The sequence below is a fragment of the Cupressus sempervirens genome, chromosome 1 (assembly GCF_028749045.1).
Source record: "Cupressus sempervirens isolate cs-2001-9-10 chromosome 1, ASM2874904v1, whole genome shotgun sequence".
In the NCBI taxonomy this organism is placed as follows: domain Eukaryota; kingdom Viridiplantae; phylum Streptophyta; class Pinopsida; order Cupressales; family Cupressaceae; genus Cupressus; species Cupressus sempervirens.
This window is the reverse complement of record NC_143118.1, coordinates 37,844,025-38,132,382: the sequence shown is the minus strand read 5'-3', so window position 1 is coordinate 38,132,382 and position 288,358 is coordinate 37,844,025. Positions and strand designations below refer to the sequence as shown.

The 288,358-nt window shown below is 36.3% G+C and overlaps 3 protein-coding genes across 4 annotated transcripts; all 3 read right to left on the bottom strand.

Annotated features, from left to right (window-relative positions):
• Positions 1-64,959: 64,959 nt before the first annotated feature.
• Positions 64,960-220,991, bottom strand: LOC149576058 (uncharacterized). Of its 2 annotated transcripts, XM_089816191.1 has the most exons (6): positions 220,460-220,991; positions 200,815-201,041; positions 193,073-193,183; positions 127,284-127,439; positions 68,120-68,361; positions 64,960-65,462 (listed from the first exon to the last, which is right to left on the bottom strand). In XM_089816191.1, the coding sequence occupies exons 1-6, from the start codon at positions 220,738-220,740 to the stop codon at positions 65,139-65,141; spliced, it is 1,341 nt and encodes a 446-aa protein (XP_089672317.1). In that variant the 5' UTR covers positions 220,741-220,991; the 3' UTR covers positions 64,960-65,138. The 2 variants fall into 2 exon arrangements, with proteins under 2 accessions (XP_089672317.1, XP_089672319.1); XM_089816193.1 differs by lacking the exon at positions 193,073-193,183 and having other exon boundaries at positions 220,460-220,941.
• LOC149576060 (uncharacterized) lies at positions 141,903-142,942 on the bottom strand. The gene is made up of 2 exons (XM_089816198.1): positions 142,777-142,942; positions 141,903-142,680 (listed from the first exon to the last, which is right to left on the bottom strand). Exons 1-2 carry the CDS (start codon positions 142,925-142,927, stop codon positions 142,349-142,351), a joined length of 483 nt encoding a protein of 160 aa, XP_089672324.1. The 5' UTR covers positions 142,928-142,942; the 3' UTR covers positions 141,903-142,348.
• On the bottom strand, positions 144,339-145,551 carry LOC149576059 (uncharacterized). Its single transcript, XM_089816197.1, has 2 exons — positions 145,398-145,551; positions 144,339-145,142 (listed from the first exon to the last, which is right to left on the bottom strand). The coding sequence occupies exon 2, from the start codon at positions 145,117-145,119 to the stop codon at positions 144,343-144,345; it is 777 nt and encodes a 258-aa protein (XP_089672323.1). The 5' UTR covers positions 145,120-145,142; positions 145,398-145,551; the 3' UTR covers positions 144,339-144,342.
• Positions 220,992-288,358: the final 67,367 nt, after the last annotated feature.

Below are 288,358 nucleotides of genomic sequence, written 5' to 3'. Positions count from 1 at the left end.
CTAGAAAAACACAGTTCTAGCAGCAAGGTTCAAACAGTTCAAACTTCAACTCAATCCATCCAATCTCTATGAAATCATGAGGAAAGGTTTCCCAATATGTCTCCAACACATTCCTAACTATGAAAATATAACTCCACCAAAATCAAAGCTTGATGCTTCTTAATACTTAATCAAAATCCATCCAAACATACAGGATTGCAGGAAAGCCTAGGATGCTCCTGTATCAGTATTTTTGTACAGCAATTTCATTTTTCATTGTTGCAATATAATTTCTCTTAGACCATTGATATTCTCCAAGCCCTACCTTTCCTTATTTGGTTTCTCTTCAATAGGTTATTTTTATGCAGGTGATCTTGGTGAACTGTGAAGTTGGCTTTTGCAACTTCTACATGGTATTAGAGCCTCCCTACTACTTTCTGGTTTGAAGGATTTTTGAAGTCGCTATTCAGAGACACAAACCCTAGTTTATTTTTTATTTTTTCTTCAATCGAGAGGAAGAGATTTTTCAAAGTACTTTGGACCTAAACTAACATTTTCATTATGCTCAGAAGGTCTGTTATAATCAGAATCTATATAAAAATTTTGATTTTTAGCTACTATAGCATCAAGTAAAAATTTTCTTCCTCCTAGAAGGTTGTACAAATGCATTTATTGCAAAAAAACTATTAAAAAAATTTAAAGAATAGTTGCAATGGCCACTCTACTACTGTGGCACTACCACCACATAGCTAGCGCATGGCCCAAGTGCCACCTCCACGGGCAGTGCCACCACGAAGCAACCTAAACTTAGTCGATCGGCCCGCCACCCTCTCCAAAAACTCTACAAAGGTTCTTGTATATCTTTACTGCCTTGGAATTGAAGCATGCTTTCTTGAAAGGTTCTTTAGAGGATGATGTTATTGCTAGTAGGGTTCTAATTCTACCAATGTGGGCCTTCAATGCACCTTGTCTAGCTACATCCTTCTTTGACATATATTCTTTCTCTAAATCTATCAAATTAGTGGGCACATGATACCTAGTGAGAGGTCCCAAATGAAAAACTTCCCTAATTTCTTCTGGACTGATGGTGATTAGAATTTCACCATCTACTCTTCTCACTACCCTAGTGGCTTCATCATAACTCTTCGCCATGGCCTCAAGGAGGTCATAATCCATGAACACAATAGGAACAACTAGCTTTCCGAGGTCAAAATTCCATATATTGGCATGTGGGGCAAACAATTTCCTTTTTGCAAACCATTTCTTAAACAAATTTAAACCAGTTTGCAAGGTTTGAGCATCCTAGACCCAATTACCCTTATCATACAATCCATCAGCTATCCTCAACCTAGGGTTTATGAGCTCAACTTTTTAACTTGCACTGTCTCTACAGTAGACTTAGGTAGCAACTCAAGCAAGTTATCAAGTACATTTCTATTCAAATAATTTACTTGACCTAAAAATCCCTTCTTCGGAGGCATCTTTGATTATGCTTTATAGAACTGAAACACCTACAGAGATTATAGTAGGATTACTTACTTGAATTCTATCCTCATTTTCCTCTGTATTTTTGCAAAAAAATTTGCGAACAAACTACTTCACAATCTTGCCAAACTCTAGCATAATTTTCTTTAGTAATTGCTTCTACTCAGGGAAAGCTCAAAATCTTTGTTCATGTAAAGTAAAATTGACAAAATTTCCTGTATTATACTCTATTTTTCCTCACATGCAAAGTTTTCATGTCTAATTAATACACAGAGTGGCACCACCTTCTGCGTTTAAATCTGCATCGTCGATCTTTAAAAATCCTATGATCATGGGATATGGAGAAAGACAACTTGGCATTGCACTTGACAAGTTGGCCAGTCAATCCAATGAAAACTTCCCATGTACACGGCTCCCTCCTTGATGGCACTTTTTTTTGGACCCACTGGTGACTGAGGACACATGTCAACAGGTTGCTACTTCACTATACATAAAGAACGAGTTCCTTGCCATAGCGAAGCAACAACAACCATGGATTTGATCTTGATCTTGTGGATGATATATTACTGCACTTCTTAGAAGAATAGTGGTGAGCCCTCATTCACTATCTCGCTATACATATCATCCAAGAAACTCTTCATGGTGAGCTAGCGATGGCCATTGATCTAAGATCAAATCAAAGGTAAAGAAACTAAATGAGGAACCTTGAAAGGTGGTGAGTACCATACTCGCTATGCTGCATAGGTTAAACAGCTTGCAACTTTCCATAGCAAGGTAGCAAGGACTGTTGATTCTAGTTTGATCTGATGATCGAGATCCCTTAGGTGATTTTTGAATGCGGCATGGGTTTGGGGTACTGGTGACGTAGGAAAATCTACACTGTTGGCAACAAACCTAACCTTTCTTAAAATCCTAGTCACCTATCCACATTACTTGAGGTCCCACCAGCTATTCATTTCATGGCACCTCGCTACTTTGCTAATGACGAGATGTCAACTTTTTTCAATAGCGAGGTAGCGAGCTCTGATGACTTCAATAAAACTCAGTATCATGAAATATGATAACCCATCAAATCACCATCACTCCTACTAACTAGTTCTGATAATAGCAGTTATTACTTGTCATGCCACCTAAACAGACCATGGTTACCGAGAAATTTGGAGGCCACCGTGTATTTCATTTCAGGGTGCCTCGCTACTTTGCTAATGGCAAGATGATTAGATTTTTTGATAACAAGGTAGTGAGGCAGCAGAAAGACCCTCATTCCGGTGCTGACTTCTGACTACTTCTGTTGGGTCCCTTTTCTTGTTCAGACTATATTTTCAAGGTGTACATGACTAAAAAGTTGGCCAAAAAAAAAATCTCCGACCATCATAACTTCATTTTATGGTCCCGTTTTATAAACTTTTTGGCACTCGCTACCTCGCTATACATAAAGAGTGCTCATGTTTTTATAGCAAGGTAACGATAACGGTAGATCTATTCAAATCAAATGGTGAGGAATTTGAGAGGAAAGGTAACTTGGGGGCATGAAAAAACAAAAAGAAAACAGAATATTCACCCAAGTTCATTTTTCAAATATTTCACGCCTGAAAATTTTTAAATGGAATGAGACATAGGGTTTTCAAAAAAAAATTCAAAGGCTAACAAAAGGATGACTTAGCTATAAACCCTATTCACCATTAACGGATACAATCTAAATTTTTATACTCAGACAAAGGAATTTTGTTATGTGAAAATTCAGACCAACAGTGGCTCTATCTGAGGACATTGAATCCTCTGGATTCAAGTGAGGGCTTAGAATTTCTGGGAGAAGTAGACCACACACCTAAGCTTTAAATTGACAACTTAGAGAGAGCAAGAACACATAACAAAAGAATATATAGGGACTGTACAGAAGACACAAAGATTATACAGAATGTACAAGGAAACCTAGACTACAGTTCATGGAGAAAATAACTATTTTTCAAAAAAAATACCTCTTCAAGAACTATCCATGAACTGGCAGTTCAAGAATATTGCCTGATAGATCTCTGATAATATAAGAATCTTCTCCCCATGTGTTTTCGATCAAATAGGGACCTAGCCATATGGGATCAAACATACCATTTTTTCCTTTATCTTTTATCCCGGCATTGCACATAAGGACCAAATCTCCACTTTCAAATTTCTTGCTCACTGTCCTCTTATCATAGAGTGCTTTAACTTGTAGTTGCAACTTTTGGTTTCTGATTGATGCTTCTTTTCTGGTCTCAGTTAGCCCAACTAGTTCATCCAATCTTTCTTGCATATCATCAATGATATCCTCATCATACATTTGAATGTAGTTATACAAACCTACCAGGTTATTTTGAGGCATTCTTTCTTAAATTCCATACACTGTATCAAATGGAGCTACACCAATGGCTTTCTTCATAATTACCCTGTCAACCCACATTGCTAACTGTAACTTGGAATCCCATGCTTTCTTGTTATCATCCAAGGTTCTCTTAATAACTTTTAATAGGCTCTTATTTGTAGATTCAGCTTGTCCATTTCCTTGTGGATGATAAGGAGAAGAGGATGATCTTGTTATTCCATATTTATCACAAAATTTGATGAATTCCTCAGAACTGAAGCACATTGCATTGTCTGTTACAATTTTTTGAGGACAACCAAATCTGAAAATAATATTATTCATTTGGAAATTGTTGACAAATTTACTTGTTGCATTTCTTGTCGGGATAGCCTCTACTCACTTTGTAAAGTAGTCAGTAGCCACTAGAATCCAAGAATAATCAGTGCTAGACTTGGGGGAAATCTCTCCTATGAAATCCATACCCCATTGTTGAAAGGGTGCTTGGACCTCCACTAGTTTCAATGAAGTATTACCAGAGAACTTTGGTTTTCCAACAAACCTCTGACAAGGGTCACATTTCCTAATCATAATTTGGGCATCCTTGAAAAGGGAGGGACACCAAAATCTAGCCCTCATCACTTTATGTGTAGTGCTCTTGGCCATATAGTGTCCTCCACACACTCCAGCATGCATTTCATTTAAGACTTCTTTTGCCTTTTCTTGATCAATACACTTTAGAAACACTCCCTCAAATTTTCTCCACCATAAATTGCTTTGGATGATTATGTATCTGATGGCTTGTAATTTAGTACTCCTCTTTTCATTTTCAAGAAAACGGGGAGGAGCTTCCATGTGTTGCAATTAATATATAACATTAGTGTACCAATCATAATGATCCATGTCACATAAGTCATATATGAGGTCATCAACTACCACATTTATTTGATTGGCATCCAAATTAGATTCAGCAATGAGTTTAGCCAAACCTTGACCTCTTACCAACTTAGTTTTCTGTATTTCAATATTAAATTCTTGGATCTTGTTAATCCATCTACATCTTCTTCCTGATACTTCCTGTTGAAAAAATATGTCCTTCATAGCTGCACTGGGTACAAAGGCAATGATAATAGCACCTACTAGGTAGCATCTAAAAGCCTTTATAGCCTTTACTAAAGCATATGTCTATTTTTCATTTATCTCATATTTTAATTCAGCAAGTTGCAATGACTTATTGAAAAAAGCAATGGGTTATTCATATCCTTCTTCATTTTTCTACAACAAGACTGTGGCTACAGTGTGAAAGGATGCAAAAGAAAAAATATGCATAGGCTTTATGTAATATGGAGTTCTCAGTACTAGAGCATTTTTTATTGTAGTTTTAATATCCTAGAATGCTTGTGAAGGCTCACCATTCCAATCTATAGTAGCTCCCTTCTTGAGCATCTTTGAGATAGGTCTACTAATTTCAGCAAAATTGGTAACAAACCTTCTAATAAAATTAACTTGGCCAAAGAAAGATTGAATTTCTTTTACATTCTTTGGGTTGGGGACTTTATCAATAGCTGCTACTCTCTCAGGATCTATTTTCACCCCATCTTTAGACACTATATGTCGTAGTAATCTGCCTTCTGTCACCCCAAATGTACATTTCTTTGGGTTCAAGGATACTCCATATTTCAAAACTTTGATCAAAAAATTCTCCAAATTCTTACAATGATCCTCAACCTTCTTAGAATAAGTTGTAAGATCATCCTGGTATACAATCATAAATTTGTTGATATAATCATGAAATGCGACATCCATAGCTCTTTGGAAAGTAGCTCCTGCATTAATCAATCCAAATGGCATCCTTACATATACATAGGTTCCCCATGGGGTTGTGAAGGCTATCTTAAATTGTTCATTTTTCTTTACCAAAACTTGATTTTACCCAGAAAAACCATCCATCATGGACATTAGCTCAAAACTAGTTAGTTGCTGCAACATGGCTTCCATATTTGGAAATTTATAATTATCCTTCAAGGATGCAATGTTCAAATTCCTGAAATCCACACATAATCTTATGTCTCCATTTTCCTTTCTGATAGGTATCAAATTTGAAAACTAGGTGGAATGTCTAACTAGTTTGATTATCCCCCATCCCTTAATTTTATCAATTCTTCTTGCATTTTGGGAGCTAGGGTAGGGTTTACTAGTCTTTGTTTCTATCTAAAAGGTTTTACATTATCCTTTAGTGGTATGACATGTTGGAAAAAATCTTCCCTACAAGCCTTAAGGTCATCATATGACCATGCAAAAACATGTCTATACTTCCCAAGCAAGTCAATTAAGGGTTTTCTAATTTCAGTAGGTAGATTTTGGTCAATATAAACCTTTTTGGGAGGTTCATCAGTACCAAGGTTTATCTCTTCTAATTCCTGAGGCTTAGGGTCCTTAACTCCTGGTTTTACTCTATCCTGATTATCAAAAATACTTTCCAAAACCACTAACCGCTTAGGCACCTTATTGGTTTTTAATTGCATATTCTCCTGGCCAAAAAATGGTTTCCTTACCATCTATAGTTTCAATTAAATCACTTCAATCCATTTCTTAACCCTAGTATCTGTCTTCATTTAACAAAAATTTTATAATATCTTTGTCATCTTCAAAGACTTGCCAATTTTTAATGTTATCAGGTATTGAAGGTCTATTTTGTACCTCAATTTGAGAGATTCCTGCAAATGATATCTCCTTAAGTTTGATTGCTACATTTGCTAATAAATTTTCAATTTTATTTTGAGTCCTATCTCTCCATGAGATACCAAATGCATCAAAAGATTTTATCTGATCCCAAACTACATTTCTATATTGTTTCAATCTCTTGTTCTTAGATGAATAGGTTTCTTTTATCTAGGAGTTAACTAGTTTAGAATCCCCTTTGACATGCAATTTCTTAATTCCATGATGTGTAGCAACTTTCAATCCTAGCAACAAGGCCTCATATTCTACTATGTCATTTGTGCAAGAAAATTTCAAAGTGAATGAGTATCTGAAAGTATTTGTCTCAAGAGAAACAAAAATTGCCCCTGCCCTTGCACCCTCTTTGGAACTAGCCCCATCAAAAAACATTGTCCATAATATTGGTGAGTTCATACAACATTCAACTTTATGTTCAATTATAGCAAAAAAATTCTCAACTTCTTGAATAATCAATTCAGCTCTGAATGCATTCCCATTAGTATCTAAGAAGCAAGTGGCATCTTTGTCAATTTCTTCCCCTAAAATGTGACTAACCCTTGGCTCTCTATTTACCTTGAAAACTTTATCTTCGATGTGAAAAGTAGCATAGGTTAAGTCACATTGCAAACTGCCCCCCATAGCAGTACTCCATTTTCGAGAAAGCAACATTCCATAGTGTGGAGGTATATCCACTACAAGGACTGACATGGTTAACTCTACTTCAGGATATGTAGCTAATTTGAATGGTAAAGCATTTATGGTACCTATGACTGGGACTTCCCTAGCATCAATCCCTCTGCATCTGCCCTACTTAGTGTCCCCTTTCAACCCTAAGGCTTCCATTACTTTGAAAGGCATTATGGTGTTAGAAGCTCCTGAGTCTATTATGCAGTTTTTTAGGGTCTTCCCTTTTATGATTGGACTGAGGAAAAATGGGTTAATATCTTCTATAAATTCCATTGAGGAATCATCTAAAAACATTTGGGGAATCTAGGATATGATACCACTATCCCCTACTACTAATGGGGTTTGTGAGATAATAGTTTGTTCTACAATAGTATTGTTGTTTCCTATCCCTCCCAACCATGATAAAGCCTTGCTTTTATACTCTTCAATTCTAAGAAGTTTAGAAAAAGGTACTTTTATAGTTATTTGGGACAACATGGATATCATATCAACAGGTTCAAGAATAGTGGGTTTTACAAGAGTACTTGGAGTTGAAGTCTTTTGAACAGTAGGCCCCACTGTTTGCTTGATAGTATTAGGTCCTATTTTTTTGGTTGCACAATTGCTTTTTTTGTTTCATTTTTTTGAAACTAAACCTTCTTTTTTGGTTCCCAGTTCTTAACCTTGTTGTCTTTGATCTTAGGCACATCTATATTGACTTTCTTATTTTCATCATTCATTTTATGGGTGATATCTTTGATGAATACACTGGATGACTTTCTTGCATCACTATTTACTATTCTATTTCTCAAATTATAGTTACTATGGACTTGGGAAATCATTTCTATTGTGATTCTATCAATCTCCTCTTTGGAGGGCATTCTTAAGCTTGTGTGATCTACATCAAAAGATGTAACACATACCTTATTTTCATCATAACCTTCATCATCTAAAAGCACTTGCTGATGATGTAAATGATAAGCAAGTCTCTAACTGGTAATATCATTTTTCAAGTTCTTCAGAGTCAGAATCTATAAAATCATCACACATGCTTATCATATTGCAACTTATATCATCATGGCTTTTCTCTTCATTTTTTGCTTCATGGTGCACACCTTGATCCGAGGAAAATGATTGAGCAATAGCACAATAATTAGAAGAATGAGGTGATTGACATACAATGCACCATGGTACATCATCATTCATATTTACAATGTTCCTTTGTAGGGGATTTGGGGTACCCTTATCCTTCACACTTTGTGTCTAGTTGGGGACTGGCTTACCATCTTTTCACTGGGTGGTGTAAGGGTAATTTTGCATTCTAGGTTGCCTATTGAAACTGTTGTTATTCATAGGGGTTTTCTCAACAACATTTGGCTTATTCAAACTAGTGGGATTCATCTTCTTCAGTAATTCCAACACCTGGGCTATAGTAGGTTCTTTTGGCTTCTTTCCTATAGGAGTTTTATCACCCTCCCTTTTGTTATTATTTTGGGGATTGAAAAGCTTTGGGTCATCTCTCCTACCCATTTTTCCAGATGCTTTCCTATTGTTTTCTATATTTACTACAAATTTATAGGCATCCCTTAAGGTTTTGGGATCCTTATCCCTCAATTGATAAGCCATTTTGCTATCAAAAGCATTAAAATATGTTGTGAGACAAACATCCTCATTCAACCTCATCACTTGAAACAGTCTATGTATACCTTTCTGGAATCTTACATTGAAGTCAAATGTGGACTCATTTGGGTTTTTCTTGATGTTATTGAATTCATTCAACATGAACCCAACATTGGTATTATCTCCATACTTATCTTTAAATAATTTCTCCAAGTCACTCCATGAGGTGATACTCTCATCAGGTAGCCTTCTGAACCAATCCCTCGCATCCTCAGTTAGTGAATGCACAAACAATTTCATTACCATATCTTCATGTTCAACTTCATAATCATTTAACATATCAATGAAAATTCTCAAATGTTCTTCACCAGTAATAGCATTATTCCTAGAAAACTTAACCACTTTGTCTCTTAAATCAAACGATATGGGATGTGGAGCAATAGGGATACCAACAAATGATATTTGTCTATACTTTTCTAGTTATACAGGTTTCTTCTGGAAACCAAGAACATTTGAGGTACTCACTATGTTAGATTAGTTTAGAGGAACTAAATTTTGAGTTTGCTAATGTTGGACAAAGGGGACTTGGGTGCTAATGGTGGATGATGAGGTAGGGGTAGATTGGGATATTCCTTGAGTTGAGATTATTGGACCACTAGCTAGTGCAGGAGTTACAGATGGGATAAATAGATTAGGCCATGAAGCCAATGTAGAATTAGATTTTATGAATTGGATTTTTCTCCTAGTTTCTGTGGCTTGAGCTTCATTCTCAACCTTCTCAAGTTCTTTTGCAAGATCTTCCTTCTCCTTTCTAGCTTTTTCTAGGTCTAGATCTAATTTTGACATGGGAGGGTTTACATATTTACTTGGTAGAGCTTGAGGTTCATTTATTTGGATTCCTATGGCTTTTCCTTTCTCTTTATCTATAGCTTTTATAGTGGGTTCTACAGGGTCTACTTGAACAAGTTTATAGGTTTGGACTTGGGTAATAATAGGCTCTTGTCTTTGGCTTAAGAGCTTTTATTGTTCTTGAACCTTAGATCTCAAAGTATCTACATCTCCAAAAACATCATTATGGAGAGTCATAGTTTTTTCTTCTAACTTTTTATTCTGATCCTTTAAGGCAGCCATCCTTCTCAGTAGAGCATCCCTTTCTATTATGGCATCCAAGGTGGCTTGCTCCTTCTCTTTTTCAAGACGAATGTGTTTAGCTTCTTCCTTAGCAACCCATTTCTTTAGAACTCCTATCTCAGATTGCACTTCTTTAGGGTCTATAGAAGTAGCCTCTAAATCAATAGGATCATCTAGATCCATAAGACTGGGCTCTATGTACGGGGGTGCTCTGGGATTAAAAGGATCATCAAATGAAGTCCTAAATCCTAGCCTGCAGTTCATATCTACTATGAGATCGTGCCTTGGTGAAGAATTTTGTGCTGGTGTCATATCTTTATCTTGATATGTTCTTTCATCTGGTACTGGGGTACTATAAATGCCTCCTAAGAGTCTTATGGTTTCAGATTCAGAACTGAGTGAAGAAGACTCTCTCCCTAATAGTGGTTGATACTAGGAATTGACGGATACACTACCTCTAGGTTTCCAGGTGGGATTTGGATTTGTCCTTTTCTTATTTTGGTTCTTCCTACCACCTTGGGGTAAATTAGTATAAATTGGTACATCAAGATTGACTCTCATGTAAGCTCTTGTGTTCTTTCTCTTGTCAACCATATTCACCTTTTGTTAAAACAAGCACTAGCTTCAAAACCTTGACTGAGTCGCCACCCTATTTTTGCAAAAATACACAATGAAAATTATTCTTGACTCCAAGGAAAAACACACAAATAGAAATAGAAATATATGACACGGATAGACCAATCACTGAGATCATAAGGCTACAACTCTTTGCTCTTTAGATAAGACACTTGGATAGGCTAGATACGTTAGTGTGTCGCTGTGGTACTTGGGCTATTCTCTCTTTAAATTCTCAAGGTTTGTCACTAAAATATCCACTTATGACCACAGGAAAAAATTAGATAATCTGACACACATACACAGAAAGACCAAAGAAATTGCAGTACTTTTCACAGATGTGATGGAAAACTCCTCAGCGGAGTCATCATTTTGTTGTTATTTTGAAAAAATACTAAGCAACAAAATGCTCAATACCAAAATGACATCACTCACATAATCTAAGGACTAGCCAATTCCTATTAACAATTATATGTGCAAACCATTTGGACCCGACTTCAACAAAATCAAGGGTGGTTTTCTGCTCTTTAGGCTCTGCAAAACCAGGGTGGGTATACCCAGGGATGATTCAAGAATGGGAAACACTGTATGAGGATTATTTTAGTTTCATTTTTATTCTCATCTCAAATCCTCAAATACATGCATAATTCATGACAATTTGATAAACACATCCCATATAATAGATCTGGCCAAAATTCTTCTATAGGTCTACACGTGTTCTCAGCAATAGTGGCTAACTTAAGCTAAAACATTACATGCAAACAAGTACTAGCCAACTTTGAAGATCTTCAGGAAATAAAAGTAAAATTGATTATAATTTTGCATTTGAAAACCATTTATGACACATTTCTCTTCCAGCTAAATCAATTTGACTAGTGTCTAATCCATTAGGGTTCAAAGTCTACAAAAAATTCTTAGATCTAATTTGTTGCCTTACAACAAATATTATCAGAAATTCTTATCAGAATTCATCATTCAAAAATCTTTTCTACTACTGCAGCAACCTTATCAAATTCATCAAAGCTTTTACTTAATCCATTGAACTAATAGGAGTGATGAACAGATATACAACCTAACTAGATTGCATTCAATTGCACAAGCCTTTACTCATACAATATCAAGATAACCAAGTAATCAAAATGAGACAAAATTTAGAAAGAACTGATATGGGGACAGCTCATAATTTGTATTCATTTTCTTTGAAAATTGTATACATTTGCAGTAAACTCAGAATGACCTTAAGAAGAGACATAGAGATCATTCTATATTAATGTATCCTCAAGAACTAACAGAGAAAATACTTCATAAACTTGCTCAAAATATTGGACCGAAAAAACTAAGTAAGTATATCACCTAGAAACAATAGAAATCGGACCCTTTCTCTAGCCCTAGAATCTCACTTATATAGTGTGAGATGCAACAAGCTTCAGGCTAAGAGAAAATGACAAGTGTCCTTTACAAGAAAGATTTACATATAGCTATCACAAAAAAAAGTGAGTAATAGAAAGGCTTATACATCAAACATTCCTTTTGTGGGCCCCTTTCTATTACATCCTCTATTCTTGTTGATTTGGCTACTATTCTAATCTCTCTTTGTATGCAACTGCTAAGCTAGCCAATGATGAAGATTTTTCTGATGATTGCACATTAATCTCCACCTGTGGGTTTTCATCGCCTTTATCTTGTATGGTGGGAGTAATTTCTACTTTTTTCTCTTCTTCAGTTGTATCAACATCCTGTGGGCCTGGGCCTACAACTAAAAGTGACTAATTATTCTTATCTTCTTCTTCCAGTTGGGCCTATGTAGTAAAGGTGTCAATGATTTGGATCTCCTCACCCTACACCTGATCACTGTCAATTTCATCTTTATCAAACTATTCACCAGGAGCTATTTCTGCCATCCACTTGTCAAAAAATGTATCATCTGGCCAATTGAATTGCAAAATATCTCTCTATTCTTTTAACACATACTCAGCCTCATTATCAATAGCAAAAAATTCTTGTTTTAAAGAATCAAATAATATTTGGGCCTTCACCATTTCTTCCGTTGTGGTAGACCACCATGCATGCCCTATTTCATTTACAATTCTATTCATCCTTAAACAAAAAATATCATCAAGTTCCTTCGCCCATTCATCTTTTCTTTTCAAATTATTTCTTTTATTTAGGGCACATGGAAACAAACTAAATTTTTGGCTCTTGTACTTTTTCAAGTAGCCTACTATTATTCTCTATAAATGAATCCTTTTATTGTCAAAATCAACAAGATCAAAAACAATGTCAAAGATTTTTTCAATTTGATCATAAGAATTCTTTATGACAAAGAAACACAAAAATGTCATGTATTTCTCCCTTCTCACCCATTTATTCACGATAGGCTTTAGAGCCTCATTATTGGCTTTCAAATCCTCCCAGATACTAATCACCCTAGCCAACTGATCATGAATTAGTGACCATTCAACTTTGTCCCCCAAATATGTGAGAGCTTTTCTTTATTTATCTTCATATTTTGACTCTAACTCTACATGTAAGGCCCATAGTTTACCCCTTTCTTCTTCAAAGTCCTTAGCAGTGTATACTATGGCCTTTGGGGTGTATTTGGTATTTCTATGAGGGGGGTGGATTTGAAGGGTTCAACTAGGGGATGAGGGTATGTTATTCTAGGCCTGGTGGATTCTCCCAATAGCTTGTTCTCAAGCTCAATTCTCTTCTTTACCTCTTTATTGTAGGCATCCACAACTACCTCATACTTGCTCTGCAGGTCATTCATTTCCTTTTCTTCCCTCTCTGCAGTAGCCAAGGCAAATTGAGAGTAATCTACATTCATGTGAGCTGCCTGTACATGTGAGGTATAAGCAACTCTCCTCACAATGATACTCCATGTTAGTCTTGAATCATCAAGCTCTGGTGGAGCAGCCTTGGACCCTCTTCTCAATGACCACATGACAAGAGAAGCTTGGTCATTACTAAATGCAATTCCCAAGAACTCCTTTTTATTTGGATCTTGTAGTCCCAAATTATTTGACACAAAATTAAAAATCAAGGCATCAGCAATGTCCCAATTGGGCAATAATAAAATATTTGCAGCCTTTACCATCTATCTCCCTTCTTCAGGGGTTATATTCTAGAACTCTTGAATCATTTGTTCCTTTATTTGACTTTGAATGGAGGCTTCATCCATTTTTGGATGCTCTGCTTTCATATTTTTAAATCTTTCCTCAAAAATGTGCATGTTTTCCCTCCAAGAAAATTGATGGAAAGCCCTAGACCTTACAAAACTGTCATCAGAAAAAATTGTTGACTGGCTTGTTCTAAAATAGGGCCTAATTCCCTTCCCCTGAAATCTGCTACAGTTAACTCAAAACTTGGCATAGGAGGCTCCTGGTGTTTCCCTTAATCAATCTCTACTTGGGTAATAAAAATTCCCCCTTGTGATCCAATTTGTTCAATTTGCTCATCAGTGAGCTGCTCCTCCTCAATTCTCATGGGGGTTTGGGAAGGTGAATAACTCTCATCATGTGGTTCCTCTTCCCTTATTATCTTTCTCCTCTTGGGAGAAGGTTTAGGAGGCCTTTCTTCAAAAATAGCACTAGTAGATTCAACTATCTATTTTCCTTTATCCACAATGGGCCTTTGATCCTAAATGACAGTATATCCTGACCTCCTTTGCACAACTAATGGGTCTGCCCCTATAGTGGGAGTGAAACCCAATCTTCTCATTATTTTCCTGGCTTTATATGGAAAAGAATCAATGAAATTTTGCTTCTTCTAATTGATTACCTCCATTATTTTGGGGAATGTACTCATAAGCTTATTTATTCTATCTGCAGTAGTTACAACATTGCCAAGAGGGCTGTAATCTTTGTCAAAACAATTAATAACATTCAAAACTTTTGAATAGACTCTCCATTTTTCTTTCTTTGTTTCTTGCTCCTGCAAAGAGTACTCATTCCTTATTATCTTAAAATACCTACTTTATTTTTAAATTATAACATATTATCCATAATCAAAATAATAATAAAATTATATGATCGTAATCTTGACTCTGAGACCTACAACGCTATATTGCTAGTTTAAAAAAAAAAATCAATTTAGTAAGTCAAATTGGCCTTCAAAGTGAGAAGTTTGCATAAGTTTTTATTTTTTCTTGTGTGGCTACCACCTAGGATGCCACATAGGTAGTTCTGGCTGAAACAGTTTCAGTCGTAATTGTTCCAGCCGGAAGGGTTACAACCAAAACACCCAAGCTTATAAAATTATTGTCAATCAATTCTTGGCTATTTTTAATGATATTTTGAGTCATTTGAAACATGGGAGTTATGGTTAGAAATGTTTTTCTTGAAAGTTTTTTGGCCTTAACCTTACATGCCACATCAACAGGAAAACCTGCCACGTATGTACGGCTAGAATGTGTTCATCTGTAATCGTTACCATTGGAACTATTTAATCCATAACCCATCCAAATATCAAAAATGGTGACATAGGTTTATGCTTGTTCTCTACTCTACTATGGATGCCTTGGGTGATAGACATGAGATGCCTTCATTTGAGACATTTTTTGATTGGTTGACACAAGAACAGGCAAAGATCCAACAGGTGGATGCCTTTGGCTCTTCTAGCCAAGCATTGGTTGCTCAATCTTCTAAAGGGAAGATCAAAGAAGAAAGCCAAATTGAAGATAGATACACCGAAAACTGATCCTAAACCTCCAGTTAACCCTCCAAAGGGTACAGATTCTTTGAAGTCTACTAAGTCTACCTCCAAGACCAAGAAGAAATCAAGTGAGACCTACATTTTTTGTGGCAAGGATGGACATCTCATTTATAGGTGTTGGAAGTGTTTGGAGGTTTTAGAGGAATCCATGCAGGAGCATCATGTTTCTACTCCTAATTCTACATCCCCCCTGTAGGGAAAGGTCATGCTCTTTCTTCTCGAGCTACGACTTTAGGGCCTACCTGGATTCTTATTTCTAGCACCTCTCACTACATGATAAACACTCTGAAGTTGGTCACTTCATTTGCTCCTTGTGCTACCTCATAGATTGGTATTAGGAACTCATCACAACTTTTTGTTCTAGGTTTTCGTTCTATTGCACTAGTCGGGGGCTCTCTTTTGGATGTTCTTTGTATCCCTAACATTTCGATGAACCTATTGTCCATCTATTAGATTTGCCACTTTGGTTCTAATAAGATAGTTGAGTTATCACCACATGATGTGGTTATCTAGGACTTACATGATTTTTAGATGATTGTGGCTACTGGGAGTGTTGACTCTACATCTTGCTTCTACAAATTGGATGGATTTAAGTCTTTTGATGACATAGGTTAATGTCTTGTTGCACATGTAGATTTAGTAAGTAGACTTTTGGCATGAGCATTTGGGTCATGTCAGTTATATATATCTTCAGCAGATGAGCACATAGGCACTTGTTCATGGGCTTCCCCAAATTTCCTGTATAGATGGTGTTTGTCAGGGTTGTGCACATGGAAAGCAATATAGGGATTCTTTTCCACATGGATGAGCCATTTGTACTTTGGTACCTTTGGAGTTGATTCATAGTGACCTCATGTCATTTCCTACTCCTTTTTTCGGTGCCAAATATGTGCTTAAATTCATTGATGACTTTTCTAGACGCACATAGGTGTACTTTTGGAAGTACATGTCTGATGTCTTTGATTCATTTTGAGTCTTCGAGACATAATTTGTAGAGAAGTAGTTTGGTCTTTCTATTTGGCAGCTACACATGGATAATGGGGGGGAGTACGTGAACCAAGGTTTTAGAGATTTTTTTTTGAACATGGTCTTCAACATTATTTTTTAGTGCCCTACACCCCTCACTAGAATGGTGTGGCCAAGAGAAAGAACAAAACACTTAAGGAGATGGCTAATTGTATGATTTAGTCCAGGTTGATGGATTCATGTTTTTGGGTAGAGGTAGTCAATTGTACCAATTATTTTTAGAATTGGATGCCCCACAAGGTAGTTTGACATATGACTCCTAAGGAGGCTTGGTCTCATATCAAGCCTGATGTATCGTCATTCCAAGTTTTTGGGAGCACAACATGGGCATTTGTACCTAATGCTCAAAGGAAAGAAATGGAATAAAAGAGTCGACTACTCATTTTTGTTGGCTATTGTGAGGATGTTAAGGCTTATAGGTTGTTTGATCCTAATTCTAGAGAGGTCCTATTTCGATGGGATGTCTAGTTTGATGAGAGCCTTCCTATAGTTCATACCCAACCTCCAGCACCTACTTCACTTCCCACTACTCCTTCCGCTCTTCCAGTCTATTTCATAGATGATGAGGATGATGATCTTGGTGATCCCCATTTACTTCCACCACATGATTCTCCACAAATTCCTAAATGGGCTCGGGCTACAGTTGATGTTGTAGGATCTCTTGTTGGTGATCTTTCCACTTCTCGTCACACCTGTTCTCATACTGTGGGTTCTAGTCTTCTTAGTCATGCTATTTTTGATGATCCTCAAACATTTGTAGTAGTGACAGGACATTCAAAGTGGGACAATGCTATGGAGGAGTGTTCTTCTTTGATGAAGAACCATACTTGGGATATTTGTACTCTTCCTAAGGGAAGAAAGCTAGTGCAATTCAAATGGATCTATCATACTAAGTATGCTATTGATGGTTCAATTGATAAGCACAAGGCTTGTCTTGTTGTGCAGGGTTTTTCACAAGTTGAGGGTATTGACTACACCGAGACATTTCCCCCTTTCACCAAGATGAATTCTATCCACCTTGTCTTATCTCTTGTAGCTTCACAGGGATGGCCTATTTTTTAGTTGGATGTGAAGAGTGCCTTCCTACACGATGATCTCACTGAAGAGATTTACACGGGGTAGCCTCCAAGATTTTTGCAAGATTCCTCCTTGGTTTTTAGGCTTCAATGCTTATTGTATGGTCTGAAACAGGCCCCTCAGGGTTGGTATGAGAAGATGGACTCATTTCTGCTTTCTACAAGCTTCACCCATTGCCATTTCAATCCTAAAATGTACATTCAACATCTTGGAGATAAGATTTTGATTCTTGTCCTATATTTTGATGATCTTATCCTAGCTCATCCTCCATGCTTCAGGATGATCAGTGTGCATTGATGGACCAGTTTGAGATGACTGGTCTTGGTTTGCTCCACTATTTTCTTGGTCTCCAGATTGTTTAGTCATCTAGTGGGATTTTTGTTTATCAGCAAAATTATGCTCTTGACATGCTTCGATGCTTTGACATGCTTGATTGCAAGCCTGCTTCAACACCTTTTCAGTCAGGTGTCACCTTGTCTACCTCCTGTTCTTTTCCTTTAGTGGATGCTACTTTGTATCGATAGTAATCTCTCCTTTACAATTGGCCTTCTCTCAATTTTCCCATGACCCTCATGAGAGTCATTAGCAAGCTGCCTGACGTATTTTGAGATACATTAAAGGCACACTCATGTATGGCATTCATTACACATTAGGGACTCCTCACATTGTTGGCTACACTGACTCAAATTGGGTTGTTGATGTCAATGATTGGAAGTCTACTTCTAGCTTTGTGTTTTATCTTGGCTCTGGTCCTATCACATGGTTGTGCAAGAAGCAACATGCTCATGCACTTTCATCTACAGACACTGAGTATAGGGAAATAGTACTTGCTAGTCAGGAGATTTTATGGCTTCAATAGCTGATGACTGAGTTTGGTTTTTCTCTAGATCATCCCACTATTTTGTGGTGCAATAATTAGAGTACCATTCACATTTCTCCCAACCTGGTGGAGCATCAATGCACAAAACACATTGAGCTGCATATGCACTTCATCTGTCAGCTAATTTAGGATGGTGTTATCTCATTGGAGTACATTCCTATTGATGTGCAAGTTCCTAACATCTTCATTAAACCTTTTGCATTGCCACACTATCTTCAGTTGTAGTCTATGCTTGGAGTTATAGAAGTTGTCCTTGGGGGGTCTTGTTGAGGCCTTCCTTCCATCATGTTTTTTCAGCATGTTTGTACTTACCTCTTTTTGGAGGAGGTTTTTTCCCATAAGGTTTTAAGTCTTTCCCCGTTTTCAGAGGTTGCATTTCTTTGCATTTGTACATGGGTACCTTTCTTGGCCTTTTTATGGGGACCCATTCTGCATTTCATCTTAGCTTTTGTAAGTTTAAGTGCATTCCCTTGAGTTGCACTTAAGGGGGGGTGTTAGAGTAAATAATTATTATTTATGCTTTACTTAAGTTTACTTAGATAAATGCATTTAGTTATTAGTTGTATCTAGGAGTTGTTGACAACATGGGAGTTTGTTCCTATCTAGTCATACTTATCTTCTCACCTACATGGAGGATAGTTCACCATTTGTAGATGTATGCTTAGTTGTCACACTTATCTCCTAGCACTTTCTAGATTGTTCTAGAAGCTTCCTAGAGGCCTTTATAAATAGGCTCTCCCATTGTATTTTTGTACAGCAATTTCATTTTTCATTGTTGCAATATAATTTCTCTCACATTGTTGAGATGCTCTAAGCCCTACCTTTCCTTCTTCAGTTTCTCTTCAGTAGGTTATTTGCATGTAGGTGATCTTAGCGAACTATAGAGTTGGCTTTCACAACTTCTACAAAAAAAAGTCTTTCCATCTAAGGCATTATAAGGAGACCTATTAAGTACATGATTGGCATTTCTTATAGCTTCAACTTCAAGTGATGGATCAAGAGACTTGGCTTCAATCATAGAACTTGCCATTGACTTAAGAGTTCTAATCCTCATTGCTATAAAATTTATCTATTGTGGACTAAATGCTACTAGATTCTGAAGATCAATACCCTCAAGTTCATATAAGTCTCTAAATCTTGAGTTCACATATCTACTTTCATTTTCCATATGAAGAACCTTGATGGCTTTCCTTGACTTCTTTTCAACATGACTCTTAAAGGCTAGAGACTTATCAAACACTTCATTCTTGTGATTAAGAAAGTAGACCCATGTATAGCATGGAAATTCATCAATGAATTTGAGGATGTAGCAATCCTTGCTAACTGATATTACTGCAAAAGGACCTACTAGAACTATGTGAACCAACTCAAGAGTGATTGATGCTCTTGAAGACTTCCCTTTATCAATCTTCTCTTCTAGATGCATATCCATTGAAAAAGTTGAACATTCACCCTTAGAAAAGTTGATTGTAGGTAGACCTTTGACAAGATGTCCACAATGCTCATGCCATAATTTGATTTGTGAATGAGATTTAGTCAACAAGGCATGTGAAGGAGACTTAGGCACAAAGTGGGAGAAGGAATAAAGCCTTTTTTTATGATTGTCTTTACCCACTGCAACTAATGAATCATCTTTAATGTTGTGCACCATTACTGAATCAGGAAGGAACTCAACTTTATTATCATCTCCATATTGAGTGATTTGGTAAATTGAAAGGAGATTAGAGCTAAGTTTGGGAACATAGAGAACTTCTTTGAACTCTCCATTTTCCATGTCCACTTGTCCTTTCCCTTCAACTTCCATTTTTCTATTATCCCCTACAAATATGTGAGGTACCTTAGACTGCTTCAATAAAGAAAAGTCTCCTTTTGAAGAACCCATATGATATGAGGCACTTGAGTCAAGAATCCATTCCCCTAAATAACTTGAACAAGCCATAAGTTCTTGCCCTTTTCCCTTTGAAGTGGGTGGATTTGAATCCTTGGAAGCATTCGGCACATTGATTTTGTTCTTCCTAAGTAAGTTTTCCAACTCATTTATTCTCTTAGTCTTGCAATGATGCTCATCATTATTTAGTTTCTTGCAATATGCACAAAACAATTTGTCCTTCTTATCATTGTTTCCCTTCTTGTTGGAAGAAGAATTGTCTTTCTATGAGGAGGAAGATTGTTGTGTCTCTGATTGTGATTTTTGCTTCCACTGCTTCTTCTTGCTGTTGGTAGAACTTTTGCCTTATTGAGTTGATTGATTCTCATTAATAGCCACCAATACTTTGGTATTTGATGACCTGAGAATTCCCATATCTATCGACTTGGATTATTCCAACATCAACATTTCTACAAATGCATCAAATGTAGGCTTAGTGAAGGCACTTCCCATGGTCAACTTGTGAGTGTTGTAACTCAAAACAAAAGATTCATACTCTGAAGGTAGCCTCTTCAAGATGTGATGAATCAATCTATCATCCTTCATGGGATTATGACAATCTTTAAGTAGAGCTCTCAATTCATTGGCTTTTCTGATATAGCCTTGAATTTTGTCAAAATTTTTAGGATCCAAGAGAAATAGATCATCCTCAATTTGGTATCCCTTTTCCTCATACACCTTACTATACAACCTTTCAAGTTTGTCCCAAGCAAACTTGGCTTCCTTAAAGCTAGAAATGTGGAAGAAGAGATCTCTATGAACACAATTCCTAATGATTCCTAAAGCCTGATTGTCTTTAATTTTCCAATCAAGTAGTGTTGTAGCATCAATGGGTTTGGTAATTGTACCATCAACATATACATTTAAACCTTTTTCCATTAATCTACTCCATACAATATCTTTCCATGTAGTATAATTGTGTGAAGTTAGAAGTGGAGCTTTAGGTGAAACCATGATGCAAAAAATTAAAATATCACAAGAGAGAAAGAGAGACATAAGAACACAAGATACACCCCCCAATTCACTCAACTAAAGAACTCCCCAAAAATGATGTTTTCGGCACTTTATATGTAGTGCATTTACAATAGGCCATTTGTAAAAATGGACAAAGTGGACTTCTAATTTTTTTATTTACAACTACCTTTTGAGGTTCAAATCTACCACTAAGCACTATAGCTCAGATGTACAATAATTTTGAAGAGTAATCAAAGCAATACAATGCAGAAAAAGACCTAATTCTAAAAGTGATATTTTTGTCCACACAAGCCTATAATCTGATTATAGATTTGAGAAGTAGACAAAAATTAAGCACTTTCAAAAAAATTAAAACCTAAAAATGTGTCCAAATGAGCTTGTATGGAGCGTTTGAAGTTTCAAAATGTAGGATTGGATAGGTACAGTTTATAAAAAATGCAATTTTTGACAAATCCGTGCACCAAAACCAAAAAAGAATAGCACCACTAAAAATTTTAGGAAATTCTATCCAAAATCAAAAAAATTGCACCTGGTTTGGAGTCCAGATGACTGAGATATGGCCTTCCAAAATTGGACTGTCAAATCAAAACTAAATCTGGAGAGGGGTTTTGGCAGTAAACAGTGAGGTTAAATTTGATAGTAAAATGGCCGTCACAATAGTGTATACTGTGCTACAAATTATGGTCAAATGATCATCAAATTTAACATAGTAAAATGCTTACGTCAATGGAAAAAGGTCAGTTGGTGATGTGGTAGTGATATCAATGGTGACATTAGCAATATGACTAATTTGTGTGGCAAAGTATAGATGTACAAATCCTACTGACATGGCATGTCCTACATGTCAGCTATTGATAGGTTTGTTTATGTTGTGTCAGGCGTCAAGTGTGGTGGGTCAATTATGACATGTCAAAGGCTAACATGGTTGTGAGGATGTGGCAGGTACAATAGGGTCCTAAGGTGGTCGATGAGTCAATGGACATGTGAGTTGGAACTTTTTGAGTGGGTTCATGAGCGTGGACATGAGAGCATGTGGACTGGAAGTTGGGTCTAATAAGTGGCAGCGTAAAGTGTGAAGATGTTCCAGAAGTGTCATCGACAGGGAAGATAGTTTGGCGACGGAGAAAGCAACCATCGTTGACCAAGTTTTTGCAGGTGATCGGAGTTTGGTACTGGTGAGTGTTGTTCAGCACTGATAAACTATTTGGAGCTGGAGACTTGTTCATGGCTAGCAAGGAGGATTAATGAGTGGGAAGTAGTCTTAATGTTGGTGGTGGGAGTTAGAATAATCCCACATTCACAACACAAAAGACTCATGTTATCAAACCTGTAGGGTTTAAACAAGTTGAGCCACAGGTTGTATTCTATTGTGCCCACTGTGATGGGTGTAGTAACCACTCGGTTATGGTGAGTGTAGTCTGCCCAAGGTTAGGCTCAACTAGTAATGTGAAGGACTTCATTGCCAAAATTCTACCGAATGTTCTGCAGGGGCTGGGATTTCACCACCCAATTCTTGCAAAAAAAAAATCTCTGCAGGCCTAGTAGGCTAAAAAATTTCAAAAAAATGCTCTAAAAATGGTAGAAAATAGCAGAGAAAATAAACTAACAATCTGAAAAATAAATTTTTAGATCTAATAAATGATCATACTAAATTTGCAAATCAGGCCTTCAGGTGCCAGTTTGCAAAAAAAATTTGGCCTCAAATTCAACTATAGCCTAGGGTAGGTGAATTTATAGTTAAATTTCATTGAATTGACATTTTGGAGACAATGGCAAGGTCCACTTTGGCTCTAGATTCTCCCAATGACTACGATACTTTAGATATGAGTTGAGGTCCTCTAAGAGGTGAAGCAAGAAAATGGTCTCCAATGGCTATGTGAAGGGAAATTATCTTAGCTCTAATACCATGTAAGAATTTGCCTTAGAAAAAAATCACCCAAGATCAAGGAACTCAAGCACAAGCATAGAAATGGACAAATAAAGTATGATTAGAATAACAATATGATAGTTAATTGATGTAATTGCATGTGCATACACACTAGGAGTGCCTGAATATAAAGGCCTTTGGAATACTTCTAGAATTTCTAGGAGTTAGCAATATAATAAGCCTCACAACTAAGCACATGTCCACCAATTGTGGATTATCTTCCATTAAGCACAGGAGTTAGTGCAATGATGAGAGGATAAGCCTACAAAAGTGTGTCACATAAAATTATGTTGTAGACACCATGTGCTTAATTAAGAGTGCGAATAACTTTTTTGTCAACATGACAACTCGGTTAACTATGCAAACACCAGTGTTGCAGACACTATGTGCTGAATTAGAGTTGCTTACTTCTGTGTTGTCAACATGACAACTCATAAGAGTACACAAACTCCTAGGTGTCAAACTAAAAAATAATAAAATAATGTATTAACCTAAGTAAACTTATGTAAAGTGTAAATAGCGAATACTTATTTACACCAATAGCACTTTAGTGGGGGTGTTGGTGTAATTAAGTATTTACTAATTACACTTTACTTAATTTTACTTAGGTTAATGCATTAGCATATTAGTTGTCATATAGACGCCTAGGAGTTTTCATATTCACATGAGTTGTCATGTTGACAACATAGTAGTTTGTACTCCAATTGAGCACATGTTGTCTACTAGATCTCTTTACGAGATGCACCTTTTCATTCTTATCCTCTCATTGTTGCACATACATTTATGCACAATGGAGGATAATCCACTCTTGGTGGACATGTAATTAGTTGGTATGCTTATCTCTTTGTTAACTCTTAGTCATATCAGTTGCCTTTATATACAAGGCACTTCTATAATGTATTCATCCAATTATCTGATATCCATTTTCATTTGATCATCTTGTCTCTCTTGTGCTATCTCTTGAGCTTCTAGATATTGGCATTTCATTCTTGCCTTAGGCAAATTCTTACATGGTATCAGAGCTATACCAAATTCTTACAAAAGGTGTTATTTAGTGATAACATTCACAATAAAGGAAGAATCAAATAAAGTACCATGAGAAGGAAAATGAGCTACTCTAGTAGTACTGTAAAGAGCACCATTAGTGCCTTAAACATACCAGACTAGCTAAAGCTAATAATAGGTGGTTTTTTTTTAGGATCGAGTGGAGAAGAAATCAAAAGTTGAGACTCTAACTCAGCATGACTAACCACATGATTTTCTTCCTTTATCTTCTCATCATAAGAAATATGGAAAGCAGAAGAACAAGATTCATTAATGGCATTTGTTAAGTGTGAAGGAAAAGGATTAGTGTAAATCTACAAATTTTGATTAGGAGACACAATAGGCTTATTCATATGAGTAACTTGAGAATTAATAGAAATGGTCTTAGAAACAATAAGGTCTTGAATAAAATCTACAAACCATAACACTTTTGGGTATCATGACTTGGTTGACAGTGATATTAACAGAAAGCATTAGAATCAAAAGACTTAGGCAGGAGTATACTAGGATCAATAGGACAAATAGGAGGAAGATTAAGGACACAAGCATGAATCAACTTAGTCATCACCTTAGATAAAGGCTCAAATAAGTCAATATATTGAGAATTAGGACATGATAAAGATGAAAAAGTAGTCACACCTCGAGATGTACTAACCTCTTGATCACCATTTGTATGTGGAGATTTTATTTTGATGAAGTTGTGAGATTTAGAAAACTTTTTTGAATGTTTAGTGGCATCACTCTTATCACTAGAAACAAGAGCCATTAGAATAGAGCTCTTGAGTTGACTCACTTATAACTGGTAATGGTGAAGCATTGCACATTAGTGTGAAAAGGAGGTATACTTAACAAAGAGAATTTGATCCCTAATGTCCTTTTGTAAATTAGAAATAAAAATATGTTGAATATCATGATCAAGCACAGGATAAGAAATTTGAGCATACAAATGTTTAAATCTACCATTAGAATTAGTAACTTTCTCTTTAACATTATGCTTACAATGCATTAAATCAGTTAAAGAAACTTGTCGACCAATATTATCTTGAAATTGTTGAAAGAAAGCATTAGCAAGAGTTTGAAAAGAATCAATAGAATAAGGAGGTAGACAGAAATACCATTTCAAGGTTCTATCCCAAAAGGTGCATGGAAATAATTTATCCATAAGCCTATAGTCATGAGAGAAATCATTACATATAGTTTGGAAGGTTTTAACATTAATCACATGATCTCCCTCACCATTATAAGTCTCAAGATGAGGTACCTCAACATGTTGTGGAATAAGAGAACAAAGGATATATGAGGAAAAGGGATTTTCCATATCACATGTAGGAATATTGTACTTAGATTGGGTTAAATGAGCAAGTTGTTGTTGTAAAGAAGAGATGGTTTGAACCTAGGTACTAACAATAGGATAAGAAGACACGCTAGTAGCCATAGGTACACTAGATGGATTAGGAAAGGTATAAGAAGTAGAACGAATATGTAAGGTGTTAGAAATGAAGATAGTAATTGAGAGGGGAGGGGTAAATCAGTTACCACAGAAAAATAATTCCTTGTCCTTAGATGTCAAATCAAAATTTTCACTAATTATGAAATATTGTCCAGATTAGTTATAACTAAGATCATACTATCACTTGGTTAACAAAGTAGTCTTATGAATATTAATCTATTTTAAACTTTAGCAACTTAGTCGTAGAAATATAAAGCATAAAGAAAATAACATGAACACAGATGACACCAAGATTTAATATGGAAACCCAATTTGAGAAAACCATCATGCAACTAGTTCAATATTTTTCACTCTTCTAAAGTGAGCCATGTTAGGAGCCAACCCTGTTAAAGGTCACAAAACATACTATTAGGTATAACCCTGTTAGAGGTCTTCAAACACTTCAATCTTGAAATGTCACCTTGTTAGAGTATTTATAATATTACTGTTGATTCAACCCTGTTAAGAGATATCTTTACTAGCTACAATGGTTAGAAGGTAACAACAATTTGACCTGATTTATGAAGCAACTATCTTTGCATATTTAGATCTATGTTCTTGCTTGACCTTTGGATCCTTACTGATCATAATATTCTTTTCATCTTATCTTCCACACTTTTTTTCTCTACCTTTTCCTTCGCTCACATATCCAACTTATTCCATATTTCTTACATATCTTATCCTCACTATTTGACCTTGCCTGGATTTGTCTCAACTACTTCTAAATGAATTCTCCCTCTATGTTGTTGATTCCATCATCTAAATACTTTCTTTTTGAGATATGAAAATCTCTCTCTTCCTCTTTGATATCAACTCTCCCTTGTTGACACTAAACTCTCCCTCTTTGACATCAAATTCCAAAGGATAAAAAGTTTGAAGTTATTATATCCCTTTTATATTGATTCATATGAAATATGCTCTACATTGCACATTTGAAGTATTCCAAACTACATCATCTCGATAGATCTTCAATGGAACTTGGTTGATGCATCACTATCTTTTTCTTTAGTGAGCATTAGATAGAGGAATAACCCCTAGTTTACCTATTAGATATATAAATACATCCTTAGGTAAAGCCTTAGTAAATATATCTGATATCTGCTCCTTAGTGTTCACATATTCCAATCTCACCTCTTTGTCTTGAACCAAATCCCTTAGGAAATGATACTTGATTGCAATGTGTTCTGTCTTGTGTGCATCATAGGATTTTTGAATATATTGATTGCACTTGTGTTACCATAGTAGATAACCATTGGTTCCTTGATTTCCTCCTTCATTCCTAACAATAATTGCTTAATCCATATTAAGTTAGAACAATTGATTTTTTTAGAAAAGCACTATGCTTTTGTTGTTGATTGAGAGATATAATAATGGTTCTTATTTGTCCAAGATACTAATCTCTCTTTAAGAAGAAATACTCATCCACTAGTGCTCTTTCTATTATCAATGCTTATTTCCCAATCTGCATTAGTAAAGGTTCTTAACTCAATATTTCCTCCTTTCTTATACCACAAACCATATTCTTTAGTTTCTTGTAGGTGCCTCAAATTTCTTTAAACGTCCATCATGTGATTTTCTTTAGGATTTGCAAAAAACCTTGCAACTATGCCAACTTCCAATGCAATATCAAGTCTAGTGTGTATCACATACTGAAGTTTCCCAATAATTGATCTGTAAGTAGTTTGATTTACCTCTTTTGAGTCATCATTCTTTGAAAATTTATGTCCATTAAACATATGTTTTCCAACTAGTTTGGAGTTCCATTCAAAATCCTTTTAATGTTTCCTTGATATACTTTGACTAAGTGATGAATATGCGATCCTTCATTTGACGAACTTGTATGAAAATAAATAATTTTATCTCTCCAAACATAGATATTTCAAATTCTTTCCTCATTTCTTCAGCAAATTATTTGCATAACATCTCATGTCCTCCAAATATGATATTATCCACAAATATTTATGCAAGAAATATCATCTTGTGGTCCTTCCTTTATATATAAATTACTATTACAATTTTTCTTTTCAAAACCAATTCTTATGAGATATCCATGTAGCCTTTCATACCATGCTCTAGGAGCTTTCTTTAGTCCGTATAGAGCTTTGCGAAGTTTACACACCATGTCTATTTTTTCTGGATCAATGAAACCTTCAGGTTGTTCAATGTAGACTTCTTCTTCTAGGATTCCATTTAAGAAAGTTGATTTTACATTCATCTTATATACTTTTAATCCCTTTTGTACAACATATACTAGAAGAATTCTAAATCCTTCAAGTCTTACAATGGGAGAAAATGTATCTCCATAGTTAATTCCTTCTTCACGAGCATAACCTTTGCATACTAGCCTTTCCTTCTTCCTTATTACTTCTTCTTTCTCATTTAACTTATTTTTGAATATCCATTTTTTACCAATCAAGTTCTTATTCTTAGGTCTACGTACAAGAGACTGAGTTTTATTCATTTCTATTTTGTCAATTTCTTCATTCATTGCCTCTATCCAACCTTCATTTCCTAAAGATCCTTTTACAAATCTAGGTTCAAATTCATTAACCGAACATGTAACTTTTAATTTGCTTCTTGTCATTATGTCATCTGTCTCTCCTCCATTATTTGATCGGGTCCATGGTGTCTTCTGAAATATTTTGCAAGTCTTGGATCTTTCTTTCTTGATTCTAAACTAGGTTTACTTAGTTCTCCATGATTTGTCTTTTTCTCAGGTTCCTCTAGTTGATCTGGTTGTAACTTGGTGCCTATGTTTGTGACTCAGGTGCCCCTATTTTTGTCTTGGGTACCTATGTTTGTGACTCAGGTGCCTCTGTCTGTGACTTGGGTTGTAGTGCCAATAATTTGCTAGGTTCGCTTTGTTGTTGATTTGATTCAAATGATTGAGGTAAAATATGAGGTTCCTCTTCGTAGTAAACCAAATTTATGTAGTCTTCAAGCTCCTGGCTTCTATGTTCTTGACTTATTTTTGTAAACCCATCAATCTTCACGTGTGCACTATTTATGACTTTGTGAGTAGCAAAGTTCAAACATTTGTATGCCTTACTTTTATTGGAGTAACCTAGGAATATACCTTCATCACTTTTTGCATCAAATTTTCTTTTCCTTACATCTTTCAAGTTATAATATTTGCTTCCAAACAATCTGAGATAACAAACATTAGGCTTGTACCCATATCATAATTCATAAGGTCTTTCATTTATACCTTTCTTTAGTTGAACTCAATAAAGTGTATGAACTGTTGTTCTAATTGCTTCTCTCTGGTATTTTGGTTCAACATTCTTCTCATTAATTAATGTTCTTTCACATTACATGATGGATCTATTCCTTCTTTCTTTTATACCATTTTTCTCTAGAGTTCTAGATGTTGATACCTACATTTTTATTCCTCTTTCATTGTAGAATTCATTGAATTCATGAGAGATGAATTCTCCTCTTCCATATGATCATAGGCATTTCAAACTCTTCCTTGTTTCTTTCTCAACGCTAGCCAAATACCATTTGAAAGGCATCAGATTTATCTTTTAAGAACATTACAGTCATCATCCTAGAATAATCATCAACAAATAAAATGAAATATATGTCTCCGTAGTAGCTTTCGATACCTATTGGTCCACCAAGATCTATGAACTAGTTTCAAAACTTCTTTAGAATTGTAAGACTTACTTTTGAAATGTCTTTTACTCATCTTTCTAATTTGACATTATTTGCACTTCCCATCTCAGGTTTTTTTAGCTATGGTATGCTTCTTACTCTTTTGTTCCTTCTTATGGTAACTAGGTTATCAAAGTTAACATGACACATCATTTTATGCCATAGCCAACTTTCCTTTATTTGAGCAAATAAACATTTACTTTCAATGAGATCTAGGCAAAACAAGCTACCTTTTGTCTAATTACCAGTCTCAACCAGGTTTCCTTTTCCATCCAAAAGTTTAGCTTTTCAATTCATGAATTCTATCTTGTATTCTATATTGTTGAGTTGTGCTACACTGAGTAGATTATGTTTTAATCCTTCAACACAATGGACATTTTCACATTTGATTCTTTTAGTTAATGCTATGATTTCTTTTCCTTTTACATAACATGATTCATTGTTTCCAAATCTAACACTTACACCATCATAGTGATCTAAATGTTCAAGATTAATTTTCTCCTCAGACATGTGATGAGAACAACCATTATCTATGATCCATGTATCATTTTTACTAACACGAGAAATAAGTGTCATCTTTTCATTTTCCTTATTATCATATTCATCCTTAAAAGCAATATAAACTACTTCTTCTTCATTATCATCACTATCAGAATCTTTAGCAATGTAACAAGATTTGTTACCTTTGTCTCTGTAGTCCTTGTAGTTCTTAAAGTATTTCTTGCCTTTGAATCTGCTATTTCTTTTCTCATATTTATCTTTTTTGTTTGGACATCTTGCAGCAATATGACAAACCTCTTCACATGAGAAAAAAAATTAATGGAATTTTGCCGTTGAATTTTCCTCTTCCTTTTGATACTCTTTTTGCTAGCAGGGTTTCAATGACTTCAAGGTCTTCATCTGATTCATCTTCTTCCTCATTGTCAACCAATTTTTCTTTTGAGTTTCCTCCTTTTCTACAAAGAGTTAGTTTGGATTTGAATGTAGATTCAAAGTTAATATGATTAGGAGCATAGTTACCAAAGTTCTCTAGCTTAAAAGAAATCACTCTTCCCACAAGTGTATTCAAGGTTATCATTTTTTGGATTGCATCTCATCTCTTGATTTTTTGAAACTCTAATTACATAAATAGGAAGAGGATTTATTAGTACCTATTTTACCACTATCTTATAAGTTATGTTTCCTCATGCAACTCTAATTGCACTCACACTTTCTTTGATTCTTTCACTATATTGGATAGTGTTCTCACCTTATTTCATTTCCATTCAATCAAAATCTCCTCTTAAACTTTATGCCTTGGCTCTTTGCACATTTTTATCACCTCCATAGACTTTATGTAGCTTTTCCCACATTTCAAATATAGTAGGAAAATCTTTAACCTCGTCAAATTTAGAATAGTTGAGAGAGCAAGTTATATCAATCATCATTATATTGTGATCATTTTCTTCTTTCATATGTTCCATAGTCATAGCTTTAGATGGTGGCACATATTTCTTCCCCAAGTATAATAGACCAACATCTCCAATGCTTGATAGGTGTAGCTTCATCAATTCTTTCCATCCTGAAAAGTTGTCTATGTTAAGCTTGGGAATTTCCGTTCTGTATGATATTTTGATCTTAGCTTACGTCGTTGAAACCTTTCTTGCAAGCACCAAATGCTCTGATACCAATTGTTCAAAAGGAAGATAGTAATTGAAAGGGGAGGGGTGAATCAGTTAGCACAAAAAAATAATTCCATGTCCCTAGATGTCAAATCAAACTTTTCACTGATAATGCAATATTGTCCATCTCAGTTATAACTAAGATCTTACTATCACTCAATTAACAAAGAAGTCTTATGAATATTAACATGTTTTAACCTTTAGAAACTTACTTGTAGAAACATAAAGAATAAATAAAATAACGTAAACATAGATCACACCAAGATTTAACCTGGAAACCCAGTTTGTGAAAACAACCTTACAACTAGTTACAATATTTTTCACTCTTATGAAGTGAGCCCTATTAGTAGCCACCGTTCTTAAAGGTTACAAAACATACTATTAGCTATGACCCTATTAGAGGATTTAGATCACCTTGTTAAGAGTGGCTTGGTTAGAGGTCTTCAAACACTTCAATCTTGAAATATCACCTTGTTAGAGAATTTATAATAAGATAGTTAGGTCAACTCTGTTAAGAGATTTCTTTACTGCTAAATTGGTTAGAAGGTAACAACAATTTGACCTAATTTATGAGGCAACTATCTTTTTAGGTTAAGATATATGTTCTTGCTTGACCTCTGGATCCTTACTGATCAAAATATTCTTTGCAACTTATCTTCCACACTTTCCTACTCTACCTTTTCCTTTACTCACAAAGCCATCTTATTCCATATTTCATATCTTATCCTCATTGTTTGACCTTTCATATATATCATAAATTTTGATAAGTCATCTTGAATACCCTTTTAGATAATCATTAAACATCCAAATACTTGATCTTAAAAAATTGATTATTAGACAATTTTATTTTATCATCACTCGGTTAATACTAGGATTGAACGCTCGATTAACACTGGAAGTCCTTTGATGACCGAGCACTCGGTTAACGGTGCAAGTAGGATATCCTTCATTAACCAAGTGCAGTTAACACTGAATGTTCTTTAATACCCTATTGCTCGGTCAATACTAAATATGCTTGGTTAACATTGGAAATCCTTCATTTCTCGATTAATAATGACATTTGTGTAACATCAATGACAACATACAATTTGAATAATTGTTTCCAACATAAGGATTTTGGTGGAGGACAAGAAGGAATAGGTAAAGGGCTTGAATAAGTAAATGAAACTACATTATATGAAAGTAATAAAGGAATGGAAGTAGGAGGAACACTCATGGAAAGTGATAGACTATGAAAAATAACACTTAAAGGAGGAAAAAACTTGTGTAGAATTAGTCATGAGAGGCGAAGCATATGTATGTATGCTAGAAGGAGTGGTAGAGATCGAGATAGAAGGTTCAATGGTGGTGGAAGGAGGACCTGGGTATCCTAACACTTCAGAACATTTCATCAAAGATATATCATGAGTATTAATATGGTGAGATATACCACACAAGATAGAAATATTATTATCATCATTATTAACAAGCTTCTTAAGAGTTTTAACAAGAACAATGCTATCAAGATTTTGATTTTCTTGAGCAAGCCAAGTTTCCAATTTATCAAATTCAATAGAAAGCTTATCAACTTGCGATGGAGGAACTCTTAAAGCATCATCCTCATTATGAGATGAGTGAGAAGAGTTCTACTCCATGATTGGATCAAGATCATGAGAAAAATGTGAGAATCATCTAATGAACCCATGTATCTATAGCTTCTCCTAACAAGAATGCTACAGGTTGGGCTTTGTGTAATCAAGAGAGGAGATCACAAAATGAAAACCTATTAAGATCAAGCCAAAGTAAGGAACACCCAATATAAGAGGAAAATATATGCAAAATAATCCAACACCAAAAAGACAAGGGATTCACATCAGCAAGAATATCATCTTCCAAGAAAGAAGATAAAAAGTCAAGATTACCAAAAAAAAGGTAAACACCCAATAAAATGAAAATTGAGTGATCTAATACCAAAAAAGAAAGAGTTAACAAGGTCAAGCTCAACAAAATTTTCAATGGTAAAATGAAAGCACTTTTATAGGATCTAAGCCTCCACTTTACGAGGCACCAAACCATTCAAAAATGTGTGTATGAGGGAAAGAGGGGAATTTCCAATTATGATTCCACTTATGAATCAAATTAGATTAGCTAGGAACCAAAGGAATAAAGATTTTAATACTAAATCTAGGTTGTAAGGAGGAATGTGATACCAAGAAATACAATGTCGTAGGCCCTTAATAGGATAATGTGAATGTGAAGTTGAACTAATTTCTTAGGAAATCTAAATCAAGATGCTATGTGAACCCTTAATAGGATAATGTGAATGTGAAATTGAACTAATTTCTTAGGAAATGTAAATTAAGATGCTATGTGAATAAAATTAGCCCAATTAAGATGTAAATCTAGGGGAAAGATATGAAATGAAATGAAATATAAAACACTCACCTTGAAATGCATAGAGGAAGATGTGTTTTCACTTGATAACTTTTGGATTTGAATTTTTTCTAAACTTTCATACGTGGATCTTGGAATAAAATAACAAAAGGAACAAAACCCATAAATCCCCCCAAAATTTTAAATTGAAGGACTAGGTTGACATGGAAGGATGTCCTACAACTAGGTTGACATAGTCCATGACTCTGAAAGTGATGGTTGCAGAAAGCTTGTGAATTGTAGGGTCTAGATTTGTAATTTTTTTCGCTCCCAACCTACAAATCATCACAAAAAAGAAAATGTTTGAGGATTGGGGTTTGATGAGGGCTTTTCTTGGTCAAGCCCTAGGTTAAGGAATTAACTGCAAATGAGAAATGTAGATGTAAAGGACTATAAAGAAAATGATAAATGTTAGGATTCATCTTGCTCGTGTGTATGATGTGTATGTAATGTAGATCTTGAATTAGGAATGTAGGATATTTCCACACTTTGCAACATATCTATCATAACACTGTCATGGTGCCACGGATATGGATATGCATCAATGAAGAGGATGAATGTTTCAATGTGGATCTCCTCCCTTGATGGCCAAAAATACACTAGATCTTGAAGAGGAAATGCTCACAAATGATTCTCCAATGCTATATAAAATCTCCTTGCTTGAATGCTTGAAAAAGGCTTGAATGCTTGAACTCCTTGAATGCCAAAGACATGAATATTCACTAAAGAGATGAACTTGGAAATGAGATGCTTGATATATGAATTAGATATGAAATGAAGCCTCCAAGTCTCCTTATATATTAGTTTTTAGGTGGGAAAACAATACAGGTCATCTCAATAATGGTCATTGAATAATTAAATCCTTGAGGACTTTTGGGCCCCAAGATCAAAAACTATCAGGGATTAGGTTGACTTGGGTTGACTAGTCCAAACTAGGTCAACCCAAGTCAACTTGGTCTAGGAGGACAAATTGTCTTGGGTGCCACAAAGAGTTGAGGTAGATACCGGAGAGAAAAGGTGGAAAGATGGAAGAGAAAAAAGGAAAAGGAGGAAAAGAAGAGTGAGCATAAGCATATCCATGGTTCAAAGAGGGAATCTTGAAGAGGAGAAGGCTCAATGGTCGTATAAGGAAAGTGTGTCCATTTTAAGATGGTATGGATTGTATCCAACTAAATGGTCATAAAATAGTGAGTGAAATAGGGGAATGTCATAGATGTTCCTTTTTAATTATTTCTTCTTCTTTTCCACTAAGCTATGAATGAGAGGCAACCACATCTTAGTTGTTGCAATAATTGTAGTCCTAAATGCACTATTATAATTTTTATGTTTTATCATATATACTATATTGAATTCCTTTCTAACACTAGTCTTAGAGAAACTAAACCAATATCTATTGTAGTATAAATTTTGGTCCTGAGTATAGCCTAGGGTATTAGATATGAAAGTACTATGATTGTCATTTGTATATAGGATTATTTATTTAGAGAAAGTGATATTTATCAAAATCTATACTACACAAAATCATGTGTTGAGCTATTCACATATGCACGCAGTTAGTTAAAGGTAAACCATAAATAGAATGAAATCTCATGTATATATCTATATCATGTTCAATTCATTTATATCACAGAGATATGGGAGAACTCACAATAATATGGAAAAAGAAAGAGTAATTTTTTATTATTTAAGCACAGTCCTTTATATATGTATATATTAAGGCACTTTAATGAATCCTCTTAATAAATGTTTCCTTTGAAAATTTAGGCTTCCATTTTCTATTTCGTTGTAATGCTCATGATAGAGGAGAGGGAAAATAAGGTATTCTTTTTTATTTTTCAAGTAAACGAGTCATCTTATCTCCTATCCACTATATATTTTTCTCCTATTTTTTGCATATAGCTTTAGATATTAACACTTCTTACTAGGGGAAGCGGTCCAGTTGTCGCCCATGTTTGTATTATCGCCACGTCTACCATTACCTTTCTCTCTTCAATTTCCACTCAACCTCCAAAACATTATCCCACATGTACTAATAGTTGATCATTTTTTAGTATTCTTGGTTGTTAATTGTTCCATTTGTACAAAAAGTATTGTTTTTTGGCTAAGCGGCTACTAGGGGGTCTTAGTAGTGGGTTTCAGGTGAACATTTTTAAATGAATTTTTGGACCACCTCACACTCTAGAAGTTCTACAGAGAGATTTTTTAATGTGGTAGAATTGAAAGATTTTCTTTAAGCTCTTCATTCACCTATGTATGCTCATAGAAAAAATTGGCAAATTTCAACATACAGATTGAGAATTGTAGGTGTGTGAAGTTAGCCTCGATGATTACATAATTGTTTCCCCTAGTTATAAATATAAATTCAACTTGTAAATTTACAATAACTGATTTCAAACCAAAGAGATGATCATAATCCAACCTAGACCCTCTCATAAAACAAGAAGATTCAATGAGAACCTAAAAATAAAATCAAACCTTCTTTTATACATAAGTAAAAAATTTATAAAAAATTATTCAATATACTATCATTTTCAAATGTAACATATAAATTTAATTTGATGTAAAAAAATGGAAAACAAAAAATGAAGGATTTGATCTTCATTTCAAAATAATAGCTTTAAGAAAACATAATACAGTATCTCCCAAGCTACCATTTTCAAAACAAACATGTGATATGCGTTAAAGGAGAAGCAATGAAAAATTGCTCTTGTATTTGCACCATAAAATTTGTATTCACACACTATAAGATAATATTTAATACCGTCTTAATAAGTCTTTTAAAATGGTTTATAGAGGTACAGAAAATAGAAAAATATAACATAAGGTCTTTCTCTCCTCCCTTACTTAATGTCATCATGAACTCTTAGGGGCTCTAGCCATACCCCTAAGAAAGAAAACTATTATAGACCTATGTCAAACTTACAGAGTCTCCTCATATACCAATAATTTACCCAAGATGATATAAAATCTAAATTCTAACATGACCACCAAAGGATTCACATTTATCTAAATGTATCATTATCTCAACATCCAATACTAGATTGATTCTTATCTATTTAGAATTGACCCTTGAAAAACCATCTCTCTTACAACACATAAAAAGAAATGTATACAAGGGTTAGGGAAGATTTATCTCTCCAAGTCCATACATCATTTTCCTCAATATCCACATGTAAGGGTTCCTTCCATTTTCTCAAACCCACCTCCTTTCTCCAAATCCTAGAAAAGTTCTCCAAAAAATAAAGTGAGTGGCTCCCCTCCTGTTCTTTCACAACCCCAATATAAGGACATTCAAATTGCAAGGATTGGATAGGATTCTACTCCATAAAAAAAGGTATTTTCCTCATTTAAGAAAGTAGTATGGCCCAGGACACTCCACCCATCCTTCAACCTTCATATAATTGGAAGTTTTCCACTCTCATTATGAAGGGCTTTTGAGGGGCCATATCATGACCAAATGACAATATTTTATATTCAAAAAGTACCCTCCCATTGGTGTTCACTATAGCGGCCTGTTTTTGCACAAAGCTTCATGAAATTGACCTTTCAACACTTTTTAAAATCCCAAAGATGGCCAAGTCACAAACTTAATCCCATTTATAATCTTCCAACTTCAACTCTTAATTTAAAACCCTTGAAACATATGATACACTATTAAATCCTTCAATCAAACTTAACAAGGTTAGCTTCCACACACCCTATTTACCTTATAATTCAAAATGGTTAAGATTTTAGTTTATCAAAGTTGTATTTTTCTTGACATAGAAGTGTGTCTTTCCTCTTATAGCTACACTTACGTTCATGGAGCATTAACACAATTAGAATTAGATCACTATACTAAATCATATTAGTTGTTAGTTGAAATCCTATATTTTTATATAAACAATAATAATCCACACACTTTTAATTCTTACACAATATTTTAAAAATGCAATACATCATCTTTACATCAGATAGGGAGAAGAAACCAAAATGCCAAAAGTGAAATACAAGATTTCTTAGACCCCCTATTAGTAACCATTTGTAAAGTGAATTTTCATCAAAGTATCAAAGGGATATACATTCTCCTAAAGACTCCCAAGAAAAGAGAGAAATTTGTCATTTTCAAACCTCAATTTGCAAGCATCCCTCTATCTAATCCTTTATAAAAGATACACATTCAATATAAGATTTTACGAGATACATGAGACATGGGGTCTTACATTTTTCTTGTGGGAGAAAATATTTCCCCATACTCAATGTCCTTTTGTGAAAATTCTTAAGTTACTAATTGATCCTAGTACCCATCAAGAGTTTCATCAGCCTTATACTTGACTTTATACACCCATTTGAAGTTAGTGAGTTCATTTCTTGATAGAAGATCTTACAACACTTAAGTGTTATTTTTCAAGAGACATTGATGCTCAATTGTCATAGTCAATTCTTACTCAAGTACCCTTAGCCATTAAATATGCTTGAGGCTCACGAATAGGGGGAATGTTAGCCATAAGAGAAAAGTTGACTATGTGATGCTACTTGTTCTCTTTCCTAGCTAGTCTACCCTCAAATTTTTCATCATCATAGAGATCACTAATGGTATTTTCCCACCACTTAAGCCAATAAGTAGAAGGAAAAACATCCACAAGGGGAACAACAACACCAAGGATCCTTGGATGTAGATCCTCATTGTCCTAAGGAAAGGTGGGTGGCACAATGTCATGGATCCCTCCCATTAGGTGAGAAAATGGAAGTCAACACTCAAATCCTTAGCCTTGGGGCTCAAAACATGAGAAGGTTGAAAAGATCATTTTCTTCATCAAACACCACATCTCAATTGAATATGAGATGATCAGTGTCAATATCAATTATTCCATAAACCTTGTGTATCACTGCAACATATTAGCATTAATGTTTTACTCTTGGAATCCGATTTGGTTTGTTTGGCATCTAGGATACAAACATAAGCGATAAAGCCAAAAACTTTTAGATGACCGATTTTGGGTTCATGTCTAGACCAAGATTCCTCTAGGACCATCTTCTAAATGACCATATGGGACATTGAATCAAAAGCTAAAGTGAAATATAGATTTCCTTTTCCCAAACTTCTTTGGAACACTTTTATGCTCCAACATAGATAATGTCATCTCTGAGGTGTGTAAGGTGTGGAAAGTTGTCGTTAATGTCATTTCATGCACAGTTGGAGAGAAATCAGATGAACAAAATTCCTCACCATTGTCAGATTGAAGAGTGACAATCTGGAAACCTAACTCTTTTTCCACAAAGGTCTTAAACTTTAGAAACATGTTGAACACCTCTAAATTATGCTAGAGAAAATAAACACAGTTTTTTTCTTTTGAAATCACCAACAAAATACAAAAAATACCCCATCTAGTAGATGATGGAGTGTTCATGGGTCCATTGGAGATCCACATGAACAAACTACAAGACCTTGGATTCCCTCCAAACATCACCATATTTAAAAAATTGATGTTGCTTTGTAGCCTAACAAGCTCCACAAAACCTATGATTTTATGTTTGAATCTCAAAGTAATCCAACTACTAGGTTGTCTCAACCAACAGACACACACACAAAGAGTATTCAAGTTCTCTTACCACTGATGCCAAAGATTTCTTCCATCTATCCTGCTACAAATTATTGTCCCAGAGATCAAGAGATTTCAAATCAACACTAGTAGCAGTAATGGTGAGCATCTCAATTAAATGCTTGTAAGATTGAAGCAAGCTTTCTAGTATGATCACTACCATATCTTCTTACACCATTTTGTAGTCAATAGACTCTAGTTGTCCACATATATAATTGACTTTTGTAAGATGTGCCTAGAGAGACATCTTTTCATCCATCATAGAAGAAAATAACTTAATCTCCAAAAAGAAAGCTCAGCTCTTGATAGTAGATTCATGAAAATCCTTCACGAGTTTCCAAATCTATTTATCCTTTTTTTCCAAAAGATGCAGAAGGAATCTTATCATTTATAACATAAAATTTGATAAGCTAAAATGCATCCAAATTTAGCTTATCAAATTATTTTTGGTCTAATCCAACTAATATAGGATGTGTTTGTATACCCAAAAATCTTCTTGAGGAGTCGATATTCAAATATTGTCATCATGTGTTGCTTCTAAACATTGTAGTTGTGTCCATTGGACCTTTATTTCCCCTTGAACATTATGTCGGTCAGAGAGGCCATCGCCAATATTGAGGTCAAACTAGTCAACTAAGTGAAGCACAAAAATTAAGCAAAAATTATTGTTGAACTAGTGTAGATTGTAAACAAAAACTAACATGCAACATCAACTATATAAAATGAGAAAATTAAAAACCCTAGGGAATTGTTTTTTTATTAGAAAACAGTACATCTAAATATTTTAAAAATATTAATTAGAAAAGATTCCTAGCTATAGAAAACTAAAACTAAACCTAAAGCAATGGCAAGTTTGGATAGTTTGCAACCGACATTTTTTTAAAATCCAATTTCAAAATAGGTAGATCAACCAAAGTGTATGAGACAAAGTCTCCTACATTAGGCTCCCCTTCTCATCATTCCTCGGATCAGCTCAAGGTAAACAAGAAGTTGAGAGATTTTGTAAGGGGTGTTACCAATATTCTTTCCTATTATCTTTCAAGAAGGAATACACATACCCATAGAGCGAGTAATAGGAAAGATGAAATCTCTAACTATACTTATATCTAATAGTTGGAAACGGTGATACCAATACCATACACCAACTCAAAGGCTAGTTGAAAGTGTACTATTTTGGCTTTAAGTCTCATTTTAATCTATTGTATAAGAATAACCTCTAACATTGGGGTTCAAAGACTTCTAAAAGTAGGGAGCTCTAACTATTTTTGTGAATTGAGATGACAATACAAGCTACAGTCAAAACTTCTAGACTATGTATCACCATAATCGCTCCTAGTCAAAGCTTTGGCTTCAATTGCTTCTTAACTTGTTATGTTTTATTATTAAACATACAATAAAAACATGAATCAAAGATAACAGACACAAATTATAGTTAAAGTTTCTGATTTGCATTATCACAATTTCTCTCAATCAAAGTTTCATCTCCAATTGCTTCTTTGTATTCACTTTTCTTCAAAAGAATACTCCACAATCAAATTTATGATTGCACAATTTTAGCAGAGTTTTCTTGCCTACAAATAAAAGATAATTTTTACAATGAGGGGGGAACTTCTTATATAGGAAAAGAAGTGAGAAAAAGAAGGACAAAAAAGTGGAAGCAACTCAACTACTTTGACCTAGTAAAACTAGGTGAGAAGAATTATCAAATTACATGTTATGAGAACATGCAGTCGAATTACATGCAATTGCATCACATGCAATTCATCTTCTGCAACTACAAAAATGAAATGTTAAAAACTAAAAAGAAACAAATTAGAGAAAGTTAAATCAACACTTGAGATTATCAAGGAAAGCCTTATATTTGGCAATACAATCATGAATCGTTGCAAGTTTTGGATTCTCCATTGTCTTTGAAATGGCTTCAATTCTAATAACATTTGCATGTGCTAATTTTACAACTTTTTAATTCTCTTTAAGAGAATCCCACAAGTGTCTTACTACAAACTTTTTTGTAGCAAACATGTTCATCATATGTGATCTGAATTCTTCAGAATCAAAATCAGCATTGACTCTATCAATGTATCCTGAGGTCATTTCTTCTTCAATTAATAAGTTATCATGTTCAGTAAGGACCTTGCATTCTATCTGCTCAAGATCGTTTATGGTCTCTATTTCCACCACTTGATAGCTTTTTAAGGTTCCATGTAACTTTGTCAAAAGTTTTCCTAGTACTTTCTCATTATGACCGATGAGTCCCTAATATTTGTAGAACATATTAGAGGGTGGAATGACATTGCATAAAATCAAGACATTTAGATCAACATATATCATTTTATCACAGGTACCCAAAAATTCTTTCACTATATTTCTTTCTTGGTTGAAGAAAGTGATCATGCCATGGAGTATCTCCTCAACACCTTTGATACATTCAAGGACTTTGAGTACATCTTTGATCGACTAAACTCCTTCTAAGATAACTTCTTTGAACCAAGCCTTGGTTTCCTTGGCTCTTTGGTTCACCTAGGTTGTCTGAGATGTGATCATTGCGGGTTGCAAGGATTGTTGATGAATGGCCTTGTGAAGACCAACAACCTCTTACAATAGTTGATTCTTCTTTTCTTAGAGCTCGTGATTGTTTTTTGACAAATTTGAAAGCACATCTTGGGTATCTTGTAAATACCCCAACTATGACTATTTACCAAGTTCAATTTTGGTGAACTTGTAATCTGAGTGCTTAAGCTCCTTAGTTGGTTTTTCTACCAAAGGCTCTGCAATCTTGACATATTTGATCTTTTCAAAATCAAAAATGATTCTTGAAACAACCTTGACCTTTGAGGGTTTAGATTTATTCTTCTTAATAGGGAGATTAACCGAGGGTAGTATGACCTTCCTTCTTTTCATGGTGATTTTTCCCAAGCATGCAAGCAAACTAAAACCTTTATCTGTTGAAGCTGAAACAATGGGTACAATAGACATTGATTCTGATTGTATTTTTTTTTCGTCGTGCATGCTTTAGTTTTCATAGCCATAACCATGGGTGTCCTTTGAGATGAGTTTTTCATGAACATATTGAACACTATAGCTGCGACATCAAGTTGGAGAAACTTGACCTTTTGTGAGAGTTGGAAAATCATTAAATACATTTCCCAAATTCTCACTTTGCTCTGTTGTGAGTATAGGAGTTGTTGAAGAGATAGGGAGTGCCAACGTGTTCACTTTTGAGATGCCGACGTGTTCACTTTGCTCTTTTCTCAGAGCTCGTGATTGTTTTTTGACAAATTTGAAAGCAAATCTTGGGTATCTTGTAAACACCCCAACTATGACTATTTACCAAGTTCAATTTTGGTGAACTTGTAATCTGAGTGCTTAAGCTCCTTAGTTGGTTTTTCTACCAAAGGCTCTGCAATCTTGACATATTTGATCTTTTCAAAATCAAAAATGATTCTTGAAACAACCTTGACCTTTGAGGGTTTAGATTTATTCTTCTTAATAGGGAGATTAACCGAGGGTAGTATGACCTTCCTTCTTTTCATGGTGATTTTTCCCAAGCATGCAAGCAAACTAAAACCTTTATCTGTTGAAGCTGGAACAATGGGTACAATAGACATTGATTCTGATTGTATTTTTTTTTCGTCGTGCATGCTTTAGGTTTCATAGCTAGAACCATGGGTGTCCTTTGAGATGAGTTTTTCATGAACATATTGAACACTATAGCTGCGACATCAAGTTGGAGAAACTTGACCTTTTGTGAGAGTTGGAAAATCATTAAATACATTTCCCAAATTCTCACTTTGCTCTGTTGTGAGTATAGGAGTTGTTGAAGAGATGGGGAGTGCCAACGTGTTCACTTTTGAGATGCCGACGTGTTCACTTTGCTCTTTTCTCAAAGCTCGTGATTGTTTTTTGACAAATTTGAAAGCACATCTTGGGTATCTTGTAAACACCCCAACTATGACTATTTACCAAGTTCAATTTTGGTGAACTTGTAATCTGAGTGCTTAAGCTCCTTAGTTGGTTTTTCTACCAAAGGCTCTGCAATCTTGACATATTTGATCTTTTCAAAATCAAAAATGATTCTTGAAACAACCTTGACCTTTGAGGGTTTAGATTTATTCTTCTTAATAGGGAGATTAACCGAGGGTAGTATGACCTTCCTTCTTTTCATGGTGATTTTTTCCAAGCATGCAAGCAAACTAAAACCTTTATCTGTTGAAGCTGGAACAATGGGTACAATAGACATTGATTCTGATTGTATTTTTTTTTCGCCGTGCATGCTTTAGTTTTCATAGCCAGAACCATGGGTGTCCTTTGAGATGAGTTTTTCATGAACATATTGAACACTATAGCTGCGACATCAAGTTGGAGAAACTTGACCTTTTGTGAGAGTTGGAAAATCATTAAATACATTTCCCAAATTCTCACTTTGCTCTGTTGTGAGTATAGGAGTTGTTGAAGAGATGGGGAGTGCCGACGTGTTCACTTTTGAGATGCCGACGTGTTCACTTTGCTCTTTTCTCAAAGCTCGTGATTGTTTTTTGACAAATTTGAAAGCACATCTTGGGTATCTTGTAAACACCCCAACTATGACTATTTACCAAGTTCAATTTTGGTGAACTTGTAATCTGAGTGCTTAAGCTCCTTAGTTGGTTTTTCTACCAAAGGCTCTGCAATCTTGACATATTTGATCTTTTCAAAATCAAAAATGATTCTTGAAACAACCTTGACCTTTGAGGGTTTAGATTTATTCTTCTTAATAGGGAGATTAATCGAGGGTAGTATGACCTTCCTTCTTTTCATGGTGATTTTTCCCAAGCATGCAAGCAAACTAAAACCTTTATCTGTTGAAGCTGGAACAATGGGTACAATAGACATTGATTCTGATTGTATTTTTTTTTCACCGTGCATGCTTTAGTTTTCATAGCCAGAACCATGGGTGTCCTTTGAGATGATTTTTTCATGAACATATTGAACACTATAGCTGCGACATCAAGTTGGAGAAACTTGACCTTTTGTGAGAGTTGGAAAATCATTAAATACATTTCCCAAGTTCTCACTTTGCTTTGTTGTGAGTATAGGAGTTGTTGAAGAGATGGGGAGTGCCGACGTGTTCACTTTTGAGATGGAAATGGTAGATGTGAATATAGTGGAGAATGAATCCACATCATTTTCTATGGCATCTAAGAATGGTTACTCTAGAGTAGATGGATTTTGGTCATTTGTTGGCCATGGGGGACATATAATCATTATGTCCCCCTCCTCCTCTCCATCTTCTTCATTAGATTCTTACTCCAATTCTTGATCTTGCATGGGTGCTTGAGAAGAATCTAAAGGTGGTTTTGATCCTTTTCTACCTTTGAGCTTAAACTTGAGGGTTTTATCTAGCCATGAAGAGGATCAACCATCATTCTTTGTAATCTCTAGCAGAAGTTTCCTTCCAACAGGTCTGAAGTAATTGTAATCAACCCTAAGTTTTAGATGTACTCTCTTGAGGCCTTTGATTTTCAGCCACTTATTAGTATTTAGCAAGATAGATTAGAATCTATTAAATATAGTATTTGCTTCCTTCTGTTGCCACTAAATGGGGAAAGGGCCAAGCTTATCAAACTACGCTTGTGATTCTCTAGATCTAGGATCATGCCATCATCTTCAATCTCAAAGCCTTCTTGGATCTCACCCATGTTGAGGTCAATAATTTTCTGCAATGTAAGCCTATAGTAGTCCATTTTCAAGATGTCTATCTCCATGTAGAAGTCAATCAACACATCCTTCATGCGATGAACATGGGTGAAAGTCCTTTTGATCTTCAAATGCATCCCTCGGTAGTCAAAGTCAAACCTATCCTTGAACTTCTTTAGAGTAATGAACTAAAAATTTTTTTCCATAGTGTTTGCTTTATACACTAAATTGGGAGTATATTGACCAATTATGAGTGGTTTAACAATGGTTATAATGTCAAATTTTGGCCTGTGTTGATTGTGTTGGTACGATTGTACCTCCATGAGTTGTTTGGCCAACACTATTGAAATGATCCTATCAGTTGGATATCTTGGTAAGGTATACAGTTCTCCTTGATAATACCCAACTCTCAAATAGGTTAAAGTTGGAAATTGCAAGAAGTTGAATTGATTACCTTTGCTAGGCTTCATCTAATACTTTTTTTACTACTAACTCTTTGTCAAAAAGATACCTAAAATGTGCAAAGAATGCATCTTGGACTCTTCTATAATGATACTCGCTCTACATTAATCATAGTAACGTGACTCACTACCACCCCTATTGACTCAAAATGACCCGTGACCCTAACCCACCAAGTCATAAAATATCGTATATTTCTATAAGGTTTTTCTATTAATATAACTTAGTTTGTTGAGTCACGACTGAGTCCAATTTGGGTCACGAGTTGAATTTCCCTTGCTGAGTTAGAGTCAGATCTGAGTCTCATTCCTTTGGTATCAATGTAATTTAGTCATAGTACTTTCAGATGGGAACTAGAGACTGATATTCTTTGGTGGAAAGTATTGAGAAAGTTCCCGTGGCTACAGCAATGTAGACCAACTATGAGTTCATGTAGAATGGTGTTGATCTTCTCACATGAATCAATTGTTCACATAGTGTTGTGCTTATAAGTTCTCCCCAATATATGGGTTCCTTTTTACAAAGATCTGAAGGATAAACTTATGCATCCAAGGTTTGAAGTTATCAAATTCTTTGAGACCACAAACTCTACTGAGGAGAGTTATCAAATCATTAACTTCTAGGTAGAAGTCAAATTTTTGTATTGTGTTGGGCTAGCTAAAGAAATTGGATCTCTTTTTCTCCAACCAGTTTTCATTTGTGTGCCTCATATAATCCAATTTGCTCTTATCCATAGTCATAGAGACATTTCTTTAGACAAATCCACGCATTTTGAATTATGAGGAAGTTTGAAGATTTTCTCAATAACACTCGGGTCCAGGCTGATTATGACCTTTCCATTTGCATCCTTAATTATTTTTGACATAGGGTTGAAACATTAAGCACATCCCAAGATGAATTTAGGTTCCAAAGAAGACATGGGAAAAGTGGATACCTGGTGAATATTACTCCTTTTGTTGCATTTTGTTTCCCTATTAGCAAGAGCTTCAAATCTCTACAAGAAGTCAACCATATCTACATGATCAATTACTTGATCTAGAGGAGAGGAAATGAGTGATGCAGTTGTGTGAGCCAACTCCTTATCATACTGGTATGTCATCTTTCCTTTGAATTTTGATGATACAAACATGTATTATGTTGCAACATGGAAATTTCAAAGACTAAATACATCATCTGAAGGGATTGGATCCTTGAAGGCGCTAGAGCTTGATTGGTAATGATAGATCTTATAAAGAAAAAGGAGTTCAAAGTATTGATTATATGCTCATGGAACACATGTGATGGTTGGAAATGAACCAAAAATCATATGTATGTGGACAAAAATGGCCAAAATATGACTTAGAAGAATGGATTGCATGTCGGAAAAGATGGGCTTTCATTTGTATGGCCAAGAAATAACTTTGGTATTTAGAAGTGTGATCTTTTACCAAAATTGGGTTCTCTAGAGGTAATTACATGTTTTTAAAATGAATCATCTTTACTTGAGGTAAACACGTGATCAAGTTTGGAGGATGTAATTGCATGTTGTGGAAAATGGATGAAGTATAGATTGGCATGGAAGGTGAAAGCATGTATATGAACTTGCATTCTTGGATGAGAATCCTTAACTTTCTTTCAAAAAAACATCGAAACAAGCAACAAACAAACAAGAAAAACTAAGTACAAAACAATATTGACTCTTGTTATTGACTCAAACATGATAAACTTCAATATATCCCTTTACATGCAATTTTCATTTTTGGAGTTTGGAGGAGTTTGAACATTTGCAAATGAGAAGATTTCACATTTATTTAAAGACAAAATGCAAAAGGCATGGGCTGCATTTGAATAAATGGACAAAAAAGAGCCAAAGAATGCAATAATGTAGCAAAACAAGTAAGAAATACAAGCAAAGTTGAAACCTTCTACTTACTTTGAGTTCAATGACCCAAAAATGGAGGAAAAGGAAGTTAAGATTAACAAGCCTTCTCCAAAATTGGGTTCTTCAAGTGCAAATGCATGCAACAACTAAGTGACTTTGACAAATTCAAAGTTGCAAGTCATGGTCTCCAATGTCAAATGCATGGATGTGTTTGATGTTAGAAACAATAGTCCACCAAGATAACTAGGGGGGTGAGAATTAGTTATCTAATAATTAAAACAATTATCAACCTTAAACAATCTTTTTTCATTCAACCAAAGTAAACATCAACCACACAAAGATGCACATACATAATTACACTAGATATGTTAACTAGGGAAACCCTTGATCAGAGGGAAAACTCCAGTGGGAATGATACCCACAAGATGATGTACTAATATAAATATTCTTTATTAGAGGATGGACCCTGTTAGGAGTCTATTACAACATTTAGTACATATGAGTCCCTGTTAGGAGACTTTGAATCCTTGTTAGAAGATTCCAACCCTGTTAGGAGTTGTGCCAACACTATTAGAAGTTGTAGAAGACAGAAGGACCCACTATCCAAGTAGTTTTTGGAGCAAGATCACTAAAATCACTATCCAACTGATCTCTCAACTATTCCTTGGAGAATAATTGTATGTGCTAAACTTTAACTTCTTTCCTCTATCCTGTCAATCGAACCAATCACTATTGGACCTTGTAGACCAGGTCACAAACCTCAAATCCAAGTATCAAACTTCAAATCATACAATAAAACTTCGGCAATGAAGTTTCCTTCACTTCCTCTCTACTCTACTTATCTTCACACTCTGCTCTTTTTGCTACTTACAATCATTCGCATTACTCCATACAAGATAAAGGAAAATGCCCTTCCTTTATACTGAATCCATAAAACAATTCTCCAAGTCGGTTGTTACACCTTCTCAATTAATTATTATAGGACCACATTAAGAACAGGTTACACTTAGCAATAACTTTAATCTTTCGCCTCGCAACTTGAATAACTTTCCATACACATAACATTATGATGAGTGAGCTTATCCATGTCATCACCAACCTGTCTTCTTCACATCTTTAACTTTAGCTTCTCAAAATAACAAATCTGCTAAGAGATATAACAAATTTACTAGAACATGCCTCTATAAATTCTATCTCATAACAGTCTTCACCGAAACTTCCATAACTTCTTCCAGACTAGATATCGTATGCTTTTGAGGTTAGCTGCATATACTAGACACATAGTATAATTTCCCTTTAACCTCGTTGTTGAATGAACTCAACGATCTCTTTATATCAACTTCATCTTTACCATTGTTCTTCTGTCATATACCATAGAAAACTGCTATGTTGACATCAATGACAAACATAGTCATGAATGTAACATATCATCAAGATAATGCTCTAATTAGATTTCTAAAGTACTCCCCCATAGGAATATCAGCAGCATTCATGCTTCCAACAAACTTCCCCTTTGGCATTGATGACAACATAGATAAAAAAACATCTAGTTCCAAGAATACCAATTGCAAAAGACAGTTAACCTTTCTTTTCAAATCCTCTTCATCAATCATTCTTTGCCATTGACATATCTCAATGTGCTTTACATATAACTATTTTCCCATGTTGTACTTATTTCCAACTAATTTTTCGAACATGATGTACTTGTTTTCCATGCTTTTTGAACTATTTTTCCATGTTGTACTTGTTTTTCATGTTGTACTTCTCCCCCATTGACATCAATGTCAAACGTTTCAGCAACCATCAAACTCTACAACAACTATTTCTAACTAGCTCAAGTGTCCAAACACACTATTTTAAAACAACATCTAACAAGAGTCTTAGATGACTTCATTCATCACAGATACTCCCCCATATAGAAAGCATTAGCATTTAGTCCAGATAGACAATAGTGCTCTATTACACTGAATTGATGCACTCTTGTATCACCTACTCTGATGTAGGAAGGGGCATAAGCCCTAGCATACCTTTCAAATACTCAAAAGTATCTTTGGGAAGAGGCTTAGTGAGAATATATACAATCTTCTCTTTGGTGTTTACATAATCCAATCTAATTTCCTTTTCTGCAACTTTCTCTCTCAACATGTGATACTTAATAGAAATGTGCTTGGTGTTAGAATGCAACACTAGATTCTTGGACATATTTATTATGCTTGTGTTGTCACAATGTATGACAACAGGTTCATTGAATTCTATCCTTATATCCTTCAACATATGCTTCATCCAAACAACTTGATGATCCAAGTGGATCCAGAAGGCCAAAAATTCAACAGTCTCATAATCTCTCAAATGCAGTATCACTGCAAAGAGCTCGGACAATGGAACCCGACGCAACTTGAATGGGCCAAAAAGGAGCACATATGCAGAAGTTATGCTTGGTCAAAGTTCTGGTCAATAAGCAAACCAGAGGGCCAGATAAGGAGCGAAATCAGACCATCTCAAAAGTGGTCAACAATGGATTTCAAAATGAAGAGCATAATGAAAGCTTTCCAATGGTGTTTGTTTCGTCAAAAATAGAGATTGAATGTCAAAGTTATGATGGTTTGAAGTTCAGGTTAAAGTGTGGATTCTAATGATGTCAGCATGACATCATAAAATCTTAAACAAAGGGAAAAAATTCAAATTCAAATTAAAATGATTATTTAATTCGAATTAAAGGAATTAGTTGATGAGAGTTGAACTTTCAACCATTGCCCTCCTAAAAGTAAGGCCAACCAATGGGCTATTTATAGTATATTTGATGTTAGAGGAAGAATTGTTATATAGCCACAACAAACAGCTCGCCCATTATTTGAAATAAGGGTTTCTGTTATTTTTTTATAACTTTTAACCTCAAAAATTAGTAAAGGCTAAAAGGGTTAAACAAAAATGTAATTTCTTATGAGGGAGTTAAGGAGGTTATTTTGTTATTTCAAATTTTGGCTATGTAATTATGGTGATGGTTATATGGTTTTAAGCCATTTTTGGATAAAATCATGTATAAAAAGGGGTGTAGCCCTTTTATAAAGGCATTCTTCAATTAGAACTTGGAAGGAAAATCTGCTCTTGGTAGAAGTTTTGTAATTCTTGAGAGTGTTTGTAGGTGAGAGATTATTGTAAGCACTAAGTTATTATCTTCAAGTGTGAAAGAGAGAGACTGTTAAGGCTGAAGCTTGGATGTTGTAAAAAGGCATGTTTTTCCTAGCAACATTAATAAAGCGGTCCCCGAATTGAGAAGCAAACCCGGAGACGTAGTCCTAACTGGATGAACTCTGTTATCAAATCGTTTACGTCTTTTCTATCTCTTTCTTATTTCTCTCATTTTTTTTTATGTTCTTTATTTTATGTTATTAAACACATTGTTAATTTTAAGTGTTTAAAGCATAAATCTTCTTGTAATTTCAACGGTTTAAGATACATAACCACGCATTTACTGCAAGGATCGAGAAAGTATATCTAATTGTTAGGATTAAGTCATATTCTTATAGATCCTAAATTAGATCACTTGATTACAATTGTTTGTTGCTATAACATATTATGCTTCTGATGTACTTTGTGAGATACAGTCATGCTTTTTGCTTAGCCAAGAAACCAATCTTCCTCCAAGAAAGAAGGATCCAACATTGGTTCTCTTTCTGTCATCCATACTGTCTACCAAATCAACATCAGTATAAGTATATAGAGTGAAATCATTAGATCTATCATACCATAATCTAAATTTTGGTGTTCCTTTCAGGTATCTAAATATACTTTTGACTGCTACATAATGTGCTTCTCTAGGATCATCTTGGAATCTTACAACAATTCCAACTACATTTTCTATATCTGGCCTTGTGTGAGTCAGATATTACAATCCTTTGATCATAGATCTGTATTTCTTCTGCACAATAGTAGGTTTTTCATCCTTTGTAGATAACTTGTGTCCAGTTACCATAGGTGTTCCAACGAGTTTACATTTTTTCAAACCAAACTTTTTCAGTAAATCTTTCAAATACTTAGTCTGAGAAATAAAGATTCCTTCTTTATCCTACACAATCTGTAATCCTAGAAAATATTTCATTTCTCCTATCATGCTCATTTCAAATTCCTTCTTCATTTCTTCTACAAACTTGTCACTTTCATCATAATTTCCTCAAATATGATATCATCAACAAATATTACCAAAATCATTAATCCATAATTAGTTTCTTTCCAATAAAGATTACTATCTGTCATACCTTTTTTATATCCAAACTTTGTTAAATGTTTGTCTAACCTTGCACACCAAGTTTTGGGTGCTTGCTTCAAGCCATACAATGCTTTCTTTAATCTGCATACTATGTCCTTGTCATTTGTTAAAGGACAACCTTTAGGTTGTTCTATGTATACCTCTTATTCAAGTTCTCCATTCAGAAATGTTGACTTGACATCCATTTGATATACTTTGAATTTCTTATATGTTGCATATGCTAAGAATAACCTCATTGCTTCTATTCTTGCAACAGAAGCATAGGTTTCATCATAGTCTATTCCTTCTTGCTGTGAGTAACCTTTACATACCAATCTTTCCTTGTTCCTTACAAATTTGCCTTGTTCATTCATCTTGTTCCTGAAAACTCATTTAGTTCCTGTCACATTCTTATCTGTTGGTTTGGGAACCAATTCCCATGTCTTATTCTTTACTATCTAATCCAATTCCTCTTTCATAACTTGCTTCCAATAGTCATCTTTACATGCTTCATATGCATTCTTTAGTTCAAAATGATATATCAAACATAGTTCTTCATTGATTATGCTTCCTATCATTACACCTTTATCTTTGCTTCTGATTATTTGCTTGGGTGGATGATTATTTGTCATATTCTTATCCAAAGTAGGAGTTGTTATCTCAACTCTTAACTCTGTTGAAGGTTCTGAGCTTTGTTCCTTCCTTAGCTCTCCTTCATTCCGCAAATCATTGTTGGCCTCAAGGAATACCTCATCATTACTTGATTTAATAACAACATTCTCATCATCTGAATTGTAATCAACTACTCTTTCTTGTGTCCTAAATTTCTCATCAACTCTTACATTTGCACTGTCCATAATAGTCTTAGTTCTTAGATTATAACATCTATAAGCCTTTCTTTTCAATGAATAACCAAGAAACATACCTTCATCAATTTTAGCATCAAATTTACCAATGTCATTATCTCTTTTGATATAACACTTACTACCAAAAAATTTGAAATACTTAACTGTAGGTGAGTGACCAAACCACAATTGATAAGGGGTCTTGCTTGTGTCTTTCCTGACTTGCACTTTGTTCATAGTGTAGACTGTTGTATTCATAGTTTCTCTCCAAAACATCTTGGATACATCATTCTTAGCTAACATAGCTCTTGTTGCTTCTATTATTGCCCTATTTTTTCTCTCTATTATACCATTCTGTTTAGGGGTTCTCAGAGTTGATAACTGTCTTTTGATTCCATTAGCTTCACAAAATATGTTAAACTCATTTGAAGTAAACTCTCCTCCTCTATATGATCTTAAACATTTAATCGTCATGCCTGATTCATTCTCAACTCTATTTTTGAATATCTTGAACTTATCAAATGCCCCAATTTTTTCTTTAAGAAATGCAACCCACATCATTCTAGAAAAGTCATCAACTAAAATTATGAAATACATTTCACCATAGAATCCTTTAGTCTTTGTAGGACTGTTGAGATTTGTATGTACAATCTCCAATTTTGTTGTAGTAGTAAACTTCTTGCAGGAAAAAGAAGTTCTTTTATGCTTTGCCAAAACACACTCCTTGCAAATTGTGTTAGTAGGCTTTATAATCTTAGGAAAATCTCTAACTTAAAACATACTACTGGTCTTCATAATATTGTCAAAGTTTATATGAAAAAATCTCTTATGCCATAACCAACTGTCATCTACCTTTGCAACCAAACATGTCATTTCAGTAGGATTCAACTGAAAGCCATTACCTCTAGATCTAGTTCCTATTCCAATTACCTTTCCATCTTTGTCTCTGATCATGCATGTCCTTTTTGTAAATTGCAACTAATAAGCTTTATCCACTAGTTGTCCAACACTCAAAAGATTGTGCTTCAAACCATCAACAAAATATAAATCCTCAGTGTTAGTTTTACCATCAAGAGTTATAGATCCAATACCTTTAACATGACATGTTACATTGTTTCCAACTCTAACAATGCCTCTATCATGAATTTTGAAGTCAACAAACTTGTTCATATCACCAGTCATATGATGTGAACAACCACTATCAATTATCCAATCAAATTTATTTTAACATGTGATACCAAAGCTATTTTCTCTGGACTTTGTTCTTTAATTGCTACAAATCCTATTTCATCATCAGTAGCACTTACTGCTTGTTCATCAAAATCATCTTCTTCATTTGCATATGGACACTCTCTATCTCTTGTACATTTGCAATTCCCTTTATACTTTTTCTCTCTTTTAGGACACTTAGATGCATAATGACCAGATTCATTCCAAGTCCAACATTTAAAGATTTTCTTACCATCCTTTTCTCTTCTTACTAGAAGGGTTGCTCCTCTGTCAATCCTTTTGTCCTCATCAAATCTGTTGTTGCTAGCAAAGTCTCCTCTAGCACTTGTGCTCCTTGATATACTAGATCAAATATTCAAGGCACTTAAAGTTGTTTCTGCTCTGGTCAATTCTTTGGATTGTCTATGTTCATTCTCAACAAGTTCAAGTCTTCTAAGCAATGTCTCCTATGTGAAATCTTTGGTACAAGATATCAATAATTGTATCATTTGAACTGCTGACTTAAACGATGGTGTTAAACTCTTCAATATCTTCCATATAACCTCGTCATCTTCTTTGGTTCCTCCTTAAGATCTAATACCTGCGGTAATTTCCAATATTCTACCTACATATGTTCTTATAGATTCATCTTTCATTATTTTGGCATCTTGAAACACACAAATCCAACCTACTAGCCTCAATTTCTTAGAATGTTCATCTCCTTCAGAACTATTTTCCAAAGCTTTCCAAATCAAATGAGAAGTATTAAGTGATTTTACCTAGTTGTATTCAATTTCAGGAAGTGCGGACAATAGTGCTTCTCTAGCTCTCCTGTCACACATGAAAAGATCTCTCTCTTCCTCAGTACAAGTTTCCAAGTCACTTTCAACAATGATTGCCTTTGATATTTTGTCAAAATCCAATATTTTGGACCTATACACAACAAATGTGTCTTCATCTTTTCCTTCTAGTTTTCATAATTTGTTCCATTGAAATTCGGACTATCTTTCCTGAACATGTTTGCCATGGATCTCTCAAAGTTGTTAAACTTTATCTTCAAGGACCTGATGCTCTGATACCAATTGTTAGAAACAATAGTCCACCAAGATAACTGTAGGGGGAGGGGGGGATACTAATATAAATATTCCTTGTTAGAGGATGGACCCTGTTAGGAGTCTATTACAACAATTAGTACATATGAGTCCCTATTATGAGACTTTGAATCCTTGTTAGAAGATTCCAACCCTGTTAGGAGTTGTAGAAGACAGTAAGGACCCACTATCCAAATAACTTCTGGAGCAAGATCACCGAACTCACTGTCCAATTGATCTCTAAACTATTCCTTGCAGAATAATTGTGTGTGTTGAACTTTAACTTCCTTCCTTTGTCCTATCAACCAGACCAATCACTATCAGACCTTATAGACCAGGCCATGAACCTCGAATCCAAGTACCAAACTTCAGATCACACAATAAAACCTTGGCAATGAAGTTTCCTTCACTTCCTCTCTTCTTTTCTTATCTTCGCATTCTGCTCTTTTTGTTTCTTACAATCATTCGCATTACTCCATACAAGATAAAGGAAAGTGTCCTTCCTTTATACCGAATCCATAAAACAATTTCCTGAGTCAGTTGTTACACCTTCTCAATTAATTATTATAGGACCACATTAAGAACATGTTACACTTAGTGATAACATTAATCTTTCGCTTTGCAACTTGAATAACTTTCCACACACGTAACATTATGACGAGAAAGCTTATCCATGTCATCATCAACATGTCTTCTTCACATCTTTAACTTCGTCTTATCATAATAACAACTCTACTAAGAGATACAATAAGTTTACCTAAACATACCTCTATAAATTCTATCTCAGAACAATCTTCACCAAAACTTGCATAACTTCTTCTAGACTTAATATCTTATGCTTCCGAGGTTAATTGCATATACTAGACACTTAGTATAATCTCCCTTTAACCTCCCTACTAAAAGTACTCAATTATTTGTCCATATCAACTTGATCTTTACTGTTGTTCTTTTGTCGAATACCACAAAAAATTGCTATGTTGACATTAATGACAAACATAGTGATGAATGTAACATATCATCATGATAATGATCTAATCATGTTTCTACAGTACTCCCCCATAAGAATATCATCAGTATTCATGCTTCCAACATTTGCATGTAGATGCCAAAATGTGGTCTCACAACTCTTTTAGATGCAAAACGTTGTTGGGAAATGCATGTTCTTGGATGCTTTTTTGAGAAAAGTGTACCCTTGAAATGCAAATACATGAGTTATTTGCTTGAAATGGTAAAAAATCTAGACTTCAAATGCATTTACATACATCTTAATGCAAAAACGTGCCCTCCAAATGCAAACGCATGGGAAAAAATGATTGTCTTGGGGCATTTTTGGAGAAAAACATGTCATTTTGCTACCTTTACATGAGACATTTGGGCATGTAATGGTAAAAAACGTGGACTTCAATGGTGTTTGCATCCATCTTAATGTAAAATCGCACTCTATTGGTGTCATTGCATTTTTAATTTCTTCCTCAAACTTCAATGTTCTCGGTTTGAGAGAAAAATTGGACCCTTAACATGCAAACAAATGTTTAAAATGAGCATGTATTTGAGTTAAAAGTGCAAATTGCACTCTAGGAGAGCCATTACATGTAACAATCAACATGTAGTTGGGACTTTTCATGCAATTAGGCTCTAAGAAAGGCAACACATGTTAAAAGTATGTTAGCAATAGCATGTTTGGAGTCATTTGGTGCAAATCACACTCCAGGAGTGCATTTGCATGTGAGGCCTAGATTGGAAATGTGTCTTTACATGCAAATTAGATGCTTGGAAGCCTTTTGCATATTTAAAATGACTTGCTTTATCAAGTGCCTTAGTCAATCATTCCATTCAAGTGCAAAATCACACTCTACGAATGCATATGCATATATTATTTTTCGTTTCAAGTGCAAAGCACACTCTCCAAGTGCATTTGCATGTGTTGAAAATAGACTTTGACTTTATATGCATTTGAGTTTGCGATACAAAATCGCACTATATGGATGCAATTGCATGAAACACATCTAAAACAAGACATGTTATTGAGTTGAACAACTTAAAATTCCTATTTAGCAAATGTCTAATTGATTATTGAGTAAAAATCACTTTAAATGGGTTAAAATAGAATATTTATACTATATAGTTTATATATTGCGTAAATATTTATTTAGAAGCAAAATTTTACTAAAATATTTTAAATAAAACATTAAATTAGACTATCTAGTGCACTATACTCACTAAAGTGAAAAATTTAAAAGCAACTGAACATGAAAATATAACATAAATTGTAGTATAGTCACTTAAATCACTTAATTGATGAATCAAAAGTAATAAAGTAACTTATAAACATAACATAAAGTCATTTTAAGTTATATTTTTCAAAAAGTGAAACTCAATATTAGAATATAACATCCATATTTTAAATTTGTGATTGTGCTTGGAGAGTCCACTTTTTGGGTACTTAAATGGTCATATCTTTACAATTATGTCTGATTAAGCCCTAATATATACCAAATTTAAGGTTAAACCAAAAGCAAGAGATTAAATGAACAAAAAGTTTAAAGCAAACTAAACAAACACTCAAATTTGTAAATTAGTACTTTGAACGCTTTAAAAATCAAGCATAGGCTTAATAAAATGAAAAATGAAAATGACTTGATGAAAGCCTTCTGTAAAAAGGTTCACTATAGAAATTAGGAATGAATGGTTGATCAATGTAGGCCAATTAAATAGTGAATTATCTCTAAGATATATGAAACTTAGTTGAAAAGTTTCAGACGGTTAGCTCCATTTTGTTATCACAAAATGGAAAATAGCATACTACAATTGCACTTGTAGAAAACCATAGCTTGCAAGATTGTATGTAGATCATTATGCAAAAAAAATTGCACCAAAACATATGCGAGAAATTTAAAAGAATTGTTCGCAAGCATAGAGTTAACAAGAAAAACGTTGTAACGACCCTAAAAAATCTCAAGAAGTCGCAAGTTGGTGGGATGAAACATGATGCAACTTACAAGTCTTAGGTTGTGCGAACAATAAAAAAAATGTAAATCACTTGTAAACAACATAAAATCCCACCACAATATCCTCCATGAAAAAGTTTACCACGAAACAATCTTGATCTGCAAATAAGTCTCGCAGAATCTCATGCAATTTGGAACAAATCGTAGATTACAGGAAAACCCTTGTGAGCTTGCTGACACAAAATAATGCTTCAAATAAAATGTATGCAAGAACCCTCATCCTAGCTCTGGTACCATGCGGAAAAAAAATGATGTAGTAGTCAATGATTACAAAAATTAGTACACCATTACGAAAGTTTCACAACTCAAGAAAAAATCTACTACAAATTTAAGATTGAGAATAACATAATAAATAAAACTCATAAAGAAACATTAATAGAATAGTATACAAAGCTAGCTAAAAGTAGCAAAGATACTAAAATATTCTAATAAGTATCATGCAATGTTGATGAGAAATAAAGAAAATTATATATATATATATATATATATATATATATATATATATAGAGAGAGAGAGAGAGAGAGAGTATGCAAGCAATGCAATTAGAAATGATTATAAGCAAATATAATGGATCTATAATACGTTTATGAGGAGATTGTGATCACTAAGAGATATTTTCCATGATAAGTCAAATTGTGATATTGCTATCAGGATTCAACTATGTAATTTTGTTATTCAAACTCATTGACCCATATTTCATGTGTATTGCTTCACACAAACCGGTCTCTCATGAGAATGAATGGAATACCTGAGACTCATAACATCTAGGTGATGCTCACAAAAGGGAAGCATCAAGACTTCCCAGGAGGTCAAGCATTTGAGTACTACTCTAGCTCAAGTGCGCTCAACTATGGAGTTTCCTCCATGGTTAAACCCACTATGCTTGCAACCCCATTTACAAAACCTTCACCAAGTGTTATGCCTAATGAACCATTCATTACTTAAAGCCCCTTAATCTTATCAATAGATAAGTAGGAGAAACGTGCCACCACAAGTCAAATTGTGATGTTTATCACACACTGACTTGTGGCAAATATCTCCTACTTATCAATTTATCACATCACCAAATTTGACTCATGAAAAATGTCTCATGCTTATCAATAGATACACTTAAGGGGTTTTCTCATGCTTTTCAATAGATACACTTAAGGGGTTTTCATAAGGCACAACACTCATTGAATGTTTTGCACATAGGGTTGCAAGCAAAGTGGATTTGACTATGGAAAGAACTTTGTAGTTAAGTGCGCTAATGCTAAAATATTATTGGCATACCTCCCAAGAAGTCTCGATGCTTCACCTCTGTGAGCATCACCTAGATGCAATAAGTGCTAAGTGACCATTCATTCTCATCAAAGATGGCTTTGTGTGCACTACTCATGAAACATGGGTTAATGAGTTTGACTCAAAAACTAAATAGTTGAATGTCAATAGTGATACCGCAATTTGATTACTTGTGGAAAATCTCCTACTTATCTATTGATAAGCTTAAGGGACTTTCTAATAAATGGTTCATAAGGAACAACATTTGTTGAAAGGTTTTGCAAATTACAAACAGAGTGGGTTTAACCGTGGATGAAACTTCGTAGTTAAGCATGCATGAGCTAGAGTTATCCTAGGATGGATGACCTTCCGAGAAGTCTCAGTGCTTCACCTCTATGAGCATCCCCTAGATGCAATGAATGTTAAGTGTTCCATTCATTCTCATGAGAGATGGGTTCAAGTGAACTACTCATGAAGCATGGGTCAATGAGTTTGACTCAAAAAACTACACAATTGATTCCTAATAATATCACAGATTGCGATCAGTTGCAGCAGACTTTTGCCAGCATTAAAGTAGATTGGAACAAAGAATTATAGCTAAATTGATAGTTTAGGTAGCTTGGACAGTTGTTCGTCCATATGTGATTAATTAGCAAATAATTGTTTTATTAACTAATGGATTAGAGTTAGGACAGATTTTTGTTAATTAATTGACTCCTAGAAGCAACTAGTAACCTATTGGTTAAGTTGTTTTAATCAAGAAACAACTAGAAACTACTTGGTTATGTTGTCTTTCATCAAGAAACAACTAGAGACTTCTTGGTTAGGTAGTATAAAAGGGGGTCAAGGGAGGCATTTGGACAAGAAGTAGTAGTAGAAGCATTTGCAATATTCGCAAATGAGTTTGCAGTGATAGCAAAAAGTCTTGCAGTGTTAAGAAGGGTGTAGTGGTAGCATTGGGGATAGCAGTGGGGAATATCAATAGGAGAAATTAGGAAGTTGTCTAAATTGTACCAGTGAGAGGCAAGGAATTTTGTATCTCTTGATTTGCTGAAGTTAATATATTTTCCATCTATAGAATTGGTTTTCCCTTAGGGGTTTTTTCAGAGACAATTTCTCCAAAAATATTGTATTCTTTATGTTGTGAATTTTTTTTCGTATTTTATTGGTGAAATTGCAATTGTGTTATTTTTCAATATTAATCGTGAATTACTATTTTTCAATCATTTAATAATCATTTACGATAGGAGATTAATAATCAGTGGTTGCAATAAGAATTTTCACATGGTATTAGAGCATTGTTGAGGGTAGAAAAGTTTTTCCCTAGGAAAGAAATTAAGGGTTTATATAACCTAGATTGATCTCTTTAGATTTATTATTGCTTTAATCCCTTGATATGGCTTTAGATGGTTTGAGAGATCAAGACAGATTGGATGGTGCCTCAAATTTTGGTGTCTGGAAGGCCAAAATTTCTTTATTGTTGGAAGAGAATGGTATCAAAGATTATTGTTACCAGCACTATAGTTGTACCAATGGATGTGAGACAACTTGCATCATATAAGTAGGACGATGCCAAGGCGAGGAGGCTTATCCTTGATGGTGTCAAGGATCATATTGTTCCACATATCCCAGAGCTAGATACAACAAAGAAGATGTGGGATGTCATTTTGAATCTGTACTAGACTGCTACCACCAATAGGAAGATGATTCTCAGACAGAAGTTGAAAAATACCCTGAGGAATTAGGGAGAAGACGTTACAAGTTACCTCACTAGGCTTAGACTTGTTAAGGACGAGTTAACAGTTGTTAGAGATAGTGTCAGTGATGATGAGCTAGTGAGAATAGCCCTAAATGAGTTTTCTAAACAATGGGGTGTCTTTGTTCAAGTTGTCAGTGGACGAGATACCTTACTGAGTTGGGATCGACCATGGACTGATTTCACTCAGGAGGAGTTTAGACTAAGTCTTGTCAGTGGGGCCAACAAGACTCAAAAAAGTGAGGTGGAACAGGGAAATGTTGCCCTAGTGGGGAAAGGGAAAGCAAAGAAGGGGTCTAGCATGAGTATGCTCACTATGTCAGTAATTGCTTAAAAAGGAAGAAGACAAAGAAGCAGGTGGCAACTTTAGCAAGTGAAGAACTCTCCAAAAGAATCTAAGATGAGTTTGCATTTATAGCTTGTATGGTGAGTTCAACCTCACAGACTATCTGGTATATAGATAGTGGGGCGTCATTTCATATGACAAGAGTTGGAGAGTACTTCTCCAATTATAAGGAGGAGAGCACCAATATCCAAATTTCTATGGAAAACTTGTAAAAACTCAACTCAGTTGGGAAAGGGACTATTCAATTTCAAAGGGAGAATGGAAAGATAATTCCAGTTCATGATGTGTTGCATGTGTCAGGATTAGGTATGAATTTGACTTCTGTATCTATTCTTCAAGATAGGGGTATAATGTACTCTCTACAGGGACATGTGTTGATTAAGCACAAGGATTGGAAATCACCCATAACTATTGGAGTTAGGAGTGGTCACCTTTATAGGTTGCAGTTTGATACTCCTAAGGCACTCATTAGCAATAGTAATCCTAGAGATCTTGGAGAGCTATGATAGAGGAGGATGGGTCATATTCATCATGGAGCACTTAGACTGCTTCATGAGACAATGACAAGTGTTCCAGAGGTAAGCACAGAGCATGATGATGTATGTAAGGGATGTGTGTTGGGAAAGTTTGTGAAAGCATCTTTTCCAAGCAATGAGACTAGATCTAAAGGTGTTCTTGCTCTAGTACATTCAGATGTATGTGGACCAATGTCGACAAAGTCTCTCAAAGGATTTGAGTACCATGTTACTTTTATTGATGATTTCTCTAGGAAGACCTGGATATACTTCTTGAAGACCAAGGATGAGGTTTTCAATTGGTTCCAAGAGTTCTAGGCTCTTGTGGAGAACTTAACGAGAAGGATGATAAAGGTTCTCCAGTCAGATAATACAAAGGAAATAACTTCCAGGAGTTCTATACCACAAAAGGAATCAAGAGAAATTGGATTGTTCCTTACAATCCACAGTAGAATGGAGTTGTTGAGAGGAAGACTTTTTCTATATTGGAGGCAGCAAGAGCTATGCTACATGACCAAGATATGCCCCGCTACTTATGGCAGAGGCATGTAGTACAATAGTCTACATTAAGAACACGGTTCCACACAAGGCACTGGGGAAGATGACACCAGAGGAAGCTTTTATAGGAAAGAAGCTAGATGTTGGTCACTTTAGAATATTTGGGAGTTTGGCATATTATCATATTCCAGGTGATACACATACCAAGTTAGATCAGACTATAGAGAGAGGGTACTTTGTTGGGTACAATGAAAACTCAAAGGCATATATGATTTTTATCCCCAAGACTAGAAGAACTATTGTCAGACGTGATGTAAAGTTCATAGAGGACAAGGCATTTAGAAGGTCTAGAGATTTGCCAACAGATGATCAAAGTTAGTAGCCAGTAAGAGCTCCAAGGCCTAGTCAAGGGCAGCAAAGCACAAGTACAGTTACTAGTACAAGTGTAGGCTCAGGTGGTGAAGTTTCATAGAGCATGGAGCAACAGGTGCAACAAGAAATGCATCTAGAAGACTTAGAGGTTGATATTTCATCCTCTACAATTGCCAATAGGAACCGCGAGGTTCAAGAGACACTAAGGGATACCCAGGAGTTTGTGGGTGCTCCCAGGAAGAGTACTAGAGAGCGGAGACAACCAACCAAGTTCAATGAATATGTGGCATTAGTTAGTCGATAGATAGTGAATCTTCTAGCTATCAAAAGGTTGCACGACAACAAGTATTGCAAGATGTTATGGTTGAGGAGTATAACTCAATTATGCAGAATGATGAGTGGGAAGTAGTTCCTAGACTAGCAAATGGAGCAGTAGTTGAATCATGTTGGATCTATAAGATAAAGCACGTTGCAAATGGTAGCATCGAGAAATACAAGGCAAGGTTTGTGGCTAAGGGGTTCTCTCAAGAGGGAATAGACTACGAGGAGACATTTACTCCAGTGGCTAGGTATACTTCTATATGAGTTGTAATCTCATTTGCAGCACAGATGGGATGGCAGATCCATCAAATGGATGTCAAGACAACATTCCTTAATGGTAAATTGAAGGAGGAGGTATACATAGAGCAACTAGAAGGCTTTGTAGCACACAACAAAGAGAGCCATGTGTGCAGATTGAAGAGAGCATGTACAAACTCAAGCAGGCTCCTAGAGCGTGGTATGAGTGCATTAATACATACTTGCAGAGAATAGGTTTTGTGAAGAGTGAAGTGGATGCTAACCTCTACTACTTGGTGGTTGGGGGTGAGGTTCTCATTGTTGTTCATTATGTGGACGAATTGTTTTTTACAGGTGCACTAGGGCTTATAGAAGACTGCAAGAGGGACCTTGCAAAAGAGTTTGAGATGAAAGATTTGGGACTCATGCACTACTTTTTAGGCATGGAGGTGTGGCAAATAGATGGAGAGATTTTTCTTGGTCAAGAGAAATATTGCATTGAAATCTTGAAGAGATTTGGGATGGAGGATTGCAAAACCATGTCTACACCCATGATCACGAAATGGAGGAAGGTAGAGACATCTAAGGAGAAGGATGTACATCCCTCTTTATATAGGTAGTTGATTGGTTCACTTACGTACTTGGTCAACAACAGCCCAGATATCGCATTTGCAATGAACTCACTTGGTCAATTCATGGTTGAACTAAAGACAGTGCATTGGACAGGGGCCAAGCATGTATTGCATTACTTGCATAGTACAATTGTGTATGGGATCAAATATGTTCGAGGTGAAGGTATTAGATTGATAGGCTATACTAACGCAGATTGGACAAGAAGTACAATGGACAAAAGGAGCACTTCAGGGTGTTGTTTCAGTTTGGGATCAGGAGTTGTATCTTGGTTCAACAGGAGGCAAAAGTCTGTGGCTCTGAGTTTAGCAGAAGAAAAATACATAGCAACTAGCATGGCAACATGTGAAGCTATATGGCTTCAAAAGTTGTTAGTAGCCTTGTTTGGTCAGAAAGTTGAGACTACTATGATACACTGTGACAATCAGAGTTTCATCAAGTTGTTTGAGAATTCAATATTTCATGATAAGTCTAAACATATAGACATTAGATATCACTACATCAGAGATTGTGTACAACGAGGGGTTGTTCAGCTACAGTACATACCTACAAAGCAGCAGGTAGAAAACAATTTGACTAAAGCATTGGGGAAGGCAAAATTCTTCCTCTTTAGAGATATGTTGGGTGTCATGCAGAATACCTTCCTCACTAAAAGGGGGTGTTAGTTTAGGTAGCTTGGACAATTGTTCATCCATATGTGATTAATTAGCGAATAACGGTTTTACTAACTAATGGGTTAGAGTTAAGACAAATATTTGGTAATTAATTGACTCCTAGAAGCTACTAGTAACCTATTGGTTAGGTTGTTTTAATCAAGAAGCAACTAGAAACTTCTTGGTTAGGTTGTTTTAATCAAAAAGCAACTAGAAACTTCTTGGTTAGGTTTTCTTTCATCAAGAAGCAACTAGAAACTTCTTGATTAGGTAGTATAAAAGGGGGTCAAGGGAGGCATTTGGAGAACAAGAAATAGTAGAAGCATTTGCAGTGTTAGCAAATGAGTTTGCAATGATGCAAACAATCTTGCAATGTTAGCAAGGGTGTAGTGATAGCATTGGGTATAGCAGTGGAGAATATCAACAGGAGAAATTAGGAGGTTGTCTGAATTTTGCCAGTGAGAGACAAAGAATTTTGCATCTCTTGATTTGTTAAAATTAATATATTTTCCATCTACAGAATTGGTTTTCCCTTAGGGGTTCTTTGTGTTGTGAATTTATTTCCATATTTTATTGGTGAAATTGCAATTGTGTTATTTTTCAATATTTAGCCATGAATTAATTTTTTTCGGCAGTATAATAATCGTTTACGATAGGAGATTAATAATCAGTGGCTGCAATAGGAATTTTCACATGAATTTAAAGGAGAATTTGAACGAGGGGTCCGTGCCTTTAGTTGGCAAGTGCTCACAAATTGAATGAGGTGTTGATGGCTCTAGTAAGTTGGAGCCTATACAAATTGTATGAGATTATTAATTTATTATACAAGCAAGTAATTTTCTGTGGTTTTCTCCCATACGAGGTCCCATATAAAATACCATATATTATGTTTTTCTCATCTGCGTGATTATTGATGTTGAAAAACTGATGTTATTGTTGATCAAGTTTTAATTATGGTATTATGTGTGTAAGAAATTAAAAGATTAGCATTGTACTGATCAAATTCCTCAGTAACACCTGCAGATAAAAAATTATTGAATGTTAATGCCAATCAAATAAAGCTAGGTGTCTATATAGAAATGACGGTGATAAATCCAGATACTAGTCATGCATTTCTAGCATTTACACAAGCATTGGTATTTCAAAGTGGAAAAGTTCTAGTATATGCTATTCTCAGTAGTAATGAAGACAATTGAGAATTAGTGCACATTGAACATACATATTGCCATGTTTCACATATATTTTAAAACAGCAACCCCAAAGCCAATTGAAAGAAATGTAGCAATGGATATTCCAAATATGCCCGCAAGAATTCCAGGGACAATTAATGTTTTCCAACCTTTTGTTGTAGCCATTCCACAAGCTGTTGTCGGCCCTCCAACATTTGCATTTGAGGCCAGCAACAATAGCTTTGGATCAAACCCTAGAATTTTTCCAATCCCCAAAATGACAGCCAGATGAACAGCCACCTGTACTAGAGCAAAAAAGAAAATTGCCGGTGCAGTCTTCACAACGTTGGCAATGCTTCCACTTGCCCCTATAACCGCAAAAAATACCTACAGAAATACAATATAGTTTAAAAGGAATTAATCAACTTGATGAAAATCTAAATTTGTAACTGCAATGCTACAATATGCTCAAAAAACGTAAAGAAATGCAATATAGTTTAACAGAATTAATCAATTTGATATAAGTTTGTACTAGCAAGACTACAATAATTTGTCAAGGTATGTCGTAATCAGGACGTAAGAACTCGAAATCAGAATGAAAAATATCCATATAAGAGCTCCTAGATTGGACAGAATTCCTCTGAAAAGAGAGCCAGTGGTATGACGTGGTGTGTAATTTGCTCAAGCTATGCCTGATTCCATTCTTCGCAAAAGACATTTAATTCCTACATTATAGAAAGCCACTGAAATACAACAAAAATTTGGCAGAAATTGAACCTGCGATTGCGTTTTTCGGTCTCTATACGTTTTCCTGGACTTTTGTGGCCCAATTTAACCTTCCACCTTTGCTTCTTGTCTTGTCAACTTTGTCTTCAATTTATTTATATTGAGTACCAGTGTGTAGGTTCTGATCACAGAGGTGATTAATACATGTTTTACAGAATCTTATTGATATACTTTGAACCACTGTTATCAATTAGACTTAAAATCATTCTCCATGGCTCTGAAAATATTGTCCATATCCAATACTCCATTGGCCTTCATAATTAACTTGCAATCAGAGACATTAACTAAAAAATGTAGTTGACAGTAGTCCATGACTCCACACTTTTTATCTTCTTTGGTAGGTTTGCATCTAAAGTTTACACTTGATCACATATCCAAAGTTGACAACATCTCTGCCTAATTCAAAATGACTCCTGAAAACCCAACAAACTATGAAACTCATTTACTTCCATATTTTGAATTTTCTTTTGGGTCACAGCATGAGGTTTATTAAAAAATTGTGATATTGATGGATTATTGTTGACATTGAAGTTTCCCATTTAGGCAACTCAATAATTTAATACATCACGGGACATACTGACTACTCAAATTACCAATCCTCTATAATTTCCAGAGATCCATAGGCTCCTATAAGTTCTAGTGCTTGCTTGCATGTTATTTTGATATGCTATTTTTTGCATCATTTCTGGTAATCTAGAAAATGTGCACAAATGAAAATTAAATTTAAAAAAGGATTAAAACATACATTTCATTTAGAAAGGTAAGAATGAACTGGTATCTTGACATGTCTAGTCATATTGCTAGACACCTATATTAGGAAAAATCAAAAAACACAAGGAGTTAACCATGTTTCACAAAATAAGGCTATCAAATTTGTTTTGATAAAACTTGGGAAGGAACCCAACTAACATCATTAAGCTACAATCATATCACAACTACTTAAACCAACAGTAGCCTTGTACCACCTCTTCTTTGAAGAGTTCTAACCAAAAAGGGATGAAACTTCAAATTACGAATGCATAAACAAAATGCACAAAAATGACACATTCAAAAAAAAAAGCAGCAGTAGCCTTGTACAACCTCTTCTTTGAAGAGTTTCAACCAAAAAGGGATGAAACTTCAAATTACGTATGCATAAACAAAATGCACAAAAATGACACATTCAAAAAAAAAATCATTTCTTCAAAACACTCATATGGAAACTGCTACAAACTGTTCATCAAGCTGCACAAAATTTATCACTATATATAATTATTCTATATTGCATCTAACTTTATACTATTCAGAAAAAATTTAATCTCCAAAAAGCTCATTATCTCTTACAAGAGATGGGTTGGAGGTAAATTCTAAATCATTAAAGTATATCTAAGCTATAAAAAACTGAATTAGCTAAATAAGACTTTCCCAATTTTCCTAAACATGAAATGCAAAATAGAATATCTTGAACCATAACACATTCACACTGCCTGTGTGGAAGTTCCTATCTGAGCTAAGGACTCTGTATTCTTCTTCCTTTCCTATCACCAATCCTGCATAGCTGATATTCAACTGTGTGCATTATTTCTGTCTAGCATTACCTCCTCCATTGATGATGTATTGTCCTCTACGTAAATCCTTCCAGGAAATGAAGAAATATTTTTACTTGTTTTCTCTTTGTTTATTTTTCCTTTGTTAAAGTATTATCAATTTGGTTTCTGATGAATGGGAGTAGTTGTGGTCTTTGTGCTTGCATGCCTACCCATATAACTCCTTATGATCTTTTGTGTCTATTCCTTCTGACTCCACAATGTTCACTTGAAAAAGAGAGCAGTGCTAAAAGCCATTTATTAACCAGGAGCTTTTATAGACAAGAAGGGCCAAGAAGATTATGCTTTCTTTCTATTCAAAAATGTATTAGAATCTACAATCATTCTCAACACAAAACCTTTAGCTCTAAGGCATTTCTCCACAAGGAAGAAATCCCTTATTTGCAAAAAGTTGGGAAAAAGACCAATGAGATTATTCTGTGAGTACTTGTGTACCAAAAAACTCACACTTAACAATTATGTATTAAAACAACAATATTTAACTTCACAAATTAAAAGATCTTCAATTATTAGGAAAAGTCGGTTCTTATAAACCAGTCCTATTACCAAGCATGAATCACAGGTTTGGCCAGAAATTTTACATCAATCTTTATTTTTATATTCGGTTTCATATGTCAAGCATGTATATTGTACAAGATAAACATTGAAAAAATACAATGAAATAAAGATTACCTGCATTATTATTAAAGCAAGTGCTTCTCCAGCAGGTGCAAGAGAACCAATATATGATGGAAATGCTGTTGCCAAAACTACCACCAATGCTGTTATGCAAGTAATGCCCCCACCTTGAAAGCCAACAAGTTTGGCCAAATACATTCCTGCATTGCAAATGAGACACGACAATGCCAGAGCAGTTGCACTTTCCAAAACTGGCAGTCCCTTGCTATCTCCTGCTTTCAATTCCATCTGATTGTCTGTCACATTAAATGAGAACAAATTAATCAAAAAGAAACTGTACAGACCACTTTATGACCTCCAAATCATACAATTTCGTTGTAAATGGAGCAAATTTGAATTACATCCAAGAATGTTTTCAAACGCTCATCCCAAGCATTATACATAATTCCATGTTTTCATATCTAAAACATTCAGGGCAAGGGAATAAACTTGTCTAATTTTATCACCTTCAGTCTTCTATTTACTTAAGCATTTGGCAAGCATTAAAGTACGTTAAGGCATGGTTGCTAGTAATCATGACAAGTATAATTTGTAATTGAGATATTTTATATTTAACAATGTCGATATGACGATATACATGCATGTGTGTGTTTGTGTGAGTGAGATAAAACCTAAGCCTGAAATCCAAAATATTGATTAATGAATGACGAAAGGCAAGCAAAGTAATAATACACGTACATGTTGATATGCATTTCAAATTGTCGAACTTATGTATATAATATGGCCTCCCATCCAGAATATCTCAGCCTCAAATGCTTACTAAAAAAGGTGTTGCAACTTTCTGTTAACTTTTAAGCATTGTGATTATTTCCACTTTCCACAGCATGTTTTTTTATTGGTTAGGATAGCAGTCTTGAAATTTTTTGCATCGCTGAAATTTTAGGTCTTCCTTTTAAGAAAAAGGTTTATGGTGGTAGGATAGCATGATTAGAAATGCATACAACGTTCAAACTAATAAGACCAAGAATAAGACTAACAACATTTGTTAAGAAAACATATTGAACCCAGCTTGCAACTGATAGTCTCTTAGTTTAGCTCAGGTCACCCAATGATAGTTTCAATCACTCCCAAATCTATGTTACAGGGTACTTCTGGTTTATGTGCAGGTCCCAGTCTGGTCCTTCCCAAATACAAGTCCGAATGTGAATTTGTGTGGATGAAAACATGCTCCAGCCCACACCCTGTGGGTTCAGCCTGCCAAACCCAAGAGGAATCAGCAGTGAATTTGTGCTGCCATGGCAGCACCGGGAAGAATCAACTATATTTTTGCATTTTTTATATTTTCTTAAACTTTGTTTTGGTTTATTTTGTCAACTCAATCAACCCTCTAACCCTAGAGGCTAGAATAGATCACTAAAAATGCTAAAAAGGTGAAATGTATCTTATTTGTGCATTTGAGAATGAAAAAACTAAAATACTGCCTCAGTTGCTGAGCTTTCCTGTTTGCTTGTCATTGCTCAAGTAGTATCGAAGGGTAATGGTTACATGCTCTAAGCTGGTTTGTGAACTATTCCTACATGGTTGCAAGTGTTGAGAACTCCTCAAAGACATTGAAGAGGAAGATTTCAAAAAAAAAGGTAGGGTTTTGTTGTTTATTAAATTTTTCTTTCCATTCATTTTTTTTTCGTTTTTCTCATTTTGGTTTGTGACCTTGTATGTTGTTTATAGATTCATAGAATGCCAAGTGCTTCTAGCGCTGGAAACTCCAGTTTCAAAACAGACCCAAACTCTTCATTATGGAAATATATGGAAATGGTGCAAACCAGGTGGTCACCTTTGGATTTGTAGCCATTGCAAAAAGGAATATAAAAGTTGTCATAGTCAAGTGAAGGCACATTTGTGTTTTATCTCTTACAAAGGTATCAAGTTCTGTCCATGCAAGCCAAGAGTTCCTAGGGAGCCTCAAAGTAAAACCCTTCTTGCAAACTCTTGCACTAAAATATATTGAAGAGCGAAAACAAATAGATGAAACAATTGGGAATGCAATTGTTCATCCTTTGGAAAGCTCTAAAAGTTAAAAAGGATTGAGCAAAGAGACACTTCAAAATGGATTTTAATTTATTATTATTTTAATTTAAAAATAGGTTGTTGAGACCCATTTTGCCTCCAACACAATTGTTTTGAGACACCTTGTGAAGGTTAAAGTGGCATTGTCTAAAATTGTAGTATGTGCTCATTGTTACATATGGAGGCAACCTACTAGCACAAATGCAGCTTCCATTAAGAAAATGATACTAGATGACTAATGGCGGGATCGTGTCGAGTACCTATTGACATTTACTATGCCTATAATGAGAATATTCCAATTCCTTGACATGGATAGGCCTTGACTGGGTGAGGTATATGATGACATTGACTCCATGATTGAGGATATGAAAAATTATAAATGAGAAAGAGCAAGATCCTAATAAACATTCTTCAAGGAATTAATAAAAATCATGGTGAAGAGATGGAAGAAAATGAGTACTCCTTTCCATCTCCTTGACTTCGCATTGATCCCCAGGTACTATAGTCGAGCAATCCTTGAAGAGATTAGCAGTAGAGTTGCCCCATAGAGATCTTGAAGTTATGAATACAAAGTAGCCCTTCATAGACTCTTTCCCGATCACATATGACCTTTAGTGAGGTCTGAGTTCATAAGTTTCACAAGCATAGATGATTGTGGTTGACTCTTGCAAACAAGCAAGATTCTAATGCTCATAAATGGTGGTACTTCCATGGAGAAATTTACCAACACCAACAATCCTTTCCCATCAATTTTTTTATCACAAGTTCCTAACTCTTAAGATTCTAATTTCTAAATTATTGGTGATTAATATGAAATGGGCACCCCTGAATGTCCCAAAAAACTAAACCAAATTGCTGAAAGGAATTATGTCAAACAGTTTGCATTCAACCTCTTATTTCTCCGTTTAATGTTTTAAACCCCTTATAACTCCGCAAATCAAAAGTTTATTTGTTTGTTGTGTTTTGTGCATGGAATTGGTGTCATACAACATAAACAAGAAAGAAACTACAATAATATGCAAAGTGGAAATGAACTGCTACCAATAAAATGTTGTTTTCAGAATTCATAAAACCAAATACATGGCAGATTTATCAACTCACTAATTACTTCAGCATTATTGACATAATACTCCAGCCCATGCTTTCGAACTTGCTGCTACAGTGCCGCGTGAATAGTGTTGCGTGAATAGTGCCGCATGAACGGTGCTACTACAGTACTTTGTCCTTTAATCAGTCCACTAACTTCGTAATATTATTCCCTCAAAGCGGCATAAGCGTCGGAAAAGTAGTGAAGAAGATATGAGCAAAATACCAAATCTGCCTGTAGCTGGAAATGCAACTAAACTGCTTGATAATGAAGCCGATAACAAAGAATTCCAAAGGCCAAACCCCAAGTGAATGATGTCTAGAATGTTACAAGAGAGGATAAACGTCCTCAAATGCCAAGAACGGAGCTGCAACTCACACACCAATTTCTTCTCATATTCAACCTGTCTAATGAAGCCACAAATGCTTCCTTTTATTCTATTTCCAAGGGTCCGCTCGACTCATATGGGCAATGTGGGATAAAAGATGTGTAATATATAAAACATATATTAAAATACCCCTTATGTCTCCCTTGGGTACACATCCCCATAAAATAAATATTAAAGTAACACTTTAATATTTTACAATTAAATTAGAGGTTACTTTAATAAAATTTCAGGCATTAAAATGTATTAGCAATCGGACTCCGAATAATGCGAGTGATAGCTCATCGAAAAGCTGTCACCGAGGAGTATCAAATCCAATCACCAAAATTGACCTGCATTTTGTCCTGTTGACTTACTAAAAATAGTAAGTATGCCTGAAACTGAGTAAATCAACTTCGTTTTGGCCCAAACTGGAAATGACTAGGCCAAAACACTCTAGGATCCCATTAAACCCTTCGTTAGCCCTCGGGACCATGTAAAACAAGGCTAACACACACACACTTGGTCAACTGCTAAAATGGGAACATTACATAATATTGAATTTATATTTAAAAATTTGAGTCAAAAATCTTAATTCTAATCTCAAAATTGAAAATTTTGATAAGTTGCTAGTTCGTCATCATTTGTAAGGAGTTGGAGCACATACTCATTTATCCACTCAATAAAATACAATAGACCACTCCAAAAGGTCAAAGGCTTCGTCTATGTGTATTGAAATTATAGGCTCCTAAAATACAAAGAAAACACCTACAAAAAAGAGGAAGCAAAGGGATGTTGAACCAAAGCATATGGAGTTAAATGATTCAATTGTCCATGTTTGTGCACTTAGAGTTGATGATGATCATGAGCTACCTATTGATCATAAGGCTGATCCTGAGAGTGAGACTGCTAGTACCGATGGCAGTTGCACTATTTATGCTTATAATCTTCCATGACTGGAGGATGAAATGTTTGATGACTTTTGACGATATTTGATCAACGATGGCTAACTGATAAAGTTGATATTTTTGTTTTTGAATGGAAACATTGATATGGTGTAGTTTGGCACTTTTTTATGTTATTTTACTATTAGCATAGTGGTGTATTATGACATTGTTCGCTTCTGCATATACATATATGTTTCTTATGTTTTATATGATTTTGTGCAAATGAACCCAAACCCAACATAAAAATGTTTTGATCGAACCCGCAAACCCAAATCCAAATCCGAACTAGGACTAGCAACTTAGTCTCAAGCAGTGTTACGAGACTCAGACTTGCCTTTGACTTAGAAAGTCAAAATTGGACTTGGACTCGGCCTCGGGGACCGGAATCGGCAAGGACTCAAAAATTTGAAAAACCCATGAAATTCAAAGATTTTTAAGGATTTTAAGATTTTTTTTAATGCATCTTTTAGTCAATTAACATGAAACATCAAATACACAATAATTGAGATAAATAGAAGCTACTTAATACACATACACAATTTTGCATAGATCACGTCAGTATAAAAGCGAATTTCTGAAGGAAAAAATCTAAATAACACAATATAATATTATAAAGTAATAAACATAGTGTAACTGTAGTGTTAAATGTCTACAATATTTATGTTAAGTTAGATGCAATTCAAATAGAAAGAATACATTTTGGAATTTTAACTACAGCAATTAACACCAATACATAGAAATTTTCAAACTTTATTTACTTGCAAATAATAGAAAATACTAGCATAGCAGGTCTTGCACAATTCTGGGTCTGTTGTACAGCAATAACTAGATGCAATAATTCAGATCCGATAAATGAGACAATACTTGTCACTATTCACTTAATTTAGACTTGTTTCTTTTGAAACCCTATTATCTTCTTATCATTCTTATAAACAAATTAAAATAGATATGCAAGATTAACTTCCAAAGTTATACTTGGATCTACATTAAGTTTCTAGTGAGAATCTTGAAAATTCCAAGTTGTGTTTTTTAAGCATGAAATTTATTTTAATTTTTTATTAGATGCGAAAATTTTGGCTTCTTGTCTATGTCAAAGTTCGGTTTACCAGCAAATGCCCCCTGTTGAACAGATCACTTAAACCATTTAGCTCTCCAACATGGTCACGACCTAACTAGAAAAGAACCTTGGAGCATAATTTCTTTCTTTTCAAGAGAAGTGATCTGTCATTTTCTTACAGTTGAGATTGCTAAAACCACCATCAACGGAACTAGTTGTTCCTCTAACTTGATCCTGGTTCGAGCTAGATATCTGATTTACCATAACATAGCTGATTTTGCCCCAAAATTCACCAAATTGAATGTGGAGATATCTGTTTGGGTCTTCAACAAGATGAGGTCTTCACTTGACCGAATTCATTCTAAAATTCCTACAAAAGAAAACTAGCAAATACCAACTAAAACACAACCGAAACTGAATTGAATCTAAAAGAAAACCTGAAACATTTTTGGTTGATAGTGACGCTATTACAAAGTAACTGTTTGCTACATAGGGTAAAAAGCTTAACACATGTATAACACGATTCAATTCAGAACAGGTACTTTATTCATGTATGCACTTGCAGATTACAATCCGATTACAATGACTACAATGATCTATCGATGATTACCACCATCAGACGTGTACATATACCTTTCCGAAGGGGTGACTCAAGCATCACGCGCCCGTTCAAATACTACTCTACCCGTTGGCTACACTATACATTTTACCGACAACATCATTCCCCCCAAAAGAAAAGTTGTCTCCGGACGACAATACAACAAAATTCATAACAAAATTTTACTAACAAAATGCATCAATGCATAAGTACTAGACAGAGGGATGCGTCCCTAGCGTAGTGGTCGTCCGCGTTCGCAACTCGTTCACCTCTGCCCTTAGCTTGTAGACCTGTTCTTTCTTGATCTTCAGCTCTGCTTCTACTTCCAACTAGAACTCTAGGGCTAACTGCATCATCTCTCCGACCTCTCCCAATTCCTTCTCCTTCTCCACTGCCTTCTTTTCTTTTTTTGTCGTCAACTGTTCATTTGCTGCTGCTAACTGTTCTTTTGCTGCTAACAGGGCTATCCTCTCGGATTGCCAGGCTGCCCTCTCTGATTCCCAAGCTGCCCTCTCCGAAGCAAACCTGGCAGCTGACTCCTCCCGAGCTCTCTCAGCTGCTAGCTGGTCCGCCTGACTCTTCTAAAGGGTGTAGTATATCTCCTTGTGTAACCTCGCAATCTCCTAAATCAGTATCTCAATCTGACCCTCCATCTCAGGTTCCCTCATCATGGACCAATCCTGTCGCATCTTTGTGGTCTCCACATCGAGCCATCCCCTCTCCTCAAAACAAACCGTAAAGGCAGCTGGACATCGCGTCCGTATGAAGGATATGACTCTCTCCAACTCCTTCCCTACTGACTCCAATGCCTGCGTCTTTGCCGAAGCCAAAACCTCATGAGCCCGAGATGCTAGAGCTGCGACATCATCAAGAAAAATTGCCTCCGTCATCATTGTCTCCTGCGCTAGTGGGTGTTCCTACTGTATACCCATAGCCTTCTCCACTGCATCCGCCATATGCTCAACAGCGCTATGTAGTACTCCTTCACTCTGTGCCTGCGTGTCCTGAAATGGAGTCTCCGAAATTGCTTCCCGCGTGGGTGTCAGCAAGTATGTCACTCGAGGTGTCAGAGTTCGATGGAACTTCGTACTCAGAAAAGCACTCACCCTCTGGGTTCTATCCTCTCTCTCACTGTCTTGCTCAGGTGATGTCAACAGTGCCGTGTCTACTATGACCACTGCATCAGATCCTACTATATCCAGTCGGACACCTGATGCCCCCAACTCCTCTCCTGCAGGTACCTCCAACACACCTGTCTCTGTGTCTATCTCCATCTCCATGTTCGGTACCAAAGTCTCTCCTGTATCTGGTAGTCTCACGAGCCGGCTCCATTGGTGCCTTCGGAGCTACTATCTCCGTCGGTGTTGGATGTGACTCCGCTACAGCTCGTGTCTCTATGGTGGGTTGCGTCGTAGCTGGAACTGGCATCAGCATTCAGAATATTCACAGGGAAATATTTGTTTGTTATTAACAGTGATCAAGAGATCAATTTATACAAGAGATTGAATGATGTTTCCTTAAGAAACAATCGTAAAGAATAGAAACATTCTATTCTAGAAACAAAAAACTAAATATTAGAAACATTCTAATATTTGCAAGAGATCACAATAGATAACCATTAGATACTATACAAAGATAATAGAAACTATCTATTATCATAATACCATCCCTTAATGGTTAATCTATCCAGGGCACGAAACTGTCAAAAAGTGTAAAAGGCATGTTCTATCTGCTCAAGGTGCTCTGCATTGTTCGTTGTGGGCTGTGGACTAGATTGCTTAGATAGGGCAGCTAAGCGCTTCTGACATTCAACCTTCATGTGCCCAAACTTGTGGCAATATTACATTGAATGTTTTTGTTAAATTTTTCAAGAGGATCTACTACAAATGTATTTAGCACTGGCGTGATAATTGGTATGTGTTTCCCAAAGGTAGCTTTCCTCAATTAAATAAGAGTAAGACATGAATAGACAAGGGAAAAGTCTATTTGTTAATTAATAATTAATATTATAATAACTAAAACCATTGTTATTTATTATTATATTAATTTATAATTAATATATAACCAAAGTTATATATATTATTGTTATATTAATTTATTTCATATTATAATAAACACATATATAACTATATCTCATAGGTTTATCCAACTGAAGCTATCACATTATCACTCCCTCTTAGCTAGGGAGGATAAACATAAGATCATATATCACCACAATATAAAAATATCTTTGATCAGAAGATATTCAATATTTTGATATCACGAGTCTTGGTCTTCCAGAATATCGACATTAGATATCCACCAAGTACTAAAGAAAGTTTGATATCACATCTGATATCAAGAGTATTGGCCTCCCAAAATATCAATGATATTCACCAAATACTCAATAAGGTTTGATATCACATTGATATCAATAGTATTGGCCTCCTAGAATATCAATGATATTCACCAAATACTCAATAAGGTTTGATATCAAGAGTATTGGCCTCCCAGAATATCAATGATATTCACCAAATACTCAATAAGGTTTGATATCACATTTGATATCAAAAGTATTAGCCTCCCAGAATATCAACAATATTCACCAAGTACTCTTTGAGTAATGGCCTCCCATAATGTTGAGATGCAAGACATTCACCATATACTCAATCGTTTGATCTCATAATACAAGTTATTATAAGATCGTCACCTTACAACAACTTCTCCAAATACAAGTGATGGTCATTTGGAAGTCGTCACTTCCTCATGATATACACATGGGGTAGGCCCATTAAAATCACATGGTCACGATATATAAATCTAGGTCCTCTTGACTATGGCAATTTATTGATCACTAGAGAATCCATCTCATCATGGTTTACTCCCTCTTAATCAATAACACCGAGATCACTGAAGATTAATAACATCCTCAATATTCTCCCTCTCTTTCAAGGTTGCCTCTAATAACATGTCAGGCTCCCTTTGAATCTCAATCTTCCTTTTCTTGCAATAACATTCTCGGAGGAAAAAAAAACAAGGAACATAAATCTTATAATATAAATAAGAATAATTTGTATAATATAAGGTCATTCTAATTCAATATAGATAAATATCTAATTAAAAAATATACTTTAATCTATACTCACTTCTATCTATAAGAGGTTATATTACTATCTTGATATACATCAACTAGTTCTTTTACATTTCATAATGTAAAATTATTAAATTAAAAGATGTTACACATAGATATATTTCATATATTCATGCTATTTCCATTTACATACAAAACAATAATATATTATACTTACCTTTAGAATCGCTACCCAGTACTTCTATTACCTTAGTACTTTACTGAATGTATGCCCTTATGTTGCACAGTCACAAATCCCACATCATCCAATAATGATCTTTGATCCTTATCACCATTGACATTCTTGCAGATCATATTGCTTACATACCAATGTGATATCTAGTATAATCTCATCATTGCATTCTTGCAGGTGGTCGCAAAGATTACCACATTTTGATTGCATACATATCAAGGGGACAACTCTACAATAAGAAGGTGATGATATTATTGCTATCTATGGCACATAAAATGCATCGATGTTCTATTTATATCAGTGTCTACACTCTTGAGGTGGCATTATGTTACTACAATTTCAGATCAACTTTATGAGATTGTGGTACTATTCACTAAAGATCAGCATATGCTGGCATTCAACATCTTTAAAATAACCCCAACCCATACATGCCCGAGTATTCAATGATACATGTGTTGATCAAGTCAGTTTGGAACTGTTGTGATATTAAATACGTGGCTTCGGTGATCTTCATACCCAACAATTAAGTGGTGCATCTCTACATCATTGTGAACAGGCGGTCATAAAACTAGTGAATGTATGAAGGATCACAAGAAAATCTTTGTAATGTATCATACCAATGTTGCCTAATGATATATTGTTATATAGTTCGGGTGACCATACAACACCATCAAGTAACTACCATTCAAGATCAACATACAGATTTCCAACAGTTTAGATTCTCATGAGAATGATATATAGTGAATAGTTTGTTTGAAGCCATCCCCCCTTGTTTCAACTCATGGACTGCACCATCATTTGTATTTAGAAACATATTCAGATACAAATTCCATCTGAGGCATAACCATATCTTCAGATCAGATACATAATTCATATCCTTTTGTGATTGTGTAATGGCAAGTTCACATAATTAGAACCACTGTACTGCCTCCAAAACTGCAGTGATGGAGGCTCATCTTGTCTACCAATTTAGAACCAGAATTACCAGTACTCTGCAATAAATACAACAGTGAAGTGATACATTTCTCTACATGCCAAGTCTAACACATCCTAAAAGGTTCTTGATCGATAAACATCTTATTCTCATCCACAAACCACTAGCTTGACATTGATGATATCAAACTTAGATTATCCAAAACAAGTGAAATCTTCACAACTTAAATTATATATAATTTATTCGAGGATTGAAACGTGCTCGGATACCATGTTAAATTTTTCAAGAGGATCTACTGCAAATGTATTTAGCACTACCGTGATAATTGGTATGTGTTTCCCAAAGGCAGCTTTCCTCAATTAAATAAGAGTAAGACATGAATAGACAAGGAACATGTCTATTTGTTAATTAATAATTAATATTATAATAACTAAAACCATTGTTATTTATTATTATATTAATTTATAATTAATATATAACCATAGTTATATATATTATTGTTATATTAATTTATCTCATATAATAATAAACACATATATAACTATATCTCATAGGTTTATCCAACTGAAGCTATCACACATTAACAGTTTTTCTTTCGGAAGCCTTCTAAATCTGGAGCAGAGGATGTCTGTTGAAAAGACTATTGCTCCAAAACTTTGCAAATGAGCATAATGCTCCAAAACAAAAAAGCCATGATTTTTGAGGTGAAAAATCAATCAAAACCCAACATGATTTTTGTGGTCAAAAATCAATCAAAACCCAACATGATTTTTGAGGTGAAGAAACAATCAAAACCCAATATGATTTTTGAGGTGAAAAAAAATCAAAACCCAACATAATTTTTGAGGTGAAAAATCAATCAAAACCCAACATGCTTTTTGTTGTGAAAAATCAATCAAAACCCAACATGCTTTTTGTTGTGAAAAATCAATCAAAACCCAACATTACAAAGCTTCATTTTTATTTTTATTTGTTATAGCAAAAACGGTAAAATCCAACAGATAATTTTTGAGGAAAAAATTACAAACCCGCAAAGGAATCCCACACAATTTTGCGAATTGCAGAATCAAAAATTTTTAAGGGAAAACTTTGAAAGAAAAAAATTAGAGAGAAAAAATATGAAAACCCATCAAAATAAAAATGAGGAAAAAAATAATGAAAACCCACTAGAATTTTTAAAGGAGGCAAAACACGAAACTTTGCATGGTAAAGCAGCACATGCAAGTACAAGCAACAAACATACAAGTCCATGCAACCCTCAAAACATAAAGACCCAAAAAAATTGAAAGGTGACCCAGAAGAGAGCTCGAAAAACCCAAAAAAAAAAATGTTGTCAGTTTCTGGATTCGCTAGCTAAAAAATTGAGGCACAAAAATCGAAGCACCCAGGAAAATATGATAACCCAATTGAGCTCTCGAAAAACCAAGAATTTGCAATCAAAAAAATTTCGAACCTGAAATTTAGGGTTTTGAACAAAAATGGCCCTACTACAAAAAAACCACAACAAATGCCAAAAATGTGCAGAAAAAATAGACACATCTAGGCAGAAATGGGTTGCAGAACCAGAAGTTGGCGGATTCAGATCTCTTAGAACAAAAACCCTAGTCAGATTATAGAGAGAGTTAGAAGAAAATATGCATGTAAATAATTTTTAAAATAAAAGGCAGATAATTTCAACCAAGAAATTATAATTATTCTCGAAAAAAATTAGAGTATTGGCTTTGATACCATATTACGAAGTAATTGGAAAATATTTGTTTGTTACTAACAGTGATCAAGAGATCAATTTATACAAGAGACTGAACAATGTTTCCTTAAGAAACAATTGTAAAGAATAGAAGCATTTCATTCTTGAAATAGAAAACTAAATATTAGAAACATTCTAATATTTACAGAAGATTACAATAGATAACCATTAGATACTAAATAGAGATAATAGAAACTATCTATTATCGTAATAGACACAAGGTCACCTATGGACTTGAAAGATCCTGCATCAATTTTTCATACAAATGAACAATAACAAAATCTAGTACTAGCTATCAATATCAAACCTCCATATTATCACAATTATAATATTTCAACTACTAACCATGTTAAGAAATGGCATGTGATGCCGAAATATTATCTTTGATGTCAAAAGTCTGCTGTAGAAAATTAAGCCTTTTGTAGCAAGGTCTTTTGTAGAAAATTAAAGGATAAATAATATTTTATTTATTTACGCTGGCCAACCTCCTTCAATTTTTGTAACTTTTAAATTGTTAATTTCATGGGGCCCACCTCTCGTAATTTTGGCGCCGAAATCTAAAAGGCTGTTACAAATAAAATGAAATTTATCCCATGTCTTAAGTTTTAAACAATAAAAAAATTATTAATTAATTTATCTGCTTGGGCCAACCTAATAAGGAGATGCAGCCCTTCATTGAAACACAGACAGCAAGGATTATTAATTTATTTGTGTGCAAGAAGAATCCCTAGCGATCAAGGAAAAGAACAAGAGCATAATAAAACAAATAAATCTTATATTTCATGCAATGATATAGTGAAGAGATTTATTGCAATATGTAAATAAACATAATAATCAAGAGACAATGAACTTATCTCATTATTCAAGAACAATCAAGACAAGCTTTCAACTCTGGTAGAGAATGACATCATTTTCGTAATCAAAGTCCCTAAGACCTCCCATGAAACTCAGGAACGCATGTATTGTATAGTCAGTTGCTACAATATTTATCTTCCTTCATTAATTTATCTAGATACGTGTAAGCTTTCCAACCAAATTGATAATTTGTAAAAGTGTCCTTTCGTAATTTTCACATGGTTCTAGTAATCAATGATATCGCATATCGTTATCTCTAATGATTCTATGATTTGATTTAATTGCCACACTCAGTATTGAGTGATGTTGTGTTTGTAAGAGTTATAATGAAGGGTGGCTCTCGTAAGGAATAGTTCACGATCTCTCATCAATAATAACCATCTTGTGCTTCTCAATATTAAAGATGGTATTCTGATAGCACTATGGATTCGATGCATATACTCCGACACAAAATATGAATGTTGATATGCTGTGCTTTCCCAAGCTTGTGATTGCAGTTGTTAAACTCCAATGTATAATATTGCCCACAACTAGGAATATATTGCAAATGTAGGACTAAGAGTGCAATCAAACCACCTTCATGAAAGGTCTATCTCCCAACTCAGTTGTCAATGCAGCTTTACTGACGACTTTCTCGTGATCTTCATCTAGCAACAAGCTGCAAGGGAAACATGCGGGCATTGGAAGATATGATGCCTCCACTCTGGTCTGGAAGATAGAAGATCCCTCACATGGTAATCTGCAGAACACAGTCGACCCCTGCAGGTAACATTCATTTTCCGCACAACTCTCACCATAACAGAGGCTCCATATGCAGAGGCTGCCAGATACAGATCTTCCAACACTATTTCATAGACCTAGAACTCTTCATTACCACTATGTGCCTATCTCATCAAGTTCTGACATCTTTATTTGTGTTCAACGAACACTGGCGTAACTCCAAGCCGCAACATACACGACAACCTCGACAGATCAAACAGAAGACTCATGTTCCAAAGGAGAGTTGTCAGCTCACATATCAGATTGTTGAGATCGCACATTTTACATATCTTATGCAAATGATAAAAATCTAGAGATTACAACAATCAAGTCACCTTCAGTGACATCCTTGACATACAATAGCAAAAACCAGTGGTCAGTGATCCATTTCATATCATTGGCAACCATTCTCATAACAGTGATTTTATAAACATTGGGTACCTAGGCAAACTGCATAGACGTATGTGGTTGTCATTATTGACAACACATTCGTTCTCAGTCTTTTGAACTTAGACAACAATCTCCTAGATAATTGGCAACTGAACAATGACAGCTCCGTATATACAGTTTAATTGAACTTAGTAGCAACACCACAGTAACTTCAGATCGAACACATTATTTAGCACAGAGATTGTATGGTGCAATTTTATTTCAGAACTTTATCTGTGCATCACAACACAGATATTATATAATAATAACTTTAATATATTATATTATCAAGGTATGATAATACAATAATAATGTCTATGTTAAATTTCTCTGTGTCTAGAATCTAGATTCATTTATTCTCTAGGCATCTCAAGTAGCATAAACATCACCGAAAATAAACATCACTCGATATAAGAATATGTTACACAAATTCAAATGTAAACACCTCCAAGTCTCTGTAGAATATTCGAACTTATGTCATGATTTTCAGAATGAATTCCATGCATATGAAAGGATCATGCAAAATATTTCCCTTCAATATTAGGTCTTGATTTATTTTCATTTGTTATTTTTGGCAAAAAAAAATATTCATGACAACTGATGAAAATTTATAGGCCCAATAAAATATGTATTTTACCCATACTTTTCAAAGTCTGCAATTAATCTATTCAATTTACATCAGAATGGGACCCTCTATAGAAAGAGGAGTCCACGATATTGAAGTTTTTGCGGCAATCTAAAAAATATGGTGTTCACGACAGAGGTGACTTCATTTCCTTCAAATATCACAACCATCCATATGATCATGTTGCTTGATAATCTTCTTCCATAAATTCGTTGATAACTCAAGCTTTCCATAAGGTCGCACTCTCAAAAATAAATCTCCATAAAAAAAAATATGTATATCTTATGTAGTCATGAACAGTCACAGCCCTTTGAAAAATTTGCCCCACCAAATTGTTTGAAGGATATATAGGTCAACTTTATTGTGGTGAGTAACGAATATACCTGCATTTATCTTATCTCTGCTTTCTTCGTCACAAGAAGCATTCTTTTGCTTCTTCTCAGTGCAAATCCCTTTGCTCCACGCTTATCCAGAATCCCTAAGAGTTTCTAGCGTACCCTTTTCCCCCGTTCTCCCCTGCCCCCTGCCCTCCATCCTTGACTCTCACTCTTCGACTTCCCACACCATTTTGTTGTATGACATCCCAGGTCAGCCTTCCCTTCACTCCATTCCACCTCCTTACTGTCATCTATTCACTTCCTCCAGTATCCTTGAGGCCATTAGATCTATGAAATGTAGTAGAGTTGCGGATGAGGATGGTTTCCAAGCAGAACTTTTCAAACTTGGTGCTTCTTTTCTTAGTTCATATCTTCCTACACTCTTTAATAGAGTGGTTTGCACTGGGTTTCCTGAGACCTGGTTGCGACACGTGATTTATCCTATTCATAAGTCTAGACCGGCTTCAGACCCCAGAAACTACAGGACTATCATGATTGGACATACATTTGCAAACTTTATGCCACAGCTCTGAATACCATGTTATCTAGAGAGCTGGATAGGAAAGATTGTAGGGCTAAAGGACAGGCTGGTTTTTGTGCTGACTATCAGACTATGAATCATATCTTCATGATGAGGGTTATTATTGAGGAGGCTAGGCATCACTCTGAGAAAGTCTACTGTTGTTTTGTTGATTTCCGTAAGGCTTTTGATTATGTTACTAGCATGGCCTTATTTCAAAGACTTAGGGAGATTGGGATCTCAGATATGTTATTGACTGCTATTATGAGACTGTATGAGAAGGTGACTAGTTGACTCAGGATTCTGGAGGGTTTCATAGATCCAATTCAGAGTACTATTGGGGTGAAGCAAGGCTGTCCTCTTTCTCCTACTTTGTTTGGTTTGTATATTGATGAGCTTGAGGATTTTCTTGTGAACTCCTCGCAATCTGGTGATGAGAATCATTTACATCAGGTTTTGATCTCCATTCTCCTTTTTGCTGATGATGTGGTTCTCCTAGCCTCCTCTCCTGATAGCTTACAGAGACATCTTAATGGTTCGGCTTCCTTTTGTGATCAGTGTCAACTCGTGGCCAATCTAGCTAAGACTCGGATTATGATCTTTAACTACTTAAAGACCTCTCATCTTCATTTCTTTTTCCAGGGACAGGAAATTCAAACCACTTCTTCATATATGTATCTTGTAGTTAAGTTTTCGAGACCCCGCTTCAGTTTGAGACCGGCTATTCAATCCAAAATCAGTAAGGGAATGGGGTCTCTAGCCATGATTGAGCGATAGTGCTTCAGACATCATTTTCAAAACATTTCGTCCAAGTTGTCCCTCTTAGACTCCTTGGTTAGACCGACCATTCTTTATGGTTCAATAGTTTGGGGACCTTCTCTTCTTGCTTCGGATTGGGCATCTATTGAACATGTTCAGATGTTTTTATGGTGCATCATTAGATGTCATAAATTCACCCCTCACAATATTGTCCTAGCTGAGTTTGGTGCTCATCCTTTCAAACTTGCGACCATTTTTTACTTGATCTGGTTTCTTCATCAGCTTCGTGGTTTCATGGGTTTTGATGTTGACCATCATAGATACTCTCATCTGGCATATTGTTCTTCGGTTCAGATTACAGGATCCGATACTAGCACTAAATCTTGTTGTTGGTATGCTCTAGCCAACTCTTTGTTGGGTTCAATCGGGATTGATATTGATCGTCTTCCTCTATAACAATTCTCATTGGATGCTCCTACTCATCTCCTCCCCTCTCGGTAGGTGTTGAAGGAGTATATTAGACAAGGTATTTACAAGCAGTATATTATCACTACTTGGTGTAATCCTCCTAGTGGATTACGCCCTAAGATGGCATTTTATGTAAAGCATTTTCTTGAGATTCAAAATGGTATTATTGTGCGTCTTGGGTATCTCTCTCGGCATTGGTGTCATGCTCTTCGATTCTCCTTGGGCTCCTTCAAAGTTGGTTCTTATCATCTTCGGGTCCAGACTAATCACCATTTGGACAGAGAGGATCGTGTTTGTAGATTGTGTACATTGGTTGAGGCTGAGATAGAGACTCATTTCTTATTTCGTTGCCCTATCTACTATGAGATTAGGGGGAGATACTATTGTCTTTTCAGAGATTGTTTCTCTCTCTCTAAGTTCTTCAACTATGAGGATCAGCGGTGTCTTGCACTTTATCTTCGAGAGGCCACCCAGCTCCGTGAGCATACCCTTCAGTCAGCCACATCGCAGAACCACAACTCAGATTAGCTCATCACCACCTTTCTCTTCCCCTTATCTCAGTCACGGGGCGTGAAAAGGCCTTCCAGCATTACTCCTTCCAGATCGGTTAAACACTGCACCGGTCTTTCTAGACAGCGACACTCCTCCAGCGGATCTCGGCAACGATCCCTCACGTTGTATCGTCCATAGTTATATCCTTCTGTGACTGATTACTTTGTACCCAGGAAGGATTCTTAGTCCTTACCTAGTGTTTGGTCCTATTTCTTGTTTTGTTGCTTCTTTTCTATAATCATTTGGTGATGCTACTGCTGCCAGCTCTTCTATTTGTATGCTCAGTCCCATAAACCTGTTTGATTTTTTGTTGGACATTAATATTATCTTATCTTATCTTATCTAAAGTGCAAATATAAATAATTATCTTATTCACACCATCAAAATAAAAAATCTCACAGGCCTGAGAGATGAGCCTACTCTGATACCATGTTAGAGTTAAAGGATTGCTGCACATGAAATAATATTGCTTATGATTTCTATATATTTCAAATACAGCAATCTCTCTCCCTTTATATTAAGAATAAGCTTATAAAGAGACATGCCCCTTCAAGGGACATGTCTATTCATTAATTATATAATATATATATAACACATTATTATATATATATACATATACATACATACATATATATATATATATACACATATACATACATACATATATATACACATATACATACATACATATATATATATACACATTATTATATATATATATATATATACATACATACATACATACATACATATATATATACATATACATACATACATATACATACATACATACATACATACATATATATATAATATAATTAATGAATAGACATGTCCCTTGAAGGGGCATGTCTCTTCATAAGCTTATTCTCAATATAAAAGGAGAGAGATTGCTGTATTTGAAATATATAGAAATCATAAGCAATATTATTTCATGTGCAGCAATCCTTTAACTCTAACATGGTATCAGAGTAGGCTCATCTCTCAGGCCTATGAAATTTTTTATTTTGATTGTGTAAATAAGATAATTATTTATATTTGCACTTTAGATAAGATAAGATAATATTAATGTCCAACAAAAAATCAAAGAGGTTTATGGGAGTGAGCATACAAATATATACATATATATATATATAATAAACACATTATATCTCATATATGATCATTCATAGGTTTATCCGGCTAAAGCTATAAAACATTAACAAAGAGCAAAATAAAGAAGAGATTCCAGCAGATATAATATCAAATACATGAACAGATTTATGACTCTTTTGATCTCATTTTCTGAAGACATTGGAGTGAACTTTTGCATATTTTGTGAAAGAGTATTGTAAAGACTTGAATAATGGTATGAGTAAATTTGTGAAGACAATTCGAAGAGGAAGTTTGCATACATCTATCATATTGACATAATGTACTTCAAAGGTCAGAGACTTATTCTTGTTATGAAAATGTATATTCATTAAAAATAAATTAAAATATGGAGACAAAGTCTCCTTATATAGAGAATAACTGAAAAAGATAGGGGAACTTTCTAAAATGCTGACAACATGAAACTTTCAAAATTATTTAGAAACTAACTGAAAAACTAAAACTTGCCTAAAAGACTAAATCTCTAAATATTTGGAATATTTAAATGACCATTAATATTAAAAGATAGGGAGGTAAGTGTCACTCACTCAAAGAGAATGAAGTCTCTTTCTGAGATGATGCTCAGTTGCGAGGATTGGTGTCTCTAGTGGGTTGGTGTTTGTAAACTATAAAGAGGACTCTCTTGCTGAGTTGGTACCCAATTGCCGGGATTGGTGTTTCTAGTGGTATGATGTTAGTGAATCATAAAGAGGGGATTGGAATCACTTGTGGGTGGTTGTCTATGAAGCTTCTAAGAAGAATTATATATATAATATTTTGTTGTGGTTTTCTCATACAAGGGTTTCCACATAAATTCTTGTGCGCATCTTGTGTTCATTTCTAGATCTTAGTTGTGATTTTTGCTCTGTAACTGCTAAAGTTTAAATAAGTGAAAATTGTTGTATATTGATTCATCCCACCCCCCCAATACAAGTGAGTGTTTTCCTCATGTAATGTACCTAGGCGTATAATATTAAGTTTCTATGAAGTTATTGATTAGACAACTTGTGGCACGCATATGGGAGACCCTTTTGTGGGTCCCTAGTAACAATCAACGAGTAATGACATGATGGAACCAAACAGTACTATTGTTTGCATCACATAGGTGTAAAATAAGTAATTACTTGTATTTAATCAGCCTTATGTACATTAAGTGATTAAGTGTGTACCTTAACAATGGGATTACAAATGAGAGGTTATGCATGGAGATATTTTTCATTGTAAATAATCATGGACAATATTGTGCTCTATTTGAGATCTTATAGCAAATATTTTTGGAGAAATTTCATCTCCAACAACTAGAAAGAGGTTTATTGTTGCCCTACAACATGCATAGCCTTTTATAAATTGATTATTAGGGCACATAGCTACCAACCACATCTTGTTAGAAATACTAACGGAGCGGGAGGAGTGGGGGGGTGTATTAGTATTCCAAAACTTTTTATCATATATTAACCATAAACTTCCATAAATGATTAAACTAAAAAGCAATAATAGGCATACCAAGAAACTCATAACACCATATTTTGTTAACTAGGCAAATCCTGCCAAAGGAAAACCCCGGTGGCGATGGTACCCACAAAATGATCCACTAATCATAAGTACCTTGTGAAAGGTGTTGAACCTGTTAGGAGTTTATTACATACATATAGTGTATATGTAATTGTTAGAGGCCTCAACCCTGTTAGGAGTTGTATTACAAAAGGTGAGTTCACTGCTCCTACAACAATATACAAGTAGTATAGTAAAATACCAAAACTTGACTGTGTCGATATCTTCAATATCCGATCAATACCTTGTTGTTCCTTGCATCTAATCATGCACATAACCTTCCACTCTGCTCTGACTATCAAATTTGCATCTAACCAATAAAATAAAAGTGCACATACAATTATCATAACATTACATTACACATGGCATCTTCGCTAAACCAAAATCTTTTCTTTTATAGTGTTTTATTTAACCTATCGACCTTGCACTTGTTCACATGTTACCAAAGTTAATACTACATTCTGCTAGCTGAGGGTTAATATCTAGGATGTCATCCCTACCTTGTCAAGTTCTTGATTTGACAAGTCAAATCAATTCCTTGACCGATTTGACCATACTCTGCCTTATGCTCTATTTCTGGGATGTAAAACTCTTATAAGCATTCCTCTGCAAAATTAATGCCAAACATCAAAATAAGTTCAGTTGCCTTAAACACAAAATATATGATTTCCATACTTTCATCCCTCCAATTTGTAGCCTTGTACCTTCTCCCCGTGAAGCTCGCTGAAACAAATTGTCTTCATGTACAATGTTTTATTGCTCGATACTCTGACAATTTTCTTCATCATTCAGTTTCAAAACTTGACACTTACTTTCAGCAACCTTACCATAGCATATGTTGCCATTAATGACAACATCTATCCACTTACCTCAGCCAACTTGCTAACACATCTTCTATGTTCATGCATGTTTTCTATCATCACATATTTGAATTTTTAGATTTGTTGCTTCATCTTGGTAGGAAAGAGGTGCAGTCAAACATAAATATTTATGAATCTTGAGTGTACTAGTCAGAATGTGGCATTCAAACAAAATAGACCACAAACATAATGTTAAACCTTAGTTGCCAATTCGTGAAATGAATCCGATTTGGGCACGTGAATCAGATCCGTGGATTCAGGATTTTGTTTTCCCAATTATGATTCGTGGAGGTTTCGTGCATATACATACATACATACATACATATATATATATATATATATATATATATATATATATATATATATATATATATATATATATATATATATATTATACACTAAAAAATAAGAGAAATATACATAATTCTAAAATTAAATCATTTCAGAGTATGAATTTATGATTCTAGTATGCATCTATGAATCTAATATACTTGATAATTGATCTATTTTCACAATTATAAAAAAAAATCAACACATTCACATTGAATTACTGAAAGTGAAAGTTTGTAGCATTCAAAATATAGATCATTAAACTTAAAGTTTGTAACACAATTCACTCATAAAAGCGTCAAGAGTCAAGATTAAAGTTTTTGATTTAATTATCAAATGGATTTTCAAGAAAATTTGCATCAGAGAGGTACTGATGAGCTACAAGTGCCATATCTGTATCACCTGAGGAACCCAAACCAGCTCCACTAGCAGTAGAGGGGAATGTGAACTCATAATCTTTCTCCTCATAATCCACATCAAGCAAAGTGGATCTAGCAAGATCCCAAATGATCATATCTAAATCAAGAGTATTGGGTGCTACATCCCAAAGCTTTTTAGGCCCCTTCTTGTACTTAGGATCCTTCCATGACAACAAGCACAAATTGTTGTGAATAAACACAAGGTCTTCTACTTTTTTTGCAGCCAATAATTGTGTTTGACTAAGTGGATAAACGAGTACTGCTCAACTGCAAAAGAGCTGCAACCTAAAGAGAAATTTAAAAATATCAATACAACAATCAAGTTAAATTCAAGAAATTGAGAGTGTTAACTTTGAGCTTAAGAAATCAACTTTAGGTGATAAATTATACGAACTTACTTGGGATAGAATCTTTGTGGCACGAGGTTGTTGGTATGTGAAGTCTTGCCCATTAAGGTACCACCATTTAATGGCATCCATCCTACTTTGGTCTGCTATAGCAATAGGGTGGAAATCAGCACCTGAGATGAAGGCAGCAAATTCATCCCTCACAATTGCCCCAATTTCTAGATCTTGGAATATTTTAGCTAGTGCCCTCTTACACCCATTTGCAACCTCTGCATCTCTAAATGGTGGCACTCTACCTGGAAGGCAAAGTATATCTGTACTATAGTACCTAGCAATAACGTAATACAATTGAACATTATCAAATATCAATGGCACAAACATTGAATAACATAAGCACAAGCATTTGATAAGCACTATAGTACCTCGGGGATAGAGCATACGTGAGGAGGTGCAAAGGTGTAGTCATCTTGTTCCATCGATGATGAACAATTACTTCCACTTTTTTGTAAAAGATGTCTTGAGGATAATTCTCCCTCCTCTGTATAACCTAGGATATGAGGTATGAATAATAATTATAATCAGTGATTATGTCAATTTAAACTTTAGAATCTAGATATCTCTCAAATAAACAGTTGTAAAAGAATATAGAAATTACCATTTTAATCTTTTTCAACATAGTGTCCATGGAATCATAAATATCCCCAAGGCATGGCTCATCACTATCTGCAAAATGAAGCATTGCCATGATTGGATCAGTCAATTCCAACACATAAGTCACAAGACCCCACCAATCCTTGTCTAGTATCATTCTTCTCACATTTAAGGCCCTTGTTGTATTGGAATTCTTCCAAATTCCCCATTGAGGGCTAAGCCGCTAATCACCATCTGTTTCAATGCTTCCTTTCTCTTCACAAGTCACCTTAAGACGGTTGTTTGAGATACAAAGCGGGTTTCAACAACCTAAGAACATGTTAAACTCAAATTAGTAATACATTTAAAAATTAAAACATGTTAATATAAACAACAACAAAAAATATTATGGAATCCAATAATATATAATTGAATATTAAATTTACAAATTTACCTTCAATAATTCCAAGTTTGAGAAACTCCTAAAAATTGTTTGTTACATGTGGTGATTTGTCACAAACATCTGAATCTCTTTAGCCTCCTCATATATCTTCTTCACCCAATCTATTTCGGTATCAATTGATTTCATCACCAAATTGAGAGAGGATGATGCATTGTGTCCAAAAGATATGATCATATCTAGACTCTACAATTATCCCTACAGCCCTGCAAACTTTCGCATTGTCCGTGACCACTTGGACAACATTATCAGGACCCACTGACTCTATGGGAAAACATGAAATAAATTCAAAAACTCTCACTTGCCCTTCACAATCAATTGCCTTCAAGAACATTTTGCCCTTAGGGCATACAGCAATAACATTGATCAATGGCCAGTTTCTACAATCTTTCCACCCATCCGAAATAATAGTCTCTTATTGGTTGAAGTTCAGCCTCTATAGTTTTCCTCTTATCGTGTAATACAGCAGTCTACAACTTCTCATTACCAGGTGGTTTGTAACCACAGGGTGCTTCATTTATTGTTAGCACCATCTATTGGCAATTTGGCTAGGTTAGAATATGTGATGTTGTCATTTATGGGAACATATCAGCTATATGAAGTGAGCAAAGTATGTACATAAAGTTTTGGAATGTATACTTAGAAAATTGTCTAAGTGTTACATGGTGTATATATCAAAACAAATAGAGTTTTGATCAGCACGGTTTATAGAGGCTAAATTGGCACGTGCGCACTCGAGGACGAAAACTACAAAGTATGAGGATTCTACAGTCAAGTTCACAAGACAATATGGTCAACACAAACAAAGCTATGGTGAATTTACCAGTTATAGCAGTGTACAGGTAAAACAGAGCATGATAAGGAAATGGATATTTTGGGTTAAGGAATTATTTTGTTTATGAAATAATTACTTAACTAATTAGGAATGACATCCTAGATGTTAACCCTAAGTCAGCAAAAGTTAATATTGAATTTTGTAAAGTGTATAAAGACATAAAGGTCGACTGGGTAGTAATTAGTAATTAGCAAGGTATAAAGGAAAGATTGCTATATGCGAAGTTATGAGAATGTATGTATGTATCATGTGATATGCGAATGATCTATGATCATAGGAATGAGAACTAAGATAAAGTTTTGTGATGAGCAGCAAAGGCAAAACCAGTTATTGAAGATATTAGTAGCAGTGTAAAAAAAGGTTTTTGTATCTATCTATTTGTATTAATGGAACTAAATTGTATATTGCATGTTTGGGCAGTGGGCTCATCTTGCATACATTTTGTATTTGTATATTACAAATCCTAACAAAGTTGAGGATTCTAACATGGCCTAAGTCCTCTAACAAGGACCGGGACATTATACAGATGTAATAGACTCTTAACAGGGTCAATATCTTTCACAAGATACTTTTGATTAATGGATCATTTTGTGGGTACCATCCCCACCGGGGTTTTCCTTTGGCCAAGGTTTCCCTAGTTAACAAAATATGGTGTTATGAGTTCTCTTAAGGCCTATTTGGTTGTAGGCATTGGAATGGAGAATAGGAATGCATATTGGGAATAGGAATGGTTATTTCAATTACAACTATTTTTTGGAATGGGTATAAGCTCATTTTAGAGGCAAAATGGGAATATGTATTCCTATTCCCTATTCCAATTGAAGAACCAAACAGAAAATAGAAAATGTATTCCAAATTTTCCATTCCTATTCCAACAACCAAACATGTCCTTATTGCATGATTATGTTTACTTTTCAGCATAGTTAGTTTGCCTTCATATGCAAGTTATAATATTGTTAATAATATCCAGTTTTAGGCTAAAGTTTGTAAAATACGGATTCATCCCCCCCCCCCCCCCCCCCCCCTCTCTCAGTATTTTTTATTTTTAACAATTGGTATCAGAGCTCAATTACTCAGAGGAGGTTTAACAGCTTGAGTAAGATCCCTATGGATATGGAACAGTTACAGAAGAATCTAGAAGCTCTTGAGCAGATTGGCATTATTATTGAAGAAAGAGATGCTTTGAAAAAAAGATATGAAGATGCCAAGGACTACATTGAAAGTTGAAAGACCAGATTGATCATCTCAAATCTAAGAAAGAGCCTAAAGATCAAATCAAGGACAGTGATGAAGTTTCTAAATGGAAGAAAGAAAATGAAATTTTGAAGCATGAATTGAAGATTACTGATCTGAAATTGAGCCTGAAGAAAGATGATAGAAAAGTTGAATTAGATCTCAGATCTAAAAATGAAAGTTTGAGATATAACCTCACAAAAGTTACATTTGAACTTGAATCTACTAAGCTACAATATGTAGAACTTGAGAAGTACAATACTATTGTGAAAGTAGAGTTAACCCAGTCTAAGCAACAACTTGAGAAGTTACATTCCAATAGTGAGAAGATTGATGAACAAATTTCTTTTCAAAGACTTTCTTATGATAAGACTAGGATATTTCATTGGAGAAAATTTTGTCAACTAAGAAATCTAAAGCTAGAAAAGAACCTAATCCTGAAATTCATCAGCCTATGCAACAAAAAGATCTGAACAAGATTGAGTTAAATCAATTTGTTGATGCACCTAAGGAGATTGAACAAGTTAGTCAACCTAAACAAGTTGATGAACCTAAGGAATCTAAGCAAACTAAATAACCTAAAGAAGTAAGATATGAATTCAAAGATTGATGTTATGCGTGTAATGAAGTTGGTCATATGAAAAGAAACTGCACAGATAAGTCATTCAAACCTATACTGATTTTTATTGTTATAATTGTCATGGTTTTGGTCATAGAGAAGTAAATTGTAAGAAACCTAATTTTGATAATAGTAATAGCAATAGTAGAATGTTTAGAGGTACTAAGCTTGCAGGAATAAGACCTGAAGAAGGAAACAATGGAGCAAGGAATAACATTGTATGTTACAAGTGTAACAACCTTTGACATATTGCCAAAAATTGCAGAGCACTAGTAAACCAACCCAGACCCAGATTTGGAAACAGTGCTCCAGTATGCTAGTCGTGTAACAACTTTGGTCATATAGCGAGATTCTGTAGAATGGACATGAGGAACAACATAAGGAATCCAAACTTCAGAAGAATTATGAACAGGAATGACAGTTGGAATGATAACAACAATGACAATCAGAAAGACAATATAAGAGAATATGTAGAAGAATTTAAAGAAGTATTTGTCAAAGCCAAAGATCCATCTAGTTCACATGTGGTATTGGAAGAATGGTAAAGTGAAGCACCTGAAGGTAGATTGAAATCAGTTGTAGTGATTGATTCATCCTACTTGAAATAAGCACCTTTATAAAGGAATCAGCATCAAAAAGGTAGAAAAAGCATCAGACGAAGAGTTAAGGTATGCGCAGTTAGTACGAGGAAGAACATGATACATTGAAGCTATAATTAAGTGTGCAAAAGATTTGGAATATGTATGTGAATGTGCGAGGGAAAGCAAGTCTCCTAGTAATCAAAAATAGCTTTTGCTGATTGCATACTTGCTCAATTAATGCAGAATTGAATTGGATGTGATTTAAGGGTCAAAATCGAGTTATTGAGCACCATTCCATCGTGCAAGAGTTAAAGAAGAGTTTTGGAGCGAATTTAAGGAAAATTTGAAGTGTTCTAAGAAGTGAATTGAAGGAAGCCCTAGTTCTGCGAAATCATGCTATTTATCACTTGCACAATCGTAATTTGACATTTTATTTTGAAGAAATGGTGAATCCTACAGTCTAAGAAGCACCCATATATTTCTATGCAGGATGATCCCCTAGGAGCATATTCACAAGTACCACATAACGTTTTACACATCGAAGATGTTAGCGCATACATTCATTGTAAATTTGAAAACATTGGTGATAGTGATATCCACAAAGATTTAGATTTAGTCTGCAACAATGACCTATCACTAAAGCAAGGGTTTGAGCACTTGAATGAGTTAAACATTATCAGGCGCATGTTTTACACCAAGTTTGATAACCATGAATGGACCAAAATTATACTGAGCAAAATTCTCGAAGACATGTTTTGGGTAGGTGATATACCTGTTATAATTGACAGTGAATTAATTCATAAGCTTATTGGATTAAGTAATGAGGGCAGCAACCCCACAAATGAGAAAAATATGAAGAAGTCAGTTGAGACAAACCTGAAAACAAAGTCAGATACGAGAAACATGAAATTGGATATGATAGCTAAGACTGAAGTGAGATTGATATGTAAGATCATTGGTTACAAGATGAACTATAGCTCTAGGTTAAACTCAGTACCTGCTAGATTTATCCATGCAGCTTACCTGATAACAGTAAAGAAGGAGAAGGTGAATATGTGTGAAATCCTAAGACAACAGCTATTGGACAACATTGACAAAATTAAGAAAACCAAGAATGCAGTATTCAGATTTGAATCCTTAATAACACATGTTTTTTAAGTAATCGAAAGATTTCCTGGAATGCCAAAACACAAATTGGATAGTAACAGTTGTACAACAAGCATAATGTAAAATCCCAGATTTATATAATCCAATTCTATATATAATTTCCAGAATTTATCCAGACCCATTTATAAAATTTGGACACAAATTTGATTCAATTGAAAACCAATATGTGAACACAGTATACGTTTGAGATTATTTTACATATCCTGATAGTTAATCAAAATAAATGTGCACCTGAGATATGTTTGTATTACTCTTTTAATTCTAAGATACATCTGGAATGCTTCTTAATTCTGGCTTGTAATTACAACTGTATAATTTCTTCCAGGCCTGCCATTGATGTTTAGAATGACTATGGAATGAAACCAAGGAGATTTGGAAGTTGTTCCAAGCTTGTACGATGCTCCCTTGTCTTCATACGAATGGTTCTAATCCTAGAACTTGTTCTAGGGATACTGTCCTCTTTTCCTTCGTACGGCTTCTACCTTACTTCCTTTTATCTACACAATGGTTTCTGATGTGTCAGAAACTTTTTCTATAATTACTAACAGTCTTGTGTCTTTCCTACCGAAAACTGGAGACAGTTTTGCTTGTATTTTGCCATCATATAGAGACAAATATCAACTTCTTGTCTTTTCCCGATACATGTCCACACAAGATGCTGCTAGCATTTATGACTTCACCCAAGGTTATGAACCACTTCTGATAATTGTGTTCTACACCAAGTGTCGGTACCAATTGCTCTGATACTATGGAATCACTTCCACTAGGTCAGGAATTGCCTGTCGAAAGGAATATATATTTCTCTCCACTACTTACAAGTGTTCTTCAGTCACCCTTCAATAATCAATGCAATCTCATACTCTCCCTCTTCCATACATCCGGGGCCAATATATAATAAAGGAATTTGGGAACATTCCCATGTGGTAACATTCTCGTGTGTCAAACTTCCAAACCTACTTTTGAAATTAAGAATACATAATGTTAATTAACATTTCTTTATTTATGCTTCTCTAATATAATTAATTATTTTATATAAAAATAATTAATTAATATGCTTGCTTCCTTTAAAAGGATAGTAGTCATTCCTTTGGAGGGACATTACACATGATCACTTATCACTCCAAGAAGCAATCAAAGGACAGAATAACAGAGGACATTTCTAGAATGATGAAGAGTTTCCAAGCTACAATGTAGCAAAGTTATAGAATCCCTCCATATGTAGAGAAGTATAAAGATAACATTTGTTTCATGATTGAAACTGATGTGGCATGCATGGAAGTAGTAGAACCAAGGGTCAAATTCATTGATCCTATGGGGTATGAGATGATAGAAGAGTTAATAGAGGGATATGCGAAAATAATCTTGAGTAAGAAAGAGATATGGAATGTCCTAGATGGGGCACATATGAAGAAAAAGTAAAGGAAGTTCACAGTGAACTTCACAGCGAAGGCATTAAGAAGACAGTAGATAAGAAGATAGAGACCATATTGAAAGAAATAGGGATGAGCAGAGAAGATTATAGGGAAGCTATGGGAGTTGCTCTAGAAATGAGAGCAAGTGGACAATCTGAAATCTTAACGTCAAAACCTTTAGCAATAGAGATAGGATCAGCAAAAGGAGTCAAAGTAGTTGGACCCTCAGCAAGTGCACCTTATGCGGCAATTTCACAAGTTCAACCACAAGTTGTGCCACCAATTCAGAGGCAAAAGGAGGAAGAAGATGTGAACATTTTCAGAGAACAAACAGTTACCCCGCCTAGCACCAGAAGGTTTGTGAGGTTAATTGAAGCAAAACAGGAGCAAATGGAATCTCCTGCACACAAGAGAACTAAGCAAATGGCAAGTGGGCCTGGGAAGAAGAGAAAAACTATCCATGACACACAAAGAAGAAAGGTTTAAATAATTAAGTCTAAATCTGAAGAATCAGATGAGGAAGAAATAGAAGCAAAACATACAGAGCAAGTGAAGGTAGAAATGAAGGCACCTACAAGAAGGCAGCCCTAGAAGCCTAAAGCAGAGACACTCAACAGCGCAATCATCAATAATGGTAACTTTGTACAATTGAACAAGTTTTATGATTTGTATGATAGTATGGACAGATTATAGTTAGAAAATGCAATAGTAAGGCACATGATTTTATCAAATAAGAGATTTGAAGACATACAAAAGAAAATTCCTAAGGATCTGTATGATAGATTAATAAATAGAAAGAGAAGGGTAATTAATGAGGACAAGAAAATAAGAGAAAATCAAATAAGGAAATTGTGTGAGGTTAGGAATGATGAACACCTTGAGAACATCATGAAGGGTATTGAGCCCTTATTGAGGCATAAAAGAAGAGCAATTTTAATAATGGGAGGTAACTATGAAGAGCTTAATGAGGAAACCAAAAAGGCGATTGTGAAATACATAACCTATGTACCTGGCCAAGAAGAAGAAAACAAGGACTTAGGGGGAGAAATCCCTATAGTTACTGCACAAATAGAGAAAAAAGATAAAGTGACACCATCAATTAAGGCACCAATGAACAACATAATTGTCAGAGGTACCATCTGCAGCACCAATGGCAGAAGTTGGTAAAGATATAATGATGTCAGAGGCTACTCCGAAGGTAACTACTGATGCTGATACCATGCAAATGGACAGTACAAGAATTCTCTTGGATACAACAGAGGATCCATTCAAGGATTATGGACCATCCATTGTTGGCAATTTGGTGAGCTAAACCAACTCTAAGAATGAGGAAGAACAAGAAGAGGAGAAAAAGAAGCAAAGAACATAAAGAAGAAGGAAGAAAATAAGAATAAGCTGAAGAAGAAAAGAAAAGAAACAAGGAAGAGAGGAAAGAACAGGCGAAGAGGAAAGTTGAATAGAAGAAGAGAAAAGAAGAAGAAAAGGAAGAAAAGGAGAAAGAAGGAGAGGAGGAAACAGAGGAGCAAAAAAAAGAAAAGAGGACTATAAGGAATTGCATGGTAGGAATGCAAGAGTCAGCATTCTTGCCACAGCTGAAGCATACTGAAACTGAATTTGACAGAATTGAATTTCAGCATGAAGCAAACATTCTACTGCAGACCCCTGAGAAGACCAAATCGCCATTGGAATCAGCAATGGAAAACTTGTGTAGAGATGATGATGATTAGTTAGGTCTGATATCATCATTAAGTAAATTGTTTGAAAGAAAGAAGAAGGTGAAAAGTCTAGAAAAGACTTTAGAGAAAGTTTCAGAAAAACTACAAGATGTCGTACCAGTCAAGGTGACAAATACTGGTACACAGCTAAGAGCTAAGGAGTTGGTATAAGCCTTTGATAATGAATTTACTCATTTAACAGAAGTGGCAGTAGCACAAGCACAGATCAAGCATGATCCACAACTAAGATGCTTGATAGAAGAGAGGAAATTGTAAGGACAGTGCACCCTGTCATACAATCATGTTAAGGATATGAATGGTGAGCTAAATGGAAAGGTGAGTGAGTTGCAGAATCTGGTGAACAAGCTCCAACAACTAGATACAAAGATTAAAGAACTAGAAGCAACCATTACACAAGTTCATGATGATATAAGGATCATTCAGCTGAAGGAGAGAATTATAAAGAGGTTCTCACTATTAAGAGAACACCTTACCTTGAAGATCAGTAATCTGCAGAAACAGTTAGATGAATGTCTTACAGCCAAAGCATCATGTGAGAAATTTGTGTATTCTGATCTTAATGCAGTTGAAGCAGCATCCTATGGTATATGCGCTCTTATCAGTGTATCAGAGGCAGTAAATGACACATGGTAGAAAGAGTCTAAGAGTCTGAAGTCAAACTTTGCAGACTGTATTTCCAGGATGTCAAACTCAACATGAAGAAAAAGGTAATACAATTTTGAATTGTACATAAATTTTGACACCTTTGCCATTGATGTCAAAGGGAGCAAGATAAGGAAAATTGTATGTGTATATATGTAAGGGGGAGTATTGTAGAAAATAATTAGGTGATATAAGGAAAGATGGTAAATCTGTATATGATCTATAGTTTTAGAATATTTGAAATTTTGTAAAGGCAAAATTTATAAGTTTTGTTCCGAAATTGGCCAATTTTCCCATATGTTGCCATCAATGCCAAAGGGGGAGATTGTTGGCAATTTGGCTAGGTTAGAATGTATGCTGTCATTTATGGAAACATATCAGCTATATGAAGTGAACAGAGTATGCAAATAAAGTTTTGGAATGTATGCTTAGAAAATAATCTAAATGTCACATGGTTTATCTGTCAGAACAAATAGAGTTTTGATCAGCACGGTTTACAAAGGCTAAATTGGCACATGCACACTTGAGGATAGATAGTACAGAGTGAGGATTCTACAGTCAAGTCTGCAGGACAGTACGGTGAGTACAGATAGAGTTATAGCAAATTTACTAGTTATAACAGTGTACAGGCAGAACAGAGCATCATAAGGAAATGGGTATTTTGCGTTAAGGAATTATTTTGCTCACAAAATAAGTACTTAACTAATTAGGGACGACATCCTAGATGTTAACCCTAAGTCATTAAAAGTCAATATTGAATTTTGTAAAGTGTATAAAGACACGAAGGCCAATGGGCAATAATTTGTAATTACCAAGGAATAAAGGAAAGATTGCTATATGTGAAGTTATAAGGATGTATGTATGTATTATGTGATATGTGAATTCTGATGTATGATCAAAGGAATGCAAATTGAGATAAAATTTTGTGATGAGCAGCAAAGGCAAAACCAGATATTGAAGATATCAGCAGCAATGTAAAAGAGGTTTTTGTATTCAGCTCTTTGTATTAAAGGCACTACATTGTATATTGCATGTTTGGGCAGTGTGCTCATTTTGCATACATTTTGTATTTGTATATTACAACTCCTAATAGGGTTGAGGCTTCTAACAAGGCCTAAGTCCTCTACCAAGGACCGAGACACTATACGGATGTAATAGACTCCTAACAGAGCCAATATCTTTCACAAGAGACTTTTGATTAGTAGATTATTTTGTGGGTACCATCCCCATCGGGGTTTTCCCTTGGCTAGGGTTTCCCTAGTTAACAAAATATGGTGTTATGACTTTTCTTATTGCATGGTTATGTTTATTGTTCAGCATAGTTATTTTTCTTTCATATGCAAGTTATAAGACGGTTAATCATATCCAATTTTGGGCTAAAGTTTGTAAAATATTGATTCACACCCCTGCTCACTATTTCCTATTTCTAACACCATCTCCCTAAAATAAGGTGATCTCGCAAAATTAAATGAAACACCATTTGCAATTAAACGACGTCCAATTTTAAGATCAGTAAATGTCTCTCAATTCATTCTGCAATGCCCTATCTAGTGGGCCTCTCTTTCGGGGGAGTGGAGATGGGTATACAACTTCATCATTTATAGTTGGCATAGGCAAAAAAGGATGTGTTCTTGTGCTTGTTTGATTGGATGGTGGTGTTGGTATATTTCTTTTGGAAGCACTATGTCTTCCTTTTGGAACTTCTCTATCAGCATCTTCTTGCTCTTTAGCTGGGGCTACTATTTGTGCCTCTGGTAATCCCTTCTTATCTGCCCTACTACCCTCACACGTTTTAATTCCTTCACCCGAAGGGCCCAAAAAATGTAGTTTCACTCGAGAATAGGAGCTTCTATATTGTACATTGCAATAATTACATTTCCATATGTATGACCCACCCCCAGGACATGTTAGAAATAAATAATACTGAGAGGGAGAGTGAATCAGTATTCTACAAAGTTTTGCCCAAAACAGAATATTGTTAATTATTTTACAACTAGCATATGAAAGTAAACCAACAATGTTGAACAGTACATATAACCATGCACAAAGAGAACTCATAACACCATTATTTGTTAACTAGGGAAACCCTGGCCAAGGGAAAATCCTGGTGGGGATGATACCCACAAGATGATCCACTAAACAAAAGAATCTTGTTAAGGATATCGACCCTGTTAGGAGTCTATGAAATACATATAGTGTCTCGAGTCCTTGTTAGAGGACTGGGCCCTGTTAAAAGCCTCAACCCTGTTAGGAGTTGCTTCAGCTCTGTTAGGAGTTGGCAGATCAAATACAATGTACGTAAGAAACGCCCACTACCCTAACATGCAATTATACAATTAAGTTCTTCACAAGAATAAGTATACATACAATACTATCTTACTGTTGTATCTCGCACTTGCTCTGATCATATATCAGATTTTGCATCGCATAAGGCTCGCATATCATATAAGCTTTCTTCACAATAATTCACATTATAACTACACTTCCCATTTTCTACGCAAGGTAAAATCTTTACTTATATCTAGCAAATTAATAAAACTTTGCTCAGTTGGCCTTAGGTCCTTTCCTCTTCTTTCCTCTTCTTTTCTTCTCTCTGTTTCTTCCTTTTCTCTTCTTCTAACCTTTTCTTTTCTTCATTCCTTTTTCTTTCTTCTTCTTCATCCTCTTCATCAAAGCTAGTATATGCAGTAATATTGCCAACAATGGTAGTTCCATATGTTGCAAAGGGGCTCTCTTTAGTATCCGTTGTTATGTGTGTACTATCCACTTGCATGGATTCAGTACCCATAACTATGTGACGAGGTGAGTGTGCTTGTTGTGTCTCCTCAACATCTTCTTCGCCCTCAAATGGTCTATTAGCTTCCACGTGGACTCGACTATCTAATTGTGGCTGTGCACTCTCCTTTATGACTTGAGGCACAGAAGTCATGTATTTTACTATGGTTTCCTCAGTTTCTTTCTTGACCCCTTCATAATTGCCTCCCATCAGAAGAATAGCTCTTCTTTTGCTCCTTAGCAAAGGGTTCAATGCCCTTCAAAATTCTAATCAAATCTTCCTTTGTGTTCACTTCACACAATTTGTTAATCATGTTCTCTCTCAGCTTGGTGTCTTCTACCACTCTATTTAGTAGCCTATTGTAAAGATCTTCTAGGATCTTACTTTGTATGCTATCAAATCTTTTATTTCTTAAGATCATATTCCTTACAATAGCATTCTCTAGTTGTCTTCTATCCATATTGTTATACAAGCTATAATATTTATTCAATTGTACAAAATTATCATCATTAATAATCTGCATGTTCAGATTGTCTACCTTAGGTTTCCATACTTTCTTTCCTGTTGAAGTCCTTCCTTCTGTTGCTTGCTCAACTGGTCTCTCCTCAAATTCATCATCAAATTCCTCAGAATTTCTGATTTGTAATGTCTTTCTTCTTTTCCCGGGTCCACTGGCAGTCTACTTGACACTTTTCTTGGAGGATGGTGTAGAATCTTGCTTGACTTTCACCAATCTCTCAGAGTTTCTCTGCGCAACAGATGTGTCAACCTCTAATTGTTTCTTAGGTTGATCATGATGTATTCTAACTAGTTGCAATTGCGCAACTGCTACATAGGATGCAGTGGGTATCTGCACACTAGGTCCTACAACTGTTATATCTTCAGATGGTGCTGCAATAGCATTTGGTGTTGCTACTATCACCTCTATTTGTCCACTGGCTTTCATCTCCAACGCAATACCTTTGATCTCATTAAACTCTTCTCTAGTCATACCTGATTCCTTGAGAATGGAATATATCTTCTTCTCCACATTCTTCTTGATTTCCTTGCTGTGAAGTTCAGAATGTACTTCCCTTACCTTTTCTTCATATGTACCCCATCTAGGGGATTCAGTATCCTTCTCTAATTGGAGTATGATCTACGCATACCCTTTTATGAGATCTTCACTCATTTCATATCCCATAGATTTGATGAATTTCAGCCTAGGTTCTACTGCTTCCATACAGGTAGTATCAATTTCCACCATGAAACATATCTCGTCTTTATACTTTTCCACCATGGAAGGAGGGATTCTATATCTTTGTTTCATTCCAGTCTAAAATTTCTTCATCATTCTATCAATGTCACTATCTCTAACATTCTCCAATCTGGCCCTATAACATTGTTACCAACTTCATAGAACATTTGTCACTTTCCCAACTAGTCATACTAGGGAACTGCTTGGTTGCGTAGAAGAATAGATGAGTTAACCAAGACTCAAACCTAAAGACTGCATTCTTGGTCTTCTTCAGCTTTGCAATATTGTCCAATAGTTGTGTTTTGACTATCTCACATAAGTTCACTTTCCTTCTCTGTATTGCCATAACATATGTTGTATGCATAAATCCTATTGGCACTAAGTTTACCCTAGACTTTTGGTTAAACTTGTATCCTAAGATTTTACTCAATACCTTGACTCCTTTGTCCTGAATCATGTCCACCTTCATGTTTCTTCCATTAAACCTAGTATACAAGTTTGCCTCAACTATCTTTCTTGCATTCCTATCATTCACTGGATTGCATCCCTCATTGCTCACACCTATGACCTTGTGAATTAGGTCGTGGTCAATTGCAACTGGTACATCACCTATCCAAAACATCTCATCATGAACTCTACTCAGGATAATCCTAGTCCATTCATGACTATCAAACTTTTTGTTGAACATATACTTAATCAAATTCAGCTCATCTAGGTGTGCATACTCAGATTTAAGGGTTAGGTCATTATTACACATAACTCCTAAATCCTTATGTTTGTCCTCCTCTCCAATGCTCTCAATTTACAATGAATGTAGCTTCGAACATCTTCTACGTGAAACACATTCAACGGGATTTGGGAAAACTCTCCTAGTGGATCATCCATAAGAGAAATAAATGGGTGTTTCTTGAACTTATACCTCGGTCTCTCACTTACATCATACACTGTTTGACTTGCCATAATTCTTAAGTATATACACTGAAAATTCTAATTCGAGCTTCGTAAAATACCTTAAATGTCGTGTTTTAGGGCTTCTATAGCTACGAACTTCAAATGCTTCTTCTCGCACTTCAATTCGATGTCAAATCACTCTTAAATCACTCTAAACTCTTCGCACAATCAAATGGTAGTCACAATTTTGCTCGCACTCAAATCATTTCAAATCTTGCTCCGCATTAAATGTGCATCTGCTTCTGCTTCAACAAGTTGTCACTGCTTATGAGTAAATTTGTTTTATTTCTTACAACTTCCTGCAATCTTATCTAAGCTTGCACACTTGATCATAGCTTCCTCTCTATGTCCTCTACCTTTTATTAACTGTGCAACTTCTAATTCTCTTTCCAACGTCAGTTCTAACGCTTTGCCTCTACTACAAATGCTTAATTCAAATAGGATGAGTCATAAACAATTTCTAACTTCAATTTCTCATCAAGTGCATCAAAATATTGTTCCTACAAAACTGTATAAGAACTTTCTGGATACTTAGCTTTTATGAATACTTCTTTAAATTCATCAACATGTTCTTTTGCTGCTTCTTTCTGATTGTTATCATTGTTGCTATCATTCCTTTTGTAATTCCTGTTATTGTTCTTTCTATAATTGGGATTCCTGTTGAAGTTCCTTCTATTCATTCTACAGAATCTTGCTATGTGTCCAAAGTTATTACATAACTGACATACAAGTCCATTTCTTCTCTGATTAGTTTCATTCTGATTTTCAAGTGCTCTGCAATTTCTTGCAATATGTCTAGGATTGTTACACTTGTAACATACACGTTTCCTTTCGCCATTAGATCATGCTTTTTGATCTTCTTTTTTCATTACCTGCAAGGTTAGTATTCCTAAACATTCTACTATTTGCATTATTACTATCATACTTAGGTTTCTTACAATCTACTAATTTATGTCCATAACCATGAAAATTATAACAATAGAAATTAGTAATAGGTTTGAAAGACTTACCTGTGCAATCTCTTTTCATATGACCAACTTCATTGCATATGAAACATCTACCTCTAAATTCATGTCTAACTTTCTTGGGTGGTTCATCTTGCTTAGGTTTATCAACTTTCTCTGTTTCCTTAAGTTCATCATGTTTCATAGATAAATCAACTAGCTCAATCTCTTTAGATACTTTAGTAGTAGTACTTGATTCAATATTACTCAGATCATATTCTTTAGGGGACTCAACAACTAGATCTGGTTCTTTTCTAATTTCAACTTTCTTTGCTAACTTTTCTCCAATAAGATATCCAAGACCTGTATTGTCATATGAAGGTCTCTGGTGAAATATTTGTTCATCAGTTTTCTCACTACTAGAGTAAAGTTTTTCTAACTGTTGCTTAGCTTGTGTCAATTCTCATTTTCAATGTTATTGTACTTTTTTAATTCTACATACACAATCTTAATAGAATCTAATTCAGATGTTACTGGACTCAACTGGTATCTAAGGTCTACATTCTCAGATTTCATATCAAGTTCATTGTTACTATTATCTTTCTTAAGACTCAACTCAAGTTCAACAATTTTCAACTCATGTGTCAAAATCTCATTTTCTTTGTTGAGAACTCCCACTTCATCATTGTTACTAATTTGCACATTTGATTCCTTACCAGATTTCAGATCATCAATCTTGTCTTTCAGTTTACCAATGTAGATTTTCGCATCCTCATACCTATCTTTGAAGTTGTCTCTTTCTTCTATAAGAAGATCAATTTGTTCAAGAGCTTCTTCAAGGTTTCTCTTCAACTGTTTCATATCTATAGGGATCTTACTCCAGTTGTTAAGCCTCTTTTGAGTAACTAGGCTATGATACCAATTGTTAAAAATAGATAATACTGAGACGGGGGGTGAATCGGTATTCTAAAAACTTTTGCCCACAACTGAATATTGTTAATTACTTTAAAACTAGCATATGAAAGTAAACCAACAATGTTGAACAATAAATATAACCATGCACAAAGTGAACTCATAACACCATTATTTGTTAACTAGGGAAACCCTGGCCAAGGGAAAACTTCTGTGAGGATGATACCCACAAGATTATCCACTAAACAAAAGAATCATGTTAAGCATATTGACCGTGTTAGGAGTCTATGAAATACATATAGTGTCTCGAGTCCTTGTTAGAGGACTAGGCCCTGTTAAAAGCCTCAACTCTATTAAGAGTTGGCAGATCAAATACAATGTATGCAAAAAGAGCCCACTACCCTAACATGCAATTATACAATTAAGTTCTTCACAAGAATAGGTATACATACAATATTGTCTTACTATTGTATCTAGCACTAGCTCTAATCATATATCAGATTTTGCATCACATAAGGCTCACATATCATATAAGATTTCTTCACAATAGTTCGCATCACATCTACACTTCCCATTTTTTGTGTGAGATAAAGTCTTTACTTATATGTCACAAATTAATAAATCTTTGCTCAATCAGCCTTAAATGCTTTCACACACTTGATTGAATATAAAATTGACTTAGGGTAAACATCTAGGATGTCGGCCCGTCATGACTTTGTAATTATTGTGTCACCAAAATAATTCCTTAAGTCGCACAGTCCAATTCTCTAATATGCTCTGTTATGTTATGTTATGTTAAATACCAGAACTGGTAAATCAACTGTAACTTGTGTCGTACCGTCTGTACAGGTCTGTGCACCGACATGTCATCACTAGGTTGTCATCTGTCGATCCTCAACTGCGTATGTCCTAACTCAATCTTTGACGTCCTTACACATTGTATATGTCTCTATACTACTGCAATCTGTCTAACATTTAGACAGTTTTCTATCTGTAATTGCATAAATGAACTACTAAATACATGTTGCCATAAATGACAATACATTAGACATCTATCTAGCCATATTGCCAAACATCTATCTAGCCATATTGCCAATTGGTCATTATATGATTCTTGTTGTGTGTCTCCATAAAGGAGACCCCTTATCAATTTTGAAGTTTGGTGATCCAACCCCACCCACTGAGCCTTGATTTCTCATTGTTCTATTCTTGCAATCTAAAAAAAATGAAAGAAACCCATGCTTCAACACTTACACAAAAACTATAAAATTTGGAAAACTAGAAATAAATCAATAGTCTAAGAAAGAACTAAAGAAAATGGTTGAAATGTGTACCTTAAACACTTCTTGCAAAGTATTTGCCGCTCCACAACGGATCTCCTTCGAAACCAAGCACTTTACTTCAAGCTAGCAACTATTAGAGCAAAATAGAGAAAATGTGAGAGCAAATGAGCGTGCATAATAAATTAAAGGGCCATTTTAGGGTTTACACAAAAAAAATTAAAAAATTAAGTGGGGCCCACTTTTTTTTTTTAACCTGTGTTGCTTCCTTGGCCGCAGATTTGCGCGGATCTGCCTTGGATCCTCGCGTTGTAGTGTGGATCCTCAAGGATCCTAACCAAATCCTCACAGATCCACATGCGGATCTGGATCCAAATCGGATGCAAATCTGGCTACTAAGTGTTAAACACGTGTATGTGCACAACAAAGTTTATGGCAAGAAATACAAATTGCTGGAAAAGAAAATGGTGTCTGTAGACTTGACTTCAAGCTAGCAAAAATATTTGAAGGAAAGAAGTGTGCAAATAAAAATAGGAACTCTTATTAATATAATGGGAGCTGGACCTTCCAACTATCTACTTATCAAACAAAAATAGGAACTCTTATGAAATCTCTATGCACAAAAACAAACAAAATTAACTAATAGTGCTAAGAGAAAAAATGGATCTGCACATGTAATGTCCCTTCTTTGGGGACATTAGAATTATTAAGAAGGAACGAATTCTCAATATTAAATTTGACTATGTTACCTGGAGATTTATTATTAAAAGGTCAAATTAATATCCCATGTGGTCACAAGGGGATGAGGAGGAATAAGAGGACTTATTAGGGAGAAGTTGAAGAGTCGCTACTGTGAAGATAAAAAGAGATGAGACTCATTCTTTTGGTATGCTTGATAATATTATTCAGTTCAGTTTTCTCTCTTGTGAGAGTCTCAAAAAGCTTCATGCTTTCAGCTAGTTGGAGGATGTAACCCCTCGTGCTAGCAAGCAGTGGGCGCAAACCCATTGTCCTGGGAAACATCATTTCAAGTGTTTCAATCGCACTTACAAGTTCTCATCCTAGCATTCCAATCTGACTGTTATATCTGTATGTAAGATTGGATTATGTTTTGCTGGTTATTGTATTGCTGATGTATAATACAATAGCGTACTTTAGGGAGTTATGAGAGTTGCTGGTTAAATCTTTTGATTTGTAATTGAAGATAGATGTTTGCCATCTTGAATGTTATTTTGGAAATAACGAATTGTTATCTTGTGGGAAAAACCGTTGGTTTTATTGTTGTCTCATATTGCATGTTTCTTGTAATTGAACCCAAGTATATTATTTCTAAAAGAGACTGGATAAGTGTCGTTGGTTATTTCTACTGTTTTTCGGTTGTGCTGGAAACTATCTGCCAAGTTTAATTTCTGATTATATTGCTCAAAGAGAAACCAATAAATATCATGTATTAGGATATTACAGTGGTATCAGAGCCGTGTATCCTGCCAACCTGCAAAGTTACTTATTGGCAAAATTGGAGTATTTTAGTTTTGAAATAATTCTTCTATCTTGCTTAACACAAGGATTATTTTATTGGAAAACATTTGGTCATACGGTCTAAAGGAAATCTGGAAATCCTCAGTCATTAAGCCCTAGTTCTTGCAGTGATTTGACAAGGTGATTACTAGATGTCAGAAAAAACTGAACAGTAGCTCACGGGTTAGAACAGGTATTGCTTGCCATTGACCCAAGTATGGCTAGAGCTGACCCTGTTGTTGTAAAAAATGTTCCCTATAATAAAGCAACAAAGAAGATCAAAGCTGAGGTTAAGAAACTTGAAGTCCCACAATGACCACATAATTGGGAAGTATGAAACTTAAATCCTTTTTTATTTGATTTGTTTTCAGAACCCCATTCCTTTTGGGTCCTTCCTAACATTCACAGACTTCTGATGATTTTTGGTTTCAAGTATCTCCTTAGAAGAGACAGGTTGGGTAAAAGATCAACTTGAGGATCCAAGACAGAAGCATGTGCCAAAAGATGTTTTAGATAGAGCATGGGAGATGAAATGGCGCAAGCAAAAGTATGAGGAACTAGTTTCAACAGGAGACTGAAGTGCGCAAGAAAAGAGATGAGAGACAAAGGGAAGATGGACCTTCAAACGGGAAAATAAAAATGTTATGCCTCCCATGAAGAAGTGCTAGATGCGGAGAGTGCATATTATGTGACTCCTAAAGTCTTGCGACGAGGCTATGGACCAGAGATAGACAAACGGGTTGCTGGCTGGTGTCCCTCCATTTTGGGCAAAGTCAGAACAAGGCATTTTGATGCTATATTGCGAGAACTCCAAACATTTTTGGGTAATGCTTCTTCCGTGAACTATTTCCAACAAGGAAGAATTCTAGAAGTTGCATATTTTCAACATACGTTCTCGCCCTCAGAAAACCCATCCTGACCTACAGAAGCTCAAAAAGTTGTTGCCGCTGACGAGTGGTAACCCCAAGAGTTAGCGGGCGTTATTTAAGGAAGTCGCATCATTTCTATTCAGAACAACAGATTCCCGTAATGTTTGCACACAAGGGATGTTGAATGCCTGAATCGAAACATATGTTTTTGAAGAAGACGTGAAATGCGTCATGATCACGAGCGAACTGGTGAAGGAGTATCGACAACAGTTTTAAAATCGACAATGGGAAAAATTAAAAATTAAAAAATTCACTCACGTCATTCTGCAAAGATTCGGACACAGCTCTTGTAATGACCATAGTTATTGGGAATGACAGATGGCACTCGGAATATTACAGCTGGATGACTCGACACGAAAGACCCTTGCGTATACTCTCTAATTTTGCAGAAAGTGACAAAACTCCTTCCTCTTCGTGCATCTAACCAAGCCGTTCATATGAAGTTTTGTTGGTATACGGTGATGTGGCACTAACTGTTATTTATTAACTTATTATGTAATTTGAAGATTTACGCTTACAGAATATGTATTTGGAGGTACTCATGAAGAGTTGAGGGTCTTGAATGTGAAGCTAAGGAGGCTTTTTACTAAGCGTTTCAGTTTTGTTAACCATGTCATTAAAAGTGAAGATTGTAGAGAAACAAAGGTTCCAAATACTGAAGTAGATGGCACACCTGTTTGGTTCATTTTTTTAAATCTCTTCTTTGGTCAAAGTGAGAAAGTAAAAAGCATCCGTGGGAGAATTGTTGTGATTGTTTGGCTCTTTGTGATACTGATAGCCACTTCAAGCTACACTACAAGTCTCACATTACTTTGAACTATTGACCAATTAAAGCCAGATTTTCAAGGTATTTCTAAAGTGCTGGCAAGTGATGTTCCTATTGGCTTTCAAGTTGGTAGCATTGGGGTAGTTGTAGATGAGCTTCCTTATGCACAGTTTTTTGTCTTCAGAATGTGAATTTAGGATTTATTACGAGAACTTCACATCAAGTGGCAAGGGATTGGCATTTCAAAAGGGATCAAGGTTAATAGTTGATGTTTCTTCCGCTATCTTGGAGATTGGAAGAAAATGGAAAACTTCAACGAATTAATAACAAGTGGATTCAAATAGCAAAGTATATACCTGGAAGGGCTGACAATGCAATGATGTATCATTGGAACAGCTCAGCAAAAAGGAAGGTCCCTACATATTTGGCATCTAGTTAGCTTACGAAGCTTCCCGAACTACCTATTTTCGATTTATCATTGATTTCTTATTCAGGAGTTAGAAGAGGCATCTACTCCAATTTCTGCAGCAAGAACAAGAACAAATGTTGAGGCTACAAACACAACACAAACAAATTGATTATAATCTGCAACCCCAGGGACAACAGGATTTTTAGGGTAACTTAGGTGATAATTCAAAATTATATCAAAAGAAGCGACAGGAGTTTGAAAGATCACATCACCTTGTGTTTCCAAAATCTTCATCAGCATTGAATATTGAAAACACTTATGATCCATTGCAAGATCTACCATCTATCACTTCAAGATCACAGCGAAATGACACTTTACATAATCATCAAACAGTTGTAACTGCACGGGAAGTAGTGACTTCTACAAATGAGCTGACTTCTAGTTATATTTCATATGCTAGAGATAGGGGCTCTTCTGCTACTGTTGGTAGCAAGCATACTGATACTATTAAACTACATGAACAGTTAGCCTTGCAATCTGAAGCCGACATGAGAGCAGAAATCCTTGACATTTTTGGAGAAAATGCAGAACTTCCTCTCAGACTTCAAAATGAGTTATCATTCAATGATTACTTGGATTTTAATTTAGAGCACCAAAATAAGACTGACATGACAAAAAGGAAGTATTTTGAATTAGCTCAGGATCTCTTTGCAAATGACTAGTGCAAAGTTATGTATGATAAATGTCTAGCAAATCAAGGTCATCAAATTGAGGTTTTTGAAATAGAAGAGCAAACAACTACTAGTGATTTGCAGCCTTCTCACGACCACGTAAAAGATATTACACGAGGCACAAGTTTTTATGTTGGTGAAATGGAGGTGAGTGTTGACAAATAGGCGAATGAGGATAGTTGCACTCAAGATTATTGCTGGTTGGAAACTTTGCATGATGAATCTTTTAATTCTGATACCCATGACATTAAATTAGAAGAACATATCGAGAAGACCCTACAAAGCGATGAACTGCTTCAAAATAACAATCTTGAAATGCTCACCTTAAGGAGTCAGTTGAAGGTTAATGAAAATTGTATTGTGACTTCTCTGATACATTACAACAATACCAATAAATTGATGGAAGATCTATACAGAAAGGTTCAAAGGGGAGTGGAAGGAGATTGGCTTGTTGCTGATTTGTAGGTGATCATAACAGCTCTTGAGACTATGAAATCATATCATATAATGAACCCAACGCCCAAGTGAGGAACTAGGAGGCTCTGATGATGTACGGTCTGCACCCAGGAGTCTGAGATGGTTGTACAGTAGGAAATGGAGGTCCGTACAGTAGGAAATGACAGGTCATACGGTGTGCAGGAGGGTGGGGTGAGATGTCCATACAGACTTGTGAGCAGAGTGTGTACGGTGGTCTTTTCAAAGGCCTTACAGAAGATGTTACAGTTGTACGGTGATAGTATGGGTTCATACGGTGAGCAGAGATAGTTGTACGGTGAGCAGTACTAGCCGTACGGGAGGGGATGAGATGGTAAATGTTGTACGAAATGTGAGCAACTGTACAGTATTTTTGAGACCTATAATGTTAGTAAGAAAGTCGTACGGAGAGATCTGCAAGCTATAGGGGATTGCAATTGGTCGTACGGTTAGGAAGTGAGGCACAAATAATGAGTTTTGTACGGATAGGTTAGGTAGCAGTGTGATTTGCAGGTGGAGGAGGGGAAGAGAGACGTACACCATAAACATCAACTAATATTATTATTTAATGGCAAACAATAATGTAAACACCATACAATGTCGATACCAGTTTGGAAGAACATTCACAGATTGATAAGTATTTGCAAATAATGAGAGCACTCCAATTTGCCAGATACAGACTGAGTTGAACACCGACGGAATAGGGTGAGGGTTGAATCCCACCGAAACCGCATGAGCCAAATAGGGAAGCTCTTTCACTTCTGAAATAGCGAACAATTCCGAACTCCAATAGGAATCCACAATACAGAGAAATGTAATCCAAAGCATGCCTATAGACTACCTACAAGCCGTGCTTAAATACCCATTGGGAAAAGCTTTCCGAGGGTGTACAAAGTTAGCCGACAATGACAAACTACGAAAACAAAATTAAAAATGGGTCCGAGATAAAATAATTCAATTGGCCCATTACAAAGATTAAATTATTATTTATTTTATAGCGGGGACATTATAGTCCTCTCGTCCCACGTTGCATTGTCCAACGGTAGGTGTCGCCTGCGTACCAAGTATTCCTTCATAGTGCGGTCCAGTAGGACCTTTTCACGCACTTTGAGAATCTCAGCAAGTTCCAGAATGAGCTTTCCTTCCTTGTTGAGTGGCGGAAGGTCGGTAGTGACGGTGGCGTGTTGCCCTATGGCCTTCTTCAAATAGGAAACATGGAAGACATTGTGAATGTGGCTACCCTCCGAAAGTTCCGCTTCGTACGCTACCTCACCAATGCGACGGATCATGCGATAGGGACCATAAAAGCGTTGCTTCAGTTTCTCCTTTCCTGTACCCTTTAATGAAGACTGTCGGTATGGCTGAAGCTGGAGATAGACCAAATCCCCCACTTCAAAACTCCTCTCTATCCGATGTCTGTCGATGTACACCTATCGATTTTGTGCCTACTGCAAGTTCTCTTTCAAGCTCCTCAATATGTCTTGTCCCTCCTGAAGCCAATCCTACGCCCTTGGAGCGCGATTGTCACCCAAAACTGTGTCAATGAAGGAGAGCGGTCTATGCCCGTACAAAGCTTTGAATGGCGCCATCTCGATAGACATCTGATACGTGGTATTGTAGCAGTACTCCCCAAGATGGATCCATTTTACCCATGCGCGTTGTTGTGCCGAGACGTAGTTTCGAAGGTAGCCTTCGAGCCATTTGTTCACAATCTCAATTTGGTCGTCTGTCTGCGAGTGGTAACTCATGCTCGGTGATAATTCTGTCCCTGCCATCCGAAACAATTCTGTCCAGAAAATACTAACGAATCGTCCATCCCGATCACTGACGATGTTTATGGGTAACCCGTGCAGGTGAAAGACTTTTCTGATAAACAAATCGGCGACTTGTGCAGCCTAAAGGTCTAAGAGGATGGCGAAGAAGTGAGCATACTTTGTCAATATGTCAACCACCACGAACATACAGTCCTTTCCGTCACCTTGGGAAGACCTGTTATGAAGTCCATTGATATACTTTTTCACTTATGTTCGGGAATTGGCAAAGGCTGTAACAACCCGGCAAGAAGAGTGTGTTCGGACTTATTCTATTGGCAAACCATACATTCTCTTACATGCTGCAACACATCCCCTTTCAATCCCTTCCATGAAAATCTCTCCCGAATGCTTCTGTAAGTTTTAAGGAAGCCGGGGTGTCCAGCCAGGGTTGAGTTGTGTACTTCCTTCAGAATCTTCTGCTTCAATTTGGATTTTGGCACCAGTTATATCCTGTCTTTATAGTAGATGATATCATCCACCACTCTGTACCGATCATCGTGGATGTGGTCATCCATTATCTCACAGGAAAATGTATTCTTGGAATATTCTACTAACAGTTGTGCCTTCCAGACAGCTGAGATCGAGTATAGCAAGCAAATAGTGGGTTTTCTGGACAAGGCACCTGCAACAACATTGTTCTTCCCTTTTACATATTCAATGTCGAAATCAAAAAATTGAACTTTACTTACCCACTTTTGTTGTCGTTCGTTCAAATCCCATTGCTCCAAGAAATATCTCAGACTGTTGTGATCCGTATGAAAACAAACTTGGCACCTACCAGATACTGTCGGAACTTGGTTAGTGCATGTACGATGGCCAACATTTCTTTATCGTAAATGGAATACAGGCATTCTGTTGGTGTAAGCTTCCTGTTCTCATAAGCGATGGGGTGTCTATCCTACATCAGAACTACTCCAATACCCTCCCTAGACGCATCGCATTCCAAAATGAATAGTCAGGTGAAGTCAGGCAGTGCAAGAACTGGGCAAGTGCTCATGGCTTCTTTTAGCTTATTAAAGGTGAGTTGTGCCTCTTCGTTCCACTGGAAAGCCCGCTTCTTCGTTAGATTCGTTAAAGGTGCGCTGAGCTGAGAAAATCCTTTGACAAATCTCCTGTAGTAACTGCACAATCCGAAGAATCCTCACAGATCCATGAGTGATTTTGGGGGAGGCCAATCAAGGATAGCCTGAATCTTCTCTTGATGCACTTGAACCCCGTATTTACTGATGACATGCCCCAAGTACAATATCTCTGTCATACCAAACTCACATTTGGACTACTTGGCGAACAGGGATTGTTCCTCCATGATACTCAGAACTTCATCTAGATGCTTCAAGTGCTCCTCCCACATCCTGCTATAAATAAGATCAACAAAGAATACCAATAGATACTTACACAACTATTTGTTGAAGATGTGGTTCATGCATGATTGAAATGTAGCAGGTGTGTTTGTCAATCCGAACGGCATGACCAGGAACTCATTGTGTCCGTAGTGGCAACAGAAAGCCGTTTTCTCCACATCTTCCCTCATTCTAATCTGATGGTATTTGGAACAGAGATCTATTTTTGAAAAATAGACCACGCCATGTAGTTCATCCAACAGCTCATCTATCTGTACGATGGGATACCTGTTCTTTATTGTTCTTTTGTTCAGCGCGCAATAGTCCACACACATGTGCATTGTTTCGTCCTTCTTTTTGACCAACACCATGGATGACGCAAACGGGCTAGAACTAGGACGAATCCATCCTTTCTCAAGCAATTCCCGAATTGTCCGTTCGATCTCATCCTTGAATTTCTTGGGGTGATGGTACGGTATGGTTATGACTGGTTTTGCCCCTGATTCCAACTTGATTGTGTGTTCAAACCCCCGGTGAGGTGGTATGCTAGGAGGAATATCCATGAAAACGTTTTCATGCCTGCTTAAGACATCCTGGAGTTCATCATCCTGTGGAGGTGTTTGGTGCCCCTTTATAGGTTCCGCCAAGATAAAACAATGTGCAGTCCACTGTTAGCCGACTGGATGGTTCCGGCGGTATTTTGCATTCTGTAGCCGACGGTCCGGCGGTGTTTCTGTAGCCAACGGTCCGGCGGTGTTTCGGTATTCCATAGCCGACGGTCCGGCGGTGTTTAGGTATTCCGTAGCCGACGGTCCGGCGGTAAATAGTTTGTAACGGATAGAATAATTGTGGCTGACAGACTCCTTCGGGAAGGTTCGGGAGTAGTATTTATATCCCGTTTGGGATCATTGTAAATCATCATTCACTTACTATTGCGAATATTATGCTACTATTCTGCTGTTATTTTCTGTATGCGTTCATTTACTTTACCTGTACGGTAAACATTTGGCGCCGTTGCCTCATGAATCTAGAAGGTGGGAGGAATGAAGATTAATGCCAAATCAGCTTAACAAGGATCGAAATAAGGCGAAGGGAAAAGATGGAATCCGTATTGCGCAAGAGAATTTAATTTTAGCACAGCAAGCCAAACGCCGACGAAGATTTCAGAGGATCGCCGACGGAAACCGAAGTGCGGAAGAATTGTTGGAGGAGACTCGTCAGCGGGTGGAATTGGTGGAAGAAGCACGGGAGGAGTTCTTGAATTTGTGTTCGCCGAAGGAAGAAAATTCAGACGGGAGAGCATCAACTCGCACGGCTCGCAGTGTCGACGGAGCAGCACGAGCGTGGAGTAACCTCTTCGTCCAGGATAGACTTCCGCGGGAAACAATTTCGGAGGATCCTTCGTCTTCACCAAGGTTTGCAGCTGTCGACACCTCCGGTGTGGGAGACCAGTCTGTCGCTGTGGGAGTTCAGACTGACGGTTTGGGAGTGCCGACTGCCGGTGTGGGAGTGCCGATTGCTGCTGTGGGAGTGCCGACTGCCGGTGTGGGAGTGCCGACCTCCAGAATTATGGCGGGACCCAAAGAAAAATTACCAAAATTTGAAGATGGTACAGCCGACCCCCTCCGACATTGTAAGACATGTGAGACGATTTGGCGGGCAAATGGAATCACAGATGCCGACGAATGGGCTAGGCAATTTCCGGCAACCCTACGGGGTGTCGCGATTGATTGGTTTTCGGATATGGATCCACAGAAGCTGGATACATGGGATAACATTAAAAAGGAGTTTTTGGTGGAATTTAAACTCTTGCGGGATGATAATGAAATTGTAGCGGAAATTTTCAATACCAAGCAAGGGAAGCACGAAACTGTCCGCGTCTATGCCAGGAGATTAAAAGACTTAGTAAACAAAATGGAAAGCAAGCCAGCGGACGGATTGCAGAAAAGGTGGTTTGTGGACGGCCTACGCTCGAAGTTGCGGAGGAAAATGAAAATTGTGCCACCGTCATCATATGTGGACGCGTATAACAGAGCACTGGACCTTGAAAGTGAGCAGAAGACAAAGAAGAAGAAAACTAGCTCCTCTGATTCTGATGATGACGAGCCTGTCGGAGATGATAGTAGCGACGACGAAGGCAGCAGCAAGAAGGTTCGTGCCCTACAAAAGGATATGGTTCGCATGATGAAGGAATTTAAAAACATGCAGAAGGAGCCAAAAGGCAGTGAACTGTGGTGCACGGAATGTAAGACCGACGGTCATACTAAAGGATCGTGCCCGAAGAACCAATTCTGCGACATCTGTCAGATCATGGGCCATTCGACAAAGGACTGTCCTTTTAACATGAAGACAAGAGGATCTCCGCAGGTGCTTCTTACGCAGCAGGCTTCCCCGTCGGGCAATAACAGAAATGCAAACATTGATGGTGCCACATCCGGAGGGTATAGGAATAATAGCAGAGGGCAAAATAACAACAATGCAAATAATAACAATAATAATGGAGGCCGAAATCAAACCCAATATGATGCAAACGGACGGCCGATCGTTCAATGTCGAGTGTGTAATTTGTGGGGTCATTTTGCGCGAGATTGTACAGTGGCAAACACACCGAAATTATTATGCAGATGGTGCGGACCCGGTGATCACGAAGATTCCAAGTGTCCAAAGGCTGGAGTAAATTTGATCACTGTCGGCACAGATGTAGAGGAGGTTCTGGCAATTACACGGAGGCAAGCGGAGGAAAAGAGAAAAGTGGGGGAAGTGCAGGCGGACATTGCAAAGGCATCGTTGGTGGAAACATCTTAGTTGAAGGACATCACCGGCACCTTGGCAAAGAACTTCGCAGAACAAAGCATTGTACGGAAGATCTTACAAACGGAGATACCGGTCAAGATAAGTGACCTCCTTCTCACAATGCCCCAGTTACGGACGGCTATTTTGAATCATACACCGTTTTCAAAAGCACCGGAGGACACAGGAAGGAATAGTAGGGAAGTAATGACAACAGACCCAATGCTGCTGGCACTCACCTCCGGACGGCATCCGGCGGTCGTTGAGATGGGGATTTTGGGAAATGTTTTGACAGAGACAATTGTTGACGGAGGGTCCGGCGTGAATGTCTTACCGGAGGATACTTGGAAGAAGTTGGGAAAACCGACGTTGTGGCCACCTGCATTTCAGTTGCTCACGGCAGACCAACATGGAATCAAACCGTTGGGAATTCTGAAAGCGCAACCGGTAACAATTGGTACGCAACCATTTTTATTGGATTTTGTAGTCATTCCATTAAAAAGAAAAGGCTATGATGCTATTCTGGGACGGGATTGGTTGGTGCAAGCAAAAGTAAAACATGATTGGAAACGCAATACCCTATCAATGGAGCGCGGAGGCAAAAGATTCATAATTGACCTGCACACGCAAATGGTTGGCGAGGAGGCAGCATTGTCAGATTCTGACAGTGAAGGCGAGAGTGATGATGAAGGAAAGAGGAGAATCGAACCGGATGAAGGAGTATTGAGACTTGACGGAGGATCGAATGACGACAACCTGGATTCGGTGAATGGCCTTTACCATTGGCAGATAGAAGACTACGAACTCTTTCCGAGTAGCAATATGTTAACGGTCGACGAAGATGAGAAAAAGGAGAAAAACGAATGTCTGGAGGAATGCAGGGAAGCGGAAGAAGGAAAAGCTGCCATGGCTGAAGCTGAGGGGAAGAACATACAGTCTGAACACAGAAAAACGAAAGATCCCACTGTCCGGTACATGGTGAAGGGACCGCGCGGAAAGAAAAGGTTACACCGCAGCATAAAATTAGTGGAAGGGCACCGACAGCAAAGAAATAATCTAGTTGCGCGACGACCGCAGGCACCGTGGGCGACGGGGGTGACACAGAACAAACGTAAGCCGTACGACGGTCAGAATGAAATCAAAGTTGAAAAGTTTAAGGGCAGATGGGATGGACCATATCAGATTTGGAAGGTCGACGACAATGAAGCAATCAAACTGGCGACCTTGGATGAACAGGAGATGGCTCAGTCAGTTAACGAATCCAAGTTAAAACCATATCGTGCAAGGAAGTTCTCGCCGTCATTGCATCCTCCCTCGTCGTCAGTACAATACTCTTTGGCGGCGGCGTCCAAAGGTGCCCCAGGTACCCCTGTTATTTGAAAAAACAATTCAAAAAAAATAAAAATAAAATAAAAAAATAAAAAAATAAAAAAATAAAAAAAAGTCAAAAAAAAAAAAAAAAATTCAAAAACATTCAAAAAAAATAAAAATAAAAAAAATAAAAATAAAAAAATAAAAAAATAAAATAAAAAATAAAAAAATTTTGCCCGCGGGCAGAGTCTGTCCGCGGGTGAAAACAGCCCCGCGGGCAGTCTGTCTGCGGGTAAGAAGAAGCCTCGCGGGCAGAGTCTGTCCGCGGGTAAGAAGAAGCCCGCGGGCAGAGTCTGTCCACAGGTGGAAAAAAATCCTCGCGGGCAAAGTCTGTCCGCGGGTAAGAAAAAGTCCCGTGGACAGAAAACAAACAAATCCTGCGCACTTGAACCTCCGAATCAGTAGCCGCGGAGTTTAAACTTTTTTTTTTTCTTTTCCTTTCGTTGTTGATAATTTTTATGCAGTCCGCGGGTGATTGTCCTGTCCGCGGAAGCAGTCTGCGGGGTTGAAAAAAAACTCTCCGCGGGTGATTGTCCTGTCCGCGGGGTTGTAAAACAAAGGCTCGCTGCGTGTTTTGTAACCTTCCTCCAGTATATCTGCCATGGATGGAACAGAATTCGCTGCCAGCTAACTTCGCAGGGAAGACATTTGATTAGCGCAGGGGAAAGACTCCGACTGGCCTTCTAGTGTTTGATTATTTTCATTGCTGAAAGACTTATTGAGCTTCTCATTGCCGGAATGTTTCAGCCAAAGATTGTTGGAGTGAGGAGAGATTGTTGAGTTTGTGTAGAAGATGGGTCTGAGGGGTTTTTCTATAAAAATAATTACTTACTAAAAAAAAAAAAAAAAAACGTCGACAAAATCAAGTTGTTCAGAATGAGTGACAGATGATGCCAAAGGGAAGAGGACGCATCCATGGTTGCCAGAAAGAGTGCAGAATCGGCAGATAATGACAGAAATGGTGTGTTCCATGCATTTCTGTGTGGGTTGCGAAGTGTTAATTTAGTCTTGGCGGCGAGGGGCGCTACCCCTCAACCCCGCCCTGTACTGCTGCCCCAGGACCCCGCGAGGGCGCTGCCCCTCGACCCCGCCGGGGGCGTTGCCCCCTAGACCCCCAGTCGTGGCGGATATCAATCGTGGGATTCTGATCAATTGAGAAGAGTTGAAGTTGCTGCAAGCATGGACTTTCTGTGTACCAGAGGCAGTGGGAGCAGGTGTTGGCTGTGAGGCTGTCTTGGTGGAGGCGTAGAGAGCTCGGGAGGAGCTGATCATCCGGTTGGAGGCAGTGCAGCGACACTTGGCTTAGGGTACCGAGGAATTGAAAACAGAGAAAGCAGCACAGGTGGCTATCAAAGTCAGCTTGAGGAGACAGTATTGTGTTAGCAGAGGCTACAGATGTAACGGGATGAATGTGGAAGTGATGTGATAGAAGCAGATTTCTCTTGTTGTAGTCACTTTGTTAATGTATTTTGTTTGTTAATTTGTCTCAGACATTTTGTCAGTCGTCAGGAGACGACTTTTCTTTTTGGGGGGGATGGTGTTAGCCGACTGGATGGTTCCGGCGGTATTTTGCATTCTGTAGCCGACGGTCCGGCGGTGTTTCTGTAGCCAACGGTCCGGCGGTGTTTCGGTATTCCGTAGCCGACGGTCCGGCGGTGTTTCGGTATTCCGTAGCCGACGGTCCGGCGGTAAATAGTTTGTAACGGATAGAATAATTGTGGCCGACAGACTCCTTCGGGAAGGTTCGGGAGTAGTATTTATATCCCGTTTGGGATCATTGTAAATCACCATTCACTTACTATTGCGAATATTATGCTACTATTCTGCTGTTATTTTCTGTATGCGTTCATTTAATTTACCTGTACGGTAAACATCCACGCAACATCATCGTGCCGCAAGATTGCCTCTATCCGATGCATGGAAACTTCCTTCGGACGTTCATTTGCCATCCCTCGGAGGACAACCTTCTTTCCATCAACCACAAAAGTGAAGTCCATTTGCTTGAAACTCTGAGTGTACTCATCAAGGGTCTCCATCCATTGTATGCCAAGAATGACTTCCATGTCAGCGAGGTCCACTATGAAAAAGTCCTCCATCACCCTGTGATTTGCCATTGTGATGCTCAACTGAAGAACAATGTGCGTGCAGGGTAGGAAAGTCCCTCTAGCAACCTTGACCTGAAAGCCTGCGTGTGCTTCCGTAGGAAGACTTCTTCACTTTACCAAGGATGAGTTTATGAAATTCAAAGTAGCTCCACTATCCAACATCACCGTAACCCTTTGTCGTTGAAGGGAACCCCGCACACGGAAAATTGTGCACCTTGGACTGCCAGCCAATGCAATGGATCCTCCACGCTGTACCAAGGCGGCAATCCTCTCCGTACGATTTAAACTGGCCATGTTGGTGTCATTGTTAGGTTGGCTATCTTCAACCTGCATTTCTTCTTGTTCGTGTTTGTCCTCATCATCGGACATTACCTCAATGTAATGGATCTTTCCCTTCCCGAGGCATCGGTGGCCAAGCGCCCAAGGCCCCTTGCAATTGAAACAAATTCCTTCCTTCTAAGTTCCTGTCAGGTAGCTTCATCCAATGACGGCTTCTTGGGCGGAGGTTTGTCCCTCGAAAACATCGGTGGTTTCGGATGTGAGTGAGTTCGAGAGGATGAGGTTGATGTCGACAACAATGCCATACTACATGCCTTACTAATTGCTTCCAACAGGGTAGACGGATTGAATCCCTTCACCCAACCCTTCAATGGTTTTGCTAGTCCATCCATAAAGAGCATGAGCCGCCTTCTTTCGGAGATGTCCGTGACCAACACAGAAAGTCTCTGAAATTCCGCAATGAACTGATTTACCGATCCAGTTTGCCTCAATTCAAATTGAGCTCAAGGTCTTTCCCATCAAATCATTCTATTAATCTCTCTGTGAATTCCGCATGTCTTTATTTGATCATGCCCTAATGTGATAGTGTCGTGGTGGCACCATTCGTGCGCAACTCCCTCCAAATGCAACACGGAAAATTTGATTGCTTCTTCTTCTGGCATAGGATTCAGTTGGAAATATGTATCGGCTTTCATCACCCACGCTTGTGCCGAAATGGAACCCGATCCGTCGAATGGAGACAAGTTCACCTTACTCAATTTTCTCCTGAGATCATCGTCAAAGTATCCTCCCCTATTTCCACCTCCCAAGTATCTCATTCTCAGATCCGCGTAATCTTTGTAGGAAATGTCTTCTTCAAGGTTTGATTCCTCCAGTCCTCTCTTATCTCTTCGAAAGTTGGTAGTCTCTCTCTGTGATGTGCTTCTGTCCATGGTGGGAAGGTCGGCATGGAAGGTCAAGAGTGTGTTGGCTGAGGGTGCAGTTTACCCGATATTGAGTCTGCGCTGTGTCCATTTTGTTCTCCAGATATTTTGTTCTCCGCCAACTTCTTGAGGATTTCCTCCATGAGTTGCTACGTATCTGCGATCTGTGCCTGATTCCGGGCAAGTTCCCTCACAAGTGCCACAAGTTCGGCGCCCGTCGGTTCCCGTTCATCAACCATTTGATCAATGAAATGTGTCCTCTTCTGGCTATAAACTCTCATTCACTATCTACAGGCTGGCAAGATCGAAGAGCTCTGATACCACCGGAATGAAACCAATGCCCAAGTGAGGAACTAGGAGGCTCTGATTATGTACACTCTGCACCCAAGAGTCTGAGATGGCCGTACAGTAGGAAATGGAGGTTCGTATGGTAGCAAATGACTGGTCGTACGGTGTGCAGGAGGGTGGGGTGAGATGTCCATACAGACTTGTGAGAGGAGTGTGTACAGTGGTCTTTTCAAAGGCCGTATGGAAGATGTTACAGCTATACGGTGACAGTATGGGTCTGTACGATGAGCAGTATCAGCCATATGAGAGAGGATGAGATGGTAAATGTTGTACGGAATGTGAGCAGCCGTACGATATTTTTGAGACCCGTACTGTTAGCAGGAAAGCCGTATGGAGATATTTGCAAGCTGTAGGGGATTGCAATTGGCCATACGGTAAGGAGGTAAGGCACAAATAAATAAGTTTTGTATGGATAGGTTAGGTAGCAGTGTAATTTGCAGGTGGAGGGGAAGAGAGACATACACCATAAACATCAACTAATATTATTATTTAATGGCAAACAATAATGTAAACACCATACAATGCTGGTACCAGTTTGGAAGAACATTCACAGATTGATAAATATTTGCAAATAATGAGAGCACTCCAATTTGCCAAATACAAACTGAGTTGAACACCGACGGAATAGGGTGAGGGTTGAATCCAACCGAAACCACACGAGCCAAATAGGGAAGATCTTTCAATTCCGAAATGGCGAACAATTCCAAACTCCAACAGGAATCTGCAATACAAAGAAATATAATCCAGAGCATGCCTACGAACTACCTACAAGCCGTGCTTAAATACCCATCGGGAAAAGCTTTCCGAGGGTGTACAAAGTTAGCCGACGGCGACACGAACTACAAAAACAAAAATAAAAATGGGTTCGAGATAAAATAATTCAATTGGCCCGTTACAAAGATTAAATTATTATTTATTTTATAACGGGGACATTACAGATTATTTGCATTTGCTTTCCGATAGGGATAACATTCTTAAGGTTGCTGAAATTCATGTTGGTCAACTAGATAAGGAAAGGAATGAGATTATGGAGCTCAAAAGGGAGCTCAAGGATACTCATGAAGCATTAGATGACGCACGATTTTCTCTTCAGGAGGTAGAAAATCAGATTAGGATCATGAATCACTCTCAAGAGCAGGAGAATAAAATGAGGCAGGAGTTCCTCCAGGACGTCACTGACGAATTTGAGAGCATTCAACAGATGTATGACTTGGACAGGTGCCCCAAACAGTTAAGTAGCAAAACTTCATAACACTTTCAGCTTGTTGACAACCCTTTCTTTGAAGTTGGTGCTGATTGGACATCCGACAATCCTTTGTTTATGTTAAATGAGGAATCATCTCTTGTTCGCCATGAAGAGGAAGAGTTTGATTTCAGAGTTTGGGATCCTGGCTCAGATTCTAGTAGTGAATCCGGTTCTGAGCATGGGAATGATGAATCAACTTCTGTTGCTTATTTTTGGGTCAGCCCCAACACATTTTCCAATTTCACCCCATTCAGAAGTTGGGTGAATTTTCTTCATCAGCCCTCGAATAGTTGTTCGAGTATTTATGTGAGATTTGTGGGTAGATTCTCAGCATTCTTCATATTCACAGCTCCTATGCATTGGGGAATTCTCCAAGCTTACGCCAACAATATGAATTCTAATGTCCATAGGATGGTGGTTTCAGTTTTTAAGCAGTTCATTTCTTACATTATCCATCTAAGTCAAGTCTTCACATTCTACTGGATTATACATGGGCCCTGGATATATTTCTATCTCATCATAGCAACGAGGCAACATAACAGAGTTTGGGATCCAGGTGTTGGCAAGTTGTATCTTTGGTTGGATGAGGAGTTTATTGTGGTCCTATTCAGCTTGAGGCTGATTGTGGTGATGATTAGTGTTGATCAGTTTACAGGCACAGCATTTCTTCGAAGGTTAATATGGGATCCAGGAATTCGGTTGACGGGTATTTTGCAAAGGGGTACCATGCTTCATAGTTTGACCAGGTTTGTTGTCAGTTTGGGCTACTGGATTAACTACAGATTTATATGGGATACTGGTACATATTGCTTGAGGGCAACCAATCTCAAGGAGGGGAGATTTGTAATGGCCCTTCTTTGGGGACATTAGAATTATTAAGAAGGAACAAATTCTCAGTATTAAATTTGACTATGTTACCTAGAGATTTATTATTAAAGGTCAAATTAATATCCCTTGTGGTCACAAGGGGACGAGGAGGAATAAGAGGACTTATTAAGGAGAAGTTGAAGAGTCACTACTGTGAAGATAAAAGGAGATGAGACTCATTCTTTTGGTATGCTTGATAATATTATTCAGTTCAGTTTTCTCTCTTCTGAGAGTCTCAGAAAGCTTCATGCTTTCAGCTAGTTGGAGGATGTAGCCCCTCGTGCTAGCAGGCAGTGGACGCAAACCCATTGTCCCCGGAAACATCATTTCAGGTGTTTCAAGCGCACTTACAAGTTCTCATCCTAGCATTCCAATCTGACTGTTATATCTGTATGTAAGATTGGATTATGTTTTGCTGGTTATTGTATTGCTGATGTATAATACAATAACGTACTTTAGGGAGTTATGAGAGTTGCTGGTTTAATCTTTTGATTTGTAATTGAAGTTAGATGTTCGATATCTTAAATGTTATTTTGGAAATAACAAATTGTTATCTTGTGGGAAAAACCGTTGGTTTTATTGCTGTCTCGTATTGCATGTTTCTTGTAATTGAACCCAAGTATATTATTTCTAAAAGAGACTGGATAAGTGTCGTTGGTTATTTCTACTGTTTTCGGTTGTGCTGGAAACTATCTGCCAAGTTTAATTTCTGATTATATTGCTCAAAGAGAAACCAGTAAATATCCTGTATCGGGATATTACAACACACAAACAAATAAAAAATTAACTAAGTCGCAGGTTGTCCCTGTTACCTTGCCAGTTCAGGTAGAATTTAGTTCAGGTCTGCATACTGGTGCAGTGTGGCAATGGTAGGACTAGGGTCCAAGATTTAGCTTGCGGATTAGCTCCACACAAATCCGTGAGAACCCAAAAATAATTTCAATAGTTTTTCATAATCCTTGGGTTCATTTTAGGTGCCCATCAACCTTTGTCTCCTTTAAAGTTTGTGTTTCCTTGGTGCCTTCTCCCTGATCAGAGTGATTGGAAAGACAGTTGGTAAGACTCATTGACCTCAGAGGATGAAGTGCAATCACCCAACTACTGTCACTCAAGCATCGTGTCAAAGGCAAATATCAATGTGCTGCGCAAACTGGACTTCTATGATTGGCACAAGGGACAACAGCCCAACGACAAGGGGGGTATGAAAATATTAATATATGGATACATTATATTTATACTTCAATATAAATATTAATAAATTATTTGTATGTTTTATATTAAATTTAATACTAAATACTAATGCTATTATATTTATATATTAATAATAAATAATATATATTCATATGTACGGTGTGGACGAACCCAAATAAAAACCCAACCACCAAAAAAAAATTGACTGAACTGGCAAACCAAACCTGGACTGGTAAATTAGAAACTTAACATTGCAGTGTACACCATTCTTGTCCTGATTATTTGTATTTTTGTAGTTGATAATAGGTATAATAAACCTGAATACTGCATAAATAGTCTCTGAATCAATCTATATACCAAAAGATTCTTTTTGGAAAATATTTCAAAATATACAAAATCCAAGAGGTTTTGTACCAGCTTAAAACAAGGTGACCTTGATATTCACATTTCTTGGGTTAGACTTAATTTTAGAGCACAAAGTTAAAAAGTCAAGATTGATAAGTTATTAAATAGCCTTAAAAATATACTTTTTCAGAGAGGCCAGAAGAGCAAAAATACAAATGGTATAGACAACACAGATGTAAGAAGCCAGAGATATTCTGGAAAAAAAAAACTACCTTCAGCTGTTGATGAAATTTCAGGAGGTATTCTAGAAGCCAGAGCAAAAAGTGTTGTGAAATAAAGTGCACAGACTAAATTATCTGCGGCCAGTCCTGCTGTTAACACTGATGAAGACACACCGAGAGCCTCTGAAACTGCAACATAATTAACAGCTGCAGAATAGTTGAAAGACAGAATTCAGAAACTTAAAAACTTAAAATAGTGAAACCAGAAACAGAGTAATAAACACATGTAAAAGACAATGCACAAAATAATAGATCAGAATAAGCAGTCAGTAAGAAAAATAAATAACTGTTGAAAAGTTATATATGCCAGACAATGCCAAAATTTCTGAAAGGCAGAATATAACATTTTACCAGACAATGCCAAAAAAATTGAAAGAGCAGAATATAACATTTAAATCACTGCCCTCACACTTTGAGGACACCAAAGTGGCATCTTCTTTTAGATTACTAAATTAGCAAATTTTACATGTGACTGATCTTTTTGCAAATCGCAGCCATTGTACTAGGATTTGACTAATCTTGGGATGACCCTGCAGCTTGATAATAAGTCATGAACCCTATTGAAAGGTCGGTCATGAGTTCAAAGCCTGCAACAAGCAGCCTGCAGGAGATAAGAGTAAGGATGATCAAGAGGACTGTGGGCACCCACATGAGAAGCCACACACTGGCTGTGGGAGGACATGGTCTGTTCACAGATAAAGACTGGATGCTCGAGTCCTGCGCAAGTGGCCATGTCAGTGCACAGTCGTGTGATATGCTGAGCAAGGTACGCTGACTAAGTGGCAGTTAAGGGGAAGGAGGCAAGAGAGATAAGAGGGTCAGAGAGATAAGGAGGCTTATAAGAGATAAGGATTGTGGAGAGATAAGGGGTTTGGACTTTGGAATAATAAGGGGAGATCTAGGAGAGATAAGTTTGCCACAGAGATAAAGAAGCCAGGTAGAAAAACAGGAACCAGCACATAGACAGAAAACAAAGAAGGTGTTAATGACTTAGCTTAGATTGTAACTCCACTGATTCAAAGCTCCACTTAAAAGTGATTGCCAATCAAAAAAAAAGGTTTAACTAATATTCAAGGACTTTTGTCAAACCACTAAATTATTTCATAACGGGCAGATCACTTCATTCAGAAAGTAGATTCAGCTGCACTTGGTTTAGTAGAGGCTTTCTAGCTTCACAAGTTACTTGCAGGATTGTACGATCAAGAGTTAGACAAATTCTTTGAGAATCCAAAGTTTCATAATAGGTCTAAGCACATACATGACAGGATTTAGAAGGGCAGAGTTGAATTCCAATATATTTCCACAAATCAGCAGAGACCTAATGATCTGACCAAGCCCTTTGCAAAGAGTGGTTTGAACCTTTTCCGAGACAAACTTGGATTGGTGTCGAATTCGTTCTTCACTAAGAAGTATTAAGTTTTCTAGCTTCAAAAAAAACATCTGCACGGATTTTATCTGGAAGCAGTGAAATTAGTTCAAATTATTCTATTTTGAGTTTCACTTATAGTAAAAATTGAAATCTTTTATTTACCTAATCATGTTCAATAAAGTGCAGATATACAATAATGATTTAGACTTATCTTCCAACTCATCTCTTGTAAGAGACGAGCTTTCCGAAGATTAGATTTTTTTTCTAAATACTAAAATAGTATAAAGGAGGCACAAGTTAGAAGAATGATATACAGCAACAAATTACATGCAGTTGTGCTGTACATTTTGTACAGATTTCCTAACAACTCTTTTGAAGAGAATGGAAAACTAATTTGAAGGTGTAATTTTCCATGCATTTGTTTTTTAACACTTTCGTAATAAAAAAGTGTCACCTATTGTGATTGATGCAATGTTAAAAGAATGATTCTGATTAATAGCAGCATTACAGGACTCTGCAAGTCCCAAGCTGAGCCTGGCTTCCAGAGTTTTTTGGCTGTCAACCCAGGCTTGGATGAGTCTGACAGAGTCCTGGCCGGACTCGTTGAGTCCTGGTGGCTTCACTCTGTCACAGCCAGCATGTTATTACATTAAAAATAAACTATTTTTTAATTGCTTTGACTTGCTTTTCTAGGTTTGTATGCCTTGTCTAAGACCTCAAAAGGTCATTCCATCACTTGCAAACACAAAGAAGAGTGAAAAAAGGCTTGAGTGAACATATTGGGGTTTTAGAAATAGATTAGTAAATTGGTTCACTCTTATATATCGATTGTTGATTGTTTGTGCAAGTTTGTAGCTTGCATTCACACATCGAGAGGAGCTAAAAGAAGCATTTGGAGGAGGCTTCTACAAATTTGAGTTGCATTTCCATTTTTTGAGCAATTTTGAAGAGGTAAGTTACATTTTTTTGTATTGTTTTCTGAATTTTTTAAATTCATGAATCATATTTGAGTTTTCATTTTGTTTACATTTTTTAGTCTTTAGATTTGTTCCATTTTATGTTAATGAAAAACTTGAAAAGTAAGAAACCCTAGTGTTTGATTTTCTTTATTATAGATGCTATTTTTTTTTTTTTTATGATATATTGCAGCAGCTTAATATCTCAGCATGAGGGTAGCTCATCTAGCCCTCTATTTAACCCAGATGCAGACCTTGTCAGTGTGAAAAGGGATAAGGCTTGGGAACATGCCATCCCCGGCCCAAAAAAAGTAGTTGTATGTTGCATTGTGGTGTTAAATATAATACGAGGCATTAACAGAATGAAATATCACCTTGCACATATACTAGGTCATGATACTAAACCATGCAAAGGAGCACCCTAGGATGTTACAAATGAAAAGCAAGCTCATTCAAAAGGATAAGAAGAGAAAAAAGAATTAAGAAAGAAGCAACAAGAAGAAAGGGCAAGCTTAGGTGGAGAGACCTCTTCAAGTCTTCGTTCTCCATTACCTCCATCTAGTAGTGATACTGTGAGTATGACCCTTGGACCTCGGATTCGTAAGATGAAATCCACACTATATTCCATTTTTGTTCCACATATGACTCCAAGTGCCCAACCATCGCTTGAGAGTATAGGCTGGAATAAGGAGAAGCATGAGGCTGAAAAAATGGCACTTGGCGAATTGTTTTTCTACAACAACCTTTCATTTAATGCAGCAAAGTACTTGTTTTTATTTTAATTTCTCTATCTTATAGTTCTTTTCTTTTCTTTGAAGACTCGAGAATATCCTACATTGATTATATTAATTTTTAAAGTTGAAAGTAAAACTTAATATTATACTAATTATGTTTATTTAATTCATTTAAGGTCTCCTTATCGGTAAATTTTGATAGATGTTACTATTTGTGGTCTGGGGTTCAAAGGCAAAGGCTCTAATGATGAGCTAAGAGGTCTTATTTTGACCCAAAAGGAGGCTGATGTAAAAGATGCAATTGACAAACAGGGTGAAGTATGGAGGAAGGGTTGTATCATCATGACTGATGGTTGGACTGATAGAAGATATAGAACACTACTGAATTTTCTTGTTTCCTCAGCCAATAATTGTAGGCAATAGAACTTGTATGTACTAACTTGGTACTTACTAGTAGTAAACTATTGATTTAGTGATTGATCTTTTAAATTATGATTGTACTAAATCCTTTTTTCCTTAGGTGCCACAATGTTTTTTAAATCAATTGATGCTTCAGGAAAATCAAAAAATGTTGAGTATCATTGTGATGTATTGGGGGAAGTGTTGAAGGTGGGTGAGGAGAATGTGGTACAAATAGTCATGAATAATGCAGCAAATTATGTTGTTTCTGGTAAACTTCTTATGAAGAGGCACCGCCACTTGTTTTGGACCCTTTGCATTGATCATTGCATTGACCTTATGTTGAAGGATCTTGGTAAAATTCCTTAGATAAAAACATGTGTAGAGCAAGGAAGGAGTATTTGTAAATTCATATATAATCATACTTGGGTACTCCACCATATGAGGAAGTACAGAAATAAAAAGAGTTGGTTTGTCTAGGGATCACCTGATTTGCAACAAATTTTATCACGTTGCAAACTATGCTTCAGTACAAGGTCAATTTGAAATGCTTATTTCTAAGTGAGGAGTGGAGGACATCATCATATGTGAAGACCAATGCAAGGAGTGAGATGGCTGATGGATTTTTTATGAGAGTGGCCTTTAGCAACCGGCCAAGGAAATTGTGCAAGTAATTTTCATTTTTGTCCGCATTTCCATTTCAATTCATCATTTTCATTCTTACTTGTTTATGTTCATTGTTCATTTTTAAAATCAAAACTTAAAACTTAAAGCTTAATGTTTCAACTTTCACAATGACTGCAGTTCTTAGAGCCTTTTGTTCTCATACGAATTGTTGATGGAAAGCCCTCAATGGTATACATTTGTAAGGGCATGGATAGGGTGAAAGAGGCAATTAGACCTTTTTAGGCAGGAAATTAGGAAATATATGGTCCCATATGGGATGTCATTGATCGACGATGGCACAATCTACTTTGTCGGCCTATACATGCAACTGCCCACTACTGTAATATCCTCCCCTATTTTTTCCAAAATAAAGAAACTTGCAAGCTACTTTATGATATCAATTACTTTTCTTAATAACTCAACATAGCATTTTTGTCAAACACTTGGCACACATACTACAATATATAGAAAAATCTAAAACTTCTTATTTGCTAATTAAATATTGATTTTTGCCATGTAAATGTGCTCATACAATTGTTTAACATGCTGCGATAAATATCAGTCTCGTATTCAACAACTACAATGCAAAAGTATTAAAATTTGACAAAAGAAACCAAGAATTAGTTGCTGTAGTATTTTTGCAGATGTAGCTGGCAGCCTTCCAAACCCTCAAATCAGCAAGAATAAACAATAAACTTGTTGCAAATACTGTTCATGCACTGTAGCAAATTCACTATTCATCCGCACTGTAGCAAACACTATTCATCCGTACTATAGCAAAACACTATATGAAACCCAGTATGTTTGGAAACACCGTTAATCCTCCTGATTGTGTCTTTCAACAGCAAAGAGAATGCTAGCAAAGAGGGATTCCGTCCTCCAAGCCCGATAAACAAATATCCAACAACATAACATTAATCTTCATCCAAGCATACTAAAAAGAAGCTCTTCCATTTCTTTTATAGTGTTCTCACAAGAGCTCAATCCTTCGTTTTCTCAATGTGGGATAAAACATAACTCCCTTTAGTAACTTATGTCTCCAATGTGTTAGAAAATAAAGGGGACTCTTTTAATTTAAATATTTCCCACAAACTATAGTCTATGCATTAATAAAGTTAAATATTTAAACTTAACTTTATAAAATAGTTTTATTAATGCATAACAAATCTTATCAATGATAAACAAGTCTTCTTGTCGATTTTAAACAATTACCATTGACATACCGCTGCCACTGGATGTCCGACCATGTCCAAGATGACTTACTATAAATAGTAAGTATGCTCAAAGTTGCCTCAAAACCCCTCAGAAAGACCTGCAACTGAAACTATCTAGGCCAAATGGCCTCTAAGTCCCTTTAATGTCCTGGTTAGCCTACGGGACTATGGGGAAATAGGCTAACAACAACATCATGCTATGAATGCTAAAAAGGGGACATTACAACTACCTTAATCCATCATTCCAATCCAACTCAAATTTCAAGGTCAATCATGAGGTGTAGAGTGGGCTATATGATGTTGTAGAAAGAATGTCATCTATTCAAATAGTCAAAGAAAATGTGGTCTGTGAGATAGAAATGTATAAGAATGCATAAGGAGACTTATTCTCACAAGACTTATGCAAGAAAAATCGGACACTACCATTGCCATCTAAAAATCTATGATTCTAATTTCTAATTCTACTACCATTTTATGTTAATAAAGTTTACAGAATTGATTTTTAAATTTTTCTTGTTTTAGATGCATGGTGGTCTAAAGTTTTTGTATAAGAAGTGTAACCAAGTCATGTAATAGTTATTCTTGACATATTCTTCTCTTTGCAATAAATTGTACAAGGCAGTAATGTAGAGGAGAAGACTTAATTGTTTCTTATGTGTCCTCTAACCTCATCCTTACCTTATCTTTATGTTGCACTCAAGAGGCATCTCTTCCCAAGTCGGCCCAATATAATTAAAGAATACCTTTGCCAAGATCGGTGTATTCAAGGAAATATATTAGTTAGTATGCATAAGAACATTATAATATCTTCCCAAGATAGATGCCGATTAGGTTAGATTATATAAGAGGCCAATCCCTTCAAAGGAACTTCATGCTTTATTAGAACTATATGGTTTGTACAATCATATCAATATGAGATTGAAGTTATAGAATTGACACTCCCTCTTAACTTGATAATCATACTAAGAGATAAAATATCTAGCATCACCAATTAAGATGAATAAGCATAGATTGATACTCTATATCTATCTGAATCTTCTAAGCATGTGGTATCATTCGAACACACACGATACTATGTCATATTACTATACCTATGATATGACTTATCTCTTATGATAACAGTATTGCATGGAATGCAATATACAATTAAAATATAGAGAATGATTAAATTCTTCCTTTATCCAAGTTGTGACTTGTAATTACTGGCAGACCTATATCACAATATGATCCTGAGTTAAGATCTACCAGTTCACAGGATAAACTCTGGAGAATGATTAAATTCTTCCTTTATCCAAGTTGTGACTCATAGACATAGAAATGTCTCATCACAATATGACCTTGAACTCATCCAAATCTGACCGTAATTCTCTATTGTTCAACACATTATCTAAGAGATCATCATCTCTCATAATGTCTTTTATAAAGTGTTCATTATCTCAAAGATCATCACCTCTTAGATAATGAACACAAATGGTGAAGCCCATAACAGTCAATAGCCTGACATTAATAATTTCAAAAATCATTTCATTAAGTATTAAAGAATACAAATGTATTATAATTCAACCATGCCAAGTCTTTTCCTAAAATGATCTATCTTCACTCGAGAGTGAGGTTTGGTAAGAATATCTAATGTATGATCTGCAGTGCAAATGTATTCTAATTTTACAATATTCCTGTCTACCATATCTCTTACATGATGGTAAGGAATTTCAATATCCTTGGACCTGTCATGAAAACTAGATTCATTGCTAAGCCTAACCTGAAACAACATTCTGAAGTGTTTTTCCTATCAGAAACACTTCCAGCCCAATCTAAGTCTATGTACCCATGTAAGTCCAAGTCAACTCTCTCATACTTGAGCCTACAAACAAAGATTTTAGGTTATGATTTACAAATCCTTCGGGTTGCTCCAACTATACCTCTTTTGTAATCTTTCCATTCAGAAATGTTGTTTTTCACATCTATCTAATGTATTTTCCATCCCTTCGATGCTGCAATAGCTAAGACTGCTCTTACAAAGGTGTATCTGGCAACTTGGAGCAAAGGTTTCTTCAGAAACAATTCCCTCTTGAAAATTCCTCTGCCTACGAATTTGGCTTAATGCTACTGTCAGAAACATGCTTGATTTTAAATATTCATTTAGAAGAAACAACAGATTTCCTTTCAGGTCTTGGAACAATTTCCCAAACATCATTCTCAATAATGGATTGGTATTCTTCTGTCATAGCATCCTTCCAAGTTGTATGTTTAATAGCAATTGAAACATTGGTAATTCTGATTTAGATAAATCACTCATTTTGGTTCTGGTTTGATAGTACTAAATCCGACATCAAATCCATGATGTCACTTGTACTGGTATCCGGACATTAAGTCCACAAAGTACTAAATCAGATATCAAATCCATGATGTCACCTACACTAGTATCCAAATATCAAATACATGATATTCACCAAGTGCTCTGAGTACTAGTATCAGGACATTAAGTCCACCAAGTACTCAATCCTTGAGTCGAGAAGATTCAAACCATGGATCGCCACTATCTACAAATTATAAAAATATAATCACATAGATGAATTTAGCTAGATATGCAACCAATATGGTTTATGCTATATTCACATATCAAAGACATGATCATGCAAAATATCCAATAATAGACTCAACTATATAAAAGAGGTTAGTCTTTGCTATAACATAGCCAATGATCATAATAAACGCAACTAATAATGTAGCCTAGACTAAATACATAGCCCATAAAAATATATAGAATAAATGCTTATACAAATGAATCCCCAAAGGGTTTTATAATGCAAAGCTAGGTGCAAGAAGGCCCATAGATAAACTCCCTCTTAATTTCAAGCATCTCTAAGGTGAATTCAATCCATGTATGCAAGTTCTCAATTTATCCAAGACTATGATAAGTCAAACCAAATTGAAGTAACAGGGGTGAAGTAACAGGGGTCAAAGACACTTAATGAGATCTACTCCCCTAGTAAAGAGTTTACAAGTTTCCTATCTGCTCCCTTTGAAGTTTAGGTTTGACTACTTTTGGGTAGGACTCCCTGTCAATGTGTACACTGAAAGGTCCCCTCTTGTTCTCTAGCCAAAGTTTACAGATAATTTCTCAAGGGGTTATGAGTCATTATCAAACCATGAGAATTTTCTGATTATGTCACTTAGTCCAGAATTATCTCAAAATTAGTGGTTTATACAACCGGTTTTAATTCTTAAACACATACTCAAAAATGAATATAATGTAATATCCCTATTGGCATTCAACCTTAAACAAAAAAATATTCTACTATGTTTAGACTTTAGAGTGCACTTGGAAATGTTTGAATGCTCTTGGAAATGATTCCCTTTCACATTTGGCGGCTTCCTCTGTACACTTTGATTTAAGAATTCCATAAGCTTTCATCTTCGAGTTTCAAATATTTCCTTTCATAAGGTGACCCCATATAGAAAATATGACGCATGAATCAATTTTCATCCTTCATTGAATATATAATCACCCCTCTTTGTACCCTAAACAAATATAAAAGAAATATATTGAAAGGTGACTTTGTACAGCCAAAACTTCAGAGTATTACCAATGAAATATCGTCATGAGTCTCAACTTATTATGAATTTGTCATCATCAACACATTACAACTCTGTATGTGTGGTGAGTCGCCTATCTCACAATACAAGTCACCCTTTAGGTGTTGATATGTATACCCAAAGTAACATATCATGTTTAATTCCACGATTCTCCATCAACACGGGGTGTATTGAACAAGACAAGTTCCAACGATTTTATATTTTGAATGGTTCAGCCATTTCTTACCAATCACAAAGTAGATATAGTAATTTACAAAACACAATACCTTTCTTGACTCAAAACTTGCTCTCACCAATAAATGCAACCATCAACTGAATACATGATTTCATTAACCAAATTCCAAGATATGATATCAACTATCCAAATTGTACCATATGCATTATAGATCATTGTCTGATTGCCAAGTCATTGATTTGGCATATAGAAGAATAACTTCAATCCCCAATTCCCCCAATAAGTTGATAAATCAATCTTCTTTTCTGCCTCATTGAAACTTCACTGTCAAAGTAGCCTCTCTACGCCAAATCTTCCATGGATTAATTCGTTCCTTTACTCTTGTTTGTTTGATGGAATCATTTCCTTAGTTTCATATGACTGGAAATAAAGGTCAGAGGCTAGATGATTGTTCGACTTTATTTAAATCCATATGATGTCTATGGAGGAACTCAATTCTTTTATCAAGTTCAATGTTTGGGATTCACAGCATTACAAACATCCATCGGTTGTTACTCAAAAGTTGTTAAGATCTTTGACGCAAATCTGATCCATCATTTGTGCTGTCGTAGACCCCTATTCTATGCAATATCTAATTCTTATATTGATAGAATTTATAAGTTACCATTTCTCAATCCAGTTTATGTTTGCACCAGTTATTCATAATTACACACAATTATCAGTAATTTTAGTGTTCTGATTATTAGTTGAATGCTCCTAATGTTGGTATGCCCATTTCTCAACATCCATGGTGTATGTTGCGGTGTTATCCTACGAATGGACAAGTGTCTCCATCATTCAAGTTTGTCCTTATTCGTTCAGAAAGAATTCAACCCAGCTAATGGTGTCTCTATCATTTATGGAGAAGCGATCACTCTTGTATTTTCTAAAGGGTCAGAATAAAACTGAATTTGATGTGCAATTCTGAATTTATCATTTACTAATCACGACAATATTTAATTTATCTTCTCTATATGAACAAATGGCGATACAAAGTTCTATAACCATCAACATTCACATCATCTCCTTAAAAAAATTGCTCCCACAAGAAGAGTATTTGATTGAATATGCAAGACATCCTCAAGCAATTTGCCTTTGACAACATATGTAAGGTGACATTCGGCATGAATCTTGGTGCCTTGACACTTCTCTTTCAAAATAGCATCTTGTCCATCTGAACGGATCCTCCTTCAAGCTGTTAAGCTTTCAAGAAGGAACTAGGCTCTAATACCATGTAAAGTTTATGTATAAGAAGTGTAACCAAGTCATGTAATAATTATTCTTGACATATTCTTCTCTCTACAATAAATAGTACAAGATAGTAATGTAGAGGAGTAGACTTAATTGTTTCTTGTGTGTCCTCTAACCTCATCCTTACCTTATCTTTATATTGCACTGAAGAGCCTCCCAAGTTGGCCCAATATAATTAGAGAATATCTTTGCCAAGATTGGTGTCTTCAAGGAAATATATTAGTTAGTAAAGATACTAACTAAAACTATGCATAAGAACATTATAATATCTTCCCAAGACAGACGCCGATTAGGTTAGAATATATAAGAGGCCAATCCCTTCAAAGGAACGTCATGCTTTATTAGAACTGTACGATCTGTACAATCAGATCAATATGAGATCGAAGTTACAGAATTAACAGGTGGGAGATGTTTGGTACTACGGTGCCAAACCTATAAAGGATTGCAATTTCTATCTTGAGTTGGTCATGTAGTGCTTCAGGATGCGAACGCAATTGGAGTTTGTTTGAGCATATACACTTGAAGAAGCACAAAAGGTTGGCAATGAAAAGGTTAAATTATCTTGTGTCTATTCATTACAACCTTCAACTTCGTCACAGACAGATCTTGGGCATTCACATATCTCCTATCATATTAAAGGAGGTTAACTGACAAGGAGTGTGGAACGTTGAGATTAATGATCATGTCTTCAATGAAAGACTTGGAATGGGTTGATCGGGTGGATCAAGAGGCAGGAGCAGTAGTGATGGCACAACAAGAGGCTAGAGCATGAGGAGACCTAGTGAAGGACCTTGAGGCTGAGAGTGAAGGACCAAACTCTGAGGATGATGAGGATTATGAGGATGAGGATGACACAGTGAGAGAATATGGCTATAGCATCGTCTATGACCTATCGTAGGCATACTCATAGGAAGATATAGGCTACTGTGAGTTTAGCCTTCTAGGGCTTTTATTTTGATTAAAAAAATCGACTTTTGATTCCATTGATTTTATATTCCATGAATATTGTAGACATTTGACAGTGACACCATTTAAATTTCTAATTTGTTATTTAATTTAACTTATTTCCTTCAAAAATTTGTATTAATACTTATGTGATGTGTGTAAACTTGTGTATGTCTGCAAAGTAGCTTCTATTTATCTCAATTATTGTATATTTGAAGTTAATTGACTAAGTAATGTGTGAAAAAAGCTTTAAATACTTTAAAATTTTGAATTTCTTGGGGTTTTCAATTTGTCGAGTCCTTGTTAAGTCTGAGTCCAAGCTCGAAACCAATTTGCCAAGTCCGAGTCTTGTAATTATGATTAATAGAACAGTTATTCTTAATTAAGTCAATTAAAAGCTTCACTAACTATTGAGTTACTATGCCAGGTAGTATATGCTCCATGCTTCATGCAGTGGTGTTCATCACTGTTGGTGGTCATCATATTGGAGGCGTCAAATATTTTCTATTGTTTTTTATACATTGTGTCTCTCATTCGAAAGGATTGATTCGCTATTAGAATATGAGGTCTATTCAGATATATTATTATGTCTCTTGACTTGGAATTCAAGAGACTCCACACAGTTGAGAATGGGAAAAGTCTTCTATTTTGTCATCCATGGAGCTCTCCTTTTGCATTCATTGTGTCATCTATTTCAAGATGGATATTGCATTCGATGAGCCATATGTTCTCAAGAGGAATATCGACTTTCTTTTCTAAGCCTCTCTCGTGTGATATGTATGATGCTGGTTTCTTTATCGACTCTATATATTATTGTTTCAGAGTTATTTGCATCTTCTTCTTCCCAGCTATTGTCAATTGTTTAGTTCCGAGTGTGGGTTCATCTTATATTGTGGCTGTAGCATTGTGTGAAGCAAAGTTTGGTGGTCATCATTATTCTTTAGTGTGTATGCAGTTAGATATTTCTGAAGATTACCATGGAATTGCAGTGTGTGTTCTGAGTATTCTTGTTATCTTTCATTGTTGTTTATATAGTCTATTGTGAGTATTTTCTTAGGTGACGTTCATATATATTTCCTCGCAATCTTTGTATGGTCTTTATCAATTTTGTTTGAAGACATTGAGTATAGCTCTCATTAAAGGTTTGAAGTCTTAGCATTTGAGATAATTGTATTTGTTTTGAGCACTCAATAGAGGATCTATTTTGCTGGGTTCTTTCACCCTTGTGAAGGAGGGTATTCCCAGAATAATTGTTTGTGTCATCTGTTATAGTGTTTCTGTGTTTTGCATTCTTGCATTCTGGTTCAAAATTTAACAAAAACATGTAGCATGTTACTGTTTATGTGAATGCTTGCATAGTTCAATGAGATAGATGGTAGCTAACAAAGAGGTTAGAGAAACACCTAAAATTCAAGCATTTGCTTTGTATACATGTCAATGACACTGGAAAAAAACTTTCACTAAGGATTAATTTTGATGTACCATCCATCCTGACTGTTTTTATTAACAGTGGTTATGTTTCATTTGATGCCCTAGAGGGTAATATTTTCTGCTTATCATGGAACAGTGGTTCAGAATTTAGAAGAGGAATGATGTAATGTTATGTTCTTAATCTGGAGTCGAAAAATTGATTTATTGCACATGCATTATGTTTGAGATGATGATTACAAACTGACTACTTTTCTTTGGCTGAGTGGTTGCAGGAGATGATCATCCTTCCAGGAGTGGGAGGGTGGGGAAGTATCACTAGGTAAGGGGCATGCAAACATGGTTATGAACTTAAGCTATCTAAATCTCAAAACTTGCAAGTACTGGCTAGGAATCCTAGCTCTCATGCATCTCAAGTGGCTCAAGTATCTGAGAAGAGGTGTGGTCACTTAAACCTATGTGTACTTCATTCATCCAAAATGGTTCCTAAGACTTGTTTTGTTCTTCCTCCACCTCCTACTTCTTTAAAGTTAAGTTTCATTTAGCAAGATTGTTCCCTTCCAGATTCAGCAGAGTGGGATGAGTACCTGCCAGGTATTGCAGCAGTTTGATACATCACACACCCTAGATATTGTAGTAATTTTTGATACATCAAACACTCTAAGTCTAGATATTGGAAGCACGATTGAGTATGTTTCATTCCTCCTTGATGGTATTTTGACCATTCTTGTCATCTCATCTTCCATGTTGTTGATGTTTTGTAGCTTTTCTCGGATAAATTATTTCAAGATATGTATGCGATATATATATATATATATATATATATATATATATATGTATTATATTAAGAGATGTTATATATAAACAGACACGTCTCATGAAGGGACATGTCTATTCTTTCACTCTCTTATATAAATGGGGAGGCTGAAATTGGAAAACACATACCAAATACATGGCAGTGCTTAGTACATTTGCAGTGATCCCGAAAAACCAACATGGTGTATATATATATATATATATATATATATATATATATATATATATATATATATATATATATATATATATATATGAGTTTAATTATGATAATGAACAAACATGTCTATTCTTTCACTCATATATATATGTGTGTGGGGAGGCTGAAATTGGAAAAAACATACCAAATACATGGCAGTGCTTAGTACGTTTGCAGCAATTCCAAAAAACCAAAATGGTATAAGAGCGAGTTCATTTTCTATGCATATTATTTTGGGATACTATGAGAAGTCTGCGGAGCATTTGGAATCACTGTGCTTCATCATATTGACAAGGAAATTTGGTGTAATAGATATATAGATATTGAGTTCTAGATATTAATCCATTTAATATAGAGCAGGAGCCCTGGCTCGAAGCACAAATCCAGGTAATATGAAATCTAAGGAATTACCTACAAATGGTAGACATTGATAGTATCATAAATGGCTATCACTAATCATAAAATTCCCTCAGCAGATACAATACCCATAAAGGAACCATGGACTAAATCAAAGATAGTATAATAGTCAGCAATCATAATATCAGTTATATTAAACACTAGCCAAGAAGGTATCGATAAGCAAATGAATAACTAGTGTTGTACATGAAGGAATAACATATACCATAGTTGGAAAACTCGCCAAATGCAAAAACTCGCCAAGCCCCCCAAAAGTTTAATCGGGAAAAACTCGGCGATTTAAAAAAAAAACTCGGGAAAAACTCGAGAACCTAAAAAACCGTTGAAATTTAATTAAAAATACATTTATTTTGCAAAATTTAATGAGAAGATGCATCTAATAAATTAATTAAAGACAATACAAAAGAAAGAAACAAAGTTTAGATATATATAAATGCATAATGCGTACAAAATTGCATTCTCATGCAGAATGCTCATGGTAGGAAGCAAAATAGTAAATTACTAAATAGTTTCAATCTGTCAAACTAGAAGTAAATACTAAAAGTCTAAATACATCAATACAATGTCAATCACATCTTCCTCTTTCCACTTGCACTAGCAGGAAAGCGAGGGGGTCTAGTCCTAGAAGAAGTGCCCCGCACTGGGATAGGGCGTGAGCTGCGTGACCATGAACTCTGTGGCTGTGCCCCCTCGCTCGACGTCCCTACTGACTGGCTCGACGTCCTAGAAGAGGATGCATCTCCTCCTAATGGTAATGCCTGATCCTCGCTTGAATCATCATCATCCTCGTCCTCATCCTCAATGTCATCCATAGTGAACTGAAAATCAGTGTCAGCCTCCCCCTCCATGGCCTACCTCTCCAAATCAGCGATCTCATCTGGTGTAAACAATGGACTTGGCTCCTGTGCTGTCCAATCAGAATAAGGATCTATCTCATCTAGATCAAGCGGACCAGGTAGTTCTAAGAGCTGTGACTTTTTTATGCGCAACTTAAGATTATAGTGCACATAAACAAGGTCATTAAGCTGTTTTTGAGTCATTCTGTTTCTTTTCTTTGTATGGATGGACTCAAATAAGCTCCAATTGCGCTCACAATGGGATGAGCTACAAGGTTGGGATAGGACTCTGAGAGCAAATTTCCTTAAATTGGGGGTATTGCCACCCCAACTTGCCCACCAAGCATCTGCAAAACAAAATTTAAAAAGTTATAAAGCAATAAAAAACAAAATCAGAAGCACAACTTATCAATTAGCAAAAGTTTTAAAGTTTGACGCTTTACCTGGTGCTTGAGTAGATCTTGCTCTCTTTGCTAGCATAGAAGAGAACAAAGGACCCCTTGATTCCACATAGATTTGTTGTTTGGTCACAATAAGGTCTCTCTCCTCTTCACTTGATATCATTCTCTCAATGCATTTAGAGAGACCTTCCATGACCTCTCCAGTAGGATCTGAGTAGGAATCATCAGCCCTAAAACAAATAGAAAATGATATCAAGTCTTACTACACAACCTTAAAAAGTAAAGTAAAATAAAGACTTATTAAAATCCCAACTTCAAGGACAATCAATTATCATAGTACCTGAATTTGGGATTGAGGAAGTAGCCTGCTGCATGAATAGGTTGGTGGAGCATATTGTTCCACCTCCTATCAATTATTTCCCAAATGGGGTCAAATCTGAGACTGTCCCCGTGATAGTAACTTCTAACAGCCTCTTTCGCCCTATCCATGGCCTCATAAAGACCTCCCATTGGGGATTGCTGCCCATCACATGCGCGCAAGACTAGAACCAAGGGCAGAGACATCTGCATTTGAAATTTGAAAAATACAAATTAGTTAATAACATAGTAAGTTATGAATTGAAAATGAAACTTGAATACACTAAAAATATAATGAAGTTACCTCGACAATCTCCTTAGCCTTTGCAAAAAAGCTATCATCAAAGACTATTCGTGCCACAGCTTCTCCTTCGGGCTTCTTTGAGTAAGGTGAAGCAACCCAATCAGCACACACAAACATTTGCTTCAAAGCCAATATGTGGTCAAAAATACTTTGCAACGTCAAGAAGACAGTTGCAAACCTTGTCATAGCAGGTCTCATCAAATCTTTGCCTTTAGTGGCTTTTCTCATCAAACTGAGAACCCATGGGTGATTATAGATATATTTCGTGACTCGCCTAGCATCTTCCACAACTGGACTCACCCAATCAAGTTTTCCTATGTCCTCCAAAAGAAGGTCAAGGACATGTGCTGCACAAGGTGACCAAAAAAGTGTGGGATGCCTCTCTTGGAGGATTCTACCTAAAAGATTAGCAAAAAATCAATAATCAGTAACAAACTTTCCATATTTAGTATTTACAAATTACATCAAATCTAAATTGAATAATACCATAGCATTACATTCATGATTCATATTGATTCAAATATAAAAAATTAAATCTACCTGCTGCCACATATGCTACTGCATTATCTTTGATTATTTGCACCACATTCTCTATTCCCACCTCCATGACAACATTCTCCAACATTAAAGCCAATGTGGCTGCATTTTTCACTTTGTTGGAGGCATCGACAGATTTCCAAAACACCACATCATCTTTGCAAGCAATCAAGAAGTTAATAATGGTTCTACTTCTTCCATCTGTCCACCCATCAGATAAAATGGTGCAGCCATACTTCTTCCACTCTTTCTTTTGGTCTTCTATCAACAATCTTGCCCTACCAACCGCTTTGTCAAGCAACCTACAAAATTTAAGTGTAATATTAAATAAAGTGTAAGTGTTAGTAAAAAATTAGAAAATAAGTTATAACAATTAAGATTTAAAATATAACAATGAACTAAAGTGAATCTCAATTATTTACAATTACTAAATAGTAAAATACTAACCTTCCACTCATATCCTTGCGATTAGGCGGCTTGTATCCTTTGCCTGATATTGTCATTGCATTCACCATATTGACCCAATAGGGACTATCAGCGGCATTCATTGAGATATTGTTGAAAAACCAAAAATCAGCTGCTGCAATATTAGTTTGCTCATGCACCTCCTTAAACCATGCAGTGCCCTCTAATGATGGTGGTGCTCCAAGTGTGTTCCTGGGCACAAAATAACCACCTATCCCTGATGGGGATCTGGATGGTGATGATGAAGAAGTAGGAGATGTAGAAGAAGTGGAACCGGTAAAAGAGAAATTTTGTTTGCGGATCCGTGGGCCACGAAGAGATCCTGGTATGTTCTCAAGTGCTTCTTCTTCCTCTTGCATATCAAAAGGAGCTCCTTCAGATTCAGCTATGGCTGCCCTCATAGCTATTTTTGCCCTCTCCCTATTCAATTTTTTCTCTTCAGCAGCTGCAAGTAGGGCATGGATGAATCTTTTTTCTTCATCAGTTACCTTGAGACAAGGATTTGACTCATGTTTCTTTATGCCTGCAAGGTGGTATTTGAAGCGGTTTATGCCTCCAGAAATAATTCTCTCACAGGGAATGCATATCACCTTCCCAATATCATTTGGATTTGGAGCTTCATAGGCATACCGCCATGCCTTATCTCTTGCATTTTTAGGCCGAGTGCCTATATATCCAGATGGGCATAGTGTTTGTGGCCACTCTTCTTGTGGGTTTGTCATTTTTTTAATGGTTGACCGCTGCCCTACACATAAATATATAGAGAAATGAATAAACAAAGTTAGAACTTAGAAGCTAGGGTTTCAAATGATTCAAACTTCAAACTTGAACCATATCCTTAGCAAACAACAAACTTCAACCATATCCTTAGAAGCTATTGTTTCAAATGATCCAAAATGATTTTAAATGATTTGAAAACATTTACAAAAAACAACAAAAACAAAAGAACATTTGTTACAAAACTATAAACAGTTTTCAAACTATGATAAGATGAACATACCTGGAAAGAAATTTGTCTTCTAAAATCGGTTAGAATCCTCTACAATCCACTCAAATCCGCCTTGAATCACTTGCAATCAGCCAAGAATGCCTCCAAACCTTCTTCTCTTCACTCCTCAAGGTTCTAAACAATGCAAATACAAGAAAGAATGAGAAAAAACACACTGCCGCTTAAATCCGTCACAGGCCGCGTTCACCAGTAAATCGCGAGTTTTTCCTAAAAACTCGCCGAGTTTTTGCCGAGTACTCGTCGATTACTCGGCGAGTTTTTACCAGATTGCCGAGTTTTTAAATCGGCGAGTTAACTGGTTAAAAACTCGCCGAGCTAGGAAACTCAGCGAGTTTTCCATCTATGACATATACAATGACTATTAGTTCCAAAGAATTAAATGTCTTAACAGTTATCCTCAACATAAAAAAGGTAGATCAAATCACAGATCTGACAAGAAGAATAATTATGAGGATTTGCTATGGGGATCGATCAAATACTGAGATATGCATAATATACTAATTACAAACTGTAATTGATGGCAGTGATTATCATTAAATATCACAAAGACGACAATCACAGCGATGGTGATTATGTATCACAGAGATGACAAATATCATTATCACAGAGCAAGCTTGTAGAACAATGTCAAGTATTGAGTGAGCTTCAACAAAATGACAACAGTGAAATGAATAAATCCATTTCCAATTAAGCTGGGAAAGAATATTTGTTACAGTTTATTTGCCAGAGCTAACTATAGCCATAGCTTTATATTGCATCCAAGAGATTGCATGGCCATAGCTATATATTACACATGCAGATGACAATCAGAAAATTGGCCAAATTCACCTCTTTGAATTGTAATGCAGCTTCCAGAATTTGATTATTACTTGTCCTTTGAATATCAAGTAATGATCTTCAACAACAACTCTACAGATTTGAACGCTGTTGTTCAATTTGTATGTGAATTTCCCTTAAACCAGTCAATAAGTGTCATGTCTCCTTTTTAGTGACATGCTATTTTTCAGTGAATTTGCCTATCATGGACTCTCGTAAACAGATGATTTTGGTGAGAGAGTCATTCTGATGATTATTTGGGGATTGATGGTCTTATTTGCTCTTGGAGAGATGGGGTTTATCATATTTTTATTTTGTGTTATGTGGGGCCAAAATATTATAATTTTGAGTTGAGTTGCACTTTTTATTTTATAAAGTTACTTTTTATATAAAAGTGCATGACAAAGGGATTTCATAAGAATATTTTATGGATACTTCTAGAAGTTCTTAGTGGCTTCTTAGAAAAGTGCATAAATAGAGTGTTTGGCCTCTCATTTGGACATCCCATGACTTGATTTTACACTACTTTTCCCTTTGAGCATTTGTGGTGCCATCTTGGTCGGCAGATTGTCATTTGATCATTAGGAACGGAGTCTCCTAAGGATTTGCATAACTGAGGAGGTGAAATATCCTTTGAAGGGTTGCACTTTGGAAGTGGTATTCAGCTACTTCAAGTTGGGCTTATTTGGACATTTCCAGCAGGGTTCAATTTTTAGCTTGGACATACACTTTTGCTCATATCTCACTGTTGGCTTGGAGTTTGACTTTTATTTTCTGGAAGAATTTTCCTTAGAGTCTGGCGATTATTTCTATACCATTTTCAGCACCTTTCAGTCTAGCATTTATTTTTGCCAAGTGTCATACCAGTCCGTACATGTACAGTTGTACCTGCAGGTCGTACGATCAACAAGTCTAAGGGTAGGTTGGAGTTGCATTATCATCATTTCGTCTTTAGTATTCAATCTCCAGCATTTGCTCAATCTAGGTTCTTTCATTTCAGTTAGTAATTGCAAAAAATTCTTAGTTGCATTCAGCTAGTAAGGGTTTGTTTGTAATGTGCCATGTTGTAATGCTCTGAATTGAAATCACATATCATATGTAAAAGCATTTGGTTATCATTGAATGAATATATTGGCACTATTTTACATCAACTATTTGAGTAGATTTGTTGCACAACAATTTCTTTAATTCAGCATTTTACTTTCAGCAGTGTATTTAGTTTGCATGTCAAGTGTTTGACGAAATTTCACAATTCAGTATTGGTGGTTATTAGTGGCCTATTGGCAAGGGCCATTACAGCAGTATCAGAGCGATGTTCTTGCCATCCTGTTGGGTAAAGAATCTTTATGCATTCTTCAGCTTTTGGGTATCACAAGTATTATACACGCAGGAGAGCAGCACCTGAGGGTGAGCAGGAATTCAAAGATATACTTACTATGGGTGAAAGGCAGTCACAGAGTCCACCTAGAGTCCCCAGGACTGATGACGATGAGGCTAGAAACTTCTTCCGGCTATGACTACTGGACAACAGGAAATAGTTCAGTCTATACGTGCATTGACCACTATGTTGGAGAGAGTTGCTCAGCCGAGGAATCAGGAACAGGGTAGGGGGACACTAGAGCAGGATAACAGGAGTGTAGCAGGTTCACAAGGTGCTCCTAGGCACAGGTCATGGACTACAAACAAGCCTACACGTCCTACAGTCCTTAGAGAGGCGACCCAGGAGACAGTAGAGGATGATATGCCCGAGGACTTTCACGATGATCTTCGAGCTGCAGATGCAGAATGGCAAGCTCTACCTCCTCATGTTCGTGAGTTGCTGAATTTTGATCGCTACTTGAGTCAGAGAAGAGAGCACATGAGGAGTAGCAGGCAGAATTAGAGGACTAGAGGAGGTCAAGACAGTGAGTTGCAGCGAGTTGCTAGCAAGCTCACCTTACCATCATTTGACGGCAGTGGACAGATGACAGCACAACCTTGGATCAATAAGTTAGATACATTCGTAGCATTGAGGCCTATGTTAGAGATGGATGCTATCAGGTATGCCACTTTGCATTTAAAGGGCGCAACACATGATTGGTGGTCACATGGTATGGTTACATTGCAACATAATCAGGTGACATCCTATCAGGATTTTGTGGATAGATTGGTAGAGCGCTTTGATAAGAAAGATCCGGAGGTCTTCTTCCGTGATCTTGCACAGCTGAGACAGACAAACAGTTTGGAGGTCTACATCAATTAGTTTCAGAGATTATCAGTGATGGTGCAAGATGTGTCCGAGAGGAGGTTGGTTATACTATTCACAGAGGGGTTGTTTGAACCTCTAAAGGGGTGGATTAAGGCATTCGATCCCCCTTCATTGCAGGAGGCTATGAGGAAGGCAGAGAGCATGGATCTCACAGCACCCTCCAATAGGTTCACCTCCAGGAGCACTTCTTCATTCAAGGACAATAAGAAGTTTGATAAAAACAAGGGCAAAAAAGGTGACACCAAGGGTAAGACTACTGCACCTTTGGATATGGAGACACTAAATGACTTGCGCAGGAAGAAGCTACGTTTTTTTCTACAAGGGTCCCTACGATAGAGATCATGATTGTCCTATGAGGCCTGAGGGGAAGGCCAACAGGGTTATGTGGGCTTACTACGAGGGTTCAGATTCTGATAATTCTGAACATGAGGTTGATCATAGTGATGCAAAGCCCGAGGCAGAGGCAGAAGCAGAAGCTCTAGAGACTATGGAGCAGCCCGAGTTGCACTTACATGAGGCATGTTTGTCTAGCATTCAGCAGGAAGGATCTTTTAGACTGCATGTTGTTCTAGCAAGGCAAAGAGTTATTACTTTGGTTGATACAGGTGCTACGCACAATTTCATTGATGCACATTTTGTTGAACGTCGTGGAATTATGACTGAGTTTGAGGGACTACGAGTACAGGTTGCTAATGGTTACACTCTTAAGTGTAACAAGATGGTTAGAAATTTGCCTTTACGCCTGAACAACTATGAGTTCAAGGCAGACTACCATGTTGTCAACATGGGTGATCTGGATATTGTTCTTGGGATGGAGTGGTTGCGCTCATTGGAAGAGGTCACCTTCAAATTGAAGGACATGGAGATTAAGTTTGAAGTGGATGGGAAGCAACACATTTTTAGAGCCATCAGGAATGGAGACATCAAGATTATTTCCTTCAGACGGCTGGGGAGGATAGCCAGACATGATGACATTGAGTGGGCAGCCGTATGTACTCTCATGCCTACACAAGAGGGAGAACATAAGACAAAGTATCACCCAAACATACAGAGGTTGAGAGTGAGGTATGACAGAGTTTTCAGTTACATCCCACCTGGCAAACCACCAGACAGAGGTATTGAGCACATCATTGAGTTGAAGGAGGGTGCTAAACCCGTGATGATTACACCCTATAGGCATCCTAAGAGGTTCAAGGATGAGATCGAGAAAACCATGAAGGAGCTTCTTGCAATGGGTCACATCAACCCTAGCAAGTCTCCTTTTGCTTCTTCGATTTTGTTGATTAAGAAAAAAAATGGTACATTGAGGATGTCCATTGATTACAGAGTGTTGAACAAAAGGACAATCAAGAACAGGTACCCCATTCCACGGATTGATGAATTGATTGATGAACTTCATAGTGCATGTTACTTCACAAAGATTGATTTGAGATCCGGCTACCATCAGATCAGAGTTAGAGAGCAGGATATTGAGAAAACTGCTTTCAGATGTCATTGTGGGCACTTTGAGCTTGTGGTCATGCCATTTGGGCTGACTAATGCGCCTGCTACTTTTCAGTCCACCATGAACAGGGTCTTCTGTCACCAGTTGAGGAGGTATGTGTTAGTCTTCTTTGATGATATTCTGATTTACAGTCGGACTTGGCAGGAACACATGGAGTACTTGGAGACAGTTTTGGGGATCCTGCAATCGAAGTCCTTGTACACCAAGGAGTCCAAATGTGATTTGGGCATGACAGAGCTATTGTATTTGGGTCACATCATTAGTGCAGAGGGAATAAGGATGGATCCTAATAAGATTCGTGCTATTGTGGATTGGCCTACTCCAGAGAACCTGACATAGTTGAGAGGGTTTCTTGGGTTGTGTGGTTTCTACCGCAGATTTGTCAGTGGGTATTCATGTCATGCAGCTCCTATGACAGATTTGTTGAAGAAGGGAGCCTTTGTTTGGACACTTGAGGCACAAGCTTGCTTTGAGAGATTCAAGGAGATCATGACTACATGCCCTGTGTTAGCATTGGCTGACTTCTCAAAGCCATTTGAGCTTCAGTGTGATGCATCTAGAGAGGGTATTGGTGTTGTTCTGATGCAGGACAAGCACCCCATTGCATTTGAGAGCAAGAAGCTCTGTGAGCCAAAAAGATCATTTAGTATATATGACAAGGAGATGTTGGCTATTATGCATGCATTGGCTAAATTCAGGCAGTATATGGTGGGTGGTAAGTTTTGCATTAAAACTGACCACGATAGTTTGAGACATTTCCTTAGACAAAGAGATCTCAATGACAGGCAGCAAAAGTGGGTTAGTAAACCGTAGGCTTATGATTTTGATATCTCCTATGTGAAAGGGACTCAGAATGTGGTAGCAAATGCATTGTCACGTAAACCACATCTTAGTGCTATGATTCAGATATCAGAGGATTGGAGGCACTTGATCATTGCTGAGTATGCTAGAGATTCATGGGCATCTGAGATTGCTGATGGGACAATTGCCGATACCAAGTATACACTAGTAGATGGTTTGATTATCTACAAGAATAGGATATTCTTAGTCCCAAGATCGAAGGTGAAGTGTATTGTTATGAGAGCACTTCATGATTCACCTACAGCTGGACATCCTAGACACTTCAAAACGTACTGGCAGGTACGAGAGCAGTTCACATGGAAAGGGCTCAAGGCAAATGTGTTGCAGTATGTTAGAGAGTGCCCTGTTTGTCAACAGAACAAACAAGAGCATACCTTTCCAGCAGGGCTCCTACAACCACTTCCCATTCCTGACAGGAAGTGGGAGTGTATATCCATGGATTTCATTATGGGATTGCCTAAGGCCCAAGGGTGAGATTGCATCTATGTGGTGGTGGACAGGTTGACGAAGTATGCACAATTCTTACCCATCACTACTACTTACACGGCAGTGCAGGTGGTTGGAGTCTTTTTCAGGGAGATTTTCAAACTACATGGGATACCCTGGAGCATAGTGAGTGACAGGGACAGCAGGTTCTTGAGTCATTTTTGACAGGAGGTGTTCCGTTTATGTGGCATGGAGCCCACACCTAGCACCAGTTACCACCCATAGACTGATGGGCAGACAGAGATAGTAAATAAGTGGGTGGAGGGATATTTTAGGAACTACTTGGCTAGTCAGCAGAAAGCATGGGTTAGATGGATTTATTTATGTGAGTATTGCTATAATACTACCTATCACATGTCTATTCAGATGACTCCTTTCAGAGCAATATATGGCTATAATGCACCGAGCTTTGTTGATTTGCTTGTGAATGATGTTAGAGTTCCTCGTGCTAGGGAGTTGCTTCAGGAGAGCAAGGATATTGTTAATGCTCTCAGAGATAATATTGCCAAAGCACAGAATCAGCATAAGCAGTATGCAAATCAGAAGAGGACAAAGAGGAGTTTTGAGGTTGGTGACATGGTTTACCTCATGCTACAGCCTCACCGACAGTCTACTCTCAGGAAGAGGGGATCAGAGAAGCTTAAGCCTAGGTACTATGGCCCTTTCAAGATTATCAGGCGGATAGGTGAAATGGCTTATGAGCTTGAACTTCCAACAAACAGCAGGGTGCACAATGTTTTCCATGTGTCACGGCTCAAAAAGGCGTTGGGTCAGCATGTTGTGTCTTCAGCAGTTCTCCCTCCATTGGATGATGAAGGGAAATTGGTTCTTGTTCCCGAGTGCATCATTGACAGCAGAGAGAGGCAGCTCCGTAGGAGGACTATCAGAGAGTACTTGGTGAAGTGGAGAGATTTACCCGAGGATGTCACATGGGAAGGAAAAGATATTTTGCAGCATCCAGCTTTGAGATTGCTTGAGGGCAAGCAATTTCAGGAGGGGTGAACTGTCATGTCCCCTTTTTGGTGACATGCTATTTTTCAGTGAATTTGCCTATCATGGACTCTTGTAGGCAGATGATTTTGGTGAGAGAGTCATTCTGCTGATTATTTGGGGATTGGATGATCTTACTTGCTCTTGGAGAGATGGGGTTTATCATATTTTTATTTTATGTGTTATGCGGGGCCAAAATATTATAATTTTGAGTTAAGTTGCACTTTTTATTTTATAAAGTTACTTTTTATATAAAAGTGCATAACAAAGGGATTTCATAAGAATATTTTATGGATACTTTTAGAATTTCTTAGTGGCTTCTTAGAAAAGTGCATAAATAGAGTGCTTGGCTTCTCATTTGGACATCCCATGACTTGAGTTTACACTACTTTTCCCTTTAAGCATTTGTGGCGCCATCTTGGTCTGCAAACTGTCATTTGATCATTAGGAATGGAGTGCCCTAAGGATTTGCATAACTGAAGAGGTGAAATATCCTTTGAAGGGTTGCACTTTGGAAGTGATATTCAGCTACTTCAAGTTGGGCTTATTTGGACATTTTGAGCAGGATTCAATTTTCAGCCTGGACATACATTTTTGCTCATATCTCACTGTTGGCTGGGAGTTTGACTTTTATTTTCTAGGAGAATTTTCCTTGGAGCCTGGCAATTATTTCTATACCATTTTCGGCACCTTTCAGCCTGGCATTTATTTTTGCTAGGTGTCGTACCAGTTCGTACATGTATGGTTGTACCTGCAGGCCGTACGATCAGCAAGTCTGAGGGCAGGTTGGAGTTGCATTATCATCATTTCATCTTCAGTATTCAGTCTCCAGCATTTGCTCAATCCAGGTTCTTTCATTTCAGTTAGTAATTGCAAGAAATTCTTAGTTGCATTCAGCTAGTAAGGGTTTGTTTGTAATGTGCCATGTTGTAATGCTCTGAGTTGAAATTGCATATCATATGTAAAAGCATTTGGTTATCATTGAATGAATATATTGGCACTATTTTACATCAACTATTTGAGTAGATTTGTTGCACAACAATTTTTTTAATTCAGCATTTTACTTTTAGCAGTGTATTAATTTGCATGTCAAGTGTTTGATGAAATTTCACAGTTCAATATTGGTGGTTATTAGTGGCCTATTGGCAAGGGCCATTACAATAAGCACAACTCTAATTTTCTCCTTAGTCACAGTAAAAAAATAGTAGGAGAAATGGCAAAGTCACAGTCCAAGAAACAATAACAATTTACTATACTTTAGTAGCAAATTGCAAGACAAATTAAGAAAGAAACTCAGTATCTCCCAACCACAGTATATACAACAAGAGATATTAATAATAATTTCATAACTTTAATCCACAATAACCTCAGTTGTGGATTAAAGCCACAACCCAGCTTCAAAACCCTTACACTTCAGCAAAGGCCACAACATATCAGAACTCAGAAAAGCCACAAAGGCAACAAAAACATATAAATATTTAAGCATGCTTTTCTCAACAAATGGGCTTGTATTTATAACCTCCAAATTCCCTTTTGCTGCCAAAATGTAACTTCACTTAAGAAGCTTCACCACACAACATTAATTAGAAGCTTCCTTCAGATTCTCTCACTTGACTTGGCTTACTAATTAATAAATGGCACTTTCCAACGATAACTCAACTCTCAACTTAAGTGAAATTATAAAGTTAAATTATAACTTTATAATAAGCCATTTAATAATTAATAATTATTTGGCCACTAAACATATAATAACTTCCAAAATACTCATCATTTAAATATGTCATCTAAAATAGGAATCGTACCTATTATTTCTCCATGTGATCAAATACACTTTCCAAAAATAGAAAGGGTCCATCTCGATCAACACCAACTTACCACAAATAGTAAGTACACAAAACTAAGCCCAAACGAAGTCTGATCTGAGCCAAGCAAAGACCAACCTGTAGCTTACTGAAATGTAGAGAAGATAAAACCCTCTCAAACCAAGCCACTACCACAAAAAACCCTCTATCCACAATAATTAGCCTACGAGGATCACAATAATAGGCTTACCCCTGAAACTCCAATGCTGAGAAAAATGGAAACATTACAGTCCTCCCTCCCCGAGATTGCTTGTCCTCAAGCAATCCGGCTACTCAATGAACTCCAACCTCCACCTGGATCCCAAATGAAGAAGTGTGTGACATCCCTGTCAACACTAAACCAACTGCACACCAACATCATCAAGACTAATCGCATGTCCTGCAACCTAACACCCAAAACTTGTGTGGATGATGTAGAAGTCCGAATGTCACCAAAAGGCAACTCTAAAGAAGATCTATGCAACCTCTTCTTCCCTGTATCCACCAACATAATATATATTGGATTGGAATCCTGATCATCACCAGCATGCATTGAAAAAGATGTAGCTACAGGCGAACCATATGCACTCATGCCGACTATATCAACAATAGGTGTAGCCACATCAAAATATATGGACACAGGAACAACACTAACTGCCGCAATAGAAAACTGAACCGAATTTGCAGTTGATGAAAATTCATAATCATCAACATGTGTACCATCATCAAAACACACATCAAAAACTGCATGCATATCGAGTAAATTCCTCCATAGATGGCTCAATCGGCGCAGAAGTAGCCGCCAAAACTAATATGACTGTATCATCACATGCTCGTACTCCCACTATGATCGCATCACCATCGAATGCATAATCCTAGGGACTCATGCCAACAACTGCATCATCCAACTATTTTACAATACCCTATATCTCAGATTCTCCATCCCTAGGCAAAGAAGTACATCCTCTATGAGTATAATATCTACCTGGAATGAATCTCCTGTTACCATCCATGTCACTATACCAATCACAAAAATAATCTGACAAGCTCAAAAGTAAGCACCGACCAAAATAATAACTAAGCCCAATTCCTACAGGCTAGCAGGAAACCACTTTGATACCACTGTAAAAATCTCGACTTGATACTACTTAAACCACATCAATTTTCTTCATTAATCAGAGATTTGGCATTTAACCAAACACTTGGCAAACATACTTATAGGCGCTGAAAAAGAACCAGAACATATATTGCTACTGTATATATTAATACCTTTTGAATGCAAATAAATAAAATGTGCAACACTAAGGTATTAAGTTCAAGAAATGATAATCTTTATTTTCTCAAAGCCAACTCTGATTTATTTATAACAGGATCAATATTAATCAACAAATACATTAATTAATGATAAACAATGTGGAATCTGGCTGTGCGTGAACAGTCTTTCAATACCCATGGGCAATCTAAAAGTGAATGCAAGGTTTTGTAATGATTTGCAGATCTCAAATAATGTCACACCTATCTCCCACATTAGTTGCAGCTCTAGCACATAAATACTGGTCGCAAAAATCAGTAGTAGACCTGTGATAATGAAGTTCAGCCCCAATATACATATGCAGATGACAATCAGAAAATTACCTAGATTCACCTCTTTGAATTGTAACGCAACTTTCAGAATTTGATTATTACTTGTCCTTTGAATACCAAATAATGATCCTCGGCAACAACTCTCCAGACTTGAACGTTGATGTTCAATTTGCATGCGAATTTTCCTTAAACCAGTCAATAAGCACAACTCTAATTTTCTCCTTAGTCACAGTAGAAAACAGTAGGAGAAATGGAAAAGTCACAATCCAAAAAGCAAGTACAATTTACTTTACTTCAACAACAAATTGCAAGACAAACTCAGAAGGAAACTCAGTATCTCCTAACACAATATATACAGCAAGAGATATTAATAATAATTTCATAACTTTAATCCACAATAACCTCAGCTATGGATTAAAGGCACAACCCAGCTTCAAAACCCTTATACTTCAACAAGGGCCACAAAATATCAAAACTTAGAAAAGCCACAAAGGCAACAAAAACATATAAATATTCAAGCATGCTTTTCTCAACAAATGGGCTTGTATTTATAACCTCCAAATTCTCTTTTGTTGCCAAAATGTAACTTCACTCAAGAAGCTTCACCACACAACATTAATTAGAAGCTTCTTTTAGATTCTCTCACTTGACTTGGCTTAACTAATTAATAAATGGCACTTTCCAATGATAACTCAACTCTCAACTTAAGTGAAATTATAGAGTTGAATTATAACTTTATAATAAGTAATTTAATAATTAATAATAATTCGGCCACTAAAAATATAATAACTCCTAAAATACTCATTTAAATGTCGTCTGAAATAGGAGTAATACCTATTATTTCTCCATGTGACCAAATGCGCTTTCCAAAAATAGAAAAGGTCCATCTTGATCAGCACCAACTTACCACAAATAGTAAGTACACAAGACCATGCCCAAATGAAGTCCAATCTAATCTAAACGAAGACCAACCTGTAGCTTACTGAGATGTGAAGATAAGACCCTCCCAAACCAAGCCACAGCTACAGAAGACCCTCTATCCACAATAATTAGCCTATGAGGATCACAATAATAGGCTAATCCTTGAAAGTCCAATGCTGGGAGAAATGGGGACATTACATATTGTGTTTATGTGCATAACTGTTCATTTCCGCATTTTAAGTTTCTTTAAGTTTCTTGTGTGGATAAAAGTTTTAAATTGGCAAAAGCATTATTATACTGATTCACCCCCCCTTCAGTATAACTATGTGCTCTTCATATGATTTGCATGGTGGATGTTTATATGGTACGCATTATGAAAATGAGTATGCATATACCTTATAAACATTTTTCGAGTACATGGTGAATGTTATACAAATTGATATTCTATAAGGCCATTACACAGAGTACTTGCTAAATATCATGCGACTTGATGTTCTAGAAGGCCATTACTCACAGGGTACTTGGTGAATATCACATGACTTGATGTTCTAGAAGACCATTACTCATAGTACTTGGTGAATATCCTACATCTAAACATTTTGGAAGGCCATTACTCAAAAGAGTATTTGGTGAATATCATTGATATTCTAGGAGACCAATACTCATGATATCATATGTGATTTCAAACATTTTTGAGTAATTGGTGAATATCATGTATTAAGGGAGACCAATACTCATGATATCAAATGTGATATCGAACCCTATTGAGTAATTGGTGAATATCAAAAGTTGATATTTTGGAATACCAATATTCATAATATCAAATGTGATATCAAAATGTTGAATATCTTCGGATCAAAGATATTCTTATATTACATGAATATCTTTGAATCAAAGATATTCTTATATTACATTGAGGTAATATATGGTCATGTGTTTATCCTCCCTAGCTAAGAGGGAGTGTTGATGTTTTGTAGCTTTACTCGGATAAATTATATCAAGATATATATATATATATATATATATATATATATATAAGTATAAAGGTGTAATTATGATAATGAACAAACATGTCCCATGAGGATGTAAACGTACTAACACTGTTCGTGATCTTTGTGTGTTCCAACTAACATTCTCAATGCATATGTATATATCCTTTAAGAGGCATGTCTCTTTAACTCTCATTAGTTATTATGATTAAAAAAGTGATAATAACTCTTTTATATATATATATCCAATGAGTTTTATCTAATTGAGGGTACAAAACATTAACACTGTCTCTTAGCTAGGGAGGATAAACACAAGATAGATATTACACCATTGGTAATATTAGGAATGACAATTTTTAAGGATATCTTTGATCAGAAAATATCTAAAATTTTGATGTTACGAATATTGGTCTCTCAAAATATCGACATTCAATATTTACCAAATACTCTAAGTAACATTTTGATATCACATTTGATATCATGAGTATTGGTCTTCCAGAATAATAATTGATGCAACCAAAATTCCTCAAATAATTAACCAAAAAATAAGACAGAAAGAACACAAAAAATAAATATTAGAACTCCAACTTATTCTATATTCATCTTCCAATTATCTTCCCCAATTCCCCGCCTCTAAAATGAGAGGAAATACAAATCTGAAATTACCATTTTTGTCAATTTTTTCATAGAATCGTTTTTTTGCCATTTTTGGTAATTTTTTAAACAACTCGAAAAAAGCTGATTTTTTTCGTGAAGCTTCCTTAAACTGAGTTAAGATGAACTGTCAACCAACATTCGAAATTGAAAGTAATATTTTGAAGTTATTAATAAAAATTAACTTTCTAAAAAATTAAGAAAAACTACTAAAAGCTCCTCCATCATAAAGCCACTAAAAGCTCCTGCATCATTCTACTCAAGTTGAAAGACACAGCTTCTGCAAGTTGTTCTTGAATGTGTATAGTTTCTTTTCTGGAACTTTTCATTCCATGTATCAAACATTGATTTTATTGACTCGGAGGAATGCAAATTTGTTCCTTCTTACTAGTCTTACAATTTTTTTACATTTTATCATTCATCTGTGCAACTACCACTAAATCCCTTTTACTCTTATTTTTCTTAACCCATATTCTACTTAACATCTTCTCAGCCTCTAAAATCAAAAATCTATCTCTTCTGTATAAACCTTTGTACCATAATCACTTATATCTTCAACATATCCACCATTGCCACAATTAACATAATACCTTTGGAAACATTCATATATCTCATTAACAAAAAATTCTAAAACATCTTCATCACAAAACTTATTAGAAACAACCATTTTTGTTTGCTCATTCTAAACATAAGGCTAAAAATGACAAAAAGACTCTTTTGCGGCTATGTTTATCTTGGCTTCTTCAATTCTTGATGTCAAAACAGTCATTGGTATAATCACCATTTCATTTTTTAGCTCTTCCTTTATTTTTTGTGTCTCTTCTTTCCTTTTCTTATTCTGAATAATCTTCTGAATAGGCCATGTGATCTTCTTCTTGACTGGTAGGTACCACTTTTACATTTCTAATTCCATTAGCTTTCTTAATTGTTGAAAACTTTGTTGTAATTCTCTTAACATTTCTTTCAACTCTAATCGTCTCATCTCTTCCTCCTTCCTCTCTTCCTCTTTTATTTTATCTTTCTTCTTTCCTCTTTTGCAAATACTTCATCAATAAATCTAGCTCTTCAAACGAGTCCATCCTTTGTCACAACTAGATCTTTTCTCTTTTCTACCTTGATTTTTGGAAACTAGTTCCTCTTCTCAACCTGCATAAACATAAACTCATAACCAAACAAATACAAGAATGTTATTTTCTCAGACCTTTTGAGCTCTAATACTAGATGATGCAGCCAAAATTCCTCAAATAACTAACCGAAACATAAGAGAGAAAGAACACAAAAAATAAATATTAGAACTCCAATTTATTCTTTATTCATCTTTCATTTCTCTTCCCCAATTCGCCTCCACTAAAATGTGAGGAAATACAAATTTAAATACAAATCCAAAATTACCGTTTTTGGCAATGTTTTCATAAAATCATTTTTTTGCCATTTTTGGTAATTTTTTAAAACTCGAAAAAAGCTGATTTTTTCGTGAAGCTTCCTTAAAGTTAGTTAAGATGAATTGCCAACTAACATTCAAAATTGAAAGTAATATTTAGAGGCTATTAATAAAAATTAACTTTCTAGAAAATTAAGAAAAACATTAAAAGCTTTAAAAACTGCTAAAAGCTCCTCCATCTTAAAGCCACTAAAAGCTCCTGCATCAATAACACATGATATTTGCCAAGTACCCAAATAAGGTTTTGATATCACATCTGGTACCATGAGTATTGGTCTATCAGAATACATGATATTCATCAATTACTCAAAAATATTTGATATCACATCCAATATCATGAGTATTGGTCTTCCCCAAAATATCAAGGATATTCACCAAATACTCTTTGATTAATGACTTTCCAAAATGTTGAGATGCAAAATGTTTACCAAATATTGTGAGTAATGGCCTTCCAAAACATCAAGTTGCATGATGTTCACCAAGTACTGAATGTAATGGCTCTCCAAAACATCAATTTGCATAACATTAACCATGCACTCAAAAAAATGTTTATAAGTTATGTGCACGAGCATTCTCATAATGCTTACCATATAAGCATCCACCATTGAAAGTATAATCTATCATGATCTGAATGGACATCGTAAGATATCCATCATAATAGAACATTACGTTATTATAAGATCATCACCTTTCAATAACTTCTGCAAATACAAGTGACATTATTTGGAAGTCATCACTTCCTCATGATGCACACAGGGGGTAGGTCCATTAAAATCACATAATCACGAGGTATATTCATGAATCACAATCCTATTGATTGCTACAATTTATTGAACACTAGAGAATCCATCTCAACATGGCTTACTCCCTTTGATTTTGATATGATCAAGATCTTCAAAGATCAATTGAAACATGTCATTTATCCACTCCTTGAAACAGATGTGTCAGACTCCCTCTGGACATCAATCTTTTGAGCCACTCAACCAATGTTGCCTCTGATGAAGTGTCATACTCCCTCTTTTTCTTGCAAGAACATTCTTGGAGAGAAAAAATCAAGGGGAATAGCTTTTTATAGTTTGCATAGAAATACAAAATGTAACACTCAAAGATAATGAATACTTATTTGTACATCCTTGATCTGAGTTGCTCGAAGCATAAAACACCTATCTACTCATAAGTCAATAGCACATCAATGATCCAAAAATCACATATACAATGACATGCTAGAAAATCACTCAAAATGCCTATTTGCATTTAAGGAGACCCACAATAATTTCTCTAGGTAAAGCTGATCAGCGATAGCAATCCAACATTAACAACAACTCTATTCAAGGAAATAATTAAATCTTTCCTTCTAGTCTTGGCTTGTAACAAATTTTGTTCCAAAAATTATTTAGTATTCAAGATCAAGAGGAGAGTTTTTAGTGATATCTTTGACCTCAAATCCTTTTAGCTAGCTAATAAGCATTCAAATAACTATATTAGACTTGATCTCTTGTCTGTAATTGTTAATTAATTGTGTGCGTCTCTCTATAGATAAAAATCATTGACTAACTTCTGCAGATTGAGTCCCAATTTGAATAAGTTAAACATTGCCAAAAAATAAAATTATATGATGTCATTGATTCTTAATTTGGAGTATCGATAGAGATACAAGTCATATGCTATGTTGCCAATTGACCACTGATCTGATATTATATTATCGTTGATTGCTAATTAGACATTGCTCAATATGATATTTATTCTCTATGTACAACATATATAAACATTGTTCTATTGTCTTTCAAACACGAAGGAGCCAGAAGGTTGCTCACAGCTTAGTGTGTCAAGGTATTGTTATCTCTAAAAGTTGCACCCTTGACTGAATTCAAAAAAAGTCACTTCGAGAAACATGGAAATGCTCTTGCATAGTGGGTGTACCAGAAATAAGAGTGAATCTCTGAGTTCTAGGTCGACTCTTTATGATGCTTCACCTATTTGCTCTTCAAACATAAACTTAAAACTTGGGAGGGAAAGAGATAGAAGGATAACTAAAATGAAACTTATCAACTGAAAAGGTTATACACCAAAAATGACAACATAACAGGTAACTGGTCTCAATCTTGCAAGGTTGTATCTTGTAGGTCAACACTTCTCTTCTATATAGGTTTCCCTGAGTATTTCGCAATCAGGTCCTGAAGATAATAGTTAAGAAAAATAGACTTTTTACTTAACAATATTGTGGACACAAACTATAACCTGCAAACAACATACACTTCTATAAAGAGGTACTAGCTGAGACAAAGTAATGAGGAATGATAAATTCACAGATTATCTTTATCAATCATGCATTGAACACAAAGATATAGAAGAAAAGAAGGTTAAAACTTCAAAAAGACTTACTCCAAAATATTCAGTCACTATATAGTTGATTTCCAAACTGAGTTACAAAAAATCTACAAAAGTATATCAGGGACAAAGATATATCACAAAAGTTTATTTGCATAATCAGAACCCCCTACAAATGAACCCAAAGCTCATACTTATGCATTTTACAGCCAATTGCATCATAAATGCAAAACACCCACTCCTTGGGCGAGCTCAATCAAAAAGGCACTTTTTGAGCCCCATACAAAAACTTCAAAAGAGGAATAAGCGGCCTAAAAGTCATGGCCTGATAATATCATCATAAAGACCCCTTATAAATTTAATCTTATCCCTCAAAATATTTCAAAAAGTCTTCAAAATACAATAACTCTTCATCTGACTTTCTATCTCCTTGTTAACTTGCCAAAAAAATCCATTAACCCTTAATATATGAGTAAAATTTATTTATAATATATTTAATATTTAATTGAGAAATTTATAATTATTACTAATAAATACTAATTATATTGATATTATTAAATGACAATTAAATCAATTAATAATGTCAATATAATATATATTTATTATTAATAAGTTATAATTTTATCAAAAATATTTAAATATATTATAATATTAAAAATAAATAAATATTATTAAGCTTTAAAGCCAAATATTAATAAAGTGATTTAAGCTTCATCACTTTAATTAATATTTCTTACATTAATGAAGTGGGAAAAGGACCACTTTGGCACTTTGGAAGTTAAATAAAACTCACTCATGTGAGTAGGAGGAAGAAAAATGCAAACAAATAAAGTCTTCCATGGACTTAGAAAAAATAAAACATAAGGCAAAAATGCCTTTTCCCTCCACTCACGTTAACATGAGAGAAATATTAGGGATTTACAACCCTAAAACATTTCATTGTTTCATTTGCTCTTTGCTTGAGCAGCCATATGGAAGAAGAGAAGGGTTTGGAGAAGAGAAAAAATGGAGGTCGCCTGGAACTTTTTCTGATCTTGGTCCTTGCTCATGCCTTGATTAGAACTTGTATCTTAGCCTTGGCAGCTCGAAGTTGAAATTTGGGCACCTTTTGTGTGATTTTTCTGCTGCTGGGACCAAAACCCGTTCATGTTTTTCACTACTTCTCTTGTTGGGCTGCCATGAATGGAAGAAAGAAAAAGCTTGTTGGAAATGAATGAAGTTGTTGTGCATTTTTTGGGGCTTCAATCTCATATTTCAGAGGTCTTTTTAACAGCAAATTCATCTATTTTAATTACTTCATGTCTCATGCTCGAATCTAGGCAATACCTGGAAGCAAAAACGTGAGCTCTGGATGAGGAAAATGACAAACCTAGCATATCTGAATTTTTACCGAAGATCATCTTATTTGGTGAGCATTTTGATATATAAAAGCTCTTTTATTTAGATCTCATGACTTCACTGTCGTGATATGGTTTGATGCTGGTCTCTTATGTAAATTCGAACAGCTCTATTTTGGGCATTTTTTGCTTTGGTTTGAGTTGTACTTTTATCTCTGTACTTTTTGCTTTACATCTAATGGAAAGAACCATATTTCCTTGGGAGCATCTTCTTATTATTTACACGAAGATAGCTTTGAGATAGAGTTGATATCTTTGTTGCATAGAAGTGATTAGCTAGGGCTTATTTTCACCTATCATAGGGCATACTTATGAACATGGCAAGCCCTTCAAATTCCTACACCACAATATGGAAGATTTCTTTTGATGACTGCTGGCCCATGAAAGCTTTGTATCTTTTGCTATAATCTGTTGTTTACATGTTCTTCACATAGTAAATATGCTGCCCTTCATTCTATGGCTGGAAACCCCACATGATCTCTGAAAAGTGACACTTTTTTATGTTATCGTACATAACACTTGTTCTCTGTTTTTATCCTTTTTTTCATGGTCTATCGTTGCTATCTTGTAGCAGTTGTAAATGTGACTTTTAACCATCTTTGCTTCCGGCAAGATGACATTATTTCTTCATTGATGTTCTTGAGATGTGAATAAATTTAATGACACAGAATGTTATTTGCAGCAGTATTATTAGAGCTTTTGTAGCACAATCCATACTTTGTCATTTTTTAATATCCTTGACTACTTGTGTGTGACCATAAACAACTAGAGAAATTGCAGATGCCTTCAAGTGGATTTGGTTGACGCATTTTCTATAAGCTTTGATTAGTCATCAGACTTCAATGCCTTGGTCATTTCAGATTTTTATTGATTATGATATTTTTTCCATCTAGCTTTGATGCTTAAAAAAATGAACATGACCTTTTGGAAGCACATAGGTATTGAGCTGCTCATATATATGTATATGCTGATGTACTTGTCCCTATGCTCTTTTCATGAAAGAAAACTTGATTTTGATCCTTAAGTACTTTTATATCTTTTAGCAACATAGTATTGTAATCTTGATCGTGTTATATGCCCTTGCACTTGTATTACTGCATGTTGATCTAGTTATCTCTCTTGATTTCATTCTATGTTATCCATGCATAATGTTTATCCAACATCACTGATTACTTCATTATAAAGACACAAGATATAGATGTTTACTTCCTGATTGATGTTCAGTACTTGACCATTTCAAAATGTATTTGTGATCTTTATCTCTTATTAACAAGCTGAGTTCAAACACTTGTGGGAGCCGCATTTACATCCACTTGTTAATTAGAGATACCTGTTACTGCACATGGAACAAACTAATTAGAGAGCAAATCAGGATTATGTTTGAAAATGTGGATGCATGTGTGAGGCATAATGATGAGGTAGGTTGGTTATTAATTATATCCATTGGATCTAACTCCTTCTGTTTATGTGATTGCAGGATTTGGTGCTGGAATGCGGGAAAACAGGAGCAGCAGGGCATCAAGAGCTTGCGTCATTAAAACGAGCAGTAACATCACCACTCATTCAGGCAATGAGTGGCCCCTATGACTCCTTATACCTTGTTTTGCTTTTTACATGTATTCACGCTTTGAAATTCAGTTCTGATTTTCTCTTTAGCTAGTTTCACAGCTTGTGTGAAACATTTGAACATTTTGATTAATAAAGAAATAGTCTTTCAGGAAAACTTGTAAGAATCAGTTTTAAACTTTTATGTGATGCTCTTCTTCTTTTAAATGCAATGTTTCAGCTCTCTAATTTATATGTTATCAAAACTCTTGTATTTGGCTGAAAACACAAAAATGCACCTATGATTGGCATAACTATGGCTCTACCTAAATTTTTAGCCTGGGGTAAAAATTTAGATAGCAGGTATCGTTTACTATTTTTATTTATATCTCCCTTTTGTTCATCCATTACAAGTCATAATTATATAAATAAGCCTTCTTATAAGATATCATATTGATCTCATCAATCCTTTCTTACAATATACTTTATATCGAACTTGACAGGATTGGTACTCGAAAGCTTATCTCTATATCACCTTAAACACTTGTTTTAGTATCTTTGAGAGTTTCATGATGAATGGCAATCTTGCCTAAACTCACTGAACAGTTTACATGTTCAGCCCTCACTTATTCATTGGTATGGCATGCTGCGTTCAGTGGACTATCTAAGTACCTTGATCAACTTGAGATTAAGCGCTTCTTCCCTTTGGTTGTTGTAGTTGGAATAAAGTAACTATTGCGTTTAGTACTTGTTAAAGCTAGTCGGGTTGGGTAGTTAGAAGGTGAGGGAATACGTCGATTAGTTTCCAACCAACCAACCCTTCTATAAGTACTAGGAATATTGTCAATGTACTCATGTTGTTTTTGGTATTAATAAAGAAACCATTTCCTCGCCTACTAGTATTGTGGTATTAATGGTTCATTCTATGTTTTACTTATGTGTATCTCAATTGTGTTATTTTGTATGCTTAGCACATCTCTGTGAACTTGAGTGATATTTCCACTCTACATTTTGATATTTCCACTCTACAGTTGCTTGTTCAGCATAGGATCCTTCCCTCTTATTCGTCGGTGGTGGGATTTTGTGTCGTTCGCTTCCCTCCTCAAATTAGATGGAGATGCTACAACCACGAACTGGAAATTGTAGCAATTACTATCTTCTTTCTCTGCAATGATTCATCTAAAATAAAAAACCAACACATGCCTTCCAAGGTTGTTCATCAAGCATTTACACAACTATTTGGATATGCTTCAGTTGATATGGCATCTTTCAATTTAGATAGTTGGGCAGTTGAGTAGTCTTCAATGGCACAAATCCTAGGACAATTTCTTCACTCTGCGTAGTTGCTTCAGCCTTGGACATTTAATTCATTTCTTCCTAAGCAAAGGAATGTAGTTTGCTGCTCCTTGATCTTCATCAAAAAATTTCCTTGAGCCTTTATCCTTGGCACTAGAGCTTCTCTCTTACAGGGGAGAAACATTGTCTCTTCTTCTCTCTAATATGGGGACATATTCATTGTACTTATGTGATTTTTAGTATTTGAGGGAACACTTGGAGTCCTTCAACTTAGTCACAAGTAGTATTCTATTTCTGTGCCTTCATAGATTGTTTGTCAAGCATCTACATGGTTGTTTCAATATGCTTGTGTTGATATGGCATCTTTCGATTTGCATAGTGTTGGTTAACAGTTCGTCCCTCTTGGTTTTGGCTTATACCTTGACTCTTAAAATGCTCAATGTGTAGAGAAACAAAAGGATGTTAGCAACAGAATGGGTAGGTGAATCTTAATGTCACCTCCCCCTGAATTGAAAGGTACAACTCCCTTACATTTACAGGATTTGCATTTGGCTCTGTCTTTAGTTAATTAGGATTTTGGGGGTATGCTCTTAACCAGAGAGCAATAGAGGCAAACCAAATTACTTGTAGACATAGGCAATCCAGGCGGATTTAAGGATTTGGATAGCCCAAAACACCATAGAATGGTTGATCTGAACTATCTTCAGTTCTTCTAATGTCTACTCCTACTACTAAACTAAATGCAAGGATGCAATGTAGTCTAAACATTATGAATGCAAACAGCAACTATAAAGCAAGAAATGTTTAATGAGATGATGATTCAAAGCCAACCCTTCCAAGCCACTACAACTCAAAGTCTACCTCTAACTTAACAGTTCACACTAAACAATCTTACTCTCGATTACTGGTATGAAATGCACATGCAGAGCCAAGGATAAGAAACAAAAATGCATATTAAAGGCAACATAAAGTCTGCTTTCAGTGAAAACAAAATACAAACACAAAGTCTAGCAAGCCATTAACAGCTTCATACACATTTGTCCTTCAAATCCCAGCAAAACTAGCTAAAATGCAGAATGAAAATGAACACCAAAATCTTTACTGTAAACACTGGTATAAAAAGCCACCAAGCTAATTTACACCAACAGTTTGTCAATCCTCTATTCATCTTTGAAAGATTACATATATAGGCCCTTGAGATATGGCCGGTTACAATTCATGATTATATATCAAAGCAATTTGAATGAAATAGCTCAAAATAGGAGTGACATGTTAGTCATCCCTTACAAAACTCACTCATGCAAGGGGAGAATGCCATATATGGCTTACAATAACAGAGAGAGATTGATAGCAGACAAAAACTAACTGAAGATCACTAAGATAGGACTGTAAAGACACTGTGACTGGTCAATTCTTCTTAGCTAGAGCTATAGTCTTTGCTCTATGCATTTTCATGGCTTCTATAATTGTATTTATCTCCTTGGCACTTGAAATGAATACATTATCAGCTCTAATCACCCAATAATCATGACTATCTGTCAGTTCTTCAATCTTGGAAATCTTTGATTGGAGCTTCTCTCATGCAACCTTCAGAACAGCATCCACAGTTGTAAGCTCTAGAATCTTCAAATTCTAGAAGTTGGCAAGTCTAGTTGTCTCGTCAATAAACTCCAAGAATTTGGATTTCATGTGTTCTATGTCCACCAACTGGCCACTCTTAGACACATAAGATTCAATGTGTAACACCTTGAAATATTCAAACAATTTGTCTATTATATCCTTTTAACTTCTCATATAGTGTCCTTAATTACAGCTCAGACCTTTCCAAACTGTCTATCTCGGATACAATTGATTTCTTCCAAAGAAGCAATGGCTCTTTACCAGTTCTCAAAATACCATGAGCAATTGTTGCATCAATTTTCATAACTAACACCTCTTGCAAATGAGGCAATTCTTGTGTTATATTTTCAATTTCATTTTGCATTGAGAGTTAATGCTTGGATATGGCATCCCTTAACTTATCAGCATCCATTATTAGAATTTTGAAGTTCTCAATTATTGGGGGTCCTCTAGTCTTCGAATCCTCAATCCATGCTCTGGCAATTTGCCCCAAGTGTCTCTATGTTTGCAACTTGGCAAGTAGATTCTTGTTTTCCTCATCTTTAGGATTAAAAGTCCTTGCAGAAGCACTATCAACTGGCACCAGGGCGAGTGGTCCTATTGCTGCTCTGATATATCCAGTGAGCTCTTTGTTGACCGCCTTTAGAGTAGCCCTTGCCAATTTTAGCTCTTCTTGTTTGTCTTCAATTTTCACATTGGTTGATTTCGAGATATTTACCATTGAATCATGTATAGGTTGCCCTATGTCAATTGTTTTCACTTCGAAATCATTAGGAGTTAACTCCTTAATTCTCCCATCCTTTTGGGGCTAAGCAAACTCCATTAACATGTTCCCAGTTTCTACATAAGAAGCTAAAGCCACGAGAGTCTTTTGTTTCTACAACTTACGACATGAAGACGGCTTCTACATAGCTTGAGCAAACAAATTGCTAGGTGGAGCACTATCTTCAATTCTCCTTTTCTTCCTCTCAATTGTCTCTTCAAGTCATGATTCAGTAGATAAGACATTCAGTGATAATTGCAAGGCTGTGGGGTCAAACAATTTCCTTGCCACTGGAGGTGTATCCCTCCTACTGACAAAAGGAAATGTTACACTCCTTGTATATTGAGTAGGAGGAATAACTTGCTCTGTATCTCCCTGTTGTTGAGGTGTAGCTTGGGCTTGCTCATCTCCTTCTCCATCCAAAGGATTGGTATCACCACCCAACACAATGATTAGCACTATAAAGGAGATATGCTCTGTTCTCTTCTCCACTTCCTTTCCTTTCTCTGCATCCTTCTCTGTCTCTTTTTCTCCAACTTTATTAGTGTCTAGCAAAGATCCTCCTCAACAAGTTGAAGGGATTTGTATTCTTCTCAGGAGGTTCATCTCCTCTTCCGCCACCAACTGATTGGGATGAGCCTACAGATGTTAATGGTGCTATTGTAGAAGATGATGCAGTTGTTGATGAAGATTGTGCAGCACCTGAGGTAGCTCTATTTGCTGAACCTGATGTTTCGGTTCTTTTTCTACCGGACCTCTTCCGTTCCACGCATAAACCAGTTTTCTTTATGATTCCTTCCATAAGAACTTCCATTTTATTAGTCATTGGACCTTTAGGGGGAGTTGACACTATAGGAGTGTCTTTGATCTTCTTCAAATAGGTAGAGGTTGTCATGTGAGAGCCATCCTCATCAATATCAGTAACATCAATATTAACATTATACAATTTGACCTCATCCACAGTTAACCTGGACCAAAACTTTTCTCTAGTATGGATTTCAGAGTAACAATTTGCCCAAAAGTCCTCAACATCAGGAACGTGTCTATAACTAGAGTCTAATTGTAGATGATTCTTTACATGGTCCATAGGATCATATTGTGGCCTAATCACCTCATAATCTAGCAATTCCACTTTGCTCTCAAAAGTTTTAACTAAGTTCTTTGCACATGAGAAAGATCCTACTACAATTGGAAAGGGACACTAATAATTTTCTTAACAGTGGAACACACAGTATTCACCTCTAAGATCTGTCTACACAATTCAATTAAAACTACCTTATCCTCTAGATATCTAGGTAGTCTCTTAGGGAAACCATCATATGCACCAATTCTGATATATGAAAAAGAAGGAAATTGAATAAAACAACAACCAAATTGACTCACTGCCGAAATAGCTTCAAGTAAGAATCTTCGTTCAAGGCATCCTTGTAGCTCTCTGCATAGCCTCATTGTAAATGCATCATTCACCTTCACATATTCTCCATAGCTCTTCTCCAATTGCAGACATGAATAGAACTCATAGACCTTAGAGTTTTCATCAAAATCCTCAATGCAAGGTAGAACAGGCCATAAGTGATGAGTGGCAAGAGTATACATCAAATAGGATAACATGTAGAAAATTAGAAATGTTTGAATGCTTTAGTACAATTCATCCATGAAGCGAACTCGTCACACAGAATCTGAGCCGAACCTATTAATTGTTCATCAATACAAATAGCTTGAACTAAGAAGTGGTGTTCAACAAAATTTAAAACCTCTTCTGCTCCCTTTAGCCTCAGCAACAGAGCAAGAATATCCACAATCTCTCTCTTCAGATTAGTGCCAAACAGCGTCTTTGGCATTTTACTCTCTTTCCTCTATGAATCTGGAACCATGAATTCAGTATGTCTGCCCTTCTGAGCCTTCTTCTCATTAAACATTGAAGCAGATGATCCAAAATCAATACCACAGAACTCCTCTCTCACAGGAACATCAAATGCTTGCATTAGTTATCTATTTAAAGAGATTAGTATGGAATTATCTAGAATCATAATCCTCTTCGTTGCTAGATCGTATCTTTCTATACATTCCTTCAAAAGCTCTGGCGCTTGAACTGCCATTAGGAAATCCAGGAGCTTCAACAAGTCCACTATCTGTCAGCTTGAATGTCACAGGATGAATTGGCTGTGAATTCAATCTTCGATGTAAATCTCTGAGGTTATAGAATCTGAAAGAAGTGTAAGTATAATCTTTTTTCTGACTGTCAAGTCCTGGTAATTTATCAGTCCCTCCAATTCTTGCAGCCATTAGCATTATAATCACAGAGATTGAATTGAAATTGCCCGTTACAAGATGAAACACAATTGATCCATGAATCCAAATATATTGAATTCAAATTCGATCGTTGGGCATTGAATTTCGCGCATCGTACAAGTGAAGAACGGCCAAACAGCTCAGATTACTCCATTAGATTAGCAACAATCAAATTTGCAATTACTCCAATAGGTTAACGGCTAGTTTGCAACTCAAATCCACCATTAAAACTCAGTCGTACGGTAGATTTTACATTGTAAGCGTTCGCATAGCAGAATCCTCATTTTCCGCCTTCTTCATTGTTTACATTAGCTCCGGAAACACTGCCTTCAAGATGCATCTCCAATCCTTTAGAAAACCTTTATATTTACTCTCATTCGGAGAAGTCTTTTTAATTTCTTTCTGGGCCTTTCTATTTACTTAGCATCTGGGAGAAGCATCATATTGGCATCTCCGAAATATACTCACCTTCCACACTTAAGCTTGTTTACAAAGGCTTGTAGACTTAGCCATTTTAACTTTATTTCAATTGCCAAGAGGTCTGAGTCCACAAGCCAACCCGATACCATGTCAACAACAATTGGCATGTGTTCATTTGCTTTCATTTACACTCGGGTACCACTTCTGCTTCCAGCTTGTCACACGATCACTGTTGATTTGACTTTATCTTACGCATATCTTTTGTTTGGAAAGCCTTGAGGATAGGTGCGCTTCCGAGGCTGGAGAAGCCACGAAGTGAAACTTCTGGAATGAGATTTTGCAAAGTACTTTAATCAATTCTTCTGCAACTCTTTGTCATTTCTGCTCGAAAACTAACCTTCTTCATTCTCTGATTAGTGTAGACTGGTTTGCTTCACTTGAATGGCCTGAAATGGATGAGCAATTCCTCCATTGGAAAACCAATTTCTAGGCTATGCAAAGCAGCATCAGAGGTGTTCTTCCGGCACAGCATACAAACTAAGTCCAAAACTCATTTCAGACCAATTTTAGGCACTGAATCACTTCAAATTGACTTTTCCTTGTCACCTTGTCTTGAATTGCTTGTAGATGTATCCTATAGATACAATTTGATTCATTTGATTTCCATTTGCTGCCTGGAGCATCTTATAGATTGATTTTCCAGTTCCAGCACATTTGAGCACAAAACTAAAGTATCAATGGAGGTCATGCTTCCTTCACATCTAGAATGACACTCAAGACTACCCACCCATACCTAAATCACCTACTGACTCATTTTGCAATGAGTTCCTACATGGATAAGCCTTAGGAACGATGAGAAGAAAAGCAACCTAGGGGCTTTCTAGACTTGAACTTTGACTATATTGCATTCATTTACACCGAGCTAGAAGCTTTAAAAGGGGGGACTCTGAAAGTCTGGCAACAGTTGGCTCTGACTGAGAACTTAGGCATGCCAATGTCTAAGCAAGGGACCTAGCTCTCTGGTTTTGCACAGCAGGAACAACAAACAAAGAGAGGAAATTAAACTAACGCACACAACAAGGAGCAAAACTAAACTATGAAAGCAGGAAAGGCTAAGCTAAAGCACACAGCAGAAAGAGAAACTGCCTATAACTAACAACTAACATGCAAGGTTTGCCTGCTTTCAACTATGCATTTAGAATAACTTAAGGTCCTATCCATTGTAGGTATATGGCAGGACTTCACCAGTGGGATAGGCCAATTGAAAAGCATTATTCTAATTAGCTTGCACAATCTTAAAAGGCCCTTTCCAAAGAAACTCAAATTTGTGGTGCATACCTTTGGGTTCTCGTCTCTTGTCCCACAGCAAAACCAGATCACCTTCAACGAATCTTCTAGGTCTTGCTCATTTGTCAAACATACTTTTCACTCACATCTGATGATGAGTGATCAGGTCAACAAGCTGTTATCTTTCCTCTTGCAGACGAGTCAGGTACAGGATCCTTTTCTCAAGGCCATCTTTGAAAGTGGTATCCTCAATTGTAGTCTTCAACTTGCAGATGGCCATCCAGAGGCAAAGGTAGATTAGCCTCAACTCCATAGACCAGTACAAATGGTGATATATCAATAGCTCATTTGGGTGTGGTTCTATCAGCCCACAATGTATCATGAAGTTTCTTATGCTAGTTTCTTTGGTTGTCTGATATCAACTTCTTCATGATACTGACCAAATTCTTATTACTTGACTCGGCCTACCCATTGCCTTGGGGATAATAGTCAAAAGAATGGTCCATCTGAATGCCATTTTCATAATAAAATTCAACAATTTCTGAAGATGAAAAATAACAAGCAATGTCCATGATTAATTTAACAGGCAAACCAAACCTAGCAAGTACTCACATACTACTTCAGAAGTTGTCTTCTTCATTGGCTTGGCTTCAACCCACTTTCTAAAGTAATTAGTAGCTGTCAAGATACAAGTATGTCCTTGACTGGAGGATGGGTTGATGGGACCTATGAAATCCAATCCCCACTGCTATAAAGGGGCTTCAATTATCACTGGCCTGAGAGGCAAAGCAGCTAACTGTGGCTTACCAATAAATAGTTTGCATTTCTCACAGTTTGCTACCAACTTTAGGCATCATGAAACATGCCAAGCCAGTAATAACAGTGTCTTAATATTTTAGATGCAATGACAATGGAGGAGAAGTGCCCTCCACATGCCTCATCATGAAAAGCTTTCAACAACTTAACTTCTTGTTCTTTATCCACACACCTCAAGAAGGCGCCATCAATAGCATTCTTATATAAGGCATCATCATGAATCACATACTTTAAGAATTTAGTTCTTAAATCTCTCCTTTGCTTGGCACTTAATCGTTCAGGACATTCACCATAAGAAAGAAAATATGCAATATTGGAGAACCAAGGGTCTTGGAGACTTACCATAAGAACCTTTGGAATATCCTTTGTCTTATCTTGTGGTTGATTCTCTGTTATTGCCTTGCATAATTCATTTCCACAGACTAGCTTAGTTGATCTAATATCGATGTCATATTCTTGAACCTTGGCAACCCAAGCTCCTCTATTGTTGCAACCAATGTCTTGTTGAGTTAGGATGGTCTTAACTGCAGAGTCTGGAACATGTACAACAGAGTGAGAATGCAACATATAAAATCTAAAATTCTTGAGTGCCCTCACCACAGCATAAGCATGCTTTTCCATCCAAGAGTACTTCAGTTCATGGTCACACTCATTAAGGCAATAGGAGCTTGCACTCCTTCCTTATTTTCTTGCATTAAAATGGCAGAGAGAGTATAAGATGATGCATAGCAATAAGCAATAAATAATAAACTCTTTAGTGTAATCTGGACGAACGAGAACAAGGGCCTTAGCAAGAGCACCTTTTATATCTTCAAAAGCTTTCTTTCCATCATCACTCCACTTAAAATTTTTATTACCCTTCATCATGTCAACTATGCATTTAGTAATTTCAAGAAAATTTGGCACAATACACCTTAAGAAATTTACTTGACCAAAGAAGGATTTTACTCCAGTTTTGCTCACCGGCAAGCCTAGTTGCTGAATTGCTCTTTCTCTGTCAAGATCAATCCTTATGCCTTCTTGGGACACAATATGGCTCAACAATTTGCCCTCTAATATGGCTTAACCTTTTAATTTCCAACTGGTATAATTGCATGAGACCAGTCAAGTTTGATTTCCCCTCCCATGTCTCTACAAAAGCTATGGCTTAGAAGCATACCGTAACTAGTAGTAATGTCAGCTACCAGGATAGTAAGCTTAAGTCTTTTGGTAGGGTAAGCTATCCGGCGGTTGTTGAAATGGGCATTCTCGGGACTGTGCTAACGGACACAATCGTCGACGGAGGATCCGATGTCAATGTGCTACCAGAGGATACTTGGAAAAAGTTGGGACAGCTGACATTATGGCCACCTACCTTCCAGCTATTAACAGTCGATCAACATGGAATAAAGCCATTAGGAATACTCACAGCGCAACCAGTGACGATTGGAACACAACCGTTCCTGTTGGACTTTGTAGTGATCCTACTGAAGCGGGGAGGATATGATGCCATTCTGGACTGGGGGTGGCTGATACAAGCCAAGGCGAAGCACGATTGGAAGAAAAATACTTTATCACTTGAAAGCAAAGGGCGGAAGTACGTCATCGATCTACACACTCAAATGGTCGGGGAAGAAGCTCTATCGTCAGATTCCGAAGAAGAGGATGAAAGGAGGCAGAATATGGAACCAGATCAGGAGGAAGTCCTGTGGTTGGAAGGAGGATCGAAAGACGATGATCTAGATTCAGTGAACGGTCTTTACCACTGGCAAATAGAGGATTACGAGCTCTTTCCAAGTTGTAATATGCTAAGGATCGACGAAGGTAAGAAAGAAGAAGGAAATGAATGTCCGAAGGAACACAGAGAAGCCGAAGGAGGAAATGAATGTCCGAAGGAACACAGAGAAGCCGACGGAGGAAATGAATATATAAAGGAACATGGAGAAGCCGAAGGAAGAAATGAATGTTCGAAGCAACACAGAGAAGCCGAAGAAGAAAACGCGGATATGACTGAAGCTGAAGGACAGAACATATAGTATGAACCCAAAAGAAGGAAAGATTCTACTGTACGACTGCGTAGGAAGAAAGTATTACGTCGAACCACAGATATAGCAGAAAGGTACCGGCGGCAAGGAAGACACACGATACGATTTGCACAGGCAACAAAGAGGAAGGGTTCAATAAATGTTGTAGCAGTACAGAGTGAATGTGTTATTGATGGACAGAAGAGGCAGCTGAGGGAGTCCATGGTAGCGAGCTTCGGGAACAAACTGGGCGATATGGAGATGACACAGAATAGGCGTAGCAGGTTTCAACTCGGACAATGAGTGTTGAAGTACGATGACCGGAATGAGATCAAACCAGGCAAGTTCAAAGTTAAGTGGGTCGGGTCGTATCAAATCCGGGAAGTAGGGGTCAATGGAGCAATAAAATTATGGACTTTGGATGGACAGGAAGTGCCTCAGGCGGTGAATGGCTCGAAGTTGAAGGTATACCACGGCCGGAAGACTTTTGCGTCAGAGAATGGCCTTTGGGCGACCCCTTTGTCGTTGCAGACCGACAATGCCGACGGTCGAAGGGAAAACTAACTTTGCTATTGGAAAAAAAAAAAAAAGTGATGAAAAAGCTACTGTACGGATTTTTGGAAACAAAGCACCGTACGGATTCTTAAATGTTCACCGTACGGTTTTGAAGGAAGTGTACAGATTTTCTAGTCCAGTGTATGGATTTTTGTGCTGTACGGATTTCACCAGGTTTTGCATCTTGTTACGGATTTTTTGGAGGTTTTGAGTAGTGTACGGAAAAGCATCAAGTCTGATATGTGCCGTATGGATTTTAAAATGATGATGCAGTGTACGATTTTTAAGTAAAGGTTGCCGTACGGATTTTTCAGTTTGGCAAGAGCGTACGGATTGGCATAAAATTGTACTGTTTCCTTCACACATGAATGTACGATTTTTAAGCTTATAACCATGCACCGTACGGACTTTATTGAAATCACCGTACGATATCCCAGTACGGATTTTCAACAAAAGGTATGGTACGGATTTCTAGTTTACTAACCGTACGGATTTTGGCCGTACGACATATGGAATTTGAAGGCAGTTGCAAGTAAAGGCAGCATACGAAAATTGCAGTTTGGAATGTAATGTACAAATTTTTAAACGAGTGGCCAGCACATGAGTTTTAGCAAGCAGAGTACGGCTTCTTTCATGTAGTTATAGTACGGATTTTCACAGAGTTGAGGATGAGGAAGGATATTGCTACAGTACGGATTTCAATGGATAAGCTCCTTGTGTGCTTCAATATGAATTTGCAAATTTAAAGCTCCCAGTTGCGTACGGTTTTTGCATAATGTGGCGAATTGATTCTATAAGTTTTGGCATACGGCTTCTACCTATTATTGCATTCAGACTTTGGAGGACATTACAGGATATTGCATAAGGAAGGAGTCGATACGGTGGCAGGATGTATGGTGTAGTTGTACATTGGTAGCATAGAAGAGTGACAGGAGGTTTTCTATTATAAAAAAAAAAAAAAACGATGACAGATTCAAGTTGTTCGAAATGAGTAGCAGATGATGCCACAAGGAAGGGGAAGCATGAGCAATTGCCAGAAAGAGTGTAGAATCGGCAGAAAATGACAGAAATGGTGTGTTCCATGCAATTTGTGTGGGTTTCGAAGTGCTTATTTGGTCTTGGCAGCGAGGGGCGCTACCCCTCGACCCCGCCCTGTACTGCGAGCTGCCCCAGGACCCCGCGGGGGCGCTGCCCCTCGACCCCGCCGAGGGCGTTGCTCCCTGGACCCCCAGTCATTGCGGATATCAGTCGTGGGAGTCTGACCAATTCAGAAGACTTGGAGCTACTGCAGGCATGGAGTGCCTGTGTACCAGAGGCACTGAGAGTAAGTGTTGGCCGTGAGGCTGTCTTGGTGGATGCGTAGAGAACTCGGGAGGAGCTGATCATCCAGTTGGAGGTAGTGCAGCGACACTTGGTTCAGTGTACTCGGAATTGGAAGGCAGAAAGCGGCACGGGTGGCTATCAGGGTCAGATGTCAGATTGGCTAAGGTGACAGTGTTGAAGACCAGTTAGTCAGTCAATGTATTTTGGTTGTTGATTTGTCTCAGAGATTTTGTAATAGTCGTTAGGAGACGACTTTTCTTTTTTGGGGGGATGATGTCGTCGGTAGAAATTGTGTATTAGCCGACAAGTCCCTTCGGAAAGGAAATTGTGTATCAGCTGACGGGTCCCTTCGGAAAGGAAATTGTGTATCAGCCGACGGGTCCCTTCAGAGAGGTTTTTCTTATGTAGCGACATGTTGTATGTGGCCGACGGACTCCTTCGAAAAAGTTCTTCGAAAAGTATTTATAACCCCTTCGGGAAGCATTGTATTCAGGAGATCTTATCATGGAAGCATAATGTAATGTTCTGGCATATGTGAATAATAATAAGAAGAGTTATGTTGTTCGTGTTTGTGTTCATTATCTGTGTGCAATTCTTAATTAACCTATGCGGTAAACAATCTTGTCAAACAGTTGGCGAGCAATTCAATAATCATAGTATAAATATGTGTTTAAATATTATCGCAACACTAGGAAATGTACTGGTCCACTCATAATTCACCAAATGTATCAGACTTTCAAACTTTGGTATTGTTGAATACTTTACAACTGATATAAACCCTCCTTCACGTATGTGCATACAAAATTCTGAATTGAACATATTCTCAAGCAACTAACTCTGAACCTCAATGTTACTGGAATGATTTTTATTAATGATCAAAAGGCTGCAAAGATATCAACAAATTACGAGGGGATGAACCTCGTAAAGAAGGCCTACATACCAACTATGCAAATTCAATCTTCAGCACATACACCTCGTTAACAATTACGTCCACAGGTGTGGATGCCAACTAATAATCTCACAACACCACAGAAAAGAACTGACATTGGAATACCTCCCAAAGTTGCAGTTCGAACCTCAGATAACCTCGCCAAATGTAGATGCTCAGATATAAGAGATATCGCCCACCTATGAAGAAAAATGAACACCCAGTTTGCACAATTTGTAGCCTTAGAATATGAAGCCAGACATTGGAATTTCAATCCAAAATAAATCATACTAGTACTAGAAACTGTATGCACCCCAAATGCAGATAAATGGAAATGGAAGAACGCTCTACCACCTTCAAATCCACATTGAACACTCTAATCTCTGGCCGCCCTTAATTAGATCAATTCTTCCTCAAATGCAGGTGCAAAGATAGAGTATACCGCAGCCCACAGATACTAAATCTGCCTTCTTTCAATGCACAATCCACTCTAGATCCAAATGCAGGTAATTATCACTCCAGCAATTTGCTATCTCATTACAATCAAAGGTTAGACCTTTCACAAATATCTCTTCTCAGATACAGAATGAAACAGTAGAGGACGAGTAGGCAAATTGTTTATCTTCAGCAATAATTTGCAAGAGAACCTTCGGAACTATTTCCACACTTCCAGAAACCATCCACTAGATATCAAGCAAAGCAAATAACAATCAAGAAATAGTCTCCTTAGTAAAAGAAAATAAAGTAGGAGAAATGGCCAATTGTATACCTTAGCACAATTACCAATGCAATCTCAGATTCAACCCTTATACTTCAGCAATGGCCACAAAATATCAAAACTCAGAAAAAGCCACAAAGGCAGCAAAAGCAAATAAATTATCCAAGCATGTTTTTCCCAATGAAATAAACTCCTATTTATAATCCTTTGTTGGCCAAAGTTTTTTTTTAAAAACTCCACTTCAAAAATTGTGGAAGTTTCCCAAAAGAACTCAACACTTGAAACTTTCCAACACACTTTTTAGAGATATCTCTTAATGACATTATTATAATAACATAAATATTATTATAATAATGCAACTTAATAATTAATGAATAAATAAGAGCTCATGCAATTATTAACCTTATTTACTGCAAGTGACGACCATCAGCCAAAGCCACCCACTGCACTGCCAAAAATAGACTTACTCAAAATAGTAAGTTCACAACTGGGACCCACAAAACACCCTGTTAGCTCACAAGGGTTGCTATGATGAGCTAACTCATCAACTGCACAGACTTGCCAAAAACAAGGACATTACAATATTCACCTCTAAGATTTGTCTATACGATTCAATTAAAACTACCCTATCCTCTAGATATCTAGGCAGTCTCTTAGGGAAACCATCATATGCACCAATTCTGATATATGAAAAAGAAGGAAATTGAATAAAACAACAAGCAAAATGGCTCACCGCCGAAACAGCTTTAGGTGAGAATCTTTGTTCAAGGCATCCTTGTAGCTCTGCATAGCCTCATTGTAAAGGCATTATTCACCTTCACATATTCTCCATAGCTCTTCTCCAATTGCAGACATCGATAAAACTCATAGACCTTAGTGTTTTCATCAAAATCCTCAATGCAAGGTAGACCAGGCCATAAGTGATGAGTGGGAAGAGTATACATCAAATAGGATGACATGTAGAAATGTTTGAATGCTTTAGCAGAATTCATCCATGAAACTAACTCATCACACAGAATCTGAGCCCAATCTATATATTCTTCATCAGCACAGATAGCTTGAACTAAGAAGAAGTGGTGTTCAACAAAATTTAAAACCTCTTCTGCTCCCTTTAGCCTCAAAAATAGAGTAAGAATATCCACAATCTCTCTCTTCAGATTGGTACCAAACAGAATCTTTGGCATTTTACTCTCTTTCATATGCAAGTCTAGAACCATGAATTCAGCATGTCTGCCCTTCTGAGAGCCTTCTTCTCATTAAACATTGAAGCAGATGATCTAAAATCAATATCACAAAACTCTCTCAGAGGAACACCAAAGGTCGCTTGCATTAGTTATCTATTTAAAGAGATTAGTATGGAATTATCTGGCGTCATAATCCACTTCGTTGCTAGATCATATCTTTCTATACATTCCTTCACAAGCTCTGGTGCTTGAACAGCCATTGGAAATCCAGAAGCTTCAACAAGTCTGCTTTCTTTCAGCTTGAATGTCACAGGATGAATTGGCTGTGAATTCAATCTTTGATGTAAATCTCTGAGGTTATAGAATCTGAAAGAAGTGTTAGTTTAATCTTTTAACTGACTCTCAAGCCCTGGTAATTTATTAGTACCTCCAATTCTTCCAACCATTAGCTTTATAGTCACAGAGATTGGATTGAATTGCAAGAAATTGCTCGTTACAAGATGAAACACAATTAATCCATGAATCCAAATATATTGAATTCAAATTCGATCGTTAGGCATTGAGTTTCGTGCGTCGCACAAGTGAAGAACGACCAAACAGCTTAGATCACTCCATTAGATTAGCAACGATCAAATTTGCAATTACTCCAGCGGGTTAACAGCTAGTTTTCCGAGGTGTTCTTCCAACTTAGTATAGAAACTAAGTCCAGAACTCATTTCAGACCAATTTTAGGCACTGAATCACTTCAAATTGACTTTTCCTTGTCAATTTGTCTTGAATTGCTTGTAGATGTATCCTGTAGATACAGTTTGATTCATTTGATTTCCATTTGCTGCCTAGAGCATCTCACAAATTGATTTTCCAGTTCCAGCACATTTGGGCACAAAACTGAAGTATCGATGGAGGTCATGCTCCGTTCTCATCTAGAATGACACTCAAGACTACCCACCCATATCTAAATCACCTACTGACTCCTTTTGCAATGGTTTCCCACATGGATAAGCCTTAGGAACGATGAGAAGAAAAGCAATCTAGGGGCTTTCTAGACTTGAACTTTGACTATATTGCATTCATTTACACCAAGCTAGAAGCTTAGAAAGGGAGGAGACTGAAAGTCTGGCAAAACATAGTTGGGCAGTTGAGTAATGTTAAATGGCACACATCTTCAGACATTTCCTTCACTTCGTGCAGTTGCTTCAGCCTTGGACATTTAAATTATTTCTTCCTAAGAGAAGAACATGGTTTGCTGCTCTTGGGTCTTCATCAGCATTTGTCCTTGAGCTTTCATCTTTGGCATTGAAGCTTCTCTCTTATGGCGGAGATACATTGTCTCTTCTTCTTTCTTATGTGGGGAGATATTCATTGTACTTATGTCACTGATCTAGTACTTGGGAGGGCACCTAGAGTCCATCTTAGTCATATGTAGTACTTGGTTTTTTCATTGCATCTCTTGCTTTTGAAGAGAGTTTTTTCCCATATGGTTTTTCTCCTTTTCTCGATTTAGAGAGAGCTCATTAGTTTGAGTTGCATTGCTTCACACCGGTCCATACATGAGTACCTAATTAGGCCTTAGTTGTCAGAACTGATCCATTCTAGCTTTTTGCATTCATCATTAGCTTTTAGCATCTCCTTAAGTTTATCTAGGGGGTATAATAATTAGGATATATTATCTCATTATTTATTAATTGGGTCCTTTAATTACTTTTTCACTTAAGCTAAAATTTAGTGCTTTATTTCAACTAGAGTTTTCTTTTCTAGCTTTAGTTCAGCTACAGTTGAGCTTAATTTAGTTCTTACTTGTTGATGTCAGTTTTTATACCACATAACATATTAGCAATTGAATATCTGATATGAAGTATCAAACACACAATTCCTCTTTTGAAAAGTTAATACTCATGGGACATGAGAATAACCCCAATGTTCCTTACACTTGTGGATACTAACTCAGTATATCGATGTGATTTGCTGGTAATCACGTAGGCGGCCTTACGCTATTCATTCAAGGATGAGTTGGGTTTTTTGTGAGATGGTGATGATTTTGTATGAGTGTCAGGTGATGTTGATGGTGACAATGAAGGTGGAGGGTGTAGCACCAGATAATGTTGATTGTGCAAGGAGGAGGCAATAATGCCTCTAATGACTTCTACCTTCGTAACTTTCTTAGAGTGAAATTTGACTGCTCAACTACTTGCTATTCTACTCCTACTCCTATGAATGGAAAGATTATCAAATGGATGGGGATCGAATCTAATGAAAGCTAACCAGCAGCTCCACCTCCATAGATGCAATGATTCAAAGGAAAAGAGAACTAGTTTACCACACAAAGCTCCCTAACCAACGGCTAAGATGCTAGTTGCCTAGTTGTAGATCCCTATCAAACATTCACTAACATCACCATACAATTAGCCATCTACTTCTACTCTAACAACATGAAATGAAATCCTACTTTAATTTGAGAGATGAGAAGAACCATGCAATACACCAAAATGATCATGTATCCACCATGCAAGCCACAACAATGAATAAAGAACAATTTTGATAGTATTTTGGCAACAATTCTCCAACATAAGTCCCTCACAAATGAGAGAAAAATGGCCTTATATAGAGGCTCCAAATTACAATGAATGGTCGAGATTAAGAGGCAAAATCAAGGGCCAAGATTATATCTTGCAAACCCTAATTAGGGTTACCATTATTCAACCAATTACATGAGGGCACCAACTTTGTGGGCCAATGAGAAAATTACAATAATTTGTCAACCAATGAGAACATAGGACACTTGACATGATTTGATTGCATGCACATGAAAGTGCCACCTCATCAACCTTATCTTATTAATTTATTCAATCCTTGAGATAGGGTGAAGCCTTGGATGCTTGAGCTTGTCCTTAGAAACTTTCTCATCACCACTCGAACTTGCTTGTACTTGATGTCCTGACCCTGAAAGGATGAGGTCTTCATGCACTTGGGGTAATCTTGCCTTGGCCTCAATGGCTTCCCTGGATGTGAACTTCTTTGCAACTTGAGAGCCTTGCTCTTGGCCACTAACTTGAAATCGAACTTAACCTCTTATCCTTGCCTTCCTTAACCTCCCTAGTCTTCCAACCTTCCCATTCAAATCCAACCAAGCTAGCTTGCATGAATAGCCAAGCCTTGCCTAGCCTCAAATATTTTCAAATCTCTTCTACTAATCCGCTCTTTCTTGGAATTGTAAGGCTTCTTGATCTCAATCTTCAATCAAATTCACCCTTTACCCGATTTCATTCTTTACTAAAGCTTGCACTTCAACCTTTGCCAGCTTGCAATCAACTAGAAGGGCTAGGACCCCATCTGGAATTGCTTCTAGTTTTGCACTGCCCTAAGTTGTAATTCTAGATTTTCACTTATAATTCTAGGCCAATCAAATTTGCCCCTTCTATTTGCAATTTCATCAATAAAGAAGTACATCCAATTTTCAAATTGCATACCTTGAGCTAGGCCCATGATTCGGCTGAGAAGCACCATGAGATCGCCATATTCTAATTTGAAGTCTGCCACTGTGAGCCTCGATGATCTGGTGACTCCTTTCTTTCACTCGTGTAGCCAATCCTGTTTTAGATGTGTGAAATAAGCTTCCTAGTTATCCTGAAATGATTCGACTGCCTAATCCATCATCACCACTGTCATGCTCTTGTACTGGGGAATGTTAAATGCTTCTTCGATCGCCTGTCCACCAATGTTGGCCAACACCCTCTTCCCTTAATCAAAAATGATGGATTTACTGATCAGATCAAACCTAGATGCGCACTCCATAACCAATTCTAGACAAGGCAAGGTAGGAGGAAAAGTTGTTGCATGTACAATTCCACTTCTGTATATCTTCTTTGCCATGGGGGATTGTTCTTCCTTTAATTTGTCCTTTACCTCGATCATATTTACTATACCGACATTGGTATCGGTTATTCACCTCATTTTCGAGAAGAAATTTGTTTTGGGCATCATATCTTGTTTGTCTTTCTTAGTATTTGTTCCCTTAGGGTTCTTGCTTGCACTAACATCTACCATCTTAAACACTTATTTCTGCCCCTTCATTCTAAGTGATATGGACTACCCTTATCGATCTCCAACCTTCTTTCTATCGATGGATTCTACACTTATTTCTACCTCGCCAAGTCCTATCACTACACTTATCAATCTCCAATCTTCAACCTAGGATGGGACTAACACTTATTTTTGCCTCTTCGTGCCTTAGGATGGACTACACTTATATCTCCCAACTTTATTTCTAGGGTGGTCTAGCTTATTTCTGCCTCTTCAAATGTCCTATCATGGATTCTACCCTTATCAATCTTCAATCTTCAACCTAGGATGGGATGATGAAGTGGTGGATGATGAATGCAAGACAAACCAAGAGAAGCAAAAACTAGACAAAAAGAACCAAAAAAAGCAAAAGAGCGAAATCCGCTTAAGAACCACTTTCAATTCTAAATGAATTGAATTTATCTTTACCAATGGCCGGGTTTTCTTTTGAATTTTGGATCAGACATAAGAATTTCAAGCCCCTTGCAAATATTGATGCCTTAGCTGAAGAAATCATAATTTTGTCCACTTGAAATTGCCCATGCATGTGCCAAAATAATCAGACTTTATCACTTGTTTTCTTTACCAACAAAATTGTCCAATCTCGCCCCTCTAGAAAATCAGAATTTTGTCTTCCACAAATTTTGGCTCCACAAAAAATTCGGCTCCACAAAAATCGCCTTAGGGCAAGAAATTTTGATTTGCCACAAGAAGTTGCCTAGGGCAGAAATGCAACCTTCATGGAAAAAAATCAGATTGCCAACAATGGAAATCCACCTTTGCAAGAATGCCAAAATCTGGAAAAAAATCACCTTCCTTAAGAAAAATTGTTGCCTTCCTCAAAATTCACCCAAGCATGTATGAGGAGGATGGAATGAATGAGGAGGTAAGGGGAAGGAGATCCCTCTTATACCCAATTCACTTGCCTTCTCTAGCTGGCCGACTTGCACCTAGGAGGGAAAATTAATTAATTAATTAATGCATAATTCTGGCCCGGATTAAATGATAAGCTAAAAAAATTATTTTGCCACAATGAAATTTGCATTTTTAAATTGCCGATTAGACCAAAATTGCAAAAATAAAATAAATAAAGCCTTGGAGCTGCTAAACATTTTCATTTAATGATAATTTAGTAATCGATATGTCATTAAAAATCGGATTTGGCAAGCCAAAATTGATTTTGTTAATTTTAAATTACTAATTTCTTTAAATATTTTAAAATCTTCAAGGTAGATTTAATCCATTTAATGCCAATTTTTGCAATTTAATCTAAATTGGTTTTGCTATGCAATTTTAATTTTTTAACAGAAATAAATCATCTCTATAATCCAAAATCGATTTTGCAATTTGATTTCACCATCACAAAAAAAAAAAATCACCGAAAAAATTCAAAATTTTCCAAAAAATCCAAATCTAACAAAAATTTCATTTTTTGAAAATTACTCAAGTTTATACCAAAGTAACATGAATCAGAATCGGATCGGAATTGGCAAGGCCGAATCGAATCATGAATCGGCAATGAATCAGCGATGAATCGGCAAATTTGAAAAAACCCTTTAAATTTAAAGATTTTAACTATTTAAAACCTATTTCATGCACCCTTTATTGAATATAACTTAAACACACTATAACACCATCAAATAGAAATTAAAACTTAACATACATAAACATGGAAGTTTGGAACATAAAATCCATCACATACGTAACTATGTTATCTAAAATGTAAATTGTAGACTAGCTGAAGTAAATAGAAATCAAATGATCATAATGATTTAAATCATAGAATGTATGTAAGATGATCCATAAGACATCAAATCATTAATGTATGTAAGAATCTACGTTGAAGATACATCAAAGTTTGAAACACATGTCTATCAATGATTCAGTATCAATATCTATAAACAAAATATAAAAACAAGCTCCAGCTCAAGCCTCAGGCTCGTAGTCATCATCATCCTCAGGCTCGGCTGCAGCCTCAACCTTAGCCTCTGAGTATCCAGTCTGCGTAGTAGCAAGGCGTCTAATGTAGGTCCTAGAGGACTACCGAACCATATCTCCCGCATATAAGATGGGCTCACGAACGTAGCTAGGGTCTGTGTCTGTGCGTGCGCATGTGCGTCTACCAATGCCTAAAGAACATGCTCTAGCTACCTCAGCCTCTATATCCACCTAGTCAACCCACGCACGATCTTCCTCGGTGAAGAGTGGATCCACAACCTCTGTGAGCCACTCTAATTCTAGATCGATTTCCTCCAGAATGATCGAAGAGGAGTCGGTGCCCAAAATCATTTTGATCCTAAGATGAAGGTTGTAATGAACAAAGACAAGATCATTCAACCTCTACACTGTCAACCTGTTTCTCCTCTTTGAGTGGATGTGCTCGAACATGGACCAACTGCGCTCAAATGCAGAAGCGCTGCTTGGTTGACTCAGAATACGGATGGCAATTTTTTGAAGTTTTGGGGTTGTGGCCCCAAACATTTGCCACCATCCATCTAAAATAAGGAAAAATAAAAACAATTAGTCTCATTTACAAATTACAAATTACAAGTTAACTCTAAAATTACATAATCAACTTTAAATTTAGAATCTAGATTCATGAACATTGAATATATTATTTAATTTTTACTTGGCTGTATTGTTTCTCGAGCATCTATGGCCATCCTGCTAGAGAAAAGTGGCCTTTCTTTATTATTGAACTTATCGGGCTCAATAATTGCAGCACTACTATCCTCATCAGTACTCAACCTCTGGATCACTGTATATAATCCGGTGAGAACCTCCTCATCCGCCTTGAAGTTAAGACGGAAACGAAATGCTGGATTCAAAAAGTAAGCTGTTGCATGGATGGGTCTATGGAGTTGATTCTGCCATCTCCTATCAATGATGTCCCAAATAGGGGCATACTTCTCCTGCACTCCTGCATATTGGGCTCTAATGGCCTCCTTGGCCCTATCCATGCCCTCATATATGTAGCCCATAGAGGGCTTCTCCCCATCAACAATTCGTAGGAGAGATACAAGGGGCTCTGTGGCCTACATATAAAGTAAAACAAAAAATTGAGTCAAAACTTAAATATAGAATAATTCAATAATATAACTTAAGGTAAAACTAAATCATTAAACAATTAGCATAGTAAACTGTAAAATATTAAATGTTAAATTGCAATAAATTTACCTTAAGGATTTCTCTAGCAGGTTTCCAAAAACCATCATCATCAAATATGCAATCCACCACATCTATCCCTGCAGTGGTCGCAGCATAGGAAGATGAAATCCACTACCGCCCAACAAACATGCTCCTCAAATCATCCCTTGATGTCAACAAGGATTGCAAGGTGATGAAATTTGAGGCAAACCTCATGATCCGTGGACGAGCTAACTCTTTATTTCCTATGTACTTCCTCATTGTGCTAAGGACAAATGAATGATTATAAATAAACTTGCATATGTTTTTTGCCCTTTCCATACATGACTTGACCCACTCAAGTTTGCCAATTTCCTCCAACATGATGTCAATGCAGTGTGTCGCACAAGAGGCCCAAAATACAGTGGGGTGCCTCTTCATCAAAAGTTTACCTACAACAATTTTAAGTTAATTAAAAATTCAAATTTCAAACATGTTAGAACTTAGGAAACTTAGAGATTCTAAGTTAGAATTAGAAAAAGTTCAAAATTCAAATAAATTTATTTTCAAAACTTGAAAAGTTAAAAGTTCACCTGCAACAACATAACTTGCTACATTATCCGTCACCAATTGCACCACATGTTGTTCCCCCACCTCTGCTATGACTTCCTCAATAACCTCACATAAGTATGTGGCGTTTTTTACATGAGCAGAAGCATCAATGGATTTGAGGAACATGGTATATCCTAAAAGTAACAAAACAACGAATTATAATTAGCAATCAACAAATCAAAATTTGAAATAGTCAATCACGATTCAAAATTATGTATGTAAGAAAGTAGAATGATCAATCACCTCCACAGGATACAAGAAAATTGAGGAGTGTTCTTCCCCTCCTATCTATCCAACCATCAGTCATGATGGTGCAACCCTTTTCAATCCACTCCTTTCAGTTGTCCTCAAGCTCATGCCTCATATCCTCAACCATTTCATCCAAGAGGTATCCACTCAACTCAACCTCAGTTGGGGCTTTAAACCCCGAACCACAAACAACAACTGCATCTATCATTTTCTGCAAATAAGGAGCCCTGTCACAAATAGATAATGATATTGATTAGAAATTTAGATGTCAAAAACTCAAATCATAAAACAAGTAGATATAATTAAAATTTTACTTTTACTTTTAACTTTAAAAAAAACAAAGAAAAAAAAATCAATTATCTGGCTGCAATAAATGGAATGTTGCAAAAGTACCAAAATTTGCAAATCTCTTTTCTGGCAGCATCATGAATCTCCTTATTCAAACCCATGCCCTCAAGCGTGGGTTGGGAGCCAAGAGTAGTGTGGGGCACAAAGTAACTATCTATTCTATTTTTCTGCACTTTAGGCCGCAATAGGTTGGTGTTGGACTCTGTCTCAGTATAAGATCGACTACCACTAACACTCGCATGAGCACTAGAACTAGGACGAAAAGGAGGCCTGGAAGAACCCTCTCCAACACAACCTACAAATGTGGAAGCTGATGCAGATGCAAATGTAGATGCGGCTACGGATGCAGGAGCACGGGAGCCAATACCTCTTAACCCTTCAAGTTGCATTTTCCTATTCAACTTGTCTTGTTCAATTATTTCTAATGCCACTAAACAAGTGTGTTTTGCCTCGGCAGTTTGATGAGTACAAACTATGACATCATGGCCAGGTATGCCAACAATGTGGTATTTCAATCTATAGATACCTCCGGAATTTATTTTTTCTTTACAAAATATACATTTTGTTTGATATTTGATTCTTCCAAGAAACTCTTCTGAAATAACCCCAACAGGTTATAACTACTTCCAACACTAAAAATCCTCGTACTTCAGTGATTTGACATTTCGACAAACACTTTGCCAACAACCCTGATGCCACTGCAATAACCCTTACTTTAAAGGCCACTGAATCACACTAAACTAAACTGTGGCAACCTGTCAAATACTTGATATGCAACCGTTAAATGCGAAAAGATGCAATGTTTCAAACAATTCATCAAACAAGATAGCTATAATGAATATTAGTGGTACTAACGATGTTCAGGAAAATCTTATTGTGTTTTGCATTAAGGAACTAGTCTGTTACAAGTTTCATTGGTAATAGCGAATGAATAACAGTATCTAGATATGTTCAGTCTTTAACTGAATAATAGGAGTAACATCAAGAACCTGGAGTTTTCATAAACGTGAACCCCTGAAATGGTATTTCTCCTTGGCTGCAATCTTACTGATGAGATTTACTGGTGAATTATGGCCCGCCCAAACTGATGGAAGTGTTATTGCTGAGACACGGGTCTGTGCAGAATTTTTCCAGTTATCATAGCCTGAATTGAATCAAGTTGTTCTCATCCCGCCTACCAATACTGTTGTATTTGCGCCACTTTTTTTTTAGAATTCACAACCTTTAAAGATGGTGCCCAACTGATGCCACCAATCTGCCACCCTCTATTCGAACCCGTGCTCAATTTCTTCAATTTTTGAGGTGTCGATCCAGCTTGGGTCTGAACCGAGACAGGTGTTGCAATCGTTCTGGCTTATAAGTGAGTCGCTTTAATGCTAATCGAACATGCAGTTGCCAAGACTTGATCAAGATTGCTTTGTTATTGAGATAAATTCCACCCGCAAATTTATACAGACGGCTAAGTAATATCCTTGAACTGAGATCGATATCCTTGGACTCATACGATTTCTTCTCCTTAATTTGGTTATCCGACTGTAATAATGTTAGATCAAATCGCGATTTGCGAAGGCACCCAGATTGTTGGAAGTCGAGACAGCTGGTTGCGAAGGAAATCGACGCCGGTTGGAAACACCAAATGCGCCTCTGCCTTCTGATCTCAAAATCGGGTGATTAATCTAACCCTTGTGCGATTACTGATTCCACACTAGGAAGAAGCGCCTGAATCGAGAGATGGCAGCACACAAGTTGTGAAGTAAAGATTACTGCCTCATAATAAATTTCGATTTAACATTTGGAGTCTTGCCTGTCACTTCGACAATCCAAATTAAATGCTACAGACCCTGCTTGGATAAAATGCTGAACTCCAAATTTGGCCTTAGGCCACAAATTCTGCCCCGATGAAATGACTGTAATGTCACTTCCAATCTGCAATAATTCAGATGATATTTCACACCCTCAAAATTGCGTACCGATTGAGAGTTATCGTTCTCAATGGCCAATTGTGACAATTGCAGAAACCCTAGGTTCCACAATTCAACTGTGATTGAATTACAATCTGAAATCAAAGGGAGATAAACAACTGCCTGATTCGAATGGAGCCCCGGGGTGCCTATTTATTCTTTTCTCTCCATCTTCTCCAGAGACTTCTAGAACATTTTTTATTTTATCTATTAAGTGACTTTATTAAATATTTTATAATTCAAGTCACTATATTAAATTAATTAAATATAAAGTTACCTTTTAATATTTATTTATTTGATAACTTTATAAATAATTTATTTATTTAATTAAAACGATTAATTAGTCGTCCTCATAAAATATTCATTATTTTGGACAACCAAGTTAACCAAATTAATTAAATCAGACTGCCTCCGAAAATGGGGACATGACATCTTCATTATATTTCCAGCATTCATCTTTTTTACCTATTGTGGAAATTGAAAAATGAAAACAAAGGGCTGCTGCAATAAAAAAATTCATGTAAAATATCAAAGTTTGCAACTAATAAACAAAAGCTACAAAACAACAAAACCCTAGTTTGCAATTTAGTAAAAATAAAAAACATTCAAAATTTGCAAATGAACACTAAAAAAATTTAACAAAAAATGCATAATACACTAACATGCAAAAAAAAAACCAGCACTTACCTCTTGCAAATGATTTGAGGAGTGTTGATATTGACTTCTTAATGCTCCCAATGCAATTTATGGCCTCCCTAGATGGACTTCCGATCTCTTTGGTGCTCTTCCATCTTGTCGGTTAGAAAACTATGGATTTTATTTTCTCTTCTTCTCTCTCACTCTTCCTCTCTTTTACTCATGCTATGCAAATAGATGGCTCTTTAGGGTTATAACAAAGAGGAAAGACAAATTAGAAAGCAAATAAAACATTTTTTTTTTTTTAAAGTCCAACTTTTCATGCTTGCTGCCGCAGCCAATTTTTGGCGATACCTGATAGCAATTTTGGCCATTTTTGCCATGAATCGCCGATATTGGCAATTCAGACGATTCACATGAAAAAATCACCAACAACGATTTTCGATTCAAAAAAAAATGGGAGTCATGAATCTTATCGCCAAATCGGCAATTTCAATGATTTTAAGGCAATTTTTGGCACTATGGTTTATACAATTATATCCATTTTTTTTTTTTTTAAATCATCTGAGTACAAAATTTACAATTTTATCTTGCCAAGTGTTGTTCTTTGATACTTGTTCGGCCTAAAGATAAAATTAGTCATTCCGGTAAATCAAGCTTAAAATAGGATGAAAAATAAATTTAACCTCCTCCCTCTTGACCCAAAGGTGTCCAAGAAGTAAAATTTTCTAAGATTGACAATTTTTGGACAACTTCATGAGATTTTGCAAAGGCAATCCAAAAAAAAGGGGGTCCCCAAAGTTTTTGGGGCGATGGTGTGAAAACATCACAACAGTACTTTGCATTGCTTTACTCCTAAATTTGGATTAGGATATCTCTTGCTTTCTATAAAGCAATCATCCATTCATTGTAATTATATCCCAATTCATTATTTGTACTGTCAATACAGAATTCTAGGATTGTTATAGAGCATATTATCTTTGCATGATATGTTTTGTGTGATGGGTGTTTTGCTTGCATATTATTATTGGCTCATGTGGTTATTACATCTATTCCCACATGGTATCGGAGTATATTATTTTTGCTTGATCTATTTTGTGCGATAGGTGTTTTGCTTGCAAATGATTCTTAGCTACTGTGGTTGTTTCATCAACTCCACAAAATGTGTGTGATGTTGCATTTACTTGATATGAACATCAACAACAAAGTTTTTCATTCAGTCTAGGTGTTTGGTTTTTTTAGATAATATATGGGCTTGCAAAATCTGACCATTAGGGCTAAAGATTTTAAGTTTGTTTGTATGGACTCTGCTGTATCTGGTCATCGGAGCTGATGTTTTTGTTGATACTTGATAGCTATGAAAGTCCTGTGTGTTTTATAAAAACCTTTGTAGCTCACAACTCTGGTTATTCATATTGGAACTCATTTTCTATATTATAAATTTTTGAGTACAACAAGGGTGAGTCCCATGCAAAGTTACAATTGAAATTTTAAAAAAGCCTGCAAATATTGCTAAGCAGTATAGACAAGGTTTTATGACAAATATACAGATCTATTACTACACAAGCATACTTTCCAACTACAAAATTATATTTATCGATCACACAATAATTAGTGCTTCCCAATTATTAAATTGTACACATCTATTATGCTAGTTATTGATGAAGCAAACAAAGCACAATAGGTAGATTAGAAGCTCTAACAAAATTTTATAACGACCCCATTATTCATCTGGAATAAGAACATTAACATGACATGTATGTTGCTATGGATAAACTTGGAATGTTAGAAATAATGCTCTACCCAAAATCTCCTCTTTCAATTTAGACCTCTAGAGCTGATGGTCTATATCAAGCTGTGATTACCTCCACCAATATGCCTGCTCATTAGAGCAGCTGCTATCTTCCAGTTATCTTGACCTAGAGATCGCATGGGTACCAACAAATAAGCAACCAAAGTCCCTATGACTGTTGCAACTGTTAACAACAAACAAAAATAGAAAATGAGCAACACAAATCTCACACAGACTTCTGAAAATATACTAAGCTGGTCTGATATAGAAAGATTTTAGATATATAAAGCAAGCACTCACAGTATTGATCAAATTGATTCACTCTCAATCAACAAATAAGCAACATGCACATCTTCTTCAAGTTATAGTGTAGTATCACAACTGACAATGAGAATATCTTTCTGAAAATGCTTTGTAGAATATTTTTACCAAAGAGTAGCGTACTTAAGAATGAGCACGGACTATACAACTATGTGAAATTCCTTGTTATTACATGACACCTATAGACCAGACCTGAAGACCAATGCATATTCATTCAACAAAATGACTACCTAAGCACAGTCTAAAATGACCAGAATCACAAATGTGTAAGACAACCACTATCCATGAAATGTAGCTTCAAACGAATTGATCAAGGTGGATACTTCTCACAAAACCTACTTGTTGGAGCTTGGAACTATCATGAAGGCTATCTAAGTAGACAAGAATGCCCTTCCTTATACCTCAGCCACGAGAATACACAAAGAACAAGCTGGAAGCAGTGCTAATTGCTTGTCAAGAGAATGTAGTGTCCCTTTCGAGATATTCCTGTTTTTTGCCCCCAGTTATTCCAACTCAATAAGAGAAATGCATTGTGTTTATCTTAACTTTAACAAAAATGATGAAATTGTATTATGATTTTCACTTTATAATTCTTAGATTCTATGAATAATTCAGAAGATGGGTTTTATCTTGATTTCATGCAATAATCATCCTTTAGAATGTCTTGTCAAAGATCAATAATACTCAAACAATCAAATCACTCAATTGATCAAGTCATGAATTCTCCAAAAATACTTTGTAAATTTGCTCAGCTAAAAGACCTCCAACCTAACTCAACAGTGACAAAACCAAGGACCCTGCCTCTCGTTTGTCAAAGGTAAGAAAATACCTGATCATTCCAAACCCTAGCTAACCCAGTAAGCCCAAACCCTATCCAATGACAATACCAAGGACACCATCTCTAGCTTGCCAAAGGGTAGGAAAAGACCCTATCCTTCCAATCTTAGCCTGCCCCATGGGCCCAAACCCCATCTCATTCACAAGTACTGACTAGAATTAAAAACCAATACCTTAATGTATTTGCTAGATTATTGTCGATTGCTTGATTTCTCTTTATTGTCATTTCCTAAAGGATTGACGTGTGCATGCTTGAATAATGCTTGTAGGAATTGATGCTTGAATTATTGATATCTTAATGATTGAAATTTGAATGATTTGATGCTAGAAGGTTGATGCTTGAAAAGTTGATGTTTGTCTGATTGATTGATTGTTTGCTTGCCGGTTTGTTTCTACTAAGACTGAAAAGATAATTTTCAGACTGATTGATTGCTTGCTTGCTGGTTACTTTTGAGTAAGACAAAAAAGATAAATCTCAGATTGTTTCTAAAATGTGACAAGCACTTATCCATAACAGTTGGAGCAGGCTATTGAGTAGTTAAAGTCCGAAGATGAAGACATACTAGGACCTCATGACCCAATTCTTGCAAGTCTTTCAAGAAGATCAGAAGTATCCAACCACATTCTAGGGCATCCAGAAATGCTTAAGCCTTACTTATCAATTGAGAAGAACAATAAGATTATCAAATCGTCTTCCAAACGTTTCAGTAGAGCAGTATACTGATTTTGATCCTACTAGAAATTTCTATTATGGTAAAATAATGTATGTGTTATTAAACAAAGATCATAAATGATCTATATATAAGTATACCCAAGAATGCTTCTATAAAAAAATAGAAGTAAATCTATTGAAGAGAGAGAAACAAAAATAGAGAGATTTAACTCTAATACCCTCCCTTAATGGTCAATCTAACTTCAAAACAAAAAAATTGCAGCCAAATCCTCAAAGGCATAAAACACAGACTCAGGCAGATCAGGGTGCAGGATGAGTCTCGATACCTAAAATAAGCGCCTCAAGGCAATGGTACTCGAAGATTGTCATCATTCTCTGCTTCTAGGTGTTGTAGTTCTTCTGTTGAATTGCTAACTGCCTTCCAAGAGAAGATTGATGAAAGATACCATGACACATTTTTTTGAATAAATAAATGAAAAGGCACGAACTTGAGGCAAATTGACGAAAGACCCAAAAAAATGGAAGGACACCTAGAAGAGAGCTTGAAAAACCCAAAAAGAATCTAAAACTAGATTTTGAATCCACTGGCTCAAAATTTGAGGCATGGAAAATGATGCACCCAAAAAAAATAAAGACCGACCTTAGTTGGGATCTACAAAAAGTTTTTCAAAATGAAAAAGCACTTGAGAGTTTTAAAAGAAACCCTAGCCATTTTCAGAGAAACCAAGAAATTGCAGATTTGACTATACAAATGGTGGAAAACGAAACTGTTGGCTGCAAATCAAAGATTGTAGGAAAACCCTAGATGGCGCCAATAGCAGTAGATATGCAGGTAACAACAATTTGAAAAGCCCCAAACAATGGTTGTTAATTGCAAAGAAAGGGCGAGCAAAAAAAATAGTCAAATGGTGCCGATGTGCAGAAATAAAATCTCAAAAAAAGGGCAAGATCGCGCCTAAAAAATGCAACTAGGCAAAGCCGACAGACACATCCAGAACAACACCAGCTAGGAGAAGAACAGTCCCCGGAAAACTCAAGAAAAAAATGCCATAAACAAGTTCCAAACCAAAAATAATGCCCAAAATGAGAACGCTAAAACCCTAGTTAGGTTTGGAGAAAAAATCCCTGCAAAAAAATTTTGGAACACACCCAAGAAAAGGATGTTGAAAATCTTGAGTCTAAAATTTTATGAAAAAATGAAAGATTTTCAAAACCTATTTCAAAAAATAACTCAAGAAAATTAAATAATGAAAATATTATTTTTCAGAAAAGACATTATGGTAAAATAATGAATGTGTTATTAAACAAAGATCATAAATGATCTATATATACAAGTATACACAAGAATGTTTCTATAACAAACAAAGAGAGAGAAATAGAAACATTCTAAAGAGAGAGAAAGTTTCCATATTGAACAGAGAGAGAATATGGAAACATGGAAACATAGAAGAGTGACCATTAGAAATAGAAGTAATTCTATGGAAGAGAAACAAAAATAGAGAGATATAACTCTACAGTTTCAGTCCCTTCATGCCACCTTTTCAGAATGTTTGCAATGAAACTCAAAAAGAGGAATCCAATCCTGAAGGATCGTGTTCATTTCCAATTGAAGAAGAGTACTTGGATCTTCATGACAATGCAGAAATTGGAGGGTATGCTGATCTAAATTTTGCAAAATTGGCAACTATTGAAACATTATATGAAGGTCTGCAAATGAGAAAGCTGTTGAGATTAGTAATACATTTTCAGAAACAAAAAACATGATGAGGTGGAGTATGTTACAGCTTTCAAATCAGCTTGTAGCCTTATAAAGATGAAAACTTACCTCACTTCATTGATGATAGTTCAGTTGCCGAAGGCTAGTCTCCGATGACTAATGTGTATCAGTTCAACTTCCAAACAGAAACCCATGGGAAAGAGTGTTCTATTTGATTTATAAATGGATTTATCTAGAGAAACAACCATTCATGAGGATCACAATGAGGATGCATTTTCAGATGGAAAACCATCCACTCATAAGACCACAGATTCCAAGTGAAGTATGCAATATCTTGAATCTAGTTGATGCATCGTTGAGTAATTATACAAGGGATCACCAGCCAAGCATACTGAAGAGTAGCAGTGTACCTTAAAGAATTATGGATCATAATTTAAATCTTAGTCCTGATATCACCATGAAAATCAGCCACCACTCAAGTTCAATTGCATACATATAAGTGGATTGGCAAGATAGATGTGTTTTGATAGGTGTAGGACTTTACAGGTATCACAAGAAGATTATGGCTACCAATATTGATCAAATTTGGAAGGTAGTCCAAGAGAAACAATTCAAATGGTTGTCAATAATACTAATTTTGAGATGGGAAACTGATGCTGATGACTTGATGAGCTATTGTTATCCTTTCACCTTCAGATTATATGAAGATACAAAGGTTTGGGATCAGCAAATTTGTATGATTATTGGATTGCTTCACAGAATAAGACAGGATGATAGATTTTCTGATTTCAATCGTATCAGAGTGGAGCAATGCGTTTATAGTGTGGCATTCATAAGATTGATTTGGAATACTGGTATTGGCATATATAGATTCAAATTTCTTGGAGACCAAGCAATGTTTTAGGTAGGCAGAATTGTAATGTCCCCTTTTTCGACCTCAATGGTAAGGAGATATAATTTATTTAATTAAATAACTTGTCTCAAGTTGATATTTCTAGGTGATTTGTGTTCAGTTGATTGTGAAATCACTTTTTTCATGGAAATTCTTCAAACGTGACTTTTAAATATATTATTAGAGGTGGCCTTATTTGAAAAAGTGAATATTACAAAGTCACTTTATTAAAGTGCTTTATTAATTTATTTAAAAGTTACCTTCCAAAGGGTTTATTATTAAAAGTGAATATCAAATATATTCTTCCAGATTATTAAACGAAGATGAAGAGAGTCGGTTGGGATTGTAGATATTTGATATTTTCTGAAAACCGCAGTTGTGGAGATTCAACAGGTTTGTCTAAGTATAATCCTACAACAAAAAGCCTACCATGAAGATTGGATTTGGTGGTGCAAGATCCTTGAAAGCCGATACTATGAAATCCATTCAAGCTTTCAATTCCCACATAAAGGTTTGTGAGTGAAAGCACACAAGTTTCACACATGAGCTTTAGTGATGGAAGTTTGGATAAGTTTTTGGAGTTTTCCCAGCATCCAGAAAATTATTATTTCTCTGATAGTTGGTGAAAGACTCATTTAATTGTTTGTTTTCAAGCACCATGTTTGGTATGCCATTATTGAGGGCTTGATGATATATATTACTGAATCCAAACTATTGCTAGAGTGAGGATTTCTTGTAACAGGCATGAGAGACGTATTTTGGAGATTGTCTATTGTTGAGAGTAAGATTGTAAATTTTATTTCTACCGGGTGTAAGGCTTTATTGCTGTCAGGCATGAGTTTTATCGCTGCTAGGTGTATATGTATTTCCTCCTTGGTGGCAAGAGAAAGGTTCTTGTTGATCAATGAACCTTTCAGTCTTCAGACATTGATGTGGATCTTAAGATTGCTTAAAGCTGATTGGTAAGTAGAAGCAGCACTTAGAGATTCTTTGCTGAAGCAAAAAATTTCCTGTGTCTGTCATTTAGGTTGGAGCAGCTTGGAAAAGGGACATAAGGCTATTTGGGACTGTTTGAAACTTGGACAATGCCACTGGAAATTGTGAATTCAACTAGAGGTTTAGCAAAGGATGTGGACGGAGAGATTGCTGCATCTAACATCTGCAGTTCCCAATCTACTTTCTATTTTAAGGTTAGAGACAGTCAAATGTATTTATCTTGCATAAGAACAGAAAAGTTGTTAAATCCATTACTGTCATTCCCTGTTGCAAAAAAGGGTTGAACTATGTTTGAGTAAATATCTTTAGCTTTGTGAATCTTAACGTACTTGCCATGCAATTTATCATTCTGAAAAACACAAAACCAGCTGTTACAGCCACCACAATCAGAAAACTCCTCATGAGGTATGCATATGAGCCATTTGATAAAATGCTCATACTACAAAATTATTTTTTCTTCGAATCATTACATGTTAAAAATTAAAACTAAAAGATTTGTTGGTGAGATAGAAGATTTCAAGTCTTGTCCTCTAAAATATAAGGTCATAAACAGATAAGTCAATTTATTTTCTAAGTTTTAGATATAGAAGTAGATTAAATTAAGGAGCTTCCCCTACAAATTGATGAGAGGTTCTCCTCAATTGTTGTTATGTTTTGTGTTGCCACAGAAGTGACAAATCAAAATGCCAACAATTTCCCATGTTAAAAACATTATAATGTGAGTACAGGGATTTGTAATCAATTCATCACAGTGAACACAAGAACACAAAAAGAGAAGAGCCCTAAAAGCCACTACATAAGAAAACTTCCTGAAAAACATGATTCCATGATTTATGTAATTGCAAGTTTTTCTAATCACGCGTGTATAGCTCCATAATGATTTTACACCAATAAAAAAGAAGGATAGCTTAAAACTAATATAATACTAAAAAGTAAAATGATAAGCAAAAGATTAGAAAAGAGCAAAAAAGGAGCCAAAATTTAACTATGGACCACAAGATATATATTCAACTATAGACCAAAACTTCCGCTTTATTGAAGTTTTCTCTCTCCAAATGTATAAAACATAAGATTAGTGCACTGCTTCAACAATGCTCCACTTATGGGGGCACTTGGGCCCTATGTAGATATGTTGTGTTTTCAACATGTGCTTGAGTCTAGTAATACACAAGGGTCCCAGCTGACACAATATCATGTACTGTGCATGCGTGTATATGTGTATGCATGGATCGATGGATGGAGACATTTATACATATCATTTTCATTTTGTGTTGCATAAATTAGAGATGAAAATGGGACTTCTAGAAAAGCTATCTACTTGGATGATTTCACAGGCCATATTACCCAAGAACAAATGCCTTAAAGCTATTTATAATAACCTATTTTCTGAAAGAAATGATAGCTTCAACATACAAAAGGAATGACTACAACACACAATGAATAAATTTAACTATCCGTTCATAAAAATGTGAAGAAAACAACACATTTATAAAAAAATAAAACCAAAAAAAGATGACAACATGCCCTTGAAGAAGTGCAATTCCCAAGGAATGATGCAACATGTTTTACTCCAAAAAACAGAGTGGAACACCTATAGAGGAGAGTGATACCTCACACTGCAAAAAGGATAAGCATAACTGAACCTAATAAACAAACTACACAAATAAGCTTAACCTATAGGATAATAAATGCATAACTGACACTAAGTAAACAACCTACCTAAGTAAGCTTGACCTATAGTATACTAAATGCATAACTGCAGCAACTAAAATGAATCTATAATACTTTGTATCAAGTATGTTAGCATACCCCCTTGTGATCCAAAGTCTATTTATTGTATCTCGTTCACTTTTATTTCACTCCTCAAAGTCCTCTGGACTCCCTAACTCAAATTTTGCTTTACTTTTAAAAGTCATCTGAATTTCCTAACTCAATCCAAAGGATCTGTGCACATGTCTTCCATTCGTTCATTATAAGGCAATAAAACACCAATTTCCCTTACTTGACAGTTTTCTTTTCCCTTTGACAATAGGGATTAATAACGGATCAAGAAAAAATAGTGTTCATATCACTGGGACTTAACATGCCTAAAAATATTTTATTGAGTATTTACTTCAAATAAGAGATGACTTTTAAATAATTCCATATAAGAAAAGCTTAGTAATTCTTATTTACAAAATTATATAAGTTTATTAAAATTAGATTCCAAAACCAAGTAAAAATTTTATGCTACAAATATATAATTGAACCCAAAATATCATCAGTAGAGCAATCTATTAATTGTGGAATATAAGCCAATAAGTTTGACTCAAAATTATGCTGTTAAATCATAATATTAATATTTTTATCAAACAGTAATAAATCTATTGACAGGATCACCTGATCCAAGACAAAAAGCTATCAATAAACGACCAGTCAAAGCTATGACTCGGCGCATGTCAGCAGTGTACAGTAACAGTGGCACTGCCAAGGGGAGTAAATATTGATTCACCACTTGATATGCAGGAGCCTCATGAGCCACTAGTCCCAAATTGCTAGCTGCAAGTGCCACAAGCGTGCTCACCAATGCTCCACTCAGTGCACTTCCAATCTTAGTCTTCTCTGACCTTGCATTAAAATTCAGACAATAATGAATTCATTCAGTAATACTAGAGTTCAGACTTTGAAGCAGATATTTTTGCTGGCTATTTTTTGGTTGACTTACAAAAACTTGATAAAAACTCAAAAATTAGATTTGCCAGCTGGTTGATTTTTATTAAATATTTGTGTAAAACTTGAATAAACCTCTTAGAATTGCCAAAATATGCATGTATTGACAATAAAATGTACATTTCTCTATAAATCATTTATAAATTTACGTAGTAAAAAAATTACAACTCATCACCTGTTATGACTAAGCTCGTTGCACTCCAATTATTGAATGTGCAAGGAGCATTTCCCTGGAGGAAGGGCTGAGGGCAATGATAAAGAAAAAGGTAAAATAGAACCCATGTTCATCTACAAAGCCAATCTATCAAAAGGAAATGACCGGCATGGTGAGGGATGATCAAATGCCACCTTTGTAAGTAACTAGATTCGAAAATCCAGACCGTGCATTTAGGGTCATAATATATTCAAGTGTGCAAAATTTGAAAAATCTGTGTTGGATGTGAAATCCAAATGTCATTTTTGTTCATTTCATATTCCTCTTATTTGTCTCTCCGTCTTCCCTTGAAGACTAATGTATAAATATGGGGACAAGGCCTTGTGTATTCAAGATGCAAACTGGAATGACTCAATAAAATATCTGCTCTCCTCTTTGGTGTGGACGTAGCCACATTTGTAGTGAACCACTATAAATCTGGTCTATTTTCTCTGTTTTGTGGTTTCCATTTTAACTTCTAATTTTAACAATTGGTATCAGAGCCAAGTAAGAGTCCAAAGCAAGCAGGGAATGAGAGTTGAAACCTTCATTTTAATGGGCATTAAAAACAAACCAGACCAGAACAGGGCATGAGAAGAAGACAGGGTCAATCGATTTCTAAATGTCGCTGGGGAAGTATGTGACAATGCACTACGTGAAGGCTAGAGGCACAAGAGAATTTGGAAAGTGTAAAGGAGTTGTGGAAAGAGGTGTAAAAGGTGTTGAGGATTTTTTTACCCAACTATATGGGTACATAAGATACAGGCAGAAGGTGCTGTTACAGGACTCTGTACAATGGAGTTGTGCTTCCCAGTCAGCTTCGAGGAGCATGTACACAACATCACTTTCACCTGGTGCGATGTCTTCAAGCAGAACAAGAAGGCCAATCAATATAACATCCACTTTGTGAAGGCCAAGGAAAAGGCCCTTTTGATTGCAGAAGGAATAATTATTTTTTAATAGACAATAGGCTTGTGGTAGAGAATAAAAGAAAGACATGAAGGCCAAGAATGTTTTGTTCCAATTCCTCATAGAGATAGATCTCAGAACTTCAGTCCCAACCTGCGTTGAATTTAAGGGTTCTCTGCTGAGATGGTGAAATTTGTGAGATTATGTCTCTATCAATTTAAAAATTGGAAAACAAGAGTTATATATAACAAAGAATCTCAAGTACCTACAATTCCATTTGCTGCCCAAGAGAGTGGTTGTAGAAGAATAGACTAATGTTAGTCAGAGAGCCCAGAACTAGGACGAGGAGTTGAATTTTCAGCTGAATTGTAATGTTCCGAAGATGATCTTGGCCGTAGGTGATCTCTGCCCGAAGGCTATCATGGACCGAAGGGGATCTCAGTTAGAAGGGGATCTCGGTCCGAAGGGAATCTCGGTGCGAAAGGAATCTCGGTGCGAAAGGTAACTCAGTTAGAAGGGAATCTCGATCCAAAGGGGAACTCGATCTAAAGGAGAACTCAACCTAAAGGGGATCTCGATCCAAAGGGAAACTCGGTCTGAAGGGAATCTCGGTCTGAAGGGGAACTCAATTCGAAGGGAATCTCAGTCTGAAGGGGAACTCGGTCCTAAGGGGATCTCAACACGAAGGGCAACTTGGTCCGAAGGGGATATCAACCCAAAGGGGAACTCAATCCGAAGGGAACAAATGTCATATGGTGGCAAGGATACGGTGCAGTAGGGATGTCATATGAGGTTATTGGTTGTACTAGTAGAAGGGAGTGGTGGCGTATAGACTATTGACCATACAGACTGAAGGGTCGATGGCATGCGGACTATTGGGCATACAGGTTGGAGGGTTGATGGCGTATGGAAGTGCAAACTGTGCGGAATGATGATTGCCAAAGGGTGATACTGCAAGCACAGAGAAATGAATGAAAATGGGTTTAAGGAAATGTACTTCCTTCAATGAAAATGCAATTGACCGAAAATAGAGATATCAATACAACTACAAAGTGTGCATGCATTATTTGAATCAATATATATATATATATATATATATATATATATATATATATATATATATATATATATATATTCTAGGAAACAATGATGACAAAAATAACACTCCGATTTGCCAAATCCGAGACAAGAATATAGAACAGAATGGGGTGAGAGTTGAAGCCCACCGAAACCATGTGAGCCAAATAAGGAAGGTCTTTCACTTCCGAAATGGCAAGAAGAGAAAAACTTCGATTGGAATTCGCAGTACAAATTTCAATAAGCCAAATTCCCATACCTAAAACAACTAATCCGCAGACATATATACCCCATCGGAGGAAAACTCCCGAAGGAGAAACAACGTGCCAACACATGACACGGCAAACACCTACACCTACAGAAAATTGAAGATGGGCCCAAGACATACAAAAATCAATCGAGACCCCAAATTAAGTTATTAAGTTATTTTATTTAATGGCGGGTATATTACAATCCTATAGTCCCAAATATTGCTTGTCCTCAAGCAATTGTAATTCCGATTTTGGGAAACCTTTTGTAATTTGCTTCTTTAGTTTGGGGTCAGGCATCAAGTAGATCTTATCACCGTAGTAAATGATATCATTAATCACTTTGTATCTTTAATCATGTATATAGCCATCCATTAGCTAACATGCAAAAGTGTTCTTGGAGTACTCAAACAACAGATGGGCCTGCCAATCATCCAAGCAATGGGGTAAAGTGTTGACTGTCATGTTTTTACTTGCCACCACAGCATCGAAGTTAAATTTTGGGATCATATCATGTTTAAAAATGACCTCCATCTTCTTGATTGTGACTTCCCTCGGTCATTTATTTGACATTCCTCTTAGCAACACCTTCTTGCCATCTGTCTCAAATGAAAAGTCCATCCTCTTGAAGCTTTGGGTGTACTGATCAAGGGTCTCCATCCACTGGATGCCCAATATGATATCAATGTCAAGTGTCAACCAAATCTATGACGAAGAAATCATCTATCAAAGTATAGTTTCCCATGGAAATGTTTAGACATGGGATCACGTGACCGCAAGGTAACAAGGTTCCTCCGATAACCTTAACCTCGAATCCTCCATGCTCTACTGCATGCAAGCCCTTACTAGTGATCAATGATGAATCAATGAAATTGAGTGTGGCATCACTATCAATCATGACTGTGAATTGTTTTCCATGAAGTGTGCCACAAACCCTGAAGTTGCTACTTCCAGCCATTGTAGTGAGGGTAGCAACGGAACCCCCTCTTTGTATGAGGGAATTTATTCTCTCCTCCTGGTTAATTTCTTCACCAGTTATTTTAGATACCTGTCCTTTGTCATCATCAGGAAACACCTCAATGTAATGAATCTTTCCCTTCCCAAGGCAACGGTGACCCAGTCCCCATGGCTCCTTGCACGTGAAACAAAGTTTTTTTCTTTAGAGCTCTTGTCGAGAGTCTTCATCCTGCGGAGGTTTTTTTTTGAATTGGATCCTTGTCTCTGTCTTCTTGTGGGGAAGGTGTTGTCGTAGCTATGTGGGTTTTGGAGGAAGATGCGGCCATGTCACGCACCTTCTTAATAGCTTCGTTGAGTGTGTACAAGTTGAACTCTTTGATCCAGCCTCTCAAGGGCTCCCTCAACCCATCCATGAATAACACAATTTGGTGGCTCTTAGAGATGTCTACGATGAGTACTGATAGCCTTTGGAACTTTGTGATGTAATTGTCTATTGTACCTATTTGCCTTAGCTATGCCAGATCTTTGAAGTTTAGTTCAAGATTCTTCTCGTCGAAATGATCAATGAGTCTCTCAGTGAACTCAACATAAGAGGTCACTTGGTCATGGCTAAGAGTGACCAATTCGTAGTGCCACCACTCCTTCCAGATGGAGCATTGCGAACTTGATTGCTTCCTCTCTGGGCATTAGGTTGAGCTGAAAATAGGTGTCTTCCTTCAAAACCCATGCTTGTGCAGTGATGGCTCCAGATCCATCAAATGGTGATAAGTTTACCTTTCCCACCTGAATATCTCATTCTTAGATCAACATAGTCTTTGTAGGATATATCACCTTCCATATACATGTTCCTCCAATCTTCTCAAAGTTGTTCTTGCATTTCCTGAAAACTAGGCTCTCTTTCTTTGCCTGGTGCTTCCATCCTTAGAAGGAAGACGTGTATCGAAGGTTGAGAGCAAGAGGATTAGGAGTTTGTCCTTCTTCTAATAGAGTTGTCGCTATGCCCATTTTGTTCTCCCGTTGTCTTTCCCTCGGCCAATTTTTGTAATGTTTCCTACATAAGCCTTTGGGTTTTGTTGATCTGTAATTGGTTTCTGCTGAGCTCTCTAAAAAGAATCAGGAATTCTATCATAGGATCTTGGGGATCCGTCATTCTACGAACAAGGTGATCTTGTCTTCTCCTTCGAGTATAAACTTGCATTCACTTCCACAAGCTGGCAGAATCACTAGCTTTGATACCACTGTAATGTTCTGAAGATGATCTTGGTCGTAGGCGATCTTTGTCTAAAAGCTATCTTGGTCCAAAGGCAATCTCAATCTAAAGGGGATCTCAATCCAGGGAACTTGATCTAAAGGGGAAATCAATCCGAAGGGAATCTTGGTCCAAAGGGGATCTCGACTCAAAGGGGAACTCGATCCAAAAGGAATCTCGAGCCGAAGGGAACCTTGATCTAAAGGGGATCTCAACCTGAAGGGGTTCTCAATCTGAAGGAAATCTCGGTCCGAAGGGGAAATCAATCCGAAGAGGATCTTGATCCGAAGGGGAACTCGATCCAAAGGGAATGGATGTCTTACGGTGGCAGGAAACAGTGCAGCAAGGATGTTGTACGAGGTTATCGATTGTACTGACGAAAGGGACTAGTGGCGTATGCACAATTGGTTGTATAGACGAAAGGGTCGATAGTGTGCGGACTATTGGCCATACGAGCTAGAGGGTTGATAGCGTATAGAAGTGCAAACTATGCGGAATAATGATTGCCAAAGGATGATATTGCGAGCACAGAGAAATGAATGGAAATAGGCCTGAGGAATTGTGCTTCCTTAAATGACAATGCAATTGACTGAATACAGAGATATCAATACAAATACAAAGTGTACACACATTATCTGAATCAATATATATATTTTCCAGGAAACAATGATAACATAAATAACACTCTGATTTGCCACATCCAAGCCAAGAATATAGGGTGTGGGTTGAGTCCCACCTGTGAGCCAAAAAGGGAAAGTCTTTCACTCCCACAATGGCGAGACAAGCAAAACTTCAATTAGAATTCGCAGTACAAATTTAAATAATCCAAATTCACATACCTACAACAACTAATCCGATGGACATATATACCCCGTCAAAGGAAAACTCCCGAGGGCGAAACGTGCCAACACATCACACAACAAACACCTACACCCACGGAAAATTAAAGATGGGCCCAAGATATACAAAAATCAATCGGGACCCCAAATAAAGTTATAAATTTATCTTATTTAATGATTGGGCTATTACGAAATGAGGATTCCAATAGCAAAGTAATGACATTGGATCTGTGTTCTGGGACACTGTTGATGTCAATTTTGTACCACTAAATAACATATAGGAATTGAATACTTGATATGGAATATCAAACACTCAACCTTCTCTTGAAAAGTAAATACTCATGAAGACCATGAGAAAAACTCCAAGGTTCCTTACACCTGTGGATACTAACTTAGTTATATTAATGTGATTTGCTGGAACTAATCATGTAAGCGGGCTTACATTGTTCTTTCAAGCATGTCGAACTTTTACTGTGATGGTGATGAAATCTAGCCTTGTAATGTATTCTAGGGTCAAATGATGTTGATGGTGATGATGGAGGGTATGTTCACCAACAATGCTTCTAATTTTCTAACTTTCTTCTTGAATGAGTTCCAACTATTGAACTACTTGTTGCTTTACTTCTACTTCTATGGATGGAAAGATTAGCAAATGGACGGGGATCAAATCTGATGAAAGCCTACCAGCAATGCTACCTCTATAGATGCAATGATTCAAGGGAATAAACACTAGATTACCACACAAGGCTTCCTAACAAGCTGCTAGGATGCTAGTGGCCTAGGTTATGGATCCCTATCAAACATCCACTAATATCACCATACAACTATCCATCTATTCTTACTCTTGCTTAACAACTTTCTTGAAATAAAATCTACTTTAACAACTTCAATGAAATTTAATTTTAACTACTAGAAGTAGTAACCATGCAATAACACCAAGTGTTCTTAATCACCATATAAGTCACAACAATGATAAGAGAAGCAATTTCAGTATTATCTTAAGCAACAATTTTTTTCAACCCTTGGAAGTAGAAACCATGCAACAACACCAAGTGTTCTTATCACCATGCAAGTCACAACAATGATAAGAGAAGTAATTTTGGTATTATCTTACATAACAATTTTCTTCAACCCTTTACAAATGAGAGAAAATGGCCTTATATAGGGGCAAAAATTACAACCAATGGTAGAGATTAAGAGGCAAAATCAACGATCCAAATCAAATCCCAAAAACCCTAATTAGGGTTGCCACCCCATCGACAAATAAGAAGATGCCACCTCATCAATGGACCAATGAAAAAAAAGGGAAAAGTGGTAACCAATGAGAAGGCACCAAACTGCTAGCCGATCAGAATCAGACACCTATCCTACCCAAGAAGAAAGGAGAATTTGCTACTTGGGCTTACATCAAATGATCTTCTAATATAATTCTACCATTTTCTTTCATCTTTTTAGCCAAGGAAATGAACTTGGCTAGCCTGTTGTTAATTTCCTTTATGGGAGGGCAAGGCGTGTGCTTCATCTTGAGCTCAACTGAATTCATCATGTTGCTCACTACTTGCAATGTCTTCTCATGATCTTTCTCATATTCTTTCGCATATCCGATAAAGGCAATGAGGGAGGCAAGGGTGCCCAAATGCTTCTTCTTGATGGCAACCCTCCCCAACTCATCCAATCTCGATCTTAACTGTGTCTCATTGAAATTCTCCTCTTTGATATCTTCAAAATCAAGTGCAACCCCAACATCGCCCAACATGGTTGAAATGGAGGTATCAACGCCTGGGCTGTGTTGTGCAATCTCATTTCGTATCTCTTCAAGTATCCTCAATTGATGGTCAAGGCAACATACCAAGACTCCACCGTACTCATTCCTCCTTCATCGACCAACTTGGTTCTTTCCAAATACCTCTCCATTAACCCAATAAATGCCCATAGCCTGAAAATGGCTAGGTCCTTGACTAGAAGGAAATCCTGCCACTCCCCTTCAAATGTTTTGAATTTGTCTCTAATAATTGCCAATGACCTAAATGTCAAGATAAAGGAAGAAAAGAAATTTTGCCCATCTTGAATTATATCATTAATCCAATCCTTGATTTTGTGCAGCTGAGTTGATATCTCTTCTATGTTGCTCCCGTTGTCTTGCGGAAGGGCTGCCTGATGCAACTGTTGGATGGGCTGACAATCTCTCCAATACTTGTTTTCGGCCTCCAACTTTACAATCCTCTCGTTTGCCTTCCTCAACCTTTCTCTAATTGAAACCATGCCTTCCTGGATCTCCTCACATTCCATGTCATCTGTGATTCTTCCCAAGTTATGCTCTACTATCTCATACTCCTAGGCTACAATCTCATCCACTGCCTCGCTAGCCTTTGGTATAACAATCTAAACTTTTCGGTGATTCCTATCATCACTCTTGATTACCTTTGCCACCGTTTTTGAAATTTGTTTATGTTTCTCACTATCCTCCTCTTCCACTAACCCTTGAATATCTTCAACTGTTCAAACAATCACCACCTCGCCTCTTGGCATAAGCATTTGCCTTAACCATAATGGTGCAGTGTATCTCCCCAAATCTAGATTTGGTTCGACTAGCGAAGCATCACCAACAGCCTCAGGTGACTGGGTTACTTCCTCAATATCAATTTGCCTATCCTTTTCTTCACTAGTGACTGTCATACCATCTCCATGTTGGTTCTCCGAGAGAGGAGAGTATTCGGTACTATCACTGTAACCACTTGATTCTAAATCAGAGCTCACCTCTACCAAGACCCTTTGTCCACTTGTATTAACCTCTTCGCTCCTAGCCTCAATTATGCTCTCCCTTGACGACGCTCCATTTTGTCTCTTTGTTGGAGGCTCCCAATGTTCTTTAATTTTCTCAACCTCCAAATTTTTTTTTTTGCTCTTAACTGCTCTTTGTTGTCGGCTACTGCCCCCACCTTTTTATCCAATAGACTCTGCTGGACCTTCTTCCTCAAGTTTCATCTTCTCATAAGTAAAGCATACCTTCCGACTTTGTAATTGCCTTAACTTCTCATTGTACCACAACTTGGTGTGTAGATCAATTGTCCTTGTAACTGCCTCTAAGGAAGGATCCTGATGATCATCCCAATCCACTGGACCCAATTTTATTCCATCCACTATATCATAATCTTTTCTTAGCAGATTTTCATCATCTTCCAATTGTTTGGGAATATCAAGGCCTCTCCATCTAATTGCCCTCATCATGCCCACTGACAATCTTGGGAAAGTTAGCTTCCTCACATGAAAGTAATCCTGTGCATTGGCCCAAATATCTTCTATAGTAGGAATATATTTGAATGTATTTTCGTGAAATGCCTTGATAAGAACATTAGGATCGAATCCCTGTCTTGCTCTATACCATCCTAGATGATACTATTCTAACTCCTCTGCAACTGCAAAGGCGACAGGATTGGGGCAAGTATCATTGCCTATTCCAAATGAGAATCCCTGTCTCATCTTTAAGTTTCATCATCTTGTCATAATGCTCAAGTTGCCTAGCCAACTCCATCAAAACTATCTTGTCAGGTGGGTACCTTGGAAGTCTCTTGGGTCAAATTGTACATCCTGCTACTCTAATATATGTGAATTGCGAAAATTGGATGAACGATCTCCCATAATTCTTAACTTTTGCTTCCGCTTCCAATGAGAGCCTCCTAGCAGGTGTCCCTTGTAGTATTCTTACTGTCTTCATGGCAAAGGCATCATAAAACATCTTATAATCTTTGGTGTTGTGCAAATGAAGCTGTGGATAGCACTCATGCACCAAACATTGCCCTGGCCCATTGTCAATCACTCCTAAGGCCTTAAGTCCAGGATTTTCATATAGCCTCGCAATCGGAAAGAAAAGATAGGATCCCATATAGAATTGTTTTTTATTTTGCACTATCCTAAGTTGCAACTCTAAATTTTCACTTATAATTCTAGCCCAATCAAATTTTCTCTTTCCATTTTCAATTTCATCAATAAAATAGTACATCCAATTCTCGAATTGCATACCTTGAGCCACACCCATGATTCGGTTGAGAAGCACCTGATTTGAAATCTGACCTGGTGAGCTTTGACGACTTGGTAACTCCCTTCTTGCCTTTGTGTAACCAATTCTGCTTTAGATGAATGAAGTAGGCCTCCTGATTATCTTGAAAGAATTTGGCCACCTGATCCATCATTACCACTATCATGCTTTTATGCTGGGGAATATTGAATACTTCTTCGACCACTTGACCGCTAATGTTAGCCAACACTCTCTTCCCCTCATCAAAAAAGGACTTGGTCACAATATCAAATTGAGATGCACACTCCATTACCAATTCTGGACAAGGCAAAGTAGGAGGAAAAGTCGTCGCGTGTATAATTCCGCTTTTGTAGGTCTTCTTCGCCATGGGGAATTGTTGTAATATTTCCGTTATAAAATAAATTTTAATTAAGCTGTTGTAATTGGGCCAATTGATTTAATATATCTCGAACCCATTTTTATTTTGTTTCCGTAGTTTGTGTTGTCATCATCTATCTTTGAACAGCCTCGAAAAGTTTCCCCCGACAGGTATTTAAACACGGCTTGTAGGTAGTCTTTAGGTATGCAATTTGGATTATTTTCTTTGTACTGCAAATTCCTGCTGGAGTTCTTTATTGTTCACCATTTCGGAAGTGAAAGACCTTCCCTATTTGGTTTATCTAGTTTCGGTGGGAATTAACCCTCACCCTATTTCGTTGCCTGTAACACTTCACTCAGATCTAGCAAATCGGAGCATCATCTTTTGGCAAATATATATATTGAGAGTTATTCATATTCAATCTTCATTCTTTGGGTGCATTCGGATCTATAAGTTTGTTACTTGTTTGGGCATTCTTCTTCCCTTCATCCGTATATCATATGTTTCCTTCCCCCTACCGTACGGACAACTCTGTGTTCATCACACACCCCACCTCACCACCATATCGTCTCCTTCACTCCATTGAACATCCTCCCCACAATACCATACGAACCACATCCTTCACTCTGCCAAACATCTTCTATACGGCTTCCTATAAGCTGCTACACTGTACGACCTCCAATGTCCTTCCCCCGTACAAACTTCCAACCTTCCCGTACGGTCTCCCAAGATCCGTACTCCAACTGCTACATTTGTCCCTAGCAAAATTGTCAATCATTCAACCTTCTTGTCAACTCTTCCATACGGTCATTCAACATTCAAAAACTCACTATCAGGTACTTGAACAAACGGAACATTACAATTTTCCTTCCTTCAATCTATCCTTCAACTGTGCCATGTTCACCGTGCCAATATTGGTATCACTTATTCGCCTCACTTTCGAGAAGGTGGTCTTAGGCATCATGTCTTCCTTGTCTTTTTTGGCATTTGTTCCCTTTAGATTCTTTCACTAACATCTACCATCCTAAACACTTATTTATGCCCCTTCATTCTAAATGATATGGACTACACTTATCAATCTCCAAACTTCTTTCTATTGATGGAATTTAGCTTATTTCTACCTCTACAAATTCTATCACTACGCTTATTAATCTCCAAACTTCAATCCTAAGGGTGGGACTACCACTTATTTCTGTCTCTTCGTTACCTTAAGATGGACTACACTTATATCTCTCAACTTCAGTCCTAGGGTGATCTAACTTATTTCTGCCTCTCCAAGTGTCTTATCATGAAATCTACACTTATATCTCCCAAATTCAGCCTATCAATGGAATGATGAAGTGGTGGATGAATAGTGCAAGAAGAATATAAGGGAAACAAACCAAGCAAGAACAAGGAATAAAATTCACCTTTAAAACTAATCTTCACCTCTAAAAATGAATGAGAATCTTATCTTAAATCTGCCTTCTACCAACAATCAGGCCTCTTCAAATTCAAATCTGATCTCATAAATTTCAGTCCTTCAAAATATGATGCCATAGCAAATGAATTGCTTGCAAAATCTGCTCTAAATCAGAATTTCGATTTTCCAGACTCGCCTTCAAATGCAAAAAATCAGACCTTAAGTCATTTTGCCTCTTCACCAAATAAAATCGCCATAGCTGGAAGAAGAAATCGCTGCCAAAGAGGGAAAAAAACGGACTTCAAGATTATTGCCAATCTCGCAAAAATCAGGCTTTCCCTCTCCAAAATCACCTTAGGCAGAAATCGCCCAACTTGCAAAAATCATATCTGCTCCTCCAAATCGTCTTAGGGCAGAAATTGCCCAACTTGAAGGAAGAAATCACTGCCAAGACATGGAAGATCAGACCCCAAAAATTGGCTAAGGGCAGAAATTCGCCCCTTTAGAAGAAAATCGCCCAATCTTGCAAGGGAAGTGGAAAGAATGAGGAAATAAGAGGGGGGAAGCCCCTTCTTATATCCTTTAGTTGATCTCCACAGTGGACCAACCTGCTTGGAGAGAAACAAAAAAATTAAGTTAAACCCCCAAAGATGGCCCAATTTTAAATAAAATGTAAAAATAACCAAGCCTCGTAGTGAAATCGGCCCATTTAATTGCCAGTTTGATCCAGAATTCCAAAATAGAAACAAGGTAAGCCTAGGAGATGTCAAAATTTTCATTTAACAACCTTTTGACAATTAAAATATCATTAAAATCGAGTCTAGCAAGCCAAAATCAATTTTCAATTCCAAATTACCAATTTCTTTTAACATTTCTAAAATCTTCTAGGCAAAATTTCAACCAAATCAATGAGATTTTGCAATTTAATCCAATTTCAATTTTGCAATACACGTCCAATTTTTAAAAAAATAAATCCTTTTCCTTGCAATCAAAATTCAAACTCTAAATTCAATTTCACTATCAAAAGTTCTTTTCATCAAAAAAAATTCAAAATTTCCAAAACAACTAAGCCCACAAATTCATTTTGCAAATGCTCAAACTTATACACTTATATCAAATTTCCAAAAAAAAATCTAAGTCCAAAATTTGCAATTTTATCCTGCCAGATATTATTCTAACCATTGAAAAATGTTATTGTTGAAACATGCTTAGCCTAAGGACAAAATTACATGTTCCAGAAAATCAAGTTTAGCACCGGATGAAAAAAAACAAATCCCCTCCTTGTTCGAAGGCGTCCAAGGTGTAAAATTACCACTTCAAAAACCTCTGGACAACTCCAAATTTTGCTAAGGCAACCGAAAAATTTCCAACAACTCTGAAAATTGCCAAGGCTTGCCCAAAAAAGGGGCTCCTCAAAAAATTTTGGTGCAATGGTGTGAAAACCTAACAATAGACACACCCTACTGCTGTGATATGGCCAGATGGGGTAGTGATAGGATACTTGTGCCAAGGTCTGTGCAGAATAAGCTAAATGAATGGAGGTTATATTGGTGGCCAAGAGAGCTTTGTTTACCATACAGGGTAAGAAGTTTAACACATGTATAACACGACTCAATGCGGAACAGGTACTTTATTCATGTATGCACTTGCTGATTACAATCCGATTACAATGACTACAATGATCAATGATAATTCCAAAGTCCATCTTGCACATGTACATATACCTTTCCGAAGGGGTGACTGAAGCGTCACGCGCTCGTTCGAATACTACTCTACCCATCGGCTACATTATACTTTTACCGACAACATCATCCCCCCCAAAAGAAAAGTCGTCTCCAGACGACAATACAACAAAATTCATTAACAAAATTTCACTAACAAAATACATCAATGCATAAGTACTAGACAAAGAGATGCGTCCCTAGCGTAGTGGCCGTCCGCGTCCGCAACTCGTTCACCTCTGCCCTTAGCTTGTAGCACTGTTCTTTTTTGATCTTCAGCTCTACTTCTGCTTCCAACTGGAGCTCTAGGGCTGACTGCATCATCTCTCCGACCTCTCCCAATTCCTTCTCCTTCTCTACTGCCATCTTTTCTTTTTCTGCTGCCAATTGTTCTTTCGCTACTGCTAATTGTTCTTTTTCCGTTAACAGGGCTGTCCTCTGGGATTGCCGGGCCGCCCTCTCAAATTCCCAGACCGCCCTCTCCGAGGCTAACCTGACAGTTAATGCCTCCCGAGCTCTCTCAGCTGCTACCTGATCTGCCTGACTCCTCCGAAGAGTGTAGTACGTCTCCCTATGTAACTTCGCTATCTCCTGAATCAGTACCTCAATCTGACTCTCCATCTCAGGTTCCCTCGTCATGGACCAGTCTTGCCGCATCTCCGTGGTCTCCACATTGGGCCATCCCCTCTCCTCAAAACAAACTGTAAAGGCTGTTGGACATCCCGTCCATATGAAGGATATGACTATCTCTAGCTCCTTCCCTACTGACTCCAACGCCTGCGTCTTTGCCGTAGCTAAAACCTGGCAAGCCCGAGATGCTAGAGTTGCGACATCATCAAGAAAAACTATCTCTGTCATCGCTGTCTCCTGTACTAGTGGGTGTTCCTGCTGTGTACCTGTAGCCTTCTCCACTGCATCCGCCATACGCTCAACAGCGCTATGCAGTACTCCCTCACTCTGTTCCTGCGCAACCTCCTGTAATGGGTTCTCCGAAATTGCTTCCCGTATGGGTGTCAGCAAGTATGTCACTCAAGGTGTCGGAGTTCGATGGAACTTTGTACTCAGAAAAGTACTCACCCTTTGGGTTCGGTCCTCTCTCTCTTTGTCCTGCTCAAGTGATGCCAACAGTGTCGTGTCTACTGTGACCACCGCATCAGATCCTACTACATCCAGTCGGACACCTGATGTCCCCAACTCCTCGCCTGCGGGTACCTCCAACACCCTTGTCTCTGTGTCTATCTCCATCTCTGTGTCAGGTACCAAAGTCTCTCCTGTATCTGGTAGAGTCTCACAAGCCGGCTCCATCGGTGCCTCCGAAGCTACTATCTCCGTCGGTGCTAGATGTGACTCTGCTACCGCGTGTGTCTCTACGATGCGTGTCTCTACAGTGGGCTGCGTCATAGCTGAAATTGGCGTCATCACCACCGGCTGTCTGAACTATCCGAACCCTAGGATACCATGTATACCTACAGGAACCAAGTGTGTTGTAGTCGAAAGCACAGGTCGTGGAAATCTCAAGGGCATAGCCGTGATCACTTCCACCTCTTCGTCATCCTCCTCTTCCCCCTCAGACCCATTCTCCTCTAAAGATGTCTCCTCTCTATCGCTATCTATGTCACCACCATCCGGCCTTGGTCGCTTCTATTCTATGGTTTTGGTGCCAAGAGTATCCAAGTGCTTCCACTGCATTATAGGTGGTTCACCAGGCGCGAGTGGTCCTGGTTTTGCCTCTAGTGCATCATTTGGGATCATCTGTGTCGTCGCATCCAAGAGTAGACCAATAGCATAATGTGGCATATAGAACGTTTTGTGCTGCAATGTCATAAACTCTAACATCCGCTCGGCCAATAATGCTACCCAATCACAAACTATGCCGTGCAAAATTCCGTTCATCATGGCTACGTGGGGAAAAGAGATATCTGAAGCATAGCTCGAACCTATGAGACGGCTTTTAACTATGTCCATCAAACAACGCCAATGTCCCTCCTGGATACTAGATTTCTTTAGCCCTCTGCCTCTGGACTTGTCTGAAAGAGCCCCCTGTTCTACCTGTGACAAGTCTCCGCACACAAGCTGTATCAACTTCAGCTTCACTTCAAGGCTCAACTTTTTCGGCTTGCTTTCTATTTTTCTCCCACCCTAAGCATGACTAGGTATGCCAAATACCTGTGTAAAATCAGTCGATCTGAATGATACTGTTAATTTGCAACCAAGATATTCGAATGTACTGCTTCTAGAGAACCTATCATATGTTTCAATCATAATGCGCAAAAACTCTTCGTAGTCTCTGATGCAAAATACTGGCATTTGCACTATCCATTCCACCTGTGCTCTTCGGATACTAGCCTTCACTTGGTGGTTGTCCGGAGTCTCCTACCACCATTTCCGACACTCTGCACCATTTAACCCCTCGAATGTGATACTTTGTACTGTAGGAAGTTCTCTCGGCTGCTTCGTTTGCTTTGCTTTCTTCTTACTTGCACCTGCACTACTGGCCCCTACATAAGTCCCTCCTGCTATACGAATTTCAGATGGCAATGTCTTCGCGTTTTTGATCATGGTAGTGTCTTCGTCTAGTTTCCTCTTCCAAGCCCTTTTTCCAGCTAACAGCATAACTGTCACTCTTTGTCGTTTTGTGAATAAATCACAAACCATTAGGGCAGTTACCTTCTGTCACAATTTCCTCTTGTCTGGCTTCTGTATGGAATGTATGGCTTCCTTCAAGCTTCTATGGTGTGGCTTCTATGGTACGAGTTGATCCTGTATTCAATTTTTTCCTAGATGCGCTATAGGGTCTCCTACGTTATTTTTTCTATCCTTCCTATCCTTTATGGTATCCGTACAGTTGAGTTTTATAGCTTGCACTCTCCAACCGTACGCCTATGTGTCCTTCATTTACCTTTCCAACATCCTATGACTCCCAACCGTACGGTCTTTTAATTTATTTTTCATGAGCCTTCAGTATGGATATGCTTAATCTCCCCAGGGAAATTATCTCCCAACCGTACGGCTTCTCCTCCTTCCTATCTTCGTACAAACAGCCTTCTCACTGCGTATGACCTTGCTTTTGTTTTGACACTTTTTATTCCATACGGCTCTAGATTATTTTATTTTTTATTTTTTTTGGCTAATTGTTTGAAATCGTTCGAACTTTATTTATTTCCAACCTTTATTCCCCGGATATTTGTATCGCATATAGCCTTGATCTATAATGTAACTTGTGCAACTACCATATATCTTGTACATGATTGGGGTTAGTTGCTGACTGCTGCTATATGTGTGATCTTCAGTATGCAAAAGCCCTGTACATCTCTTCTCAGAGAACACGTATAACATGACTCAATGCGGAACAAGTACTTTATTCATGTGTGCACTTGCTGATTACAATCCGATTACAATGACTACAATAATCAATGATGATTCCAAAGTCTATCTCGATCGTGTACATATACCTTTCCGAAGGGGTGACTGAAGCGTCACGCGCCCGTTCGGATACTACTCTACCCATCGGCTACATTATACTTTTACTGACAACAAGCTTCTCATAGTTTATCAAGAGATGTTAGATCAAGTTGTCATTATGCATTCCCAGGTTATGCAGATGTACAGTGGGAGTTTTTACAATTGGTCTAACACATGTATAACAAGACTCAATGCAGAACAGGTACTTTATTCATGTATGCACTTGCTAATTACAATCCGATTACAATGACTACAATGATCAATGATGATTCCAAAGTCCATCTTGGACGTGTACATATACCTTTCCGAAGGGGTGACTGAAGCGTCACACGCCCATTCGGATACTACTCTACCCGTCGGCTACATTATACTTTTACCGACAACAAGCTTCTCATAGTTTATCAGGAGATGTTAGTATTGGCCCTACTTTTGTAGATTCTGGAGTAATTGCAGCTTCAATTTTTGTCATGAGATGGTTCCCTCCATGTGATTGATGATGCTTTTTTTTTTGCTATAGTGAGCTCTTGATTCTAGATTAGAGCATTGGCATGATATAGGTTCTCTTGACAAGTTTTGGCTCTTTGAAGCATGAAGTTTTTCATACGTGGAGATCAAATTGTCATTATGCATTCCCAAGTTATGCAGATGTACAGTGGGAGTTTTTACAATTAGTCTGGTTAGTGCTCTTAGTATCAAGTACATTGGAGGATTGACCACGGAGGTACTCTTGAAAACTAAGAAGCTTGGTTGAAGCTATAGTTATCTTTATTTAGAGAATATTTGTTGAGACGGTTTCTCTATGGAGGTTTTAGTATGAAGAGCAAGGAGCCTACACGTGGATGGATGCAAGTTCATTATGGATCTAGTGGAGATTGTTCTTGGAGAAGAGTCACTATGACCTGATGTATCCTAGAGAAGCATTCTCACTCCCCACTCTTGATCTACTCGACAAATTTGTCGACTTGCGCATTTGGGCTCAGGAGATGGTTGATATTTACCTAGTTTTGGAATCTTTGGAGTTTGATCTTCTTGTTTATAGGGGCTTTCGTCCACAGTGTTGGATGTTGTAAATGCTATCATACAGAGAGGTAAAGTTGATCATACTTGACAAAACTGAGCACTTGGTGGTGTTGGTAGAAGGATGAGTTATGATGTGCATAGGTGTTCCTTCCAAGAGTTTTTGAGGTCATCTATTGTTGTTATACTTCATTGTTTTTCAACAACAATATGTGGTCTTTGCATGAGGACTTGGAAGATGTAATGTAATATTTTGCAGCAGGTTGGCTGCGGTTTGCAAATCATCTCAAGTTAATGTCATGCCTTCTATGTGCTGATCGGTAGATTGAGTCAAATTTTAGTTGACATTGCTCATGCAATTCTAGAATTCTCTATAATGGTCTTCTAGTTTTTTGCACATCAATGGTTTTTGGTGTGTTTTGTTGGAAGATGGTATATCTGGTGAGTTATTGTATGGGCTGGTTATTTGGTTATAAATCTATTGATGTTTGATAGTTAGTCAGATGTGACTAGCAACTGGTTGTGTTTTCTATTCCAGCTGTGATGATTGTCTATTGGCAATTTCTTACCATGGGATTTGGTACAAAAAAAGCAGAGTTTAAGTGGGAGGTTGTTCAGATGTGAGGTTGCAGCATAAGTTGAATTTCAAGTGGGAGATTGTTGGATGTGAAGTCCAACTGTCATGTCTATTCATTTCATATTCCTCCTATTTGTCTCTTCATCTTCTCTTGAAAACTAGTGTATAAATATGGGGGCAAAGCCTTGTGTATTCAAGCTGCAAGCTGCAATGACTGAATAAAATATCTGCTCTTCTCCTGTTCATGGATATAACCATATTTGTGATGAATCACTATAATTCTGGACACTTTTCTCTGTTTTGTTTTCTGGTTTCCATTTTAACTTCTAATTTTAACAATCTGGATGCAGCAGAAAGGGAAATCAAAGGTCTGAAGTCAGACACTAGAAACAAATTTGATTGCAGTAATGTACTTAATGTGTCTCTGTTCGAATGCAAATAACCTATCTAATGCTAGAGAAACATATCTGCTCAATAAGGATCACCAAAGTTTGGAGAAATCTCTCACAAAAGACGCAAAGATATCAATGATCAGATTCTTAAAATTGAATTCTATATTAATTCTTCCAAGAAACAATGATAATGTTGGGAAGCCATTTAGTCCTGCAATATTTGGGAAAACTTCTTATGCAAGGGTCCCATGAGAGGGGCTTAAGTTCTATTTTTGAGGAAGAGGGTGGTCCCATGACTAAAATTCTATTATGCTATAGAATTATTTAGACTCTTTCCCTCAAAAATAGGAGCCCCTACATTTTAGTAAGTGGGTGGAAAAGGGAAATAGCCCCACCAGCTTAGGAATCCTTTTTGCCACTTGTCGAATATTTAGATTTTAGATTTATGTAAAAAATTGTTTTAGAAAGAAATTTTTTTTTTTTACTTCATTATTATTTTCATGAGAGATCAACTTCTTTCAATTTCGGACTTTGACACATTTCATGAGACTGCCAGTTTTTAAATATTCCTAAAAAATAGAAAGTGGCTCTAGCTCTATTTTTTAGAAAGCTCCCTTCCATAGGACCCAGCCTTAGACCATGATTTGCTAAACTAAATGATGAAAAGAAATGAAAGGAAAGACTTTTATGAGGTTTACAAGACTGATCAATCTATGGGAGCAGAGGATCAAAGTCTTAAATTATTTCTCTACTCTTTCAAAGTCAAAGATTTTCAGTTATGGATCTTGACTTGATATCTACAAGTTTAATCTATCTTCACAGTTTGAAATGAGATGAAGATAAGAAAGTTATTGGGGTTTACGGTTAGGGTTTTGTACCAGATACCAAATGCCCCTGTTGTAAGCAAGATAGACCAGGTGCCCCAGTGATTTGTTGGTGCGATCAAAGGCAAATTCAGTTGTGCCTTCGTTTCATATCTGCGTGGTACGAATCCGGGCACCCCACAATTGGCGGCCTTCAACTTTAGGGGCCCATGCATTTTTGGAACTTTGCAAGGCGATGCTCTACCCCGCAGTTGGGCGCAACTCGTGACTACATTCGTAGAACAAGTTCTGGTTGGAGTGCCAACAAAATGCCGAGAATAAGAGGACGCCTCCATCTCACAGATTTTGCAATCGAACAACACTGTAAAGAGCTTCTCTTTACATGAGCACAAGGCCGCCAGTCTCTTCGGCGTAAAGTTCCCGTTCCACAATATTTCAAATGAATTTCTCCCACTGTCTATTCCAGCAGATCGTATTCAGTGGCAAAGCTATGTTTTCATAAAAAGACAAAACTTACACTGTGTGTGTCTTGTGTACGGATGAAATATTACTTGGTTCGAGCTAAGTAGGAGATAATTTCCACAGCAAGTCAAATTATGATATTGCTATCAAGATTTAACTTGTGATTTTGAGTCAAACTCATTGACCCATGTTTCATGAGTAGTGATTCAACATGAATCCATCTCTTATGAGAATAAATGGAACACTTATCCCTCGTTGGATCTAGGTGATGCCATTGGGACTTCTCGAGAGGTCACCCATCTCAGTACTACTCTAGCCTGAACGCGCTTAACTGTGGAGTTTCCTCCATGGTTAAACCCAAAGCTTGCAACTCCATTTGCAAAACCTTCACCAAGTGTTGTGCCTTCTGACGCTCATAGCAACTTGCAAAGAAATTGTTAGTGTTTCAAAACTACCAAGCAACAAAATACTTGATACCAAGATAATAAAGAACAACTTAGTCTAAGAGTTAGCTAATTTCTATGTTCAACTAAGAAATTTGCAAATTCGGACCCAACCTTAACAAAATCACAAGGATTTTCTACTCTTTAGACTCTGCAAAACCAAGGCGGGTACACCTGAGGGATAAAAGGGCTTAGAACTCGAAACTATCTTCACACTTCATTCACTCACTAATATTCTTTTACACGACTTATCCCTATAGCAGATATTTGGTCACAATTCTTCTCAGATTTACAGATAATCTTGAGTTACAACAACTTACTACAACACACAGAGATTAAATGCAAACAAGTGCTGACCAACAACTAAATTCTTCATACATTAAAGTAAAATTGTTTTAGTTTTTGAAATTTTGCTTGATGCAAATCTATGATCTTTTCATATGCAAACTTAATAAATGATTAGTGCCTCATCCATTGGGCATTCAAAGTCTGCCCAGCTATTTTGACCTAATCAATTACATTACAATCAATATTATTAACAATTTACCCTAAACCTCATTCTTATGCATATCCTTCTTACGTACTGGTAATCCTATCACCTCACTAAAGCATTTACTTAATTCATTGAATTAAAAGCAATAGAAAATTGATATACAACTTATCCTAGTTGCATAAATTGAATAAGCTTTGCTCGCACAACCTCAAGATAACCAATTAATAACAATGGAGACAAGATTCAGAGAAAACATATATGGTGGTAACTCTCCTTTGTATTAATTTTCTTTGAAAATCATTCAATACTGATGTAAAACTTAGAACAACTTAGGATAAGACAACATAATCCTTAAATGTTAAAGTATTCTCAGGTTTGTGGAGAAAAATACATCACAAAATTAACATCAAGAATACTGGACCGAATGTAAGCCTAGCAAATACTAAAAATTACATAAGAATTTAGGCCCTTTCTCTGGCCTTAGGATCTCATTTATGTAGTATGAGATGCAGCAAGCTCTAGGCTTAGAGAGGAAGGGCAACTATCCTTAAGAGAGATATTTACATAAAGGCTACTGTCATAAAAGACAAAAATATGTGCAATAGAATATCTTTATCATGAATATTTTTTTTGTGGGGCGAATTCTATTGCAACTCCTTGTTGTCATTGCTTTTTCAACTATGGGATAGTTTGATCTATTGATTAGGTGTCCAGTTTTGATACTTGGAAACTTAATATAACTCGTGGATCTCCCTCCAAATTATCCTGAATTGACAAGCCAACAATTACATTTGATTCTTTTGCTACCAAGTCATCTATTTGAACCTCTATATTTGTTACTACAGTTGATTATTTACCTTTTTCTTCTTTTGCTTTTATTGGTGCATCAATTATTTGCAATTCATCTTGATCTATCACATCTTCATCACCTTCCTCAAATAACAACTAATTTGATTGTACAAGTGTTAGTTGTGTGTAGAGTCACCTAATTCTTTTCCCAAGGACCTCGTTCAACCTCCCTCTACCTATATTTGTTTGAAGTCTTCTTCCCATCACTTTTGCCTTCTCCGCTCCTTGAAGTTGTTGTCACAAGCTTCCGCAGTTGTGATCTCCTTTCTTTGAACCACTTTGAACCTTAATTCAAAGTAGTTCGAAGTAGTTCAACCTAAGATTTTCATACTAATGCTTCTTCCTTTGGCAGGCAGTTCTCTTTATGTGGTGGCCTTCATTGAAGCACTCCGAACCACTTTGAGTCTCAGTTCAAAGCAGTTCAAAGTAGTTCTTGATCAGAACATATGGCGATAATTTGTTTCTAAAATACGGCGCGCCGCCTTTCCACAATCAATTAAGGCTTGTGTTAGATATCAAAAATCAAAATATTTTGTTCTTTTTCCAAGGAGGAAGTCATCATCATTAGGAGTGGGAGAAAAGATCTTCGACTTGAAGGATGATCGGATATTGTACGAAATCAATCATTGTTGATTTATGTGAAAAGGGAAATCATTAAATGAAAAGCTCATGCTACAATGTTTCAAACGTGCCAAGGTTGATATGAGGTGATATGTCATCATGTCCATTAATGATCCATTACTTCCACATGCAAATCTTTCCTTTAATAAAATCGTTCAGTAGCTCAGTAAACTACTTTGTAATAGAGAAGGAGCTGTTAAGGAAGGTAGCGGAAGTCATTTGGTTTTCAACGTAAAGCAGGTGAGAATTTAGACATCTTTGTTTTGTTCTACAAATTTGTTGTTTTCAAAAGGATTGTCTAGCAGAGGTTTTGCTTGTTTTGTTGAAAATGAAGTTAGTCTTGCACTTTTTCGGCAATGCTTCTAGCCTAGAATGTAAGAGACCAGTGATCTATGATACGAATTTAGAAGGGGTAAATGTGGAAAAGTTGCAAACGAATTTTCTTGAGAATACCAAAGAGGTTAAGGGGTGCATGGAAGTGTTAACAAGTGGGTTGATTGAAGCCGTTGCCTTTCCTCCTGCTTTCGTAAGCCCTGAACTTCTGCAACTTTGCATTGACCATTACGATGTTAGGAGTAGAAGCATAATAGATGCGAATGGCAACACAATACTTTCTATCTCAAGGGAAACCATTTCATCTGTTTTACGATTAACAGCAAATACCTTTGCCACATTTTCACCCACTCAAGCTTTGGTTGAATACCAGGAAACCCCTAACGTTTTTCGAAACACCCTTTCCAGAAAATGGACTGAAGTTAACTATGGAGGTGGGTCTAGGCTACCCAAAGTCATTACATGACATGAAACCCCATATACATGACCTGGTTGTATTATTGCACAGGGTGAAGGGTTCAGCTGATGTGTATTTGTTTGAAGAATGGATGTATAGATATATTGAAATTATCTTGAAAGGCGAGCAATGGATGGATTGGGCGGAGATCATTGCCAATTCCTTGAGGAACCAACTCAAAAGGGCCAAAGAATCTCGCAAGGATTTCTATATGGCTTCATATTTGATTTATTGTATTGTTTGTACATGTGATCTCACTATTCTTCCACATGGGGTATGGAATGAAGAAATAACCGTTTTTCAATATTGTCCTTTGTTGCACAAAGACCGAGTTTTAGAAGATTTCCGTAAGGTGCATGATGTAGTGTATGGAAGTGTTTATTTGACTCTAAAGTGTGTTCAGGTGCCACGACTTTCTTCTGAGGCACAGAAGCTAGTTCAACAATATGGGAGTCATTTCATTCAATTTCCCAAGTTCACATATTTAAGAGTTGGAGGCTTTGAGGATGAACCTCTGAAATTACCTCGATATGCTCTCGATTGTTTCATTTTGGCCGAATTATGCAGACAGCTTTTCTCAGTCATTAAAGATAATCTTCCTCAGGAGAATTGGGAAATAGCTTTCCCTAATGCACTGGACTCCTTAGTCTGTGCTAATATGAATAATGCTTCCATCATTGGAAACAATTTGCTGGGATTCAATCTTGATTTCTACCATAGCAGGAGAAACTTTGATAGTAGGGGATATGCGGCTCTAACCCTTGGCCTTGAAGTAAATCTTTCGGACACACCTCATTTAGAAGATCTATGGAGAGACTGTGAAAATGAAGAAGAGGTCTTGAAGAAAGACCATTCTAGATTAACCGTACAACAAATCAATTCGTTCAGATTGAAGTTCAAAACACAAGGAATTATTGAAGACAATTCATACTTAATTGAACCTGGTTGGGAAGAATCAAATGAGGCAAAGTTTCTAGCAGTAGACTAGAGCAAAGAGGAGGAAGATGATATTAATTTGAGAGCTAGATCCATATTGACCTATATAGATGACTGGCTACAGAGGAAAAAAGGAGGAAATATCAATGAGTCTTCTCCTAGGGTGATTTCTTCCCCAGGACCACTTCAATCTAACATTCCATTTTCTCATATTGCAGGGGACGCACCGATTCCAGAAAAGAAACTGAGATCCTCTCCCCATTCACAAGCTACGGCTCCTAGGACGAGATCCCAATCCAAATTCAAAGTCTCAAAGCAGCCTAGTGTTCAGAAACAGAAGATGACATCTCAGGGGCAAAGTTCAGATGATAAATTTGTTTCCCCTGACGAAGTAGATGGTGAAGTCCAATTCATTGAAACCTCAAGAATAGATCAACCTAAATTCTTAAATCCAACTCGGGACACTCAGGTAACGTCAACCACTTCTTCTGTCCCTTCGTGGTTGTCAAATTCAATCAACAAGAAACGGAGTCTGCAGCCGGTATCCACACTAGTAAAGGACATAGTCACTAGATATGCGGCCAGAGGTTCTAAGACAAAGAAAGTAAAAACGGATGCTTGTCTCACCAAAAACCCAGTGACAGGAAAAATCACAGCAACGGTGGCCACTTATAAACAAAAGAAAGAATCTGGGGAGATCGAGGATGAAGGGTTCCAAGTTACTTCTTTTGAATTAGGTTCTATAAATAGGAGTACAGGTAATAATTTCTTTAAGTTCTCTGCTGACCACATGCTCACACAATCAGAAAGAGATTCCAAGGAAAAGAAAGAGCTAAAGGCAATGGTGGTGACGATGGCCGCATATATCGATTCTCTGATCAACCTAGGCGATTCTCCTATAATTCAGGTTCCACAACCTTTTGACCCCAACTCTGTTGAGAGCCAACAATTGATGAAACAGATGCAGAAGGGAAAACTGTTAACTGATGCTATGACTAACTGGGAAAATAACATAATAAATCAAGGAAATAATTTCATTTCTGAAGTTGTCAACATCTACTCCAAAGGTGAGATGCTTCTAGGGGAGATTCAAACCTTGATCCCAGTATGGGAAACAGAATTAGCACGCTATCAAGCTGTGGTTCTATAGGTCTCAGAGGTTGAAGATTTCAGGGTCCCCAAATTCCTGAGTGAAAATCCTATGAAGGGCGTGGACCCCTGCATACTTTTCATTCTGAAGAACAATATGTGTTGGAAAGAGTCCATTTACAAAGAGACCATTAAAGAAATACAAAGCATCGAAAGTAAAATCACCGGAATGCACGAGGAGCTAGTAAAGGACATAAATATTGTCAATCCTACGGGCATCTTACAATTCGAGGAAGGGAATATGGACACTGAAACATTAATCAAGAGTTTCACCAGGGCAGTAGAACAGATCAGGGACGACGAATCGCCGAAGGCCGATGATTTCACCTCCTTGGCAAGCATTGAATCTATGTTGTGCCTTAATGAGAGCTTGATGCCACATCATAACCGAAAGGTAAAAGAGTATAAGTGGCAGAAAGATGCATGCAGAGCCCGGGTGATGAGCTTGAAGAACCCAAACTCCCATGCTATGCAGGAATTTGTATCCACGTTTCGCAGTTGGAAGCTAGTGCGTCAAACCGTTGGAGGAGAGGAGAAAACTGATGCGGATACTGGGAGTTGAACGGTCGTTGGTTGGGGCTTTTCTTTTTGATAACTATTTTCTAGTTTTATAATTGTTTCTTGTACCAATCCGATAGGGCTGGGTTTTAATGGAGGCCCTTCGGGTTTGAAAAACTATAAATGTTGGGGCATTGAACTGTGTTTTTTTTAAGCAAATAGGGGATAGAAAATAGAGATTAGATAGCAATATTTTAACATAGATTTGATTTTGATAACAATATTTTGGGAACTAGTATATGAATGTTTTGGCTTTCAAGGACTTGGTGCATTAAAGTTCGAATATACATATATGGAGAATTTTGAATTATGCTTTGAGACTTTGTGTTCAGAGTGTTGAATTATTATTACTTTGTGAATGTGATTCGACGTTTTGGAAATCCCAAACTGTTGTTGTTTGATTGTAAGTTCTTTAAAAGTTCTTTTTCATTCATTGTTAATGATACATGTTAAAATTTAAGCAAAGGTTCATTCTTTGAAGTGAATTTTCTTCTCTACATTAGTTCAGTCTGTTCATCTTCAAGCATTTCCTTTTTTTATATAATTACCTCACTACCCAGGAGTAGTTGAGAGATCTTTATGCACTTTGGGAAAAGTGTGAAAATGATTTCAAATTCATTTCAAATCTAATGAGGGAGCTGTACCTTTAGAAATTCAGAGAGGAAGTGTAAAGTAGGATAAGAATGCTTCCTCAACTGCAGTGAATGATTTTTTTTTTTGTGATATTTGGGGTATAAAGTCAATTTGGTAAACCAATTAAAAGGACAAATCTGTTCACTAACAACAAGATCTGTCATCCACCTATTGAAAAGTGTATCATCTAGCCAATTAAAATATAATATTTCCTGCTACTTCTTTAGAACATCTTCTCCTAGTTTATTTATTTCAATAAACTCCCTTTTTAAATAATCAAAGAATATTTGAAATTTAACACCTTCCTCAGTTGATTTGGCCAACCATGCATGCCCCTTTTCATTTATGACCTTGTTGAATCTGATGCATATCAAATCATCCAATTCTTTGGCACATTCTTCCTTGTCTTTCAATTTATCTATAGTCTTGAGTGCATTAGGGAAAAGCTCAGAGTTTTTGTCAAGATATTTTAAGAAGTAATTTATGATTCTTTTCTGCAATGTAATTCTTTTATCATCAAAACTAGAGAGGTCATTAGTCATGTCAAAGGTTTTCTCTATTTTCTCATAAGATAGACTAATGACCGAGAAACATAAAATGGTGACATCCCTATCCCTATTATTATGTTTCTTCACAATTGACTTCAAAACGACCTCATTATTTTTTAGCTCATTCCATATATTCATTAACTTTGACAATTGTTCATAAAATCTAGGCCATCCAATCTTGTCTACCAGATACATAATTGTATTTCTGATTTTTTCTTCATATTGGATATCCAATTCCACATGCAGTGCCCACAGTTTTCTCTTTTCTTTCTCAAAATCCTCAGTTGTATAAAATTGGGATCTTTGTGGAGTATCTGGTATATCTATAAGGGGAATTGATTTGAAAGGTTCAATTAAAGGACAAGGAGGATAAGTGATCTTGGGTTGGCTAGATTCTCCCACTATTCTTTTTCCCAAATGCTTGTCTATTTGAGCAATCTAAGCCTTGAATTTATGTATTTTATTTCCTCTTTCCTCGTAGGCCTCTAGCACCTTTTCAAATATAGCATTAAGTTCCAATAATTTTTTCTTGTCCTTTGCATCAACAACAACTCCAAATCTACTATTTCCTTTGTCATTCTAACAACTCTATCACTATCCACCTCATCTGCTCTGTAAACCATGAGGCTACCTATATGTTCAATGTCTAAGACCTCTTGCATCTGGTTTTATCTTTTTTTCTGAATAGACCATACCACTGATGCTTGATGATCATCATTGTATTTCAACCCCTTATGGGTCTCCAAGACTTCTTCTTCATCTTTGAACTGAGTGTCTTTCACTTTTCTCACGGTGTCAAAAACCATGGCATTTGCAATATCTCATTCAGGTAATATCAAGATTCCTAAATCCTTTAGCAACTATCTTCCCCCTTCAAGGTTTATCTGTGCAAACTCCTCCATGAAACTAGCTTTAACTTCTTCAATTTTAGACTCTTGTTTGCCAGGTTGCTCTGCTTTAATCATTTTACACTTGGCATCAAAATTGTCAATATTTTTACTCCACAAAAATTGAGCAAATGCTCTTGACTTCACAAAATTCTCATCATTAATAAATTTCTTAGATACATGTGCTACTATATGATCTATTTCCTTACCTCTGTGGTATCCCATAGTGAGAGCTAATGTTGGCATAGGAGGTTCCTCAGGCACTCCTTTTTCTATATCTGTTGTTGTAATTATGATATCCCTCTCCCTTCTCATTTGTCTCGATTATTCTCTCAAGGATACTTCATCATCTATCTAGAGTGGGGTTTGGGTAGGGGAGTATTCTTCAACCTTAGAAGAGGATCCCTATTTGAATTTATGTTTCTTAGGAGTAGGTGTAGCAGGTGGGCTTCCAAAAAGTTGTATTTTGTATTGAGGCACAGGTTGTCCACTCTTAGCCACTACATACCCAACTTTCCTCTGTGATGTATACTGCCCTAGTTCAAAATCATCTTACTTGCCAATCTCTTCTCCACCTCAATGGCCCTACTTGGATATGTTTGGGTCAAGATTTCCTTCTTCTCATTTAAAGTTTGCATGAACCCAACAAAGTTATCAATCAACATATCTATCTTTGTACCCCAATATTTTATATCAGCAAGGGGATCATAATCTGGCTCAACAGCATTTATGAAATCAAGAACCTTGTAATATACCTTCCACTTTTCTTTTGTAACTTCTTGTACTTGCAATGAAAACTTATTCCTAACTATATCCTCAAGAAAGTGTCTAATACAGGAGCATCTTGGGTGTAAGAACAATCTTGCATCACCCAAAAATATTTTCTTTTTAGTCTTTTATATTTAAATAAGGGCTAGTAGACAAGGTGGTTACTATTTATGGGAACTTGTTGTTTTTAGTAAGCTTGTCATATGAGCTCAGAATGTTCTCATTTTCTACATGAAGGTTTGTTTTGGAATTATAAGCCTACCATAAAAAAATCTCATTGCTTCAGCTTAAGTATTGGAGAAGTTTTTGTGGGATTTTTGATGGAAAAAATTTGTAGAAAAATCTCCAAGCTCACCATTAGAGGCCTTAGAGTGCCCAAATGAGGTTCAAAAACTTGACAAAAAGCACTTTCACAATTTTAAGCTTGCTGATCAAGAGCCGACATTTCTGAAAACTGGTTATAATAGCCAATCAGAGCAACGGTTTGAGAGTTATAGCCTTCAGAAGTTAGGCTACCAAAATTTCTAAAATAATTTGTCAAAAATGTATTTAGCATACTCTATATGTATTGTCAGGGTTTGTCGACCCTAGGTATTAAGTTTGAGCATCTAGAACCTTCTTGGGTGACATAAAATTGCCTATTTAAGAAAATCTCAAACATTGTCTACGACAACTCTAGGTGATAGCTTGTAGCTTGTCTTGTAGATTACTATAATGAAGGTGCCCATGAGGGTTGGCATAGTGTACTTGTGAATTCTGTAATTCTGCATTTGAGGCACAAATAAGAAGTTCATATTTTGTTCTCACATTTTTTGTTTCTTTGTTTCTATTATGGTCTATGGTATTAAGGGGAGCACCCTTCATCAAGTGGTATCAAAGCCAGGTTTCTTGAGTGTGTGGACAAATCGTTGACTGTGAGGTAGTTCACACTACAACCATGGTTTGGGTTGAGCATGTAGACAGATCGTCAATTGTGAGGCAATTTGCACTAGGGTTTCAACAAAAGCATGAGAATGCCTCCACAAAAAGAGCATGACGAAAGAGTTGTAGGTGTTACACCTGAGGGTTTTCGAGCCGTCCAAGGACAAATGCAAGCATTAGAAGAACAAATGCGTAGAGGAATAAATTTTCCTATAAGAGATGAAAGTGAGGATGATGACGAAGTAGACAAAAATGTCGAAGTAGAGGTAGTTCTAAACCCAAAGGAAGAGAGGCGTTTTAGGGCCATTTCTAAGATTGAAAAAAGACCTAAGTTTGAGGTTCCCATATTTTTGAAAAATCTTAACCTAAAGGAGCTGATTGATTGGATCAATGAACTCAAGGAGTACTTTGAGTATGAAGATATTGATGATCTTGATAGGGCCAAGTTTGCAAAGGCAAAACTAAAGGGACATGCAAAGATCTGGTGGCAAGAGGTTCAGTTGGAGCGAAATAGAAAGGGAAAGAAAAAAATCACCATATGGGATTGAATGACAGCTAAACTGAAGTGACAATTCATTCCCATGGATTATGAGCTTGATTAGTTGAAGAAAATGCAAGGGATAAAGCAAGCGAGAAAATCTATTCAAGAGTATACTAAAGAGTTCTACTGAGTTCTCACTAGAACCAACCATGTGGAAGCTGATAAGGAGAAAGTGGTTTGTTATCTTAATGGGTTAAGGCTAAGTATTCAGGATGAGGTGAGTCTAGTTCAAATGAATAATATTGAGGAAGCATACCAGTTTGCCCTAAGAGTTGAGGAAAAACTAAAAAAGAAGTTTGACAACAAGAATAGTGGAAGAGATCGCGGTGGAAGATCTAGTGGACGATCTTATGGTGGCCGTAATGATGATCAGAAGAACAAAAAAGAGGTTGGGAGTAGTAGTTAAAACTAGAGGGAAAATAATTCCAATCATTTCCATGATCAAAATAATAGAAATTAGAGAGGAAGAGGCAAAGGAAAAGGATCTGGAACAGGAGGCTTCCATGGGAAATGCTTTCACAATGGAGAAGAAGGGCATAGAGCATTTGCATGTACCCAGCACCAAGGAAGGATAGATCAAAGAATAGAAGGCCAGACTAGAGTTGCACATGTTGATGAAGATGCCAAATCATTACATTCTAAAGATGTTGAAAGAGGAGAAGTCCTAGTTAACAGAAGAGTCCTACTAAGTGGTGAGAATGAACCTAATTGAAGAAGGATCTTGTTTCGCACAAAGTGTGAATGTGAAGATAACTGTTGTGATGTGATCATTGATAGTGGAAGTACTAACAATCTGGTGTCAGAAACAATGGTCTCAAAGTTGAAGCTAAAGAGATAGAAACACTTGCGTCCATACCGTATTACTTAGGTGCAAGATGAGCACAAGGTCATGGTCAATGAGCAGTGCTCAGTGAAGTTCAAGATTGGAAACTACTAGGATGAGGCACTAAGTGATATCATACCTATGAACATATGTCATATGTTGTTGGGTAGGCCATGGCAGTTTGACAGGAATGTTGTACACGATGGGTGAGCAAATACCTACACTCTTGACTAAGGATGGAGTGAAACATAAGTTGAAGTCGTTGAAGGAGAAAGAAGAAAAGGTATGTAGTATTGCCATAATATGTTTTATTGACGGAAAAGAATTTCTCAAAGGTATGAAGCATAAGCATATGTGTTTTGCTATAATTCCAAAAGATAGTAAAGACGAAGTAGAGGAGGTACCCGTAGAAGTTGTAGATATGTTGGGAGAGTTTTTTGATATTGTATCAGATAATGAACCTAATGGATTACCACCAATGAGGAAGATCAGTCACTAGATGGATTTGGTTCTAGGAGCCAGTTTTCCAAACAAGGCAATGCATAGAATGACTCCAGCAAAAAGTGAAGTGTTGAACAAATAAATTCATTAGTTGTGTCAGAAGGGGTTGATTCGAGAGAGTCTAAGTCCATGTGTTGTATCAGTCGTATTAGCACCAAAGAAGAATGGAGAATGGAGGATGTGCACACATTCTTGTGCTATCAACAAAATCACAATCAAGTACAAATTTCCATTACCAAGGATGGATGATATTGTGGATTGTTTGAGTGGAGCTGAGTATTTCACAAAGATAGATTTGGAGAGTGGATACCATCATATTTGTATTTGAGAAGGCGATGAACGAAGGACTTCTTTTGAGACCAAAGAAGGATTGTACGAGTGGTTAGTCATGCCTTTTGGGCTAACCAATGCACAGAGCACTTTCATGAGGTACTGAAGGAGTTTTTGAGTAAGTTTGTCATTGTTTACCTAGATGATATTTTGATCTTTAGTAAGACATTGGAGGAGCACTTGATCCATATTCACAAGGTGTTTGGTAAGTTGAGGGAAGAAAAGTTGTTGATAGACCTAAAGAAGGGAATTTTTGTAAAGAAGGAGTTGGTGTACCTAGGATTTGTAGTCTTAGTAGAAAGTCTGAAAATGGACCCAATGAAAGTGAAAGCTATCCTTGAATGGCCTACTCTAAGGAGCGTGACAGAGGTAAGATCTTTTCATGGACTAGCTAGTTTTTATGTAAAGTTCATAAGAGGTTTTAACAGTATTTGTGGACCCCTAATTGAAACAATGAGAGGGGATAGAAAAGAATTTAAGTGGACTATGGGAGCAGATAAGAGTTTTAATCTGTTGAAATAAAAAATTATTGAGCAGCCTATTTTTGCACTTTCTGATTTTAACAAGGTGTTTCAAGTAGATTGTGATGCTAGTGGTACTGCAATAGGAGTTGTTATGAGCCAAGAAGGTAGACCTGTTACTTATTTTAGTGAGAAGTTGAATGATGCAAAAAGAAAATATTATGTTTATGATTAGGAATTTTATATTATAGTTCAAGCATTGAAGAAGTGGAGACACTATCTTCTTCCTAAGGAGTTTGTTTTGCATACTGATCATCAAGCTTTGCAATATTTGAATAGTCAAGGAAAATTGAACCAAAGGTATTTGAAGTAGGTTGAGTTTTTGTAGAGTTATACTTTTATTTTTAAACACGAGAGTGGGAAGTCTAAAAAAGTTGCAGATGCTCTTAGTAGAAGACAACTTTTGCTGATAGAAATGCAGATAGAGGTGATTGGGTTCAAGGAACTTAGTACTTTGTATCCAGATGATCCTGATTTTGGTGAAGCATGGAAGGCTTGTACAGACTTGTTACACTTGATAGAACAAAGTGGTTGGATTTCATGATCTAGGATAATATGTTGTTCAAAGGAAGCCAGTTGTGCATTCCAAGAAGTTCAATGAGAGAGAATCTCATCAAGGAGAAGCATAGTGGAGGATTGGCTGGACATTTTGGCAGAGATAAAATCATTGCTTTGGTTGCTGAGAATTATTACTAGCCACAGTTGCAGCAAGATGTGAAGAAGTTTGTATAGAGTTGCAGAGTATGTCAGATGACAAAAGGAGTAAAGCAAAATACAGGGTTGTATCAACCATTATCTATACCAGAGAAGTTGTGGGAGGATGTCAGCATGGATTTGGTTCTTGGATTACCGAGGACTCAGCATGGGCACGATTCTATTTTTGTGGTGGTTGACAAGTTTTCAAAGATGGCACATTTTATTCCTTGCAAGAAGACTAGTGATGTTGTTCATGTGGCAGAGTTTTTTTCAGAGAAGTGGTGAGACTACATAGCTTGCCAAAGAGTATAGTTTTAGATCAAGATACCAAATTTGTTGGGTATTTTTAGTGTACATTGTGGAAGAAGTTGAAGACAGATTTGAAGCTTAGTTCATCACATTATCCACAGACTGATGGATAGATAGAAGTTGTGAATCATAGTTTGGAAAACTTGCTAAAATGCTTGGTTGGAGATAAACCAAAAGGATGGGATACGATTTTACCATAGGCAAAATTTGCATATAATAATTTTATCAACAGGAGTTCTAGTAAATCACCATTCCAAATTTTATATGGGAGTAGTCCTAGAAATGTTTTTGAATTGAGGCAGTTGGATAAAGGAGAGATGAGTAGTGTTGAAGTAGAAGAGTTTGTTGGACATTTGAAGAACATCCATGAGAAGGTGATGAAGCACATCATAAAAATGAATACACAGTATAAAGATAAGACAGATGTGAAAAGGAGGTATAAGGAATTTCAAATTGAAGATGAAGTCATGGTTCATTTGGAAAGGAACATTTTTCAATGGGTACATATAATAAGCTAAAGATGAGGAAGTTTGGATCGTGCAAGATAGTGAAAAGGCATGATTTTGGAACTACTTAGGAAGTGGAGTTGCCTATTGAATTGAATATTTCACTAGTATTTAACATTTCAGATTTGATAGAGTATTATGAAGGAGGTGATGGAGATGCAGTTGCAGAAGCATAGTGAAGTATTTCAATAGCTAGTTTGGCTACAAAAGAGATTGAGGAGATACTGGACAATCGTGTTGGCAAAAGCACAAGGAACAGAACTTATGAGGAATACTTGGTCAAATGGAAAGGGGGGCCAATAGAGGATCATCATGAATAGAAAGGGAGGAGATTAACCATCTTGATTTTTCCTCTGAACACCTGAGACATGATGGAGCCACTTCTCAAATTACCTCGAGTGTCTAATGCAGGAGCATCTTGGGTGTAAGAGCAATCTTGCATCACCCAAAAATATTTTATTTTTAGTCTTTTTTATTTAAATAAGGACTAGTAGATAGGGTGGTTACTATCTATGGGAACTTGATATTTTTAGTAAGTTTGTCATATGATCTTAGAATGTTCTCATTTTCTAGATGAAGGTTTGTTTTGGAATTATAAGGCTACCATAAAAAATGTCATTGCTCCATCTTAAGTATCAGAGAAGTTATTGCAGATTTTTGGTGGAAAAAAAATGTAGAAAAATCTTTAGGCTCACCGTTGGAGGCCTTAGAGTGCCTGGATAAGGTGTAAAAACTCATCAAAAGGGCATGCATGTGGTTTCCAGCCTATAGATCATGAGCTGACATTTCCAAAAAGTGGTTATAACAACCAATCAGAGCAACAGTTTGAGAGTTATGGCCTTTGGAAGTTGGGCTATTGAAATTTCTAAAATAATTTGTTAAAAATGTATTCAGTCGACTCTATATGTATTATCAAGGTCTTTCGGCCCTAGGTATTAAATTTGAGCATCTAGAACCTTCCCCGGCGGCATAAAATTGCCTATTTAAGAAAAACCTAAACATTGTCTAGGACAACTCTGGGTGATAGTTTGTAGCTTGTCTTGCAAATTACTGTAATGAAGGTACCCATGAGGGTTAACATATTGTACTTGTAAATTTTGTAATCTTGCATTTGTGGTGCAAATAAGAAGTCCATATTTTGTTCTCGCATTTGTTGTTGTTTCTTTGTTTTTGTTATGGTTTATGGTATTAAGGGGAGCACCCTTCATCAGTATGCAAGGTGCTTATGGGCTTTGGATTTTGTTCTTTCTTTGAATAACTCATAAAATCCCTTTGGGTATATAAAACAAGAATGGGATTGAGCCATCTGATATTTGTCTTAAAAAAATTCCAAGTGCCTCCATCCTTTTTTGACAAAAACAAAATTGTGTACAATAGTAACTTGGGGAAAGAAAGTACCTTTGGATTTCCCCAACAATTATCTTTCTTCCACTGATCCTATCTACCACAACAGCTCAACACTTCCCACTTTTAATGGCACTTGATAGGGTAACACATGTGGTTTTCCAAGAAAACCATAAACTCTGAATACAGTGGACACTGCATATGGGATGATATCTCCCCAATTATGACTTACCATCAATCCTTTGGCATGATCCTTTAGTTTGATTAGTTCTAATAGAGATTGAGGTATCCTAGGGCTATCTCCAACCAACAACATTCTAATCCTAGAGGTAGAGTACTTATCAAATCTGACAAAGCTTGCATCAGTCACCTCCCATGTCATATATGCACTACAGAATTGGACATGGAGCTTTTCTCCATCTCTTTCCAATTCCAATTTCATTTCTTTAGAGAAAAATTAACTCCCTTATACAAATATATGTATATTAACATGGAGTACCAATAGAAAGGCTTATCAACTTTATCTTTAGCTATATCCATTAATCTAGCATGAATCTCTTCTGCCAAGAGAGTAGAAAAATAAAAAATAGAACTTATACCATACTAAAGTGTTTGAGCAATGATGATAATGATAGAACTTGGGATGTGATCTTGTTGATCCATGCCAAATATCTTACAGAGAGAGAGAAACATAGCACTTGTGCTCTAGGATTGAAGTATTTTCTCAAAAATGGTTCTGGAGTATTTGGTGTAACCAAGAGTAATGGTCCTATCTTGAAAAAATGTTCTCGTAGTGGTCCTCCCCTTAAATATACCCTCTGTGTATCATACCTAGCTTGGAGGTCTTCCATATCTATCTTCTCATGAACTAAATGGTTAGGGTTTAATTTGAAAACCTCTCTGATCAATTCTAGTGAAATCCTAAAAATATTATCACCAGCATGATTCTTCACTACCCTGGTTATTGGATCATATTTCTTTGATATTACTGTAAGCAAATCATCATCAAAGAAAACTCCTGGGATAATTAATTTTCTAATGTCAAATTCCCACACATTATTCAGAGAAGTGTCAAATCTTCTTTCTGCAAACCATTTACAAAAAAGCTCTAAACCCCAACAGATACTTCAACATCTCCTAACCAGCTAGCTTTGTCATAAAAACCCTCACTGATCAATAACCTAGGGTTCTTTGGTATGAATTCTTTTCCCTTAGAAAGTTCATTCATAGATTGTGGCATTTGTTCTAAAAAATCATCATGCATGACTCTTTTTAGGTAATCTACTCTCCCTGAGAGATCCCTTCATGGAGGCATTTTGAATAATTATATTACTATGAATATATTTTCTTGTTTTATATCTCTGAAATTCATTAGCAACGACTCAAAATCCTTAGAAAATACACCTTTAGCTCTTAATATCTTTGCTTTGTGAGAATTCTGCAACTTTGGTGTTCAATAATGAAAAATTGGAACCCTTATTGAAAAATTGATCTCACATGAAATAGCATTGATCAAAATTAATGCCCCAATAGTCATATTTCATGTTGCGTTGCAGAATTTAAAATTCAACCATTGATTTTTACAAATAGGACGATTTAGCTTAAAAATCAAATGACCGTATTACCCCTTTTTGCAACTGGCCACGTGTCATCAAGGCACTTCTCCACATTTGCTAAAGTTTAAATAGTGGTGTGAACAAGTATTTACTATTTACACTTACTTAAGTTAATGCATTATTTTAATATTTATTTATTAGTCACCTAGGAGTATGCACACTCTTGTGAGTTGTCATGTAGACAACACAAGAGTTCCCACCTCTTTTATGCACATGGTGTCTACGACATCTCCACTTGAGATACACCTTGTCATTCATATCCTCTCATCTAGAATGATGGATAAGGCATGTGCTTAGTTGTCATGCTTATCTTATATCTTGGCTCTTTCTAGAGACATTCTAAGTGCTTCCTGAGAGGCCTTTATATACAGGCACTCCTAGTCTTTTTACACATACAATATAGAGCAATGTATGAAGACATACTCTAATATATTGATCATACTCCTTTTTGGTCTACAGTTGTGCTTGTGTTTGAGTTCTACGATCTTGGGTAAATCTTTCCCTAAGGAAAATTCTTACATGGTATCAGAGATCTTGGAGAATTTTGCTTCACATAGTTGTTCAAGACCATCTTCTTGCTTTAGCACCTCAGCCTAAATCTGGAGTATCATAGAAATTGGGAGCATCTAGAACCAAATCTAACCTCACCATTGCATCCAAAACATTGATTCAGTGAAAATCAGCTATAAAGTTGCCTACCCTAGGCCAAAGTCAATTGTGAGGCAAAATTTTTTTGCAAACCGACACCCGAAGGACCAATTTGCAAAATTGGTAATGATCATTTCACATCTGTACATTTAATTTTTAGATCTACATTTTTTTCATCTGCATCTATGCTATTTTTTTTGGATTTGCATTATTTTTCAGAATTTTTTTTTTCCATTGGGCCATAGGAGAGATTTTTTGCAGGTGAAGATTGGTGCTTGCTAGTACAAATTAGATATTTCCATCACATTTAGAAGGTCAAAAAACCCCCAAATTGGATTTTGCTTCATCCAAATCAGACATTTGAGGCAAAATCTAGAGCCATTTGATTTTTGGAGGCTTGACAACGATGATTCATGAAAAATAATTATAGCAGTGATTTTTTTTTATTTTGGGGTAGAATTTCGTGATCTACACATTGGTGCAGGTGGTTTGAGATCTCTATTCCTGAATTTTTTGGCAACTCACAAATCCCAATTTTTGCCACTTCAAATTCTTAGTACAAGCTCATTTGGACACATAATTAGGTTTCTTTTTTTTTTAAGTGCATTTTTTTGTCTACTTTCTAGATCTGCAATCAAATTATAGGTTCTATGGACAGAAATACTACTTTCAAAAATAGGCCTTAAATTGGTATGTGGCTATTGCACTAAGTGTCGAATTATATAGTGGGGGAGGGGGTGTTTCTTTGATTTTTTTTTGCATCTTTAGGGGTTATATTGATTATTCCATCATGGATGAAGAAGATTTAATTATCTTGACACCAGATAACTATAAGGAAAGGAGTCAATTGGTTATCCCATATCTTAGTCAACATAATGCACTACCATATGTGAGAGGGCTTTTATATGATGAGGACACATGTTCCATCCTTTGTCATGCACTCTTTCTCTATATGGATATGGGGGTTATGAATTCACTTGATGACTTGGATTCAAAAGATTTATATGATATTTGGATCCATGTTTGGGAGACATATGGAGATCCACACATTCCTCCATTCCCCAAAGATCTTTTACCTTCAATTGTAGTTGCATCCTCTCCAAATGAGATCGCACCTCCAAATGCTCTTTTTGCTCCTACTAATCCTATTCTAGCCATAGATGCTTTGGATTTAGTGCAGCAAGACCATTCATGTCTTCCTATTTTACTTTTATGCGACGACTTCCTTCTAGACATTGCAGTGTTATTCCTGGAATCTCACATTGAAAATTTGGGAGACATCCTTGAATATATTCATCTTCTTTTTGAGCCAAATACTTCTTCTATTGACATAGTGAACGATTCATGTACTTCACCACAATAGGGTACACTTTGTCTTCCAGTTCCAACCTCAAGTGATGATTTCTTAACTAAAATTTCAAGTTTGTTCATAGAGTCAGACATAGTAGACTTGGGAGACTTCTTTGATGATATACCACTTCTCTTTGATGAAGATGATCCTTCTACAGTTGTTGCAAGGGCTCACTCTGACCCTCATGTCCATTCTCTACATAATCGATCTTCACAGGTTGACGTGATTGTGGATCCTTATGTACAATAGTTGTAGGAGGTCTCTCTATCATTTGAGGAGACTGTTGGTTCTTTGAAATAGGTTCTACAACAATCCTTGCTCAATCTGCACTTCTTCTCAGTAGTTTTGGAAGGAGCCACCATTAGTATTGACACAGGGACACTTGAACAAGTTTCAAAGACACCTTTCATCATCAAGATTTCTTCCACACATAGGGGAAGAGTCTCACTAGTACCACTGCCATTTTTTCTTCCAAAGGGGAGGAACATCATTCAACGATCATGGATTAGCTTCTACTTTGGAGCATTTCTCATTGGTCAATACCTTACTTTTAGGGGAGGGACTACCTTGTCTCCTTCTTCTTCTTTATGGGGGGGACTTTTTCCTCTTAAGGGGTTTTGTCCTTCCACTTCTCTCTTGTATATACTTGATGTATGTCATAACGGGGGGGTCTTGATTACTCCATCCATCCATGCATCTTATCTTTTCATCTCTCTTTTGGGGGAGGGTTTTTCCCATGAGGTTTTCCCTGTAGTGCCTACCCTTGTTCACATCTTTTCTGGACATATTGTTGCTATTGTTATCAGATTATGATGGACTAGTTTTATGTTGATGGATTAGTGGTATTGTTTTGACACTATCAGACATTATGTTATGGATTCAGTGGTTGTGTGATGAGATCATTTAGACTTTACATTTCATGCATACATGATGATCATTATATTGTTTTCAGTTATTGTTGATGATTAGTTGATGGTTATTATCTCATGTGTTTTATTATGGATACTTACCCCATAATTGCATGTGTAAGGTGTGCGTGTTTTCTTATTGTATGGCATTTTTGATGTGGTTAAGGAAGGGATTCGTAGTCACCTGCTTAGTCAGGATCTACATGATGCACCACTTCCTACCATTGTCTGTTTAGCTTAGCATTATATATATTGTATGTACATGCATGGTTTTTCTGCAGGTTGCAGGTACCGGGTATCGACTTCCCTGAATTGCCAAGATGAGCGTACCCTATTATACTATATCAATGATAAGAGAAGGGAGATAAATTCTCAAGTCCAAATTCCAAACCTTTAAGCCAATTGTCCTAGTGAGGTAGGACAAGTATCTGGATATTTTACCCACCGAGTGTGTCGGATGACATCATTCGTGATTTTTAACCCTTTAGACTGATATTGTGTGATTTGCTTTATGATGGGTTTTCATATTTTATCTTGGAGGTCTATGGTGAATTTCCTATTAATTAAGTCTTAATAAATAGATTTAATTAATAAACTAATTATTTGAGAAAATTAATATAAAATATCATGTTATTTGATATTTTGATTATAATTAATTAAATGGGAATTAATTGAAGAAAAAGAAAAAGAAAAAAAATTAGAAAATTTAAAATTAATAATAATAATAAAATAATAATAAAGTAATGAATAAATAATAATAATAAAATTTATAAGAATTAAAATGAAAGTTATAAATATTTAAATAGAAATTATATAAAAAGTGAATTGGAGTTATAAGCTTGCATGGGAGTTAACACACTTTTCTATTTCTCAAGTGTCAACAACACGGGGGTTAGTGCATCAATTAAGCACATGGTGTCTACAACCCTATGGCTCATCTTGAAGGTTGGAAAAGACTCATGCTTAGTTGGTGACACCTTCCAGCTGTTTCTAGAAGCATTCTAGATGTTTCCTGAAAGCTCTTTATATTCAAGCATTCCTAGAAGCTTAGACATAGCGTTGGGAGTGCAATTGGAGCATTGGAGGACTCAAGAATTTTGAAGAAGGGAGGAGCTTGCTCTGCAGGTTTTCTGAGGAAGAGCGATTTAGCATCAGAATTCGGGTAGATTCTTGTGATTTTACTTATGCTATTTCCGCATCATGCATTCCCTATCTTCTTCGTGTCTTCCATATGTCTTCTGAGGAATTTCATATTTTATTGTGCATTCTCAATATGGGTAGATTAATTTATTTGAGAATTTTATATGCATAGATCTGAAAAGAACACGGGGCTAGGGTTGAGATTCATAGTCAAACCCATTAGATTAATTATTGGAAATTTTGGAAATCAAAAGTTTATGGAGGAATTTTGAAAATTGAATTTTGTATTCATATATTGTCAATTTGCTCATACATACATACATACATACATACATACATACATACATACATACATACATACATATATATATATATATATATATGCAATTATATATATATATATATATATATATATATATATATATATATATATATATATATATATGTTCATATACTGTGATATTTTTAATTCTATATATATTTATATATATACATACATATATAAATATACCTTTATATGTATATAATATATATATATTTGTTAAAAAATCGGATAACATACCCGTGGGCGAAAACATTTTAAGAAACGTTTTAAACCAAATCGCAAATGGGAATTGCATAAGCGATTTGAAAGAAAATTATAAATATTTTATACATTGAGTTGAGGGGGGGATGAGACCCGCACCCCCACTGCGGTCGTAGTGTACCGCCATCACAGGTATTGCGACCGCAGGGTCCTACGTACCGGCAGTTATGTTATATAAATATGTGTTTAAAAAAAAACATTTTCCATATTCGATTTTAATTGTTATTAAAATTTTTGGCATTAATCGAATTTGTTAATTCGATTTTGTTTAATGGTAAAATAATTTATATATTCATATATATATATATATATATATATATATATATATAAGTATGTATATAATATGTAAATATGATTATTAATAATTTGTTTTATAATTGTATAATTGATAATTGATTTATATCAATCGCTCATGGTTTAAATTAATTGTTTTATTAAGTATATTAAATTTGATTGTTAGATTGGTGGGGGATGTTTGGATTAAAATTATAATTGAAGAATGGTTTTATATTCATTCAAAATGTATAAATGTTCCTCCAAATTCTTTCTCTAAACTTGGAAACGTAAACCGAGACTTTTGCATTTAAATTCAAATTGTAAATTTAGCAAAACTAAAACATGTGTTTGCATTGTGTATTCTTTATGCTATTGTTTTGGGGTTTGGGTTGACTAGTGTTGACTAGTTATAGGACTTCTACGAGAGGCTTGGGAGTTATGTGATTGTGGTGTCATGATGATGTTTAATCTCGATCTTTATAAACCCAACCATGGTTATGTGATGGAATGCTCTATGTATTTGATGTGATTACTGATTGTTATAGTTGAGATTCTTATGTATGAGACACTTGACTTAATCATTATTTTTGGTCATCAATCAGTTATCCTTGGTTATTTTTTAGTCGCCATGATGGGACTGTAATGTGAATTTATTCTTGATGATGTCATGTTGTGACATGTTTTGACTCAACCATTTTTGGAGTCTTCGATCAGTATGATTGAGATATATTTGGTTATTGAGAACCATTGGATACTTTGATTATCAGTGATACTTCAGTTGCCAATAGAGAGCTATTGTGATCATGATTTTCTATGGATGTTTGCTCATGGAGATTTGATGGTTTTATGCATATTTGATGATTTTATTATGGATTATCTTTTGTGATTTTGAGATTTATGATTCCATGAGCATTAGGGTAGGATATCTGCATGTAGTGACGGGAAGTGGCTTGCAATGGGGGCCAGGGCCCTAAGAGGCTGCCAGGGTAACTCATTGTAAGTTGGATTAATAAGTGATAACATTCACACCTAATACTAACTAAATGAACCTAAAAAGATAAGTGTTTTGTTCTTGCCCATGCCTTGAGTGCTTGTACAGGCTAGGATGGGAGTAGTGAGAACGCATGGTTGTGACCTTGCATTCCGTAGTATGCCTCGTCAGTATGAGAGGATACTAGTGGCCGCATGAGATCAGTATGGACCCGTGGAGTTTAGCTAACTGCCAGGGTAACTTGTACGTGATAAATGCGATGACACTTTTCCGCTTGCATAGTAGGTTCCTACATGTCATTGTGTGCCTCTGGGATTAGATGTCGGATTTTGTGTTTGGAACCTTTGAGTTAGTATACTTTTAGGATTCTTGGACTTATAGAGATTTGTGCTATGTATTTTGTTAGCCCGTTTGGAACTTGAGATTATCTCCTCAGCACGGTGGGAGTGGACCACTTAGGTACCACGTGGTCAGGTGGTAGTGTATTTTCCACTCTTATCATTTGAGATTCATTGAGACATCGTGGCTGATGCGTCCTTCGTGATGGTGGATATGTATCCTTTCATTGATGATTAGCATATGTTAGAGGATGTTATCTTATGCTTCTATTTGCATGTTAGATTACTTTCTGCATATGATGTTGTATATATTAGGAGTGACATTCCTACTATGTTAGTACTGATGATCTCTTTGGTGATTTGGAATGTTACGCACGGATGGATGGCTAGGATCCACGATGGTCTAATGATGCTATTAATGGTTGGGAGGAACCGTGCACTTAGTTTATTATGTTGATCTTTATGATGGATGTATTTGTCTTCTATGATGATGTATCATGTGATTATCTTTACTTTGATGTATCATGGATTAGAATAGGACGATGTACCTTATTCTATGTATGTATATTCTTTTGAGCTTGTCATACCCTGTGACATGTACAGTGGATGATTGAGTATTTGAAATGTAATGTATAAACATTGGACTTATCATTATTATTTCATGTGGATGTTGTACTAGATGGATTCATGTGTGTTAGATATTTATAGATGTTATTCAACATTAAGGGATCTTAAAGAATGTAATCTATTATGTATGTTATGTTTACTATCAGATGGACATTACTATTGCTTCCATTATTGTGCAGAAGTTATATGTGGTATTTACTTTCAAAAAAAAAATGCTAACAAACTTAGTGAAATTCTAGGTTAATTCTTTGGATCCCTTGGCAGGGCATTACATTCCCTCTTTCTTTTGTTAATGATAGATTGCATTTAATTATGTACATGGGTACCTAACATGGCCTAGTAGCTAGGATCCATCCTGCATTTCATCCTAGTTTTTGTGAACTTAAGTGCATTCCCCTAAGTTGCACTTAAGTGGGGGGAGGGGGGGGGGGGGGGTGTGTTGGTGTAAATAAGCATTTACTATTTACACTTACTTAAGATTACTTAGGTTAATGCATTATTTTAATATTTATTTATTAGTCACCTAGGAGTATGCACACTCTTGTGAGTTGTCATGTTGATAACACAAGAGTTTGCACCTCTTTTATGCACATGGTGTCTACAACATAGGAGTTAGCACACTAATTAAGCACATGGTGTCTACAACATCTCCACTTGAGATACACCTTGTCATTCTTATCCTCTCATCTAGAATGATGGATAAGACGTGTGCTTAGTTGTCATGCTTATCTTATCTCCTAGCTCTTTTTAGAGACATTCTATGTGCTTCTTAAGAGGCCTTTATATATAGGCACTCCTAGTGTGTTTACGCATACAATACAGAGCAATGTATGAGGACATACTTAGATATATTGATCATACTCCTTTTTGGTCTACAATTGTGCTTGTGTTCAAGTTCTACGATCTTGGGTGAATCTTTCCCTAAGGAAAATTCTTACAAGTTTCAAATTGTGGGAAAGCATTGATCGTCGATCTTTGCAAGATCGACGATTACAAATTTTTTTTGGAATCACTACACTTGCCTTTAATATTTTGGGTGCACTTACATAGTCACCTTCCAACTCATTAGACATGTGGACTTCTTAGCAAATTAGCATAAGACATTTGGCATGTGTCCCACCTTAGCATTACCCGACAACATTTGGAACGACTGACCCCACTTGGCCACGTGTTGTCAAGGCACTTCCCCGCTTTCTTTAAAACTCAAACATCTTCATAAAGTGGGAAAGAGCTCACCGTCAATCTTCAAATGATCAATGGTTCTACAAGATTTACTTTGTTTGAAACAAATCATCAACAACATCCAATGAAATTGAGTTAACTTGCCATGTGTTTTGACATTTTTCTGACTATTCTGACACCTTTCCAACTTGGTGGCCCATAATAGAGATGACTTCAACAATTATACGTGTCAATGAGTTGCTTCCCTATATTCACTAAAGTTCAAATAGTTTCAAATTGTGGGAAAGTTCTCATCGTCAATCTTTGAACGATCGACGATGAGGCAAATTCTTTTTAAAAATGATCCAAATCGCCAAATTCATCTAATGAAATAGCTCAAACTTTCCACTGTGTCCTAACAACAATCTAACAATCCTGAATTAATTTGACAAGTCTATCTTTTGTGTCTTATGAAGAAACTGGCATCATCTGTGGTACGTGTCATGTAGGCACTTCCTTGGATTCCATAAAGAGTGTTCACTTTCATATTGTGGTAAAGCATCGACCATTGATCTTACTTTGATCAACGGTTTGACAAGATAGACCACATCGAGGTTAAAACATCTTAAAAAGAACGCTAGCGAGTCAATTTGAGGTTAAAACCATGGTTTAAAACAAAGGTTAATGGTAAAAATGATTTTCGAGAAAGTATTTCAAAAATAAACACAGAGAAAATGGAAAAATATTTTCTAAAGAGAAAAGCTTCCCACATATTTTCAAAATAAACCAATGCTCTCCTATTTTTTGAAAACTAGGGCATAAAAATTAAGGGTTTCATGAAACTTTAGGTTTTTATCTAGGGAAAACAGTTTTAACATACACTCCCTCTAAATTCATGAATTAACTAGTTTTTCACTATGAAATGCAACAAATTTTTGGATGTGAAAAACCAAGCGAATAGAAACAACACCTATCTCATCCATGATGGTCATCTTGCCAAATATAGTGCAAGCACAACATAGAAATTACCATGACTAGGATTAGACACATTCTTTACCTCAAACCACTTGTCTAAAGTAAATTCCACTATAAGTTGTGTTGCTAGAATACAACTCCAATGCATAAAATATATTATCAACCAAGACTCTTTAGTCAACATAGGAAATTGCCAAAATAGTTTCCACACTGAATGGAAATATATGACAACATCTTACCATAACTTAGCATCTTCCAAGTGGGTGCCAACTTCCTAGAAAATAAGGAATATTTCATATCATCATCTGTCGTGTAGGATTGTCACCTCACCAAGAGATCCCACAAAGTGAATGACAACATATGAAGTTGATAACTTGAGATAAATCAATAAATTATATAAATTTTAAGACTCTAAGATTGAGACATCTTAATCCCAACAATTCCAAGCTTATTTCCCCTCTCTACTAGATGAGCATCTTAGGTTCTTAGACAATATTGCTTTAACCTAAAAAGTATTTCCAATTTTTGTTGGAATTACAAGTGGAAAGAGTAAACTTATGTTAAAAATGTCTCAGCATAGATCTTGCGATTTGCACTTACTTTTTTGATGCCAGATCACCTCTATACAATATCTTATTGATCCTTCTCGATCAGATGTCTCAATGTTGTATCCTTTCTTTTATCCTATGTTCTTCTCTAGCTAATTCTACAATTCTCTCTTACTTCTAAGTCACCTTGAATGCTCTACAAACATTCTTGTTCACTCCTCCAATTTGATCAATCACCCATAAAGAATTTAGGGCTTCGTCCTCCTTAAGAAGACTTAGGTGGCTTAGGGTTAGGTATGAATCTATAGCTGAGATTCATCCATTTTGCTACTTAAACCTTCCCTTTTTTCGATTGGTTGAATGTAATTTCATAGGGAATCCAAATGTAGATTTGTCCTTATCTCCAAAATATCAAAATCTATCTTTAGTCAACTCAAAAATGGTTTACATTGTTGTTTGTACCATTACAAACAAATATGTCAAATGTGTCACTTGGCATATGAAGTCTTTGATGCTTAGCATGTACTGCTTTGTATACTATGACTTGGCACCTGCATTACTCGACATCCACTATTTACTCAGCTCTTGAATCACTCAACATGGTCTATCTACTAAGCACCTAAGTGACTTGGCACATGAGTGACTCGACACTCATTGCAACTTAGCATGGTCTAATATTTACATGTTGTGCTCAGCATGTATTACTATTTCGATGTGAACTGAGTAAATGGCTTAAGCGTGTTGACACTCACTTGTCAAAAAAAAATTGAGATCAACAATCTTCCCCTTTGACAAGAGTGTTAAAACACTTGAATATTCATGATCAACCTTAATCCCTCAAGCATAACATATCCATGACTCAACATGTATACAAAATTTCAAATTTTCAAAACTTTGCACTAACTTGTATACCTCAAAATTTTATCTCCCCCTAAATTAATGTGTCTCCCTTGTACCAAAAATATGTGTTCCCTTTGACTTCAATGCGCTATATTTGATACTCTTTCATTTGATATGTTCTTTCTTAGCTAATATCTATATTTGTTTGTTGCTTTCTCTCCAAAAATGCATATCACCTAAATGATATAACTCTACTACTATGCTCCCCCTATATTATTTCTCTCCCTTTTGTTCATACTTCCCCAAATACGTTTCTCATAGTCTCTATCTCCCCTTTGTCTTTATCTCCCCCTTTATTATATCTCCCCCTTTTTGACACTTATGTCAAATGGGTTATACATCTATGGTGTATTTGTCCAAAATGATTTGTGGACATCCATTATTATCCTTAGAGTTGCATCCTAGTTATCACATGCAACATCCAATGTCTTATAATTTGGATTGCAAGCTCTACAACAAGGTGCACTAGATCATATAGAGTAGAAAGATTGGGGTCTTTCTTTAGTAAAGTCTTGACATAGCCTAGCTCCTTATGCATTATCTGCATATGAGGGGTAAGGGTAGCCTGAATATTTTTTAGTTTGGCTCTAATATTAGCCTCATCTACTATTAAGATAGCTAACTGACTTTGTGTCTGAAGCAATGTTCTGAAATGCTTCTCACTCTAAGCCTGGTTTGATGGTAGTCTTGCACCTAATGTAGATTTGACTTTCTAGACTTAGAATGTGACTTCTGGGCTCTTGAGTGAAGAGTGTAGGATTGCATAGTTTTGTGTACAGTGAGAATATATTCTCAAGTACCTTCTTCACATCCTCAACCTTTATTGCCAATGCAACTTGTTGTAGTGCTATCTCACTGGATATTTTCTCATTTACCTTTCCTTGAAACTTCTTCTCAAACCATTGTAAAAGTTTTGCATTTGTATCAAGGTCTTCATTTGTGACCTTTTCCACTATATTAGTTAGTTGTTCTATAAGTGGCTTGGTCTCTTCAGGAGTTGGTAGGCTAAATGCATCTAAAAAGATGTCCTTTATATCTAGGAGTGCTTGCTTCTGCCTATGTTCTCTCCTAAGAATTTCTTGATGCTCTTTCCTCTCTAAGGCTTGTTGTAAAATTCCTATTTGCTCCAATGTCATAGTGTCATAGTCATATTTTGGAATCACGATTTCTTCATCAAAGCTTATGTCTTCATAATGGATTACCTTTTCTACCTTTGATGAGTTGGGGCTTGGCACTGAAATTTGCAATGGAATGACTTCTATGCCTAGCTTCTAAAGAGCTTGTGTAGAAGGAGGGGCAGATGTTGGTAAGGCTACTAGTGCTTGGATGACCACTTGTTCTTTCACCTTTGGTGTATGCTCACTCTTTTTAGGCTTTCCCTGGTCTATTACTATGACAAATGGTTAGCACCTTGTTCCTGTGTTGTAGGTATAGATATATCTATATGTCTTGTTTCCTGCTATTGACTTGTAGTTGTATCTTTTTCTTCTACCTTCTTCTCAATCGTATCAACTTTAACACTTATATCAACCTTGGTGGATGTGTCTACTATTGTTTGAATTAAAGGTTGTACAATGGTCATTGAAGGGATAATTGAATGTGGTTCTTGTGGACTTACCTTCTCCCCTGTGACTTCAGTCATTGCCTTTTGTAATTCTTCTACACTAATTAAAATTGGATTGCTAAATAATTTGGCTTGAAGTGTTAACTGATCCAATATCTTCTTTAGATTTGTTGTAGTAAATGGATTGATGTTTTGAGATAATGCATTAGAAACATCCTTAATAATTATGGTTTCAGAGGTCTTGGTTGTGTCATGGGGAGGACTGACACTCGACACTTGTGTGTCCTGCACACTCTCTTCATCTTGTTGCTGCTCAGTTGTTGCCTTGTCACCATCTTGCTTTTTTGTCTCTTCCCTAACTATATAATCTTTCTTGTCATCATTTTTTTCATCATCCTTATCATTATATTTACCCTTTGAAGGGTAAACTTCTCCTTGCTTTACACTGGTCAGCCCATAGATAAGTTTCCATATTTTAGTTGACTTCTTGACCACATCTTCAATGTTATTTTGAAGAATGTTGAAGGCTCTATATTTAGGTGTAAACCTAACTATATATCTCTTGAAAACCTTAGCAATTTGTCCCTTTGTCAACTCTAGCATCACTTAGGCTAATGTTATTTCCTTGACTTGTTTTTCCAAATTCAAACAGTAATGCCATTTTTGCTCAATAATACCATATAAACCTTTTGGTATTGAGTTGGCAAATTCTAGTGGAGTGTTCTTAAACTTTGACATCATGGCATATAATGCCTCTTCTGCTTGTTTTTTCTCTTCTTTTTCCAATTTATCAAAATCAATAAGTTTCAAACTAGATAAATCTCCATTGCTTTTGATATTTTCACAGAAGTTTTCAAGATCAGATAGAGGATTGTGACTTACCACTTTCATTTGATTCTATCCTTTCTTCATCAGAATCTGGTTGTGTCACATATTTTCTTCTTTGTCTTTTCTATTCTTGTCTTCCTTACTCTATCTACCTTGACTTTTCCTTGGCCTTGTATTTTTTGTTCCTATCCTCATTCTTTCTGTCATTGATTTCTTGAAATCTTCAAAGTAACTTGTCATCACGGTTTTAAAGTTTTCTCCTAACTGTTCAATGTACTCATTGATCTGCACTACAATTAATCTATTTGTTTTCCACCCTACAGTGCCAAAAGAGGGGAATGCATTTTGTACATAAAAGAATATACAAACTATCATGGAACCAAACTTGCATTGTGCACTCTTGATTTTCCTTATAGCTCCAAGGTTCTCCATAAGTTGTTGGAGCTAAAGTTCTGCTAGATCATATGTATGATCTTTCTTTACAATTTTGTAAACAACATCCACAGCTATGTAGGGTACACTATTCAATCTACTGGATTGATAGAATTTATGTGAGATTACCCTTACAACAAAGTTTAGCAATGGATTAGTGATGGTATCTATAGTCATACCTCTCTTATTCTAGACTACTCAAATATTCTTCTCAATTACTTCCTTGGAATCACTTCTGAGTGTCTTTGGTTGATCTAGGGTTGGGTAGTCACTAACCCTATGGGTTATTCTCTTGGTTATTTTGAGTGGACCTCCTTCTAGCCACAAGGAGCCATCATGAATTCGGCTTAGCACAATTCTTATCGACTCAGTTTTAAATACATTCAAAAAATCTAGGGCTCATGTTAAACCCTTTTTCTCAACAATTTTATATTCCTCCTTCAAAACACCATTTTCACACAATCTTTTATATGCACCTCTTATCTCTATGTCACCAATGCTTCCTATCTTGCAATTGTATAATTTCCTCACATCTTGCACCATTATCACATTTGGTAGGATCATTGACAATGCACTAGAAGGGTCTTTTTTATAGGCTATGTTAGGAATGGCTTTAAATACAAGTTGTTTTACTTCATTACTAACTAGCTAAACATTTAAAACTTCTTTCCCTTCCACATTTTTTCAACTAGATGATACCTTGTCAAACTAGGGTTTATGAAAATTAAAACTGCGTAGCTTGGCTTCTGATAAATACCTTGGAAAATCTGTCGAACTGATGATGAATGTCTACACAAATCTTCTGTAATCACTTCTAAAAAATTTGAGGTCACTACTGGCTCTTTTAGCTCTTTCACAATTTCAAAATGATGAAGAAATGAGTTCAAATCAATCATATACCCTTCAAAAACCTTGCATTTAATGCTAAGCGCTTACACAATTGTAAGCTTGACAATAACCATTTTTGGGTTCACTCGACATCCATTGATATTTCCACCACTTGACAGCTACTATGAGTTCGACATCCACTAGATAACATGGCAGCTCGACATCAACTAACATTCCACTTGACATACATAGGAAATGTTTCATGCTCGGCAACATGATAAATTTAAAGATTCAACTTGAATTTTCAACATCTTGCATCTTTATTATGCTAGTGTAGTCTTTTTAGTACTATCTCCTTTGGAACTAATTTGTGATATAACACTTGAATATCAGTTCCACATTCCTCTTATTTGCTTAGTTTGAAGAGGTGTGATCACCTAACCCATTAGGTGAAGTGATCCCTTCTCCATTTGATGTGCTACAAATATCTTTCTTTTTCCATGTCTTGTTCATCTCATCTATGATGTGTTCAACAGCTACCTTACCTTTACGTTTATCAAATTCACAACTTGGTTCCTTTGACCTAGTTGGACAATATTTACTGATGTGACCAGTCTTCAAATAGCTAAAATATGTGGTTTGACTCAATCACCTTTTGTAGCTACCATTGAAGTGTGTCCTAATACAATTCTCAGGAACATGTCCATATTCTTGACAATAATGATAGCTATATATTTTATTATAATCCCAATTATAAAAGTTCCCATTTTTTCTTACCGTTGTTGGCTTGTTTGATGACCACATGGATTTGGATCTGCATTCAAAAGCTCTATGTCCATACTTTTGAAAATTGTGGTAGTAACCTTCAAATATTTATTTATGCATGGTCTTGGTTTTGCATTCATGTGCCTGCTGACCTTGCTTGCTGCACTTATGAAAATGAGTCATGTCCTTAGGCTTGACATTCTAATTTGTATTCTTGCTCCTTCACACATTAGCAATATGTCCTTTCTTACCACAATTATGAGAAGTAGGTTTGGAGTTCTTACCTTTGATGTTCCTTTCTTCAACAATTTTGGATGATTCTTCTTCTTCAGTGCTTGTTTAGCCTAGTCCTGATGTATCATTGTTGGATCTAGGGGATCTCAATAATTGCTCAAAGTATTTGATGGTTTCATTTGGCTTGTTGAGACTTTCAACAAGTTCCTTCTCTCTTTTTAGGTCATTCTACAATTGTTCATTTTGTAACTTTAATGTAGTTATTTCAATGTCCTTGACATTCAATTCATAGTTGGCATTCATCATTCGGCTTAGAGTATCCAATTACATGTTGGAGATCTTGGTTAGCTATGTTGACTTCTCTTCCAATCTATTGGCTAGAATTCTTTTGTCTTCTTCAATCATGGCTTTGTCTTCTATAGCTTTCTTCTTTTGTTTAGTCACCTCACATAGTAGTATAGCTTGTGATTCTTGCTCTAGCTTGAGATTTATGATCTCCTCAGCTTGGGTTCTGTTATTTCCATTAGATCTACAACTGCCACATCAAATTCATTGGAGTCACCATCTACAAATAGCTTGGTAGTATCTATCTCTTTGTATAGTGTGTCATTCTCCACAATAGAAATCTCTTTCCTTCTCTTCAAGGATTTCTTTAGTTCCTCTCTTGCCTCATTCAGTTGATGTAGTATAAGGTGTATTTCAATCTCCTAGTTTTCAATAGTCTTTCCCAACTTGTAGACTTCCTTTTCAAGATCTTTCCTCAAAGCTGCAAAGCTTCTCTTTTAGAGAACAAGGCTCTAATACCAATTGTTGGAATTACAAGTGGAAAGAGTAAACTTCTATTAAAATGTCTTAGCATAGATCTTGTGATTGGCACTTGCTTGCCTGATGACATACCACGTCTATACAATATTTTATTGATCCTTTTCTATCAGATGTCTTAATGTTTTATCATTTCTTCTATCCTCTGTTCTTCTTTAACTGATTCTGCAATTCACTTTTACTTCTAAGTCACCTTGAATGCTTTGCAAACTATCCTGTTTGCTCCTCCAATTCAATCAATTACCCATAAAGAGTTTAGGGCTTCGTCCTTCTTAAGAAGACTTAGGTGGCTTAGGGTCAGGTATGAATCTACGACTGAGATTCATCCATTTTTTTGCTTAAACCTTCCCTTTTCTAATTGGTTGCATGTAATTTCATAGGGAATCCAAATGTAGATTCGTCCTTATCTCCAAAATATTGAAATCTATCTTTAAGTCAGCTCAAAAATGGGTTATATAGTTGTTTGTGCCATTACAAACAAATATGTCAAAATTGTGTCACTCGCAATATGAAGTCTCTGATGCTCGGCATGCACTATTCTATATACTATGACTTGAAGCCTGCATTACTCGACATCCACTATTTACTTGGCTCTTGAATCACTCAGCATGATCTATCTACTTGGCACTTGAGTGACTCGGCACATGAGTGACTCAGTACTCATTGCAACTCGACATGGTCTAATATTTACATGTTGTGCTCAACATGTATTACTAGTTTGGCATGAACTGAGTAAATGGCTTAAGTGTGTTGACACTCACTTGTCAAAACCAATCTAAGATCAACAATTTCTTGTACCAGTCTATTGTTTTTAGGACAAACCTTGTTCATATTGTTTCTTTCCACATAGTTGGTTACTTGTTGTGAACCTATTGTAGATCACTCCTCTATGCTCGTGAAACTTAATTATGCCTTTTTGAAGAGCTATCCTTCTCCTTATTCAAGGCATGTTCATTTCCTAACATATCAAGTAAAGTGTGGTTTTTGGCTTTTGCAAGGTTTGTGTGATTTGTAGGCTTTATGTGGCCTTGGAGACATCTTCTTGGATCACGTATAGACCTATCTTGGTGCTCATGGATGTTAACTTTCTTATTTGTAAGGTCATTGATTTTCCCTTGGGGCAGGACCTATATTTTGTAATAAATGTCTCTGTCAAACTAACATGTGGTCTTGATGAATATAAATTGAGATCTAGGATGAGTTTGAGTGACATTAAGTTAGGGAGAAGGAATATATAAGATATTGGCTTTATAAGCTCGAGCTTGTAAACTCATTGATTGAATTCAATTGTATATGGTTGCAACCAAGTAGGCCTTATGACTAGCATATTATAGTGGAATTATCTCATCATATTTGTATTTGAATCAATATAATTTTTTATTTCTTCCATATTTGTGTTGGCTTCCATGTATAACTCTAGTAAGGTGCATCCTACCTTGTGTTAGGTGGTATCAGAGAGAAGGTTTCTTTCCTTGTGAAGTATTGTGGTGGTGGAGAACCTTATTTAGATCGATTGTAGGGTGATAGATCTATTTTTTTAACATATAACTTGCAAAGGGTTACATTTCTTGTAGGAACTATTATCAAAATGGTTTGAGGTAGAGGAAATTCAGATAATATCATCATGGACATGTTGAGACAAATTGCGGAAAGACTTTAAGTTGTTGAGATAGCTCAAGGAAGAGGAGTACGTCTTGATGATGTTAGTGATGAAGAAGAAGTGATTGCACCTAATCCCAAACCTAAAGCAGAATAAGATGAGGAGAGGTTCTTAAGAGCTTTGACCAGAGAAAACTCCACACCTTCTTTTGATCCTTCAAGTTATTGTGTAAAGCTTGATACAAATACTTTTTTGGATTGGATCTTGGAGATAAAGAAGTATTTAGATTATGAAAGTGCCCCTAATGATAGGAATGTGAGGATAAAAACCACTAAATTTAGAGGACATGCTTCTTTTCGATGGAAATGCTTACAAACTAATAGGCAAAAAGAATTACATGTTAAAATATTTGGAATAATTGGGGGGGTTGGTGAATCAATAATCCTCAAGTTCAGATGTACAAATCAAAAACTTAAAACTACAACAAACTTTGTTAGTGTAGTTTTTTATTTTTCCTATTTTGCTAGGTTCTTCCTACACTTTTAATAATCTCGCTTAGGTTAATAAAGCATGTCTTATTAGGTGAATGGATGTGAGGTGTCACCTTCCTACATGTGAGCATCTATTAGCTATCTTGGGAAGATACTGTGCTATCTTTAGTCTGATAGATGGTTGCTCCTCATTGGTTGGTGTTGCCACCTCCTCCCTCTTTCTAGCCTATATAAGCATGCTAGCTGGCTTGTATTTGCATCTCTTGTTTTTGCATCCTCATAATGCTATTTTGCTTCTAGCATTTGCTTTACTCTCTTGGAGACTAACTCTATGTTGCTATTTTGATTTTGTATCATTTGCATTCATAGTTTAGATATTTACTCTTTGCACTAGTTTTCTGGGTTGTTAATCTTTTCAGATTCTAACATGGTATCAGAGCTTTTGTATGTGCAAGAGTAGATTTTAGTTTCCTTTTTTGAGAGATTCAGGGGGGCTAATAAATTTTATTGTAGTTTTTGAAAAATGAAGTATGCTCTTCTCTTACATCTTTGGATGATCTTGAGAATCAGAAAAGTTTTGACAAAAATGATTTTTCTCTGGGGTTTCAATCTCAAATCTGACAACCAACTTGCATATTTGGAGTTTTCAATTAGTATTGCAAGTTCCAGCATGCCATTAATGGACTTAGGAAGCTGATCCAGCATTTTCATGTCATATTTTGGTTGCTGGGGTCGTTTCTTGATTTTTGGAGCCGTTTTTTACTGTTAAAGGCATATGATTTACACTATAACAACATCTTCTATACATCAGCAAGGAAAACACTTTCTGGGTTTTGTTCGCAACCCCGAAAAACCATCTGGGTATCTTTTAGATTTTGCATGCAAATGTATATTTTTTAGAATCGAGCATGAAAGGCTACAACCATACCCCTCTCCGTTGGCAGTCGCAGATTTGAATGCAGTTTTCAAATGTCTCGTTCTTTCTCATACGGACTCTGATTTTGATGATTCTTATTATGAACTTGGCTATTTTTTTGTGCTCTATCCACTAGTGGAGTTGCTTTTTGATTTTCAAGCATGAATTCTTCAAAAATTACAGATTCTCAACCGTGACTGTGCACAGTTTCCATTTTGGAAACTTCGGAGGATCATAACTTTCTCATACGACCTCGTATCGAGGCGATTCTTTTTTTGAAAGTGCATGATTTTTTGAGTAGATCGTAGTGGTGCTATTTGTTTCTTTGATTATTGTGCCCAAGTTTCACTTTTAGCATATGCTCTTCATGAGGGTTTGTAATGCATTGAAATCAAGACCACTAAGTATTTCTTTCTAGTGGTAGTTGTAAACGCACTAAAATAAAGTGCCAAATTATATTTCTTTTGGGGGGGGGGGGAGCATTATCGTGGCTGGGTTCTCTTCTTTTTAGCATTTCTTTGCATTTCTTCATCATGGATCAAACAAATATGCCCATCCTAACTCCATACAATTAATTTGAGTGGAAATCATGCATGACAATTCACTTAAGGAAAGCTGGATTAAATAGGATAACTATGGGACTTGAAACTGAACCTGCTAAAGATGAAGACAAGCCTAAGTGGTTTAACAAATGTGATGAGGCATATGGAACATTGTGTTTGTCTGTTTCTCCTGACTTACTATTTCACATTGAGTCTTTGAAAACACCAAATGAAGTATGGACAAAGCTAGAAACATTATTTGGCACACAAGATTCAATGAGGGGTCATATGTTGGAAAATAAATTAATTAGTTTGAGTCCAGGCAATTTCAACACAATCCAAGATTTCTTCAACAAATTGAAATCACTAAGGTTGTAGTTAAAACAATGTAGAATTAAAAAGAAAGATGAACAACTGATTCTTAGTATTCTCTCTAAGCTAAGTTCAGAATATTCTGTGTTTGTCTCTACCTTCTATGCTACTAAGGGTGCACTTGGTACTCAATTCACCATGCCATCTCTAGATGATTTTGCTGTCAATCTCACTCAAGAACAGGACAAGCTAATCCAGATGGGCACTCTTAAGTCCTCTAAGTCACATGCCTTAGCAACCAACCAAGGCACAAAAGAACAAAAAGGACAAAGTAGTAACAACAATAGTAAGGATGAGAAACAAAATAATAGTGAGGAAAAGAAGGATCAGATACCAATTGCTTCAAAAGCAACTATTGATACCTCATCCTCTAAGGGCGATAAGCCTAAGAAAGAAAAGGTTAAATGTGCCTATTATAAAAGACCCGGTCATGATGAACATAAATGTTTGAAGAAACAAATTGATCACTTGACATACATTCTTGAGAAGAATAATATTAGTGTTCCTGAGTCTATCAAACAAAGTTCTAATGAAGAGTCTAACAAGGCAAAAGAAAACAACAAGGGGAAAGGAAAGGGCAAAGCTCTTGTTGTAAATGCTTCCTCACCATCCACTTGGGTTCTTGATTCGGGTGCTTCGCACCACATGGCTTCATCTAAGGAAGAACTTGCATCCTTGGAGCCATGTAATATGCCTTCTATTTTGATGGGTGATGACACTCCTATTGAGGTGTGTGGGAGAGGGTCTATTTATGTGGGGGATGGCACATTCCATAATGTTCTTTGTGTACCCTCATTATCAACTAATCTCCTATTAATATACCAAATCACTCACACAGGTTTAGGCAAGCGGGTTGAGTTCACTCCTGATTCAGTGGAGATACGTAAGTTGCATAGTGATTCTGTAGTTGCAGTTGGGAGAGCAGATCATCAGTCACGGCTCTATCTATTTTCTCACTTTGTTCCTGATCCTCCTTCATCTATTTTTCTCACTCACTCTAATGATGTGAGTAAATTATGGCATGAGTGGTTTGGCCATCTTAACTTTCGCTATTTGCATCAGCTCAACCAGCAGAGCATGGTCACAGGGTTGCCTTCGGTTCAATTCTCAGGAGGTGTTTGCCAAGGTTGCATTCTTGGTAAGCATCCTAAGGAAAAGTTTGACAAAAGTAAGGCATGGAGAGCTTCACAGATACTAGAGTTAGTTCACAGTGATTTGGCTGGTCCATTTCAACATCCTTCTTTCAGCAGGGCCCGATATGTCATCACATTCATTGATGACCTTTCTCGATATACATGGGTGTACTTTCTCAAATAGAAGTTAGAGGTATTTGATCATTTTCAAGACTTCAAAAATTTTGTAGAAAAGCAATCTGGGAAAGCCATCAAGGTTTTGCGCACAGACAATGGTGGTGAGTATGTCAATTGAAAGATTTTGCACTTCAGAGGGGATTGATTTACAGCATTTAGTTCCATACAATCCTCAGCAAAATGGTGTTGCAAAACAGAAGAATAGATCCTTGAAGGAAATGGCAAACTGTATGATTCACTCTAGATCTCTTGCACCACAGTATTGGGTAGAAGCCATTAATTGTGCTTGTTATATCCAAAATCGTGTTCCTTACCAAGCCTTGAAGGGAGTTACTCCTTTTGAAGCTTAGAGCGGTTGGAAACCATTAGTTAAGCACTTTTGAGTTTTTGGCTCCCCTGCATGGGCCCACATTCCTACAGAGAAATGTAAGGCCTTGGATCCACAAAGCAGACCTTGCATATTTGTAGGTTATCCTGATGGTGTGAAGGGTTATCGATTGCTCCACCCTACTACACATGAGTTATTCATTGAGAGGAGTGTTCAGTTTGAGGAGGGATCCTGAAGCTCACTTTCTATCACTTCTCCAACTCCTTCTACCTTGACATTAGAGTCACTTGGAATACATGACAGATCTTCTGATGAGTCAGATTCACCTGAACAGTCTTCTACCTCTACTTATGATGCAGAAAGTGATTCAAAGAACTCACCTCCTTCCTCTCCTAGTCATCATTCAGAGGTTAATGATTCCCCTCCAGATTCTCCATCTTCTTGCCCACTTTGGGCTAGACAGACCTTGCAGTCTGCAAGTGATTGGGTTAGGGATCCATCAGACACCAGGCAAACTTGTTCACAATTCCAGGATGCTCCACATGTCTTCATGAGGCTTCTGGTATTTTTGAGTGGGATATAGCTATGCAAGAAGAGTATAGTTCCTTGATGAGGAACCACACTTGGGATCTTGTCTCTCTTCCTAAAGGAAGAAAACTTGTTCGATGTAAGTGGATCTATCGGACAAAATTTACAGCAGATGGGTCAGTTGACAAACACAAGGCTCGCTTGGTCGCCAAAGGATTCTCCTAGGTTCCTAGGATTGACTACTCTGAGACTTTTGCACCAGTTGTCCGAATGAATTCCATTCAAATTGTTCTTGCCATTGTTGTAGCTAATCGTTGGGAAGTACATCAGATGGATGTGAAGAGTGCTTTTCTTCATGGTGACCTTCATGAGGAGATCTACATGGAGCAGCCACAGGGCTTCCTTTAGGATTCTTCACTTGTGTGTCGTCTTTGAAAGTCTCTCTATGGCCTCAAACAAGATCCTCGGGCCTGGTATGCCAAGATGGACTCCTTCCTTCTATCAGTTGGGTTCACTCAGTGCCATTCTGATCCTAATGTCTACATTTTGCAACAAGGTGATTCACTTCTATTTTTGGTTTTTTATGTTGATGACTTGCTGATCACAGGAAGTTCTTTACCCACCATTAAGGCTGTTAAAGTGGCCCTTCAGGACAGTTTTTTGATGACTGACTTGGGCTTGTTGCATTACTTTCTCAAGATTGAGATCCTTCAGTCTCCTTCTAGGATCACCATCACACAATCCAAGTATGCTCTAGATTTACTCTCGAGGTTTCATATGGCTGACTATAAGCTTGCTCCAACTCCCTTCCTTTCTGGAGTCAAACTTGAGGCTCAATGTTCTTCTCCACTTGTTGATGGCACTTTGTACCGCCAACTTGTTGGGAGTCTCATTTATCTGACTCATACGAGACTTGACATCTCCTATGCTGTAGGCATGGTCTCTTGATTCATGTAGGAACCCCATGAGTTACACTGGAAAGCAACCAAGCAGATCCTTCACTACATTCAGGGTTCTCATAGTTGTGGGATTCACTACGCAGCAGGTATTGAGCTTGATTTGGTGGGCTACACAGATTCAGATTGGGCAGGTGATTTTGAGGATCGCAAGTCTACTTCAGGGTATAGCTTCTCACTTGGGTCAGGTCCTATTTGTTGGTTGAGCAAAAAGCAGTCTACTATTGCTCTGTCTTCTACTGAGGCTAAGTATCGAGGGGCTGCAAATGTCGCCACTGAGGCCATTTGGCTTCAACATCTTCTCAATGAGTTTGGTATCCAGATCAGACGGCCATCAGTCATATTTTGTGACAACCAGAGTGCCATTCAGATCTCATGGAATCCAGTTCATCATCAACGGACCAAACAAATAGAGGTCCACATGCACTACATCCGGGAGCTCATCCATGGTCATGTCATTGACCTTCTCTATTGTCTGACTTCTGAGAAAGTTGCTGATATCTTCACCAAACCCTTCACTGAGAGAAAGTTCCTTCATTTGCGAGCTTTGCTAGGGGTGCAGGATGCTTCATCTTTTGGGGGGGGCCTCTTCCTCTCACTCAGAGTCCTCACTTTTTTTGTGTGGGGGGGTCTCTTTTCTCTCTCTTTTCAGAAATCTTATGTACATGGGTACCTCATCAGGCTTGACTTGTTGGGACCCATTTCTACATCCACCTAAGCTTCGCTTCTGGGGGGGTGTTAGTGTAATTTTTTATTTTTCCTATTTTGCTAGGTTCTTCCTACACTTTTAATAATATCACTTAGGTTAATAAAGCATGTCTTATTAGGTGAATGGTTGTGAGGTGTCACCTTCCTACATGTGAGCATCCATTAGCTATCTTGGGAAGATACTTTGCTATCTTTAGTCCGATAGATGGTTTCTCCTCATTGGTTGGTGTTGCCACCTCCTCCCTCTTCCTAGCCTATATAAGCATGCTACCTGGCTTGTATTTGCATCTCTTGTTTTTGCATCCTCGTAATGCTATTTTGCTTCTAGCATTTGCTTTACTCTCTTGGAGACTAACTTTGTGTTGCTATTTTGATTTTGTATCATTTGCATTCATAGTTTAGATATTTACTCTTTGCACTAGTTTTCTGGGTTGTTAATCTTTTCAGATTCTAACAAACTTAACCCAATAATTCAATGATTAAAGTTGTTCACTACAATTCATTCCATTTTAGCTCATTGTTCTTTATATGTCGACTTGCAAAAGCTTATCACAATCAACAATAAACTTAAAGTTAAAATCAATAAGTTTCATAAACACATAAAAAATGTCCACACAATGTTTGACACCAAGATTTAACATGGAAACCAAATTTATAAAAATACTCCAATAAAATACCAATTTTTTACTCTTTTAAAGTGAGCTCTATTAGAATCCAACCATGTTAAAGGTTACAAAGCACATTGTTAGGTGTGATCCTATTAAAGGATTTAATGACCCTGTTAGAAGTTTCATTATTAGAGTATTGTAGGCCATTCCATTAGAATGTCACCTTGATTAAAGCATTTGCAAATGACTATTAGGTCAACCTTATCAAAAAGATTTTTACAACTGCCATAATGGTTAGAAAGTAATAGTAAAATATTGATCTGATAACATACAACTCACTTTGCAAGTTCAGATCTTTGTTAAGCTCAAACCTAGTTCATTGACTAGACTCCATCATTCTCGTCATCTCAAATCTTCTTGGAAACTCTTCAAGAAATCCCCCACCTTAAAAAATTCACACTTCTCCTTGCAAGTTTGTTCACCACTTGTGATTTGTCTTTGCAAGTTTCTAGTCCAACAAACCTCTATGATCTTTTGTTACTTAATCACAATCGTAGATCATAGGGTTTACGATTAGATCTAGAACATTCAATGAATCTATCCATCTTTGTATTCTTCTTCTTATTCTCAATACTTCTAGAAACATCTTCTTAAATCTTAGCCTTTAATTGCTCAACTAATCTTTTCCTGTAATTAAATTAATGCAACTCATCAATCCTTGTCATCAACATGTTTTGTTTTTTCCAAGATTTCAACATTATCAACCACAAATCTTGATTCTTCCATAAACTATTCCTTTTTGACACTCAGTCATCACTGTGTTATTTTTCTCAGTCTTCACTAGATCACTCATTCAATACTAAATTATCTCACTTGGTTGCCACTATTCAACTCGGTTGATACTATCATTTGGTAATCTCTATCACTTGGAAATCACTGATACTTGGCCAATACTATTATGCTCGGTAATGCTTAAGTTCCTTAATCTTCTACTTTAACTCCTTCATGGACCATATAACATTAATACTCAATCAAGCTTATCATTATGACTTGTTTCAACTCTAACCTTCATCCAATTGTCTCCTTCACTTCATGTATTTATTGAACAACATTAGTTTGTCAAGAACTAACTTTTCAAGTGCCCATCATAATTGCATCTCACTTACACATCTCAACTCAACCTTTCACTAGGTCATTTCATGATTTTTTCTTTTCAAGTCCTCTTCATCAATTAATAGATATTGCACTCTATAGTGTTAGTAAAATGTCTCTCCACTAGGTTTGACCTTGGCCTTACCAATAGGTTTGACATCAATGAAAATATAACAATTGTTCCAATCAGGCTCTCAACAATTGTAGCTCCAATAATCTCCCTCTTTGGCATTTATGGAAACACCTTTCCAATATAACAAGATATACAACATCTTCAAGTTACCATGCAATCCAAAAAGTAACACAACACCTTCAGTATTTAACTACATTGCTTTGTTTGTGTTTATGTTCTCTCTCTTTTGTTTTCATTCTAATTCTCATCCATGTAGTCTCATGATGCTTGGTCTCTATTAAAATTTAGTCTTTATCTCCCTCTATATATGGTAACTTATGCATTCTCTCCCTCTTACTTTATGTCTTAATGATCTCCATCTTCATTCTATATCTTGTGAATTGCCTAGAGTCTTAATAATCACCCTCTTTGACAACAATGTCAAAGACATCTCAGTCACTATAAAAACATAAGATACATTGTCATACATCTTATTCATGTAAATACCATCATTCTCACTTGTATATTTTCTCCTTCTATCATCAGGTTCATCTTCAAGATCATCTCTTCACGTCATTTCATACCTTTAGATGGATCCTAAAGTGTGATCTTTTCCATTGATGTGTATGATATTTTGATAATAACATTTGATGCAATGCCACATGTCTTATTAGTTAGCTTTAGAGAGGGTAATGGCCCCTAACTTGTCTTTCAAGTACTCATGTGCTTCCTTAGATAATGCCTTAGTGAATATGTCAACTATCTATTCCTTAGTGTTAACATATTCAAGTCTCACTTCTCTGTCTTGTATTAGCTCTCTCAAGTAATGATTCTTTATTTCAATATTTTTTGTCTTAGTATGTATCACAAGAATCTTTGAAATTTTTATAGCACATGTATTGTCAAAATAGATTACTATAGAATCGCTAATCTCTTCCTCCATACTTTTCAACAATTGCTTGATCCAAACAATGCTAGAATAATTTACTACTACAACAACATACTCAACTTCTATTGTGGATTGAGAAATGTACTCCTACTTCTTGATTTTCCATGAAATCATTCTCTTTCCAAGAAAGAAAGCACCTCCACTAGTGCTATTTTTGTCATCAACATTTCCAACCCAATCTACATTAGTATAAAATTTTAGCTCAAATTTATCATTCTTCTTAGACCATAGGCCATAGTCTTCTATTCCTTTCAAATATCTCAATATCCTTTTCATAGCCATCATATGATTCTCCTTAAGCTTAGCAAAAAATATTTTTAACTATTCCATCTGCTAATGTAATGTCAAGTCTGCTATGAACTACATACTACAATTTTCCAATCATTGACCTACACAATTTCTGGTTCACCTCTTTAGTATCATCATTCTTTGAAAGTTTATGTCCAATATCCATAGGAGTTCCAACTGATCTTGAATCTTCCATATGAAAATATTTTAGTATCTCCTTGATATATTTTTATTTTTTAATGTAGATACCTTTCTTCATCTGGTATGCTTGTAGGCCAACAAAGAGTTTAATCTCTCCAAACATAGACATTTCAAACTCTTTCTTCATTTCACCAACAAATGATTTATACAATCCATCCTTTCCTCCAAATATGATATCATCCACAAAAATCTCAGCTAACACTATCTTGCTCTTGGATTCACTTTTCAAGTATTTATTGTTGTTGTCATTTGTTCTTGCAAAACCAATTCTTACCAAGTATGCATGCAATCTCTTATACCATGTTCTAGGAGCTTGTTTCAAACCATACAAATCTTTATGCAACTTGCATACCATGTTCTTCTTGCTAGGCTCAATAAAACCTTCAACTTGCTCAATGTAGGCTTCCACTTCAAGTATACCATTCAAAAATGCAAACTTCACATCCTTTGATAAACTTTGAAACTTTTGTAAGCAACATATGCAAGCATAGTCCTTACTCCTTCCAACCTTGCAATTGGAGCAAAAGTTTCTCTGTAGTCAATTCCTTCTCCTTGAGCATATCCTTTACAAACCAATCTTTCGTTATTCCTTGTGACTTCACCTTTTTCATTCAGCTTGTTCCTGAATACCCACTTTGTTCCAATCACATTCTTGTATTTTGGTCTAGGTACTAGTGTCCATGTTTTTTTCTTTTAGATTTTCTCAATCTCTTCATTCATGGTTGCAATTCAATCTTCATTCTCAAACGTATCCTTGACTAATCTAGGCTCATACTTACATAATAAGGATGTATCTTTGATAATCCCTAAGGGAATAGATTAAGAAATAGGACCAAAAAAATGATGAATAGATTTATTTCCCTAGAAATATCATGAGGAAGAAATGTTAGAAAATAGATCCTTCAAAAATCATTAATAATTAAATTAAAATTTTTGTTAACTATCATTAATAATTAAATTTTTTTTTTAAATTAATTCCTATAATAACTACTAATCACCTTATCCCTTATTTTAATTCTTTCAAATGTTAAGAACAATAATGAATCATGGTTATTTTAAAGCTAACAGAGTATCTAGAATATCATAAAATTATTTGTGTAATGTTTTAAAACATTATAAAATGGAAAGGGGAGGGTCGACTAGTCAAAAGTCATGGCTCTCTAGATAGGTAGACTCTCGTATAATTAAGTGAACATGATAGGACAAAATGGGGCATTGAAGAGGAATCGAAGCACAATATCAAAGGATAAGAGAGAAATATACACCTCAATATGAGAAGGAAAGACAAAAATCACTACAGACAAGGAACAATACAAGGAGTGTAATATGTGCAATATTGACCAAAGCTAGCCTCCAACATAGTACCAAACATAGTATGGAAGGAAGACGTGGAAATCATTTCAGAAAAGATGAAAAACATAATCACTCTCAGCCAAGTGTCAGCATTCCAGCCTTGACAATCAAAATTTAGGCAAGACATCATACTAACGAGCATCAGTAGATACACAGGAGTTGGTCGAGAGGAGTCTTCAAACACCTATATAAGTGTAAGGACATAAAGTGCCCTTTTGTAATAGTCTTCATCACAACAATCATGTATAAGGTGAAGTCACAAAGATATCTACAATCAAGAGAGAAGGAATAGAGTTACTATTGAAGTTGTCAAGTTTCCATTCTTCTGCTGCAATACTTCCACAACCGCAAGATAGATAAAGATAGGTTGCAAAAATCATCAATTGCTACCTCTCAAAAATTTAGGAAACCTCCCAATTGAATTAGATTAATTTAACTAAGCCGGGGTTAGAGACATATCAAATTGGGAACCAGATTGACAAATAAAGATCATAAGAACTCTAAATTCAAAAAAAAAAGAATTAAGGCAGAAGTCATCTCTGAAGGTTAGTATATTGAATAGTATAGACATATGCATATAAAAGGATGAATATAAACATGGAGGTAATCCATAAGGCCTAGTCTAAGAAATCTTCTAGGAAGGATGGTTAAATCCAAAAATTATTATCCATCAGTCTTAACTACAGGAGTATAGTGAGAAGATGATACTTAATGGAGAGTTGTCTTAATGGTGAAAGTAATAGGGAACTCTCCCCACGAATTAAGTATCTAATGACAACCTCTTAATAAGAAGGGTAGTAATCAGGATTAGGAACTTATGTTATGCTTTAATTAATAAATAATGTTATGTTTTGGATTTGTAATTCCACTAGAGCACTAATATCCTTGTAGGTGCAGAAGGTAGGAGCAGGAATTCTAACCAAAATATGAAGGGACAATACAGTGGTATCAGAGCATCGATCTTTCCATCCTGGAAGAACAGTTGATGCAAACTTATGAAAGTAGAACTAAGAAAAACACCATGAATGAAATAGAAAATGAACTAAGATCTTTTATGGAATATACTAATCAAACCATCATGAGTCAAAATGAAAAATTAGAAAAATCCAATTAGGCCCTTTTACACTTTACAAAATATGGGAAACTCTATTAATAACCTCAAGAATAACTCACCCCATGTGAGAGATATAAATTCAAATGAACCAAAAAATGATGAATCATCATCTTTTTGAATTCCAAGACCCCCCTTCTTGCCAAGGGAAGAAATACCTAGAGAAGAAGAAAGAATAGACCAACCCAATAATAGTACAATAGATAATGCAAGAGCCAATACAAGCCTTGAACTTAAAATTAGGGAACTTATAACATTTGTGGAATTTTGTGAGGGTCAAAAATATGAAATTCCTAAAAAAATAAGAAGGTACAGTAATAAGGATTTGAAACACAAACTAAAAAAAGTGATACTACCCAGCTTTTATGGATCAAGAAAGATGACAACCCATGCATGCCTCCAAAAACTAAACTCCTACTTTACACTTAGCCCAATGACTAAAGAAGATGCCCTTCAATTTTATATCCTTCACTTAGAGGGGATAGCTCATGAATGGTGGCACAATGGAATTCTTTCCCTAGGCCATCAACATGTAACTTCGTACCAAGAATTTTCTCAAAAACTTATTAAATGATTTGATCAAATCAAACCTCAATGGCACTTCAAGGAACTAGCCCATTTAAAATAGCATGGAACAGTTGAAGAATTTGCAAATGAGTTTCAAAAACTTTTGGTCATGGTTCCTGACCTATCCCAAAGAAGAATTACTTACCTATTCATTGAAGGACTAAAAGATTCCATTAAAAACATAGTGAACCCTTTAGAACCTCAAACAATGGAAGAAGCCATTCAAAAGGCCCAGAAGGTGGAGTCAAATGTATTGAAAGAAAGACCCAAGAATTACACCCCTAAAAATAAAAATAAGTATGAGGGACCAAAGAAAGAAAATAAGGAAAAGACATGCTACTTTTGTAGAGAGCCATGGAACCCAGGACATCATTGTCAAGGAAAAGAAGCAATTGGAACAAGAGAAGAATTATCAAAGAAAGGGTTGTGCTTTAAATGCAAAGAGCCCTGAGCACGAGACCACAATGTAAGAGAGGACAAATAAATTGGATAGAAGAAGAAATTATGGATGAGAAACTGAATAAAAGAGTAAAGATGGATGAGATGGAGTTTGGGACACTAGTAGTAGTTACCCAAGGGAGTGTAAAAATACCTTTTCATGTAAAAGGATTATTAAAAAGGAAAAGGGTGATTTCCTTAATAGATTTTGGAGCATCCTATAATTTCATTAGCAAAGACCTTGTGACAAAAAAAAGACTGAAAACTCAAGATGAAAAAGGCTTGAGGTGATAATGGGCAACGACACCCTTGATCAATGCACAAGGATTATTCCACAACTAGAGATTACTCTAAATAACCACACTATAAAAGTAGTTTTCTTTATTGTAAAATTACAAAATGATATCATCCTTAGAATTCCTTGGATTGACTCCTTATGGAACTTTACTATCAATAATCCCAACTTGGAAGTATGTTTCAAACATGAAGGGAAAGATATATTGTTAAAAGATTACCTGATGGATCTCCCAAAGTAGTATCTTACAATAGGATTGAACATATCCTCAAGCATAATCAATGAGAATGGATAGTCAAATGTTTGGTTCTTGATAAATCACCTAGTAATGAACATATAGTACATGCCGATATACAAGCCATCCTGAAGAGACACTAAAGAATCTTTGATGATATTCCTCCAGGTTTACCACCAAAAAGGGGTTTTGAGCATTCCATTGAATTAGAAGAAGGAGATCAACCCATTATAACCACCCCTTATAGAGATCCCCATAAATACAAAGAAGAGATTGAAAATACTATCAAAGAATTATTAGAAATGGGATACATCCAACCAAGCTAGAGTCCATTTGCTTCTTTGGTAGTACTTTTCAAGAAGAAGGATGGTATGATGAGGATGTGCATCTATTACAGAGCTCTAAATATGAAGATTGTCAAGAATAGGTATCCAATCCCAAGGATAGATGAGTTAATGGATGAATTACATGGTGCACGATACTTTTCAAAAATTGATTTAAGATCAAGATATAATTAGATCACGATGAGAAAAGAGGACATTCCCAAAATAGCATTTAGATGCCATTTTGGACATTTTGAATTCCTAGTACTCCCGTTTGGTCTTAAAAATGCCCTAGATGCTTTTCAATCATGCATGACTCACATTTTTAGACAAAAATTAAGGAAATTTCTCCTTCTATTTTTTGATAACATACTCATTTATAGAAAAACATGGGAAGAACATTTACAACACTTCAAAGAAGTCCTAAATATCTTAGAAACAGAGTCACTTTATGAAAATTCTCAAAATGTGAGTTCAAATTAGGAGAGATTCTTTACTTGGAGCATAATATCAATATTGAAGGAGTAAGTGTTGATGAAGAGAAAATAAAGCTATAAAAGAGTGGTCAAAACACAAGACCCTTACTTCACTTTAGGGGCTTGTTGGGCTATGCAATTATTATAGATGATTTGTGAAAGGTTTCTCTAGGATCACCTCTCCCTTATAGATTTAACCTGAAAGGGTGCTTTTGCATGGAACAAAGAAGTACAACAAGCATTTGATGAATTAAAAGAAACTATGAGTTCTTATCTAGTTTTAGCCACACCTAAATTTACAATACCATTTGAGCTATAATGTGATGCATTAGGAGAATGGATTAGAGCAGTCCTCATGTAAAAGAAACATCCTCTAGCATTTGAGAGTTGTAAACTCTTGGAATTAGAAAAACACTACTCTATATATAATAAAGAAATGTTGGCTAGCATGCATGCCTTAGCCAAATTTCAACATTACCTAGTTTGTGGGAAGTTTATTGTGAAGATAGACCATAACAACTTATGTTTCTTCCTAAGCCAAAAAGATATTAATGATTGACAACAAGAATGAGCAAGCTATACAAGCATATGATTTTTATATAGAATATGTAAAAGGGGTGAAAAATGGAGTTGTCGATGCTCTATCCAAATGTCCCCACCTCAATATGGTCACTCATATTTCAAAAGATTGGAAGGAAGATATCATTGCCAAATATGCAAAAGACTCTAAAGCCAATGAATTATTAGAAGGGAAAGTTTTAGATGAAGATTTCAAAATAAAAAATGATATTATTCTTTACAAAGGAAGAGTATTTCTGACCCCTAGATCAAGGATGAAGGAAACCATCTTAAAGGAGTATCATAACAACCCATTGTCTAGCCACTAAGGATATTTCAAACCATATAAAAAATAAGAGAAAAAATTTCATGGAAAGGCTTGAAGAAAGATGTCTAGAAGCATGTACAAGAATGTATCACTTATCAAAAGAATAAGGCAGAACAAACACATCTGACAGGGCTCCTACAATCATTACCTATTCCAAAATAGAAATGGGAGAGAATTTTGATGGATTTCATAACTGGTTTACCCAGAGTACAGGGGAAGAACAATATTTATGTAATAGTGGATAGACTCACCAAATATGCTCATTTTTTCTAGTTACCACTAAATCATCAACACATCAATTAGCAGAATTATTCTTTAGGGAAGTATTCAAACTCCATGAGCTCCCACAAAATATAATCAGCGATAGAGATAGCAAATTCATCAGTCAATTTTGGTGAGGGATATTCAAGCTAGCAGAAACTAATTTAACCCCCAACTTAAGTTATCACCTGCAAACAAATGGACAAATCAAGATAGTAAACAAATGGATAGAAGGCTATCTAAGGAGCTATGTAACTGGGAAACAAAAAACATGGATTAAATGGCTACATTTAGGCAAATTCTGCTATAATACAACCCATCACATGTCCATTAGAATGATTCCTTTCAAAGATTTGTATGGATATGAGGCACCAACATTTGCAAACCTACTTCTACAAGATAGTTGAGTACCTAGTGCGCAAGAGTTCATTTAGTAGAATGTCAACATTTTAAAATTTCTTAAGGATAACTTACAATAGGCCTAGAATCATCAAAAGATCTATGTCGACCAAAAGCGCACCGAAAGAACTTTTTCTATTGGAGATTTGGTATTCCTAAGATTACAACCATATAAAAAAACTTCAATAAAAAGGAATCGAGCAGAAAAAATAAAACCTTGGTTCTATGGACCATATAAAATATTGAAGAAAATTGGAAAAGTGGCATACAAACTACAAATCCTTGAAGGGAGTAAGATCCACAATGTTTTTTCATGTCTCCTAACTTAAAAAGGTATTCAGAAAAAAAATAGAGCCATGTACAAAATTACCCCCCTTAGATGATGAAGATCAGCTAATCTTGGAACTCGAAGTCATTTTGGATACCCAGAGGAAAAAATTGAGGAATAGAACCATCACAGAATACTTAATCCAATGGAAGAATCTACCCAAGGAGGACACCACCTGGGAAAGGGAAGAAACTATCAAATTGCTTAAGGACAAACAAAGTTAGTGGGGGGAGACTGTGATAATCAAGAAATAGGACAAAAGAATGATGAATGAATTTCTTTCCCTAGCAATATCACGAGGAAGAAATGTTAGAAACTAGATCCCTCAAAAATCATTAGTAATTAATATAAAATTCTTATTAACTGTCATTAGTAATTAAAATTAAAATTGTTATTAATTCCTATAATAATTATTAAATACCTTATCCCTTATTTTAATTCTTTCAAATGTGAAGAACAATAATAAATCATAGTTATATTTAAGCCAACATAGTATCTAGAATATTGTAAAATTATTGTTGATAATGTTTTAAAACATATAAAATGGATAGGGGAGGGTTGACAAGTAAAAATTCATGAATCTCCAAATAGGTAGACTCCCATATAATTAAGCGAATGTGACAGGAGGAAAAGGGGCATCAAAGTGGAATTGGAGCACAGTATCGAAGCAGAAGAGAGAAGCATACACCTCGGTCCGAGAAGGAAAGACAAAAATCACTACAGACAAGGAACAATATGGGGAGTGTAATCTGTGTGATATCAACCAAATCCAAGCTCCACCATAGGGCCAAACATAACATAGAATGAAGATGTGGAAATCATTTTAGAAGAGACAACATGCATAATCACTCTTAGCCAAGTGTTAGTGTTCCAGTCTTGATAATCAAAATCCAGGCAATACATCATAGAAACAAGCACTAGTAGATACATGAGAGTTGGTGGAGAGGAGTCTTCAAATACCTGTATAAGTGTAAGGACATAAATCACCCTTCTGTAATAGCCTTCATCACAAAAATCATGTATAAGGTGAAGTCATAGAGATATCTGCAATCACGAGAAAAGAAATAGAGTTACTATTTAAGTTGTCAAGTTTCTATTCTTCTACTACAATACTTCCACAACCACAAGATAGATAAAGACAGGGTGCATAAATCATCAATTTCTACCTCTCAGAAATCCAAAAAACCTCCCAATTGAACTAGATTAATTAAACTAAGCCAGGGTTGGAGATATATCAAGTTGGGAGCCAAATTGACAAATAAAGATCACAAGAAAGTTCTGAATTCAAAAAAAAGAAAGAAAGGCAGAGGTCATCTCTGGAGGTCAGTATACTGAATAGTATAGGCATGTGCATATGAAAGGATGGATATACCCATGGAGGTAATCCATAAGGCCTAGATTGAGAAATATTCTAGGAAGGATGGTTAAGTCGGAAAACAATTATCCATAGGTCTTAACTAGAGGAGTATAGTGAGAAGACAACACTTAATGGAGGGTTGTCTTAATAGCGAAAGTAATAGGGAACTTTCCCTCAAGAATTAAGTAACTAATCATAGCCTCTTATTAAGAAGGGTAGTAATTGGGATTAATAACTTATGTTATGCTTTAATTAATAAATAATGTCATGTTTTGGATTCATAATTCCACTAGAGCACTAATATCCTTGCAAGTGGAAAAGGTAGGAGTGGGAATTCTAACTAAAATATGAAGGGACATTATAGTATCACTCCTCAATATGTTTCTTTTTATAACTCCTAAGTCTTTATCTCTAATGATTTGGTATTGTGTATGACTTCTTCTCACATACTTTTCTAGGATAGATTCTTTTCTTCTTTGTTCTTGCTGATGTTCACTAGGTTCTCCTAGTTCAACATGTTCAATCACTTAAGGTTCCTCTTGTTGTATTTCTATATGTATCATAGATTCATTATTCTGATGGTTGACATTCTTTGCCTATTTCTCAACTTCAATAATCTAACACTCTATAGGTTGTTGTTACTTGGTAGGGCCTTTCTACAATGATTCAGTAGTGTTCACATTTTGTATTTCTTCAACTAGTTTCTCAAGTTCAAGAATAGTGCTAGGTGCTCCTTCATAAAAAATATACAAAATCGTTGTAGTCTTCACATTTTTTCTTTCATTCCACCTCATTCTTCTCTGAAAATTCATCAACTCTAATATTTGCACTTTTTACAACCTTATTAGTGCTCAAATTCAAACATTTGTGTGCTTTACTCTTTGTGGAAAAACCTAAGAATATACCTTCATCAATTTTAGCATCAAGATTTCCATTCCTTGAATCTTTCAAAAATAGCATTCAATTACAATTTTTTTGAAATAACTTACATTAGGTTCATGCCCATACCATAGCTTAAAAAGTGTTTCGTTTGTACCTTTATTAACTTGTACTCAATTAAGAGTATATACTATAGTGCTGACAACTTCTCTCCAATACTTTGATGAAACATTCTTCTCTATCATCAATGTTCTTACACAATCCATTATCAATCTATTCCTTCTTTCAGCTATACCATTTTGTGGTGGAGTTCTAGGTGCAGACCTTTGCCTTTTGATTCCTCTATCATCATAGAATATGTTGAAGTCTCTAGATATGAACTCTCCACCTTTTCCTGATCTTAAGCATTTTAGGCCTTTCCTATTTCTTTCTCAACTCTAGCTAAATACCACTTAAACATTTGAAAAGCATTATTTTCTTTGCAAACATTACAATCATCATTCTAGAGAAATCATCAACAAATAAGATAAAGCACTTATCTCTACAATAGATTTGCACTCCAATAGGACCACATAAATCAATATGAACTAATTCTAAAATATCATCAGAAGAAATTTTTTTGCTCTTGAAACTAGACTTAGTCATTTTCCCAATTGACATCAGCTTATTTGGTTTACTCAATCTTGGCAATCCTCTTACTCTTCTTTTCTTACTGATCTCAACCAAATTTTCAAAGTTTACATGACACAACCTCTTATGCCATAGCCAAAAATATTCATATTGTGAAAATAAACATGTATCTTCATATAGGTCTAGATAGAACACATTACCTCTTGTTTGCTCTCCACTTCCAATTAGTTCTCTAGTAGCATCATAGATCATTGCCTTCTTGTTTAGAAATTCAAACCTAATAGCTAGAATTCATCAACTATGCCACACTCAACAAGTAATATTTCAAATCATCAACCCAATAAGCATTATCTTATCTAATTTTGTCATTTAGAATAATTGGTCATTTACCTTTCACATAACATGGTGTATCATTTCCAAATTTAACAATGTTACCATTGTACTGAATCAACATTTCAAACTTACTTGTATCACCAGTCATATGATGTGAATAAGTACTACTAATTATCCATCTATCATTCTTGCTTATATGTGAAATTATAGCTATCTTTTCACATTTTTCATCTTCATTAAAATCATCTTTTATAGAAATATACATAACGTCATCTTCATTTTCATCAATACCACTACCAAAACTTTCTTCAGCAATGTAACAAGATTTCTTACCTTTTCCTTTATAGTCTCTATTACGTCTTCCATCTCTTTTATCTCTCCCATCATAGTACCTGTTGTCCTTCCTCTCATCCTTATCTTCTTTGTTAAGACATATTGTAACAATATGACCAACTTTATTACATGTAAAATATATAATAAGAAGTTTACATTTGTATTTACCTCTTGTAGGTATCCTCTTAGACATTAATGGCTTGAGTTCATCAAGCTCTTCATTTGAGTCACTACCACTGATCACATATTTTATTTTCTTCTTCTTTCTAGAACCATCAAGAGTCAGTTTTTCTTTGAAAACACTTTCAACATTACTAAGAGAGTAATTATCAAAATTTACCAACTCAAAATTTGTGAGTCTACCAACTAGACTATCCAAAATTAGATCATTACTAGGTGTACATCTTATTTCTTGTATTGTAGACACTCTAGTAGCATAGATATGAAGTAAAGTTCTTAGTACCTTGTTGATCGCCATCTCCTTAGATATTTCACCTCCAACACTTTTGATACCATTCACCCCTTCTTTAATTCTTGCAACATATTGTGCTATATTCTCACCTTCATTCATTCTCATGTGATTAAACTTTCCTCTCAGACTTTCTACCTTAGCTTTCATCATATTTGTGTCTCCTCCATGGATTAATGCCAACTTGTCCCATATTTGCTTTGCATTCACACAATCTTTTACTTCATCAAATTTAGAATAGCTAAGAGAAGAAGAAAACTCAAACATAATCTGGTAATGCTCCTCCTTTTCTTTCATCTATTCAATAGTCACAGGTTTGGGAAATTCAATATACTCATTTTCAAGATAGTAAAGTATAAAATCTCCTATACCTAGTAGATGCAACTTCATCAGCCTTTGCAATTTGAAAAATTCTCCTTGCTTAGTTTGGGTGGCTCTCTCTTGTACATCTTGATCTTTACCTTTAAGTCCTTCAATTTTCACATAAGAACCAAGAGCTTTGATACCAATTATCAGAATATTTGGAATAACTGAGGGGTGGGGGGGTGTATTATTTTATCCCCTAGGTCTAGATGTACAAATCAGACACTTGAAACTTCAAAAAATTTAACCCAATAATTCACTAAGTAAAACTGTTTACAATCAAACTTATTCATTCTATTTTACCTCGTTGTTTTATATGTGCCAACTTGCAGAAACTTATCTTAGTAAACAACAAACTTAAACTTAAAATCAATAAGTAGCATAACCACATTAAAAACATCCACACAATGTTTGAAACTAGGATTTTAATGTGGAAACCCAATTTGGGAAAAACTACCAATATCATGCTACCACTTTTCGCTCATTTGAAGTGAGTTTTGTTAGGAGTCAACTATGTCAAACGTTACAAAACACATTGTTAGGTGTGACCTTATGAAAGGATTTAATCACCATGTTAGGAGTGGCCTTGTTAGAGGATTTTAGAACATTCCATTAGAATGTCACCTTGATTAAATGATTTACAAATGACTATTAGGTCAACTTTATCAAAAGGATTTTTACAACTACCACAGTGGTTAGAAAGTAACATGAATATTTTGATCTGATAACATAGAACTAACTTTGAAAATTTAGATCTCTATTCAACTCAAACCTAGTTCATTGTCTGGACTCTATCATTCTCATCATCTAAGATCTACTTGGTAACCCTTCAAGAAATCCTTCACCTTACAAACTTTGCACTTCTCCTTGCAAGTATATTCACCACTTGCCTTCGCAAGTTTCTAGTCCAAAAACCCTCTAAAACATATCAGATACCTCCTTAAATAGGTAACTTTGATCTTTTTATGCTTAATCATAATTATAGATCATAGGGTTTACAATCATATCCAAAACATTAAATGAATCTATCTATGTTTTTGTTCTCCTTCTCCTTCTCAATACTTCTAGAAATGTCTTCTTAAATATTAGTCTTTGATAGATCAACTAATCCTTTCCTTGCATTAAATAATACATCTCATTAGTCCTGATCATCAACACATTTTTCTTATTCCAAGATTTTAACTATGTCAACCACAAATATTGATTCTTTCATAAATTATTCTTTCATTGACAATTGGTCATCATTGTGTTCTTCTGCTCAATCTTCATTGGATTACTCGATCATCACTGAATTGTCTTGCTTGATTTTATGTGTTTAACTCGATCAATAGATGTGTAAGAGTCAATGAAAGGTGATAAAAGGGAATTCAAACGAACACATGGAGAAAAAAAAAAGCTTTGAAAAGTTTATGCAAAAAGTAGTAGGACTTCTTGTGCTTGTTTTACCTGATTTTACCAAAGTTTTTCAAATTGATTATGATGCTAGTGGAAATGCAATTAGAGATGTTTTAAGTTGAGAAGGTAAGCCTATAGCTTTCTTTAGTGAGAATTTGAATGATGCTAAGAGGAAATATTCTATCTATGGTCAAGAATTTTATGCAATTGTTCAAGCTTTGAAAAAGTTGATACATTACTTAATGCCTAAGGAATTTGTATTGTACACTTACCATAAAGCTTTACAACACTTGGGAAGTCAAAATAAGTTGAATTAGAGAAACATGAAATGGGTTAAGAACATGCAAAATTTTTATTTTGTGTTGAAGAATAGAAGTGGATGGTCAAATAAGGTAGCAGATTCCCTAAGAGTAAGAATAAGCTTGTTGACAAAAATAAGGACTGGAGTACTTGGATTTGATGATTTGAAGAAATTGTATGGAACTAATCCTAATTTTGCAGAACCTTGCAAGTCTTGTAAGAATCACATAATAGATGAGAAAAATAAATGGGTTAAATATCATCCAGGGAGATATGTTGTTCAAAGGAATTTAGTTGTGTAAACCAAGAGAATCTACAAGAGATAACATCATTAAGGAGAAACATAGTGATAGACTTGAAAGATATTTTGGGATTGACAAGATAGTAAAATCAATCTATAAAAGACACTTTTGACCATAATTGTATAAGGATGTTCAAAAAATGGTGAAGAGTTGTAGAATTTTCCAACTAGCTAAGGGAACTAGTCGAAATGTGGGTTTGTATACACCTTTACCTATTCCTAGAAAACTTTGAGAAGACATCAGCATGGATTTTGTTCTTGAAGTACCTAGAGCTCAAAGAGGTAATGATTCTATCTTTATGGTTGTTGATAGATTTTTAAAAATGGAACATTTCATACTTTATAATAATACATCAAATGTAGTACATGTAGCAGATCTATTTTTTAGAGAAATTGTGAGATTACAAGGATTAACAAAGAAAATTATTTTAGAGAGAGATTCTAAATTTACTAGTTACTTGTCAAGGACACTTTGTAAGAAGTTGAATACTGAGCTTAAGTTTAGTTCTACATTTCATCCATAAACAAATGGACAAAATGAAGTTGTATAAATAAGTACTAAGAAGATACCTTTTGAGATAGTGAATGGTATGCGTCCTAGAGGGACTGCTAAGTTGAGGAACTTGGATGCTAAAGTAAGGAATACTATTGAAGCAAAGGAATTTGTGGATTTCATGAAGAATTTTCATGAGGAAGTGGGAAGCAATTTGAATAACAATAATCAAGGATATAAGGAGAGAGCAAATAAGAAGAGAAGACATAAAACTTTTGACGTTGGAGATGAAGTAATCATACATTTGAAGAAGAACATATTTCTGGCAGGGACATATAGCAAGGTGAAATTCAAGCCTTGTAGGATCTTCAGGAAGCTTGGTAGTGGAAATGCTTTTGAAGTTGGATTACTTGAAGATACAAACATTTCAACTATATTCAATATTTTAGACATCTATCAGTATTTTGAGTGTGATGAAGAAAAAAATAATAATCCTGATTATCTGAAGAAGAAGACAAAAGGAATTGAACAAATCTTGGATACAAGAGTGAGAAAAAGAACCTAAGGAAAAGCCTACAAGGAATATCTAGTTCAGTGGCAGAATAAACTAGTTGAAGATAGTTCTTGGATATCTCAAGCTTAGTTTGATCTTTGTGATTCTTCTCTGAATATTAGGGCTTCCTAATGTGGACATCAATCCTTTTTTACCCTAGCTTTCTGATGCAAGAGCATCTTGGATTTTTTGGCAATCTTGAATCAACCTAAAAAAATTTTCCATCTTCTTGTACTAGTCTATTATTTTTGGGACAACCCTTGTTGTTCATGTGATTCCTTCCCGCGTAGTAGGTTACTTACTGTAGACCTATCATGGATCACTCATCTATGCTCATGGAACTTAATTCTATCTCATTGAAGAGTTATCCTTCTCCTTGTTTGAGGAATGTATGTTTCTTGGCCTATCAATTACATGTGGTTTTTGGCTTCTATGAGGTTTGTTTGATTTCTAGGCTTTATGTGGCCTTGGGGATATTTTTTGGGATCACTTGTAAACCTATCTTGGTTCCCTAAGGTGTTAGATTTTTTATTTATATGGTTGTTGGTTTCTCCTTGGGGAAAGACCTATATTTTGTAATAAATATTTTTGTGAGGTTGATATGTGGTCTTGATGACTATATATTTGAGATCTAGGATGAGGTTAAGTAGCATTAAGTTAGGAAGAAATAATATAAGAATATTTTGGCTCTATAAGAATGAGCTTCTAATCTCCTAATTGAATTCAAGAGCTTGTCCAAATCTATATTCAATACCACCTTGTTATGCATTTCTCCAACTAGTTGAAGTTCCTAGTAAATCCACTTTGTGATTGGTTCACATAGAAGAGCTTGAATGCCTCATCGCCATCACTTGATATGGATGCAACTAGGTAGGCCTTATGCTTTGCACATTATAATGGAATTTTCTCATTGTATTTGAATTGTAATAAATATAAGTTGTTATTTCTTTCATATTTGTGTTGGCTTCTGTGTATAACTCTAGCAAGGTGTTTTGGTGAGTGCTCCCTTGGAGTCACTCTACCCATCCTACCTTGTGCCTCTCTGATAGGCCTTCTAAAGGAGGATTGAAAGTGAAAGTGATCAAATAAGAGGGATATTGATGCAATAAGTGGTTAATTTGAAGTCAAAATTAATGCTTTATATTATGTAATGAGAGGGATATTGATGCAAGATGGGCTTCCAGTTGCATATGAGTCAATGAAATTATAGAAAAGGTAAAAGAACTACCCTTTTCATGATAAGGAAATCCAAGAAATCATCCATCATCTCAGAAATTACAAGCATTATCTCTTGGGGACAAAGTTCATTATGGAGGAAAACATAACATCCTTAACCTATTTCAAGACTCAAGCCAGTTAACATTGAAGAAAGCTACGTGGAAGGAGTTCCTGGAATAATTTGACTTTGAGATCCTCTATAATTATAGAAAGAAAATTTTAGTGGTGGATAATCTAAGAAAGAAATGAAAATCAGCTACAATGGAGGAGAACCACAATGCTCATCAAGGCGCGAGTTGAGTGATATTTTCCAGTAAAGTTTCGGAATCTATCAAATAAAGGTATCAACGAGGGTGGAACTCATAAGTTTAGTATCATGTATGGGTTATTTTTCTTCACCTAGGATCAATTCTACCTCCCAAAGTGGAAGAATATGAGGAGGAAAGTTCTCCATCAATATCATGACAATTATGGGCAGGTCACCTAGGACCAAAGAGAACCCTCACATTACTTAAAGGAGGCTTCTACAACCAGAATATGAGGAAAAATATTGCTCATCAAAGTTCAACTCCATGAAAATTGGCATTTTCAAGGCCATGTAAGACCAATGAGGAGAAGGATATGATATGTACAAGGGACAAATAGTTATTCTATAGGATTCCCTCTAGGATGGATCCAAGGAGTATGCTCAGGGTTGTATAGTGTATAATACACTCATTGTTGTGGTGTAGGATCTTGTGTAGAGTAGATACATGGTGCGTATGTGGAGGGTAAGTGTTGGAGTGCATAAAGGGTGGCTATGGTGGCCAACCACTCCTAAGGAGGAAAAAGCAATGTAGTCCTTCCTTCTATTGTTGTAATAAGGCTTGAGATGTTGCATGGATGTTAGGGGTGAAATGGAGTAACCCCTCCTTATCACCAAGTACTAATGTTTTATGGTGGATACAAGCTCAAGGTCCCTATCTTAGTGAAGAAGATTAGTTGTGTCAATGTTGGAAATGATTTCGGGAGAGTTTTCCAAGATCTAATTTTTGGGGAAGTAGAGTACTTATCCCCTACATAAGAAACATACCTATAATGGCTTATATAAGTAGGGATGTTGGAGCTTATAGTGAGATATGTGGGTGAGTATTGTAGAGTTATATATTTATGCATAGTGGACCTAAGAGGTGTTGTACTATGAGCACACCTAGGTTTCTTAAAATGTTGGATTTGCATTGGGATAAAGGATCTCAAAAGCCTATATGTGGGGTCCATGAAGGTAGTTGGGGAAACATTCCAGAGAAGTGCCTAGGGTGAGTCAAATCCATGACATAAGTTCATATGGGTGACCAAGATAGGTTGTGGTGCATGGTTGAAATGGTGATATGGTCCATAGGTAGAGTATCATGTGTTACGGCTATGCTAGAAAATGATTACATCAATCATGGAACTAGGGCATGGTGCCCAAGTAGGTATATGTTATACATGGAATCCATGGAGCTAAGATTGTAGGTGTGCAATGGAGTTGGTTTGAATGTAGGGCATGCATGAGTAACAAGGTTCACCAACATAGTCATGTAGATAAAGACTAGGGTTCAAGGCATTCAATGCTTGATAGTTAGATTCAAAGCTAGTTGTGGTGGTTTGTTGTCCCATGAGGAATATATTAGTTATTCAAGGTTCATGGTGGATTAGGGAATCCCCACATGGGGTCTTAGTGTTCTAGTAGTGTTGGGTATGCTTTGATAGCATGCAAAGATGGATAAATGACTCAAACTATTTCAAGGTGCTTTGGTAGTATGCACAACAAGCATGGGGAATCAAAGGTATGCATCACTTAGGATGGATGTAATGTTAAACAAGGGATACTTAGGTAGTCTTGGTGTACTTAATGAGTGCAATGCATAGTTTAGGGTGTTGGAAACTTATAATTGGAACAATTGTTCTTTTGGCATTGATGTCAAATCTATTGATGAGACATATTTCTATCTAATCTAAATATCATATCTATTTGATTGATGAAGAGGATTTGAGAAATTTCTCATAACAATAGCACCTAGATGAAAGGTTGCGTTATGGAAATGAAGCTACAATGGGCATTTGATTAGTTAGCCTTTGATAGGACAAAGTGATTGTTTATATCATGAATGCAAAGCTTAGCTGAGCAATAGAGTAAAATAATGCTGAATGCCAAGTGATGCTAGTGTCAACTAAGCCACAATAAGTACCAAGAAAATCTAGTGTTGATCGAGAAAGTTAGTTGATGCCGAGCCAAGAATTTCTACAATGAACTAGTGATTAAGTGATGATTGAGTATCCGAACTTAGTGATTTCTGAATAATAGTATTTTGAATGTGTTTGAGAATTGTGATTTCCAGATGACTCAGTTGATTTCTTGGGATATAGAAACCATGTTGAAGATAAGATTTATGAGTTGGATCATTAAATTCAAAGAGAGTATTAGTTATAATACCTATGATCAAATTTGATGGATGAGAAGTTTCTAGAGGATGATCGAGAAGATGAACATATACAATGAACCTGATGAACCTAATCGTAAACATTAAGATCTATGATGATTATGGAAAATGACTAAGCAAGAATTACCTATTTGAGGAGGTATAGAGCCAAACTTTATGGGTATGCACACAAAGAAAGGTGGAATAGAGATGTAAAAGGGTAAACACAAGGGTGCATGCATGAAGTTTGAGAGCAAAGCAAGAGAAAGGAAATTGCTTGCACATATGCTACTAAAGTTGACAAGTAACTCTAAGTAGAAGGATTAAGTTTTGATGTGAAGGGGGATGATTGCTTGATGAGTTTTTGAGCAAGCTAAGAGACAAAGTTTACAAGGAGACTTATCAACGAATCAAAACATGAACCGAAGAGTGATTCGAACCTGTGAAAGTGATTTGTGAACATAAAATAAAAACCCTACCATTTTCTTTCTAATCATTGTAAAAAATTTGTATTGAAATCCTTTTAATCAAAGGTTGACCTAACAATCATTTGAAGGACTTAATAATCCATGTAAATCCTTTAGCAAGGTGACATTCTAAATGGAATGATCAAAGTCCTCTAACAAGGCCACTCCTAACAAGGTGATTAAATCCTCTAACCAAGTCACATTTAACAGTGTACATCATAAACTTTAATAGGGTTGGTTCCTAATAGAGCTCACTTTGAAAGAGCAAAAGTGGTGACATGTTGCTAGTGGTTTTTCCAAAATTGGGTTTCCACATAAAATCCTAGTGTCAAATTTGTGTTGAATGTTTTATATGTTTTTACATCTGATGAAGTTTACATTTAGCAAAGTATGTTATGCTTAGGACAGTAATTTGTTTATTAGTACAATAGAGACTGAGCAATAATAGGATAAGAAAAATAGTGAATGTTTTGATGGAGAAAATTTTGAGGGTACTTTAAGATAAAGATCATGACTCACAAAAGAGAGGTACCAAAGTTGAACAAGGAGAACTTTCCTACATGGAAAACCTTGATGAAGTTGCATATATCTAGTATAGGTGATGCTAATATCAATTATGTGGACAATGAGTATGTGAATGTAATGAATACTCATCTAATAGTTGAGCAACTAGAACAAAAAAAAGAACACAATCAAGTAATTTTGGAGATTGCCTCAACCTTAAGCTATGCTGAGTTTGATGATATAAAAGAATGTGACAGTGCAAAGAAAATATGGGACAAACTGAAGACTATATATGGAGGTAATGAAAATGTCTTAAGAGCCAAATAAAAGAGCTTGAGAGGTAATTTTGATGAAATAAGAATGATGAAAGGTGAGAATATAGTACAATACTACACAAGAATCAAGGAAGTTGTCAATGTTATTCAAGGTGCAAATGAAACAATTGAAGATGAAACAATGATAAGCAAGATATTTAGGACCCTAGTCCCTATATATGTCATTAGAGTTTCTGCAATTCAAGAACTGAGATGTACTCCAGGTAACACTTTGACTTTGGAAGGTGAAGTTGGTATACTTACTACTTTTGAGATGTCTAACTTTAATCACTACAAACCTTCCACTATTTAATCTACTTTTAAGTCACAACTAGTTCTTAGCAAAAATAAAGGAAAATATGTGAAGTGTGACAATGACAGTTTTGATGATGAGCTTGATGAACTTGAAGCCCTTTTTGAAAATATATTTGGAAGAGGTAGAGGTAAATACAAAGGTAAATTACCTATTATTTGTTTTTAATGCAACAAGGTTGGTCATATTGCTGCTAGGTGTTCTGATAGAGAAGACAGGAATGAGAGAAAGGAAAGAAAGTACAAAGGAAAAAGAGATGACCAAGACTACAAGAAAAACAAGGATGACAAAGGTAATCAATCTTGTTATATTGTTGAAGAAGAAATTGACACTAAATCTAAAAGTAATGATGATGAAGTTGTCTATATTTCTATGAAAGAAGATCCTAATGAAGATGAGGAAACTTCATTAATCTCATATTTGAACAAGAGTGATAGATGGATAATTAACAATGATTTTTCTAATCATATGAATGGTGATAGAGATAAATTTGAGGATATTGGTCCATACAAAGGTGTATGTGTTAAATTTGGTAATGATATTTCATTTTTTGTAAAAGGTAAAGATACTATTCTACTCACTGACAAGATAAAATGTGATAATTTTTATTAGGTTGAAGGACTTAACTATAATATGTTGAGTGTTTCATAGCTAAAAAAATTAGGATATAGAGTTGAATTCTATCTTAGGAAGGCCAAGATATATGATGCTGATGGTAAGCTAATTGGAAGCGGTGATCATAGAAGAGGTAACTTGTTCTATCTAGATTTATCTAATGAGACATGTTTATTTGCACAACAAGAAGATGTTTGGTTATGGCACAAGAGGTTATGTCATGTGAATTGTGATAATTTGATAAACATTAGTTAAATAAAGAAAGTAAGATGGTTGCCTAAACTAAAGAAGCCTGACAATGCTATGTGTAAACAATGTCAACTGGGAAAAATGACCAAGTCTAGTTTCAAGAGCAAAACATACACTTCTAGTGATATTTTGGAATTGGTTCATATTGAACTATTTGGACCTATTGATGTTCAAAGCTATTGAGGAGATAATTATTTCATTCTATTTATTGATGACTATTTAGGATGATGATTGTGATGTTCCTTAAAGCTAAATTTGATACTTTTCAATTATTCAAGTGGTATTTAGCCAATGTTAAAAAAGAAATAGGAAAGAGTTTGACGTGTTTGAGATCTAATAGAGGTGGTGAATTCATTTTTAATGATTTCAATGCATTCTATAATGATAGAGGAATCAAAAGATAGATGTCAGCACCAGGGACCCCTCCTTAGAATGTGATAGTTGAAAGAAGAAACATATCAATAATGAATTGTGTAAGAACATTGATGATGGAGAAGATTGTATCAAAGAAGTATTGGAGAGAATTTGTAAGTACAATTGTCTATACCTTGAATAGAGTTCAAGTCAAGAATGGTACAAATGTTACACCATTTGAACTATGGTATGGATATGCTCCTAATGTGAAATATTTCAAAATCTTTGGAAGTAAATACTATATATTCAAAGATAATAGGAATAGAAAACTTGATGCACAGAGTGATGAAGGTATATTCCTAGGGTATTCCACCAAGAGTAAAGCTTACAAGTGTTTAATTTCTAACACTAAAAAAGTTGTGGAAAGTGCAAATGTGAAAGTTGATGAATATATAGAAAGAAGTGACATTACATACAATGAAGAACCTGGAGATTATAATACATTCATCTATGTTGAAGACGGTGCTCCCGACACTCCAAATGGACAAGAAAACCAAGTTATAGTTTCCCAATAGACAGGAAATGATGCAGTGCAAGAACAAGTTGTTAAGTAATAGATAGTGGGTGTCGAGCAATAGACTGAAGATGTCAAGTCACATATAGGCAATGCTGATCATCAAAGAGAGAAAGCCAAGCATGTAGAAATTGGACCAGAAACTAAACAAGAAAGAGTTTTAATGAGCTTGAAATTATCTTTCAAGATGAACCTATTGAAGAACAGAGAAGGAAACCACTCATGATAGCCAAATCTGTGAGAAGACATAAAAAACCTAAACAAATTATTGGTGATGTTGAATCAAGTGTTATGACAAGAAAAATGCTCAAAGATGATACATGATTACTTTGTGAATTTGAGCCCAACTCAATAAAGGATACTCTAGACAATGGAGATTGGATTTAGGCATTGAATGAGGAAATTGAACAAATTGAGAAGAACAATACTTGGACCCTAGTGCCAAGACCTAAAGAAAAAAATGTTATTGGAACAAAATGGGCTTTCAGAAACAAACTCGATGAAAATGGTGAAGTTATAAGGAACAAGGCAAGACTGCCATGCTCAAGAAGAAGGAGTTGATTATGGAGAAACTTTTTCTCCTATGACAAGCCTTGAAGGAGTCAAAACCTTACTTGCATATTCAGCCTAAAAGAATTTCATGGTATATCAAATGGATGTCAAATCTACATTTCTAAATGGTATACTTGAGGAAGAAGTGTACATTGAATATCCTGAAGGATTTATGGATCCAAACAAGAATAATATGGTATGTAAATTGAGCAAAGCTCTTTATGGATTGAAACAAGCCCCAAGAGCATGGTATGAAAGACTGCATAATTATTTGGTAAAGATTGGTTTTGAAAGGACAAATGATAACAATGATCTATATTTGAAGACTGGTAAGAAAAATAAAGTATTGTCATCTAAAATTTTTATTGATGAAATTATATTTGGAGTAACATATGCACTTTGCAAATCATTTGCTGATGAAATTAAGAAGGAATTTGATATGTGAATGTTTAGTAAAATAAAATTCTTTGTTGGATTGCAAGTATATCAAATGAAGTTTGGTATTTTCATTACTTAGTCCAAATACATCAACGAGATACTAAAGACTTTTGGAATGGAAGATTCAAGACTAGTGAGAACACCTATGTCTATAGGACATAAGTTATCTAATAATGATGAATTTGTTGATGTGAAACGAGCATTATATAGATTAATGATTAGAAAATTGCAATATGTTGTTCATAGTAGACCTAATATTGCATTAATAGTTGGGATATTTGCTAGATTCAAATCCTAAGGAAAATCACATCATGGAAATGAAGAGGATAATGAGATATTTGAAAGGTACAAAAGATTATGGATTATATTAGAAAAGAAGTGATAGGTTTGAGCTGAAGATATTCCCTGACTCTGATTGGGAAAGAAATATTGATGACAGAAAAAAACTAGTGGAGGTGCACTCTTTCTAGGAAAGAGATTGGTGTCATGGACAAGCAAGAAACAAAATTGTATTTCCCAATCAACAGTTGAAGCCAAGTATGTGGTAGCTATAGTAAATTGTTCAAACATTATGTGGATCAAGTAATCACTAAAACAAATGAAAGAAGAGATTATAGATCTAGTGGTTATCTATTATGATATCACAAGTGCTATTAACATTTTAAAGAATCTAGTGATGTACACTAAGACCAAGCACATTGCTATCAAGTATCACCACTTCAGGGAATTAGTTCAAGACAAAGAAGTAAAGTAGAATATGTGCACACCAAGGAACAAATTGCTGAAATATTCACTAAAGCCTTACCTAAAGATGCTCATGAATATCTTAGAGGTAAATTAGGGCTAATTTCCCTAAGTAAAGAAACTTAAGGAGAAGAGGTGCACTTGATCAAATATGCTACTTAGAATATCCTACACATTGATGCAAAAAAACTCTAATTTGGGAGATGGCTAAGGTAGATAGTCAAGGACAACATAATAGATCAGTCATAGACATATGACTTAGCCAAACATACAAATATCTACATAATCTAGATGTATGAAGCAATTGAAGGTAAAAATTCTTAGTGTCTTTGGTATTATTGTTAAAGAGGGAGAGATATACTAATGAAGGAGAGATACACTAATGTAGGAGAGAATCATTAAAGAAGAAGATAGATGTACCCAAGAGGGAGAAAATGATAGAGGAAGTTTCTGAACTTGTAGAGATGAAAATCAAAATGAAACTAAGGATATTGATCACTCATGATAGTGAAACATTTTGGATTGAATAGTAACAAAGAGCAAGATTATTGTAAAGATATAAATTGTAAGATACATTGAGGTGTTGCCATCAATGCTAAAGAGGGTGATTGTTGGAACCTTATAATTGGAACAATTGTTTTTTTGTCATTGATATCAAATCTACTAATGAAACATGTTTCTATCTCATCTAAATGTCATGTCTATTTGATTGATGAAGAGGATTTGAGAAATTTCTCATAACAATAGCACCTAGAGGAAAGGTTGACTTATCGAAAAAAAACTACAATGGACATTTGATTAGTTATCCATTGACATGACAAAGTCATTGTATGTATCATGAATGTAAAGCTTAGTTGAGCTATA

Excerpts from the sequence above, each read along its gene's own strand:
- LOC149576060 (XM_089816198.1), bottom strand. The coding sequence starts at position 142,927 with ATGGAAGGTCTCTCTAAATGCATTGAGAGAATGATATCAAGTGAAGAG. Across the intron at positions 142,681-142,776 it reads AAGATCTACTCAAGCACCAG|ATGCTTGGTGGGCAAGTTGG; the intron begins GTAAAGCGTCAA and ends TTTGTTTTGCAG.
- LOC149576059 (XM_089816197.1), bottom strand. The coding sequence starts at position 145,119 with ATGACAAACCCACAAGAAGAGTGGCCACAAACACTATGCCCATCTGGA.
- LOC149576058 (XM_089816191.1), bottom strand. The coding sequence starts at position 220,740 with ATGGAGGCGTCCTCTTATTCTCGGCATTTTGTTGGCACTCCAACCAGA. Across the intron at positions 193,184-200,814 it reads AGCTTTTTGTCTTGGATCAG|TTGCAACAGTCATAGGGACT; the intron begins GTGATCCTGTCA and ends TGTTGTTAACAG. Across the intron at positions 65,463-68,119 it reads TTGCTTTAATAATAATGCAG|GTATTTTTTGCGGTTATAGG; the intron begins GTAATCTTTATT and ends GTATTTCTGTAG.